Below are 220768 nucleotides of genomic sequence, written 5' to 3'. Positions count from 1 at the left end.
ATAGCTGCACTTGGAGCTTGGGAGAGGTTAATGATTGCACTGCATACAGTATTGCAGCCATTAACCCCTCCTGTCCCTTAAGTGCAGCCAATACCTCCTCCAGGCCCCCAAGTGCAGCAATTATTCACTCCCTTGTATGCAGCCCAGTATTTCCCCCCCCCCCCCCCCCTGCCCCTTTCTTATTAATTGTTGTGGCCAGGACTTTCAGACCTGTGTTTTCTTGGCATTTCCTCTCCCCAAAGTATTACTTACCACGGGGTACATTGCTGCAAATGGGAATGTCACTATTAGTACACACATAACTGTGTGCTCAGTGCTGCCCGTGACTCGTGTATAAATCGCCCTCTATACTTTTATGTAGTGAACGAGACCTAAATTTCTAGACTTATACTCGAGTATATACAGTAACTGTCCCTCAGAGGGGTTCACAATCCCTCCCACAGTCATATGTCTATGTCTGTGTCGTGTAATGCATGTATTGTAGTCTAGAGCCAATTTAGGGGGAAGCCAATTAACTTACCTGTATGTTTTTGGGATGTGGGAGGAAACTGGAGTGCCCGGAGGAAACCCATGCAGACCCGCGGACCCAGCGCTGCAAGGCAAGAGAGCTAACCACTACACCACTGTGCTGCAATTCTAACTCTAGCTAGTCCTGTGGAAAAAAGGGTTAATCCAAAAACCTAACGAGATACAGAACAGTATATTGATAAACCAGTTATGGCAATGTGGGCTTTGTTTATTGTTATCTGTTATATTGTTGGAATGCATTTAGTGCCTTATCTTAGAAGATAGTGAATGAAAAAACATCTTCTCAATCAGGAGTCATGAAAACAAAAAAATCCTGACAGTATTTATAACCTTTCATAGATCAGGCCAAAGCTAAACTTGTTTTGGAGGTTGAGTTTCACTTTAAAAGTTCACTGATGGGTGTGATGGGGAAGAGAAATCCACAGAATGAGGGAGGCTTGTGAGAAGTCCTGGATGCCGGAGGAAGAGCGTTCCAGAGAAAGCTCTAGAGAAGTCTAGATTTTGTGAGAAAGAGAATTGCGGAAAAGGAAGAGGCTCGTAAAAAGGTTATGGGCATAAGAGGAACAGGATTCCAGAGAAGAGGGGAGGGCTGTAAGAATTCACGGGTGCAAGAGGAAAAGAATTCCAGGGGAGGGGCATAAAACTTAAAGGAAACCAGAGATGAACGCTTTGGCTCAAAATAAACATATCCCAAAGCCCCCCCCGATAGATTTTACAGAATAAATACTATACTTGGTATTTTTGCCACTCTGGTGTGCCTCTTTTTGTGTTTTTTTTTTTTTACTAAAACTTCATTCGAAACACAGTTCATCAGAAAAGCATATTATTTATTTAGAGGGCTGTGTGCAAAATGAAATCATCATCATTTCTAAAAACCTCTTATGAGTAACAAATATAGATAAAAAAAAACGTTTTTCATAGCTCCTTCCTCGGCACCAGCAGCTCCTCCCATCTCATCACAGCTCTCTGTGAGGCTGCAAATATACAGAACAGGAAAACAGAGCCAGAAGGGGGCAGGCTTGGGCTTGAAAAGACATCAGAGATGACAGACTCAGCTATAACGATTCCTGAGCAAAGCCAGACAATGCTCAGTCGGGGATTTTATCAGGGCTGATAACAAGCAGGCTGAGCAGTAAAGGATTAAACAGAGAGCAGGGTAGGTGGCTCTAATGTTCCCACTGATATATATGGTGAAATACATGAGGGTGCTTAGTCTCTGGTTTACTTTAAAGCGGACCTGAACTCAGGACTTACTCTCTGCTCTAAAACATAAGCAACAGGATAATAACCTTTCAAGAAAAGCATTTCTTTGTTACAGCTGATACAAATCCTGCAATACGTATTCTGTGTGTCTACTTCCTGCTTTCATGGAAGCAGAAATAGGGTTAACATCCTGTGTTCACCAAATTAGCTGCTCTGCCTAGGCAGCCAGCTGAAACAGCTAAGAGTTACAATTACACTCAAGATTAATCACAGATGAGGGGGAATTAGACAGGCTAAACTCTCTTAGGCCTGGTTCGCACAGCAAAAGCTTTTTTAGCGCTTGTGATTTGAAAAACTCTTGCTAATGCAAAGCTTTAGGGGATTTTTATAAAATCGCATTGCTCAGGTGAGAATAGACTAAACGCTTATGTTGTAATTGTCTTCTGACAAGTACCAATTATGTGTAAAAGTTTAGCTATTTAGCAACAACGTTATATTGGGAATACTATATACAATGTTCTACTTTGTTCTTTATTTGTATTTTACACCGAATGTTTAATGTAAAGGAAATTCTACTGGTATAATATAACGCATTAGTTATAACTGTCTTCTAACAAGTACCAATAAAAAGTTACATTAAAGGGGCAGTATGGCGAAAAAATAGTAAAATTTAAAATTTGTGCAAACAGACAAATAAGCAGTACGTTTTTTCCAGAGTAAAATGAGCCATAAATTACTTCTCTCCTATGTTGCTGTCACTTACAGTAGGTAGTAGAAATCTGACAGAAGCGACAGGTTTTGGACTAGTCCATCTCCTTATAGGGGATTCTCAGGGATTTATTTCTTTTCGAAAGTACTTAGTGAATGGCAGTTGCTCAGTCCAACTGCCCAAAAACTGTGTAGCGAGCAGGGAAGCTGGCCAGCATCATTGTTTAAATCCTTTTTAGGGAATATCTTTATAAAGATAAAAAAGCCTTGCTGAGAATCTCCAGTGAAGAGATGGACTAGTCCAAAACCTGTCGCTTCTGTCAGATTTCTACCGCCTACTGTAAGTGACAGCAACATAGGAGAAAAGTAATTCATGGCTCATTTTACTCTGGAAAAAAACGTATTTCTTATTTGTCTATGTTTGCACATATTTTACATTTTACAATTATTCACCATAGTGCCCCTTTAAAGGGAAACTGAAGTAAGAGGTATACGGAGGCTGCCATATTTATTTCCTTTTAATAAATACCAGTTGCCTGGCAGCCCTGCTGGTCTATTTCTCTGCAGTAGTATCTGAATAACACCAGAAAAAGCATGCAGCTAGTCTTGTCAGATCTGACTTTAAAGTCTGAAACACCTTATCTGCTGCATGCTTGTTCAGGGGCTATGGCTAATAGTATTAGAGGCAGAGGATCAGCAGGGCTGCCAGGCAACTGATATTGCTTAATAGGAAATAAACATGACAGCCTCCATATACCTCTCTCTTCAGTTCCCCTTTAAAAAATAAATAAATAAATATGTGAAAAGGCCACAAGAGGGCAGCAGATAGCCATGTAACCATTATACCTTAGCATCCCTAAGCCTTGCACTAGATCTGTGTATGCCACATCCACATGTAGAGGTCAGGTTTGTATCCCCATTTACACCGCACAGGAGATAAACTCACGCCAGATCTAACGTCAGCTCATGAATAATGGAAACCTGCGCAGTGTTTGTGCGGATCAGTCTTGCATGTGAGAAATATGCTCATCATGTGTGGATGGGGCCTTATTTATGGTGATTATGCAGGAATCTGCACCAGTTTATTTAATAACTGATTATATACAGCTGGCAGCATCTGTCAGGAGAAGGTGGAAGAGCAAGCAAGCCCGGAAGGACCATGAAGACCACATTAAACGAAATGTTGAATTCTTTGAAAGGAGCGTTCCCAATGATATGCTTACCTGACACTTGTAGCGAAGCAGCGGGGGCAGATTTACCATAAGACACTGTAGGCACGTGCCTACAGGCGCCCAATGATGGAAGGGCGTCTCACTTCCCTCCTTCCCTATGCAGAGTTTTGATGTGGGTGTAAATGAGAGGATAATTACCCTGCTCTCGGCATTCCACTGACGAGATCTCCCTTCAGTTAGGATAGAGTGACCAGATTTTTGTGGGTCCAACCTGGGACGGGGAGGGGGGGCGTGGGGGCGGCGTGCGTAGTGCGCCGCGGCGAAAAGTGGGGAGGACTGAGGAGCGCGCATCGCCGAAGACTGGGGAGGGGGCTGCGGCGTGCGCAGCGCGCTGCGGCGGAAAATGGGCGTGGCCATGGCATTGTATGGGCGGAGCTAACGTAATGATGTAACAGCGAGGCATAAGAAAGCAGTGTTTACGCCATGATGTGGACAAACGAGACTTTGAATCATGGGTGTGCAGAAACTGTGTGATGCTAATAGTATACCGTAACCACAAAGCAGCAAACATAGCCACCTATGACCATTAAATAATAAATGCAGTAACAGTCATCCCGGACACCAGAAACTAAATGCAATGGGCAACATGTCAGCACAAAATAAATGCAATGCGGGCAACATGTCAGTACAAAATAAATGCAATGCGGGCAAACATTTCACCAGAAAATGAACGCATTGCGGGCAAACATTTAACAGAAAATTAACGCAATGCAGGCAAACATTTCACCAGAAAAGAAACGCAATGCAGGCAAACATTTCACCAGAAAAGAAACGCAATGCGGGCAAACATTTCACCAGAAAAGAAACGCAATGCAGGCAAAAATTTCACCAGAAAAGAAACGCAATGCGGGCAAACATTTCACCAGAAAAGAAACGCAATGCAGGCAAACATTTCACCAGAAAATTAACGCAATGTGGGCAAACATTTCACCAGAAAAGAAACGCAATGCGGGAAAACTTTTCACCAGACAAGAAACGCTATGCGGGCAAACATTTCACCAGAAAAGAAACGCAATGCGGGAAAACATTTCACCAGAAAAGAAACGCAATGCGGGCAAACATTTCACCAGAAAAGATACGCAATGCAGGCAAACATTTCACCAGAAAATTAACGCAATGTGGGCAAACATTTCACCAGAAAAGAAACGCAATGCGGGCAAACATTTCACCAGAAAAGAAACGCAATGCGGGCAAACATTTCACCTGGAAAAGAAACGCAATGCGGGCAAACATTTCACCTGTAAAAAGAAATGCAATGCGGGCAAACATTTCACCAGAAAAGAAACGCAATGCGGGCAAACATTTCACCAGAAAAGAAACGCAATGCGGGCAAACATTTCACCTGAAAAAGAAACGCAATGCGGGCAAACATTTCACCTGGAAAAGAAACGCAATGCGGGCAAACATTTCACCTGGAAAAGAAAGCATTTACTCACCTGGCAGAAGTCTCCGGCCTCTGGTGCGCTGCTTCTGGGACCACCTTCCTCCTATAGTCTCCCGCGCTGACAGCCTGGCAGAGCAGGGCTACGGCAAGATGGAGCCCGAAGCCCTGTACTGGAGACACAAATAGTCTCCAGTACAGGGCTCCAGCAGCCATCTTGCCGTAGCCCTGCTCGCCTGCTGGTGTCGGAACAGACACCGGAAGAGGAGGCTGGAGCGGGGCTGCGGGCAATGAACTGGCACGGCGTCTATAGACGCCGCTGACAGTTCATAAGGATAGAGTGGCCAGAGTCCCGAGGCCGGGACGTCTCGCTGCTGAAAGCGGGACGTTTCCCGGGACCTCATGCTGCCTGGGACAGCGGACCCCGAATCCGGGACGTGTCCCGGGCAATCCGGGACGTCTGGTCACTCTAGTTAGGAGCACCTGTAGCTACCTATGATGGGCAAAGGAAGTAAGGGAGAAGTGACAGCAAGGCCAGCCAGCACACTTGCGGTACAGTTTTGTGGGGTTTGTAGGTTCACGGAGAGCGGAGTCTAGGGTGCCCAGACATCTATGCCTATAGGCTCCTGTGATGTAAATCCGGGCCTGTATACATGGAGGGCGGAGTCTAGGGTGCCCGGACATCTGTGCCTATAGGCTCCTGTGATGTAAATCCGGGCCTGTATACATGGAGGGCGGAGTCTAAGGTGCCAGGACATCTGTGCCTATAGGCTCCTGTGATGTAAATCCGGGCCTGTATACATGGAGGGCGGAGTCTAGGGTGCCCGGACATCTGTGCCTATAGGCTCCTGTGATGTAAATCCGGGCCTGTATACATGGAGGGCGGAGTCTAGGGTGCCCGGACATCTGTGCCTATAGGCTCCTGTGATGTAAATCCGGGCCTGTATACATGGAGGGCGGAGTCTAGGGTGCCCGGACATCTGTGCCTATAGGCTCCTGTGATGTAAATCCGGGCCTGTATACATGGAGGGCGGAGTCTAGGGTGCCCGGACATCTGTGCCTATAGGCTCCTGTGATGTAAATCCGGGCCTGTATACATGGAGGGCGGAGTCTAAGGTGCCAGGACATCTGTGCCTATAGGCTCCTGTGATGTAAATCCGGGCCTGTATACATGGAGGGCGGAGTCTAGGGTGCCCGGACATCTGTGCCTATAGGCTCCTGTGATGTAAATCCGGGCCTGTATACATGGAGGGCGGAGTCTAGGGTGCCCGGACATCTGTGCCTATAGGCTCCTGTGATGTAAATCCGGGCCTGTATACATGGAGGGCGGAGTCTAGGGTGCCCGGACATCTGTGCCTATAGGCTCCTGTGATGTAAATCTGGGCCTGCATACATGGAGGGCGGAGTCTAGGGTGCCCGGACATCTGTGCCTATAGGCTCCTGTGATGTAAATCCGGGCCTGTATACATGGAGGGCGGAGTCTAGGGTGCCCGGACATCTGTGCCTATAGGCTCCTGTGATGTAAATCCGGGCCTGTATACATGGAGGGCGGAGTCTAGGGTGCCCGGACATCTGTGCCTATAGGCTCCTGTGATGTAAATCCGGGCCTGTATACATGGAGGGCGGAGTCTAGGGTGCCCGGACATCTGTGCCTATAGGCTCCTGTGATGTAAATCCGGGCCTGTATACATGGAGGGCGGAGTCTAGGGTGCCCGGACATCTGTGCCTATAGGCTCCTGTGATGTAAATCCGGGCCTGTATACATGGAGGGCGGAGTCTAGGGTGCCCGGACATCTGTGCCTATAGGCTCCTGTGATGTAAATCCGGCCTGCATGCATGGAGGGCGGAGTCTAGGGTGCCCGGACATCTGTGCCTATAGGCTCCTGTGATGTAAATCCGGCCTGCATGCATGGAGGGCGGAGTCTAGGGTGCCAGGACATCTGTGCCTATAGGCTCCTGTGATGTAAATGCGGGTCTGAGTGGGGGGTCTTCCTAATAAGCGTGAAATACTTTGAAGTCAGAGTTTCAGTATATTTAGAATGAATATTTGTGTACAAAAAAACCCCAAAAAGGTGGTGAAAGGCCCCAAGAAGAGGAGGAGGCCACACCCCAGCGGGGCTGAATAATGCAGAGAAGTGCTGCTGAACTAGTCAGCACTAATCTTGCCATGGGGTTTTGTTTCAGGTTTGGATGGGCTTAAAATGAAGGTATACCCCCAAAATTATATCGATCTTTGAATTTTAACTTTAAACACTGTTTTAACTTTTTTTTTTTTTTTTTTTAGAACCTTTCACACATTACTTAACCGGTTCGGGCACCAAAAAGTGAGAATTTACGCCGCACTTGCCCTTCCCGCGGTCCCGGGCTGATCGATGCTTGCTGCACGCCCAGATCTGGCTGTCATATGACTAGGGCAGTTTTTAGGTTAAATTGCCCCCAGGGCGAGGGTGTAAACATTGAGCCCCTTTCCCCCCCCTCCCTTGTGGACTTGTGAACCCTTACTCTTTAGGGACAGTCACACAGCCACAGGTCACAAGTAGATCTGCCTACTTACTAGTGACCAGCCGCTCATCCAGGAGGAAGCAGAGACCAGGAGAACACAGCGGTAAAGAGAGCTGACTCCTCCATGGGTGCCGCACACTGACAGCCTGCAGTACCGCTACAGGCCACCAGGTGTCATCACGCGGTGGTGACAGCCTGCAGTACCGCTACAGGCCACCAGGTGTCATCACGCGGTGGTGACGTGATGATGACTTGACGTCTGACGCAGGCAGCCCAGGAGGAGTCAAGGAAGGTGATCAAAATACACACACATACAATATTACAGCGCTAACAATATTTTTTTTCCTTCCAGATAGAGATGGTGCGCTCTATATATAGTTACCCAACTATCACTATTAATGTCCACACAGTATACTAGCGCTCAGTCCATATAGCTGTCCATCCTGGGCTCTCCAAGATGATATACAGCGTATGTCAACACCTCAGGAAAAGAGAAACACACGAGAAAAAACACAATAGTGCAGACTGTTATTATCTTGCAACAACACCACCTGTGTGTTTCATGCACAGGCTTCCACTAGTGCTCAGGTATGGGGGGCAGGGAACCACCACCAACTATCCACGCACTCCCCTTCGTCCCCTATACTACCCTGCTCACCATCAGGCTACGGCGTATTGGGGTACAGGAAACCTGACAATCACTGAGGTGCCTGAATCCTTAGCGTCAGCTTGCACCACTTGCTTCCCAGGCCTTTATTCCTCAAACACCGGCTATATCATTACCTCAAACAACAAGCACAATTGCCTCTTATGTGTAAAACCTTCATTTAATATTCAATAAAAGTAAGTAATGCGCGTACATTTAAAACATGATATAAAAGCATATCACAATTTATACCGATCTCCTGGTCACGGGCCACGGCATTCCTCTTCTCCCGCCTTCTCAAACTTTCAGCGTCCTCCTCGCTAGTTCCTTGGCCACGCCCTACCGGTTTCATCACTATTGTGACTCATCAGAGCCCCTGGTTCTCTTGTGTGTTTCTCTTTTCCTGAGGTGTTGACATACGCTGCATACCATCTTGGAGAGCCCAGGATGGACAGCTATATGGACTGAGCGCTACCATACTGTGTGGACATTAATAAGGAAGGTGATCAAGCTAGTATTCTTCTGTCTTCTTCCATTTGGCTGCACTGCGCATCACCAGCTCCCTAGCGGTTATGTCCTTCTGCCTGCACCTCCCTTCTTCTACTTGCCGGTCTGCGCCCAGGGCAGTCGCCCTGCCCAAGAAACGGCCCTGCATAGGACAGCCGAGCTTCTGCTTATCGGTAAGGAGACAGTTTCATCGGGCCGCTCACTGTGATCACTGAATAGCAGAGTGAAAAAAAGGCTCTGATCCTTAACTGGTCAGAGTCTTGTGGTCTGAAATAGGTTAAATGAACTCGGGACAACCGGCAAGGAGGATTTCTCAGGCCCCGCTGGGCCGATTTGCATAATTTTTTTCCCTACACGCAGCTAGCACTTTGCTAGCTGCGTGTAGTACGCGATCGCCGCCACTCGCTGCCGATTCGCCGTTACCCGCCGCGCCGAGCCGCCCCCCCCCCCCCCATCCCCGCCCCAGACCCCTGCGCAGCCTGGCCAATCAGTGCCAGGCAGCACTGAGGGGCGGATCGGGATTCCCTGTGACATCCCGACGTCCATGACGTCATCCCGCCCCGTCGCCATGGCGACAGGGGAAGCCCTGCAGGAAATCCCGTTCTCAACGGGATTTTCTGCATACCCTGATCGCCGAAGGCGATCGGAGTGGGTGGGAGATGCCGCCGCTCAGCGGCTATCATGTAGCAAGCCCTGGGCTCGCTACATGATTTTAAAAAATAAATAAATAAAAAGTGCGGCGCTGCCTCCTTGCCGGATTTTTTAGACCGGCAAGGAGGTTAAAGGACACTTGAAGTGAGAGGGATAAGGAGGCTGCTATATTCATTTTCTTTTAAACAATGCAAACTCCCTGGCTGTCCTGCTGATCTTCTTAGGTGATATTTTCACACCTTGGGCTTGATTCACTAAACCGTGATAACTCAAATATTACACCTTATCAAAGTTATCACACATTATCAAAAGTTATCACACGTTATCAAAGTTAACACTCCTTATCAGAGTAGCATAGCGAGCGCTACGAACCTGCAGGGGCTCAGGGCAGGACGAGTGCCATTGCCAACTAGCAGGCATACGTTTGTAGCGCTCGCTATGCAACTCTGATAAGGTGTGTTAACTTTGATAACTTTGATAATGTGTGATAACTTTGATAAAGGTGTGATATTAGTCTTATCACGGTTTAGTAAATCAAGCCCCTTGTTAATTAAATGCCCTTTACCAGCAAGCAAGAAAACACGGAATAATTTTGGCAGTACCTTTTTTCACAAACGTTTTGGTACTTTTCACTTGCAGAGTGCTGATAAGTCGTTTTAAAAAGGAAGTTGAAAAATTATCTCCTAAGAGAAAAAAAAAATTTAAGGGAAAAAAAGTGAATTGAATAAAAGGCTCATTGGTCTCCGTTCACTAAGTATTGCCACATTTGAACGGTAATGCTTAGAAACATCTGATATTACCAATCACCTTGCCAAATTCCAATTCCAACTATTTCGACACTGAAAAGTAAAATGACCGACTAGTGAAGTAAATACCTCAAGAAATTGCAATTCCCTAAGAATTCACAAAGCATTCGGGAGATCAAGCAAAAAAAGTGTTCAGTATTCACCTCCAGTTCTGGCCACCCGATAACTCACTCTCCATGCGCTAACACAGATGTAGCAGACAGCCAATATGGAGGCGTACGAGAGGAATCGCAGCCGGGAGGCTTGGGCACAGGATACAGCCGGTATATGGCTGATCCTGCTCCAGCACAAGTTCCCGGCCGTGCTAAATACTATTCCCCCTCCAGGCTGCCATGGATGGTGGGGAATGAAATAATTTGGCTTCCAGCAATTGCTGAATGCCGCAGTATAGTGCTTTATAAGTAACTTTAGCTCCGTCTTCTGAAGTTAGTTACTCCTAGAGTTGGGCCGAACGGTTCGCCTGCGAACGGTTCCATGCGAACTTCAGTGGTTCGCGTTCGCGTCCCGCAGGCGAACCTTTGCGGAAGTTCGGTTCGCCCCATAATGCACATGGAGGGTCAACTTTGACCCTCTACATCACAGTCAGCAGGCCCAGTGTAGCCAATTAGGCTACACTAGCCCCTGGAGCCCCACCCCCCCTTATATAAGGCAGGCAGCGGCGGCCATTACGGTCACTCGTGTGCTGCCTGCGTTAGTGAGAGTAGGGCGAGCTGCTGCAGACTGTCTCTCAGGGAAAGATTAGTTAGGCTTAACTTGTTCCTGTCTGGCTGCATACCTGTTCTGTGAACCCACCACTGCATACCTGTGCTGTGAACCCACCACTGCATACCTGTGCTGTGAACCCACCACTGCATACCTGTTCTGTGAACCCACCACTGCATACCTGTTCAGTGAACCCACCACTGCATACCTGTGCTGTGAACCCACCACTGCATACCTGTTCTGTGAACCCACCACTACATACCTGTTCAGTGAACCCGCCACTGCATACCTGTTCTGTTCAGTGGACCCGCCACTGTATACCTGTGCTGTGAACCCACCACTGCATACCTGTTCTGTTCAGTGGACCCGCCACTGCATACCTGTTCTGTGAACCCGCCACTGTATACCTGTTCATTGAACCCACCACTGCATACCTGTGCTGTGAACCCACCACTGCATACCTGTTCTGTGAACCCACCACTGCATACTTGTTCTGTTTAGTGAACCCGCCACTGCATACCTGTTCTGTTCAGTGGACCCGCCACTGTATACCTGTTCAGTGAACCCGCCACTGCATACCTGTTGTGTTCAGTGGACCCGCCACTGCATACCTGTTCTGTGAACCCGCCACTGTATACCTGTTCTGTTTAGTGAACCCGCCACTGCATACCTGTTCTGTTCAGTGGACCCGCCACTGTATACCTGTTCAGTGAACCCGCCACTGCATACCTGTTGTGTTCAGTGAACCTGCCACTGCATACCTGTTCTGTTCAGTGGACCCGCCACTGCATACCTGTTCTGTGAACCCGCCACTGTATACCTGTTCTGTTTAGTGAACCCGCCACTGCATACCTGTTCTGTTCAGTGGACCCGCCACTGAATACCTGTTCTGTGAACCCGCCACTGTATACCTGTTCTGTTTAGTGAACCCACCACTGCATACCTGTGCTGTGAACCCACCACTGCATACCTGTTCTGTTCAGTGGACCCGCCACTGTATACCTGTTCAGTGGACCCGCCACTGTATACCTGTTCAGTGAACCCGCCACTGCATACCTGTTGTGTTCAGTGGACCCGCCACTGCATACCTGTTGTGTTCAGTGAACCTGCCACTGCATACCTGTTCTGTTCAGTGGACCCGCCACTGTATACCTGTGCTGTGAACCCACCACTGTATACCTGTTCTGTTTAGTGAACCCGCCACTGCATACCTGTTCTGTTCAGTGGACCTGCCACTGCATACCTGTTCTGTGAACCCGCCACTGTATACCTGTTCTGTTTAGTGAACCCACCACTGCATACCTGTGCTGTGAACCCACCACTGCATACCTGTTCTGTTCAGTGAACCCGCCACTGCATACCTGTTGTGTTCAGTGAACCTGCCACTGCATACCTGTTCTGTTCAGTGGACCCGCCACTGTATACCTGTGCTGTGAACCCACCACTGCATACCTGTTCTGTTCAGTGGACCCGCCACTGTATACCTGTTCAGTTAACCCGCCACTGCATACCTGTTGTGTTCAGTGAACCTGCCACTGCATACCTGTTCTGTTCAGTGGACCCGCCACTGTATACCTGTGCTGTGAACCCACCACTGCATACCTGTTCTGTTAAGTGGACCCGCCACTGTATACCTGTTCATTGAACCCACCACTGCATACCTGTGCTGTGAACCCACCACAGCATACCTGTTCTGTGAACCCGCCACTGCATACCTGTTCAGTGAACCTGCCACTGTATACCTGTTCTGTTTAGTGAACCCACCACTGCATACCTGTGCTGTGAACCCACCACTGCATACCTGTTCTGTTCAGTGGACCCGCCACTGTATACCTGTTCAGTGAACCCGCCACTGCATACCTGTTGTGTTCAGTGAACCTGCCACTGCATACCTGTTCTGTTCAGTGGACCCGCCACTGTATGCCTGTGCTGTGAACCCACCACTGCATACCTGTTCTGTTCAGTGGACCCGCCACTGTATACCTGTTCATTGAACCCACCACTGCATACCTGTGCTGTGAACCCACCACAGCATACCTGTTCTGTGAACCCGCCACTGCATACCTGTTCAGTGAACCTGCCACTGCATACCTGTTCTGTTCAGTGGACCCGCCACTGCATACCTGTTCTGTGAACCCACCACTGTATACCTGTTCTGTTTAGTGAACCCGCCACTGCATACCTGTTCTGTTCAGTGGACCCGCCACTGCATACCTGTTCTGTGAACCCGCCACTGTATACCTGTTCTGTTTAGTGAACCCACCACTGCATACCTGTGCTGTGAACCCACCACTGCATACTTGTTCTGTTTAGTGAACCCGCCACTGCATACCTGTTCTGTTCAGTGGACCCGCCACTGTATACCTGTTCAGTGAACCCGCCACTGCATACCTGTTGTGTTCAGTGGACCCGCCACTGCATACCTGTTCTGTGAACCCGCCACTGTATACCTGTTCTGTTTAGTGAACCCGCCACTGCATACCTGTTCTGTTCAGTGGACCCGCCACTGTATACCTGTTCAGTGAACCCGCCACTGCATACCTGTTGTGTTCAGTGAACCTGCCACTGCATACCTGTTCTGTTCAGTGGACCCGCCACTGCATACCTGTTCTGTGAACCCGCCACTGTATACCTGTTCTGTTTAGTGAACCCGCCACTGCATACCTGTTCTGTTCAGTGGACCCGCCACTGAATACCTGTTCTGTGAACCCGCCACTGTATACCTGTTCTGTTTAGTGAACCCACCACTGTATACCTGTGCTGTGAACCCACCACTGCATACCTGTTCTGTTCAGTGGACCCGCCACTGAATACCTGTTCAGTGAACCTGCCACTGCATACCTGTTCTGTTCAGTGGACCCGCCACTGTATACCTGTGCTGTGAACCCACCACTGCATACCTGTTCTGTTCAGTGGACCCGCCACTGTATACCTGTTCAGTGAACCTGCCACTGCATACCTGTTGTGTTCAGTGAACCTGCCACTGCATACCTGTTCTGTTCAGTGGACCCGCCACTGTATACCTGTGCTGTGAACCCACCACTGTATACCTGTTCTGTTTAGTGAACCCGCCACTGCATACCTGTGCTGTGAACCCACCACTGCATACCTGTTCTGTTCAGTGAACCCACCACTGCATACCTGTTGTGTTCAGTGAACCTGCCACTGCATACCTGTTCTGTTCAGTGGACCCGCCACTGTATACCTGTGCTGTGAACCCACCACTGCATACCTGTTCTGTTCAGTGGACCCGCCACTGTATACCTGTTCAGTGAACCCGCCACTGCATACCTGTTGTGTTCAGTGAACCTGCCACTGCATACCTGTTCTGTTCAGTGGACCCGCCACTGTATACCTGTGCTGTGAACCCACCACTGCATACCTGTTCTGTTCAGTGGACCCGCCACTGTATACCTGTTCATTGAACCCACCACTGCATACCTGTGCTGTGAACCCACCACAGCATACCTGTTCTGTGAACCCGCCACTGCATACCTGTTCAGTGAACCTGCCACTGTATACCTGTTCTGTTTAGTGAACCCACCACTGCATACCTGTGCTGTGAACCCACCACTGCATACCTGTTCTGTTCAGTGGACCCGCCACTGTATACCTGTTCAGTGAACCCGCCACTGCATACCTGTTGTGTTCAGTGAACCTGCCACTGTATACCTGTGCTGTGAACCCACCACTGCATACCTGTTCTGTTCAGTGGACCCGCCACTGTATACCTGTTCAGTGAACCCGCCACTGCATACCTGTTGTGTTCAGTGAACCTGCCACTGCATACCTGTTCTGTTCAGTGGACCCGCCACTGCATACCTGTTGTGTTCAGTGAACCTGCCACTGCATACCTGTTCTGTTCAGTGGACCCGCCACTGTATACCTGTGCTGTGAACCCACCACTGTATACCTGTTCTGTTTAGTGAACCCGCCACTGCATACCTGTTCTGTTCAGTGGACCTGCCACTGCATACCTGTTCTGTGAACCCGCCACTGTATACCTGTTCTGTTTAGTGAACCCACCACTGCATACCTGTGCTGTGAACCCACCACTGCATACCTGTTCTGTTCAGTGAACCCGCCACTGCATACCTGTTGTGTTCAGTGAACCTGCCACTGCATACCTGTTCTGTTCAGTGGACCCGCCACTGTATACCTGTGCTGTGAACCCACCACTGCATACCTGTTCTGTTCAGTGGACCCGCCACTGTATACCTGTTCAGTTAACCCGCCACTGCATACCTGTTGTGTTCAGTGAACCTGCCACTGCATACCTGTTCTGTTCAGTGGACCCGCCACTGTATACCTGTGCTGTGAACCCACCACTGCATACCTGTTCTGTTAAGTGGACCCGCCACTGTATACCTGTTCATTGAACCCACCACTGCATACCTGTGCTGTGAACCCACCACAGCATACCTGTTCTGTGAACCCGCCACTGCATACCTGTTCAGTGAACCTGCCACTGTATACCTGTTCTGTTTAGTGAACCCACCACTGCATACCTGTGCTGTGAACCCACCACTGCATACCTGTTCTGTTCAGTGGACCCGCCACTGTATACCTGTTCAGTGAACCCGCCACTGCATACCTGTTGTGTTCAGTGAACCTGCCACTGCATACCTGTTCTGTTCAGTGGACCCGCCACTGTATACCTGTGCTGTGAACCCACCACTGCATACCTGTTCTGTTCAGTGGACCCGCCACTGTATACCTGTTCATTGAACCCACCACTGCATACCTGTGCTGTGAACCCACCACAGCATACCTGTTCTGTGAACCCGCCACTGCATACCTGTTCAGTGAACCTGCCACTGCATACCTGTTCTGTTCAGTGGACCCGCCACTGCATACCTGTTCTGTGAACCCACCACTGTATACCTGTTCTGTTTAGTGAACCCGCCACTGCATACCTGTTCTGTTCAGTGGACCCGCCACTGCATACCTGTTCTGTGAACCCGCCACTGTATACCTGTTCTGTTTAGTGAACCCACCACTGCATACCTGTGCTGTGAACCCACCACTGCATACTTGTTTTGTTTAGTGAACCCGCCACTGCATACCTGTTCTGTTCAGTGGACCCGCCACTGTATACCTGTTCAGTGAACCCGCCACTGCATACCTGTTGTGTTCAGTGGACCCGCCACTGCATACCTGTTCTGTGAACCCGCCACTGTATACCTGTTCTGTTTAGTGAACCCGCCACTGCATACCTGTTCTGTTCAGTGGACCCGCCACTGTATACCTGTTCAGTGAACCCGCCACTGCATACCTGTTGTGTTCAGTGAACCTGCCACTGCATACCTGTTCTGTTCAGTGGACCCGCCACTGCATACCTGTTCTGTGAACCCGCCACTGTATACCTGTTCTGTTTAGTGAACCCGCCACTGCATACCTGTTCTGTTCAGTGGACCCGCCACTGAATACCTGTTCTGTGAACCCGCCACTGTATACCTGTTCTGTTTAGTGAACCCACCACTGTATACCTGTGCTGTGAACCCACCACTGCATACCTGTTCTGTTCAGTGGACCCGCCACTGAATACCTGTTCAGTGAACCTGCCACTGCATACCTGTTCTGTTCAGTGGACCCGCCACTGTATACCTGTGCTGTGAACCCACCACTGCATACCTGTTCTGTTCAGTGGACCCGCCACTGTATACCTGTTCAGTGAACCTGCCACTGCATACCTGTTGTGTTCAGTGAACCTGCCACTGCATACCTGTTCTGTTCAGTGGACCCGCCACTGTATACCTGTGCTGTGAACCCACCACTGTATACCTGTTCTGTTTAGTGAACCCGCCACTGCATACCTGTGCTGTGAACCCACCACTGCATACCTGTTCTGTTCAGTGAACCCACCACTGCATACCTGTTGTGTTCAGTGAACCTGCCACTGCATACCTGTTCTGTTCAGTGGACCCGCCACTGTATACCTGTGCTGTGAACCCACCACTGCATACCTGTTCTGTTCAGTGGACCCGCCACTGTATACCTGTTCAGTGAACCCGCCACTGCATACCTGTTGTGTTCAGTGAACCTGCCACTGCATACCTGTTCTGTTCAGTGGACCCGCCACTGTATACCTGTGCTGTGAACCCACCACTGCATACCTGTTCTGTTCAGTGGACCCGCCACTGTATACCTGTTCATTGAACCCACCACTGCATACCTGTGCTGTGAACCCACCACAGCATACCTGTTCTGTGAACCCGCCACTGCATACCTGTTCAGTGAACCTGCCACTGTATACCTGTTCTGTTTAGTGAACCCACCACTGCATACCTGTGCTGTGAACCCACCACTGCATACCTGTTCTGTTCAGTGGACCCGCCACTGTATACCTGTTCAGTGAACCCGCCACTGCATACCTGTTGTGTTCAGTGAACCTGCCACTGCATACCTGTTCTGTTCAGTGGACCCGCCACTGTATACCTGTGCTGTGAACCCACCACTGCATACCTGTTCTGTTCAGTGGACCCGCCACTGTATACCTGTTCATTGAACCCACCACTGCATACCTGTGCTGTGAACCCACCACAGCATACCTGTTCTGTGAACCCGCCACTGCATACCTGTTCAGTGAACCTGCCACTGCATACCTGTTCTGTTCAGTGGACCCGCCACTGCATACCTGTTGTGTGAACCCGCCACTGTATACCTGTTCTGTTTAGTGAACCCGCCACTGCATACCTGTTCTGTTCAGTGGACCCGCCACTGCATACCTGTTCTGTGAACCCGCCACTGTATACCTGTTCTGTTTCGTGAACCCACCACTGCATACCTGTGCTGTGAACCCACCACTGCATACCTGTTCTGTTCAGTGGACCCGCCACTGTATACCTGTTCAGTGAACCCGCCACTGCATACCTGTTGTGTTCAGTGAACCTGCCACTGCATACCTGTTCTGTTCAGTGGACCCGCCACTGTATACCTGTGCTGTGAACCCGCCACTGTATACCTGTTCTGTTTAGTGAACCCACCACTGCATACCTGTGCTGTGAACCCACCACTGCATACCTGTTCTGTTCAGTGGACCCGCCACTGTATACCTGTTCAGTGAACCCGCCACTGCATACCTGTTGTGTTCAGTGAACCTGCCACTGCATACCTGTTCTGTTCAGTGGACCCGCCACTGTATACCTGTGCTGTGAACCCGCCACTGTATACCTGTTCTGTTTAGTGAACCCACCACTGCATACCTGTGCTGTGAACCCACCACTGCATACCTGTTCTTCACAATGAAGCAATGACCGGCGCCTAGATGAGTGTCTCGGGGGGCACACCCACGATAATAAGGTCGTTGCCTCATTGTGGTCAGACCAAATTTGATCAGCTGGACAGTTACTGTTCTGTCATTCAGCTACATCAGCCAGGCGACCATATGGGCTGTAAAGCCACCAAAACCTGCACTCTCGCCATGGTGCGCACCAGTCCAGCACGGCCGTCACTACACAAACAGCTGTTTGCGGTGCGTTACACGGTGAGTTTGGTGTGTCAGTGTGAAGCAGTACCTTAATTACACTACCTGATTGATGTATACACATGCAAGATGTTTGAAAGCACTTTAGGCCTGTCATTTAGCATTCAATGTGATTTCTGCCCTTAAAACGCTGCTTTGCGTCAAATCCAGATTTTTCCCGGGGACTTTTGCCATGTATCCCACTCCGCCATGCCCCCCTCCAGGTGTTAGACCCCTTGAAACATCTTTTCCATCACTTTCGTGGCCAGCATAATTATTTTTTTTTTTCAAAGTTCGCATCCCCATTGAAGTCTATTGCGGTTCGCGAACTTTAACGCGAACCGAACCTTCCGCGGAAGTTCGCGAACCAGGTTCGCGAACCTAAAATCGGAGGTTCGGCCCAACTCTAGTTACTCCCTGTGCGCCGCTATAGTCGTAATTCCTATTACGGCCTATGGTGGCACTGGCTGCATCCAAATCTCTTGCACTGGAATGAAAGTGTTCGAATTGGGAGAGCCAGGCAGCCAATAGGGAGAGCCAGGCAGCCAATAGTAGGGAGAGCCAGGCAGCCAATAGTAGGGAGAGCCAGGCAGCCAATAATAGGGAGAGCCAGGCAGCCAATAATAGGGAGAGCCAGGCAGCCAATAATAGGGAGAGCCAGGCAGCCAATAGGGAGAGCCAGGCAGCCAATAGGGAGAGCCAGGCATCCAATAGGGAGAGCCAGGCAGCCAATAGGGAGAGCCAGGCAGCCAATAGGGAGAGCCAGGCAGCCAATAGGGGGAGCCAGGCAGCCAATAGGGGGAGCCAGGCAGCCAATAGGGAGAGCCAGGCAGCCAATAGGGAGAGCCAGGCAGCCAATAGGGAGAGCCAGGCAGCCAATAGGGAGAGCCAGGCAGCCAATAGGGGGAGCCAGGCAGCCAATAGGGGGAGCCAGGCAGCCAATAGGGGGAGCCAGGCAGCCAATAGGGGGAGCCACACAGCCCTGCTTCTCACCAACGATGAACTCTCAATGAGTTTCATTCGGATTTCATCCAGATAATTAGAGCACCTGATGGGACGGGTGAGCGGGGGTTAAACTTACCCAGAAGCCGTCTTTTTTAATCCGTCCCACATCGCCTTTCACGCCACATTCACTTGACTACCGCGCTTCCTCCTTCCGGGTATAAGGAGGAAGCGTAGTAGTCACATGACGCGGCTTGGAGCACAGCGTTAGACGCAACGTGAGACGGATTTAAAAAAAAAAAAAAGAGGCTTCTGGGTAAATTTAACCCCCGCTCACCCGTTTCACCACTTATTATCTGGATGAAATCCGAATGAAACTCATTCAGATTTCATCCGGAGCTCATTGCTGCTTCTCACCCCATTTGGCCCGATACCCGGGAGGCCGAGACTTCAGTCCAGCAGAGCAGAAGGAGACTTTCTAAAAGGCTTTTCTGCATCCCTTTAGATGTGAATATCTGTATACCCTTATACAGAAGAGCTCCCTCTGGTGGCTGCAGTAGATCTAAAGGGATGTCGGGGAAGCATGTTCTACTGCATGGGGTTGATTTAGAAAAAAGTGAAAAATACAGAATGCGGTATTTTACCAACCTAACAGAATTCCTTAGAGAATTGAGGCCATTGTCTTCCAGGAGTCCACAGTGGTTCCCTGCTCCATTTTCTCTTATTGACTCATAAAGATAAAATATATTCCAAGACACATATAAGATAAAAAGCCTTTTATTGAAAAGGAAAAAGAAAAAAAAAAACAGTGTTTATATCATTTGTCACATACACGAGTGGCTATGGAGCTACGGTCACAATCTACAGATCTGTACACAGGAGTAGTCGGGACTGTGTGATCAGCCGGTGCTACTAAATACTAATAAATAGGAGTCCGTAGCAGAACCTGCGGCCTGTTCCGATTGGCTGGCTCCGGGCTGACATGGCTTTGCCTAAAATCACAAGACAGACTGGAGGTAGAATTCCACCTGTACAACCTACAGGCCGGAAAAACCAGCTTACACACAAAGGGGGGCGCTAGCTGAGAGTGTCCTGTCCGATGCTATGCGAGTCCATTGCGTCTCTGCACTGCGAATTCCCCAGAGACCGCCCACAATTATCTGCTTCCCAGAGACTTCAGTTCTCCTCCCCTTCAGACTCAGACTCTACAACACAAATAAACACACAGCAGAATCAGTGTACCGTTATTATAATTATTACCACCATACAAATGTATTTATACAGCACTGACATCTTCTGCAGCACTGTACAGAGTACATAGTCATGTCACTGACTGTCCTCAGAGGAGCTCACACTCTAATCCTACCATAGTCATAGTCTAATGTCCTACCATATTATTATTATGTATTTATATAGCACTGACATCTTCTGCAGCACTTTACAGAGTACATAGTTATGTCATTGACTGTCCTCAGAGGAGCTCACACTCTAATCCTACCATAGTCATAGTCTAATGTCCTACCATATTATTATTATGTATTTATATAGCACTGACATCTTCTGCAGCACTGTACAGAGTACATAGTCATGTCCCTGACTGTCCTCAGAGGAGCTCACAATCTAATCCTACCATAGTCATAGTCTAATGTCCTCCCATATTATTATTATTATTTATATAGCACTGGCATCTTCTGCAGCACATTATTATTATTATTTATTAGATTTATATAGCGCCAACATATTACGCAGCGCTGTACAATAAATAGGCTTACAGACAAGGCCGGATCTTGGAGATGTTGCGTAAGTGGAAATAGCAGGCTCTAGCTACGGTTTGGATGTGGGAGGTGAAGGAGAGGGCCGAGACATTACAGAGTACATAGTTATGTCATTGACTGTCCTCAGAGGAGCTCACAATCTAGTCCTACCATAGTCATAGTGTAATGTCCTACCATATTATTATTATGTATTTATATAGCACTGACATCTCCTGCAGCACTTTACAGAGTACATAGTCATGTCCCTGACTGTCCTCAGAGGAGCTCACACTCTAATCCTACCATAGTCATAGTCTAATGTCCTACCATATTATTATTATGTATTTATATAGCACTGGCATCTCCTGCAGCACATTACAGAGTACATAGTCATGTCACTGACTGTCCTCAGAGGAGCTCACACTCTAATCCTACCATAGCCATAGCCTAATGTCCTACCATTTTATTATTATGTATTTATATAGCATTGACATCTTCTGCAGCACATTACAGAGTACATAGTCATGTCACTGACTGTCCTCAGAGGAGCTCACAATCTAATACCTACCATAGTCATACTCTAATGTCCTACCATATTATTATTATGTATTTATATAGCACTGACATCTTCTGCAGCACATTACAGAGTACATAGTCATGTCAGTGATTGTCCTCAGAGGAGCTCACAATCTAATCCTACCATAGTCATAGTCTAATGTTCTACCATACTATTATTATTATGTATTTATATAGCACTGACATCTTCTGCAGCACATTACAGAGTACATAGTCATGTCACTGACTGTCCTCACAGGAGCTCACAATCTAATCCCTACCACAGTCATAGTCTAATGTCCTACCATATTATTATTATGTATTTATAGCACTGACATCTTCTGCAGCACATTACAGAGTACATAGTCATGTCACTGACTGTCCTCAGAGGAGCTCACACTCTAATCCTACCATAGTCATAGTCTAATGTCCTACCATATTATTATTATGTATTTATATAGCACTGACATCTTCTGCAGCACATTACAGAGTACATAGTCATGTCACTGACTGTCCTCAGAGGAGCTCACAATCTAATTCTACCATAGTCATAGTCTAATGTCCTACCATATTATTATTATGTATTTATATAGCACTGACATCTTCTGCAGCACTGTACAGAGTACATAGTCATGTCACTGACTGTCCTCAGAGAAGCTCACAATCTAATCCTACCATAGTCATAGTCTAATGTCCTACCATATTATTATTATGTATTTATATAGCACTGACATCTTCTGCAGCACATTACAGAGTACATAGTCATGTCACTGACTGTCCTCAGAGGAGCTCACAATCTAATTCTACCATAGTCATAGTCTAATGTCCTACCATATTATTATTATGTATTTATATAGCACTGACATCTTCTGCAGCACTGTACAGAGTACATAGTCATGTCACTGACTGTCCTCAGAGAAGCTCACAATCTAATCCTACCATAGTCATAGTCTAATGTCCTACCATATTATTATTATGTATTTATATAGCACTGACATCTCCTGCAGCACATTACAGAGCACATAGTCATGTCACTGACTGTCCTCAGAGGAGCTCACAATCTAATCCTACCATAGTCATAGTCTAATGTCCTACCATATTATTACTATGTATTTATATAGCACTGACATCTCCTGCAGCACATTACAGAGCACATAGTCATGTCACTGACTGTCCTCAGAGGAGCTCACAATCTAATTCTACCATAGTCATAGTCTAATGTCCTACCATATTATTATTATTATGTATTTATATAGCACTGACATCTTCTGCAGCACTGTACAGAGTACATAGTCATGTCACTGACTGTCCTCAGAGGAGCTCACACTCTAATCCTACCATAGTCATAGTGTAATGTCCTACCATATTATTATTATGTATTTATATAGCACTGACATCTCCTGCAGCACATTACAGAGCACATAGTCATGTCACTGACTGTCCTCAGAGGAGCGCACACTCTAATCCTTCCATAGTCATAGATTGGTACACAATCTAGACTGCAGCCAGTTGGGGCAGTCTAGACTTAAGGTGCCCATACACTGTAGTCAGCTTACGTCCTGGCAGATTGTGATGCATTACATCACCGAGGAGGATTCTCATTGGTCTGTTAGGAGCCAATGGGGAGCTAAGGTAAGGTGGCATTGGAAGATACTTTGCCACCAGCTGCTTGTTGCTGTATTTTAGTGTGTGGGAAGGTACACAGAGATCTTCAATCACGTCCAGAGGATATTGGAGAGGAACATTTACGAGGATATTGGCATAGGACAATTAATTGAAGGTAAGTATTTATGGTTTGTTAAAGAGGCACCATAGAATTTAGTAAATTATTCAGGATACTCACTTTTATGGTAAACACTTCCTATATCTATATATTGGTATGTAGCCCCCGCCCTCCCAGTGATGTCACAGCCTAGGCTATTTAGCAATGCAAATGCTCCTCCCAGAGCATTCTGTAATGCCAGGTATTATTTCTATTGTCATAGGCACACAGAGAAAAGAATTTTACAATGGGCAAACATTGACTTAATAATGTATGAATGTTAGTGGTATGGAGAGAGAAGGATGAGGCAGTGTGCAGGGAGTATGGAGAGAGAAGAGGGATGAGGCAGGGTGCAGGGAGTATGGAGAGAGAAGAGGGATGAGGCAGGGTGCAGGGAGTATGGAGAGAGAAGAGGGGTGAGGGAGGGTGCAGGGAGTATGGAGAGAGAAGAGGGATAAGGCGGGGTGCAGGGAGTATGGAGAGAGAAGAGGGATAAGGCGGGGTGCAGGGAGTATGGAGAGAGAACAAGGATGAGGCAGGGTGCAGGGAGTATGGAGAGAGAAGAGGGATGAGGCAGGGTGCAGGGAGTATGGAGAGAGAAGGATGAGGCAGAGTGCAGGGAGTATGGAGAGAGAAGAGGGATGAGGCAGGGTGCAGGGAGTATGGAGAGAGAAGAGGGATAAGGCGGGGTGCAGGGAGTATGGAGAGAGAAGAGGGATGAGGCAGGGTGCAGGGAGTATGGAGAGAGAAGGATGAGGCAGGGTGCAGGGAGTATGGAGAGAGAAGAGGGATAAGGCGGGGTGCAGGGAGTATGGAGAGAGAAGAGGGATAAGGCGGGGTGCAGGGAGTATGGGGAGAGAAGAGGGATGAGGCAGGGTGCAGGGAGTATAGAGAGAGAAGAGGGATGAGGCAGGGTGCAGGGAGTATGGAGAGAGAAGAGGGATGAGGCAGGGTGCAGGGAGTATGGAGAGAGAAGAGGGATGAGGCAGGGTGCAGGGAGTATGGAGAGAGAAGGATGAGGCAGGGTGCAGGGAGTATGGAGAGAGAAGAGGGATGAGGCAGGGTGCAGGGAGTATGGAGAGAGAAGAGGGGTGAGGGAGGGTGCAGGGAGTATGGAGAGAGAAGAGGGATGAGGCAGGGTGCAGGGAGTATGGAGAGAGAAGGATGAGGCAGGGTGCAGGGAGTATGGAGAGAGAAGGATGAGGCAGGGTGCAGGGAGTATGGAGAGAGAAGAGGGATAAGGCGGGGTGCAGGGAGTATGGAGAGAGAAAAGGGATAAGGCGGGGTGCAGGGAGTATGGAGAGAGAACAGGGATGAGGCAGGGTGCAGGGAGTATGGAGAGAGAAGGATGAGGCAGGGTGCAGGGAGTATGGATGGAGAAGGATGAGGCAGGGTGCAGGGAGTATGGAGAGAGAAGAGGGATGAGGCAGGGTGCAGGGAGTATGGAGAGAGAAGAGGGATGAGGCAGGGTGCAGGGAGTATGGAGAGAGAAGGATGAGGCAGGGTGCAGGGAGTATGGAGAGAGAAGGATGAGGCAGGGTGCAGGGAGTATGGAGAGAGAAAAGGGATAAGGCGGGGTGCAGGGAGTATGGAGAGAGAACAGGGATGAGGCAGGGTGCAGGGAGTATAGAGAGAGAAGAGGGATGAGGCAGGGTGCAAGGAGTATGGAGAGAGAAGAGGGATGAGGCAGGGTGCAGGGAGTATGGAGAGAGAAGAGGGATGAGGCAGGGAGTATGGAGAGAGAAGAGGGATGAGGCAGGGTGCAGGGAGTATGGAGAGAGAAGAGGGATGAGGCAGGGAGTATGGAGAGAGAAGAGGGATGAGGCAGGGTGCAGGGAGTATGGAGAGAGAAGAGGGGTAAGGGAGGGTGCAGGGAGTATGGAGAGAGAAGAGGGATGAGGCAGGGTGCAGGGAGAATGGAGAGAGAAGGATGAGGCAGGGTGCAGGGAGTATGGAGAGAGAAGGATGAGGCAGGGTGCAGGGAGTATGGATGGAGAAGGATGAGGCAGGGTGCAAGGAGTATGGAGAGAGAAGAGGCATGAGGCAGGGTGCAGGGAGTATGGAGAGAGAACAGGGATGAGGCAGGGTGCAGGGAGTATGGAGAGAGAAGGATGAGGCAGGGTGCAGGGAGTATGGATGGAGAAGGATGAGGCAGGGTGCAGGGAGTATGGAGAGGGAAGAGGGATAAGGCGGGGTGCAGGGAGTATGGAGAGAGAAGAGGGATGAGGCAGGGTGCAGGGAGTATGGAGAGAGAAGAGGGATGAGGCAGGGTGCAGGGAGTATGGAGAGAGAAGGATGAGGCAGGGTGCAGGGAGTATGGAGAGAAAAGGATGAGGCAGAGTGCATGGAGTATGGAGAGAGAAGAGGGATAAGGCAGGGTGCAGGGAGTATGGAGAGAGAAGAGGGATAAGGCGGGGTGCAGGGAGTATGGAGAGAGAACAGGGATGAGGCAGGGTGCAGGGAGTATATAGAGAGAAGAGGGATGAGGCAGGGTGCAGGGAGTATGGAGAGAGAAGAGGGATGAGGCAGGGTGCAGGGAGTATGGAAAGAGAAGAGGGATGAGGCAGGGTGCAGGGAGTATGGAGAGAGAAGAGGGATGAGGCAGGGTGCAGGGAGTATGGAGAGAGAAGAGGGGTGAGGGAGGGTGCAGGGAGTATGGAGAGAGAAGAGGGATGAGTCAGGGTGCAGGGAGTATGGAGAGAGAAGGATGAGGCAGGGTGCAGGGAGTATGGAGAGAGAAGGATGAGGCAGGGTGCAGAGAGTATGGAGAGAGAAGGATGAGGCAGGGTGCAGAGAGTATGGAGAGAGAAGGATGAGGCAGGGTGCAGGGAGTATGGATGGAGAAGGATGAGGCAGGGTGCAGGGAGTATAGAGAGAGATGAGGGATGAGGCAGGGTGCAGGAGTATAGAGAGAGAAGAGGGATGAGGCAGGGTGCAGGGAGTATGGAGAGAGAAGGATGAGGCAGGGTGCAGGGAGTATGGAGAGAGAAGAGGGATGAGGCAGGGTGCAGGGAGTATGGAGAGAGAAGAGGGATGAGGCAGGGTGCAGGGAGTATGGAGAGAGAAGAGGGATGAGGCAGGGTGCAGGGAGTATGGAGAGAGAAGAGGGGTGAAGGAGGGTGCAGGGAGTATGGAGAGAGAAGAGGGATGAGGCAGGGTGCAGGGAGTATGGAGAGAGAAGGATGAGGCAGTGTGCAGGGAGTATGGAGAGAGAAGGATGAGGCAGGGTGCAGAGAGTATGGAGAGAGAAGGATGAGGCAGGGTGCAGGGAGTATGGATGGAGAAGGATGAGGCAGGGTGCAGGGAGTATGGAGAGAGAAGGATGAGGCAGGGTGCAGGGGTATGGAGAGAGAAGGATGAGGGAGGGTGCAGGGACTACGGAGAGAGAAGAGGGATGAGGCAGGGTGCAGGGAGTATGGAGAGAGAAGAGGGATGAGGCAGGGTGCAGGGAGTATGGAGAGAGAAGAGGGATGAGGCAGGGTGCAGGGAGTATGGAGAGAGAAGAGGGGTGAGGGAGGGTGCAGGGAGTATGGAGAGAGAAGAGGGATGAGGCAGGGTGCAGGGAGTATGGAGAGAGAAGGATGAGGCAGGGTGCAGGGAGTATGGATGGAGAAGGATGAGGCAGGGTGCAGGGAGTATGGATGGAGAAGGATGAGGCAGGGTGCAGGGAGTATGGATGGAGAAGGATGAGGCAGGGTGCAGGGAGTATGGATGGAGAAGGATGAGGCAGGGTGCAGGGAGTATGGATGGAGAAGGATGAGGCAGGGTGCAGGGAGTATGGATGGAGAAGGATGAGGCAGGGTGCAGGGAGTATGGATGGAGAAGGATGAGGCAGGGTGCAGGGAGTATGGATGGAGAAGGATGAGGCAGGGGGCAGGGAGTATGGAGAGAGAAGAGGGGTGAGGGAGGGTGCAGGGAGTATGGAGAGAGAAGAGGGATGAGGCAGGGTGCAGGGAGTATGGAGAGAGAAGAGGAGTGAGGGAGGGTGCAGGGAGTATGGAGAGAGAAGAGGGATGAGGCAGGGTGCAGGGAGTATGGAGAGAGAAGGATGAGGCAGGGTGCAGGGAGTATGGATGGAGAAGGATGAGGCAGGGTGCAGGGAGTATGGATGGAGAAGGATGAGGCAGGGTGCAGGGAGTATGGATGGAGAAGGATGAGGCAGGGTGCAGGGAGTATGGATGGAGAAGGATGAGGCAGGGTGCAGGGAGTATGGATGGAGAAGGATGAGGCAGGGTACAGGGAGTATGGAGAGATAAGAGGGATAAGGCAGGGTACAGGGAGTGTGGAGAATGGAGATTACATTCAGTTTTCCTCACCTTCCTCTGCATTCTGCAACCACTCCACAAACTTCTTCATCTGGTCAAGAAAGACGCTTTTGCCCTTGGCGAGGTGCGCTTCCTTGTACCACTTCAATATGGCTTCTTCGCCCAGCACATCGGCTGCAGGAGAGAACAACAGGGAGTCTTAGCTGTAGTGCTGGCCACAAAGAGGTAAACTCTCAGTAGAGGGATATGGCAGAAGAGATACCAGGGGATATGGCATATGACTGAAGAGCAAATACCACTGTGTCCTGCAGCAATGCTCAGAAACAAATGGAACTTTGTACTGACCTCCGGAGTACAATGGGTACAAATGGAAAGTAAGAAACTTCAAAGCGAACCTGAAGTGAAAATAAACTTCTGATATAATGAATTGTATGTGCAGCACAGCTAAGAAACAGAACATTAGTAGCAAAGAAACAAAGTCTCACATTGTTTCCAGTACAGGAAGAGTTAAAAAAAAACTTGTTATCCACCCACTGTGTCCAATACAGTCCTGTTTTCTGAAACACTTAAACAGCCAAGACACAGTGAGAGGCAGCTGTAGATGAGGTTTTACTGCAGGAAAGTTCAAAGGGTCATTATTTCTGCTTAGTTTTATAGCTTAAAAGACAGAGGGCCTGATTCACAAAGCGGTGATAACTCAGTTATCACGCCTAAAAGACTTTTATTGTTAATAAAAAAAAGCTATATAAAACTGAAAATAGAAATATGAGACTCTTTTCTTTGCTACTAATGTTCTGTTCGTTATCCGTACTTCCCATATAATTCATTACATCATAAGTATTTTTAACTTCAGGTTTGCTTAAACAAAGTATACAAAAAACCCTGTCTGTAAAGTTAAAGGGAACCTAAACTGAGATGGATATGGATTTTTCCTTTTAAAATAATACCAGTTGCCTGACTCTCCTGCTGATCCCGTGTCTCTAATACTTTTAGCCACAGCCCCTGAACAAGCATGCAGATTAGGTGCTCTGACTGAAGTCAGACTGGATTAGCTGCATGCTTGTTTCAGGGTGTGATTCAGTCACTGCTGCAGCCAAAGAGATCAGCAGGACTGCCAGGCAACTGGTATGGTTTCCCGGAAACATCCATATCACTCTCAGTTAAAGCAGACCCAAACCAAACTTTTTTTTTTTAGTTCAAAATATTTAGTTGCACCACTCTGACACATACAAAGAGAAATAAACACTCCTTCATGCCTATGAGCATTTCAGTGCATGCTTTTCACCTTTCTCTTTTCATAACTAGGGTTATACTGGGGGCCGCCATTAGCAATTCCTCCATTGCCGGTCACCTGCTACTCCACCAGTTTGCCGGATTATTTGCCAGCAATATGAAAGGAAGGGAGGGGTACCTCCAATAAATGTAAAATATTTTATATTTGTCATCATGCAGCTGAAAAAAAGCTGCTATTTATTATTATAATTTAGAAAATAGATTTTATTTCTGAAATCTTGTATTTTTAATTTGGGTCCATTTTAAGGTTCCCTTTAAACTACGACTACCAAAATTGAAATTTCAGCCGCCGAGTTCTGCAGCAGGTACATTTGCCCAGAGCGTGCCCACTACACCCTGTACCCACAGGGGGTGACGGCTAGAGGTGGCCAGTAAGTATTCTGGCCTGGATGAAAATCTCATGCAAATTGTATGCAGAATTGGGACAATCAATCACCAGCAACGTATTGGCCAGATGTAGGGCTGGTGCACACAAACAGCGGTTCTGAGCGTTTTCTAAAACGCTTGGGGGTAGAAAACCGCTTGGCTAATGTATTTCAATGGCTGGTGCACACCAGAGCCGTTTGTTTTTTTCCCAACACGCAAACTCGGGGGCTGCAGCAATTTTTAGATTTTGGAGGAGTTTCTGCCTCAATGTTAAAGTATAGGAAAGTGGAAAACTGCTCTGAAAAACACTAGTTCAGAGCGGTTTTCCAGGCGTTTTTGTTACAGAAGCTGTTCAGTTACAGCTTTACTGTAACAAAATATAAAAAAGCTACACCAAAACGCTCCAAAAAATGCTAGGCATGTTTAGCAAATGGCTCTAAACAGGTCTAGAATCGCTCAGGAAAACCGCTTCAAAAACCGCTAGCATTTGCGGATTCGCTAGTGGTTTTTAGTGTGATTGGCCCGTAGACTGCTTCCAATCTCCCGCTCCTGCTGCACATGTCCGATAGTGGAAGTTTTACTGCAGAACAGAACTGCTGATGCTTAGAAAGCCTTTTAGCGAAGTCCTGAGGCTTGCCAGATTCATTGCAGATGTGGGAATAAGATTTATGTTTTCATTTCATTCAATGATAGGATTCTTTGCTTTCTCCCCCTCTTAATTAATGTATTTTTCCCCACTAAGGCCTGACTGTGAGCGCATTCTGAGCGCTTTTCTGACGATCAGCGCTTTTTGAGTGTTTTTTAAAAAGTACTCCCATTGACTTGCATGAACATCACTGCAATCGTGGCAATTTTACAGTGATTTTAATGCAAGTCAATGGGAGCGCTTTTTTTTAAGAAAACCTGTAACTAGAAAAAACCTCCCCTGGGGGGTACTCACCTCGGGTGGGGGAAGCCTCCGGATCCTATTGAGGCTTCCCCCGTCCTCCTCTGTCCCACGGGGGTCTCGCTGTGCCCCTCCGAACAGCAGGGATGTAAATAATTTACCTTCCCAGCTCCAGCGCAGGTGCAGTAACATCTCTCCGCCCGGAGATAGGCGGAAATAGCCGATGGCTGGCGTTCCGCTCTCCTGCGCAGGTGCAAGTCTCCTGCTTCTGCGTAGTAGAGCGGACCCGACAGAGATTGCCTATTTCCGCCTATCTCCGTGCTGAGAGCCGCAATAGCGCCCCCGCTGGAGCCAGGGAAGGTAAATATATCATGCCTTGTCAGGTTTATCGAGGGAGGATTCCGGGACGCTTCGGGGGAGCTATTGCGGCCTCCTGGCATAGGGGCATATAGCAGCATAGGGGGCGATATACAGGCTGGGAACGCGAACAATCACTTGCGTTCCCATGCCTGTCGGCCGGTGACGGCCAAACCGGAAGTGTTCGTCGGCGGGCCCTGGACCATCGGAGCGGAGCTGCGAGGGCACCGATTGTCTGCAGGGGGCTGAGGGAAGCCCCAGGTGAGTTCATCTCATTTTTTTGGGCAGACTTTAGGTCCACTTTAACAAGAATATAGCTGAAAAGCAGGCCCTTTAGTGGCGGGGCTGACATGCAGTGGACATGAGGTTTTTGGGAAGTTAATTTTCATGGAAAAGAAGGACTTGGAAATTCGTTTGATCCTTCATAACATTCTGGAATATGTGCAAATTGCCATCATAAAAGCGGAAGCTGCAAACTGTGGAAAACGGTATTTCTGCCGTTCTCAGAACTTTTGGCCATGACCAGTAGCATCGCTAGAGATCATAGGGCCCCATAGCAACACTTCTTAGGGCCCTTTTACACTTAATCAGTTGGTATGCGTTGGTGTGCGTTAGTATGCGTTGGTACACATTTTTTCCATAGCAGTGCATTGGGAAGAAGATTTCAGCTAAACGCGTTAAGTGTAAAAGGTGCCATTGGGAAACATGGGACTTACTTTGAAAATCAGTTTTCTTTCCGTTTTAACTGAGAGCAACTGATTAAATGTAAAAGGGCCCTTAGGCTGGATCCACACTATAAACGCTTTTGTGAGCACTTGTGTTTGATTAGCGCTTGCTGAGCGCTTGTTAAAAAAAAAAAAAAATGACTCCCATTTACTTTCATTAAAATCATGGTAAAAATCACCACGTTAACAAAAAATGTACGCTATTGCAGCGATTTTTACCGCAATTTTAATGAAAGTGAATGGGAGCGATTTTTTAACAAGCGCTCAGCAAGCGCTATTCAAACACAAGCGCTCACAAAAGCGCTTATAGTGTGGATCCGGCCTACAGCAATGCCACCTGCCCATACCCTACGTATAGGAGTTAATTGGGCAATTTACTGTCTCATGCAATCTACACTGCACATAGTCCATGGGCACGGAGACAAAGTCAGAGGGTGGAGAAACATAAGAAAGTTAACAGTGAATACATTAAAGTGGCACTATGGTGAAAAATTGTAAAATGTAAAATATGTGCAAACAGACAAATAAGAAGTACATTTCTCCCAGAGTAAAATGAGCCATAAATGACTTTTCTCCTATGTTGCTGTCACTTACAGTCGATAGTAGAAATCTGACAGAAGTGACAGGTTTTGGACTAGTTCATCTCTTCATAGGGGATTCTCAGCAAGGCTTTTATTCTTTATAAAGATATTCCCTAAAAAGGATTTAAACAATGATGCTTGCCAGCTTTCTTGCTCGCTACACAGTTTTTTGGCTGTTGGACAGAGCCACTGCCATTCACTAAGTGCTTTTGAAAATAAATAAATCTCTGAGAATCCTGTATGAAGAGGTGAACTAGTCCAAAACCTGTCGCTTCTGTCAGATTTCTACTACCTACTGTAAGTGACAGCAACATAGGAGAAAAGTAATTTATGGCTCATTTTACTCTGGGAAAAAAACGTACTTCTTATTTGTATGTTTGCACATATTTAAAATTGTACAATTTTTTGCCATAGTGCCCCTTTAAGTACCACCTGGGCCCCTATGCTCCAGTCCCCATAGCAGCTGCTATGGCTATTGCTATGCCCCTGGCCATGACTGTCCAGTATGCAGCGAGCAAAACAAGTTCAATTCCTCTCATCCCGCAACCCAGCAATCCTCAACATTATTACAGGGCGTACCCCTCCATGAGAGAGGATGTGTGCCAGGCACCCCCTGTTGTGAGCAATCATCTCAAGTACCCCTCAGCACACATACTTGTCAGCAGTGCTTAATATCTGTGTAGAAATGTTTTCAGATACGGCAAACTGCTTTTAAGGAATACTTATTCAGGGGTATTTATACACAATGTATAATTATTTAATTTCAGAACTCTCTGTAATAAACTATGAGAAGTTCAAGTCCCCCCAGAACCCAACACAAGTCTCCCCAGGGGGCACTCACCATGTTTTGATTACAGAGGCTCTGGGGAACATAGAGGGTTTTTTTTTACTGCATATTTGATATAGAGTCGAAGCAAAAAGGATATGCAGGCTGCCATATTTATTTCCTTTTAAGCAATACCAGTTGCCTGGCAGCCCTGCTGATCCTCTGCCTCTAATACTTTCAGCCGTAGCCCCTGAACAAGCATGCAGCAGATCAGGTGTTTCTGACAAAAATCTGCCAAGATTAGCTGCATGTTTGTTTATGTGTTATTCAGACACTACTGCAGCCAAATAGATCAGCAGGACAGTCAGGAAATTGGTATTGCTTAAAAGGAAATAATATGGCAGCTTCCATATCCCTTTTGCTTCAGTTGTCTTTTTAACCTCCCTGGCGTTATTTCCAGATTTAAGGTCTAAAAGCCATACCATTTTTTCACAAGCTTTTAGACCCTAAAAACGAGAAGAACAACATACTACAGAGAGGTCTGCAGCAGCTCCTGCATGAAACTCACTCGGGCACGGGATTACCACTCTGTTCTGCGGCTTTCCGTCCCGAGCCTGACTCGGGATTACCGCTAAGGAGGTTAAAGTAAAGCTGAGACAAATGGGCAGAAAGGATTTTTACTTACCTGGGGCGTCTTCTAGCGTCCTGTAATCTGTCTGCCCCCTCAATGTACTCTATTCACAATCATTTTCCGCATGCGGTAAACTACTTACGGGAAATTTGCAACCAAAATAAAGCCCTGTTGACATTCACAAAATTTTCTGCATGTTTTTTTCCGGATGCGGTAAAAGTGCACAAATGATGCGGAAAATTATAGCAAAAGTCGGTAATTTCCGCAAAAGATCTAAATTCACAATAACATAATGCGCATTATTTCTGTGTTAAGTACTGATTTTTTATCCCCTACAAGTAGCAGGTGATAGGTAGAGTCTGGAGGTGTGTTTGTTGGACTTTTCCCGCATGTTTGTCGCACGTTTAACGCTTGTTTACGTGTGTTACCGCACTTTTTTTCCCGCAAAAAACCTGCATGCGGAAAATTTTGGTGAATGTGGAAAAAATGCGGGAACTACCGCTGGCCATAATTTAGCGGTAAAAAATCCTTTACCGCACGCTTAACCCATTCGCGTTCCGTCGTTTTCACTTGAGAAATGTTCACCTCCCATTCATTAGCCTATAAGTTTATCACTACTTATCACAATGAACTGATCTATATCTTGTTTTTTCCGCCACCAATTAGGCTTTCTTTGGGGGGTACATTTTGCTAAGAGCCACTTTACTGTAAATGCATAACAGGAAGAATAAGAAAAAAACGGAAAAATTCATTATTTCTCAGTTTTCAGCCATTATAGTTTTAAAATAATACATGCCTCCATAATTAAAACTCACGTATTGTATTTGCCCATATGTCCCGGTTATTACACCGTTAAAATGATGTCCCTATCACAATGTATGGCGACAATATTTTATTTGGAAATAAAGGTGCATTTTTTCCGTTTTGCATCTATCACTATTTACAAGTTTAAAATAAAAAATATACAGAAATATTTCATCTTTACATTGATATTTAAAAAGTTTAGACCCTTAGGTAAATATTTACATGTTCTTTTTTTTTTTTTTATTGTAATGTTTTTTTTTTTTTATATTAAACATTTTATTTGGGTATTTTTGGGAGGCTGGGATGTAAAGTATAGTTTTATAATGTAATTGTGTGTGGTTTTTAGTTTTTTTTACTTGTAGTTGTAGTTTTACTTTTTGGCCACAAGATGGCGGCCATGAGTTTGTTTACATGACGTCACTCTAAGCGTAACACACGCTTAGAGTGACGCAGAGGGGAGGCAACGGCCAGAAAAAGCACAGCTTCCGAGAGAAGCTGTCGCTTTTTCAGCGGGGGAGAGGAATCAGTGATCGGGTACCATAGCCCAATACATTGATTCCGTGGCTACCGAATCCGCGGCCGGGAGTGCGCGTGCAAGCGCACGATCGGCCGCGGGAGCGCGCGGCAGCGTGCATGGTTCCTGGACGTAGTTTCTTTGTCCAGGAACCAAAATAGGTTAATTGTCAATAGAGCCCAATGTCCTTCCGGCCTGATCGGTAATGCGATGTCGGCCCTGTAAAGTCTGCGGCTTGGCTCAGTTGCAGGTTACTGTGCATGCGTGGTCTTCGGCCAATCGCACACACACCCCGATCACACTCCCACGGCTGGGAGTTCTCTGCACATGCGCAGTTCGCTGACTGTAGCCATGCTCGCCTAGTATTTAAAAAAAAACAACAAACAAAAAAAAAACAATCACCTGACAGGCTTAAATCATAGCAGTAAAATCATGAATCATTTGCAGTATTTAATATTTTTCTGATTAAAACAAACAATACAGTAAATATTGACAAAGTGTAAACAAAAACCACTGTCCGGCCCCCCGCGGATGAGAACGTTTCCTGCGGACGCGATACCCCTGGATCGTTACCTTTGTAAAAAAGGACGACGATTTTCTGGAAGGCTTTCATGAAGTGGATGTTGTCGTAGCAATACTCCTGCACCTTCTGCAGTAACACCAGCTCTGATTGTCCCTGCGTGCTGAAGACGGCCAGCAGGGGGGCGTATTGCTGCAAGACAAGCAGTATAGAGGAGCGTCTGTCACATGAGTCTACCCGATAAACAACAGCACACAGATCATTAGGCATGTTTAATGAGATGCTAATCATTCTGAGTTGATGCAATGATCCATTTTCAAGCTGCATGAGTGAAAATACATTTACCACCAACTTGTAATTATTACCATCTAACTGAACCTCCCCACGTATCATGTATCATAAAGAGGCCCTGTAGTAACAGAGTAGAAGGCAGAACATTATTCAGTATACCCACTTTTACTGTAGTTATCCTGGTCTCAGCACTGCAAACACATCCTATATCTACTGTATATTGGTATATAACCCCGCCTTCCCAGGGATGTCACAGCCTAGGCTGTTTAACTATGCCCACCCTCGAGCATTCTGGGAGGCCAGGTATAATTTCTACTGGCTTTAGAACTCTCAGTAACCAAACATTCCGCAGAGCTGCACCTGACAGGACAAAAGATGTCTCCACCTGTAATAAATGTCTGAATGTAAATCGGGGTGAGGAAAAATGTTACAAGGGGCAAACACTGACTGAATAATCTATACATGAATATTAGAAAAAAAAAGCAATTTTATTCATGAGTTTAATTAATTACAGTTCCTTTAGATTAGAGTGCTTAAAGAGAACCTGAACTGAAAATGAAAAATACACAGGTCATACTTACCTCCGGTGTAGTCTACTCATCAATCTCTTTTTCCTCTCCCGCGTCCTGTTTGTCCCCTGTGATCAATAGAATTCTCGGTCCTCCATTTTAAAAATGGCCATTACCCCATAACCGCTTTCTGGTCAGCACACAGTTAAACTGTAATATCGCCCACTTGAGCCGTAGGGAAACATGGACATTACCTTGCACATCCAGTTGTAACTGACAGCTGCTGATATATAAAACTGACAGCAACCGGTATATTTCAGTTCTGACAAAATGTTGTCAGAACCAGAAGGGATCACTGTAAGAAGAAAATGGTGAGCTTCTGAGAGGAACTGACGGTGAGGTTAGTATGGAATATTCATTTGCAGCTACGTCATGTGTTTATTTTAAATAATTTTACTCAGTTCAGGTTCCCTTTAAAGACTCGCATGCAATTTTCCTGTCAGATTGACGGATTGATTGATCATATCCGCCAGTCCGATCTGCTTCCAATCGAGAAAGGAATCCATTCTGTGCAGTATTGATCCCTTTCTTAATCAGAAGCATATCGGAAATGCTGTAAATGATTGATCGATCAATGTCTGCACAGGAGGTGGCATTTCTGAGCCGGTAGCGTGTCTGCACAGGAGGTGGTGTTTCTGAGCCGTTAGTGTGTCTGCACAGGAGGTGGTGTTTCTGAGCCGGTAGTGTGTCTGCACAGGAGGTGGTGTTTCTGAGCTGGTAGTGTGTCTGCACAGGAGGTGGTGTTTCTGAGCCGGTAGTGTGTCTGCACAGTAGGTGGTGTTTCTGAGCCGGTAGTGTGTCTGCACAGGAGGTGGCATTTCTGAGCTGGTAGCGTGTCTGCACAGGAGGTGGCGTTTCTGAGCTGGTAGTGTGTCTGCACAGGAGGTGGCGTTTCTGAGCTGGTAGCGTGTCTGTACAGGAGGTGGCATTTCTGAGCTGGTAGCGTGTCTGCACAGGAGGTGGCATTTCTGAGCTGGTGGTGTGTCTGCACAGGAGGTGGCGTTTCTCAGCCGGTAGTGTGTCTGCACAGGAGGTGGTGTTTCTGAGCCGGTAGTGTGTCTGCACAGGAGGTGGCGTTTCTGAGCTGGTAGTGTGTCTGCACAGGAGGTGGCGTTTCTGAGCTGGTAGTGTGTCTGCACAGGAGGTGGCGTTTCTGAGCTGGTAGCGTGTCTGTACAGGAGGTGGCATTTCTGAGCTGGTAGCGTGTCTGCACAGGAGGTGGCATTTCTGAGCTGGTAGTGTGTCTGCACAGGAGGTGGCGTTTCTCAGCCGGTAGTGTGTCTGCACAGGAGGTGGTGTTTCTGAGCCGGTAGTGTGTCTGCACAGGAGGTGGCGTTTCTGAGCTGGTAGTGTGTCTGCACAGGAGGTGGCGTTTCTGAGCTGGTAGTGTGTCTGCACAGGAGGTGGAGTTTCTGAGCCGGTAGTGTGTCTGCACAGGAGGTGGCGTTTCTGAGCTGGTAGTGTGTCTGCACAGGAGGTGGCATTTCTCAGCCGGTAGTGTGTCTGCACAGGAGGTGGTGTTTCTGAGCTGGTAGTGTGTCTGCACAGGAGGTGGCATTTCTGAGCTGGTAGTGTGTCTGCGCAGAAGGTGGCGTTTCTGAGCTGGTAGTGTGTCTGCGCAGGAGGTGGCGTTTCTGAGCTGGTAGTGTGTCTGCACAGGAGGTGGCGTTTCTGAGCTGGTAGTGTGTCTGCACAGGAGGTGGCATTTCTGAGCTGGTAGTGTGTCTGCACAGGAGGTGGCGTTTCTGAGCTGGTAGTGTGTCTGCACAGGAGGTGGCATTTCTGAGCTGGTAGTGTGTCTGCGCAGAAGGTGGCGTTTCTGAGCTGGTAGTGTGTCTGCGCAGGAGGTGGCGTTTCTGAGCTGGTAGTGTGTCTGCACAGGAGGTGGCGTTTCTGAGCTGGTAGTGTGTCTGCACAGGGCGTGGCGTTTCTGAGCTGGTAGTGTGTCTGCGCAGGAGGTGGAGTTTCTGAGCCGGTAGGGTGTCTGCGCAGGAGGTGGAGTTTCTGAGCCGGTAGGGTGTCTGCGCAGGAGGTGGGGTTTCTCAGCCGGTAGTATTTCTGCACAGGAGATGGCATTTCTGAGCCGGTAGAGTGTCTGCACAGGAGGTGGTGTTTCTGAGCCGGTAGCGTGTCTGCGCAGGTGGTGGTGTTTCTGAGCCGGTAGTGTGTCTGCACAGGAGGTGGTGTTTCTGAGCCGGTAGTGTGTCTGCACAGGAGGTGGTGTTTCTGAGCTGGTAGTGTGTCTGCACAGGAGGTGGTGTTTCTGAGCCGGTAGTGTGTCTGCGCAGGTGGTGGTGTTTCTGAGCCTGTAGTGTGTCTGCGCAGGTGGTGGTGTTTCTGAGCTGGTAGTGTGTCTGCGCAGGAGGTGGAGTTTCTGAGCCGGTAGTGTGTCTGCGCAGGTGGTGGTGTTTCTGAGCCTGTAGTGTGTCTGCGCAGGTGGTGGTGTTTCTGAGCCGGTAGTGTGTCTGCGCAGGAGGTGGAGTTTCTGAGCCGGTAGTGTGTCTGCGCAGGTGGTGGTGTTTCTGAGCCGGTAGTGTGTCTGCGCAGGTGGTGGTGTTTCTGAGCCTGTAGTGTGTCTGCGCAGGTGGTGGTGTTTCTGAGCTGGTAGTGTGTCTGCGCAGGAGGTGGAGTTTCTGAGCCGGTAGTGTGTCTGCGCAGGTGGTGGTGTTTCTGAGCCGGTAGTGTGTCTGAGCAGGTGGTGGTGTTCCCGCCAGAAGCAGGGCCACATGTAGCGCTATCCCTGGCCCCGCCCTAGCGCCCCGCATGGCAGCCGACCCCACCCGCACCTTCAGATGCTTTAGAGCCTGTTCTGCTACCAGTTCCTCCTTCTTGTTCCACTCCACGGCGTTCATCACGCAGGTCCACAGCAGTCCGATCACCGCGGGTTCCGCTAATTCGTTCCGTTTCATTTCTTCTTTTAAGTAGAGCACTATCTGCGAACAGCAAGACACAATTAAAAGGAATTGATAGAAAAGCCGGCAACAGAGTACATTCTGAATGTTAGAAGGGCTTGTAATTATATATTTATATAGCGCTGACATCAGGGCCTGTTTTAGACTCTCTGCTGCCTGATGCAAATTTGTGAGGAGGTGCCACCCCCTCTAACCCCGCCCTGTGCTGCCTGAGCAGTGTACCATACCTCCCAACTTTTTGAGATGAGAAAAGGGGACACTTAAGCCACGCCCCTGCCATACTCCTGATCACGCCCCCATCACTCCCCCTAGTCGCGCACACCGTAAAGATTATATAAGAAAAATATGTTGGTTTATAATTCAAACCACACTGGTCCTTTCTATCCTGGTTCATTGCTGTCACATGACTACAAACACTTCTTCCTTCTGGGGTTGAAGGAGGAAGTGTTTGTAGTCACATGACGCGGCTTGGAACGCAGCAGAAACGCCGGGTTAAACAAGACGGTAAGTTTAACCAATCACCCCCCGGGCTCAGGTGCGATAATTAGAAGGATTAAATCCGAACGCAACTCATTCGGATTTCATCCGGTGCTCATCCCTGTAAGCCTGCAGATCAGATGCTCTGACAGAAGTGTGGCTAGATTAACCACATGCTTATTTCCCGTGTGTGATTCAGACACTACTGCAGCCAAAGAGATCAGCAGGATGGCCAGGAAACTGGTATTGTTTAAAAGGAAGTAAATATGGCAGCCTCCATAGCCCTCTCACTTTAGTGACTCTTTAAAGGACAACTGTAACAAGAGGGCTATGGAGGCTGCCATATTTATTACCTTTTAAGCAATACCAGTTGCCTGGCTGCCCTGCTGATCCTCTGTCTTTAATACTCTTAGCCATAGCCCCTGAACAAGCATGCAGACCGGATGTTTCTGACTGAATTTTGACTGGATTAGCTGCATGCTTGTTTCAGGTGTGATTCAGACACTACTGATGCATGGAAGTTTACCATGGCCGCCAGGCAACTAATATTGTTTAAAAGGAAATTATTGTGGCAGCCTCCATATCCCTCTCCCTTCAGATGGGCTTTAATGCATTTTACTAGAACAGACCTTCAGTGTTTATAGGCTATTGTGGAGGTTTACGTTGATATTGGTGTTTGGGGTGCCTTTGCGTGCATTGCATTATTTTCACTGTATTTCTTTGGGGAGCTGACTCATTTCTACACCTGTGATTTCTAGTCATGTTAGGCTATATTTTGTGACAGGTTCACTTGAACTGTTGGCTGTGTGGAGCGGAGGTGCAGCCATCTTTGTTGCTCACTGCGGATAGCACAGCCTGCCGCACGGGGTGGGGGGATATCGGAGGACCAGCTTGTTCCATGACGGCAGATGCGGATTGTACAGTCCATTTCTCTGCAGCTGAGTGTTTCCATCATTAATTCTCTCCCTGATGAAGTCAGAAGCGTTCGCCTCTCCTAATCTCCCCCCGCCGCTGTATCTCCACTTGATTGCATTACAGTGATTACTATGACAACGGTTTTGTGTTATTACACCCCCCCACACACACACACACACACACACACACACACTGTACACACACTGTACACACACATACTGTACACACACACACACACACACACACACACACACACACACTGTACACACACACACACACTGTACACACACACACACACACACACACACACACACACTGTACACACACACACTGTACACACACACACACACTGTACACACACACACACACTGTACACACACACACACACACACACACACACACACACACACACACACACACACATACTGTACACACACACATACTGTACACACACACACACTGTACACACACACACTGTACACACACACACACTGTACACACACACACACTGTACACACACTGTACACACACACACACACACAGTACACACACACACTGTACACACACATACTGTACACACACACACACACACACACACACACACACACACACACACTGTACACACACACACACACTGTACACACACACACACACACACACACACTGTACACACACACACACACTGTACACACACACACACACACACACACACACACACACACACACACACACACACATACTGTACACACACACACACTGTACACACACACACTGTACACACACACACACTGTACACACACACACACTGTACACACACTGTACACACACACACACACACACACAGTACACACACACACTGTACACACACACACTGTACACACACACACTGTACACACACACACTGTACACACACACACTGCACACACACACACTGTACACACACACACTGCACACACACACACTGTACACACACACACTGCACACACACACACACACACACACACACACACACACACACACACTGAAGATTATTCTTCCCAGACTGATCAAAACAGACAGTAAATGTGTGAATTTATTCAGTTATTTATTCACAACTAACTGAACATAGGAATAATGTGAGAATACAGGAGGATGTTGGAGACCCTCAGGTATTCTGTGGCTGCACAGGAGCAGGATCATCCACCAGGCAACAAAGGTAGGTGCTTGGGGCCTAGTGAGTGTCAAGGGGCCCACCTGCATACCTCCCAACTTTTTAGAGATCAGAAAGAGGCACACTTAACCCACACCCCTGCCACACCTCTGACACACCCCTAAGTCACACATACTATAAAGATTTCATAAGAAAAAGATGCTGTTTTATCATTCAAACCACACTGGTCATTTCTATCCTGGCTCATTTTCCTTCATATTAACACTGGATATTAATAGAAATAAACTAAAAAGGATGAGACTAAAGTTTAGAGTCAATTAAACACATTTTTCGGTAGAACAATAGATATATTTGCATAGATCTGTACATCAGTCCTGAAAGAGGGACAAATGAGGGAGAAAGAGGGACAAGAGAGACAGGGCTCCCAAAGAGGGACTGCACCTGCCAACTTATTTGACATCTCTCTACTTTAGATTACAAAAAAGGTCCACAAGGGGACCCCTTATCTAATATCTTGCCCAGGGACGCATTACATCTTAAAGCGGATCCAAGATGAAAAACTAACTAGAACAAGTAACTTGTCTATATATCTTATCTAAAGTTTAGATAGTTTACACAGCAAATCTAGCTGCAAACAGCTTAAATAGAATATGATTATTTCTTTCTGTGATACAATGACAGCAGCCATGTTGTTTGTAAACATTACACACAGGCAGGCTTATCTGCATCTTGAGCAAAAAAACCTAATCCCCCTCCTCCTCCCTCCTCCCCTCTGCCTCTGAAATCTCTGGCTAGTAATACCTCCCCCTCCTCCTACCCAGACTGAGCTCCCATGAGCCCTTGCTACTGTCTGAAAGTACAGCCAGCGGTATGCCCGACACGGTGTCGTACCGCTAAGGAGGTTAAAGAGACACTGAAGCAAATGGTGATATAATGATTTGTATGTGTAGCACAGCTAAGAAATAAAACATTGGCAGCAGTTATACAGGTCTAATATTGTTTCCAGCACAGGAAGAGTTAAGAAACTCCAGTTATCTATGCAAAAAACCATTGAGCTCCACTACTTTCAAAGTCGCAGGGAGCTCTGTCTTCTGAAGCTTATTATCTCAACTGTCAATCACTGTATTGTTTTTTTTTCTTCCCCAGAGGACAGTTCAAAAGTTCACTAACCTGCTCTGTAAAATAATTTAGAATGCTGATTAGTGTGTAAACTGCAAATATTAGAGAATGATGCAATGTTATAAAAAAAAAACAAAAAAAAACTATATAACTGAAAATAAAAATATGAGAATATTTTCTTTGCTTCTAATGCTCCAGTAACTATCCGTACTACACAACCAATTCATTATATCATCATTTTTTTTTCGCTTCCGTGTCTCTTTAAAGGTCAACTGTAGTGAGAGGTATATTGAGTCTGACATATTTATTACCTTTTAAAGGAATCATCAGCCAAGTTTAGCTAAAATCTGATTACCTGGAGCTTTCTCCAGTCCCTCGAAGCTGTCTGTCCCGCGGTGAGCGCTCTGTATGCAGCTGCCGGTCCGGGGGCCCCGCACGGTGCAGAGGCTGACCTCGAGGTCGTACTTACTGCGCCTGCGCAGTACGCCGCAGACAACGTGGGATTGACTGACAGAGGCGTTTCACACAGGCACAGTAAGGACGACCTCGAGGTCAGCCTCTGCGCCGTGCGGGGCCCCCGGACCGGCAGCTGCATACAGAGCGCTCACCGCGGGACAGACAGCTGCGAGGGGCTGGAGAAAGCCCCAGGTAATCAGATTTTAGCTAAACTTGACTTGGAGAAAGCGTAACCAAAAATAGAACTTCATCCTAATCAGTAGCGGATACCCTCCTTTTTACATGAGAAATCTATTCCTTTTCACAAACAGACCATCAGGGGGCGCTGTATGGCTGATATTGTGGTGAAACCCCTCCCATAGTGTGAGGTCAGCGCCTCACAGCTCTGAGGTACTGACATCACACTGTAAGAGCCTTGTTGCATTGTGGGAAATAACAGCTGTTTCCAACTGCCAAAAAATAGCAAGCAGCATCTCCTTCCACTGACACCACCTGCCAGCAGTAAAAGTATCACCATGTGATAAATGTCAGAATGTAAATCAGGGAGAGGAAAGATTTTATAATTAGCAAACACCAACTAAATCATTATTACATAATTATTGTAAAAATTAAGCACTTCTTTTATTTCATTATTTTCAATGGAGTTCCTCTTTAAGCAATACCAGTAAACGGAACAGCGCTTCCAATTGTTTTTTTCCTGCGTAAATAGTTATACTTACCGGGAGTCCCGAATGTCCGGCTTCTGCCCACAGTGCCCGGCCGAGGCAGAGGCGATAAAGGCCCCAGCCTCAGGGCGCAGTGTAGGAGGGGCGCACAACTCACTTAGCTATTATTCACCTATTGTGTTTGAAGCAGAAAGAAATAGGAAAAGGGGATACATGGCAGTGACTGCAAGCCAGATAACTAGAGATTAAGGTGTTGGGGAGGTTGTGGGCCCTGGGGCGCCTCTTAGTCTAATAGCAATCAGTGTGTGATGGCCGGGGTGGGAGGGATGGAGGGAGGGGCCACTTTGGTGTCTCAGCCTTGGGTGCTGGAGGAACTTGTCCCGGCTCTGTCTGCCCATAGCCCCGCCCACTAGCAGAAGAGGTCATAGGTGCTTCTATAGCTCCAATCAGAGTAGCACCTGTGACTTCTTGTGCTAGGGGCCGGGGCGGGCCAGCTATGTAACGACGGAAGCCGGACATCGGAAAGTATATTAAATTTTATTTAAAGCGGATCCGAGATGAAAAACTAACTATAACAAGTAACTTGTCTATATATCTTATCTAAAGTTTAGATAGTTTACACAGCAAATCTAGCTGCAAACAGCTTTAATAGAAAATGATTATTTCTTCCTGTGATACAATGACAGCAGCCATGTTGTTTGTAAACATCACACACAGGCAGGCTTATCTGTATCTTGAGCACTCAGCCTGTGAAAAAAACCTAATCCCCCCCTCCTCCTCCCCTCTGCCTCTGAAATCAATGGCTAACACCTCCTCCTCCTCCTCCTGCCCAGACTGAGCTCCCATGAGCCCTTGCTACTGCCAAGGCTCTCTGAAAACCTGTGGGTGTGGCTTCTTTAGTTTATAGGGAATTAGAGTATTAAAACAAAAACAAAAAAAGTATTTGGCTCGGGGAATGCCCTATAAACAATAGGAAAGGAACACAAATATGCAATGAGTAAAAGTTCACCTCGTATCCACTTTAAAAAACAAAAACAATCCACCCCTAAATTGCAGCAAAATCGCATTGTAAAAAGTGATTCAAAAGGGATTTTGCAGGAATTGTATTTTTGTATTGGAGCGCAAACGCTCCCAAATGCTGCATGACCTGCAACTTGGGTTAGGCCCGGTTCACATTAGCGGTCGCCGTCCGGAATCGCCGTGCCGGAGCCGGACCGCATGCAGAACGGACGGAACGGACGCACGGCATAGCAATGAAAGCCTATGCGTCCGTTCACATGCGTCCGTTTCGTCCGGACCGGATCCAGACTCCGGCATAAGACCCAACATGCGCTATTTTTTGGTCCGGCTCCTCCGGCAGCCGTATCCGGAGCGGAGCCGGACTGCACCATCCGGCCAATACAAACCAATGAGAACCGGAGAGCGCACAACACACTGGCTATAAAATCCGGATGTTCTACCCCACTTCCTATGCGTATTGTAGCGGCGATTTTGGATGGGGACACATGGGCAAGCATTTTGGAGTGGAGCAGTAGTGACTTTAAACGTGCTGGAGATGTTGGCAGTATGTCGGAGGTGGAGGTGAGTGCTAAACAGCGGAGGGCCTGATTCCACAGGTCCACCTTCTGCTGACCTCCCAGACCCCAACATTTTTATTCCTTTTCTACTATCTTTTGCCAAACGGATCCGGATCGCATCCTGATGAACACCTGATTCAAACTGACCGGATCCGGATCGGATCCGGATCAGAACCGTACGGTTCCGATCCGGTCCGGATCCGGTCAGGTCATCCGGTCCGTTTGGCAGAGAACCGCAAGTGTGAACGGGGCCTTAGCCCTAACTGCATTACTCTATTGGTTTCACCACCATTGACTGTCATTGGCAAAGTGTTTTTTGGAATCCTTGTTACATGGTTAGTTTGGTTGAAAAAAAGACATTGTTTCATCTAATGTCAGACTGGAAGAGTCACAGCTGTTGTCAGTCAGTAAATTAGTGCAGGTGTGGTAAATCAGTAACGTTTGTTCCTGCTCTGTGCAGGTGGGTGGAGTTGCGCCGTACAGACAGGTAACACTCACCTCTTTGATTGGACATTCTTGAGAGAGTCGCTCTTGCAGTTCTTTCTGCAGCTCTTTGCGAGTTCCGAGGGACTGCTGCACCCTGAGAAAGTCAGAGAGCTCCCTGAGGCCGGCGTCCGTAAAATATTTGGCAAAATGTTCTACAGTCTGCCGATTGGCTGGGAACAGCTCCTGTCAACACAAAGAACATCGTCAGAGCAGGATCATTGTTTTTTATCCGGAATTATGTTCATAAGATTCCATTACATTAAATGAAACCATGGCTTATTAGACACGGGACTCATAATATTTCTGCACCATTTAAAGGAAAACTGAAGCGAGAGTTATATGGAGGCTGCCATATTTATTTCCGTTTAAGCAATACCAGTTGCCTGCCTGTCCTGCTGATCCTCCGCCTCTAATGCTTTTAGCCAAAGCCCCTGAACATGCATGCAGCAGATCAGGGGTTTCTGACATTGTCAGATCTGGCTTGATTAGCTGCACACTTATTTTTGGTGTGATTCAGACACTTCTGCAGCCAAATAGATCAGCAGGGGTTGCCAGGCAACTGGTATTGTTTAAAAGGAAATGAATATGGCAGCCTTCATATTCTTCTCACTTCAATTGTCCTTAAAGCATTTATTAGAAATACAAGTGACACAATACCGATGTGCAGTTTTCCTACAGTTAAAACAAACACTGGGGTTGATTCACTATACTCATGTCATGAATTATTTCCCCTTTTAAGGAGGCCATCCACTGATTGAACTGTGTCCAATCAATATTCTGATCAATTTATCTTTTTACGACCAGACAATTATTTGTCAATTTTTTTGTTAAGAGAAGAAAACCTAGGGAAACCGCGGGCCCAATCTAGTGTAGTATATGGGTAGGTAGTGTAAGTGTCAGTAAGCAATGAATGAATTCTCACATTTCTTGGTTGCAGTACAGGTCAAACTCAAAATATTAGAATATCATGCAAAACTTAAAAACCACTTGACCACCAGAGCAATTTCCACAGTTCAGCGCTCCTTCCATTCATTCGTCTATAACTTTATCACTACTTATCACAATTAACTGATCTATATCTTGTTTTTTCCGCCACCAATTAGGCTTTCTTTGGGTGGTACATTTTGCTAAGAACTACTTTACTATAAATGCATTTTAACAGGAAGAATAAGAAAAAAAAAACGGAAAAAATTCATTATTTCTTAGTTTTCGGCCATTATAGTTTTAAAATAATACATGCCTCCATAATTAAAACCCATGTATTGTATTTGCCCATTTGTCCCGGTTATTTCACCGTTTAAATTATGTCCCCATCACAATGTTTGGCGCCAATATTTTATTTGGAAATAAAGGTGCATTTTTTTGCAGTTTTGCGTCCATCTCTAATTACAAGCTCATAGTTTATAAAGTAACAGTGTTATACCCTCTTGACATAAATATTTAAAGAGTTCAGTGCCTAAGGTAACTATTTATGTATTTTTTTATTGTAATTTTTTTTTCTTTTTATTACAAAAAAAATAAAAAAATTGGGGTGTGTGGGAGGTAATGAGTTAATTTATAATGTAAAACTAGGTATTTATTTATGAAAATTGTTTTTGGATGTAGTTTTACTATTTGGCCACAAGATGGCCACAGTAATTTTTTGTTCATGCGATCTGTAAGCGTCAGGAAGTACGCTTACAGGAAGCACAATGAGGCTGGGAAAATCACAATGATCGCGTTGCTTCTCATAGAAGCAGCCAATCATTGCTGGGGGGCTGAGATCAACGAACGTGAATGTTTTTTCCCGTTCATAGATCTCCGGGCGAGCGGGCGGCAGCGTGCACAAGCGGGACAGCGGCGGTACCACCAGGGGCGTTACGGGTTTCTACGCCCCTGGTGGTAAAGCGGTTAATTTATTTTAGTGACTCAATTTAAAAGCGAGAGATTTCAAGGGAGCCTAAACTGAGAGTGATATGGAGGTTTCATTTTAAAAGGAAACATCCATATCCTTCTCAGTTTAGGTTCCCTTTCAAGCCTTTATTTCTTATAATTTTAATGATTATGGCTTACAGCTTATGAGAACCCCAAAATCCTGCTCCAAAAAAGAAATTATTTAATCTTAAAAGGGACCCTGAGCAGTACTTTAAATCTAAAAAACTTTCACTTACCTGGGGCTTCCTCCAGCCCACCGTAGGCCGCAAGGTCCCCCGGCGTCCTGCTGGCTCCTCTGCGGGTTCTTCCTGGATTTGAATGCTTGGCGGCCGCCCCGCGTCATCACACCGCCCGCTCCACGTCATCAAGGCGCCTGGTGTGAAAGTACTGCGCATGGGGCAGCACGGTGGCGTAGTGGTTAGCTCTCTTGCCTTGCAGCGCTGGGTCCCTGGTTCAAATCGCAGCGAGGGCACTATCTGCAAAGAGTTTGTATGTTCTCTCAGTGTTTGCGTGGGTTTCCTCCGGGCACTCCGGTTTCCTCCCACATTCCAAAAACATACAGATAAGTTAATTGGTTCCCCCTAAAAATTGGCCCTAGACTACAGTACTTACACTACATAATATAGACATATGGCAATGGTAGGGATTAGATTGTGAGCTCCTTTGAGGGACAGTTAGTGACAAGACAATATATATATATATATATATATATATATATATATATATATATATATATATATATATATATATATATATATATATATATATATATATATATATATATATATATATATATATAGTACAGTATAGTACAGCGCTGCGTAATATGTCAGCGCTATATATATCCTAAATAATAATAATAATAATAATGTGCGGTTCAGAGTTAGAAAACCGCACATGTGCAGTAATGTCACGCCGGCCGCCGTGATGACGCAGAGCGGCCACCAAGCATTCAAATCCAGGAAGTGTCGGCCTGACCCGGGTGTCGCCGGTATCGGAGCCGCCAGTGGGACCAGCAGAAGAGTAAAGCTGGCCACTAATGGTCGTATTTCTAGCGAAAAAACGTTTGAGCGATCAGAAATTTTGATCGGATTGGTTGTAAATAATCGCAGTTGATGGGCACAATCGATAATGAACGATTATAAAAACAATCGTCCGATTGAATTTTCGTCGAACCAAAATTTGGATTTTCTTGTTGGTCGTGATAGATAGGAAGCAATGATTGGTTAGTTGATGGTGTAGTGAACGATTTTTCGTCCGATCAGAATTTCTGATCGCTCGAACGATTTTTCGCTAGAAATTGGACCGTTAGTGGCCACCTTCAGGAGGATGCCAGGGGACCTCGCGGCCTACGATGGGCTGGAGGAAGCAGTGGTGCTCAGCAGAGCTCGAATATTCGAGTAGCTCGAATATTCGAGCTCTTTCTCAGCTATTCGAGCTCGGTATTCGAGCTCCGAATAGCTAGAGCTATTCGAATGAGGTATTCGAGTACACTCGAATAGCCCATTCACTATTCGAGCTATTCGAGCAAAACGGCGCTATTCGAGCTCGGTACCAAGCTCGAATAGCGTCATAGCCCAGATTGATGTCCTTAGAGCCAATCAGAGGGCTCCCAGGCCCTCTGACGGCAGCCAATCACAGAGGGGGACCCTGGCCAGCCCCTACCCTATAAATAGCGGCCGCCATGTTAGGTTTCTCCGTGCTTGCCTGAGACTTGTACAGAGAGAGAGTTGCTCCTTTGTGCTTTGGCTTAGCAAGAGCTCTATTGTGGTCATTTACCTAGCGTTTTTGCTCACATACACCTCCTATATACACCTATATTGTTGTTAGTTAGATAGACATTGTATTTTAGTTAGTAGCTTTTGTGTTACATAGACAGAGACACAGCTGCTGCAGGCTTACACAGCTTTAGGCCTCAGGGCCTGCCTGTGTGGGCAGCTGTTCTCTCCTGTCCTCTGTTAGTATATTTCTCTCATCTATACCAGTATTTCTGCTGCTGTCCTTTACTACTGATTGATTCTGTATTTAGTATTGTAGTTAGGCTAGGACACTCACTGTCACTGTTCATAGGCTAAGGCTAAGGCTACTAGCTCCTGCGTGTGTGCACTCACAGTCTTGTACACACACACTCTATTTCCTTCTGATTAGTGATTGATTATTGTAATTAGTTAGTTACTTACTGTTACTACTTGTTACTCTTACTGTACTAGGAGTCTAGGACACTCAGTCACTGTTCATCGGCTACTAGCTCCTGCGTGTGTGCACTCACTGTCTGAGTACACACTACACACACTCTATTTCCTTCTGATTACTGATTGATTATTATAATTAGTTACTTACTGTTACTACTTGTTACTCTTACTGTACTAGGAGTCTAGGACACTCAGTCACTGTTCATCGGCTACTAGCTCCTGCGTGTGTGCACTCACTGTCTGTGTACACACTACACACACTCTATTTCCTTCTGATTACTGATTGATTATTGTAATTAGTTAGTTACTTACTGTTACTACTTGTTACTCTTACTGTACTAGGAGTCTAGGACACTCAGTCACTGTTCATCGGCTACTAGCTCCTGCGTGTGTGCACTCACTGTCTGAGTACACACTACACACACTATTTCCTTCTGATTACTGATTGATTATTGTAATTAGTTAGTTACTTACTGTTACTACTTGTTACTCTTACTGTACTAGGAGTCTAGGACACTCAGTCACTGTTCATCGGCTACTAGCTCCTGCGTGTGTGCACTCACTGTCTGAGTACACACTACACACACTCTATTTCCTTCTGATTACTAATTGATTATTGTAATTAGTTAGTTACTTACTGTTACTACTTGTTACTCTTACTGTACTAGGAGTCTAGGACACTCAGTCACTGTTCATAGGCTACTAGCTCCTGCGTGTGTGCACTCACTGTCTGTGTACACACACTACACACACTCTATTTCCTTCTGATAACTGATTGCTTATTGTAATTAGTTAGTTGTACTTCCTGACTGTTACTACTTACTTACTGTACTAGGGACACTCACTCAGTCACCTCACCCACCAACCCACTCCATTAAAGTACCCCACTTTTCACCCGCCCTTTTAAAAAACTTTTGTCTATACGCCCAAAACATCAAAGATGTCTGGAAGTGGCAGCCAGCGCGGTTTGGGCAAGGGGAAGGGCAGCAAGGGAATCAGGAGGAGAGGGAGCAGCATTGTGGCAGGCCGCGGCCGCGCCACCATGCACAGTTCCGCAGCAGCAGCAGCAGCGTCAGTGGCTAACATTCCTCCCATAGCCACTGGCCGTGGACGCCTTGGGTGCCGCCCAGCAGGAGCATCTGCAACTCACGCTGCAGAGACACAGCAGCAGCAGCGTGTAGCACCTGCTCCGATTTTCCTCCAGCCGGGTCGGAAACGTCCCATTGAGGAAAAGCATGCAGACACTGTGGTGCAACTCATGACGGAGGATGAGCAGCCCGCCATCAGCTCTGCATCCGAGGCCTCCACCCTCACCACCACCACCACCACCCCTGTTCGCAGCAGCCGCCCAGCAGGGTCTGGGGAGGAGGCCAGTTCACCGTCACTCGCCGACCTGTCATTCAGCAGTCTTTTGACCCCAGGCATCATGAGTAAATTGTCTGCTGTTGTTGGCGATCTTGAGGAGGAGATGCTGATGGGCACTTTGGGGGATGAGGGATTGGACAGCAAGACTGTGGCGACAGTCAAGCAGCCCATCCATGCATCAGGAGAGGAGTTTGGGGGGTCATCATCCCAGCAGGACATGTTTCAGGAGGGGGAGGATGATGATGACCCGGTGACAGACAGAGACTGGGTGCCACCACCTCCAGGGGATGTCGTCCTCAGCAGCTCTGAGGAGGAGGAGGAGGATGATGCGCTTGTGGGCCTTGCAAGGAGGCGCATCATTGCAAGCATTGGCAGCAGTAGGCAGGTCCCACAGCCAGCTGGTGTCTCAGGCTCAGCAGCAGCAGCAGCAGCATCTGCCAGTACCACCACCAGCCGCACCCAAGCCCCCCCCCCAACCACCACAGGGAGACAGGCAGCAGCGCTTCCATGCCGTAGGGGGATGTTTCTGTCACCAATCTGGCGATATTTCACCATGCCCACTGTGTACAGCAAGTACGCCACTTGCAACCACTGTCAGCGGAAGTTGAGCAGAGGTGCAGACCCCTTAAAGTTCAGCACCAGCTCGCTCATCAACCACCTTGCTGCGAAACATTTCCACCAGCATGAGGAGTTCCAGAGGCTGAAGGCATCTGGTGCTGGCAGTGGCACCACACCCATCACTGCACAGCCTTCAGCAGCAGCAGCAGCAGCAGCAGCAGCAACAGCAGCCACCCGCCCTCCTGCTCCTCCAGCAGCACCAGCAGGAGTGCGGAAACGCACTGCTCCTCCCCCCTCTGCCACTCCTGCCGCCGACACTGAGGCCTGTTCTGGCAGCCAGTCCTCAGTGGCCTCCTCCGCTGTGTCTGCTGATTCCCGTGCCAGCAAAAGGCCACGCCAGAGCCTTTTGAGCGAGTCCTTCCAGGGGGTGGTTAGGGCCAGGGCCGAGCCTGGGCGGGTGCTGCGGGTGCAAGGCACCCAGGCGCCTGCCTCTGAGAGGCGCCGCCCGGCCCCGCTCTCCCCCTGTGGCCGCCGCCGCCGCTTCAAGCTCCCTCCCTCTAGCCGCCGCGTCAGACCTCGATCAGGCGGGCGGGCGCTAGGACCTAGCACGCCGCACTGATATGCGGAAGTGACATCACTTCCGCATATAGAGCGGGTGCGTCCGGCGCCCTTTTCCTGGTCGGGTCGCCCGCTGATTGAGGTCTGACTAAGGACTGCTGAAAGGTGAGGGGGGAGCGGAGGAGGGAGCGGCGGCGGCGGCGGGGCGCGCTCCTGTCACTCACTACCTATCCTGGGCACACATACCCCCTGGCTACCTATCCTGGGCACAGATACCACCTGGCTACCTATCCTGGGCACAAATACCACCTGGCTACCTATCCTGGGCACAGATACCACCTGGCTACCTATCCTGGGCACAGATACCACCTGGCTACCTATCCTGGGCGCACATACCCCCTGGCTACCTATCCTGGGCACAGATACCACCTGGCTACCTATCCTGGGCACAGATACCACCTGGCTACCTATCCTGGGCGCACATACCCCCTGGCTACCTATCCTGGGCACAGATACCACCTGGCTACCTATCCTGGGCACAGATACCACCTGGCTACCTATCCTTGGCGCACATACCCCCAGGCTACCTATCCTGGGCACAGATACCACCTGGCTACCTATCCTGGGCACAGATACCACCTGGCTACCTATCCTGGGCGCACATACCCCCAGGCTACCTATCCTGGGCACAGATACCACCTGGCTACCTATCCTGGGCACAGATACCACCTGGCTACCTATCCTGGGTGCACATACCCCCTGGCTACCTATCCTGGGCGCACATACCACCTGGCTACCTATCCTGGGCGCACATACCACCTGGCTACCTATCCTGGGCGCACATACCACCTGGCTACCGATCCTGGGCGCACATACCCCCAGGCTACCTATCCTGGGCACAGATACCACCTGGCTACCTATCTTGGGCACAGATACCCCCTGGCTACCTATCCTGGGCGCACATACCCCCTGGCTACCTATCCTGGGCGCACATACCCCCTGGCTACCTATCCTGGGCGCACATACCCCCAGGCTACCTATCCTGGGCACAGATACCCCCAGGCTACCTATCCTGGGCACAGATACCACCTGGCTACCTATCCTGGGCGCACATACCCCCTGGCTACCTATCCTGGGCACAGATACCACCTGGCTACCTATCCTGGGCACAGATACCCCCTGGCTACCTATCCTGGGCGCACATACCCCCTGGCTACCTATCCTGGGCACAGATACCACCTGGCTACCTATCCTGGGCACAGATACCCCCTGGCTACCTATCCTGGGCTCACATACCCCCTGGCTACCTATCCTGGGCGCACATACCCCCTGGCTACCTATCCTGGGCGCACATACCCCCAGGCTACCTATCCTGGGCACAGATACCACCTGGCTACCTATCCTGGGCGCACATACTCCCTGGCTACCTATCCTGGGCGCACATACCCCCTGGCTACCTATCCTGGGCGCACATACCCCCTGGCTACCTATCCTGGGCGCACATACCCCCTGGCTACCTATCCTGGGCGCACATACCCCCTGGCTACCTATCCTGGGCGCACATACCCCCTGGCTACCTATCCTGGGCGCACATACCCCCAGGCTACCTATCCTGGGCACAGATACCACCTGGCTACCTATCCTGGGCGCACATACCCCCTGGCTACCTATCCTGGGCGCATATACCCCCTGGCTACCTATCCTGGGGACATATATCCCTGGCTATATATTCTGGGGACACTGTCTGTTTGTCATTATGTGCATTTACTGGTGAAAATCTCTCTTATGTGCATTTGCTGGTGAAAAGCTGTCTTCTTATGTGCATTTGCTGGTGAAAAGCTGTCTTCTTATGTGCATTTGCTGGTGAAAAGCTGTCTTATTATGTGCATTTGCTGGTGAAAAGCGGTCTCTTGTTATGTGCATTTGCTGGTGAAAAGCGGTCTCTTGTTATGTGCATTTGCTGGTGAAAAGCGGTCTCTTGTTATGTGCATTTGCTGGTGAAAAGCGGTCTCTTGTTATGTACATTTGCTGGTGAAAAGCGGTCTCTTGTTATGTGCATTTGCTGGTGAAAAGCGGTCTCTTGTTATGTGCATTTGCTGGTGAAAAGCGGTCTCTTGTTATGTGCATTTGCTGGTGAAAAGCGGTCTCTTATGTGCATTTACATGGGGAAAAGCTGTCTCTTATGTGCATTTAGTGGGGAAATTTTGTCAGTAAAAATAATCTTTTGTCAGTAAATTTTTAGGTATTTGTCAGTAAAAAAATAACGTGAAAGGTTGGCAACACTGGCAGGCTGCGCGGCGCAACGGGAAAGATACAGGCAGCCCACCTCACGCTTGGGCTTGGCGGGGGGAGGAGCCTACGACAGTGAGAGTAGGGTGGCCGCAGGCAGCCATAAATACGCAGTGTGTGACTGCGTCGCATTCGCAGAGCCTCTCAGCCTGAGTCAGTCCAGAGACTAGCAGGCTCGCAGGAAGCCAAAGCCAGCCAGGAGCAAGCCCATGGAAGAGGGGTAGGAATGGGGTATCACATGCATGCGGAAAGAGGTGGAAGGTGTGGGTGTGATTAGGCAGGACACTGGTGTGGTTATGTGGTTGGGCGCGGTAAATTTAACCACTCCCATAGGCGCCAGAGAAAATCTTGCACCCAGGTGCCAGGCACCCCAGGCTCGCCCCTGGTTAGGGCTCTGCCTCCCAGCAGCCGTCGCGTGCGGCAGCTGAACGGCTTGCTGGCACGGGCCATGTGCTCCCAACTCCTGCCGTACACGCTCGTGCAGGAGGGGAGCGACATTCGTGCGCTGCTTGCTTGCGCAGCCCCAGACTGGCAGCTCCCCAGCAGACACTTTTTCTCCCGCAAGGCCATTCCTGCACTGCACCGCTTTGTGATGGCCAATGTGGAGAGAGGGCTGGAGCACGCGGTTGGTGAAAGGGTCCACGTCACCATGGACTCCTGGAGCAGCCGCTTCGGGACAGGCCGCTACCTGTCCTTCACTGTCCACTGGGTCAGCTTGGTGGAAGGGGGTGAGGATGGGAGAGCAGCAGCGGGCACAGCAGCAACACAGTGGGTGGTGCCACCCCGCAGGGTCAGGGGAACTGCAGCAGGTTCCTCCGATCCTCTGCCATCCTCCGGCACACCTGGCCAAACCCCCCGCCTCAGCAGCAGCGTGAAGGCCCGCCACTGCCAAGCGCTGCTGCACTTGGTCAGCCTTGGGAAGACCAAGCTGACGGCAACCCATGTGTTGGCCAAACTCCAGGAGCAGGAGAGGATTTGGCTGACCCCCAGAGGCCTCAGAGTCGGAAAGGTGGTGGCCGACAATGGGGCCAATTTGGTTGCCGCAATAGACAGGGGAAACCTGACCCACATCCCCTGTCTTGCCCACGTGCTGAACCTGGTGGTGCAAAAGTTCTTGCGCACCTACCAGGGGATGGGCGAACTGCTGGAAACGGCAAGGAACGTTGTGCGTCACTTCCGGCGCTCGGCTGCAGCCTGTGCGAGCCTGGAAGACGTGCAAAAGGAGCTGGATCTGCCACGCCATCGGCTGATCCTTGACGTTCCGACTCGCTGGAACTCCACCCTGGCGATGTTGGAGCGTCTGGTTGAACAGAAGCACGCTGTCAACCAGTACCTTGCCCTGGCCACTGTTTCCGCCGCTCAGAGAAGGGACAAGACCAGCAACATCCCGTCCATCGTCCCCGATGATGACTGGAGGCACATGCAGCAGGTGTGCTTAGTGCTGGCTCCCTTTCTGCAGGCCACTAACATGGTGAGCAGGGACCATGCTATGGTCTGCGAGTGGGTGCCCCTGGTTTGTCTGCTGAACAGGGCCCTCGATGCTTTGCTGGAACAGGGAGCGGCAGCCTTGGACCAGCAGGAGCGGCAAGCAGCTGCACAGTCCACCTCTGAGGGGGAGGAGGAGGAGGACTTGGTGGAGGTCCCTGACCTTGCTGCTGATGAGGGGGAGCAGCACAGTGCAGCTGAGTTGGTGCGGGGGTGGAGAGAGGATGAGGCTGACGAGGCAGAGGAGGAGGATGAGGACAGCAGCACTGCCGTCGATGTGCCAGCAGACGTGGCCCGCCTCTTCCCAATGGCAGCGCACATGCTGACGTGCCTGCGCAAGGACCCCAGGGTGATCCAGATGAAGCAGAGGGAGGACATCTGGATCAGCATGATGTTGGACCCACGCCTCAAGGGGAAGTTGAGCCAGTTCCTGCCGCCTGCAGGAGGAGACCCAGCGCAACAAATAAGGAGCTTGCAGCAGGCCCTTGTTGAGCGCTTGGAGGAAGCCTTCCCCCAGCCTTCCACCCCCACTGTCCAGCAGCCAGCACAGAGGCAGCAGCAGGTGCCTGCATCCAGCAGCAGCAAGCGCCCCACAGACCTGCTGTCTCTCAGCCACGAGCTCTACAGGACTGTAGAGGCTCCGGCAGCAGTGACTAGAGAGGAGGTGCATGCAGCAGCATCCTCCTCCGGTCACAGCCAGCGCCTGACCCGCATGGTGGCTGACTACATGGGGTCCTACAGCGGGCTTGACAGCGATGCCCCTGTTGATCCCATGGAGTATTGGGTCAAGCGCCTGGAGATCTGGAGCGAGCTGGCGCAGTACGCCCTGGAAGTGCTGTCCTGCCCCCCTTCCAGCGTGCTGTCCGAGCGCTGCTTCAGTGCAGCTGGTGGCGTGGTCACCGAGAAACGCTCACGTCTGTCTCACAAGTCTGTGGACAGACTGACGTTTCTCAAGATGAACCAGGCGTGGGTGGAAGGCGAGTTCCTGGCCCCTGTTGTCGGCGAGAGGGGGACATGAACTGGCTAAGAACCATCGTTAATGTGCCTTACCACCCTTTACCACCTCCTGGCTCCTGCTCACTAAGCCAGCCTGGTTCACTTTGACTATTACGTCGCCTGCAGCCACACATTTTACACCTACAGTGGGCTGCTGTGTGCTGCTGCTGCTGTCTGTCTGTGTTTCCCACCGCCAGGGTACACAGATTTACCTTCTGCTGCCACTCTGCCACCAGCTATTACGTCAAAAAATAGCTATAGATCTGTGTAATTGGTTGTAAAACCAAAACTACAAAACCACTACAAAAAAAGGTTTAATTTTTCTGAGGTGCCCGGGTTGAAAACTGTGTTGTCCCAGTTGTGTATTGGACACAATGTGGGCTGCACGACCGCTGTCTGGGACCTCCTGTTGTGTTTATTTACGGCCTGGTATCACCGCTAGGTACCAGGGCTATTATGTCACGCTGCCTACCTGCTGCCACACTCACACTACTCCTCCATTACTCCTGCTGCTGCTGTCTGTCTGTGTTTCCCACTGCCAGGGTACACAGAATTACCTTCTGCTGCCACACTGCCACCAGCTATTACGTCAAACAATAGCTGCTCACGTATTTACTCCTCCATTCCTCCTCCTGCTGCTGCTGCTGTCGGTCTGTGTTTCCCACCGCCAGGGTACACAGATTTACCTTCTGCTGCCACTCTGCCACCAGCTATTACGTCAAACAATAGCTATATATCTGTGTAATTTCTTTTACAAACAAAACCAAAAAACCATTAAAAAAAAAAAGGTTTAATTTTTCTGAGGTGCCCGGGTTGAAAACTGTGTTGTCCCAGTTGTGTATTGGACACAATGTGGGCTGCACGACCGCTGTCTGGGACCTCCTGTTGTGTTTATTTACGGCCTGGTATCACCGCTAGGTACCAGGGCTATTATGTCACGCTGTCTACCTGCTGCCACACTCACACTACTCCTCCATTACTCCTGCTGCTGCTGTCTGTCTGTGTTTCCCACCGCCAGGGTACACAGATTTACCTTCTGCTGCCACTCTGCCACCAGCTATTACGTCAAAAAATAGCTATATATCTGTGTAATTGGTTGTAAAACCAAAACTACAAAACCATTACAAAAAAAGGTTTAATTTTTCTGAGGTGCCCGGGTTGAAAACTGTGTTGTCCCAGTTGTGTATTGGACACAATGTGGGCTGCACGACCGCTGTCTGGGACCTCCTGTTGTGTTTATTTACAGCCCTGGTATCACCGCTAGGTACCAGGGCTATTATGTCACGCTGCCTGCCTCATTGACTGCATGCTGCCACACACTCATCCTCCTCCTCCTGCTGCTGAATTTACCTCCTGCTGTCTGTGTGTTTCCACTACCAGGGAGCACATACAATGCGCTTCCAACATGCGTGCGCCACCAGCTATTTGTTGTTACGCTCAAAAATAGCTGCATTTCTTTAAAAAAAAAAATGAAAAGAGAAATAAGTGAAGAAGAAGAAGACGATATAGGAGAAGAAGAAGAAGAAGAAGAAGACGATATAGGAGAAGAAGAAGAAGAAGAAGAAGACGATATAGGAGAAGAAGAAGAAGAAGAAGAAGACGATATAGGAGAAGAAGATGAAGATGAAGAAGATGATGAAGATGAAGATGAAGATGAAGATGAAGATGAAGATGAAGATGAAGATGAAGATGAAGATGAAGATGAAGATGAAGAAGAAGAAGAAGAAGAAGAAGAAGAAGAAGACAATATAGAAGAAGAAGAAGAAGATATAGAAGAAGAAGAAGAAGAAGAAGAAGATATAGAAGATAAAGAAGAAGAAGAAGAAGTATATACAGTACTGAACAAAATTCTGGACACAACTTCTCTTTTCACTTTTTTTTTTTTTAAAGGAACATCCCCACATAATCACTTGCTGTTGTTACTTGGAAAAAAATATGTTTCTTGCATCATTCACCCTCAAAACAAGTGTTGGGAAGTTATTTAAGGCCAATTCGAATAGTCAGCTCGAATAATGAGCTCGAATACCGACTCGAATAGTGAGCTCGAAGTCCGAGGTCGAATCGAATAGTAAAATTTATTCGACTCGAATATTCGACTGACCTCGAATAATTTACTATTCGAATTCGACCAAACTCGAATTTTAAAAAGGGGTATTTGAGCACCACTGGGAGGAAGCCCCAGGTAAGTGAAAGTTTTGATTTAAAGTACTGCTCAGGTCCCTTTAAAACAGTAAAATATACAATTTCACAAGCGACAAGTACCTGCAAGCACCTATAAATGTACCCATCTTCACCTATCTTCTTTTGTAGGCTTTTTTAACCACATGAGTACCACAGGTTTACACCCCCCTAGTGACCAGGCTATTTTATTCTATTTAGTGCCCTGCAGCTTTAATAGCTCGCAGCAGCAACTGAGCACACAAATGAATCCCCCCCCCCCCCGTTTCTGCCCACCAACAGAGCTTTCTGTTGGTGGGCTCTGATCGCTGCTGAACTGTTTATTTATTTTATTTGTCTATATTTTTTTAAATAAATTTGTCTTTTTTTTTTTTTTTTTTTTTTACACAATTCCCCTCCCTCCCCCACCAGCCAATCAGGGCGATCCTCTCTCAAAGGCATCAGCCTATGAGAAGAGATCATGCATTTGGAGCCTCTCTAGGGATCAGCCACGTGACACGGCTGTCCCCAGTACAGCGCTGCCGTAGATCGCAGCACTGTACAATGTAAACAGACGGCCATCTAACAGTCTAATAGCTGCGAGCTGCAAAACTCCGCCCCAGGACTTGACGCCTTTCAGCGTTATGCGGTCCTGGGGCTGCCAGCTTCCAGATGCCTATCAGCGTTAGGTGGTCGGAAAGCAGTTCATTATTTTATACTTTATGGGCGCCTCCAGAGACTTGTCACTTTTCAATGCTAGGCTCCTTACACTGCAATGGGTATCAGCATGGCATGATTTCAGGCAAGGCCACAGAGGCCATGGCCAAGGGCACCAGGAAAGCAAGGGGAGGGCTGTGGGCACTGCAGCATGGTGCCAGTAGCAATTACCCTGCTGAACATTATTGTCCTACTACACAGAGTTTGCACATAGCGGTGGGCGGCTACCAACAGCCGTATCTGGCACTCAGGGGCAGTGAACGGGGCCTACAGTGATCTCTGCCTGTCACTCACCAAATGTGCCACTCGCTAAGGAGCTTACAATCTAATACCTGTCATCATGTCACTAACTGTCCTCAGAGGATCTTACAATCTAATCCCTGTCATCATGTCATTAACTGTCCTCAGAGGAGTTTATAATATAATCCCTGCCATCACGTCACTAACTGTCCTCAGAGGAGTTTATAATATAATCCCTGCCATCACGTCACTAACTGTCCTCAGAGGAGCTTATAATGTAATCCCTGCCATCATGTCACTAACTGTCCTCAGAGGAGCTTATAATGTAATCCCTGGCCTGCTGTCATGTCACTAACTGTCCTCAGAGGGGTTTATAATGTAATCCCTGCCATCATGTCACTAACTGTCCTCGTAGAATCTTACAATCTAATCCCTGCCATCATGTCCCTAACTGTCCTCAGAGGAGTTTATAATGTAATCCCTGCCGTCATGTCACTAACTGTCCTCAGAGGAGTTTATAATATAATCCCTGCCATCACGTCACTAACTGTCCTCAGAGGAGCTTATAATGTAATCCCTGCCATCATGTCACTAACTGTCCTCAGAGGAGCTTATAATGTAATCCCTGGCCTGCTGTCATGTCACTAACTGTCCTCAGAGGGGTTTATAATGTAATCCCTGCCATCATGTCACTAACTGTCCTCGTAGAATCTTACAATCTAATCCCTGCCATCATGTCCCTAACTGTCCTCAGAGGAGTTTATAATGTAATCCCTGCCGTCATGTCACTAACTGTCCTCAGAGGAGTTTATAATCTAATCCCTGCATTGTTGGAGGGGGGTTGAGTTAGGATGCGGTTGGTCTGGGGGCAGCTGGTGATAGTGGGCGTTGGGCGGTAAAAAGTACAAGCCAGCCCTGGATATGAGATAGACTTTCATAGATTGGTGCTGGCAATCAAACTGTTCAGGAAATGAGTGACAAAATCAATCCCGTTATCGATCAGAAGCTGATCGGCATGTCGGAAGTTATCGATTCAACCCTTCGATCTGATGGGAAATAGCATGGTGTGTACCAGGCCTTATATATACAAAGCTTTCTTTACAAAAAAAAAAAAAAAAAAAAAAAAACTTGAATTTTATGGTCTCCAGCAAATACCTAATTTTACCAGCAGAGGGAGCACATTGACCTTTCTGTATTGGAGATGGATTAATAATGTAGAGGCCCTTCCTGAAGCTAAATACATGGATTGTATTCTCTACTGACCAGTAACCGCTTGTCCAGATTGGCTTTCCGTAATGATGATGTCACAGAGTTGGCGTCTTTCTCCGACATCCATGCTTTGAAGAGCTTTACGGCAAAGGAGGCGGAGATACCTGTAAGGGATGGACAAGAGATCACCATTACATTACGCTCCAAAAAACGCTAGGCATGTTTAGAAAATCTCTTTAAGGGCCCTTTTCCACTAGCAATCGCTAGTGTTCGCGCTAAACGCTAGCGATTGCGATTCAGCAAAGTCCAACATTTCCCAGCGATTTCCCGACGTTTGCGATCGCGATTTTGCTATGCTATGCACTGCATAGCAAAATCGCAGCAAAAATCGCTCTGCGGCGCGATTTAGTAAAAAACGAATCGCGATGGTGGAAATTACCTACCTCGATTCCTATGCTATTTAGCAAAGTATCGATTTTAAAATCTCTAGCGATTTGCGATTCAGCAATCGCAAACACTCTAGTGGAAAAGGGCCCTAAACATGCCTAGAATCGCTCTGAAAATCTGCTTCATAAACCTCTAGAGTTTCGCGGATCTGTCCACTCCTTGCCTTTCTTTTTGTGATGTTATGGTCAGTTTACACTAGATTATTTAGTGCTTGACACAGTATATATAATTATACTAAGAAAACCAAACACAGTCCCATTAAAGATAAAGGTTAGTTGATAACCAGGCCTCTGGTACCTTCTTTGACAATATTCTCGGTGAAGAGACTGGTGAGAATGGTGGACGGCAGGGTCCCCCCGGCCAGTAATATGCCAGTCAGCACGGCAAGTTTTGTTTGTTCTGCTTCAGAGAACGCCTTGAGGAAGAGGAGGAGCTAGAGACAGGAAACAGTACAAGAAAGAAATAAAATGGTAATTTAAAACAATATTGTGATTAAATGTAAAATGCTTATGTAACATAACCTAGAAATATAACAGTAGAAAACCGCCCGGGGATTATGGTAGGGGCGTTACAATGAACGCCGCGCTGAAAGACGAGCGTGAACGGTTCTGCTCTGTCTGCCTTACAATTCCACCCACCATGCCTCCCCTTCTTACATCTCGGATCTCGTCCAGAGATATCCCCCAACCTGCTGTATCTGCTCCTTTAGAGCTCTACGGAGGTCTGCCTCTTGCATCACTTGAGAGGCTCGAGGACTTCTCCAGAGCAGCCCCTACTTTATGGAACTCCCCCCCCCCCCCCCTCATGCTCACCCCTACGTTCAACTCATTCAAGAAAACATCTCGGATCTCGTCCAGAGATACTCCCCAACCCGCGCTCTCCCCTCCTCCTACACTCTACGGATGTCCTCCCCTCGCATCACCTGCTCACTCGCCAGGCTCCAGGACTTCTCCAGAGCATCCCTTACTCTATGGAACTCCCTCCACCCATCAGGCTCACCCCACCTTTAACTCATTCAAACAGGCATGGCTTAGCTGCCATCTATAAAACTCCAAACCCCGTGCTTGGACATACATCCTCACCCCCCCCTTTATGTTACCCTCGACAAAACCCTTTAGAGTGTTGGCCTATGTGGCAGAACCCTCTTCCCCTTGTGCTCTTCTCCACCCCCATATGGACTCAGTGACTCATCTGCTTTTTTTATCCCTGCATTGCAATCTGCGCACCATTTCTTACAGTTCCATCTATCATACATGTGTCATTTTGTAATGAATCCCAGTATTACGTCCTATGTTAGTGCTTAGACCGCGGGACGCATTTCCTTGCCGTTATCGAACTCTGAGGGGTTTTTGTACCTTTTTGATTTCGTCTTCGAAGGCTTTCTCCAGGTATTTGTATCTCCTGATCAGTTTGCTGAAGACCTGGAAAAAAACGGCAGGAAGAAAATCAAACAGTGAGTTGACTCGTCTTATGAATATGTATAATAAGGATTAAAACAATTCATTTTATGAGGATAGGAAGGACTTTGCAGCTGCACATTATACTTCCCACCACTACACCTTCCTCTTAGCACTACACCTTCCTCTTAGTCCTGTCCAGTAATGACATCTCTAAGGGCTCTTTTCCATGAGTTTTTGACAATTGGTGAATTCACTGCCTGTCAAGCAAGGACACACGTGGTGTTGCAAACGTTGCCTTTGGGCTGCATTATAATTGCGCAGTCGTGTCGTGGGCAGCAGATGAGGCGCTGAACTTCTTGGCAGAGGCAAAGTTGACAAAGTTCAGCCATCCATGGAAAAGAGCCCTTAAAGAGAACCCCAGGTGGGTTTGATAAATCATATTAGGACACAGAGGCCCATTCTGTATACAATGACTAGCCTCCATGTCCTTCCAGCATTCATCCAGACCCCCCACCCCTCTCCCACCCCACAGCTCTGTTCCCCATTTAAAAAAGCACCAGCTAGCAACAGATTGTCGCTAGCCTGTTATTTACCTCTGCCTGTTATCCACCCACCGCTCCCCCGCCTCCTGTATAGCGCAGCTCCCTGCCTGTGTCTCCAGCTGGGGCTGGAGGAACGCTGGAAGGACACAGAGGCAGGTCATTGTATACGGAGTGTGCCTCTGTGTCCTAATAGTATTTATCAAACCCAAAAGGTGGCCACGACAGTGGTCCTTTAAAGGGAACCTTAACTGCGAGGGATATGGATTTTTCCTGTTAAACAATACCAGTTGCCGGGCTTTCCTGCTGATCTCTTTGGCTGCAGTAGTGTCTGAATCACACATCTAAAACAAGCATGCAGCTAATCCAGTCTGACTTCAGTCAGAGCACCTGATCTGCATGCTTGTTCAGGGGCTGTGGCTAAAAGTATTAGAGACACAGGATCAGCAGGAGAGTCAGGCAACTGGTATTATTTTAAAAGGAAAAATCCATATCCTTCTCAGTTTAAGTTCCCTTTAAATCGTATTATTTCCCACCAGACCAGATCGCTGTTATCAGAATCTGAAAAGCGCCGTATGTAGCATTTTTGGAGAGATTGCAATTTTGTAGCAAGTATAGAAAGTGCAAAAGCACTGTGAAAATTGTAAAAAAAATAATAATAAAAGCTTGAGAAAAATCGCTAATGGCCATCCTGAGGATGGAGCTATTTGCGGAGTGGAGACACACCTGGAACCGGGGTCGGTATTACAGATGTTCCGCGCACACAGCTGCCAGATGATTGCGCACTGCATGTAGGTTTACCACTGCCAGCTCCAATAACTTGTGGTACAGTAATAGTGACAGCAGGTGAGTTATCGGACCTGAAAGTGAACCCGGGGTGAAAATAAACTGATGAGATAAACAATTATATTTATCCTCCTACTCCTAAAAATGACTTTTTAAGACATCCCAGGATTTTATTTTAAATTTAAACATTTAGAAAGTAGATTGAATGCTTTGTTGTCTCTGCTCAGTTGCAGTCTATGAAGTGTCCCTAAATGAAAATACATGAACTATATTGACCCTTCTGCTCTCAGAAATATGTAAAAAATGTATTCTGCCAGGAAAAAACGTTTATGGCTGTAATTTGCTTATCAGTGATGGTTACTATATTCCTGACAAGCTCCTAACAAGACAGAAGCTGTCATTTCCAGCCTTAAAAATTAACTATTTCAGGCAGCAAAATAAAACAAGTAAAACTCCCTGGTTATTAATATGTTTAGTACTGTACATACACATGTTTATCTCATCATGTCACATGTCACCTCGGGTACACTTGAACTTCATTATGTAAATAAAGCTCAGACTCGCGTGCTGCCGGCTGCATATTCATCCGTTTACCGCCGACGCTTTGCGTACAGACAGGAGGGAAATTCATAGCACATAACAATGAGCTGGGGAGGATACAGACAGACGCTCACTGACGCTCTCAGGCAGATACCGTTATTTGCATTTCACTGACTCATTAGCCCCGGCCTGGTAAATGGCGTACAGAGGGAAACGTTCTGACTCTGCAGATGTGGTTGGATCTGCGCATTTTTCAGCTTGGTTATTCCCCATGTGGCAAAATGAAAAGTAATAGAACAGTCGTCTTGGCTCAGGGATGCCTCCAGCCATAGAACACCGGACACATCGGCCTAAGAGGTTTTATTATCATCTAGGAATTGCGGACCTCCAATTGCTCTATGAGTGCTATACGATGTATCTGCCTTCCAGAGCAAGTGAATGGAGCAAATCAGAGGAACACTCCTTTGAATCCAACTCTGAAGATGCCCATTAAGCCATTAGCAGCTTCAATAGTATTATCCCGTTTAAGATAAGGGCACGGCTTTTGACCTGACTCGGCAGAACTCGTGCTGTAAATTCTTGTAATGCATCAATCTCTCTCTCCACTAGCAGGAAATACAGAAACTAAAAGTAGAGGTCCTCTGTTATCTCACACTGCCCCCTAGTGATAAGTGGCCATAAATACACATTATACCAGTACTAATTAGAAGCAAGGAAATGTAACAAATAAGAACTAAAAAAAAAAGTGCTAAAAATAAATTGGCCGGGAGTGCTTTCAAGCCTCTAAATAAATTGACTGCTAACCGGTTAACAATTCAATTTCCTGAACAATCGACCATCTGATCCGATCTTTCTGATCAATTGTAAATAAACATTCAAGCCCACCAATGGAGAGGAAAATGCTAAGTAATCCGATCAGGCTAAAGGTTCGTATACACGTCCGATAAAGATCGTTCGTTACGAACGATTTGTGACGTTTACACGATATTCAAATTAGACCGAAAAGATCGTTCGTAATGAACGATTGTGTACACGCGTGAACGATATAAGTATAAAGTACTGCACGACGAACGATAAAAAAATGCGTGCGCAAACGGAAGTGACGTTATGACAGGCAATAAGAACATGCGTACTACTCTACAGATAATCATTATCGGACGATCTTTGTACACAATGCAACGATTGAACGATTATCTTTCGAAAAAATCCGCCGGGTTGGATCAGTCGGATTGAACGATAACGGTTGTTATCGTCCAAAAAAAACGATCGTTGGAAAATTTGGAACGCACGATTATCGGTCCAATTGTCGTTATCGATCGTTTTTGAACGATCGTTATCGTACGTGTGTACTCAGCTTAAAAGAATGACAAAGAAATTCAGATTAGAAAAACGATTGATAGAACAATTGTTCATTGTCGATTAGCACAATTAATTATACCAGTACCTATCAATCATATGGTCGGATGTACTGTTAATGTGCACCTTAAAGTGAACCCAAGGTGAGAGCGAAATAGAGGCAACCATATTTATTTCCTTTTAAACAATACCAGCTGCCTGGCTATCCCGCTGATCCTCTTCCTCTGATATCTTTTTTACCCATAGCCCCTGAACAAGCATGCAGTAGATCAGGTGTTTCTGACATTATTGTCAGATCTGAAAAGATTAGCTGAATGCTTGTTTCTGGAGTTATTCAGACACTATAAATATGGCAGCCTCCTATCACTCTCACCTCGGGTTCTCTTTAAGAAGTTTAACGACTGGGGGAGCAGAACTTGCCTATTCCCCTAACACTTCCCACCCCCCCATTCAAAGACCTGTCTGAGCGCAGTTGGAGCAATGGCGCATACTCTGTCCTCTCTGTGCGCTCGGTCGATCGCGCTCCCGAAGCAGCCGCGGTTGGTAACCTCACGAGCCCACAATGCTTCCAGCCTGGGCTCCTGCACATCGCCGGGGGGGGGGGGGGGGGGGGGCGCACATGTATTTTGTTATTTAATTTTATTAAAAATGTTCTTTTCATTTCAGCTTGCAGCCAACTGTGAATGTCTAAAACGTCCCCCAAATGGCAGCTCCTCCCTCCAGCATGAAAGGAGTACTTTTCAGAGTACAGTGTGGAGATGATAGTAATCTGCTAATTACAATTATGCAAAATTTCAAGTCAATTTTCGCAATTACAGCCATGCGTAATTACCATTTGGACATTCAACTGATTAAGTGTAATCCATTCGTAATTTCATATCATTTTTGCGTAATTTTTTGCTGATTTTAGCGCTTAAAGGAGTCATCAGGCTGGATAGTGTAATGGTTGAGGGCTCCGCCTCTGACGTAGGAGACCTGGGTTCGAATCTCAGCTCTGCCTGTTCAGTAAGCCAGCACCTATTCAGTAAGGAGTTCTTTGGGCAAGACTCCCTAACACTGCTACTGCCTACTGAGTGCGCTCTAGTGGCTGCCTCGCAAAGCGCTTTGAGTCCGACAGGAAAAAAGCGCTATACAAAAAAAGGAATTATTATTATTATTATTATTAAATAAACACTTTCTTCCTCTACTTACCCGGGGCTTCCTCCAGCAGCTGAGATATCCCTCACAGCAGCTCCCCTCTCAGCTGACCTCAGCCGCCTGCACAGTACAGTCCGGACAACGTGGACTTGATATTAAAAAGTGAATCTCCGGACTAAAAATCTACTCAGCAGAACTGGAAAGGCTTGGTGTTTCTTTAACAGTTTCAAAGCATCAAAACTTTGTTTTTCTTACCAAAGCATAATTTTTAGCTGCGTTTTTAACTAAGCTCCACCCATCAAAGAACAAAAGCTCGGGCTTTTTTTCCCTGATGCTGTGCAGAGCATGATGGGATTTCCTATGTTGTTATTAATGTTGCCTAGCAACTAGGAGAGGTGCTCAGGACACAGGACAGTTGGAACTGTGTCTCATGCTCCCGGTCACCTCCTTTCAACCAAAAAGATGGCTGCCCTCATGAAATCAAACATTTGCCTGTTCTTTTAAAACAGTGTGGGTAAGAGATTAGATTACCTATCTATTTTAATCAACATGACTAATGTCACTTAATGACAGTTTGTTTGTTTAGGCTGTAGTAAAAATGTTTCTGTACCGTGTTAGCCAGTATGTTTGTTTAGGCTGGAGTTCCTCTTTAAGCGCTAAAGTCGGCACAAAATGACATGAAATTGCCAAGTTACAGTTCCTGAGTATGTTAACATACAAAATTAATAACGACTAGCCAACCCGCGTCGTAGCATACGCCGCATCTATCTAATAGAGTACGTGCCTCAACCTTGAAGCAAGAAGAAGTAGGCTTTCCATGAGAAAAGGTATGCGTGCTCAAACACCAAGTTTAACCCTAGCAAGTCTGGCTTTGCAAATACGGCCTAATTGGCTATTCATGAGGCAATGCTCATGCAAATATGCATTTGCTTTCGCATGCCAAACTATGCAGGGTCCAAAAACCAATACCGCAAAGCGATCGCCCTGCGGGAATTAGTTCATGCTACATTAGCACTATCCAGGAGCGCAACGGGGAGGCTTCCCAATGCCCCCATACAACCGGGGGGACCGCGGGGTCCCAGGCTCTCGCTGCCTGGGAACCACAGCGGCACCCCGGAGGGGGAGAGTGCGCAGCCGACCCATTCCCCCCCAGTGTGGTCAGCGCCGGGGAGAGCCGTCCGCACCCACCTCCCAATATTAAAAACAGGCACTTACCTTAACGTCCATTGCGTTCTGCTACATGCACATTAACTTGGGGGCACCACATTAGAAAGGAGTGAAGCATGGGTCACCCCAAACTTTAGAGCTCAGGGCTGGCTCACATACATACAACACTCCAGAGCAGGGGGGGGGGGGGGGGGGGGGGAGGACAGGCGCAGACAACTCACTCCAGGGCTCACACCACCAGAGCAAGCCACCCACCACCATCCTCCAAAGGATACAACTGCAAAAAATGCTTTCCATGACAAAAATTATGCGTGCTCAAACACCAAGTTTAACCCTAGCAAGTCTGGCTTTCCAAATCTGGCCTAATTGGCTTTTCATGAGGCAATGCTCATGCAAATATGCATTTGTTTTCGCATGCCAAACTATGCAGGGTCAAAAAACCAATACCGCAAAGCGATCGCCCTGCGGGAATTAGTTCATGCTACATTAGCACTATCCAAGAGCGCCACGGGGAGGATTCCCAATGCCCCTTTTTATACAACCGAGGGGACCGCGGGGTCCCAGGCTCTCTCACTGCCTGGGAACCACAGCGGCACCCCGGAGGGGGAGGCTGGGTGGCGCAGCCGACCCCCCTTCCCAAACGTGGCCAGCGTCGGGGAGAGCCGACCGCACCCACCTCCTAATATTAAAAACAGGCACGTACCTTAACGTCCATTGCGTTCTGCTACATGCGCATTCATTTTCACATGGAAAGCATTTTGTGCAGTTTGTATCCTTTTTAGGCAGGTGGTGGATGGCTTGCTCCGGTGGTGTGAACCCTGGAGTGAGTTGTCTGCGCCTGTCCCAGTGGTGCTCAGCAGAGCTCGAATATTCGAGTAGCTCGAATATTCGAGCTCTTTTTCAGCTATTCGAGCTCGGTATTCGAGCTCCGAATAGCTGGAGCTATTCGAATGGGCTATCCGAGTACACTCGAATAGCCCATTCACTATTCGAGCTATTCGAGCAACTCGGCGCTATTCGAGCTCGGTACCGAGCTCGAATAGCGTCATAGCCCAGATTGATGTCCTTAGAGCCAATCAGAGGGCTCCCAGGCCCTCTGACGGCAGCCAATCACAGAGGGGGACCCTGGCCAGCCCCTACCCTATAAATAGCGGCCGCCATGTTCCGTTTCTCCATGCTTGCCTGAGACTTGTACAGAGAGAGAGTTGCTCCTTTGTGCTTTGGCTTAGCAAGTGCTCTATTGTGATCATTTACCTAGCGTTTTTGCTCACCTACACCTGCCATATACACCTATATTGTTGTTAGTTAGATAGACATTGTATTTTAGTTAGTAGCTTGTGTGTTACATTAGAGACAGGCAGCTGCTGCAAGCTTACAGGTTTAGGCCTCACAGGGGCCTTGCCTCTGTGGGCAGCTGTCCTCTGTTTATTTCTCTCATCTATACCAGTATTTCTGCTGTCCTTTACTAATAGTATTGTAGTTATACTGTACTAGGAGTAGGACACTCACTGACTGTCACTGTTTATAGGCTACTAGCTAGCTCCTGCGTGTGTGCACTCACTCACTGTCTGTGTGTACACACACTCTATTTCCTTCTGATTACTGATAGATTATTGTTAGTTAGTTGTACTTACTTACTACTTACTCTTACTGTACCCGTAGGGACACTCACTGTCACTGTTCATATAGGCTACTAGCTCCTGCGTGTGCGCACTGCACTCACTGTCTGAGTGTACACACACAACACACACTCTATTTCCTTCTGATCGCTGATTGATTATCGTAATTAGTTAGTTCTACTTACTGTTACTACTTACTCTTACTGTACTAGGAGTCTAGGACACTCAGTCACTGTCCATAGGCTACTAGCTCCTGCGTGCGTGCACTCACTGTCTGAGTGTACACACACCCACACTCCATTTCCTTCTGATCGCTGATTGATTATCGTAATTAGTTAGTTCTACTTACTGTTACTACTTACTCTTACTGTACTAGGAGTCTAGGACACTCAGTCACTGTGTTCATAGGCTACTAGCTCCTGCGTGCGTGCACTCACTGTCTGAGTGTACACACACCCACACTCCATTTCCTTCTGATCGCTGATTGATTATTGTAATTAGTTAGTTCTACTTACTGTTACTACTTACTCTTACTGTACTAGGAGTCTAGGACACTCAGTCACTGTCCATAGGCTACTAGCTCCTGCGTGCGTGCACTCACTGTCTGAGTGTACACACACCCACACTCCATTTCCTTCTGATCGCTGATTGATTATCGTAATTAGTTAGTTCTACTTACTGTTACTACTTACTCTTACTGTACTAGGAGTCTAGGACACTCAGTCACTGTGTTCATAGGCTACTAGCTCCTGCGTGCGTGCACTCACTGTCTGAGTGTACACACACCCACACTCCATTTCCTTCTGATCGCTGATTGATTATTGTAATTAGTTAGTTCTACTTACTGTTACTACTTACTCTTACTGTACTAGGAGTCTAGGACACTCAGTCACTGTGTTCATAGGCTACTAGCTCCTGCGTGCGTGCACTCACTGTCTGAGTGTACACACACCCACACTCCATTTCCTTCTGATCGCTGATTGATTATCGTAATTAGTTAGTTCTACTTACTGTTACTACTTACTCTTACTGTACTAGGAGTCTAGGACACTCAGTCACTGTGTTCATAGGCTACTAGCTCCTGCGTGCGTGCACTCACTGTCTGAGTGTACACACACCCACACTCCATTTCCTTCTGATCGCTGATTGATTATTGTAATTAGTTAGTTCTACTTACTGTTACTACTTACTCTTACTGTACTAGGAGTCTAGGACACTCAGTCACTGTGTTCATAGGCTACTAGCTCCTGCGTGCGTGCACTCACTGTCTGAGTGTACACACACTAAATTTACTTGTGATTACTACTGATTATTGTAACTGCTAGTTGTACTTCCTGACTGTTACTACTTACTTACTGTACTAGGGGACACTCACTCAGTCACCTCACCAACCAACCCACTCCATTAAAGTACCCCACTTTTCACCCGCCCTTTTACAAAACTTTTGTCTATACGCCCAAAACATTTAAGATGTCTGGAAGTGGCAGCCAGCGCGGTTTGGGCAAGGGGAAGGGCAGCAAGGGAATCAGGAGGAGAGGGAGCAGCATTGTGGCAAGCCGCGGCCGCGGGCGCGCCACCATGCACAGTTCCGCAGCAGCAGCAGCAGCGTCAGTGGCTAACATTCCTCCCATAGCCACTGGCCGTGGACGCCTTGGGCGCCGCCCAGCAGGAGCATCTGCAACTCACGCTGCAGAGACACAGCAGCAGCAGCGTGTAGCACCTGCTCCCATTTTCCTCCAGCCGGGTCGGAAACGTCCCATTGAGGAAAAGGATGCAGACACTGTGGTGCAACTCATGACGGAGGATGAGCAGCCCGCCATCAGCTCTGCATCCGAGGCCTCCACCCTCACCACCACCACCACCCCTGTTCGCAGCAGCCGCCCAGCAGGGTCTGGGGAGGAGGCCAGTTCACCGTCACTCGCCGACCTGTCATTCAGCAGTCTTTTGACCCCAGGCATCATGAGTAAATTGTCTGCTGTTGTTGGCGATCTTGAGGAGGAGATGCTGATGGGCACTTTGGGGGATGAGGGATTGGACAGCAAGACTGTGGCGACAGTCAAGCAGCCCATCCATGCATCAGGAGAGGAGTTTGGGGGGTCCTCATCCCAGCAGGACATGTTTCAGGAGGGGGAGGATGATGATGACCCGGTGACAGACAGAGACTGGGTGCCACCACCTCCAGGGGATGTCGTCCTCAGCAGCTCTGAGGAGGAGGAGGAGGATGCGCTTGTGGGCCTTGCAAGGAGGCGCATCATTGCAAGCATTGGCAGCGTCCCACAGCCTGCTGGTGTCTCAGGCTCAGCAGCAGCAGCAGCAGCATCAGCCAGTACCACCCCCAGCCGCACCCAAGCCCCCCCCCCCAACCACCACAGGGAGACAGGCAGCAGCGCTTCCATGCCGTAGGGGGAAGTTTCTGTCACCAATCTGGCGGTTTTTCACCATGCCCACTGTGTACAGCAAGTACGCCACTTGCAACCACTGTCAGCGGAAGTTGAGCAGAGGTGCAGACCCCTTAAAGTTCAGCACCAGCTCGCTCATCAACCACCTTGCGGCTAAACATTTCCACCAGCATGAGGAGTTCCAGAGGCTGAAGGCATCTGCTGCTGGCAGTGGCACCACACCCATCACTGCACAGCCTTCAGCAGCAGCAGCAGCAACAGCAGCCACCCGCCCTCCTGCTCCTCCAGCAGCACCAGCAGGAGTGCGGAAACGCACTGCTCCTCCCCCCTCTGCAACTCCTGCCGCCGACACTGAGGCCTGTTCTGGCAGCCAGTCCTCAGTGGCCTCCTCTGCTGTGTCTGCTGATTCCCGTGTCAGCAAAAGGCCACGCCAGAGCCTTTTGAGCGAGTCCTTCCAGGGGGTGGTTAGGGCTCTGCCTCCCAGCAGCCGTCGCGTGCGGCAGCTGAACGGCTTGCTGGCACGGGCCATGTGCTCCCAACTCCTGCCGTACACGCTCGTGCAGGAGGGGAGCGACATTCGTGCGCTGCTTGCTTGCGCAGCCCCAGACTGGCAGCTCCCCAGCAGACACTTCTTTGCCCGCAAGGCCATTCCTGCACTGCACCGCTTTGTGATGGCCAATGTGGAGCGAGGGCTGGAGCACGCGGTTGGTGAAAGGGTCCACGTCACCATGGACTCCTGGAGCAGCCGCTTCGGGACAGGCCGCTACCTGTCCTTCACTGTCCACTGGGTCAGCTTGGTGGAAGGGGGTGAGGATGGGAGAGCAGCAGCGGGCACAGCAGCAGCAGCAACACAGTGGGTGGTGCCACCCCGCAGGCTCAGGGGAACTGCAGCAGGTTCCTCCGATCCTCTGCCATCCTCCGGCACACCTGGCCAAACCCCCCGCCTCAGCAGCAGCGTGAAGGCCCGCCACTGCCAAGCGCTGCTGCACTTGGTCAGCCTTGGGAAGACCAAGCTGACGGCAACCCATGTGTTGGCCAAACTCCAGGAGCAGGAGAGGATTTGGCTGACCCCCAGAGGCCTCAGAGTCGGAGAGGTGGTGGCCGACAATGGGGCCAATCTGGTTGCCGCAATAGACAGGGGAAACCTGACCCACATCCCCTGTCTTGCCCACGTGCTGAACCTGGTGGTGCAGAAGTTCCTGCGCACCTACCAGGGGATGGGCGAACTGCTGGAAACGGCAAGGAATGTTGTGCGTCACTTCCGGCGCTCGGCTGCAGCCTGTGCGAGCCTGGAAGACGTGCAAAAGGAGCTGGATCTGCCACGCCATCGGCTGATCCTTGACGTTCCGACTCGCTGGAACTCCACCCTGGCGATGTTGGAGCGTCTGGTTGAACAGAGGCGCGCTGTCAAACAGTACCTTGCCCTGGCCACTGTTTCCGCAGCTCAGAGAAGGGACAAGACCAGCAACTTCCCGTCCATCGTCCCCGATGATGACTGGAGGCACATGCAGCAGGTGTGCTTAGTGCTGGCTCCCTTCCTGCAGGCCACAAACATGGTGAGCAGGGACCATGCTATGGTCTGCGAGTGGGTGCCCCTGGTTTCTCTGCTGAACAGGGCCCTCGATGCTTTGCTGGAACAGGGAGCGGCAGCCTTGGACCAGCAGGAGCGGCAACCAGCTGCGCAGTCCACCTCTGAGGGGGAGGAGGAGGAGGACTTGGTGGAGGTCCCTGACCTGGCTGCTGATGAGGGGGATCAGCACAGCGCAGCTGAGTTGGTGCGGGGGTGGAGAGAGGATGAGGCGGCAGAGGAGGAGGATGAGGACAGCACTGACGTCGATGTGCCAGCAGACGTGGCCCGCCTCTTCCCAATGGCAGCGCACATGCTGACGTGCCTGCGCAGGGACCCCAGGGTGATCCAGATGAAGCAGAGGGAGGACATCTGGATCAGCATGATGTTGGACCCACGCCTCAAGGGGAAGTTGAGCCAGTTCCTGCCGCCTGCAGGAGGAGACCCAGCGCAACAAATAAGGAGCTTGCAGCAGGCCCTTGTTGAGCGCTTGGAGGAAGCCTTCCCCCAGCCTTCCACCCCCACTGTCCAGCAGCCAGCACAGAGGCAGCAGCAGGTGCCTGCATCCAGCAGCAGCAAGCGCCCCACAGACCTGCTGTCTCTCAGCCACGAGCTCTACAGGACTGTAGAGGCTCCGGCAGCAGTGACTAGAGAGGAGATGCATGCAGCAGCATCCTCCTCCGGTCACAGCCAGCGCCTGACCCGCATGGTGGCTGACTACATGGGGTCGTACAGCGGGCTTAACAGGGATGCCCCTGTTGATCCCATGGAGTATTGGGTCAAGCGCATGGAGATCTGGAGCGAGCTGGCGCAGTACGCCCTGGAAGTGCTGTCCTGCCCCCCTTCCAGCGTGCTGTCCGAGCGCTGCTTCAGTGCAGCTGGTGGCGTGGTCACCGAGAAACGCTCACGTCTGTCTCACAAGTCTGTGGACAGACTGACGTTTCTCAAGATGAACCAGGCGTGGGTGGAAGGCGAGTTCCTGGCCCCTGTTGTCGGCGAGAGGGGGACATGAACTGGCTGCCGGAACCATCGTTAATGTGCCTTACCACCCTTTACCACCTCCTGGCTCCTGCTCACTAAGCCAGCCTGGTTCACTTTGACTATTACGTCGCCTGCAGCCACACATTTTACACCTACAGTGGGCTGCTGTGTACAGCCCTTCTGCTGTCTGTCTGTGTTTCCCACTGCCAGGGTACACAGAATTACCTTCTTCTGCTGCCACTCTGCCACCAGCTATTACGTCAAACAATAGCTATATTGGTTGCAAAACTAAAAACCAAAAAACCATAAAAAAAAAAAAAAGGTTTAATTTTTCTGAGGTGCCCGGGTTGAAAACTGTGTTGTCCCAGTTGTGTATTGGACACAATGTGGGCTGCACGACCGCTGTCTGGGACCTCCTGTTGTGTTTATTTACAGCCCTGGTATCACCGCTAGGTACCAGGGCTATTATGTCACGCTGCCTACCTGCTGCCACACTCACACTGCTCCTCCATACCTCCTCCTGCTGCTGCTGCTGCTGCTGTCTGTCTGTCTGTGTTTCCCACTGCCAGGGTACACAGATGATTTACCTTCTGCTGCCACTCTGCCACCAGCTATTACGTCAAACAATAGCTGCTCGCCTACTCCTCCATTCCTCCTCCTGCTGCTGCGGTCTGTCTGTGTTTCCCACTGCCAGGGTACACAGATGATTTACCTTCTGCTGCCACTCTGCCACCAGCTATTACGTCAAACAATAGCTGCTCGCCTACTCCTCCATTCCTCCTCCTGCTGCTGCTGTCTGTCTGTGTTTCCCACTGCCAGGGTACACAGAATTACCTTCTGCTGCCACTCTGCCACCAGCTATTACGTCAAACAATAGCTATATTGGTTGCAAAACCAAAACCAAACAAACCATTAAAAAAAAAAAAAAGGTTTAATTTTTCTGAGGTGCCCGGGTTGAAAACTGTGTTGTCCCAGTTGTGTATTGGACACAATGTGGGCTGCACGACCGCTGTCTGGGACCTCCTGTTGTGTTTATTTACAGCCCTGGTATCACCGCTAGGTACCAGGGCTATTATGTCACGGCGAGCTGCCTGCCTCATTGACTGCCTGCTGCCACACACTCATCCTCCTCCTCCTGCTGCTGAATTTACCTCCTGCTGTCTTTGTGTTTCCACTGCCAGGGAGCACATACAATGGCGCTTCCAACATGCGTGCGCCCACCAGCTATTTGTTACGCTCAAAAATAGCTGCATTTCTTAAAAAAAAAAATTGAAAAGAGAAATACGTGAAGAAGAAGAAGACGATATTGAAAAGGAAGATGAAGAAGATGAAGATGAAGATGAAGATGAAGATGAAGATGAAGAAGATGATGAAGAAGATGAAGAAGATGAAGAAGATGAAGATGAAGATGAAGAAGATGAAGATGAAGATGATGAAGATGAAGAAGATGAAGATGAAGATGAAGATGAAGATGAAGATGAAGAAGATGAAGATGAAGATGAAGAAGATGAAGATGAAGAAGATGAAGATGAAGAAGATGAAGATGAAGATGAAGATGAAGATGAAGAAGATGAAGATGAAGATGAAGATGAAGATGAAGAAGATGAAGATGAAGATGAAGAAGATGAAGATGAAGATGAAGATGAAGATGATGAAGATGAAGATGAAGATGAAGAAGATGAAGATGAAGATGAAGATGATGAAGATGAAGAAGATGAAGATGAAGATGAAGATGAAGAAGATGAAGATGAAGATGATGAAGATGAAGAAGATGAAGATGAAGATGAAGAAGATGAAGATGAAGATGAAGATGAAGAAGATGAAGATGAAGAAGATGAAGATGAAGATGAAGATGAAGAAGATCAAGATGAAGAAGATCAAGATGAAGAAGATGAAGATGAAGATGAAGATGAAGAAGATGAAGATGAAGATGAAGAAGATGAAGATGAAGATGAAGATGAAGATGAAGAAGATGAAGATGAAGAAGATGAAGATGAAGATGAAGATGAAGAAGATCAAGATGAAGAAGATCAAGATGAAGAAGATGAAGATGAAGATGAAGATGAAGAAGATGAAGATGAAGATGAAGATGAAGATGAAGATGATGAAGAAGATGAAGATGAAGATGAAGATGAAGAAGAAGAAGATGAAGATGAAGATGAAGATGAAGATGAAGATGAAGATGAAGATGAAGAAGAAGAAGAAGAAGAAGAAGAAGAAGAAGAAGATATAGAAGAAGAAGATATAGAAGAAGAAGATATAGAAGAAGAAGATCAAGAAGAAGAAGAAAGATAAAGAAGAAGAAGAACAAGTATATACAGTAACACTACTGAACAAAATTAAGGACACAACTTCTCTTTCCACATTTTTTTTTAAAGGAACATCCCCACATAATCACTTGCTGTTGTTACTTGGAAAAAAAGAGGTTTCTTGCATCATTCACCCTCAAAACAAGTGTTGGAAGCTATTTAAGGCCAATTCGAATAGTCAGCTCGAATAGTTAGCTCGAATACCGACTCGAATAGTGAGCTCGAAGTCCGAGGTCGAATCGAATAGTAAAAATTATTCGACTCGAATATTCGACTGACCTCGAATAATTTACTATTCGAATTCGACCAAACTCGAATTTTAAAAAGGGGTATTTGAGCATCACTAGCCTGTCCTCCCCCCCCCCCCCCCCCCTCTCTGGAGTGCTGTATGTGAGCCAGCCCTGAGCTTTAAAGCTCGGGGTGACCCATGCTTCTCTCCTTTCTCATGTGGTGCCCCAAAGTTAATGCTCATGTAGCAGAACGCTATGGATGTTAAGGTAAGTGCCTGTTTTTAATATTGGGAGGTGGGTGCGGACGGCTCTCCCCGGCGCTGGCCACACTTGGGGGGGGGGGGGTCGTCTGCGCCACCCAGTCTCCCCCTCCGGGGTGCTGCTGTGGTTCCCAGGCAGTGAGAGAGCCTGGGACCCTGCGGTCCCCCCGGTTGTATAAAAAGGGGGCATTGGGAATCCTCCCTGTGGTGCTCCTGGATAGTGCTAATGTAGCATGTAGCAGGGTGACCACTTTGCGGTATTGGTTTGTGCATGCATTTGCATGAGCATACCTCCCAACATTTTAAAGCTAGGAATCGGGACACTTAGGCCACACCCCTAACTCCCCCCCCCCCCCCCCCTCACACCTACCATAAAAAAATTGAATTTTTTTTTCAATTAATAACATCCCCTAATATTTTTTAATACATATCTCCCCCATATATGATGATGAGGAGGAGGAGGAGGAGGAGGAGGAGGAGGAGGAGGAGGAGGAGGAGGAGGAGGAGGAGGAGGGTGTCCGTGGGTGGGTGGGTGGGTGGGTGGGTGAGGAGGAGGGTGCCAATGCAAGAAAAAAATGATCGAGGCGCCAGCCGCGGGTAATTGGGATGCGGGTAGTGTGCATCCCATTACTACCTCCCTCCCTCCCTTGGAATCTGCCCCCCCCCTGTGTCTGCCCCCTGTTTGCAGAGTGCGCAGCTAAGCGGAGCGGGCTGTCAGCTTACCGGTATCCATGGACACGTACCAGCATCTGGCTTCCTGCTTCCTATGACGTCACAGGAAGCAGATTGAAGCCAGACATCGGTACGCGTCCATGGATACCGGTAAGCTGACAGCCCACTCCGCTTAGCTGCGCACTCTGCAAACAGGGGGGAGACACAGGGGAGGCCGATTCCAAGGGAGGGAGGTAGTAATGGGATGCACGCGTCCCGCATCCCAATTACCCGCGGCTGGCGCCTCGATCATTTTTTTTCCATCCTCACTGCCCACTGCTGCCCGGGATTTGGGGGGCTCATACCGTGATAGCGGGAGAGCCCCCCAAAATCGTGACAGTAAACGGGACGGTTGGGCCCTATGCATGAGCATTGCCTCATGAATAGCCAATTAGGCCAGATTTGCAAAGCCAGACTTGCTAGGGTAAGACCTCTTTTCCATGGACTGTTGATAGGCAGTGAAATGCCTCTCAAACTCTCACAACTGCTCACTTCTGCCTGGTAACTGCTTGTTGCTGCCTAGTAACTGCTCACTTCTGCCTGGTAACTGCTCGTTGCTGCCTAGTAACTGCTTGTTGCTGCCTAGTAACTGCTTGTTGCTGCCTAGTAACTGCTTGTTGCTGCCTAGTAACTGCTTGTTGCTGCCTAGTAACTGCTTGTTGCTGCCTAGTAACTGCTTGTTGCTGCCTAGTAACTGCTTGTTGCTGCCTAGTAACTGCTTGTTGCTGCCTAGTAACTGCTTGTTGCTGCCTGGTATCCGCTCACTGCTGCCTGGTATCTGCTTGTTATCTGCTCACTGCTGCCTGGTAACTGCTTGTTATCTGCTCACTGCTGCCTGGTGCTGCCTGGTAACTGCTTGTTGCTGCCTGGTAACTGCTTGTTGCTGCCTGGTAACTGCTCACTGCTGCCTGGTAACTGCTCACTGCTTGCTGCTGCCTGGTAACTGCTTGCTGCTGCCTGGTAACTGCTTGCTGCTGCCTGGTAACTGCTTGCTGCTGCCTGGTAACTGCTTGCTGCTGCCTGGTAACTGCTTGCTGCTGCCTGGTAACTGCTTGCTGCTGCCTGGTAACTGCTTGCTGCTGCCTGGTAACTGCTTGCTGCTGCCTGGTAACTGCTTGCTGCTGCCTGGTAACTGCTTGCTGCTGCCTGGTAACTGCTTGCTGCTGCCTGGTAACTGCTTGCTGCTGCCTGGTAACTGCTCGCTGCTGCCTGGTAACTGCTTGTTATCTGCTCACTGCTGCCTGGTGCTGCCTGGTAACTGCTTGTTGCTGCCTGGTAACTGCTTGTTGCTGCCTGGTAACTGTTTGTTGCTGCCTGGTAACTGCTTGTTGCTGCCTGGTAACTGCTTGTTGCTGCCTGGTAACTGCTTGTTGCTGCCTGGTAACTGCTTGTTGCTGCCTGGTAACTGCTTGTTGCTGCCTGGTAACTGCTTGTTGCTGCCTGGTAACTGCTTGTTGCTGCCTGGTAACTGCTCGTTGCTGCCTGGTAACTGTTCGCTGCTGCCTGGTAACTGTTCGCTGCTGCCTGGTATCTGCTCGCTGCTGCCTGGTATCTGCTCGCTGCTGCCTGGTATCTGCTCACTGCTGCCTGGTAACTGCTTGTTATCTGCTCACTGCTGCCTGGTGCTGCCTGGTAACTGCTTGTTGCTGCCTGGTATCTGCTCACTGCTGCCTGGTAACTGCTTGCTGAGCACACAGCTCAACAGTCCGTGGAAAAGAGGCCTTAAACTTGGTGTTTGATCACGCATAAATTTTCTTATGCAAAGTACTTCTTCTTCTTGCTTGAAGGTTGAGGCACTTACTCTATTATATATGTAGATATTACGCAACATTTCACATTGCAATTTTGTATCGTAGTTGCAAATTACAATGCAAAATTACAATTGTGAGAAATTTGCACTGTACAGTAGTCTGGGAAAAATATCCCAATAAAGGTGCCCATTAACAGTAAAAAATTTTCACCAAATGTGATTTTTACGATAGAACTCTATAGAAAATTTGCAGTTTCTGAATGCAATCTATAGTGAACGATTCTTTGGTCGACTGCTTTATAGGATAAAATCGATCCGAAAGTTGGAAATTATGATCGCATTTGAAGAAAGAATCGTTCAGTAAATGTGAACATTCGATAATTGCCTTCAGATTACTTACGATCATTCAAATCGCATCGAAAGATCACATTTAGTGAAAACTAGTACAGTTAATGGACCCCTTAAAGGGACTCCGAGCTCAAAATTAAAACAAAATCGGTACTCACCTGGGGCTTTCTGCAGCCCAGTGTAGGTCGGGAGGTCCCACGGCGTCCTCCTGGCTCCTCTCCCTGGGCCTGGCCAGAAATGGCTCCCGGCGACACTGGGCCTGAGTGTCGGGCTCCTTCTTCCTGAAACGTCACGTCTGTCGTCACCACGCTGGCTGCCTCGCGTCATCACGGCGGCCAGCGTGACAGTACGGCACATGCGCGGTTTAATCGTGCATGCGCCGTACTGTCACGCCGGCCGCCGTGATGACGCGAGGTGGCCGGCGTGGTGACGACAGACGTGACGTTTCAGGAAGAAGGAGCCCGACACTCAGGCCCAGTGTCGCTGGGAGCCATTTCTGGCCAGGCCCAGGGAGAGGAGCCAGGAGGACGCCGTGGGACCTCCCGACCTACCCTGGGCTGCAGAAAGCCCCAGGTGAGTACCGATTTTGTTTTAATTTTGAGCTCGGAGTCCCTTTAATGCTAGGTACACAGTATGAGATTTTCTGGCAGATTTACTGGCAGATCGATTATTTCCAACATATCTGATCTGATTTCCAATCGATTTCCTATTGAAGTGAACGGAAAACGGAAATCGATCGGAAAATGATCAGAAATCGATTGGAAATCAAATCGGATATGTTGGAAATAATCGATCTGACAGTAAATCTGCCAGAAAATCTCAGTGTGTAGCTAGCATCCCCAGTAACTTCCACAATGGTGCTTGAGTAGTTAGCGGCACAGAGAGCAGGGAGTGCTGCCAGCAGAAGTGGAACATCCCATAGAAGTGGGAGGAGATTACTCTCTGATATTTGCTGCACAAGTTTTTATGTCTCTTCTTCAAAGTTTGGCTCTTCTTTGTGCCGTATACCTGAGCGTAATTCCGCATAGTCTCATAGTCCTCGTTAGCTCCGAAGACGCAGTTATTGGTCACTTTGCTTTTGTCTCCGTCATCGATGCGAGTTCCTCCGGGAGCTGAAGAGGGGAGAAATAAACAGAAGAAATATAGACTGAAAAGGCAGGTATTATTTATGGTTCTTCTTTGACATTAGTCTCAAATGTGCTGCATTAGATATGTATTGTAATGTCCACGTTTTGATTTACAACAGAAAATTTACTGAAATCAAAAGAAAACATTTTCAGGTATTTTCCATCTTTACTGCCTCCCTTACTCTCCACCCCCACCCACCCACCATCATGTGGGCTGATATAGTTCAGCCTGTGGAGTCCCATGCTGTCCAGGCTCTGAACTCTGACATACCAGCCTACATGGGGGACAAGGGGTTAAAGAGACATTTTATTCAGACAGTAAATATCATGCATATTTGCCCTGTATTGTATTATTGTGATGAAAGAGGAACTGTAGTGAAAATAGCAATGAATAAAATGGCTTATATTTTACAATATTTATTTATAGATTATTTAGTCAGTGTTTGCCCATTGTAAAATCTTTCCTCAGATTTACATTCTGAGATTTATCACTGGTGGTGACATATTTAGTTCTGCCAGGAGATCTGTATGGAATGTTCGTTACTGAGAGTTCTATGCACAGAGGAACATACTGCTTGCTAGGCAGTTGGAAAAAGCCATTTTTCCCCACAAAGCAACAAGGCTCACAGACAGGAAACTGTCAGGACCATGGTCATGACATCACACTGTGGGAAGGGCTTCATCACAATATTAGTCACACAGACCCCCCCCCCCCCCCCCCAGATGATTTATTTGAGAATATGTAAAGATTTCTCCTGGGAAAGGAGGTATCAGCTACTGATTGGGATACAGTTTAATCCTGGGTTGATGTTCCTCTTGAACAGCTATTCCCAGCAAAAGCATTGAAATGTACCCCAGAGTTCCCTCTGTTTTATTGCCACAGTCAGTACTGGCCAGTGGCCAACAGAAAACCCCGCTGGCAAATTCACTACTTTTCCTGGGGCTAGATGTACAGCTCCAATACTAATATATTTTTTGTCATTTTACCTCCATCTGATTTCAAGTTTCTGAAACTTACTCGCTAAAATTTTGCAGACTGGTTGGAAGTTGTTGCGGCCTGACAGCGATGATTTAGCTCATCCTGCCACTCGCCTCGTTCACATCCTAACCCTCGTAACTAGCAACTGACACTAACCCAGAGCTGGATCATTCTCAAGGCAATTCTCGGCAGTTGCCTAGGGTCTAGAGAGAGGCTAGGGGCCCGGTGGATGCCAGCCCCCCCCCCCCCCCCCAAATCTTACTAAAAAAAGCCAGGTGACCATCAGTGGAGGGCAAAAACTGCTATCCTGCCTGGTGCTCCATCTTAATCCACTTCTGCCCTAACCTTCCAATACCACTCTCCAGTCTCCCTGCAGTGTGTACTGCAATGGAGACTGGACATAGACAATACAATACAAAGCAAGTTAAGCAGCCCATACACTCAGCCGATTTTCTGGCCGATTTCGATCGATTTCGATGGATTTCCATCGAACTGGCAGGGTGTAAAATCTAGGTTCGATCTGATGAGATTGCTTATCAGTTTGCATTGGCCTTAATGGAAATCTGATGGCAAAAAAATGCCATCAGATAGAATTCCAATAGATTTCAAACTGAAATCTATTGGAATTCTACCCTGGTAAAAATGTTCTAAAAACACATCAGATAGATCATCAGATGCATTTCTTATCTATCTGCTGCCAATCTGACGAGTGTATGGGCACCTTTATTAGAATGATGGGATCAATTACAACGCAGTACTGTGAACAGGCCCATAGAATTGTATGGGCAGTGAGCTGGCATGCAGATTCTACAACGCAACAGAGCACTGTGAGCTAGTCCTCAGTGTACCTCACCTGTATGAGAAATACACATTTCTGTTTTCTATTCACTAAACCTCTAAACTAAACAAAAAAACTTAAAGAGTAACTGCAGTGAAAATGACGTAATGAATAAATATTGCTTATTTTATTTACAATATTACTTTATAAATATTAAGTCAGTGTTTGCTTATTGTAAAATCTTCCCTCTCCCTGATTTACATTCTGACATTTACCACTGGAGGTGACATCTTTAGCTCTGCCAGGTGATCTGAACAGAATGTTCGTTACTGAGAGTTCTATGCACAGGGGGGGCGGGGAAGGGGGGGGATAATGGTTGCTCTATTTCAGAAAAGGAATAGACTTCTCGTGGGAAAGGGGGTATCAACTGATTGGGATGAAGTTCAATCCTTGGTTACGGTTCTTAAAGAAGAACACCTGAAGTGATAGGAGTATGGAGGCTGCCATATTTTTTTTTCCCTATAAAGCAATACCATGTTTCCCGACGGCCCTGCTGATCCTCTGCCTCAAATACTTTTAGCCATAGCCCCTGAACAAGCATGCAGCAGGTCAGATGTTTCTGACTTTATTGTCAGATCTAACAAGATTAGCTGCATGCTGGTTTCTGGTGTGATTCAGACACTACTGAAGCCAAATAGACCAGCAGGGCTGCCAGGCAACTGGTATTGCTTAAAAGGAAATAAATATGGCAGCCTCCATATACTTCTCACTTCATGTTTCCTTTAATCTGAAGCCTCCATTAACAATGATGATCCTCTCTAAAAGTGCCCGGCTTACCCCAATGGTAGAACTGTCCCTCTGTCCCTGGGTCAGTGTAGATTGCCAGAATATTTATATTTTGCTTGTCACTATAGTCTCTAAATTGGAATCACTCTAACTTAAATAAAAAATATTTTCTATTCTACATAAAAAAAAAAAAAATTAAAAAAAAAAGCAAACCACAATCCATTCTTTTCACCGGCAGGCGAGCACTTTCTGCGGTCGGAGCGCGACTTATAATTAACCTGAGAGGAGAGGAAGTGGCTTGGCGTTAGAAGTCACGCTGGGTTTTCTCGCCTCTGGCGTTCAGCACATTTTCCTTCCTCGTAATGGATTGATAGCTCGCACCCGAGTGGTCGATGACTTTACACAAGTCTGCGAAGCAGTGAAAGGCCTCCCGCCAGTGGCAGGCGCGACATCGACACGAGGAGCACGCCGCTGTATTACTGCCCTGTGGGGGGCATCTGCCCCTTCCCAGGAGACCCTCTATATCCGCCTGCCTCGCTTTATTACTGCCCTGCGGAGGGAGTCTGCCCCTTCCCAGGAGACCCTCTATATCCTCCTGCCTCGCTGTATTACTGCCCAGCGGGGGGGGGGGGGGCGTCTGCCCCTTCCCGGGAGACCCTCTATATCCTCCTGCCTCGTTGTATTACTGCCCTGCGGGGGGCGTCTGCACCTTCCCGGGAGACCCTCTATATTCTCCTGCCTCGCTGTAGTACTGCCCTGCGGGGGGCGACTGCCCCTTCCCAGGAGACCCTCTATATCCTCCTGCCTCGCTGTAGTACTGCCCTGCGGGGGGCGTCTGCTCCTTCCCAGGAGACCCTCTATATCCTCCAGCCTCGCTCGGGAAAGGGCGTCTGCCCCTTCCCGGGAGACCCTCTATATCCTCCTGCCTCGCTGTATTACTGCCCTGCGGGGGGCGCCTGCCCCTTCCCAGGAGACCCTCTATATCCTCCTGCCTCGCTGTAGTACTGCCCTGCGGGGGGCGTCTGCACCTTCCCAGGAGACCCTCTCCTCCTGCCTCGCTGTATTACTGCCCTGCAGGGGGGGGGGGGGGGCGTCCGCCCCTTCCCAGGAGACCCTCTATATCCTCCTGCCTCGCTGTATTACTGCCCTACGGGGGGGCGCCTGCCCCTTCCCGGGAGACCCTCTATATCCTCCTGCCTCGCTGTATTACTGCCCTGCGGGGGGGGCGTCTGCCACTTCCCGGGAGACCCTCTATATCCTCCTGCCTCGCTGTATTACTGCCCTACGGGGGGGGGGGCGCCTGCCCCTTCCCGGGAGACCCTCTATATCCTCCTGCCTCGCTGTATTACTGCCCTGCGGGGGGACGTCTGCCCCTTCCCAGGAGACCCTCTGAAAAAAAACTTTCCTCACCCCGATTTGCAATTTGAAATGTACAAGTGGAAACATCTTTAGTGCCGGCAGGTGCAGCTCTGCTGAATGATTGTTTCTGAGAATTCCGAAGCCAGTACAAAATATACCAGCTCTCCCAGAATGCTCTGGGTGGGGAATCTATATCTTATCAACCTAGGCTGTGACATCAGTGGGACGACGGGGCTACATACCAATACACAGTAATATACTGTAGATATAGGAAGTATTTCTGATGCTGAAACCAGGAAAATTACTGTTAAAGTGGGTATCCTGAATAATTTACTGCATTCTGCTATATGTCACTACAGGGCCTCTTTACTGCATTCTGCTATATGTCACTACAGGGCCTCTTTACTGCATTCTACTATATGTCACTACAGGGCCTCTTTACTGCATTCTGCTATATGTCACTACAGGGCCTCTTTACTGCATTCTGCTATATGTCACTACAGGACCTCTGTACTGGAGGGCTGGATGGTGTAATGGTTAAGGGCTCTGCCTCTCTGACGCAGGAGACCAGGGTTCGAACCCTGGCTCTGCCTGTTCAGTAAGCCAGCACCTATTCAGTAGGAGACCTTTGGCAAGTCTCTCTAACACTGCTACTGCCTATAGAGCGCGCCCTAGTGGCTGCTGCTCTGGCGCTTTGAGTCCGCCAGGAGAAAAGCGCGATATAAATGTTATTTGTCTTGTCTTGTCTTGTCTTTACTGCATTCTGCTATATGTCACTACAGGGCCTCTTTACTGCATTCTGCTATATGTCACTACAGGGCCTCTTTACTGCATTCTACTATATGTCACTACAGGGCCTCATTACTGCATTCTGCTATATGTCACTACAGGGCCTCTTTACTGCATTCTACTATATGTCACTACAGGGCCTCTTTACTACATTCTGCTATATGTCACTACAGGGCCTCTTTACTGCATTCTACTATATGTCACTACAGGACCTCTTTACTGCATTCTGCTATATGTCACTACAGGGCCTCATTACTGCATTCTGCTATATGTCACTACAGGGCCTCTTTACTGCATTCTACTATATGTCACTACAGGGCCTCTTTACTACATTCTGCTATATGTCACTACAGGGCCTCTTTAAGCCTGGCTACATATGTTACATTGGCATCGTAGTTGTCCTGCATTTTTTCATTTTTATTGCTGTTTTTTTTTATTTTTTCTGCATTGTGACAATGGCACTGCAGGTCTTTTTTTTTCATGTGCGTCTTGCATTTAATTCAAGTCAATGGATACGCAGGAAAAAAGCATTTTTTGCAAAAATACAAAACTTGATTAGATACAATTCCATGTAAAATGAACTTAATTGGCATGCAAAGAAAGATTGCAATCCAAAAATTTGCATACAAACATAATCAAAAACCACAAAAGCGCAGGAGGGAAAAAAAACTAAGGAACATACCTTACAAAAAATTGTGCATGTACAGTGGGATGCAAAAGTTTGGGCAACTTTTGTTAATTGTCATGATTTTCCTGTATAAATCGTTGGTTGTTACAATAAAAAATGTCAGTTAAATATATCATATAGGAGACACACACAGTGATATTTGAGAAGTGAAATGAAGTTTATTGGATTTACAGAAAGTGCGCAATAATTGTTTAAACAAAATTAGGCAGGTGCATAAATTTGGGCACCAAAAAAAAGGAAATCAAATCAATAATTAGTAGATCCTTCTTTTGCAGAAATTACAGCCTCTAAACACTTCCTGTGGGTTCCAATGAGAGTCTGGATTCTGGCTGAAGGTATTTTGGACCATTTCTCTTTACAAAACATCTCTAGTTCATTCAGATGTGATGGCTTCTGAGCATGGACAGCTCTCTTTAACTGCTTGCCAACCGCATCACGCGATGGGCATGGCCACGGCAACAGCCCCAGGTTTTGGAATCAATAAAATCACAGTGCCCAAATTTATGCACCTGCCTAGTTTTATTTAAACTATTATTGCACACTTTCTGTAAATCCAATAAACTTCATTTCACTTCTCAAATATCACTGTGTGTGTCTCCTATATGATATTTAACTGACATTTTTCACTGCAACAACAAACGATTTATACAGGAAAATCATGCCGATTAACAAGGTTGCCCAAACTTTCGCATCCCACTGTATAAAAAGGCAGTAAAACCGCATGAATCACACAGATATGTGAACACCTCAGACACACTATATCGGATTTGCAAACGTTTTCCTGCATCTGCAAATTGGCGTGCACTGCCGCACTGGCTATTGATTTGAATGGCCTGCTCAGAAATCGCAAGGTGTTCGCGTTCATTGGTCGTGGTTTTTTTCTGCATTTCACATGCGATGAACGCAGATTAAAGGGGAACTGAAGTAAGAGGTATACGGAGGCTGCCATATTTATTTCCTTTTAATCAATACCAGTTGCCTGGCTGTCCTGCTGATCCTCTGCCTCTAATACTATTAGCCATAGCCCCTGAACAAGCATGCAGCAGATCAGGTGTTTCAGACTTTAAAGTCAGATCTGACAAGACTAGCTGCATGCTTGTTTCTGGTGTTATTCAGATACTACTGCAGAGAAATAGACCAGCAGGGCTGCAGTGTTCTCCCCAGAATTTTTTTCCAGCCGGGTGGCATGAAATAATAGCCGGGTGGCATGAAAAAGTAGCAGGGTGGGGCGTGATGAGAGAATGCAGGGCCGGCGCGTCTCTGCACAACTCTGCTTACATCATAGGAGGAGGTGAACCGATGACAGCCGGGTTCTCACCAAAACTAGCTGGGTGGAGCACCCGGCTAAAAGAGCCTGGGGAGAACACTGGGCTGCCAGGCAACTAGTATTGATTAAAAGGAAATAAATATGGCAGCCTCCGTATACCTCTTACTTCAGTTCCCCTTTAAAATGCAACCATGGAGTGATCGCAGAGCGCCACTAACCCCGAGAACGCTTGTATAACCGCGACGGGATGTGTGCTCCTTGCATAAGACTTTTATAAAGCCTCTCTTGTCTGATTTCTGGCTGTCACCACCAGTAAACACAAGAGTGTATTATTGATACAGAGATTAGCGGCCGAATCATCTGCAAGGTGGCGATTTCTCTGAGATGACATAAACCAATTAACACGCTGCTAAGAGGTATGATAAAGTGTTATCATGTGGCGTCGATCGTTCGCAGCTTGTCGTCTTCATGACACGTGGATGACCCCAGCGGGGAATAACTTCAGAAAAGTCTCCAAGACTCCCGACTGTCATCTCCAGCTCACAAACATATTTCAAATCCAACCTTTTCTCAACACAATTAAAAAGTATATACATGCTCTTATAATATCTCATGTGGACTATTGTAATGTACTTGTAACGATTGGTGTCAGCAGCACACAGAGAGAATCTGATTATTGATGATCTGCAGAATCATCAACAATACAGATGTACACCTGATTATGGATGATCTGCAGAATCACCAGTAATACAAGTATGACTAACCTCTGGACCCCTATAGAAGTGTAAGTGTTTGGTGCAACTGAAGGCTATCTCCCGCAAGGCGGGAGACACAGATAACTTCGGCCAAAGACCACCTGAGGAGCAGGTGGCCCTCGGCTGTGCAGGGACTAACTCCTTTAAGAGAGGAGATAGAGATAATCTGGCAGCCAGTGATTCCCTGGTAAACTGGTAATCAGACAGTACTGCAGCCAGGGGACTCCTATGGGATAGAGACCACTGGCTGCACTGCAGAAAGGACTCTCTGAGGAGCAAGAGGTCCTTGCAGCTAACTGACACTTGGTGGAATAGTGTCACGGATAGTACAGACAGACTGAACACTCAAGGGATGAGTGTCAGCCAGAAGGGTCGGGCAGGCCAGGTCGGCAACACACGAGCAGATAAGGTACAAAGACAGAAGGCTGATTCGGTAACCGGGTACAGGCAGGGTTGGCAACTGGTAGGCAGATAGGCAGAGGTACCGAATCAGAAAGCAAGAGAGAGGTCGACAGAGCAATTGGTCATAACAGATATAAAGCACAATCCTAGTCTGGGGTGTGAGGTCCTTGGTCTCGACACCCAGGAACTAGTCTAAAGAATAACACAGTGTCCTAAGCTTGGGTGTGAGGTCCTTGGTCTCAACACCCTGGAACTGGTCTAGAGTATAATACAGTAATAACAAGAGCGTAATCTGGCTAAGTGTGAATTCCCAGGTCCACCTGGTTCTAACACACTGTAGGATCTGACTGAGGTCTGAGTGCTCACACATAAGTATTCGCAACGGCAGACAACCAGCAACTGACAAGCACGATCTATATATACTCCAGCGCTCCTCAGCGCCGCCCCCAGCCACTCAGCCAATCAGGAGTTCCGCCGGAATCAGGTGATCGACCTGATCAGCTGATACCTCTCCTGCTGGCATAAAGGTCCTGCCTTCTAGCGCGCGCAGCTCTCCATCTGTGTGCACTAGAAGGCCCAGGCAAACCAGACGCATGCCGCTGTACGGAAACCGCCAGTCTGAATGCGGAGACAGCAGCCACGCCGCCAGACCGCGCGGCGGCATCTCCGCTATTCATTACAGTACTGCTTTGTGGACAACCAACTAACAGACTGGCACCGATCCAATCTGTACTGAACTCGGCTGCTCGTCTCATTCATCTCTCTTCTCGCTCTTCCTCTGCTGCTCCTCTCTGTCAAAATCTTCATTGGTTGCCAATTAACCAGAGGATCCAGTTGTAACCTACAAAGCTCTCCACAATCTCTCTCCCCTGTACATCTCCTCACTAGTTTCCAGATACCAACCCAACCGCAATCTCAGATCTGCAAATGAGCTTCTACTATCCTCCTCTAGAATTACCTCCTCGAATTTACCTATATAAGATTTCTTACGCACTTCACCCCTCCTCTGGAATCCTCTCCCACAACACATCCGTCACTCCCCAACCTTTCATATCTTTAAACACTCCCTCAAAACTCACTTTTTCCACCAAGCATCACTCTACCTTGCGCCAGTTCACCTTTTGACCTCTGGCCAAGTTGTACTTCTACTAAATAACCTACAGCACACTGTCTCTAGGTATGAATATTGTATACTACTCCAACTCTTATTTCCCACATTCCTGTAGACTGTAAGCACCCAAGGGCAGGGCTCTCACTCTTGTGTCTTGGAATTCGTTACACATTTATTCACATTAATTTTGTCACTGTAATTATCAGTTCTGTATTTTGTACCAACTCTGCATTTCATATTTTGGGGTTTACCATTGTCTGTATTATTTTGTACGCCATGTTTGTTTCTTATTTTGTACAGCGCCACAGAATATGTTGGTGCTTTATAAGTCAATAATAGTTTGGCGAAACTCGCCCCTTACCTAGCATGCTCCCCGCTATGAGGATGTCAAACAGCGTGTCCGCATAGCGGCGGTAGTCCAGGCGGGAGCCGGTGGTGTCCAGGAATTTCGCTAATGCCTCCAAGTCCCTTCCAGCCTCATTGAGTCCCTGGATGATGGTATCCCGAAACACTGTAGGTTCAAATTTCTCTTTTTCATCTGCAGAATTTCAGAAAAAGGAGAAAATTCTGAAATATTTCAGCCAAACTGCACCCAAAACTAAGCGAACAGGAGGATCAAGAACAATTTGGGTAATAAAAATTCAGGATGCAGTAAAAGCTGACCGAACTGACAGGTTTTTGGATTAGTCCATCACCTCATGGGGGATTCTCAGGGTTTTCAAAAGCATTTCCTGAATAGCAGTTGCTAAAGGTGGCCACACACCATACACTTTTTTAAATATCTGTTCAATTCAAAAGATACAATCAGTAAGAAAAATTGATTGCAATATTTCAAAAATCTGACCAATGTTCCACACACGCATATGTTTAGTTTCCCCCCATTCACAGTGGCACGTTATGGTCACACGTTATAAAGTCTTATAACGCAGCTTACCGCACTGCAATGCTAATCCTATGGGCCGTTCACAGTGCAACGTTAAAGTCGCATTGAAAATGTTGCGTTGTTGTAACTCGCTGCTTGCAGTGCGTTACCTCTATACGCAGACACGTTGCTTTTAAGAGAGACACTGTAACATCAAAAAGTTCCCCTGGGGGGTACTCGCCTCGGGAGGAGGAAGCCTCAGGGTCCCAATGAGGCTTCCCACGCCGTCCTCTGTCTCTCGGGGGTATCCCTGCAGCCCTCCGAACAGCGGCCCGACAAATCCGTCAGTTTGTTCAATATTTACCTTCCCGGCTCCAGCGGGGGCGCTGTTTCGGCTTTCGGCTCCAAAGTAGACGGAAATACCTGATCTCAGTCGGGTCCGCTCTTCTGCGCAGGTGCCGGAGACTTGCGCATGCACAGTACAGCAGACCCGATGGCAATCGGGTATTTCCGCATACTTCGGAGCCGAGAGCCGCCACAGCGCCTGCGCAGGAGCCGGGAAGGTAAATATTTACATCACCGCTGTTCGGAGGGTTGCAGCGAGACCCCCGAGGGACGGAGGACAGCGTGGGAAGCCTCATTGGGACCCTGAGGCTTCCCCCTCCCGAGGTGAGTACCCCCCAGGGGAACTTTTTGATGTTACAGGTTTTCTTTAACGTCGCATTAAACCGCTGCTGCTGTAAAAAAGTCTTTAACCACCTTACCCCCCGCGGTACGGATTTCTCCGTCCCTTTTTTCCCCCATAAAAAACCAAGGGACGGAGAAATCCGTACCTTCCGCGCTACCGCCGCTGTCCGCGCTCCCGCCGCTCGTGCACGCCGCCGCACGCTCGCCTGGAGATCAATGAACGGGAAAATCCATTCCCGTTCGTTGATCTAAGCCCCCGCAATGATCTGCTGCTTCTTTGAGAAATCATTGGGATTTGCCCAGCCTCATAGTGCTTCCTGTAAGCGTCCTTCTGGACGCTTACAGGTCGCATGTAAACAAACTCACCGTGGGCATCTTGTGGCCAAATAGTAAAACTACACCCTAAAGCATTTTACATATACAAATACATTAGCTTTACACAATAAATTAACTCATTACCTCCCACACTCCCCAATTTTTTTTTTTTTTGTAATTAAAAAAAAAATACAATAAAAAAAAACAAAAAACATAAATAGTTACCTTAGGGATTGAACTTTTTAAATATTTATTTTAAGAGGGTATAACACTGTTACTTTATAAACTACGGGCTTGTAATTAGGGATGGATGGAAAACTGAAAAAAATGCACCTTTATTTCCAAATAAAATATTGGCGCCAAACATTGTGATAGGGACATAATGTAAACGGTTTTATAACCGGGACAAATGGGCAAATTTCATGGGTTTTAATTACAGTAGCATGCATTATTTAAAAACTATAATGGCCGAAAACTGAAAAATAATTTTTTCCCCCTTATTTTTTCCTATTTTCCCATTAAAACACATTTAGAATAAAATAATTCTTGGCATAATGTCCCACCTAAAGAAAGCCTAATTGGTGGCGAAAAAAACAAGATATAGTTAATTTCATTGTGATAAGTAATAATAAAGTTATAGACGAATGAATGGAAGGAGCGCTGAAAGGTGAAAATTGCTCTGGTGTTTAAGGGGTAAAACCCCTCAGTGGTGAAGTGGTTAATATTGAAGGAGCAAAGTCCCCAGACTTGTTGACTGATAACCCTTCTGTTCTCTTGTGAGCCATCCCATCTTTACTGCACTGCAGCAAAATGAGGCCTTTTCCTGCACTGAACCAATTTCAGTCAAGCCAGTAGGGGGAGCTCTGAACAAACAGCACTCTTTCATTGGTGACATTTAATATTTTGCTGATGAAAAAAAAAATATATATATATATATTTTTAGTGCTACCCCTAATAATAAGTAAACCAAAAAAATAAAAGATACCCATAAAACTCAAACAGACCCCATTCCCATGTTCAAAAGGCTGTACACTTACCCCTCTTTCTGGTTTTAAACCTTTGGCCCGTTAGCACTGGCTTCTGATGCTTATTCATAAAATTTCTGCAAAATAATGATAAGAAGAAAAATTTCTCAATGGTCAAGTTCTCTTCATTATAAAAATCAGCAAAACAATCAGGTTTGGTGAATATGGTACTACCAAAACCAAGCGTTCTGAAACCAGCACATTGAATTAATTATCCTATACAGTATACAGTCAACAAGATGCTAATCATTTTAGCTTGCATGAAAATGTAATGCAAATTGTATGCAGTTTGGAACAGTTACCATGTTTGCAGCTGTTGGATATAATAAGCTCATAATTTTCCTTCCAAGACCGGTGTGATAAACTAAAAAAGAAACTATTGTGTCCCTTCACACTGAGACGCAAACGTAACGGATGCAGAAACCGCAGGGGTGCAGCTAGGCCCAGGCTAACCAGGCGGCTGCCTGGGGCCTCACCCACAGGAGGGGCCTCCCAAGTTACCGGGCCCCCTGACTGTAATTTGTATGACTGCCGCAGACACCTTTGGCTACCTATACCTGGGGCTTTGACTACCTATACTGGAGGTGGCTACCTATACTGAGGGGGTGCTCCTTGGGCTACCTACCTACACTGAAGAACCACCTACTTGGGAGGACGGGGCCTTTGGCTACCTCTGACAGGGAGGGGGGGGGGAGCACAAGTGATGAGAAGGGGCCTCTGACAAGGGGGGGGGGGGGCGGGGGCACAAGTGATGAATGATTCACCATGAACCAATGAGAATTTTCCTGTTGCAGCAGCATTACCATTTTTTTTGTCTTTGCAAACCAATGGAACCCCCCATCAGGGCCGGATTTAAGCCAAGGCCCCTAGGCAATGGCCTAGGCTAGGGCACCAGGAGGAAGGGCACCAAAGCAGCAGGCCAAACTTATGCAGCATTTGCAATCTTGCAAATGCTGCAATGCAGGGAGATCAGGCAAGCACCTGACTGCGGTACTCTGCTGCCAGCCACCTGTGCAGCAGCCACCTGGCTCTCTGTTCATGTTTGCATTGTGGCCGGCAGCTATGGACTTGGGCAGCATTGGAAACAGTGGGGAAGAGGAAGCTTCTGCACTGGAGAAGAGCGGAGAATTGAGTGACACTGATGGCTGCTGCGGTGTGAAGTGAAAGGGGGCGAAGGAGGGATTAAGGGAGTCGTCTGGCTACTGATACTAGAGGGAAAGGGGGAGGGGTCATCTGGCTAGCTATACTAGAGGGAAAGGGGGAGGGGTCATCTGGCTAGCTATACTAGAGGGAAAGGGGGAGGGGTCATCTGGCTACCTATACTAGAGGGAAAGGGGGAGGGATCATCTGGCTACCTATACTGGAGGGGGGGGGGGCGGTATTGGGATTGAGGGAGTCTTCTGGCTACCGATACTAGAGGGAAAGGGGGAGGGGTCATCTGGCTACCTATACTGGAGTGGGGCGGCTGGTGACAGCAGCCTTGGGCGGTAAAGAGTAGAAATCCAGCCCTGCCCCCCATGCCTCTTCTGGTCACCGATGCCCTGCAGTGGACTAAACGTTATCGGTGGAGTCAAAAAGCTACGAGACAATTAAGCATCCGTTCCAATAGGCTTACACCGTCCATTCCCATAGGCTTACATTGCGTCCGATTTGCGGCGGGATCATGTAACGTTTACGGAAAAATTCCGCAGGTCAGGACTTTGCAGTGCAGTCCTTGCGCGCTGCTTTTGTGTTCCCGAAGTGGCGAGGAGGATCTTGGCTGCTGCAACTGACATAGTAGTGTCACATGACCACCTCTGGCTGAGGTCTCTGTAGGTGAGTATGAAAGGGGGGGGGATTACTTTGTATATCTGTTGTAAAAGGGGGGGAATTAAGCAGGAAAAAAATTGTGTTCATCTGGTTTTAGAGAGACATGAATAATTAAAATGAAAAGATCCAGCTCACCGCTCATCCCCTATAAGTGATCTGATAATCTATGGCCAGCGGTGTATAATCTCCGTCCATCTCACTGATGAGCAGCGATCACACGCGGCTGCCAATCAGTCCCCTCGCCATCCCACAAGGACAGGCACATGCTAAGCAGAGCGGTATGTGGATTAATGATCGTTTGTGGGAAACGTTTCTCAGTACGTGACGGGCATGCAGATGACCCCACCACTGATCTTCGCTTTGTTTTTAGCACAAATTAATGATCAAGCTCAGTCATTTCACACAGGCCGCGTTCTATCCCAAAGACAAGACTACAAGAGCGTTATTAAAGACCAAACAGAGAGTTCGTCTCACGACTCGATTCCGTGAGATTAGCAGGGAGAGCGGTAACGAGACGGGCGACCCGTTAACCTTGTGTGCTGCTACTTGTCCGTCGTGTACAATGATGCTAAATAGATGAACAAAGGAAGAATAAGACACATTAAATGTTGTCTCATGCTAAAAATCGCCATCGTAATTATTCAACGCTTTGCTGCAATTTTACGTGATCACCTGCATGCAACGCTTTTTCAATTGCAAAAGCTGCAGTGCGAATTCTCCCAAAAAGTCACTGCACTGGCGATTTGCCGATCAACGGCGACCGGCAATAGCAATGCAAACGCTGCAGAATCACCCACGGTATGAAACAGCAGTAAATGCTTCATGCAGAGAAAGATTAGGATGAAATGGGGCCCCAAATAATATAGCGTTTTTTGCCCACCGCAGATGGTCACCTGGCTTTCTTTTTTAATAAGATTTGGTGGGGGAAATCATCTACCAGGCCCCTAGACTCTGTCCAGGCCCTAGGCAGGGGCGTAGTTATAGGGGTTGCAGAGGTTGCAACTGCATCAGGGCCCAGATGGGCCAGAGGGGTCCCGATGGGCCCTCCCTCAACTGCAGTATTAGCTCTCTATTGGTCCTGTGCTTATAATAATAGTGTTTATCATTAACAGACTGTTCCCCATCTGTTATGATCGCTTCTGCAGCGTTTTCTGCTGACTGCAGTGGTATTGCAAACCAAGCAGTTCTAATGTCATTACATGCATTTGCTTGCATAGTTTGGTTTGCACTTAAACTAGTTGCTGATTCCATCTGCAGTCGCTCTGAAGTTAATGACAGTTTAATATGCTTTTGTGTAAACAAACATTGTCTGCTGCAGTGGAGGGGCGGTCCCTTTCCTGCAGGCTGCATATCATTGTCTGCCTTTTCCTGCTATCAGCCTGTGATTAATTACCATTCACTTGTGTGGGAATCTGCAGGTCTGCTCCCATTGGATGACCTCAGTATAAAGAACTGCTTCCTGCAATGCCTCATGGGCTATCATAGTTTCAGACTCTATCTGTTACTCTGCTCGTGCCCCACCTCGTTCCTGGTCCGTGTGGACTGCGCTGACTCCTGCGAAGGGGTCAGCGAGTCCTCCTAGTTCTGCTCTTGTTCTAGAAGTTGCTACTTGCTTGTCTTGTGTCATATATTGGTTCATCGCCAATATATACGCATACTTGCGCATTTTGTTATTTTCCTTGTATTCGTGTTACGTTAATATATCAGTGTCGCTGATATATACGTACACGAACTGTTTATTTCCTGTGTTCAGTTAGTCAGTTTTCCAGCACGTTTTGGTAGTTTGCGCGTATCGTGAACACCCGTGCTGAGCTAGTTATCCTGTTCCTGGTCCTGTTTGTGGATTGCGTTCATCTCTGCGAAGAGATAACGAATCCTGTTCCTGGTCCTGTTTGTGGATTGCGTTCATCTCTGCGAAGAGATAGCGAATCCTTCTGAGTCCTGTTCCCTGTATTACTTCAGTCTTAGTCAGAGTTCCTGCTTATGTCATATATCGGTTCATTGCCGATATATACATATGTTAGTCAGAAGTTACAAATAGTTTCATTGATAGCTGTAATTGTAATACGCTAGGAAAACATACTTATTGTATATTTATCTGTGTTACGTTCATCTATCTCGATCCTGCTATTTCCTGTCTCTCCTGTCCTGTCTTTGTGAGGCACGCCATCGCCGCAACGCATTGGCTGCCTCATTCCAGTCTGTCTGGTTTTGGACGCTTGCTGTCGCTAAGTAGCCGCTAGCTAGCAAGCGTTCATTCTGTCTACCTGTCCTGATCTCCTCAGTTCTGGTTTATGCGCTCAGCGCTACTTTGCGCTGAGACGTTATTACGAAAGTGTTTGTGGCTGTTCAGATCTGCACCGGCTCTGTGCACCACAATCTCCTATTGGAGTCAGTCCTCTCCTCCACTAAACTGGGGATATCCTGATCCCTTGTGCTGGTGTGTGTACCTCCTTCACGTCAGCTTATGTGTTGTATGCTGACTGTGGAGATTACACCCCCAAGCTTAACATTATGATAGCCCCATTACCAATCCCCATTGTGGGGGGGGTTCCCAGCAAAAATGACACTGTTTGTTATGGTTCCTGTACCTTTAAGAAATTTGAGAAGCTCAATTCTGAAACAGAAAATGATTTTTTTTCTGAATGTGCCAGGTTCCTGGCCAATCCTGAGCTCCAGGCTACTCCTGTTTCAACGTGGGCCCCCCAGCTAGTTTATGTTTTATTTAAGGGAAGATTGTTTCAGTGGGCCTACGATGTCTTGGATCATACCAATTTAAAAGAAAGACCACTGGAATTTCTAGCGTTTGTGATCCATAACTGGCTGCGCAAAACCGATTTGCCTAGCCCTTTTGATAAGCTCCTGGCAGCTTGTCAATCAGCTGCTCCTTCTACTGCCTACAAAAATAATCAGCAAGCAGATAATTGTTCTGATAACTTTTCTTCTGCTAAGGCAGCAGGGTCTAAAGCCAAACGTAAACGCTCCAAAAGAAAAGCGTTACAATCAGCGGAGTCGTTGCCCTTGGCGACTGCGCATCAGATCTGTAATGAGACTCCGCCAGTAGTAGATAATGAAATTCAGTCACCATTCAGGGGAGTCAAATGGACCTATGAAACTACTAATGAACTTTCATTGCTAGCCAGGGAAAATAAAAGTTCTTGTTTAAATGAATTATCTGAATATGATTATGAAGATATATTACAGAGTATTGAACAGATCAATTTATTCGTGCAGCAAGGGAAATTTGCATACACTACAGTTCAATACTTGCTACAGGTATTGGAGATCCTTAGGAATAAAAAATCGGCCAATCACCTGCTAAATAACCCAATGTATGTTTCTGCCACTAACACATTTGCAAACTATGATCAGCCGGAATGCTCAGCTGTTAAATATGCATGGGATCCTCCATTTGAGAAAGGAGAGATGGAAGCTCTGGTCTATGAATGGAAGAAAGATGCAAGTTCATTTTGTCAGTTTTACAGTGCAAAAAGTGAATTAGTATTGAATGCATGCATTAAGTCTGCTTATAACCTAATAAAAACTGGTGTGTGTGGGTATGACTTTGTGGCTCCATTGATCGATGTGTGGAGAATGATTCTGGACGATTTTTATGCAATTCAATCAGTTGATACCAGGGAAGACACACTGTCAAGTGGAGATTGTTCCACTTCCTCAGTTCCTGAGGACTCGCCTGCTTCAGCACCTTTGGCTGATTCAGCGAGTGATTCTGAGCTCCTTTTGTGTGAAATTGAAGTTCCTGTAATTCCACCCTGTACCATGGATAACTCAGTGTTACTTCCCAGTAAGACAGAAATTACTAATACTTCCTTAATCTTGCCCTGCACAAATTTCTCAGCAGAGGACCCAGAAGTCCTGCTGACTTTCGAGTCCAGCCTAGCCAGTACTCATGACTCTTTGTTTAGTGAAACAGACACCAGAAAAATCTTGCCTGTCTCTGCAAACACTTCTGCAGAAATTACCTGTGTTAATAAAGTTCAACTCCTGTCTGATCCAGCAGATGCCAATAGATGCACTATATCAGTTTCCGAGTCCCAGCAATCCTGTCTAGTAAACTCAGAACCCCAGCATCTGAATTTTCCAATTTTACAAATGAATGGTGATTCAGATGCGCAAACATTGTGTCTTGATCTTCCTGTTTCTACACCTCGCTCTAGTTTCGTGAATAGCTCAGAGCATCTGCTATGTGAACCTGAAATCGCAGAATTATTACCTTGTTCAGAAAATTTTCCAATAAATTTGCCCTGTACCATGAATTGTGCAGTAGATCTCTCCAATGAAACTCAGGTCACAGAATCATTATGCTGTCCAGCAGGTGCTTCCATGGTTTTGCCCTGCAATATGGACTGTTCAGTGATCCTGTCCAGTGAAGCTGTGGTCGCAGAGTCTTATGCTTCACCCAGTACTTTGGATACTTTAAACCCTTTAGCAGAGGAGGCTGAAGCACTGCTTACCTCAGTTGGTGTTGCAGTAATATTCACTTGTCTAGCAGCTGTTTTGGAATTACAGTCTGCTCTAATAAAACTTGATGAATTTCTGCCCAGCGAAGCAGAAGCCATTGAAATATTGTCCTCGTCAGCAAGTGTGTTAGATACCTTGCCCTGTACACAGTCTGATTTAACCAATGTTGTTGAGTCCCTCTCCAGTGTTGTAACAGCCGAGGAACTCCAGCCCTGTCCTCTGAATGTTTCAAAAGTCTTGCCCTGTAACATGGATAATTCTGACTCGCTGGAAAAAATAATAGAAATCTCAGAATTTCAGTCCGGGTTAATGAGTGTTTCTGAAACCCAGCCCTGTATCCTGGAAAATTCTGGTTCTCTGGCCGGTGTGGCAGAAGTTCCTGAGTCCCCTTCCTGTCCAGTGAGTTACTCAGTTTTGCCTAGTTCAGTGGGGATTGCTGCACTACTGACTTGTTTTGCAGCCCTTCATGAGCTCCAATCCAGTGTATTTGATGAGTCTCTGTCTAGTCCAGAAGAAGCTATGGGAACCCTGTCTAGTTCAGTGCATACATCAGAAGATTTGTCCTGTCTTGTAAATGCCCCTGAACATGATTTGTTAATAACTTTGCTGGAATCAGAGACATCTAAGTCTAATCCTGCATTTTTTAGTGACAATCCAGTAACTGTGAAGTCTAGTCATGATGATTTTTTTTTGCCCAGTCCTGGTTTCGGTCCTACCTTGACTGACTTTGAGGTTTGCAGTTCCTTGACATGCCCAGAAGTCTCTCTTGTGCCAGTGTGCCCAGATGTGCTTCGTATGCCAGAGTGCCCAAGTGTGTCTGTGTTGGCGTGCTCACACGCTTCCCTAGTGGAGACATGTTCTGATGTTGCCGGTTGGCCTGCATGCCCGGAGATGGTTCTGGTCCCTAAAAACCCTGATCTTGATGTTTGTCCTTGTGACCCTGACTCTAGAGTTGCCCTGGGTTCCATAGGGGTTCTTGATGGTTCTCCATGTGAACCTAAGGGGCGTTCTGACCTGTGGGGATCTCTTTGGAGCTTCCAAGTGTTCTGGGAGATCTCTGAGGAAACTTGTCCTGGTACCTTGGACTGGTTCAACGGTGGGTTTTGTGTTGGTGGGGACAGTTCCGGTGGGCATTGTAAAGGCTTTGGCGTTTTTGGACAGTCCCGAGAAGGCGGTGGGTATCGCTCAGAGAGTTTCTGGGGGCTTTTCTCTGGAAGTCGTGGTTCTGATGGGTATCACACTGAGGCTTGTAGTACTGACGGGCATGGTTCGGTAGGTTCTGGTTCCAATTGGTCTAGTTTTGGTGAGACTGATTCGGGAATTTGGTTTTGTCGGACGGATCCGACCTTCATGAATTTTCAGTCAGATCAGTTTGCTGGATTTCCCACTTCTGATTTTTTGGTTTGGGTGGTTCAGGAGAAATATGTCAGTTTTCATAGGCGTCCAGAGGCCGCGTTTAAGGGAGGGGGTACTGTTATGATCGCTTCTGCAGCGTTTTCTGCTGACTGCAGTGGTATTGCAAACCAAGCAGTTCTAATGTCATTACATGCATTTGCTTGCATAGTTTGGTTTGCACTTAAACTAGTTGCTGATTCCATCTGCAGTCGCTCTGAAGTTAATGACAGTTTAATATGCTTTTGTGTAAACAAACATTGTCTGCTGCAGTGGAGGGGCGGTCCCTTTCCTGCAGGCTGCATATCAATGGGCTCTATTCTCAAAGAGCCAAAAGTACCGCAAAATTTTACCGGTAAATTCCCGCCAGCGGTAAACTCCGCATTTTTTTAGCATTCACTAACATTTTCCGCATGTTTGCCGCATGCGGGAAAAAAGATGCGGAAACAGGCATTATTCATGCGGGAATCATGCGGTAAAAAGGTCGCATGAAAAAGTGTTTAAAAAAAAAAAGTTAAAGTCCACCAAGCACAGCCCTTAAGCCTCCACACTTCATTAAAGTCAATGGGATGCGGAATATATCACCTACTTCTTGTAGGTGATAAAAATTCGGTAATTAACGAAGAAAAGATGCGCCTGAACATCTTTGAGAATTGATCTTTTATTGCGGAAAATACCGACTTTTGCGGAAATTTTACCGCATGAATCCCGCACTTTTATCACACTTTTTCCGCATGCGGAAAAAACATGCGGAACATTTTGAGAATCCCAACTTGCCGGTATTTTGGGTGCAAACTTCCCGCATGTACTTTACCGCATGCGGAAACTCATTGAGAATAGAGCCCATTGTCTGCCTTTTCCTGCTATCAGCCTGTGATTAATTACCATTCACTTGTGTGGGAATCTGCAGGTCTGCTCCCATTGGATGACCTCAGTATAAAGAACTGCTTCCTGCAATGCCTCATGGGCTATCATAGTTTCAGACTCTATCTGTTACTCTGCTCGTGCCCCACCTCGTTCCTGGTCCGTGTGGACTGCGCTGACTCCTGCGAAGGGGTCAGCGAGTCCTCCTAGTTCTGCTCTTGTTCTAGAAGTTGCTACTTGCTTGTCTTGTGTCATATATTGGTTCATCGCCAATATATACGCATACTTGCGCATTTTGTTATTTTCCTTGTATTCGTGTTACGTTAATATATCAGTGTCGCTGATATATACGTACACGAACTGTTTATTTCCTGTGTTCAGTTAGTCAGTTTTCCAGCACGTTTTGGTAGTTTGCGCGTATCGTGAACACCCGTGCTGAGCTAGTTATCCTGTTCCTGGTCCTGTTTGTGGATTGCGTTCATCTCTGCGAAGAGATAACGAATCCTTCTGAATCCTGTTCCTGGTCCTGTTTGTGGATTGCGTTCATCTCTGCGAAGAGATAGCGAATCCTTCTGAGTCCTGTTCCCTGTATTACTTCAGTCTTAGTCAGAGTTCCTGCTTATGTCATATATCGGTTCATTGCCAATATATACATATGTTAGTCAGACGTTACGAATAGTTTCATTGATAGCTGTAATTGTAATACGCTAGGAAAACATACTTATTGTATATTTATCTGTGTTACGTTCATCTATCTCGATCCTGCTATTTCCTGTCTCTCCTGTCCTGTCTTTGTGAGGCACGCCATCGCCGCAACGCATTGGCTGCCTCATTCCAGTCTGTCTGGTTTTGGACGCTTGCTGTCGCTAAGTAATCGCTAGCTGGCAAGCGTTCATTCTGTCTACCTGTCCTGATCTCCTCAGTCCTGGTTTATGCGCTCAGCGCTACTTTGCGCTGAGACGTTATTACGAAAGTGTTTGTGGCTGTTCAGATCTGCACCGGCTCTGTGCACCACAATCTCCTATTGGAGTCAGTCCTCTCCTCCACTAAACTGGGGATATCCTGATCCCTTGTGCTGGTGTGTGTACCTCCTTCACGTCAGCTTATGTGTTGTATGCTGACTGTGGAGATTACACCCCCAAGCTTAACACCATCCCCTTCTTGTACCTCTGACACTGTAGATGCCATTGGCAGGTTTTGGTACATCATTTCAATTGTTATGTACATAGTGCATTGGGGGGCCCAATGTAAAACTTGCATCAGGGCCCACAGCTCCTTAGCTACGCCACTGACCCTAGGCAACTGCCTAGGTTTCTACATATCCATATAGATAAAAAGTCATGCATATTCCACTTCTCAAAGCTTCTTTTCTCTTGTTAACAATACATATATGATGATCTATCCTCCACCAAAAGCCCCCTTCTGTGAATAGTCTCACCAGATATCTCTGACCACTGCTAGACTGGTCATATATATGCACAATATCCAGGGAGCCTCAGGTTCCTGGTGCCTCTATTGCTGTAGATATCGCATAACATGCACAGTATTCAGCATTCCATATCCTGCTCTGCAGTTACCCAAAGAAACCCATTTAACTAGGAAGCAATGGTCAGCATGGCCCTATGCATGGGATATCTACCGTCCTGGTGACGTCGGTGGAGCGCAGAAGAAGCCGACCCGGAACCCGACCTGGCGAGGTCAGCTGCACCAGCGGAGAGTACCGGGAGCCACCGGAGCTGCGGCGAGGGCACAGGACGGCTGCCACGGGCTGGAGGAAGCCCCAGGTAAGTGGATCTTTTTTTTTTTTTTAAATCAGCTTGGACCGTGATATAGAGACTTGTGATGAGGCCTGCCAGGCCTGGATGTAGCGCACTGGTGGCTTTTTATAAGTATAGTTTATCAGCTATAGCTCTTTGATATATGTATGAAATTAAAAAACTGCCTAGGTTTGCCTGGGGGATGATTCGGCTCTGACCTGATGCACTATGCAACCGTTGCCATGCAACCTTATCATTGTATAGTGCATCCAGCTCTAAATCCGTTGCGTTGTGTCACAGCAGACAATATTATCAGTGCGATCCAATGATATTCCTATGGGGCTTTCACATTTAGTGCGGTGTGATGCAGAGGGGTTCCGACGCGGTAACGCACAACATTCTGTGCGATAACAGGGCAGTGTGTGCGTTCACAGTGGGAACGAGGCAGACGTTCATTGTACTGCGTGCTACACTGTATAGTGCTTCCTAGCACTGCGACTTTTCAGCTATGATCACAACTAAACTGATTGTGATCTCCTCTGAGGACAATCAGTCATCATATGATAGAACATTATACTAGGATTAGATTATGAGCTCCTCTGAGGACAGTCAGTGACATGACTATGTACTCGGTAATGTGCTTCAGAAAATGTCAGTGCTATATAAATACATAATAATAAGGTATGGTATTATTCTAGGACTATGGCAGGATTAGATTGTTAGCTCCTCTGAGGACAGTCAGTGACATGACTATGTACTCTGTAATGTGCTGCAGAAGATGTCAGTGCTATATAAATACATAATAATATGGTATGGCATTATTCTAGGACTATGGTAGGATTAGATTGTGAGCTCCTCTGAGGACAGTCAGTGACATGACTATGTACTCACTGCACTGGCTACCAGTAGAATGGAGAATACTCTTCAAGATTGGACGGCTGACATTCAAATCCCTGCACAATCTGGGCCCTGGATACATGAAGGACTTGCTGAAGCTGCACCACACCTCTCACAACCTCAGATCAGAAAGTTCTATAAACTTGGTCACTCCCAGAGTGCACCTCAAAAAATCTGGAGATAGAGCCTTCTGTCATGCTGCCCCTACTCTTTGGAACTCCCTGCCACACCCAGTAAAGACAGCACCATCCCTGGAGCTATTCAAATCCAGACTGAAAAGCCACCTGTTTAGCCTGGCATTTCCAGACTTATAAAATTCTTCCCCTGTACCACGATGGTCGGAGCCATGCTTATGCGCTTTGAGTCCCACGGGAGAAAAGCGCTTTACAAATGTTATTTGTTGTTGTTGTACTCTGTAATGTGCTGCAGAAGGTGTCAGTGCTATATAAATACATAATATTATGGTATGGCATTATTCTAGGACTATGGCAGGAGTAGAGATTGTGAGCTCCTCTGAGGACAGTCAGTGACATGACTATGTACTCTGTAAAGTGCTGAAGAAGATGTCAGTGCTATATAAATACATAATAATATGGTAGGACATTAGACTATGACTATGGTAGGATTAGATTGTGAGCTCCTCTGAGGACAGTCAGTGACATGACTATGTACTCTGTAATGTGCTGCAGAAGGTGTCAGTGCTATATAAATACATAATATTATGGTATGGCATTATTCTAGGACTATGGCAGGAGAAGAGATTGTGAGCTCCTCTGAGGACAGTCAGTGACATGACTATGTACTCTGTAAAGTGCTGCAGGAGATGTCAGTGCTATATAAATACATAATAATAATATGGTAGGACATTAGACTATGACTATGGTAGGATTAGATTGTGAGCTTCTCTGAGGACAGTCAGTGACATGACTATGTACTCTGTAATGTGCTGCAGAAGATATCAGTGCTATATAAATACATAATAATATAGTAGGACATTAGACTATGACTGTGGTAGGATTAGAGTGTGAGCTCCTCTGAGGACAGTCAGTGACATGACTATGTACTGCAGAGATCTCAGCACTGTATAAATATGCAGCATATATTAATAAGTAGTAGTAGTATTATTAGTATTATCATCTGTATATGGCAGTTGTAGCTTAGTGCCCGCAGCACACTGGCAGCTGTACACACTACACAAGTGACCAGGGCGGCCAGTATAAGGCATGACAGGAATGCGATGTGTGACATGTTTATTTTCCCCTCTGCGATATGACAAGTGTCGGGTTGGCAGGATATTATTTTGAGCGGCGCAGCATCTGTAGTGCAGCTATATTTAGCTCTACATTCCGGTAATCTGCTCTGCAGTATCAGGGTCAGCGGCACAAGGTGCTCGCCCCAGCTGGCTGCGATAGCAGGGACGGATCTAGGGGGGGGGCAAGCGGGTCTCTTGCCCCAGGCGCAGTTTGTTAAATTCTTAAAAAGGCGGCAAAATGTGGATGGGGAATGGCAGTTTAGGCGCCAAAACCTGACGTTGCCCCAGGCGCAACTTGGGGCAACTTGGTCTAGATCCGTCCCTGTGCGATAGAACGCGAATCATGCGACGATCGAGACAACTTCCTGCTCACAGGGATCTTATGGAAACTTGTCCCCAAACAGCACTTCAATAACTGCTATTCACTCTCCTCAGGGCTAGGGATGTGTCTGTACTGCATCATTCTGCAAATTGTTGCCCAAGGGACCGGGTCAAGTCTCGCATGTGTTCTCTTCGCTTTAGCCTGGTACACACATCCAATTTTGATTTGGCCAAATTTGCCTCATAGGGCACTATCTGCATGGAGTTTGTATAGTATGCTCGTGTCTGTATGGGTTTCCTCTGGGCACTCTGGTTTCCTCCCACATCCCAAACAATTCACATAAGTTAATTGGCTTTCCTCTAAATTTGGCCCTAGACCAGGCATGGGCAAACTTGGCCCTCCAGCTAAGGAACTACAAGTCCCACAATTCATTGCAGGAGTCTGACAGCCACAGTCATGACTCAAAGGCAAATGCATTGTGGGACTTGTAGTTCCGTAACAGCTGGAGGGCCGAGTTTGCCCATGCCTGCCCTAGACTATGATACATACACTACGCCATACATACATAGACATATGACTATGGTTGGGATTAGATTGTGAGCTTCTCTGATGACAGTCAATGACATGACTATGTACTCTGTAAAGTGCTGCAGAAGATGCCAGTGCTATATAAATACATAATAATAATAGTATGGTAGGACATTAGACTATGACTATGGTAGAATTAGATTGTGAGCTCCTCTGAGGACAGTCAGTGACATTACTCTGTAATGTGCTGCAGGAGATGTCCGTGCTATATAAATATTAATGAGAATAATAATAATAATAATAATAATAATAATAATAGTGTTCAAAATATGTTGGCCCTCGTACTACTTGGAGGTGGTAAAATAGGGCAGCGATTGGGCAATCAAAATTGGATGTGTATATGCGCCCATACTAACTTACAGCTCAGACCTTTCTAGAACTGCAGGATGTCATTGTTCCCAGAACAGCCTGGAGATATAAGGGATAAAGCCCCATTCACAGTGCCTGTTCTTAACTCTTTCTGCAAGGCTGCTTCAGATCTTGTAACCTCGTCTTTAAAAGCAGATTTCTAGGGGCAGAAGCATCACGAGACGTGAGAAGGGCTGCGTCTGATCGCTCCACTTAGTAAGCCATTAGATAGTATATTTAGACCCAGGGCTTAGTACACAAGTGACGCAAAGCGTGGTTTGATTTATCGGCTGCGAGTTTGCCAGCGAGCACAAGCGCTGCCACAGCTGTACGCCCACATGCAGCGCCTGCCAATCAGGTCCAGACCCCCAGCACCGACACTGCCCGCCCACACCACCACCGCTGACACTGTCACCCGTCCCAGCCTGATGTGTATATTTCAGGAACAATTTCCAGGAAAAACATTCCTGACAGACCTTCATATATAGACTATGGTCACCTCCGCTCTGTCCTGTCACCCAGCAAGCATCGCACAAGCAGCCCAAAAAGTAATAAAAAATTATAAACTCCTCCAAAATAGTCTACTTACAAACAGGTTCTGTTCCTCGAGATTGTTTGTAAGCTGAATTTGTGTGCAAGTTGATATCTGTATTAAAGCGGACCTGAACGCTTGCACAGGACAGAAGGAAAACAGAGAAATGCACCATGTATGTATTTAGAGAGTTTAGCCTGTCTAATTCCCCCTCATCTGTGTCTTAATCAAAACTGTAATTTGACCTTTCGGATGTGTCAGCTGGCTGCCTCGGCAGAGCAGCTAATTTGTAAACACAGGATGTTAACAATATGTCTGCTTCCATGAAAGAAGGATGTAGACACACTGCAGATTTATTGCAAGATTTGTATGAGCTGTAAAAAAAGAAATGTTTTTCTTTAAGGTTGGGTGCACACGTAGCAGAAACGCTAGCATTGCGTTGCCGCTAATGGAAGTCTATGGGCCGCAGGAAAAACCGCATATTATGCAGGAAAGCTGCCAAAGCACACATAATGAAAGTCAATGGGAACGCAATGGTATGCATTTTTCATGCGTTTTTACCCCCAAATAATTTTGCTGTATTTTTAATTTACTGTGGTCTTCCAAGTGATTTGCATAAATGTAAACATAAAAACGCATACAAAAGCCTCAAGATAATTATGCTGCGGCTTAAAGAGACTCTGAAGCGAGAATAAATCTCGCTTTAGAGCTCATAGTTAGCAGGGGCACGTGTGCCCCTGCTAAACCGCCGCTATAGCGCCGCTAAACGGGGGTCCCTTCACTCCCAACCCCCCCCCCCCCCCCGCAAGACTTGGTCGCAGACTTGGTCGCTCCTGGAGGCAGGGCTAACAGCTGCAGCCCTGCCTCCAGTCGCGTCTATCAGAGGGGCGGGGGAGAGGCGGAGATACGCGCTGACAGACGCGCGTGGGGCAGGGCTGCGGCGGTTAGCCCTGCCCCAACCAGGAAGCGCTCCCCCGCTGCACCGAGGGGATTTGGAGGTGAAGGGACCCCCGTTTAGCGGCGCTATAGCGGCGGTTTAGCAGGGGCACATATGCCCCTGCTATCTATGAGGTCTGAAGCGAGATTTATTCTTGCTTCAGACCCTCTTTAAATTGCGATTCCAATGTTGTGCGATTTTTTTTTTTTCCCCATGATTCGGTGATGCAAAACTTTTCCCGTAACAAATCGTGGCGCAATCGCTGAAGTGGAAAATGGGTGAAATGTGATGGAAACCAGGGCTGTGGAGTCGGTCCAAAAATCCACCGACTCCGACTCCTCAGTTTAGGATTCCACCGACTCCGACTCCTCGACTCCGACTCCTCTAATTTGCATATTACAATTTTGTTGATTAAAAGTATGTAACATGAAATTCGTCTCTTAACTGCCAACGCTTAGGAATTTTACAAGACAACTGAAGTGAGAAGGATATGTAGACTACTATATTTATTCCCTTTAGACTAAAACTAGTCCTTGTTAAGAGTACTTGTAAAAGGTACAAACCGGAACAAAGAACATCTATCAGGCCCTAGGCAATGTAAGTGTGGGTGCATGTAAGAATGATGTGCAGGTACTCTGCAGGGGAATGAGGAGATTGTAAACAGACAACACCTCTGTGTTCAATGTGCACAGCATTCTCAGTGGATTCCCTGCAGCTCTGTGGGGAGTGCATATGTAGAGTATAGTACTACTGTGTAACAAAGTAAACCTGAGACAGATGAAATTAAAGTTTTATACATACCTGGGGCTTCCTCCAGCCGCCTTCAGGATAATTAGTGCCTCTTTGTCCTCCTCCACCACCTGGATCTTCTGCTATGAGTCCAGGTACTTGAGTCAGTCGGGCGTAGTGCGCATGCACACACTCCGTCGCCAGGAGCATACTACACCTGTGCAGCACTATTGCGCAGGTGCAGAATGTTCCTGGCTGTGGGAGCGGCATGCGGCCGGACAGCGCTGACTGGCTGAATTACCAGGACTCAAAGCAGAAGATCCGGGTGGTGGAGGACAGCAAGGGACTGATTAGCGTGAAGGGGGCTGGAGGAAGCCCCAGGTACGTATAAAACTTTACTTTTCATCCGTCTCAGGTACCCTTTAATTTGTAGTCACCAAACAAAATTTTAACAACATATCAAATTATTTGATTTCATCAGCAAAGGGAGTGCATACATTTGCATAAATCAGCATCAGTACAGAATTATTTCCATCTCATTGACCATCTCTATTAGTGACACAGCTACACATCAGGCTTTATTGTTACAGCATAGATGTTATTTAGTATATATAAGAGATTCCTGTGTACACATCATATATACAGTCACAATCAGATATGTATATCTGACCTTAAAAATACAAGGACTGCTTTATTGAAGCAGCACAAGTAAATCATTTTGATTGGTTTATTTCATTTTTGTGGACTAAGCACAGCTATTACTGTATATATACTGTATATATACATTATTTTTAATGACTATTATCTGAGAAATAGAACATTTTATCATATTTTCTATTTTAATTACAGTTACAAATTCATTAGGAGTCGGAGCATTTTTTCCCGACTCCGACTCCAGGCACCCAAAATTGCCCGACTCCACGACTCCGACTTCACAGCCCTGATGGAAACACAGCTCATTTCTCCGTGGACAACAGCCCTTATGGTGGTCAGAGGAACACCGCTGACTAGCCCTGTAAATCCTCTGACACTCTCCAGGCCGGGGGGAACGCACGGTTGTGCCTGTTGCCAGAATCCGGCGGAGGTCTCACTTTCGGAGGTGCCAGAGCAGGGTGGGAACCGGCTGTCACATTCTGCCATGACAATGTTTGTCGCAGGAACTAACACAAACGGCGTCCTTACAACCAACACATTCCGAAACTGTCCAAATATTATGGCGGCGCCGCGTGATGGGAGACGCAACCGCCGAGAGGTAAACTTCTCCGCGACAAACAAACGAATAACAGAGACAATATTTGCAAACTGTAAATATTCCTTCCACGAGGGCTTCTGTCTCTGCAACAACAACATCAGGCGCACGGCAGAACGCAGCCGCCACGCAGGGCGGAGGATCACGCAAACAGCCAGTCACTGCAAGAGGCCAGCGCAATATGCTGGTGTTAGGTCAATGGCTTCAATCCACTAAAACAATGAAAGTGGAACTCTTGCACAGGACAGAAGGAAAACAGAGATAAATGTACCCTGTATGTATTTAGAGAGTTTAGTCTGTGTAATTCCCCTTCATCTGTGACTTATCACTAGTTGTAATTTGATCCCTCAGCTGTGTCAGCTGCCTTCCTTGGCAGAGCAGCTAATTTGCAAACACAGAATGTTAACCCTCTGTCTGCTTCCATGAAAGCAGGAAGTAGACATACTGCAGATATATATCAGCTGTAACAAATAAATGTTTTTTCTTCAAGGGTTATTATGCTGTTGCTTATCTTTTAGGGCAGAATGGAATTTCTTCAGGTCCACTTTGAGGGCCCATTCACACTAAAAGCGCTTTTGAGCGTTTTGCGATTGATTAGCGTTTTTTAAAATCACTCCCATTCACTTTCATTATAAATCGCGGGTAAAAATCGCGGAAGAATCATATGCGAAAATGGCAGTGATTTTTCCACGATTTTTATGAAAAAGAATTGGAGCGATTTTAAAAAACGATCATCGCAAAACGCTCAGAAAATTGCTTCTAATGTGAATGGGCCCTTTTTCCACTAGCAATTACTAGCATTTGCGTTAAATAGCGATTGCGATTGAGCAAGTTGCTAATTTTTTTCGTTGACTGCGATTTTGCTACGCAATGCACTGCATAGCGAAATCGCTCCGAGTCGCTTTAGTAAAAAATCTAATTGTGGTAGTGGAAATTACTTAGAGAGATTCCTGTTATTTAGCAAACCCTAGCGATTCGATTTTGCAATTCAGCATCGCAATCGCCGCAAGTAGAAAAGGGCCCTAAAGGTGGTAAAATATTGCATTTGGTGTTTTAGATTTTTTTTTTCTGAATTCACTCAGCTTTCCACACATGCAGTGATAGTTCGGTAATATACAGAAAAGCTGCAAGATGTTTACTTCTTTCAGTAATGTAAGGAATCATGCTGTATTTCATGCAATATCTGATGGATTAATGCAGTGCAGGGAAAATGCATGAAAGGTGATACAGGCAGCATTTTTTAAAGTAAAGAGCAAGTCCACGCTGCATAAAATGAACATAAAATTTGTATCCGCTCAAAACCATTAGTATCTTATTACCTAGTACTGGTTACTACTACATGATATTCTGAAATGAGGGAAATATGTTTTTATTATTAACTTTCTTATTTTACTGAATAATTAATTTTCCCCTTTTCTCTGCTCTATTTCCTCCCTTCTATCACCTTACCGAATGGCAAGGGCCATTTTTAGGCATAGGCAAACAAGGTAGATGCCTGGAGTGTTGAACTGTTGAAAGGGGCACCACAGAGATAGTCATAGCACGCTGTACTTTATGGAATTCTCATAGCCAACTGCTAGTTCTATTAAGAAAGAGAAGAATGGTAATTTTTTACACCTACATATAAAAATGTATTTTGGCCATACACCTTCAAGGGGAACTGAAGAGAGAGGTATATGAAGGCTGCCATGTTTATTTCCTTTTAAGCAATACCAGTTGCCTGGCAGCCCTGCTGATCCTCTGCCTCTGATACTATTAGCCATAGCCCCTGAAAAAGCATGCAGCAGATCAGGTGTTTCAGACTTTAAAGTCAGATCTGACAAGACTAGCTGCATGCTTGTTTCTGGTGTTATTCAGATACTACTGCAGAGAAATAGACCAGTAGGGCTGCCAGGCAACTGGTATTGATTAAAAGGAAATAAATATGGCAGCCTCCGAATACCTCTTAATTCAGTTCCCCTTTAACCCACCCTTACCCTCCCCTCCCCCTATCTGTTACCATTACTCCTGGTGTTCCAGAGATTTCCTTGATCGTCACGCCCCCTTTTGCTGCCGCCCAGGACCGCCTCCTTCCTCGTGGCTGCACTCCCTATCATGTATGAGCACTGCTGCTTTGCGCAGGTGCCAGCATGTACTTTGCGCCTGAGCAGGGTGGCCCCGCCCATACGTGGAGGGGAACGCAGCCGCAAGTACCATAATCAACATTATTGTTTAATATTTTCAAAAGGTTACCAGCGCAGAAACAGAGGGGCGTGAGAAGAGAAGGAAGTCTCTGGATCATCCGGAATTCTCTCTCTGCTGAGGCAGTGTGACTTGCCTTCTCAAAGGACCACTATCGCGCAAAAAAGTAGGCAGTTAAAATCTGACAGAACCGACAGAGCTGGGGCCAGTCCATCTCCTCATGGGGGATTCTCAGGGATTTCCAACAGCATTTCCTGAACAGCCGTTGCAAAGTCTAACTGACAAAATAGTGTGCAGGTGAGTAGGGAGGCTGGCTGCTATCTTACTATTTTGGCAGTTGTGCTGTGCAGGAAATGCTGTTGAAAACCCTGAGAAACCCCCGTGAGGAGATGGATTAGCCTAAAACCTGTCGGTTGCTGCCTACTTTTTTTGCAATAGTGGTCCTTTAAGATCCCATTTACACTTTATCGGTTGCTGTCAGTTATAACTGATAGGACAACTGATTTTCGAAGTAACACTCAGTTCACATTATACACATTTTAACTGAAAGATTTTTCATAATGCACTGCTATGGAGAAGAAGAAAAATGCATATCAACTGATTAAAGGACAACTGAAGGGAGGAGAATGTGGAGGCTGCCATATGTATTTTTATTTTAAACAATACCTGTTGCCTGCCAGCCCTGCTGATCTATTTGGCTGCAGTAGTGTCTGAATCACCCCAGAAACAGGCATGCAGCTAATCCTATCAGATCTGATAATAGTGTCAGAAACATCTGATCTGCTGCATGCTTGTTCAGGGTCAATATAAAAGTATGGGCTGGTGCACACCAGAGCGGTTCTGAAGCGTTGTTTAAAACGCTTGCAGGGGGAAAACCGCTTGGCTAATGCAAGTGAATGGGGTTGTGCACACCACAGCGGCTCGATTTTTCCACAAACGCAAACTCGGGGGCTGCAGCATTTTTTTTTTAGATTTTTGAGGCGTTTCTGCCTTAATGCTAAAGTATAGGAAAGTGGAAAGCCGCTCTGAAAAACGCCAGATCAGAGAGCTGTTTTCCAGGCGGTTTTGTTACAGTAGCTGTTCAGTAACAGATTTTACTGTAACAATATTTGTAATCTGCTACAGAAAAACGCTCCAGAAAACGCTAGGCACTAGAAAACCTCTAAACATGTCTAGAATGGCTCTGAAATCTGCTTCAAAAACCTCTAGCATTGTGCAGATCTGCTAGAGGTTTTGGGTGAGCACTGGGCCTCGAGCTGCTTGGTTACTCTGTTCTACTGAGGTAAGTATCTAGTTTTATTTAGGTGTGAAAGATGTAATCCTATCTACAAGTGAAGCCAGGTTTCCCTATCATTACATACAGAGGAGGATAACACGATATCTCTGCGTTACGCGCGGCAAGGAGCGAGGCAGGTGGAAGCGTTTCCTCAGCGAAGGGAGTTCGTTCTTTTCTAAGGTCACTCCGGAATAAACAAGCCTGAGGCTGGATGAAGCAATCCTCAGCACAAGCAATAAACAGCGCGGTGTCTCGGGGCTCTGTCAGGTGACAGGGATCTCTGCGCCCAAACAGAGGACACGCAAGCCAAGCAAAGACAACACTATGAGATACTCTCCATTCCTCTCATGACAGTCTGCAATGACAGGTCCTCCTGGACCACCCAGCCTGCTCTGACAGGTCCCCCCACCCACCAAACCACCCAGCCTGCTCTGACAGGTCCCCCCACCCACCAAACCACCCAGCCTGCTAGCTGGGATATGAACCAGGGACACAGCGCTGCAAGGTGAAAGAGCAAACCACTACACCACCGTGCTGCCCATAGATACATGAGACGTTCAAAACTCCTCCATACATTGTTGATGGGTGCTTTGGTACATGTTCATATGATACATTACAGGAGAACAAGAAACACCAGGAGGAGGTCCCTGCCATTGCTGGCTTATAATCTACAGGGTAGTGGGGTGGAGACATTAGGGGAAGGAGACACAGGTTAGCGGATGAGGCAGCAGTGAGCCTCCAATGCCACCTTTAGGAAATTATAGGCTGGTCTGAACAGGTGTGTTTTGAGATTTAAAAGGTTTCCAGGCTTGCAGCATGACGGACAGACTGAGGGAGAGAGTTCCAAAGGAGAGGTGACATTTGTGAGAAGTCCTGGATGCACAAAGTTGTATACTGTTAATGTAAAGGTGCTTACGCACGTCGCACTGTGATTTTACTGGTAAATTAGGTACACATTCAACATCTTCCATGACAGAATACACTATATTGCCAAAACTTTTGGGACACCTGATTTTACACACGGCGTCCCATTCCAAATCCATAGGCTTCAGTGTTATATTCCACTAGCACCAATAGCATTCAGCACAGAGAGAACCTGCAAATCATGGTGCTCATTTTCCACATCGCCAGCCTGCACGATGCTCGCCAACGCAGCGCGATTCCAGCTGCGAATCCCAGTCAAAAAGGACCCTTAAAAGGACAGAATTGACATGTTTTGGACTAGTCTATCTCCTCATGGGGGATTCTCAGGGTTGTCTTGGTTTTCAGCACCATTTCCTGAACGGCAGTTTAACTGCCAAAATAGTAAGATACCAGCCAACCTCCCTACTCCTTGCACACTATTTTGTCAGTTAGATTTAGCAACTGCCGTTCAAGAAATGCTTTTGAAATCTTAGAAAAACCCGAGAATCCCCCATGAGGAGGTGGACTAGTCCAAAACCTGTCGGTTCTGTCAGATTATTTTAACTGCTTGCTTTTGTCGCTGCAGTGGTCCTTAACCACTTGAGGACCGCGGTGTTAAACCCCCCTAAAGACCAGGCCATTTTTCTTTAATTGGGCCACTGCAGCTTTAAGGGCTAGCTGCAGGACCGCACAACTCAGCACACAAGTGATTCCCCTCCCCTTCCCCCACCCCCCCCTTTTCTCCCTACCAACAGAGCGCTTTGTTGGTGGGGTCTGATCGCTCCCCAGTTGTTTGGGGGGGGGGTTTGTAATTTTTTTATTTTACTATTAAATGTCACTATTTTTTTATGTTCCCCCCTCCCTCCCCCCACCAGCCAATCAGCGTGATCGACTGTCATGGGCTTCAGTCTATGACAGCCGATCACTTCCCTGCCTCTGGAGGGGATCACACGGCTGTCCCCAGTACAGTGCTGCCTTAGATCGCAGAGCTGTATGGGGTAATTAGATGGCGGTTTCGGTGTCTAAGTCTCCTAGCGGCGATCGGAGATGCCGCATCAGCGCGCGCAATCTTCTGCAGCTAGCCCCAATGAAAGCCGTTCACGCCAATCGGCAGAATAGAACGACACAGAAGCTGGTCACTGCACACAAAACAGTCCTAATATGATTTGACAAACACGCCTCGGGTTCTCTTTCAAAGCAACACTCAGGAACTCGAAGCCTTAGATACTCAAATAAGAAGACGGAAGGCTCTGGCCCCCATAGACCCGCCCCCTCGTTCCAGTGCGGTCCCCACGGTGAAATTACTTGACCTGCAGGTTGAGTACAAACCGATAAAATACCAATTTTTCTTTTGGGATATAGGGTTTAGCTTGTTAAAGTTTGGATAAAAGAATGTAAAGGAGTTTGTGAGGCTGCAGGGCCCCAACTAGCGATGAGCTCGGGGTGTGCTTGGGATCTCCTGACCCTTTAAGGAACAGTAACCTAACTGGCGCTCCTCTCAGCAGCCGCTTCCTAACGATCGCAGATGTCGCAGGATTTCTCAGCGATCGTGCTGAACGCATCTCTTATTTCTGGGAATCACGGATAGAATTCCTGGCAGAGAGGCTGAGTCACCCGGCCAATATAACCGCTGAACGAGATCTGTCCAGAACACTGCACCGCAGAAGCCATTGGAATATGTTCAGGCTTAAAGGACAGCTATGACATAAAAAAAATATGAATATTTCCAAATGATATGTAAATCTAGCATACCTTACATCCCCTCCCTCATCCCAAAACAAAACATGTTATTTGGTTAACTGGCTTCCCAAAAAATTGACTCCAGAGGGCCCAGACTGTGATAGAGACATTAAGGATCCTCACCAGTTCATGGCATGGATTAATGCAGCTCTATGGGGCAGGACTTGAAGCACCCAGAGTTACAGATTACCCAGCAAGCTCCTGGTGAACCAGAATGCCTAGGACTCCTGTTTTAAAGGATACCACAACTGAAATGTGACATAATGAGATAGACATGTGTATGTACAGTGCCTAGCACACAAATAACTATGCTGTGTTCCTTTTTTTTCTTTCTCTCTCTGAAAGAGTTAAATATCAGGTATGTAAGTGGCTGACTCAGTCCTGACTCAGACAGGAAGTGACTACAGTGTGACCCTCACTGATAAGATATTCCTCTTTTTATCTCTTTCTTGTTCTCAGAAGCCATTTTCTGCTAGGAAAGTATTTTATAGTTGGAATTTCTTATCAGTGAGGGTCACACTGCAGTCACTTCCTGTCTGAGTCAGGACTGAGTCAGCTACTTACATACCTGATATTTAACTCTTTCAGGCACAGAAAGAAAAAAAGGAACACAGCATAGTTAGTTGTGTGCTAGGCACTATACATACACATGTCTATCTCAACATGTCACATGTCAGTTGTGGTATCCTTTAAGTAGGCTAACTTCTGTTTTGCATAACATTTTAGTAAGAGGGCTTTTTGGTCCTTTGTAGCCCCTTACACAGTCCTCCTGGGAGTTCTAGTTCACCAGGAGCTTGCTGAGCAATCTGTAACTCTGGGTGATAGAAGACACAGGAGAAGCAAGCCAGCGGATAGGCGAGTGTAAGCTCAGGTGTAACACTCTCCTCCGCATAGCCAGGCAAATGCCCCTCCACAGATTTCCAATAGATCTCATGCTGAAATCTATGGAACATCTATGTATCAATAAATCTAACTGGTGGTCGAATCTGCTGACCAGTGTATGGCAGACTTTCACCTTGCATTTATTTGGCAAATTACTACTATACATACTACGTTTCAGGGCCGTCCATCCCCTTTATCAGAGATACTCTCAGTCAGTGTTAGATTATTATTCCTTGTTGTGGAACTGGCCAATCAAATTCAACAGGAAGTTCATTTGATTGGCCCAATTACAAGCTCCATACAACTAGCATTAAATACCCGACGACTACTTTATTTCCAATCAATATTGGATACTTCATCGATTGCAGGGGTGACTGGGTGGGGCTATAAACTTTGCACGGTCGGTATTGAGGGTATAAAGTTAGATGGACGATCAATTTTATGCTGAAAGCAAATCAAGACTGAACAGGAAAGGGAGGTGCGTTGATTATGACCGCCTGATTAATTCCTGATTGGACAGCGATCAATCGCTCTCTGGATCTGGCCGTTATTGTCCTGTGTATGGATTGTTTTATAGGCCGTCTCTGCCTGCAGAAACATTTGCTGCGCCATGAAACAACAGCCGGCACGGCACATAAACCTGCCATTACCAGGCGAGCGCGCAGACGCCGGAGGGCCCAGGGAAACGGTTTGTAAAAATGAAAAGTTAAGCGATGGGTTTTACGGCAGATCATAAACCACGTCAACGTTTTACAGCCGGCTTTCCTCTGCAAGCCAGCCGCTCGTTTTCCTAATGTAACCTCAGGATGAGATACAGAGCGCCGCGCATCACGTTACACTGCGGGCAGGGGCGTAACAATAGACTCTGCAAGGGATGCAGCCACAGGGGGCCCGTGGGGGGAGAAGTTTAGTTTCCCTGACCTGAGAGACTGACAACTAAGGGCACAGAGAAGGGAGAAAAAAAAACAAAAACGTTCTGCTCTCTGCACAGTAATGTCTGCATCTGCTCAGCCACTGATAAGGAATCATACAAGTTCTGCAGACAAAGATTTGTAGACAGTCCCTATTCAGTGTGCAGCAAGGTCTTGTGTACAACACACAACCCCCAGCCTATCTACCCCTCCCCAAGTGCTGTGTACTGTAGTGATGCTGGAGGAGTCTGCAGAGCTCCGCCCCCTACCTCTCTACCCTTCCCCAAGTGCTGTGTACTGTAGTGATGCTGGAGGAGTCTGCAGAGCCCCGCCCCCAGCCTCTCCACCCCTCCCCAAGTGCTGTGTCCTGTAGTGATGCTGGAGGAGTTTGCAGAGCCCCGCCCCCAGCCTCTCTACCCCTCCCCAAGTGCTGTGTACTGTAGTGATGCTGGTGGAGTCTGCAGAGCCCCGCCCCCAGCCTCTCTACCCCTCTCCAAGTTCTGTGTACTGTAGTGATGCTGGAGGAGTCTGCAGAGCCCCGCCCCCAGCCTCTCCACCCCTCCCCAAGTGCTGTGTACTGTAGTGATGCTGGAGGAGTCTGCAGAGCTCCGCCCCCAGCCTCTCCACCCCTCCCCAAGTGCTGTGTACTGTAGTGATGCTGGAGGAGTCTGCAGAGCTCCGCCCCCAGCCTCTCCACCCCTCCCCAAGTTCTGTGTACTGTAGTGATGCTGGAGGAGTCTGCAGAGCCCCGCCCCCAGCCTCTCTACCCCTCCCCAAGTTCTGTGTACTGTAGTGATGCTGGAAGAGTCTGCAGAGCCACTCCGAGGTGGACAGAGTGAGTGTAATAAGCTGAGGCTGGGAGCACACTCGTCTGTCGGTTTTCTGTATGCGTTTTCTGCACACCATGTGTGCACATTTATCACAGAAGCTAATGTAATTGATGGATAAAATGCCTGCAGTGCTTCACTGCTGTCTGCTTTTATCTGCATGGGGAAGCACATTGAAGTGTGCACTAGCCAATCGAATAACATTGGTTCTCAGTTTACCTGTGCAGAAAGCGAGGGGGGGGGGGGGGTTGAAGGGACCCCATCAAAAGTTTTAAAGGGGGGCCCAGTGATTTCTAGTTACGCCCCTGACTACGGGCGTCTAGGCCTCCGTGCTGTACAGGTGCCCATTAACTATACAATCTTCTGGACAATCAACCGCACAATCGATCAGATTGGGTGCTGTTAATTGTGCCAATGGAAGACAAACGATTATTCTATCAATCGTTCCATCAATCCGAATATCTGATTTAGTATGATCAGATTGTATATCATGTTCCCCTTCATTGGTGAGAACACATGATAATTTCCGATCAATCGCAATAATCGGGTAGGACAGTCAATCGGAAATTGGATGGCTAAAGGGCACCTATAGAGATATGGCCCATGACATGCTAGTCCTTCCACACGGCAGGCACATATAATACACATTGGATGCAACTTGGAATTGGGCCAATCTGATGCAATTCCTAAACGGATTTTAATTGGTTCCATTTCGAGACGTAGTGGTTAGCACTCTCGCCTTGCAGCGCTGGGTCCCCGGTTCCAGTCCCAGTCAGGTAAACATCTGCAAGGAGTTTGTATGTTCTCCCCGTGTCTGTGTGGGTTTCCTCTGGGCACTCCGGTTTCCTCCCACATCCCAAAAACATACAGATACGTTAATTGGCTTTCCTCTAAATTGGCCCTAGACTACGATACATGCACTACACGATACATATATAGACATATGACTATGGTAGGAATTCGATTGTGAGCTCCTCTGAGGGACAGTTAGGGCTTGTTTCCACTGTTGCGACGCGATTTCGCCGGCATTCCGACGCTTGTAAAAACGCATGCGGATGCGTTTCCGCATGCGTTTTTACCCGCGATTTCGCGTGCGATTTCGCATGGCAGGGTGCCATGCGAAATTAACCATGACACTGCCAGGGCAAAATAAAATTGAAAAAGGTGCGAAATCGCACGCGAAATCGCGGGTAAAACGCATGTAAAAAACGCATGCGTTTTTACTATTAAATACATTAGCGGCGATTCGCATGCATTCCACTCGCAGGCGAATTCGTTGGCTCTTTTGTGCGTTTTTTTACCGCTGAAAAAAACGCACCTCAACAACGCTACAGTGGAAACAGGCCCATCCACTTGCATTACATGTGCGAATCTGCATGCGTTGGACGCATGCAGATTCGCGATAGTGGAAACGAGCCCTTAGTAACAAGACAATATACCCTGTACTGCGCTGTGGAAGATGTCGGCGCTATATAAATACTAAATAATAATAAATAATATTAATGTGGACCTGAACTCTTGCACAGGACATCTGTGACTAATGACAACTTTAATTTAATCTCTCAGCTGTGTCAGGTGGTTGCCACACCAGAGCAGCTAATTAGTAAATACAGGATGTTAACCCTATGTCTGTTTCCATGAAAGCAGGAAGTAGACACTGCGGATTTATTGCAGGATTTGTATCAGCTGTAGCAAAGAAATGTTTTTCTTTAAAGGTTATTATACTGTTGCTTATCTTCTAGAGCAGAGAGGAAGTTCAGGTCCACTTTAAATTGCGCAGTGCAGTATGTCCGGTCCTGAGTCGCCTGGGTCGGCGAGTTAATCAGGGATTCATGCAGGAAAAGAAAGGAAGGTGCAGTAAGTAACTAACTCCTTATACCTCCTTGCCCATAGCAAATGCTGGATTAACTGGAGTCCTTTGGCTTTTTTTTATCCTTTAAAATCTAAGCAAAAATAAAAAAAATCAGTTTAACTTACCTGGTGCTTCTACCAGCCCTCTGCAGCCTCTCTGTGCCGCCGCCATCACTAAGTCATCCTCCAGTCCCTCTGCAGCCTCTCTGTGCCGCCGCCATCACTAAGTCATCCTCCAGCCCTCTGCAGCCTCTCTGTGCCGCCGCCATCACTAAGTCATCCTCCAGTCCCTCTGCAGCCTCTCTGTGCCGCCGCCATCACTAAGTCATCCTCCAGTCCCATGCAGCCTCTCTGTGCCGCCGCCATCACTAAGTCATCCTCCAGCCCTCTGCAGCCTCTCTGTGCCGCCGCCATCACTAAGTCATCCTCCAGCCCTCTGCAGCCTCTGTGCCGCCGCCATCACTAAGTCATCCTCCAGTCCCTCTGCAGCCTCTCTGTGCCGCCGCCATCACTAAGTCATCCTCCAGTCCCCTGCAGCCTCTCTGTGCCGCCGCCATCACTAAGTCATCCTCCAGCCCTCTGCAGCCTCTCTGTGCCGCCGCCATCACTAAGTCATCCTCCAGTCCCTCTGCAGCCTCTCTGTGCCGCCGCCATCACTAAGTCATCCTCCAGCCCTCTGCAGCCTCTCTGTGCCGCCGCCATCACTAAGTCATCCTCCAGTCCCTCTGCAGCCTCTCTGTGCCGCTGCCATCACTAAGTCATCCTCCAGTCCCCTGCAGCCTCTCTGTGCCGCCGCCATCACTAAGTCATCCTCCAGCCCTCTGCAGCCTCTCTGTGCCGCCGCCATCACTAAGTCATCCTCCAGTCCCCTGCAGCGACCCTCTTCCGGACGGAAGACTGAGCAAGGTGATGGCCACTGCGCAGCCACAAGAGGCCTCAGTCATGCTCCCACCGCTGGGAGCGTTCTGTGCATGCACAGTAGAGGTTTTTGAGTACTGCGCATGCGCACAGCACTCCCGTACACGGGAGCGTGATCAGACGGCCACGCACCAAAACGAAAGTAGGGCGCTGTGGGGAAACTGGAGGATCGCTTTGTGACGGCGCAGGCACAGGGCGGCTGCAGGGGGCCAGTAGAAGCCCCAGGTAAGAAACTTTTTTTCCCCCTTCCATTTAGGTTCCTTTAGCAGCGGAGGTACGCTTTAAGATGAACCTCCGGACTAAAAATCTACTCGGCAACACTGAAAAGGCTTGGTGTTTCTCTAACAGTTTCACAGCATCAGAACTTTGTTTTTCTTACCCAAGCCTCATTTTTAGCTGCACAGAAGAAAACTGCCCGGGCATTTTTCCCTGATGCTGTGCAAAGCATGATGGGATATCTGATGTTGTTCTGCTGTTTTGGAGCAACATTTTTTTTTTGTTTTTTGTTTTTATTTGAAATTTGAAGCCCAGCGTGTGCAGCTGGGAGGGGTGATCAGGACACAGGATAGTTGGAACTGTGTTCATGATCCCTATCACCTCCTTTCAACCAAAAAGATGGCTCCCCTCATGAAAAAGATGGTTGCCCCCATGAAAAAGATGGCTACCCTCATGAAATCACAAACATTTGCCTGTTCTTTTAAAACAAGGTGGGTAAGAGATTATATCACCTATTTTAATGAACATAACTAATGTAACTTAATGACAGTAGGTTTGTTTAGGCTGAAGTTCCCCTTTAATTTAATCTCAATAACTCTGGAATTTAGCCGTAAAAAGCATTCTATAGGATTTTGAAGCAATACGACAAACTGTCTGGAAATCATAATGTTCCTTTTCATATCTGTTGATAAACCTGTTGCCCCCCCCCCCCCCCCGCCACGTAATTCCTCGTTACTATAAAAAGATTCTCAATCGACAACACAAAAATGTCTCGCTGGAGGCGGCGGCCTCTTTGTGTAACGCGCTTTTCTGCTTTCTTCCTCCTGATAGATTCTGCTCAGCCGCGCTGCAATTAAATTTGGAATCAGGAGGTTGCGGCAATTGTGGCGGCATTATGCATGGAGGGCCACACGCCGCGACGCCGGGGTCAGGAGCCGCAAACACAAAAGGCGTTCCGTGCTGAGAAAAACGGAACAATTTCTGCCTCCTCGTATGTATTTTAAGAAGCCGGCGTGGAGAAAAAATAAAATTATGCAGAATTAGATATGAAAAGACAACACTGAAGCCTAAATGGAAAGGAACATGCTCGAAAAAAAACGGCGAAAAGATCTGCGCTACGCATTGGCGACTGGGGGCCACTGTGCGTCCATGCAAAATTTAAAAAAAAATGGGCGCAAAATAGCTGCGCTCACAATGAATGTTGCCTAACAATCGCATTGCAACGCGGCTTTCCACACTGCAATGTACCATCCATACGACATTCACCGTGCGGCTGTGTTGTAGTATTATTGCGTGCAGTGCGCTACTGCAAAGTACGTGCATTGATTGCTACAGTGAACTTTTCATCGACTGTATGCTTCACTGTACGATATCTCTACACCCACGTGTGACATCTTTACTAACATGGATGTTGTAGCCCATCCGCCTCAAGGTTGTGCATGTTCACAAATCCTTTGCTGCACACCTTGGTTGTAACGAGTGGTTATTTCAGTCAACGTTACTCTTCTATCAGCTTGAATCAGTTGGCCCATTCGCCTCTGACCTCTAGCATCAACCAGGCATTTTCGCCCACAGGACTGCCGCATACTGGATGTTTTTTCCTTTTCACACCATTCTTTGTAAACCCTAGAAATGGTTGTGCATGAAAATCCCAGTAACTGAGCAGATTGTGAAATACTCGGACCGGCCCATCTGGCACCAACAACCATGCCACGCTCAAAATTGCTTAAAGGAGAACTGTAGTGAGAAGTATATGAGGCTGCCATATTGATTTCCTTTTAAGCAATACTAGTTGCCTGGCAGCCCTGTTAAGCTATCTGCCTGCAGTAGAATTAATCACACCGGAAACAAGCATGCAGCTAATTTTGTCAGATCTGACAAAAATACCAGATCTGCTGCATGCTTGTTCAGGGTCTAGGGCTAAAAGTATTAGAGGCAGAGGATCAGCAGGATTACCAGGCAACTGGTATTGCTTAAAAGGAAAGCAATATGGCAGCCTCCATATACCTCTCACTACAGTTCTCCTTTAAAGTGGATCCTAAATGAAAAACAAACCATAACAAGTAAATTGTCTATATATGTGATCTAAAGTTTAGGTAGTTTACACAGCAAATCTAGCTGTAAACAGCTTCAAAGGTTTATGATTATTTATTGCTGTGATACAATGACAGCAGCCATGTTCTGTTTTTCACACTACACTGAGGCAAGCTGATAGCATCTCCAGCTCTCAGCCTGTGGAAAATTCCCCCCTCCCCCTACTCCCTCCCCTCCCACTCCCCTCTGCCTCTGAAATCTCTGGCTAGTAACCTCCTCCTCCTCCTGCCCAGACTAAGCTCCCATACGCCCTTGCTACCTGGGACTGAGTGACAAGGCTCTCTGAAAAGCTGTGGGTGAATAGGGAATTAGAGTATTAAAACAAAACAAAAAAAGTATTTGGCTTGAGGAATGCCCTATAAACTATATGAAAGGAACACAATTATGCAATGAGTAAAATTTTATCTCAGATCCACTTTAAAATTACCTTTCTTTCCCATTCTGACATTCAGTTTGGAGTTCAGGAGATTGTCTTGACCAGGACCACACCGCTAAATGCATTGAACCAACTGCCATGTGATTGGTTGATTAGATAATTGCATTAATGAGAAATTGAACAGGTGTTCCTAAGAATTCTTTAGGCGAGTGTAGATTCTGATAATTTCTCTGGACTCTGCTTCCTATTCCTGAGACTGCTGCTTCTCCTGCTTCCGGAACAGGAAGTGATTTGCAGAGAGCGATGATCAGACCCGACTACAGATCACCGATGTACAATCACAGGGTTTGCAGGGAGCGGCATGGGGGATCTGGCAGAGGTGTTGGTGTAAAGTGGGTTCACCATAAAGGTTGCTGCGGATTGCTTTGAAAAAAAGCAACCAGGGAACTCTAGTCTCCTCGGGGTGCAAAAATCAGAAACACTTTTTTGTGCATTATTGATTAGGAAGGAATATTGGGCCGATTTACATGAGATCTTTAGATCAGGTGATCCTAGAGCTGACACAAGGGCTATCATTCATGAACAGGCTGTCGGTAAACAGAATCAGTGCGGGAAAACACCGCTGGCGGATTTTTAGACTTCTGGGTGGGCATTCATGAAGATGTATCCATGTGCGGAAGCAGTGCGGAGATTCCCCGAACTAAGCTGGCGGTAGGCAGGCGGTAGGCTTGCGGAGACACGGAAGCTTGCCGAGTTGATACATTTCTCCGTGTTCCGCTCTGCTGCAGCTGCCTGGGAGGTCTGTGTGTCTCCATTCACTTTACATTAGTATCGCCACATCAGGGGGAGCGGTACTTCCCGACCTCACACCGCTTGCGGTGATCTTCATGATTGAACATTTTGCTACATTTGTACCAATAATCACCGCACAAGGCGGTGATTTATCACTCTGCTCGGTAGTGTCATTTTTCCATGCGGAAAGAGGCTTTATGAATGCTGACTTTGCCGAGTGGTCGGTAAGGTCAGCTGTTTTAAGCATTTCCGCATGCGGAAATGCTTTATGAATGATAGCCAATCTCTCTATGGCACCAGAGCAGCAGCATCCACCAGGCAATCTAGGCAGGTGCTTGGGGCCCTAGTGGGTGTCACCGGTCACACCTGCTACCTTCTTTCACCTCTTTTTGCTTCAACTTACCAAAAAGGGCCACAAGGGGAGGCCCAAATCTACTACCTGGCCTAGGCCCCCATTACATCTTAAAGGGAACCTAAACTGAGAGGGATATGGATGTTTCCTGTTGGGACAATACCAGGTGCCTGGCTGTCCTGTTGATCTCTTTGGCTGCAGTCAGTAGTAGCTGAATCACACACCTGAAACAAGCATGCAGCTAATCCAGTCTGGCTTCAGCCAGAGCGCCTGATCTGCATGCTTGTTGAGGGGCTGTGGCTAAAAGTATTAGAGACACAGGACCAGCAGGAGAGTCAGGCAACTGGTATTATTTCAAAGGATACCCAAAGTGACACGATGAGATAGACATGTTTATGTACAGTGCCTAGCACACAAATAACTATGCGGTGATCCTTTTTTTCTTTCTCTGCCTGAAAGTGTTAAATACCAGGTATGTAAGTGGCTGCCTCAGTCCTGACTCAGACAGGAAGTGACTACAGTGTGACCCTCACTGATAAGAAATCCCCCTTATCTCTTTCTTGTTCTCAGAAGCCATTTTCTGCTAGGAAAGTGTTTTATAGTTGAAATTTCTTATTAGTGAGGGTCACACTGTAGTCACTTCCTGTCTGAGTCAGGACTGAGTCAGCCACTTACATACCTAAAAAAAAAAGGACACTTGTATTTTTACACTCAGCCTGATAGAGGGAACACCACCCCCACTTTTACCCATACTGCAGCATGTTTCCTAAGTGAACCAAAACATGCATTCCTTGTTAAGGCTGCATTTCCACTTGTGCGGTGCGAATCGCCGCGGTAAAAATTTGCATGCAAAATTCTCATGCAGGTCCATGCGAATTTTCATGCGAATTCGCATGGATGACGATGTATGCGTATTTAACCATGGCAGTGCGGGTGTGCTTTTCTATTGTTTCTATGCTAATTCGCATGAAAATTCGCATGTTCAAACCTCATGCGAATTTCCTATTAAATACATTGTATGCGATTCGCATAGCGGTATGCGGTATACGAATTCTGATGGCTCTGCCATGCAAATTTTTTCTGCACAGAAAAACGCAAAGGAATCCTGACAAGTGGAAACAGTCCCATTCACTTGTATTGCTATGCGAATTTGCATGCGAAAAACGCATGCGAATTCGCGATAGTGGAAATGAGCCCTCAAGGGGAACTGAAGAGAGAGGTATATGGAGGCTGCCATGTTTATTTCCTTTTAAGCAATACCAGTTGCCTGGCAGCCCTGCTGATCCTCTGCCTCTAATACTATTAGCCATAGCCCCTGAACAAGCATGCAGCAGATCAGGTGTTCCTGACATTAAAGTCAGATCTGACAAGACTAGCTGCATGCTTGTTTCTGGTGTTATTCAGATACTGCTGCAGCCAAATACACCAGCAGGGCTGCCAGGCAACTGGTATTGATTAAAAGGAAATAAATATGGCAGCTTCCACATACCTCTCACCTTGAGTTCCCTTTAAGCTCCTGCCAATGCAATGCTATGGGGAATTGTTACAAACTCACATCGCTCCAGTGTGAACACTCACATAGGATAACATTAGAAGAGCTCTCGTAGTGAACCCCAAAATCACGGGCAGCACGGCGGCGTAGCGGTCAGCTGGTTTCCCAGCCAGGTCAACATCTGCATGCAGTTTATATATTCTCCCCGTATCAGTGTAGGTTTCCTCCGGGCACTCCTGTTTCCTCCCACATCCCAAAAACATACACGCACTTTATGATTTATACATAGACATATGCCTATAGCAGGGATTAGATTGGGAGCCACTCTGAGGGTCAGTTATGTGACATGACAATGTACTCTGAGTCTGTACAGCGCTGCGTAATATGTCAGCGCTAAATAAATACTTAAATAAATGCATAAATAATAGTGTGAATTAGTCCTAACTGGACACACAGACATGTCCAGTGTTATTGCGACAGGTGCGCACCTGGATATGTTTACCTTCCCATCCTTGTATACAGAGATCCAATGTATAAAGATATCCAATCAGACCTTTGATTGATAAACATATAGCAGCCATAGCTCTCCAGACACACGTCCTGGCTGCTCACGCTTCCTGCTATTATCTGACATTGTGAAGAGCCTCCGGTCATTAGACAGGCTCAATACATCAAATGTATCTGTGTCAGCAGCATTGTATAGAAGTGCTCTGTGTTTATGGAGAATCTTCTCCTCACGGTTATCGACCTACACGCTGCTTTACCTTCCTATGTACATTAACCGCCACATTTTGACTGATGTCTGGGCCTATGTGGAGGCTGCCATAGGGACTTTAAGGCTTTGCTCACATTATAGGCGTGTTTGTAAAATTTTAAGCGCGGGCGATATTCAAAATCGCCCTGAAAGGGCTTGTGCAATGATTCTCTATGAGAGAGTTCATATCAGAGCGGTTCGTTTGCGATCCGCTTTGAAAAACGGTGCTTGGGCCATTTTTGAGGCGATTTGCCTCAATGGAAGGTATAGGAAAAAAACGCAAAACGCTCACAAAATCGCTTTGGCAAGCGATTGCGTGAGTTTTTTTTTTGTTTTTGTTTTTTAAATACAATGGGCTCGATTCACAAAGCGGTGATAACCCAGTTAAAGACTTTAGGTGTGATAACCATTTTTATCATGCCTAGACTCAGTTTAGGCGTGATAAGTTTAGGCGTGATAAGTTTAGGTGTGATAAGTTTAGGCGTGATAAGTTTAGGTGTGATAAGTTTAGGCATGCTAAGTTTAGATAAGTGTAGATACCGTCTTTCCCCTAAAGTAAGACCTACCCCGAAAGTAAGGCCTCCCTTATATTTCAAGCATGCTTGAAATATAAGGCCTACCCCGAAAATAAGGCCTAGCTGGGGGCGGGGCGCTGTGTGTATGGGGAGGTGCGTGGTCTCTTACCGCACCTCCCTTGTGGCTGCGTCCCCCTCCGTTCCTGGTAATTCCTCCGGTGGCGGCGGCATAGTAATCCATCTGTGAGGGCGCCCTGTGACCCTCACGCAGTACGCTAGGCCGGCTCTGCACTGGCGCCCTCTTCCTGTCATCATGTGCGCCCGGCAGATGCGTCCCAGGCGCACATTGATTAATCAGTGTGCGCCTGGGACGCATCTGCCGGGCGCACATGATGACAGGAAGAGAGCGCCAGCGCAGAGCCGGCCTAGCGTACTGCGTGAGGGTCACAGGGTGCCCTCACAGATGGATTACTATGCCGCCGCCACCGGAGGAATTACCAGGAACGGAGGGGGACGCAGCCACAAGGGAGGTGCGGTAAGAGACCACGCACCTGCCCATACACACAGCGTCTAGCCCCTCCCACCCCCGAAAATAAGCCCTAGCAGACATTTCCTCCCCAAAAAGAATATAAGACAGTGTCTTATATTCGGGGAAAGACGGTAGCGTGCAAAGTCCCGCACGCAAAGCAGCGCCATTAAACTCTATGCGAAGTGCACCAGACTTTGCTAGCGCAAAACTTTTGATCAGCTGTGCACTGCGGTGCTAGCCCAGTTGGTGCTTAAACTTATCAAGCCTAAACTTATCACACCTAAACTTATCATGCCTAAACTTATCACACCTAAACTTATCACGCCTAAACGTATCATGCCTAAACGTATCATGCCTAAACTTATCACGCCTAAACGTATCATGCCTAAACGTATCACGCCTAAACTTATCACGCCTAAACTTATCATGCCTAAACTTATCACGCCTAAACTTATCACGCCTAAACTTATCACGCCTAAACTTATCACGCCTAAACTTATCACGCCTAAACTTATCACGCCTAAACTTATCACACCTAAACTTATCACACCTAAACAGAGTTTAGGCGTGATAAAGGGCTTTTCACCATGGTGCTAACTGTTAGCACCGCTTTGTGAATCAGGCCCATTGTATTTTTTCCGGATCAAAAGACGGAAGCCCTCTGCAAAAGCGCTTCTAAAAATGAGCAAACGTGCAGAAAATCGCCAAGAGGCGCTTCAAAAAAACGCGGGAAAAAAAAGCCCACAACAGATGGACACGGGAGCCGAACGCAATGTGAACAAGGCCTTAAGGGAACCTTAACTGAGAGGGATATGGATGTTTCCTTTTAAACAACACCAGTTGCCTTTGTATCAGCTGTAACAAATACATTTTTTTCTTAAAAAGGTTATTATGCCGTTGCTTATCTTTTAGAGCAGCGAGGAAGTTCTGAGTTCAGGTCCGCTTTAATCCTTGAAATATTTAGAGCCGCGGGAGAGCACTGAGTGGGACTGATTTTACTGAGAAGACTTGGAGCTTTACTCTGGTGACAGGGCCCCTTTAAGAAAAAAAATGGTGGTATTTCCTCTGATCGATGGTTTAATTCTGGAGCACTAAATCTTCCCCTTGTGATCAATACGCCTTGAAGCAAACACATTCCCTGGATCGATTCTGGGAGAGGGGGGGATGGTGGAACGCTGCAATGCACGACTGACGCAGAGCGGCCGCGGTCCGAGCACTGCCGTCACGGTGACTAACAGCTTATACGCCCAGCTAGTTATTACCAGCCCCCTGGGGGCATTTATCAATATCCGAGTGAGCAGTTTGACTCGCATTACCCATAATTCCTCCACCCGTTCCCTTTTCTCCCACATTAGTTTAATACAAACTGGACCTAAAACTAAAGCATTTAAAGAGGCCCTGTAGTGACATACAGTAGAACGCAGTATATTATTCAGGATACCCACATCTATGGTAATTTTCCTGGTTTCAGCATTAGTAACACTTTCTATACCTATATATTGCTGTGTATTGGTATATAACCCCGCCCTCCCGCTAGCCTAGGCTGATTAGTACATTTTGTACTGGCTTTGGAATTCCCATGAAACATTCCGCAGAGATCACCTGCTAGGACTTACACACCCCCCCCCCCCCCTTTCTCACTTCTCATCCTTGTACCACAGAAAGATGTTAGGTACTTATCCGTTAGCCGGGCGCATCCGGCAGGTGGCGACAAAACTATACCAGAGTTACATCTTTCCCTACTATCCATGTCGCCTGAAGGGGGAATAGTAATTAGCGCCACCTGCCGGATGCGCCCGGCTAACGGATACGTACCAAATGTTATTCTACTAGTTTCTCTTTGAAAATTTTCTCAAAAACTGCAAAGTCTTTTTTAAAAAATGTTTTTTGTTTTTTTTAAACTCGTTCCTAAAGAACTAAATGTCATGCATTCTCGCTACCCAGACGTGCACTGCTCTTAAAGCGGACCCAAACCAAACTTTTTTAATTAAAAATATTTAGTTGCACCACTCTGACACATACAAAGATAAACACTCCTTCAAGCCTATGAGCATTTCAGTGCATGCTTTTCACCCTTCTCTTTTCATAACTAGGGTTATACTGGGGGCAGCCATTAGCAATTCCTCCATTGCCGGACACCATCTACTCCACCAGTTTGCCAGATTTTGTCCCGGCAATTTGAAAGGAAGGGAGGGGTTCCTCCAATAAATGAAAAATATTTCATATTTGTCATCATGCAGCTGAAAAAAGCCTGCTATTTATTATTATTATAATTTCGAAAATAGCTTTTATTTCTGAAATCTTGTATTTTTAATTTGGGTCCAAAGGTAGTGAAAGGTATATAGAGGCTGACATATTTATTTCCTTTTAAGCAATACCAGTTGCCTGGCTATCCTGATGATCATCTGCCTCTAATACTTTTTGCCCTAGACCCTGAACAAGCATGCAGCAGATCAGGTGTTTCTGACATTTTCGTCAGATCTGACAAGATTAGCTGCATGCTTGTTTCTGGTGTGATTCTGCAGGCAGATAGCTCAGCAGGGCTGCCAGGTAATCGGTATTGCTTAAAAGGAAATAAATATGGCAGCCTCTATATACCTCTCACTACAGTTCTCCTTTAACCTTAGCCGGCAGAAGTCATTGTGCTGTAAATTCTGGGAATGCTTTAATCTCTTTCAACTAGCAGAAAATATAGAAACAGAAAGCAGAAGTCCTCTGTTATTGTCTCACACTGCCCTCTAGTGCCCTCTAGTGATGGGTGGCCATAAATATACATTACAGCATTACTAATTAGAAGCTAGAAAATGTAACATAAGAAATTCACAAATCTTGAATTGTTGGTGCCAGCTGATTGTTCAGCTGCCCAGAATCACAGCAGCATTTGCTAAAAATACACAGTGCCAGGCGGTCAGGGCCCAAATAGCTGCGTATGTGGATGCCACTGGTAGACGACTATCGTCATGTAGAGAGGGTTTTTCTTTTCTTTATTTTTTAAATTAATCAATTTCTAATCAAATAAGGCGGCAGGATGATTGGCATGAGTTTGGCCTGGCGGAGCTCTGGGAAGACGATCCCTGCTGTTCCCATAAAGCCATTTAGAATCGGAGCGTCGCACACTTTCGCTAAAAATATCTTCTAAAAAGAGAAAGAGGAAATTATCCTCAGTCTTGGCGTAAAAACAATGGAACCCCCGGCTGGCCGGGCGATGACGGCTCCCAGCAGAGCGAAGGCAATTTATCTGAAAGCTCAGCAAAGTGCACGGCGGTCGGAATACAAAGCAGGCGCTGAGCATGTGGAACCAGCGCTACAAACAGTTAAAGGGAACCCGCTCCCGATAGTCAGCAATTACTTATGTCACAGTCTCAGCGTAAGCTCTCTCTTCCACGAGCAGCTGAAGGCGGTGAGTTCCGTGTATGTCAGCTGTTCCCTGCACCAACCGGGTGCTTGCTCTAGCTTTCGGCACAGGGCAGTGTACAGGCAGGTTCCCCCCCCCCCCCCCCCCCCAAGTCCCATCTGAGCATGACGGCATAGCCGGCCTTTGACCTGAGCAACCAGAGCGGTCGCACAGGGCGCCAGCTTCCAAGGGGGCGCCTAATAGCTGGTTATCTATACTGAGGGCACCTACACCTGATTTCCTATACTGGGGGATCCTATAGCTGGCTACCTTTACCGAGGGCACCAACATATGGCTACCTATACTGGAGGCACCTACGCCTGGCTACCTATGGGGGTGATGGAGACCTTCAACTGACTATACTGGGGGCACCTATGCTTGGCTACCTATATTGAGGGCACCTACACATGAGATCGGTGGGCTTTTTTTTTGGGGGGGGGGGGGAGGCGCACTGTGGCTATAACGTGTGGTGCAAATTGTTGGTGCTGTGCTATCATTGTAAATGACGGCGGGGCTAACTGTCCCACTGATTGTTTTTATTAATATTCCTGAAAGGTTCTAGCCTTCATTGCTCAGTATATTCAGGATAATTCACACTTTCCATCCATTCATGGTTAATAGTATTTTTCCTATTATACATACGTGACGTGTCAGAGATCTGAGCATTTGGCGTGATGTGTCACAACGTCAAAAAGGTTGCTAACCACTGTCCTAGGAGATATCTCAGGAGAAAAGGTGAATTGCATATGGGCCTGTGTGCGAGTGCGTGTGTGTGCATGCGTGAAGGGGTGGGGGGGGGGGCACAAAAATCAGGTTTCGCTCAGGGCGCTGTAAAACCTAAGGCCGGCCCTGCATGACGGTTGCCATCCGCAGACGTGACATGAGATGGCTGTTGGTCACTGGATAAAACCACCATTTGGCTGCATGCAAATGCCAACCGAATGGCACTAGTGGCTAGCAAGCGGTTTAGCCGCCAATGGAAAAGAGGCCTTAAAGAGAACCTGAACTGAAAATAAAAAGTCAAAATAACCATACCCAGGTCATACTTACCTCCTGTGTAGTCTACTACTCAAACTCTTTCTCCTCTCCTGCGTCTCGTTTGTCCACTGTGATCAATGGATTTCTCCATCCTCCATTTTGAAAATGGCCACTACCCCATAACTGCTTCCTGGTCAGCACACTGTTAAACTGTAATATCACCCACTTGAACCATAGGGAAACATGGACATTACCTTGCACATTCAGTTGTAACTGACAGCTGCTTGTATATAACCGACAGCAACTGGTATATTTCAGTTCTGAAAAAATATTGTCAGAACTGGAAGGGATCACTGTAAGAAGAAAATGGTGAGCTACTGAGAGGAACTGATGGGGAGGTAAATATGTAATATTAATTTGCAGCTACGCCACATGTTCATTTTAAATAATTTCCCTTTAAATACGGTGACCATACGTCCCGCTTTACCCGGGACGCGTCCCGCCTTCGGGGGGCGCTGTCCCAGGCTGCATGAGGTCCCGGGAAACGTCCCGCTTTTAGCAGCGGGACGTCCCGGCCTCGGGACTCTGGCCACCGTACAATGAACTAGCCGCAGCGTCTACTAGACGCTGCGCTAGTTCATTCCCCGCAGCCCCGCTCCAGCCTGCAATGTTCTCCGGCAGGCACAGGCAGAGCAGGGCTACGGGAAGATGGCGTCCGGAGGCGGAGCCCTGTATTGGAGACTATTTGTCTCCAGTACAGGGCTCCGCCTCCGGACGCCATCTTGCCGTAGCCCTGCTCTGCCTGTGAGAGGCTGAGCGGGAGATTGAAGATCGTCCAGGCCAGGGGGAGCTGCACCTGAGGCACCAGAGGCCGGCTGCGTGAGGGGACGTCTTCTGCCAGGTGAGTAAATGCCTTTTCTTGCAGGTGAAGTGTTTGGCCGCATTGCGTGTATTTTGTACTGACATGTTTGCCCGCAGTGCGTTCTTGTACTGACATGTTTGGCCGCATTGCGTGTATTTTGTACTGACATGTTTGCCCGCAGTGCGTTTATCTTGTACTGACATGTTTGCCCGCAGTGCGTTTATCTTGTACTGACATGTTTGCCCGCAGTGCGTTTATCTTGTACTGACATGTTTGCCCGCAGTGCGTTTATCTTGTACTGACATGTTTGGCCGCATTGCGTGTATTTTGTACTGACATGTTTGCCCGCAGTGCGTTTATCTTGTACTGACATGTTTGCCCGCAGTGCGTTTATCTTGTACTGACATGTTTGCCCGCAGTGCGTTTATCTTGTACTGACATGTTTGCCCGCAGTGCGTTTATCTTGTACTGACATGTTTGCCCGCAGTGCGTTTATCTTGTACTGACATGTTTGCCCGCAGTGCGTTTATTTTGTACTGACATGTTTGCCCGCAGTGCATTTATTTTGTACTGACATGTTTGCCCGCAGTGCGTTTATTTTGTACTGACATGTTTGCCCGCAGTGCGTTTATTTTGTACTGACATATTTGCCCGCAGTGCATTTATTTTGTACTGACATGTTTGCCCGCAGTGCGTTTATTTTGTACTGACATATTTGCCCGCAGTGCATTTATTTTGTACTGACATGTTTGCCCGCAGTGCGTTTATTTTGTACTGACATATTTGCCCGCAGTGCATTTTGTACTGACATGTTTGCCCCCATTGCGTTTATTTTATGCTGACATGTTTGCCCGCAATGCGATTATTTTGTGCTGAAATGTTGCCCATTGCGTTTATTATTTAATGGTCATAGTTGGCTGTGTTTCCTGCTTTGCGGTTATGGCATACTATTAAATAGCATCACACAGTTTCTGCACACCTATGATGTGAATCCACGTTTGACCACATCACGGCGTAAACACTGCTTTCTTATGCCTCGCTGTTGCATCATTCTGTTAGCTCCGCCGATAGAATGTCATGACCACGCCCATTTTTCGTGCGCACTGCAGACACCAAATTTTTCGGCGCGGCGCGCTACGCACCCCCTATTTTGCGGCGCGGCGCGCAGCCCCCCCAATTCACCCCGTCCCAGGTTGAGCCTACAAAAATCTGGTCACTCTACTTTAAAGCAAACCCGAACTGGAAATTAAAAAGCAAAATAAACATACACACGTCATACTTACCTTCCGTGTTGTCTACTCATCAATCTCTCTCTCTCTCTCTCTCCTCTCCTGCGTCCTGTTTGTCCACTCTGATCAATGGAATCCTCCATTGACCATCTACGACTGATCAAAAATTGATCGATCTGACATTTTAAGGAATTGATTCCCAGCAGATGAATTGAATCTGCAGGGAATTGAATGGGAAAAAAAAAAAAAAAATCAATGAGTGTATATGCACCTGCGAGAAATGCACAATACACATATAAATATGAATTTTGGTCCTTGGATTTAGTGTAGATTTTTGGTCCCTGTGAGCCCCCTTATAACACCCTAGTGGCTCTGGTCTCCATGATCTATCTGGGAACTCTATTATATAACAGATTTATAGACATCAGGTCTAAGTGATTCTTCAGAATACATTTTCAATAGAGAGCTTTCTGTCAGTAGGTGCTGCCTGTCAGTCTGCAAGATCTACATGCATCTCATACATTATAAATAAGTCTCTTGTCATTTCTGTTTCTGCAATCGTCTGTCAGCATCCGAATAAAAGGGCCCTTAATGAGGCTGTCTAGTTCAGTGCCTTGTTTCTCAGCAGGACTGTACTGCGTACCTCTTTATAAGAGACCATGTTAGCTGTCTCCTACTTAGATAATGGCATCTCAATTAACCCTCGAGACATATACACAGGGCTGGAGCTACCATAGGGAAAAAAAATGGGCAATTGCCCCAGGGCCTGTAGGGGCCCCCAACTTGTCCCTCTTCCATCTTAGCTGTTTCTCCCCAGGGACTCTGCAGTGTCTGTTAAGTTGGGAGGTGATTGGGGGAGGGTCAGTAGCCAGCTCAGGGGCCCAGGAGGGAAGTTTGGCTTCAACATGGGGCCTCTTATGATGGTTTTTGGTTGGGGTGGTGTCTGTTGGGGGGCCCCCAGGCTAATCTTGCCCTAGTGTCCAATTGTTACTTGAACCAGCCCTGCATATACATTTGTTAGGGGTACTTAGTATAGGCAGCCCCCTACTGACAATCAGGCTCAGTTTCGGGAGACAGTTTGTAAGTTGAGTTTGTTTGTAAGTTGAGTCCTTTGTTATACATGGTGAAACGTGGACAAAGCTGCTCAGCATATTACTTCTAAACCTTTACTGGGAGACCATCAGGGGGCTCAGGGATTTATTATTGGCTAGAGACATGGCCGCCATCTCAATCTCATCTAGAAAGATGTCGGTATCCAGCGGTTTCCGTCGGCCGCCAGATAATTGGGAGAATTGCAAATGTTCTAAAAAAAAAAGTTATATCTCAGAGAATGTGTTGTTAAAGTGACCTGAACTCTTGCACAGGACAGAAGGAAAGCATAGAGAAATGCACCCTGTATGTATTTAGAGAGTTTAGCCTGTCTAATTACCCCTCACCTGTGACATCACAAGTGTAATTTGATCTGTCAGCTGGCTGCCTCAGCAGAGCAGCTAATTTGTTAACACAGGATGTTAATTCTATGTCTGCTTCCATAAAAAAGCAGGAAGTAGACACAGGAAGTAGGATTTATATCAGCTGTAACAAATAATTTTCTTTCTTTAAGGGTTATTATGCTGTTGCTTATCTTTTAGAGCAGAGAGGAAGTTCTGAGTTTAGGTCCGCTTTAAAGGGAACCTAAACTGAGAAGGATATGGATTTTTCCTTTTAAAATAATACCAGTTGCCTGACTCTCCTGCTGATCCTGTGTCTCTAATACTTTTAGCCACAGCCCCTGAACAAGCATGCAGATCAGGTGCTCTGACTGAAGCCAGACTGGATTAGCTGCATGCTTGTTTCAGGTGTGTGATTCAGCCACAACTGCAGCCAAAGAGCCCAGCAGGACTGCCAGGGAACTGGTATTTTTTAAAAGAAAACATCCATATCACTCTCAGTTAAGGTTCCCTTTAACTGCACATTTATACAACTCAGTATAAGAAGTGTGAAAACAGTCAACAAGAAGGTATGTAACACACAGTGGAGTAGCTAAGGAGCTGTGGGCCCCGATGCAAGTTTTACAATGGGGCCCCCCAAGCACTCTATACATAAACGATACGGCGCACCAAAACCTGCCAATGGCAACTACAGTGTCAGAGGTGCAAGAAGGGGATGGGGAGCAGCTTGTTACTGATTACCCCCAAGCACTCTATACATAGCAATCCCTGCCAATGGCAACTACAGCGTCAGAGGTACAAGAAGGGGATGGGGAGCAGCTTGTTACTGATTACCCCCAAGCACTCTATACATAGCAATCCCTGCCAATGACAACTACAGTGTCAGAGGTGCAAGAAGGGGATGGGGAGCAGCTTGTTACTGATTACCCCCAAGCACTCTATACATAGCAATCCCTGCCAATGGCAACTACAGTGTCAGAGGAGCAAGAAGGGGATGGGGAACAGCTTGTTACTGATTACCCCCAAGCACTCTATACATAGCAATCCCTGCCAATGGCAACTACAGTGTCAGAGGTACAAGAAGGGGGTGGGGAGCAGCTTGTTACTGATTACCCCCAAGCACTCTATACATAGCAATCCCTGCCAATGGCAACTACAGTGTCAGAGGAGCAAGAAGGCGATGGGGAGCAGCTTGTTACTGATTACCCCCAAGCACTCTATACATAGCAATCCCTGCCAATGGCAACTACAGTGTCAGAGGTGCAAGAAGGGGATGGGGAACAGCTTGTTACTGATTACCCCCAAGCACTCTATACATAGCAATCCCTGCCAATGGCAACTACAGTGTCAGAGGTACAAGAAGGGGATGGGGAACAGCTTGTTACTGATTACCCCCCAGCACTCTATACATAGCAATTCCTGCCAATGGCAACTACAGTGTCAGAGGTACAAGAAGGGGATGGGGAACAGCTTGTTACTGATTACCACTATTCAAAGTATCTATAGAAGTGATTATTATAAGTACAGGACCAATAGAGAGCTAATACTGTAGTTGAGGGAGGGCCCTTCAGGACCCCTCTGGCTCAAGGGCCCCAATGCAGTCACAACCTCTGCAACCCCTATTGCTCTGCCCCTGGTAACACAGTCCCATCAGCTCCTTGTATAGAAAGAATAGTTTGCGCACCACGGGAACCACTGGCCAGACCTGTTAGCAGCTTAGCAGACTTATTGCCCAGCTCAAAGTTCTTCTGCCTGTAAAAGAAACGTTTCCTCTCAACCTGATCCTTCAGTAAGCAACTGTATTCCTTTTGAGGTCTCAACCACAACAGTTTGTTCACCTCAGTTGGTGACTGGACATAAGATTGCTCCGATTGCTGCATATTTCAGCCACATATTGAGCTGCACCAGTAGCCCGATTCAAATCTCTAATAACAGTGCTAAATGAGCCTCTCAAATAGGCCTTAACCCTTTAGCAGCCAATTTATTTAGAGGCTTGCAAGTGACAATTTATTTTAGCACCTTTTTAATTTTTTATTTCTTCGTTGTGACATTTCCCTGCTTCTAATGAGTAGTGCTGTAATGTGTATTTAGGGCCGCTGGTCACTAGGGGGCAGTGTGAGACAATAACAGAGGACTTTTTTCAGTTTCTAGGTTTTCTGCTAGTAGAGAGACATCAAAGCATTACAAGTTCTGCCAGCTGAGGTCAAAGGCAGTGACCTTTCCTCAAACAAGATAACTCTATTGAAGCTGCTAATGAATTAAACGTATCCCATTTAAGAGAGAGATTATACTCCCCATAAGGTGCATTAACTATTTAAGCATTTTGGACGTAGCTGCTACGTTTAACGAAGTTAAACTAAACTACGTTTAGTTAACTTGTAAAAACAAAACAGAGGACACCAAGAGCCCAATAGTGCAATATTGTCTGGTAAGCTCAATATATACAGGGAGTGCAGAATTATTAGGCAAGTTGTATTTTTGAGGAATAATTTTATTATTGAACAACAACCATGTTCTCAATGAACCCAAAAAAAATCATTAATATCAAAGCTGAATATTTTTGAAAGTAGTTTTTAGTTTGTTTTTAGTTTTAGCTATTTTAGGAGGATATCTGTGTGTGCAGGTGACTATTGCTGTGCATAATTATTAGGCAACTTAACAAAAAACAAATATATACCCATTTCAATTATTTATTTTTACCAGTGAAACCAATATAACATCTCAACATTCACAAATATACATTTCTGACATTCAAAAACAAAACAAAACCAGTGACCAATATAGCCACCTTTCTTTACAAGGACACTCAAAAGCCTGCCATCCATGGATTCTGTCAGTGTTTTGATCTGTTCACTATCAACATTGCATGCAGCAGCAACCACAGCCTCCCAGACACTGTTCAGAGAGGTGTACTGTTTTCCCTCCTTGTAAATCTCACATTTTATGATGGACCACAGGTTCTCAATGGGGTTCAGATCAGGTGAACAAGGAGGCCATGTCATTAGTTTTTCTTCTTTTATATCCTTTCTTGCCAGCCACGCTGTGGAGTACTTGGACGCGTGTGATGGAGCATTGTCCTGCATGAAAATCATGTTTTTCTTGAAGGATGCAGGCTTCTTCCTGTACCACTGCTTGAAGAAGGTGTCTTCCAGAAACTGGCAGTAGGACAGGGAGTTGAGCTTGACTCCATCCTCAACCCGAAAAGGCCCCACAAGCTCATCTTTGATGATACCAGCCCAAACCAGTACTCCACCTCCACCTTGCTGGCGTCTGTGTCGGACTGGAGCTCTCTGCCCTTTACCAATCCAGCCACGGGCCCATCCATCTGGCCCATCAAGACTCACTCTTATTTCATCAGTCCATAAAACCTTAGAAAAATCAGTCTTGAGATATTTCTTGGCCCAGTCTTGACGTTTCAGCTTGTGTGTCTTGTTCAGTGGTCAGAATCAGAATCAGATCTTTATTTCGCCAAGTGCAGCAGTTGCCACACTCGGAATTGTTTGTGGTACACATCAGCATAGAGCATAGTACATCAAAGCATGCAATGACGAGCAGACAAAGACATTAAACGAGATAGTGCAAAAAAAAAAACATGTGCAGTACAGAAGAATTAAGGTATGTTAGAGCAAAAAACTACCTGCGGTAATCCACAGGATAAGTACATTTTATTTAGGCCTGGGTCACAGATGTGCTATTTGGTTATACTGTGTGGGAGATTTGAGTTCAGAAGGCGCACTGCTTGGGGGAAAAAGGAGTTCCTGTGCCTGGAGGTTTTGGTGGAAATAGCCCTGTAACGGTATTCTGAGCGCATGCGGTTGAAGAAGCGGCTGCCGGGATGGAGCCGGTCATTCGTGATCCTGACTGCCCTTGTTCTCAGTCTGGATGCGTGGAGGAGGTCCAGAGGTGGCAGGGAGGAACCAATGATTTTTTCCGCTGTATTTATTACTCTTTGCAGTCTGTACCGGTCGCTAGACGTGGCTCCACCATACCACACGATGATAGAGGAGCACAGGATTGACTCTATGGTGGCAGTGTAGAAGCTAGACAGCAGCTCCTGCGGCATACCAAACTTCCTGAGTTGTCTTAGGAAGAACAGCCGTTGCTGCGCCTTCTTTTGGCATTTAGTGGTGTTTACACTCCATCTCAAGTCGTTGGTGATAGTAGTGCCCAGAAACCGAACGCTAGATACTCTGGTGACTTCCGTGCCTTCAATGAGTACCGGGCTGAGTGGGGGGGGGGCATTTCCTGAAGTCGATAACTAACTCGACCGTCTTAGCAGCGTTTAGGACAAGCATGTTTTCCTTACACCAGTTGCAGATCCGCTCGATCTCGCTGCGGTAGGTGCGTTCGTCCTCCTCACTGATGAGACCAAGGATGGTGGTGTCGTCCGCAAATTTAATTACCTTAACGCAGTCGGCAATGGAGGTGCATCTGTTTGTATACAGGGAAAACAGGATCGGAGACAGTACACAGCCTTGGGGGGCGCCAGTATTTGTGGTCCTCAATTGGGAGAGGCAGCTGCCAAGTTTAACCTGTTGTGTCCTGTTTGTGAGGAAGTCCTTGATCCAGGTGCAGAGATTTCCGTCAAGCCCAAGTTGCGCTAAGTTGTTGTACAGGATTTTCGGGCAGATCGTATTGAAAGCAGAGCTAAAATCCAGGAAAAGGATCCTGGCGTAGGTGTTGGGTCTGTCCAGATGTTCCATAGTGTATGCCAGACTGATGTTGATGGCATCCTCTATGGACCGGTTTGCCCTGTATGCAAACTGAAGTGGATCTAGGAGAGCGTTGGTGGAGTTTTTCAGATGGGTAAGGACTAGTTTTTCAAAGATCTTCATGACAGTTGAGGTAAGGGCCACGGGTCTGTAGTTGTTGAGATCCGTAGCACCTGGTTTTTTAGGTACCGGTATGATAGTGGACCTTTTAAAGCAGGAGGGTACTTTGCCAGCCGACAGGGAGTTCTGAAAGATAGAGGTCAGAACTGGGGCTAGCTGGCTAGCGCAGGATCTCAGGCACATGGATGACACGCCGTCCGGGCCAGAGGCTTTCCTAGGATTTAGTCTCTGGAGGTGCCTGAGTATGTCTGTCCCCTGGACTACTACTGGTTCTGGGAGGGCACTGCCAGTACTAGGAGAGGTGGATATGGGGGGTGCCCAGTGGGTGGCCTTCGGGTCACCTACATGGGTAGGTTGATGTTCAAACCTGCCATAGAATTCGTTGAGTTTTTCTGCTAGTTCGAGACTCGGGGGTGCTTGTTGAGGAGAGGGTTTGAAATTTGTGGCTGCCCTAAGCCCTTGCCAGACCTCCCATGTGTTGTTTGAGCGTAGGCGGAGCCCCAGCTTGTTGGAGTAGGCCCTTTTTGCGACGCTAAGTTCGCGCTTGAGGGAGTATCTGGCTGCCTTGAACTCCTCTGGTGTTCCAGACTTGTGCGCTTCTTCCTTGATTTTCCGGAGCCGGTGTAACTTGCCGTTAAACCAGGGCTTGTTGTTAGGGTAGACCCTGAAAGTTTTTGTGGGGATGCACAGCTCCTCGCAGAAGCTGATGTAGGAGGTGACGTTCTCTGACCATTCCTCCAGGCAGGCTGACTCGAGGGTTGCCCAGTCGGTGCAGTCAAAGCAGGCCTGTAGTTGTAGCTTAGCCTCTTCTGTCCACTTTCTCACAGTCCTGAGGACTGGCTTGGATGATTCAAGGTGCCTTCTGTAGGTGGGAATTAGATGGATTAGGCAGTGGTCTGAGTTTCCTAGGGGAGCCTGTCGAATAGGTTTGTACGCATCCTTGAGGACCGTGTAACAATGGTCCAGGGTGTTCTGATTCCTGGTGGGGCAAGTAATGTGCTGTTTGTAGCGGGGCATCTCTATGCGGAGGTTAGCGCTGTTGAAGTCCCCGCAGACGATGAAGAGGGAGTCTGGGAGGGATGTCTCCCACCGTGAGATGGCGTCGCTGAGTGTGCGCTGAGCGACCTTGGTGTTGGCACTGGGGGGGATATATACTCCTACAAGAACGTAGGAGGAGAATTCTCTTGGTGAGTATTGAGGTTTGCAATTTATGAGTAGGAGCTCAATATCAGGGGAGCAGCGTCTGTCCATGATGGATGTGTTTGTGCACCAGGTGGCCTTGATATAGAAGCAGATGCCACCCCCCCTCTGTTTCCCGGAGAGTGTGCTATCACGGTCCGCACGGAAGAGGTTGAAGCCAGGTAGTTGGAGGGAGTTGTCCGGGATGGTGTCGTTCAGCCACGTTTCAGTGAAGCAGAGGACTGGGGTATTCGCGCCCATTGAACGATTGCGTCCTAGTACTATGAGCAGTTCATCAAGCTTATTTGGGAGGGAGCAGACGTTGGCCAGGAGGATGGCTGGGATGGGTGACCGCAGGCCCTTTCCTTTAAGCTTCACTTGTGCTCCTGCTCTCTTTCCTCTGGGGCGGTATATCCTGCTGGCCCTCCTGGTAAGTAGCCCGATGTGTGCCCATACTGTGTCCCACAGAGATGCATAGGATGCTGCACTGCAGGCCTCCCATAGCAGGAGTTCCTCTCTGGTGTGTGTGATGATGCGCGTCGTGCTAGGGGAGTGCGGCAGCTTCAGAGTCATGGAGCCGCTGTGGTATATGGAGCAATAGATGGCACGTGCAGGTAACAGGCAAACAGACAGGTAGCAGGCAAAAACAGACTAAGCGGTCGCTGTGGCAGGCAGGCGGCTGGTGGCAAGCGGCTGGCGAAGCAGGACCAGCAGGGTGCAGCCATAACAGTCAAGCGGTGTGGCAGGCAGCTTGTAAAGCAGGACCAGCAAGGAATGCAGACAGCAAGGTGTGCAGAGCAGATGGGGCAAAGGGGCACAAGTACAGTTAAAGTCACAGCAATTCCGAGATGTAGCAAGACAGCAAGATATATGTTAATTGTCAGTAGCCAGTTCCACTTGTATAAGCCACCTCAAGATGGCTAGTTGGCCCAGCTTCAGCAGAATGTCCCAGTGCGGCTCAGTATTTGCTATAAGTGTCCCTCACAGGGCACGGGCTCTACACATAGTGCTGAAGTTGTGCAGCAAGCGGTACATGCTTAGCGTACAGATTATACAGTGTACACACCAAGGGCGTAGGGCCCGTGGTCGCAGCGGTCGCCTTGGCGACCGGGCCCGGCTCCTGAGGAGGCGGGGGAGGGGCCCGGGGGGCCCCATCTCTGTTTGGAGGGCCATGCGCCCGTTCGCGCTGGTAGGAGGGAGCCGCAGCCGCGGGGAGGGCAGCCCGACCTCTTCCTCCCTTCCTCTCCCCGGGGCCCCCCCTCAGATGCAGAGTAAGCGGCTAACGGAAGCGCTATAGGCAGAACTCACCTCCTTGCGTTCCACTCGCCGCTGATCTCCTCTCTGGCTGGCTCTGCATAGATGTTGTTACACACGCAGCTTCCGGCTAAACAGGAAGCTGCGTGTGTAAGCATCTATGCAGAGCCAGCCAGAGAGGAGATCAGCGGCGATTGGAACCAGGGAAGGAGGTGAGTTCTGCCTATAGCGCTTCCGTTAGCCGCTTACTCTGCATCTGAGGGGGGGCCCCGGGGAGAGGAAGGGAGGGAGAGGTCGGGCTGCCCTCCCCGCGGCTGCGGCCCCCCCCTCCATTATGGGGACGGGCAGCTACCTAATCTATCCTGGGGGGCAGCTACCTAATCTATCCTGGGGGGCACCTACCTAATCTAACCTATACTGGGGGGCAGCTACCTAATCTATCCTGGGGGCAGCTACCTAATCTATCCTGGGGGCAGCTACCTAATCTATCCTAATCCTGGGGGCAGCTACCTAATCTATCCTATACTGGGGGGCACCTACCTAATCTATCCTGGGGGCAGCTACCTAATCTATCCTGGGGGGCACCTACCTAATCTAACCTAATCCTGGGGGGCAGCTACCTAATCTAACCTATACTGGGGGGCACCTACCTAATCTATCCTGGGGGGCAGCTACCTAATCTATTCTGGGGGGCAGCTACCTAATCTAACCTATACTGGGAGGCACCTACCTAATCTATCCTGGGGGCAGCTACCTAATATATCCTGGGGGGCAGCTACCTAATCTAACCTATACTGGGGGGCAGCTACCTAATCTAACCTATACTGGGAGGCACCTACCTAATCTATCCTGGGGGCACCTACCTAATCTAACCTAATCCTGGGGGGCAGCTACCTAATCTAACCTATACTGGGAGGCACCTACCTAATCTATCCTGGGGGGCAGCTACCTAATCTATCCTGGGGGGCACCTACCTAATCTAACCTATACTGGGGGGCAGCTACCTAATATATCCTGGGGGGCAGCTACCTAATCTATTCTGGGGGGCAGCTACCTAATCTATTCTGGGGGGCAGCTACCTAATCTAACCTATACTGGGGGGCACCTACCTAATCTATCCTGGGGGGCAGCTACCTAATCTATCCTGGGGGGCACCTACCTAATCTAACCTAATCCTGGGGGGCAGCTACCTAATCTAACCTATACTGGGAGGCACCTACCTAATCTATCCTGGGGGCAGCTACCTAATCTATCCTGGGGGGCAGCTACCTAATCTAACCTAATCCTGGGAGGCAGCTACCTAATCTAACCTATACTGGGGGGCACCTACCTAATCTATCCTGGGGGCAGCTACCTAATCTATCCTGGGGGGCACCTACCTAATCTAACCAAATCCTGGGGGGCAGCTACCTAATCTAACCTATACTGGGGGGCACCTACCTAATCTATCCTGGGGGGCAGCTACCTAATCTATTCTGGGGGGCAGCTACCTAATCTATTCTGGGGGGCAGCTACCTAATCTATCCTGGGGGGCAGCTACCTAATCTATTCTGGGAGGCACCTACCTAATCTATCCTGGGGGCAGCTACCTAATCTATCCTGGGGGGCACCTACCTAATCTAACCTAATCCTGGGGGGCAGCTACCTAATCTATCCTGGGGGGCAGCTACCTAATCTAACCTAATCCTGGGGGGCAGCTACCTAATCTATCCTGGGGGGCACCTACCTATTCTAACCTAATCCTGGGGGGCAGCTATCTAATCTATCCTGGGGGGCAGCTACCTATTCTAACCTAATCCTGGGGGGCAGCTACCTAATCTATCCTGGGGGGCAGCTACCTAATCTAACCTAATCCTGGGGGCAGCTACCTAATCTATCCTGGGGGGCAGCTACCTAATCTAACCTAATCCTGGGGGGCAGCTACCTAATCTATCCTGGGGGGCAGCTACCTAATCTATCCTGGGGGGAAGCTACCTAATCTATCCTGGGGGGAAGCTACCTAATCTATCCTGGGGGGCAGCTACCTCATCTAACCTATACTGGGGGGCACCTACCTAATCTATCCTGGGGGCAGCTACCTAATCTATCCTGGGGGGCAGCTACCTAATCTAACCTATACTGGGGGGCAGCTACCTAATCTAACCTATACTAGGGGGCACCGACCTAATCTAATTTATACTGGGGGCACCTACCTATCTAACCTATACTGGGGGCACTTACTTATCTAACCTGTATTGGGGGCACCTAGCTAGCCTATACAGGTGGCAACTAAACTGGCTACCTATATTGGAGGCACCTACCTAACTAACCTATACTGGGGGCACCTACCTATCTAACCTACGCTGGGGGCAACTATTCTGGCTACCTATATTAGAGGCACCCACCTAGCTAACCTGTACTGGGGGCACCTATCTAACTTATACCGGCGGCGCCTGCCTATCTCACCTATACCGGGGGCAACTATACTGGCTTACCTATGCCTGACTACCTATACTGGGGGTACCTATAGCTGGCTATAGGGATTTTGATATGTGTGTGCATCCGTCGGGTGTTGTCGGGGGAGGGGGGGCTGTTGTTGCCGGGGGGGGGCCCACATCCAGATTCCGCATCGGGGCCCAGAGGTTTGTAGCTACGCCACTGGTACACACCTTGTGACAGTTCTGCAGAGACTGGCAGAGACGCTGATCCTCCCACGGGGACCGGCCTAGCAGCAGGACCTCCGGGGCTGCGGTGTTCCTCCACCTCTGTTTGAGCTATTTCAGAGGCCCCTCCGATGGTGCTGGAGGGCCTGAAGAAGGAGCAGGGTGGAAGAGCAGGTCTGCGGGGGCAGCGGTGTTCCACCTCCAGCTGCGGGGATGTTGCGGCGCTGATCCTCCGTCGCCACGTGGGTGGCCTAGCAGCAGGACCTTTCGGGGCTGCAGGGGCAGCGGTGAAACCTCCACCAGCTGCGGGGATGTGGCGGCGCTGGTCCTCCGACGCCACGTGGGTGGCCTAGCAGCAAGACCTCCGGGGCTGCGGGGGCAGCGGTGATCCACCACCAGCTGCGGGGATGTGGCGGCGCTGGTCCTCCGACGCCACGTGGGTGGCCTAGCAGCAGGACCTCCGGGGCTGCGGGGGCAGCGGTGATCCACCTCCAGCTGCGAGATGAGGCGGCGCTGGTCCTCCGACGGGGACCGGGATGGATGCCACGTAGGTGGCTTAGCCGCAGGACCTCCGGGGCAGCGTGTTCCTCCCCTCTGTTTGGCTGTTGCGGAGGCTCCTCCGAGTGCCGGAGGGCCTGAAGCAGGGCAAGAGCGGGTCCTCGGCAGAACGAGGGTGCTTCAGCACGTAGGTAGCCAGGCAGCCCCTACGCTAAGCTACACACCAAAGTAAGGTTAGATTACACTACACTAACAATAGCACTAAAAAGAAACAAAAAGAAAAAGACGCTAACACTATTTACACTAAACTAAGCTGGGAGCCGATGCTGGGAGCCGAAGCGACCGAGGCTGCACACGTGGGCGCCATCTTGATTGTGGTGGTCGTCTTTCAGCCTTTCTTACCTTGGCCATGTCTCTGAGTATTGCACACCTTGTGCTTTTGGGCACTCCAGTGATGTTGCAGCTCTGAAATATGGCCAAACTGGTGGCAAGTGGCATCTTGGCAGCTGCACGCTTGACTTTTCTCAGTTCATGGGCAGTTATTTTGCGCCTTGGTTTTTCCACACGCTTCTTGTGACCCTGTTGACTATTTTGATTGAAACGCTTGATTGTTTGATGATCACGCTTCAGAAGCTTTGCAATTTTAAGAGTGCTGCATCCCTCTGCAAGATATCTCACCATTTTTGACTTTTCTGAGCCTGTCCTTCTTTTGACCCCTGTCCTTCTTTTGACCCATTTTGCCAAAGGAAAGGAAGTTGCCTAATAATTATGCACACCTGATATAGGGTGTTGATGTCATTAGACCACACCCCTTCTCATTACAGAGATGCATATCACCTAATATGCTTAATTGGTAAAAGGCTTTCGAGCCTATACAGCTTGGAGTAAGATAACATGCATAAAGAGGATGATGTGGTCAAAATACTCATTTGCCTAATAATTCTGCACTCCCTGTAATGTAATGTCAAAGGTTTTTATACTCACAAAGGTGGGCTACCATCAGGCAACCACTTGACAGGCAGGTGGGGAATATTAGTACCTGACCCCACTCAGGTATAAAAGTCGCTCTCTGTAGATAGGAAAATGGGGAAAGAACGCCTCCACCAGGGGTGGACGTAATCGTGCTGTAATATGTACGAACAGAGGCGCCAAGCGGAGTAAAACAATGTTCTAAAAATGATAAAAAGAGGGAAGTCGAGGTGGACTTACCTCCCTCTGGTAGTGGACATATACTCAAATGCAGAGTAAAAAATATACAATTTATTCACAGCTCCATAAAATCGCAACGCGTTTCGCGGTCAACAGTCCCGCTTCATCAGGCAGTACAGGAGCATATAAAACTGGTTCAGGTCCATAAAGCGTGAGCGCCTCTGTTAGGCAGAGGCGCTCACATGCTTTATGGACCTGAACCAGCAGTCCCGCAAGGAGAGGGAGGGCGAGAAGGGGAACACTTAGGGCAGCCAGTGAGCCGCCCTCCTCTCACCCCAGTAGCCACACCGTACCTTGCCTGGGGCCCTTAGACTGCAGCCCCAAACAAGTGCTTTAGTTGCCTGGTCAAGGATCCGGCCCTGGGTAAGACATCAGTCTCAGCTTGTTTGCGAGGTCTCCTTGTGCTCATCTGGGTTTCCCCCTCTCCCCGGGATAAAACCCCTTGTTTATGGTATGAATGAAATTACATTGTGAGCCCCACTAAGTGACTTTGAGCAATAATAGGATTTTTTTGATGTGCTTTATAAAGATCCAAAGAACAGAGGAACAAGGATGAAAGAAGACCAAAGATGAAGAAACTGGCAGAAGAGAGACGCACAAGAAGAAACCAGGATAATGAAAGAAAAACAGTACAGAGATGGGAAAAAAGAGAACGGTTTTATTATTTTGTAATGAATTATTTATTACAGTCTTTATTACTAATAAAGTTTTTACTGTTAACGCTTTGTTATTTACAGGTATGCAGTGGGTTATTATTATTTATATAGCACCAACATCTTCCGCAGCGCTGTACAGAGTATATTGTCTTGTCACTTAAAGTGGATCCGAGGTGAACTTTCACTCATTGCATAATTGTGTTCCTTTCCTATTGTTTATAGGGCATTCCTCAAGCCAAATACTTGTTTGTTTTTGTTTTAATGCTCTAATTCCCTATAAACTAAATAAACCACAGCCACAGCTTTTCAGAGAGCCTTGGCAGTAGCAAGGGCTCATGGGAGCTCAGTCTGGGCAGGAGGAGGAGGAGGAGGTGTTAGCCATTGATTTCAGAGGCAGAGGGGAGGAGGAGGGGGGGAATTAGGTTTTTTTTTACAGGCTGAGTGCTCAAGATGCAGATAAGCCTGCCTCTGTGTAATGTTTACAAACAACATGGCTGCTGTCATGGTATTACAGGAAGAAATAATCATTTTCTATTAAAGCTGTTTGCAGCTAGATTTGCTGTGTAAACTATCTAAACTTTAGATAAGATATATAGACAAGTTACTTGTTATAGTTAGTTTTTCATCTCGGATCCGCTTTAACTGTCCCTCAGTGGAGCTCACAATCTAATCCCTGCCATAGACATATGTCTATGTATGTATTGTGTCGTGTATTTATCATAGTCTAGGGTTAATTTAGGGGGAAGCCAATTAAACTTCTCTGTACGTTTTTGGGATATGGGAGGAAACTGTGGTACCCGGGGGAAATCCACACCGGCACGGGGAGAATATACAAACTCCATGCTGATGGTGCCCAGGCTGGGATTTAAACCGAGGACCCAGCGCTGCAATGTGAGAGTGCTATCCATTACGCCACTGTGCTGCTGTGTATATCTGGGGGTAACTTTATGTATTAAGAATGGGCTCTGAGGGCTCAGACACACTATAAGTGCTTTTCTGAGCATTTTCAGGTCATCAGTGCTTTCTGAGCGCTAAAAAAAAATAATAAAAAAAATAAAAATCGCTCCCATTCACTTGAAATAAAAATTGCTGTGATCGCGTATGTTTTTTCGCATTTGCAATTTTATGTGATCGCGGCTATTTTTAAGCCATTTTACCGCTATTTCAGTGCAAGTGAATGGGAGCGATTTTTTTTTAAACGCACTCAGAAAGCACTGATCACCTGAAAACGCTCAGAAAATCGCTTATATACTGTGTCTGTGCCGGTAGGTGTTAATGATAAGGGCCCACTAACGGGTGGAAAACTGCTAACTGCCCAGCTACCGAAAATTAACACAGGCATCTATTGGATGCCTGCCAATTGTGGCGTCCAATCAACCTAGTCTGCTGCCAATCGTACGCGTGCATGGCCATTTTCTGGGGCATTCTCATCATAAAGTACGTCGTAGTAAATTGGCGTCAGAGTCTCTTGTCATTGGCTGCAGCGTTCTCCCAGCAAGTGATTGGATGACGATCATTTCTCTTTCTATAGGGGAATGACCCCTCCCCCCCATCCCTCCCTGGCTGCAGCTCTCCGCGGTGATGATTGAGGAGTGACGCCGGCGGGATAATTCACCACCCATCGTTCCCAGCGAGGGCCTCCGCCATCTATGCGATGTTCAGCGCGCACGGTATAATCATTATTCAATTCACCTGTAATTTGCAGTTACAGGGCAGAGATTCCGGCTCACGCTTTCGCTCTCTGGTTGTGATGTGTCTGTTTTTCCAGAAAAGGAAAATTCATGTCTCCACGCCGTCGAATGGAAAACACAATGGCACAGAACGCTTCCGCTGAATTTCATAATAATTAAAAAAAAAAAAAAAAAAATGAAATTTTCCACCGTATCAGATTAATGTTACTTTCTACGTGAACAGAATTCACAATGGCTGCCTTCAAGGAACCACAGTTACAATTGTCTTTAAGGGCTGGAACCCACAAGAGCGGTTTTGTGAGCATTTCTGGAGCGGTTTAAAACACAAGCGTTTTGCCAAAACGCTCAGCTAATGTTAATGGATGGGGCAACTTCCACTGGAGCGATTGCGCTTCCTGAAATTGCAAGCGCAGGACATGCAGCATTTTGGGAGCGTTAGTGCTTCAATGTTAAGTATATCATCGCTGGCATAATCGCTCATCAAAACCTTCACGGAGCGATTTTGCTAGCGTTTTAAAGTTAATATACACTGTAACAAAATTAAAATTCATTGAACGGACCAATCAGATTTTAAAACGCTAATCACTAATCGCTACACAACCGCTGGCAAATTGAAACACTTTTTAAAAACAGTCCTTAAAATGTTCATGAAATCACTTACAAACTGCTCATACAAAGCGATTGCGATTGCGATTAGCGATTGCATTTTGCAGTGGGTTCCAGGCCTTAATATATAAAAAAAATGAAAGCCCGCTTCTCGAATCTGTTAACATTTGTTCAACCTCCCCTTTAACCCATTATCAGCTTCAATAGCATTATCTGGTTTGAGATAAGTGCTTTTGACCTCGGCCAGTAGAACTTGTGCTGTAAATTCTTGGAATGTTTTGATCTCTCTCTGCTTGTACAAAATATAGAAACTGAAAGCATAAGTTCTCTGTTATTGTCTCACACTGCCCCCTAGTGACAAATGCCTATAAATACACATTACAGCAGTACTAATAAAAATGTAACAAATAAGAAATAGAAAAAAAATGTGTTAAAATAAATTGGACTGGACCATTTGCAAGCCTATAAATAAATTGGCTGCTAGGTTCTAATGACAACCTTGAGATGGAATTGGCTGAAAGAATAAAAGATATATATATATATATATATATATATATATATATATATATATATATATATATATATATATATATCTTTTGGCTGCAGGTTGCGGTGGTCCTATGACGGCCAGAAACTGGACCACCGGGCAAGGCCTGTGAACAGCAGTTTTCAGATCTTGCCACAGATTCTCGATTGGATTTAGATCTGGACTTTGACTGGGCCATTCTAACACATGGATATGTTTTGTTTTAAACCATTCCATTGTAGCCCTGGCTTTATGTTTAGGGTCATTGTCCTGCTGGAAGGTGAACCTCTGCCCCAGTCTCAAGTCTTTTGCAGTCTCCAAGAGGTTTTCTTCAAAGATTGCCCTGTATTTGGCTCCATCCATCTTCCCATCAACTCTGACCAGCTTCCCTGTCCCTGCTGAAGAGAAGCACACCCCGAGCATGATGCTGCCACCACCATATTTAACAGTAGGGATTGTGTGTTCAGAGTGATGTGCGGTGTTAGTTTTCCGCCATACATAGCATTTTGCATTTTGGCCAAAAAGTTCCATTTTGGTCTCATCTGACCAGAGCACCTTCTTCCACATGGTTGCTGTGTCCCCCACATGGCTTGTGGCAAACTGCAAACGGGACTTCTTATGCTTTCTGTTAACAATTGCTTTCTTCTTGCCACTCTTCCATGAGAGCCAACTTTGTACAGTGCATGACTAATAGTTGTCCTATGGACAGAGTCTCCCATCTGAGCTGTAGATCTCTGCAGCTCATCCAGAGTCACACCATGGGCCTCTTGACTGCATTTCTGAGCAGCGCTCTCCTTGTTCGGCCTGTGAGTTTAGGTGGACGGCCTTGTCTCGGTAGGTTTACAGTTGTGCCATACTCCTTCCATTTCTGAATGATCGCTTGAACAGTGCTCCGTGGGATGTTCAAGGATTTGGAAATCTTTTTGTAGCCTAAGCCTGCTTTAAATTTCTCAATAACTTGATCCCTGACCCAGTGGCGTAGCTTAGGAGCTTTGGGCCCCGATGCAAGTTTTACATGGGGCCCCCCAAGCACTCTATACATAACAATTGATACAGCACACCAAAACTTGCCAATGGCAACTACAGTGTCAGAGGTGCAAGAAGGGGATGGGGAACAGTTTGTTAATAGACAAGACAAGACAAATAACATTTATATTGCGCTTTTCTCCTTGCGGACTCAAAGCGCCAGAGCAGAGCTGCAGCCACTAGGACGCGCTCTATAGGCAGTAGCAGTGTTAGGGAGACTTGCCCAAGATCTCCTACTGAATAGGTGCTGGCTTACTGAACAGGCAGAGCCGAGTTTCGAACCCTGGTCTCCTGTGTCAGAGGCAGAGCCCTTAACCATTACACCATCAGCCAACTGCTGATTATCACTATTCAAAGTATCTATAAAAGTAATTATTATGAGCACAGGACCAATAGAGAGCTAATACTGCAGTTCAGGGAGGGCCCTATGGGGCCCCTCTGGCCCAAGGGCCCCGATGCGGTCGCAACCTCTGCACCCCCTATTGCTACGCCCCTGCCCTGACCTGTCTTGGACCTGTCTTGTGTGTTCTTTGGACTTGATGGTGTTGTTACTCCCAATATTCTCTTAGACAACCTCTGAGGCCGTCACAGAGCAGCTGTATTTGTCCTGACATTAGATTACACACAGGTGCACTCTATTTAGTCATTACCACTCATCAGGCAATGTCTATGGGCAACTGACTGCACTCAGACCAAAGGGGGCCGAATAATTACACACACCCCACTTTGCAGTTATTGATTTGGAAAAAATGTCTGGAATCATGTATGATTATCGTTCCACTTCTCACGTGTACACCACTTTGTATTGGTCTTTCATGTGGAATTCCAATAAAATTGATTCATGTTTGTGGCAGTAATATGACAAAATGTGGAAAACTTCAAGGGGGCCGAATACCTTTGCAAACCACTGTACATGCATTACACAATACATACATAGACATATGACTATGGGTAGGGACTAGATTGTGAGCTTCTTTGAGGGACAGTTAATGACAAGACTATAAATATAATATATATATATATATATATATATATATATATATATACACATATACACACACACATACACACACACACTCTGTACAGCGCTGCGGAAGAGGTCGGCGCTCTATAAATACGAAATAATAATAATAATAATATGTTAGCGTTCTCACATGAGCTTTCTATTAAATCGCAAACGCGGGTCCTGCACCATTTCCTGAGCGTTTGCGATTCAATAGAAAGGATAGGGAAAGCGCTTGAAAAAGCGATTTCCTGAGGGCTTTGAATGAATAAATACATTATATTAATCTCCGAGGCAGAGGTCACTTCCTGACTGACATCAGAAAGTGAAAAGAAAATACGGTAAACAAAAGCTCTTAGAAAAACGCTTTTTATAAGCGCAAATCGCTCTGAAAGCACCTAGAAAGTGCTTTCAAAATCGATCCTTAAGTCGCTCAGCGCTTGCAATAGTGCTGCCGATTTATAATGTGATCAAGGCCTTATTGAATATTGTAAAAAAAAAAAAAAAAAAAAAAATAAAAAAAAATTAAAAATGAAATTTTACAGGGCTGTGGAGTTGGAGTTAGAGTCGAGGAGTCTGAGTCGTGGTTTCGTAAACTGAGGAGTCGGGAGTCAGATGATTTTTGTACAAAATTCACAGCCCTGTTAAGTATTAGACTAAGGGGTCGGAGCCATTTTCGGAGTCGTGATGTCGGAGTCGGAGTCGGAAGATTTTTGTGCCGACTCCACAGCCCTGCAATTGCTATAAATTCTTGGAGCTGTAGCATTTTATTGGTCTATTTCTAAGCAGAATAAAATGTGCATAAAATTAGCATCAACTCGGCATCATTATCATCTCATTTACCATGTAATATGTGCAGACATAGCAATAGCTAGTTCCATACTTATGCTACGTACACACATGCGACAACGATCGTTCGTTAAGAACGACGAACAAACTTTTAATTGATGAAAGAACGACCTAAGTAAAGTTAGTTTTAAAAGGTGTGTAACGATCTGATCGTTAGAACGAACGTTACATCACAAAAAGCAACTATTGCGCCTGCGCATAAAAAAGAGAAGTTTCACGAAGAAATAGTGAAATGCGCATGTCAAGCCTAGTACGAACGATCGTTTCCAACGATGTACCACTTTTGCAAACGATCGTCGTTGGTTAAAATCCGCCGAGACAGAACTTTCTTTTGTAGCGATTTGGCTCGTTCGTCGTTTGCCTTATTAGTCGGTGGTTCGTTTTTTGTAACGATCGTCGTTGGTAAAGATCGGGGAACGATCATTACAAACGACTATAGTCGCATGTGTGTACGCACCTTTACGCTATAGTCTCCGCCCATGATGGGCACCCAGATCCCCAACCCCCCTCCCCTCAGTTCTCAAAGCAGCGTTGTGGTCAGGTTATCCTATATTGGGCTGCTGTCGTGTGTATAAGGCCTGGAACCCACAAACGCAACTGCTAGCGTTTTGTCTGAGCGGTTTGCAAGCGGATTCATTCGCGTTTTGCAACAGTGTATTTTTTTGCTCAGCGGTTGTGCAGCGTTTTGCGTTTCACGTTTTTATCCTGATTGGTCCTGTGAATTATTTTTAGTTTTGTTACAGTGTGCTGAACCGCAAAACGCTAGCAAAACCGCTCAGTTTAGGTTTTGCTGAGCGTTTCTGCTAGCGTTTCAATACTTTACATTAAAGCGCTAACGCTCCCAAAATGCTGCAGGTCCTGCGTTTGCGTTTCTGGGAAACACAAACGCTCCTGTGGAAGTTGCCCCATCCATTAACATCAGCTGAGCGTTTTGGCAAACTGCTAGCGTATCACAGCGCTGCCAAAATGCTCAAAAAAACGCTCTTGTGGGTTCCAGCCCTGAGGGAAAGTAACCTTTGCCTACTTATGCTGTTTGGGGGGACCTGCAGCCTAAAAGATATTTAGGGCCCATTCACACTTGCTGTTAGCAAAACGCTAGCACTTTTGCTAGCGTTTTGCTCTGGCGATTTTTGGTGGTTAACGCAAAAAAAAAAAAAAAAAAAACGCCGTTCACACTTGGTGATTTTTTGGCGATCGCATTTAGCGCTTCTATAGCACTGAAATGCGATCGCCGGGAAATCGCCTGAAAATGGCGCAGGCGCCGCGGCGTTTTTGGCCGATTTGCGGCGCTTAGCGCAAATCGCCCAAGTAAGAACGGGCCCAGAGACTTTAATTACACTAGCGCTTTGAAAAGTGCTAGCGTTTGAGCGTTTTGAAGAAATCGCCGGCAAAACGCTCAAGTGTGAATGGGCCCTTATGGATGTATGGGACCTGCCTGCTTCATTATGATCTAAGGATCTAGAAGTAGTTGTCATGGAATAAAGTAAACTATTTTACTACAATAGTTAAAGAGACTCTGTAACAAAATTTTGAGCCTTATTTCTTCTATCCTATAACTTCCTATACCTGTTCTAATGTGCTCTGTCTAACTGCAGCCTTTCCTAGTTGCACAGTGGCTGTATTATCTCTGTTATGAGAGCTAATCTTCTCTCCTCTGTCGGGTCTGTCAGGCTCAGGCAGTCAGGCTGGAATGTGCTGTGCTACTTGTGATAGGATAGAAGCTATACACACCTTCTCCACGACCCCTGCAGGCTCTGTATGAGTCACAGACTGAGCTCCTCTCAGCCTATCACAAGCTTTTAGCAGAAATGTCTTTTGTTTGTAAACACTGCCTAAAACTGGCAATTACAAGCCAGGATCACAGCAGGGAGTGGCAGAAACAGCACAGAGGGGCCCAGGAGAACATCATGAATAGAATGGTATGCTTTTTATTGTAAGAATTTTACAGTACAGATTCTCTTTAAGCCATTATGTGCTGTATATCTGACAATCTGACCGCAGCTACTTTTTTGCACATCTAATAATCGCTCCCCACTTGTTCCTGTGAGTGGCAAGTCCCGCCTCCTTAAAGTAGACACTTGGTTCTTACAGTACTGCAGGACCGCTGGGAAATGTAATGTGAAATGTATTATTATTCCTTAATTTAAAAAAAAATAAAATATTGCGTTTGTTTCAGAACCTGTAAGGTTTCCCCGCTGGAGAAATTTGACTGTGTTCCTGTCACACTCACAGGTGTCACAAACATAGGAAAGTGACAACGATAAAACTGATATTTTCCCATTCTATCCGGGGCTGAAAAAAAAAAATTCTTTACTATCTATATACTTTTACTATCACAAAACAAATAGTTTTCATAAGAAGAAATATGGCTTTCACTAATCTATTTAAAAGCATAATATAACCCCAAGGAAACTACCAGTAGTAGTCAGAGATTAGGAGCAATCAGGACGCAAAACAAAAACAAAACAACAAGCAAAACAAACAGGACACAAACTCTTATCTCAATCATATTAGAACTCGCCTTCAAAAGGTCTTAAAATGTGGCCTTGCTGAATAATGCAAAATACCAGCATTATTGATTGTACTCCCTTAGTAAGATACTCATATGACACTGTATGGAATGCTGGGAATACACGCTTCATTTCTGCCGCTCAATTCTCCTCTCGATCGTTTTTGACGCTTGATTCTGCAGTCGTTTCTTTTATCTTCCGCTCGTTTTTCTTATCTTTTTCCATTCACTTCTATCAGAAATCGACCGGCGAAAGGATCGAAAAGGGAGATCGGACAGGTCGGAAATTATCTATCGAACCATCTAATCACCTAAAAAACGAACTGTGTATTCCCAGCATTACAGGATAAGCTGTTTACTTTATGACTGTACTGATCGTAAACTAGCTGCAGCGTGTGCTGATCTCTGCTGCTTCCAGTATGTACAGTATAAGCTGTTACTGTGTGCCTGTACTGATAGTAAACTAGCTGCTGATCTCTGCTGCCTCCAGTATACGCTGTTACTCTGTGCTATACTGATAGTACACTAGCTGCAGTGTGTGCTGATCTCTGCTGCCTCCAGTATGTACAGTATAAGCTGTTACTCTGTGCCTGTACTAATAGTAAACTAGCTGCAGTTTGTGCTGATCTCTGCTACCTCTGTTATAATGGCCTCAGTTATTTGGACTGAGTTGAGGTAAAAGGCTTGTTCGCAGAATATACCTTTAAAATAGAGTTTCTTGTGATGCAGGCAGAAGCATCTCAGTGTCTGCTTGAAGCAGATACTGAGAACATGTTCCTGAAGGAAGGCCACAGGCCTACACTGCCGCAGACATATGGACTACGAGAACAATCAACATAGGCCATATTTACAAACAGAGAACATTCCTGTAAGTAAGGGAAAGGCATCACTAAATATTAATCGAGTAGGTGTGTATTAGGACACCACGAGGGGTCGAAGCCAATAGCCGGATCTGGGGGATGGCTAAGATGAGGTCACATTTAACTCCTACCTAATCAGTATTAAAGGGCCGGATGGGCTGACGGAGCTTACTCTGATTCCTACTTTCATGCAGGGCTGTGGAGTCGGTCCAAAAATCCACCGACTCCGACTCCTCAGTTTAGGATTCCACCGACTCCGACTCCTCGACTCCGACTCCTCTAATTTGCATATTACAATTTTGTTGATTAAAAGTATGTAACATGAAATTCGTCTCTTAACTGCCAACGCTTAGGAATTTTACAAGACAACTGAAGTGAGAAGGATATGTAGACTACTATATTTATTCCCTTTAGATTAAAACTAGTCCTTGGTAAGAGTACTTGTAAAAGGTACAAACCGGAACAAACAACATCTATCAGGCCCTAGGCAATGTAAGTGTGGGTACATGTAAGAATGATGTGCAGGTACTCTGCAGGGGAATGAGGAGATTCTTCCTCTATTACACATTCTTCATGCACAATCTGAACAAGGTTTATGGGTGACAGACAACACCTCTGTGTTCAATGTGCACAGCATTCTCAGTGGATTCCCTGAAGCTCTGTGGGGAGTGCATATGTAGAGTATAGTACTACTGTGTAACAAAGGAAACCTGAGACAGATGAAATTAAAGTTTTATACATACCTGGGGCTTCCTCCAGCCGCCTTCAGGATAATCAGTCCCTCGTTGTCCTCCTCCACCACCTGGATCTTCTGCTATGAGTCAAGGTACTTGAGCCAGTCGGGCGTAGTGCGCATGCACACACTCCGCTGCCGGGAGCGTACTACACCTGCGCAGCACTATTGCAGGTGCAGAATGTTCCTGGCTGTGGGAGCGGCATGCGGCCGGACAGCGCTGACTGGCTGAATTAGCAGGACTCATATGAGAAGATCTGGGTGGTGGAGGACAGCGAGGGACTGATTAGCCTGAAGGGGGCTGGAGGAAGCCCCAGGTATGTATAAAAAAACTTTACTTTTCATCCGTCTCAGGTACCCTTTAATTTGTAGTCACCAAACCAAATTTTAACAACATATCAAATTATTTTATTTCATCAGCAAAGGGAGGGCATACATTTGCATAAATCAGCATCAATGCAGAATTATTTCCATCTCTATTAGTGACACAGCTACACATCAGGCTTTATTCTTACAGCATAGATGTTATTTAGTATATATAAGAGATTCCTGTGTACACATCATATATACAGTCACAATTGAGATATGTATATCTGACCTTAAAAATACGGGGACTGCTTTATTGAAGCAGCACAAGTAACTAATTTTGATTGGTTTATTTCATTTTTGTGGACTAAGCACAGCTATTACTGTGTATATACATTATTTTTAATGACTATTATCTGAGAAATAGAACATTTTATCATATTTTCTATTTTAATTACAGTTACAAATTCATTAGGAGTCGGAGTCAGAGTCGGTGCATTTTTTCCCGACTCCGACTCCAGGCACCCAAAATTGCCCGACTCCACGACTCCGACTCCACAGCCCTGCTTTCATGCTCTCTATCTGCTGACTAGAACACCGAATAATTTCCTTTCTGTATGTAATCTGATATAATGTATGCTGTACATAGTTAGTCTAGATGTAACGTAGTATCTAAATAAGGAGGACCTGATTACCGTCAGCAGTGAGGTAATCACGCAGCTGTAACGCAACATGAGGATTTGCTTGGCTAGGATATGATGAACTGTATCGGTATATCTGTGTACTTAATAAACTCCATCAAACTTTGAAGACGACTGAGAAAGTCTATCTCCTGCTTGCTGTGATGAGTCATGTGTGCAACTCTCGCTGATGAGTTTACTGGTGCCGGAGGAAAAGGTGATTTATAACAACCTCCAGTATGTACAGTATAAGCTGTTAGGCTAGAAACCCACTAGGAGAGCTTTTCTGAGCGCTTTGTGATTTGAAAAGCTCTAGCTAATGTAATGCTATGGGTGTGATCCCACTTGAGTGATGTGATTTTATAAAAATCCCCCATAGCATTGCATTACCAAGAGCTTTTTCAAATCACTCACGCTTACAAAGCGCTCCCAGTGGGTTTCTGGCCTTACTGTGTGCCTGTACTGATAGTAAACCGGCTGCAGTATGTGCAGGTCTCTGCTGCCTCCAGTATAAGCTGTTACTGTGGGCCTGTACTGATAGTAAACTAGAGCGTGTGCTGATCTCTGATTAACTTTACGTCTAAAGTGTTCTAACTGCTTTGTACACACTCCCTCTTCCAACTCTAGGCATAAACTGCCATTCTACTTTTGCTTTTCTTTCCCTTTGTAGATACTATCAGCGGTTTAGCAGGCCATGAATACTGTGGCCCATAGGCTAGGGACTAATCATTAAACAATAGGCATGACAGGCATGTATTTATGAATTTAAAAACAGAGCTCAGCTGAACTCAGTAACAATAGTTCACCTGGGCCTAAAGAGAAAAATATAAAACGTATGTCCAGGACCTCCCGCCACCCAACTAACCTTTATGCAACCCCCCTCAATTCTCACCTCTGAGGGTTTGGATGGTTCAGAATCACTGTACCCCACCATTCGATCGATTATAACCTCTGATAATCACCGTCCTGACTCCTTGTCTCTCCCCCCCCCCCCCCCCCCCCTGGACTTTCTGTACTGTAAGCCCACAAATGCATCACTACCCGAAACCAAGGAGGCTGCCATATTTATTTCCTTTTAAAGGGAACCCAAGGTGAGAGGGATATGGAGGCTGCCATATTTATTTCATGTAATGCCAGTTGCCTGGCAGCCCTATTGATCTTCTGGCATACATAGGTGTCTAAGTCAAAACCCTGGAACAAGCATATGGCTAATCCAGCGAAACAGAGTAGCTGATCTGCTGCATGCCTGTTCAGGGTGGATGGCTAAAAGTATTAGACACACAAGATCAGGAGGGCTGCCAGGCAACTGGTATTGCTTAGGGCCCATTTCCATTACTGTGGAAACCGGGCCGAATTTGGAGATTTTCCCCGCAGGCGAACCGCACGGGGAAACTCTGCCATAGGGAGTAATGGAGCCGCCGGCCGAATCGCTTACCTTAGCAATTCGGCCAACATTGCTTTTAGTTTCCGTGCAGGAGGCTGAGAATCCCATAGCCGTGCAGGGCACTGCGTCTGGGTTTAGTCAGCGTTCCCGCAGACCAGGAAGTGCCATCGCTCGCCTCGCAGCCGCACGCAGTGGCCAGTGGAAACGAACCCTTAAAGAGACTCTGAAGCGAGAATAAATCTCGCTTCAGAGCTCATAGTTAGCAGGGGCATGTGTCCCCCTGCTAAACCGCCGCTATCCCGCGGCTAAACGGGGGCCCCTTCACCCCCAAACCCACCCCCGCAAACCTTGGCCGTACATCTTCTTTTCCTGGAGGCAGGGCTAACCGCCGCAGCCCTGCCCCACGCACGTCTATCAGACGCGCATCGCAGCCTCTCCCCCGCCCCTCTCAGTGAAGAAAGACTGAGAGGGGCGGGGGAGAGGCGGAGATACGCGTCCGACAGACGTGCGTGGGGCAGGGCTGAGGCGGTTAGCCCTGCCCCAATGCGGAAGCGCTCCCCCGCTGCACCGAGGGGATTTGGGGGATCAGGGACCCCCTTTAAGCCGCGGGATAGCGGCGGTTTAGCAGGGGAACACATGCCCCTGCTATCTATGAGGTCTGAAGCAAGATTTATTCTCGCTTCAGACTCCCTTTAAAAGGAAATAAACATGGCAGCCTCCATATCCCTCTGACTTCAGTTGTGTCCATTGACTAGCAATCCAACTAAAATGAAGTTTTTTGGTTTTTTTGATTGTTTGCTTTTTAAATCATTGATTTAAAGTGCATATATACAGTGTATACCTTTAAACCTTGAGTATCAAAATAATAATAATAATAATAATATCTTTGTAACAACGCAAAGTACCACATGAAATATTATGCTATTAATTTGATAAAAAACAACAGCAACTGAATAAACAGGCTATTATATGTACAGATCCTTAGCAGTAATAGTAATAATAATAATAATAATAATAATATTTAAACCTGACAACCAAGGTTATTAAGAAAAAATAGTAATAGTGATTATTTTACGTTTTTGTTTTAAACCAATAGTGCATGTCATCCATTGTAGTAACTAAAGTAGTTATAATAAATGCATAAATAATTAGCACTGTTACCCAACACACTGTGATTGAAAACACAAAATATAAAAAAAAAAATACAAACCTTATAAAAACCAACCTTTATTATAAGTACTACTACTAATAATACTACAATTAAAAATAAGTATAACTTGCCAAATACAATGTCAGCAAAAATATAGACATAAAGATCATAAATGACAGTAAGACCCTCAGTTAGAATAGTACTGCAAATAATACTAAAATAACACTCCCGACAGAAGGTGCTGACATCCCAAGAGAATGGAAATCCTAATGATAATACTACTACTAATAATAATGCTATTAGCAGTCACACCCTCATGAAGCTCAGATGTGCTGTTCTTACCATCAGCAGTAGACAGGAGCATGCAGAGTAATGACAATGGGCACAGGGGCATGGCAGCACAGGGGCATGGCAGTAGTGTGGGCAGCACAGGGGCATGGCAGCACAGGGGCATGGCAGCAGTGTGGGCAGCACAGGGGCATGGCAGCAGTGTGGGTAGCACAGGGGCATGGCAGCAGTGTGGGCAGCACAGGGGCATGGCAGCAGTGTGGGCAGCACAGGGGCATGGCAGCAGTGTGGGCAGCACAGGGGCATGGCAGCAGTGTGGGCAGCACAGGGGCATGGCAGCAGTGTGGGCAGCACAGGGGCATGGCAGCACAGGGGCATGGCAGCAGTGTGGGCAGCACAGGGGCATGGCAGCAGTGTGGGCAGCACAGGGGCATGGCAGCACAGGGGCATGGCAGCAGTGTGGGCAGCACAGTATCATGGCAGCAGTGTGGGCAGCACAGGGGCATGGCAGCAGTGTGGGCAGCACAGGGGCATGGCAGCAGTGTGGGCAGCACAGGGACATGGCAGCAGTGTGGGCAGCACAGGGGCATGGCAGCAGTGTGGGCAGCACAGGGGCATGGCAGCAGTGTGGGCAGCACAGGGGCATGGCAGCAGTGTGAGCAGCACAGGGGCATGGCAGCAGTGTGGGCAGCACAGGGGCATGGCAGCAGTGTGGGCAGCACAGGGGCATGGCAGCAGTGTGGGCAGCACAGGGGCATGGCAGCACAGGGGCATGGCAGCACAGGGGCATGGCAGCACAGGGGCATGGCAGCAGTGTGGGCACCACAGGGGCATGGCAGCAGTGTGGGCAGCACAGGGGCATGGCAGCAGTGTGGGCAGCACAGGGGCATGGCAGCAGTGTGGGCAGCACAGGGGCATGGCAGCAGTGTGGGCAGCACAGGGGCATGGCAGCAGTGTGGGCAGCACAGGGGCATGGCAGCAGTGTGGGCAGCACAGTGGCATGGCAGCAGTGTGGGCAGCACAGTAGCATGGCAGCAGTGTGGGCAGCACAGGGGCATGGCAGCAGTGTGGGCAGCACAGTAGCATGGCAGCAGTGTGGGCAGCACAGTGGCATGGCAGCAGTGTGGGCAGCACAGTGGCATGGCAGCAGTGTGGGCAGCACAGGGGCATGGCAGCAGTGTGGGCAGCACAGGGGCATGGCAGCAGTGTGGGCAGCACAGGGGCATGGCAGCAGTGTGGGCAGCACAGGGGCATGGCAGCAGTGTGGGCAGCACAGGGGCATGGCAGCAGTGTGGGCAGCACAGGGACATGGCAGCAGTGTGGGCAGCACAGGGGCATGGCAGCAGTGTGGGCAGCACAGGGGCATGGCAGCACAGGGGCATGGCAGCAGTGTGGGCAGCACAGGGGCATGGCAGCAGTTTAGGCAGCACAGGGGCATGGCAGCAGTTTGGGCAGCACAGGGGCATGGCAGCAGTGTAGGCAGCACAGGGGCATGGCAGCAGTGTGGGCAGCACAGGGGCATGGCAGCAGTGTGGGCAGCACAGGAGCATGGCAGCAGTGTGGGCAGCACAGGGGGCTCCAATGCCATGCAGTGCCCTGGCAGAGCTGGTGGGGCCCCTCATGCAGGCAGGGTAGCTCCTCTTACCTGTGGCTGGCTGGCTGCTGGCACACACTGCAGACGAAGACGATAGGGCAGGACACAGATTGAAGGGCAGCAGCTGCTGGACTGACACAGTCACAGGCAGCAGCCAGCAGTGCGCACAGCCCGGCGGGCGGAACCATCTGCGCCTCGCCATAGGGGGGGAACACTTTCCAGTCTCTCGTTATTTCCCATATCTCACCGTCTCTGGATCTCCGTGTATTATCCGTCCTTGTAATACCGTCTCCGCTGGGAATTATCCCCCCCGGGAGTGCTATCCAGTGTAATATCCCAGCGGGCTCCCCCGGCTCAGTGGTAGGTGCGGGCATCAGTCTGCCGCTGCCAGCAGTAAAGATGGCGGAGTCAGGCTGACATGGTGTCAGTGTGAGTTACATTGTATCTCCGCAGCACTGGATACATCGTAGTGCTGTCAGTGTCAGAGGTCCCAGCATGGCGCCCAGGAAAGGGGAGATCAGCCCGGAGGAGAAGGAGCTGGTGCAGGTCATCTCTAAAGGTGGGTGTGCCGAGATAGGGGCTCAGACCAGGGGGATGCCCAGATCCCAGGAGGTGGGCTCAGACCAGGGGGATGCCCAGATCCCAGGAGGTGGGCTCAGACCAGGGGGATGCCCAGATCCCAGGAGTGGAGCTCAGTGCCAGGGGGAAGCCCAGATCCCAGCATGATCAGATCCTATCATGAGATGTGCCAGGTGGGGGCTCAGCGCCAGGGGGAAGCCCAGATCCCAGGTGGGGGCTCAGCGCCAGGGGTGGAGCCCAGATCCCAGGAAAGGGGCCAGACCAGGCAGACCAGATCCCAGGAGAGGGCTCAGTGCCCTATATTTGACATCTTTAAACCCCCTTTCCTCAGATTTATTATAATATGTATGTTTCTGTACCCTGTCCATTCCCCCTCCCCCATAACCTATGTTCAACTTCAGGGCCACCGTCCAGTTGAACAGGCATGGAGCCAACCATTGGCCACTAAAAATTGGATGTGTGTATGCACCTTTTACCTGCATTCCTTTCCCTCCCCATATCAATGTATCAGGAGAATCTTATGATTATCACTTGTCTCCTATGACAGTCTTCGTTTAGATGATGGAATTATTGCATCACAAAGTGGCCATACACAGATCAGTATCTACAGCAGATCTGTCGGTGGGCTGTTTGCTTTAGGGTAATCTATCTGATGGAGTGTGGGGTAAACGTTTCTTGGGAGGGGAATTGATATCTGCGTGGCATTCTACTGCGCCGTTTGTTATCACACAAGCGGGGATATATGTTAGGTCAACTGCTCTGCTAAAATCTGATTGAGTGTAGGGTTGTAAAACCTCACCACATAGGGCGGCGGAACGCCGAAACCCACGCTGAGGTGCTAGCCTCTGGGTCTCGGCGAAGCTCTGATGTCAGCGGAGAGCATGGCGCTCCTTCCCTATTGGCCAAGCGGTGGACGCGTTCTCAGTACGCGCTCCGCCGCTGCAAACAGTAGCAGCATGCGTACCGGCATGTCAGCTGACTTGCTGACGCCGCAGTCTGATTGGTTGTTTTAAGAGAAAAGTGAGCGCCCTCAGCCTTCGCCCGTGATAGCCTACGCTGGGCTTGTAGCTGAGATTGCACTCACACCAAGTGCCTTGTCTTGCTGCAGATCTCTGTCTGTCTCTTGACCAAGCTTCTTGCAGATTCGATTACCCGTTGCCGACCTGGATTGTACCTGACTACGTTTCTTCTGATCACCTGTTATCGACCCGGCTTGTCCCTGACCTCGCATCTTACTGGACTTCCTGTTGTCAACCTCAGATTGTTTAAAGAGACTCCGTAACAAAAATTGCATCCTGTTTTTTATCATCCTACAAGTTCCAAAAGCTATTCTGTGTTCTGGCTTACTGCAGCACTTTCTACTATCACAGTCTCTGTAATAAATCAATGTATCTTTCCCCTGTCAGACTTGTCGGCCTGTGTCTGGAAGGCTACCAAGTTCTTCAGTGTTGTGATTCTGCTATGAACTCCCCATTCCAGGCCTCTCTATGCACACTGCCTGTGTATTATTTAGATTAGAGCAGCTTCTCTCTTCTCTCTTATCTTTTACAAGCTGGATAAATCGTCCTCTGAGATGGCTGGGCTTTCACATACTGAGGAATTACAGACAAGGGCAAAGCTGTTTGCAGGAAGAAAAGAGCAGCCTGAAACTTCAGTGCATGAGAACTGCAGGGGAAAAGAAACACACAAATGATCTCTTGAGATACAAAAGGAAGGGTGTATACAGCCTGCTTGTGTATGGATGTATTTTCTATGTGTGGACATACTGTACATCAACCTACTTCCTGTTTTGGTGGCCATTTTGTTTGTTTATAAACAAACTTTTAAAAACAGTTTTTAACCACTTTTAATGCGGCGAGGAGCGGCGAAATTGTGTCAGAGGGTAATAGGAGATGTCCCCTAACGCACTGGTATGTTTTACTTTTGTGCGATTTTAACAATACAAATTCTCTTTAAGGACTTTGCATGAACGCTGCCTGCCCTGATAATGTCCGGTTTTGACTACACATCTGTATTGTGATTACTATTTCATCTTGATTTCCTCAGCCCATAGGCCTCGGGTGACTATTCAAGTATACTGTGTATGCTATACCTTGCTGTGTTTGGTGAATGCTACTGCCAGGTTGTATGCTACATCTACCTGCAGGGTATTGTAGTTTATCTGGCAGGAGTTTACGCAGGTGTTAGGGCTGGGTTATAGGTCAGTCATATGAGCATACAGTCTGACCTACAGTAGCCAGACAAGCCTGAAAAGGGTAAGGTGGAGCATTGATGACTACTACCCAATCAATAACTAAGGACTGGTTCAAACCGGCGCTAAACGATGGTCTTGGCGCTCAAGCGCTGTCCATTCAAATGTCGGTACTGTAGTTTCCTGTCATTTGTGCAAACACCACACTCAATCTCGCAGTCTCGTTTTGTCCTTGAAGCTACACGTCCAGCATCAGTTACATTCGGCGCTCCCATGTTCCACAGCGGGGTTCAAAACACGAACATGAAGCTTTGGGGCGAGGAGGTATCTGGAGATAAGTCAACTCCATATATTTCCTTATTTATGTAGAGCTTTGTATGATAGGTTGAGGAGTTTAAAGTGGGATAAAACTCTGACATAACATTCATTAAAAATGTGGTATCCTACTTTTTATTACCCATACAGTTATCATATTTTGTGCACAAGTAATATTGTCTGTGTACAAAATTACAAGGTCCCAAAGTACAGTTTATCTGCTCTGAAAGCTGTCCTTACATTTTATTGCATAGCTGCTGAATTTGTATATTAAAATCTATAGTGATCACTCACACATTCTAGGAGAGAGAGGGGTCAGTTTCAGCACTTTGCTAATGTTTACATTCCTTTGCCAGATACATTTAGTAAATGGCTGTGCCCAGAAGCTTTCTGCTGCAGAACAAAGCGCTGTGTTCTTTAACTGTTTGAATGCTGTTCTGCTACAATTTTTTTTTTTTTATTGTGGTAGTAGGTATAAGGCTGTAAATAATCTTTTATAGTAAAAAATAAATGCTGAGTTTGGATTCTTTGAGCTAATGGCAGTTAATGGAAAAATTGGCAGAGAGGGGCTTGATCGCAGGAGAGGTGGATGAGGTGGTCAGCAGAGTTCAGTAGGGACTGGAGAGGTGCCAGTCAGGTTTTTGGTAGACCGCAGAATATGGTGTTACAGTCGTCAAGACTGGACACGATTAGAGCCTATACAAGCATTTTAGCAGCCGCCATTGAAAGGCAAGGATGAATTCTGGAAATGTTTTCGATATGGAAGGAACAGGAAGTAGTTAAAGCAGACCTGACCTCAGAACTTCCTCTCTGCGCTAAAGGATAAGCAGTAGCATAATAACCTTTAAAGAAAAAACATCTTTGTTACAGCTGATATAAATCTGCAGTGTCTACTTCCTGCTTTCATGTACACAGACATAGGTTAACATCCTGTGTTTTACTAATTAGCTGCGCTGCCGAGGCAACCAGCTGAGAGATCAAATTACAGTTGTGATAGTCACAGAGGATGAGGAATTGGGCAGGCTAAACTCTCTAAATACATACAGAGTGCATTTCTGTTTTCCTTCTGTCTTGTGCAAGTTCAGGTCCACTTTAATATGTGGTCTTGATGAGCGTGCAGAGTGTGTATGTGTCCAGTGGCCGGGCTGCAGAATGTGCTCTTACTTCCTGTACAGAGCTGGCGGTGGAGGACGCGGGGTCAGGCGCTGGGCAGCGGCTGTGAACTGAGTGCAGCACACTAAGCCGCACTGCCCGTTATTACATCATTAATCTCCAGCGATTAGAGCAGATGCCAGCAATAGCCAGATAGCTCCCCTGCTGCTGTCATTAATCTCCAGTTAATGCATGTAAATCAGGGTATATGATCTGTCTGTAGGTTGCCACGTTAGAACAAGTAGACTATAGATTTGGTTGGCCACCAGCTTGTAGATGTACAGTACAGCCGAAATGCCCCTCATATCAGCCTGTTCCACCAGTTTTCATCATTAGATGTAAGAAAGTTGTCAGCAGAAATATTTTGTAACATCAGTCTTTCCCACCACTGCTAACTTTGTACTATTCCAATGCAGTACAAAGATATCCACCATTTTATATGGTCCACAAACAGCTCGTCAGCCAGTCAAGTGTAAAGGTGGCCATACACTGGCCCGATTCGCCGCCGTTTCGACAGCAGATTCGATCACTGGGATTGAATCTGCTGCCAATCGTTCGCGCTACACGACGAATTTTGATCCTTTTCGTCCGATCCCGTCGATCGCTCCGTGCGGAAAATTAGCGTCGATCGGCCGCGGGTAGGGAGCGCGTCGCTAGCGGCGTTCGAGTACCCGACGACCGACGCAATAGAGCCGCATACATTACCTGCTCCGCCGGCACGACTACCCCCGGTCACCGCTGCTCCGTGTCTGCGCTGGTCTCCGGCATGCTTCAGTTCCTCCGGCCCGGCAGGAAGTTTAAACAGTAGAGGGCGCTCTACTGTTTAAACTTCCTGCCGGGCAGGAAGAAGTAAAGCATGCCGGAGACCAGAGCGGAGACGGAGCAGCGGTGACCTGGGGACTGGAGTTGCGCCGGCGGAGCAGGTAATGCGGGCGGGGGGAGCGGCGGCAGCACCACCACCACCACAACAGATTGTGAACGGTTTCAGGCTGAAATCGGTTCACAATCTGTTTGCAGTAAAGGCAGCCATACGATCCCTCTCTGATCAGATTCGATTAGAGAGGGATCTATCTGATGGTTGAATCTAATGGCAAATCGACCAGTGTATGGCTACCTTAAGGTTATACACCCGTGGCTGCAGTACCAAATCTAGCAGGAATTGCATAAATTCAGCAACATGCAGGTGAGAGGGTACGTTTGGACATAATCGTAGACTAATCACCAGCAGGGGGCACCATGTGCAGGTATACCCTCTTAACCTCCTTGGCGGTAATTCCGAGCTAGGGTCAGGGCGGCAAACTGCAGCTAAGAGCGGTAATCCCGAGTAGCCGCCGGGAGTTCTGTGCAGAGTATAGCGCGCAGCGGGCGTTTCTACACACCATCCGGGGGATCCCAACGTCTGCTGGCATTCTTCTTCCACTCCTCCAAGGCTCTGCTTCCTCCTGATGAGATCGCCGTCTGTCGTCATGATGACAGCCGGCAATCTCACTTTAGAGTTGTAGCACCACCTGGAGGATGGAGGCATAACTGCAGCGTTGGAGCTAGTGAGGTGAGAGATTGCTGGAACTGCTGCAGATCTCCCCAGGTTTTAGGATCTGAAGGGGTGCAAAAAAAAAATTGCACCGCTGTTGGACCCTAAAATCCGGAATCATAAGGCCAAGGGAGTTAATTCCCCCCTAAAGCAGTACAAAGCTGTAGAGTTAGTCAGAGGTTTCATAAACTGAGGAGTCGAAGTTGGATGTTTTTTTGTACCGTATCCACAGCCCTGATCGTCATCACATACTTCTCCTGTCTGTGCTCCCAGTTCTCCAGTGCTGCACACTATTTGCTGTGTCTTGTTATTTGTTTCCGCAAAACACAAGCCAGTCCTTTAAAATAGTGAAAATTGCACTAACCCTTTTAATATTACAGTATAATCTCATTATAGTAAACATCCGAGTATAGTAGGTCCTGGCCAAGCCCCATTATAAGTGTATGGTAGTAACGCCTGGTATAGTAAACCCAGATATAATAGAACTTCTGTTATAGTAAACCTGTTTTGTGACCCCTGCGGTATTCGGCTGTAGTGGAAAGTGGGCGGGAACATGAATCATATGTGAGTCGGAGACCCATGGCTGGTGGGTGTGGTCAGGACCAGGGCTGTGGAGTTGGAGCAATTTTTGCATACCTGGAGTCCTGGAGTTGTATTTGGTCGCTACATAAACTGAGAAGTCAGATGATTTTTGTGCCCACTCCATAACCCTGCAAGAGATGTGGAGTCGGAGCCATTTTGGGAACCTGGAGTCGGTGGTTTCATAAACCGAGGAATTGGAGTCAGATGACTTTTGTACCTACGCCACCGCTGCGGACGGGACTTTGCGCTCCGTCACTGCAACGGACTCTGGACAAAACCAACCTCTTTTTGGTATGATTTGGATCCTATGTTTTTATATAGGATGCTTCAACAGGTCGGCTCATCCATTGCGGTCCGTCCCGTGAATCAGAACATCGTTACTTTTGGTGTGAAGCAGCCTTGGTCCTGGTCTTCTAGGCGTGTTCTGAAATGGGAAGTACGTTACGCTGGGATTGTGGACTTTCCACGGATTGACATGATGTTCCTCTTGGGATAAGTTATGGTCATGTTGCCAGAAAAATTGCAGTTCCTCTTTTTTGGGGGGACTGCCAGTGCCCTTTCGGAGCTTTTTAATTCTTTCCTGCATCGTAGCATTCAAAATGGTTCTAATTCTGCCACTTTTTGCTCTGCAGAAGAGGTCGAGACGCCATGGCAACCACAATGACTTGTTTCACCTCTTCTGAAAAATCACTTAAAACATTGTGTCATCATTTGCTGCACTAAATCCTGATGGACAAAAAAAGGCATAAAATCTGTGGATGTCCATGTTTAAAGGACAGGTGTGAGCAGGAGGGAAAAAAAAAATAAGATCGATTTACCTGGGGCTTCCTCCAGCCTCTGGCAGCCATCCTGTGCCCTCGCCGCAGCTCCGGTTCCTGGGATCCCCTCTGTTTTAGAAGCTGACCTCGCCAGGTCGGCATCTTCTGCGCCTGCGTGGTTGTGCTTCTCATGATTGCGCTCATGTGGGCTGGAGTGTTCTGTGCAGGCGCAGTACTTCTGCATCTTCGCAGAACGCTACAAGACACATTAGCGCAATCACACGTGGCTGCAACCTCGCGCAGGCACAAAAGATGCCCCAGGTAAGTACATCTTAGTTTTTTGGTGTTTTTTTTTCCTGCTCGTACCTGTCCTTTTTAACCGCTTGAGGACCGCAGTGTTAAAACCCCCTTAAAGACCAGGCCTTTTTTCTCTAAATGGGCCGCTGCAGGGCTGCACAACTCAGCACACAAGTGATTTCTTCCACCCCCTTTTCTTCCCACCAACAGAGCTTCCTATGTAAATGTTCAGCACACACAGAGTAACATCCTTGTAACTTAAAGCAAGGCAGAAATGAATAATGTGAGCCTCTTGCATTATCAGTCGCAGCCCATTTTCACATTTATTAAGCGCAGTGACGTTCTGATTGTTTTATTTCCTCCTCGCTGGTTCCCCACACCTTGGATCAGATAATTATTGTTTATTTTTCCATCTGCAGCCTCTGAGGAGCTTGTTCTGTAGAGATGCCGGTGCGGCTCTGTCTGGGGACTTATTAGCGACGTTTCTCTCTTTGGCCTTTTTAGGCAAAATATTTCTGTAAAACTTCATTGCGGATTACAGCCCCACCGCCGGCGCCCCCCAAGCTGCCCGGGAGGAACTTCAATAAGTTTATTTCTGGCTGGCCTAGAAAACTCTGCACAAGTTTTACAGCTTTGTAGAAACTTCATACAACGTTTACAAAGTAGGCCGTGCTGAAAGGACAACTCGAGAAAGACTTGATTTAGTTTTGTATTATATTAAAAAAAATGAGAATGAGGTTCCAGCCTCCCTTTATCTGCTTCCAACTGGGAAATTGCCCTTTTATCAGGTCAGCTGGATTTTTTTTTTTTTTTTTTTTTTTTTTTTTTTTTTTAATAAATTTAACATTATTATCTTAACCCCTCAGTGTTGTTTCATCTTATGCATCCAAGCAACTTTCACATACCATTCATTCGCCAATAACGTTATCACTGCTTATCACAACAAAATGATCTATATCTTGTTTTTTCTGCCACCATTTAGGCTTTCTTTGGGTGGTACATTTAGCTAAGAATTATCCATTTTAAAAGGAAGATTAAAGTGAACAAGAGATGTAGCACTTTCATGTATTTTACCATATATATCAGTGGGAACGTTAGAGAAAACACCTACCCTGCTCTGTTTCATCCTTTACTGCTCAGTCTGCTTGTTATCAGCCCTAATAAAATCCCCGACTGAGCATTCAGTCTGACTTTGCTCAGGAATCATTATAGCTGAGTTATTATAGCAGAGCCAGAAGGGGGCAGGCTTGGGCTTGAAAAGACATCAGAGAACACAGACTCAGCTATAATGATTCCTGTGCAAAGCCACTGGAGCTGATGCAGGGGGCTGGAGGAATCTTCCACATACATTATCCTGTCCTCCAGGTGCAGCTGGTTGGTCAGGTCTGGTACTGGCACTGACATACCAGTGTGATTCTGCCTGGGAGGCTACCTACGTTCTCCTGTCCTCCAGACGCAGCGGGCCGATCAGATTTGGCTCTGACATACCAGTGTGTTTTTGGCTTGTAGGAACATATTAAAGTACTTTGAAAACCTGGAGAGAATTCTCAACTACCTCACACCTGGTCCCCAGAGATTAGCAGAGATTGTTTTATACCGCTTTATCCAAGAGATAAATACGTGGGTAGAAAAAACAATTGCACAAACTGTACCGTTTAACGGCTGTTAGTTAAAAAGTGATTTTTTTTTTTTTTTTTTTTTTTTTTTTTTTTAGTAAGGCCAGCCAGCTTTGACCAAATGCACAAAACTGCTACATGTGGCGTGTTAAGGGAGTAAATATCTTTTATACGAGGGTCTGTGAAAATGAGTGGATGGGATTATATGCGAGCAGCGATGTTGGCAAGTCAGGTCCTCCGTGTCGGATGATGGTTCATGTTTCCGTGTTTTGTCCCCGCAGGTAATGTTCAGGATGCCGCGCAGCTATTGGGCAGTAAGGAAGTTCGGGTGAACTGCTTGGATGAGGTAAGGACAGTGTGTGTGTGTGTGTGTGTGTGTGTGTGTGTGTGTGTGTGTGTGTGTGTGTGTGTGTGTGTGTGTGTGTGTGTGTGTGTGTGTGTACAGTGTGTGTACAGTGTGTGTGTGTACAGTGTGTGTACAGTGTGTGTGTGTGTGTGTACAGTGTGTGTGTGTGTTCATGTGACCTCCCTCCCTGCCTTCTGTCTGTAGATCAGGGGTCCCCAAACGTTTTGGGTTGAGGGCCGGGTCAACATACTTAAGCCTGCTGGGGGGGGGGGGGGGGGGGGGGATGCGGAGTATACATAAAATAATGTAGAAGTCTTTGCGGGCCAGACAGTGAAGCATACCCAGGTGACAACCTGCAGTGGACAGCAGTGTCACCTGATGTGGAATTTGATTGGAAACCAGCGAATGACTGCTTTCTGCCTTCCATGTGGATGGGTGGTGCCAGCACTGCTATTCTATGTGCGGACCACCAATATTTAAAGATGTAGCTGACCGCATCTATAAGTAAAACAATTTGTGTGTGGGGGGCCGGTAAAAAAAGCCTCAGGGGGCCACATTCGGCCCGTGGGCCTTAGTTTGAGGACCACTGCTCTAGACTGTATGTGAAACATGAGTGCCAGGTTGAGCCAAGCATTTATGTTTATGCCTGTGGAGTAGCAGTGATCTGGAACTGCCACGGATCTCCGGGGGTAACCGCAGCGATTAAGACTGGTTGTTAAGACAGTTTTCCATGGTTGACTGCTGCAGGAGTAGCTAGGAGTAGGAGTGATCATAGAGATGCTGATGATTTTTTGAGTTGCATTTGATAGATCCATTTTTTTTTTTTAAAGGGGAACTTCGGCCTAAACAAACATACTGTCATCAAGTTACATTAGTTATGTTAATTAGAATAGATAGGCAATATAATCTCATACCCACCCTGTTTTAAAAGAACAGGCAAATGTTTGTGATTCATGGGGGCTGCCATCTTTTTGGTTGAAAGGAGGTGACAAGGAGCAGGAGACACAGTTCCAACTATCCTGTGTCCTGATTACCCCTCCCAGCTGCACATGCTAGGCTTCAAATGTCAAATTTAAAGTGTAAAAAAAAAAAAAAAAATTGCCCAATAACAGCAGAAAGAGAACAACAAAATCAGAAATCCCATCATGCTTTGCACAGCATCAGGGGAAAAAAGCCCGGGCAGTTTTCTTCTGTGCAGCTAAAAATGAAGCTTGTATAAGAGAAACAAAGTTCTGATGCTGTGAAACTGTTAAAGAAACACCAAGCCTTTTCAGTGCTGCTGAGTTAATTTTTAGTCTGGATGTTCACTTTAAGAAGCTGCATAAAGTTGTCATCAGCTCGGAGTGATTGGCATCTCATTACCATCCCAAGCTATGAGGTGATTGGCCACAGCACTTTATAGAGTACATAATCCTGTCACTGAGGCCTCTTTTCCACGGGCAGTTGATAAGCAGTGAAATGCCTCTCAAACTCTCACAACTGCTCTCTGCTGCCTGGTAACTGCTGCCTGGTAACTGCTCGTTGCTGCCTGGTAACGGCTTGCTGAGCACACAGTTCAACTGTTTGTGGAAAAGAGACCGGACTGTCCTCAGTGGAGCTCACAACAATCTAATCCTACCATAGTCATAGTCTAATGGGCAGCACGGTGGCGTAGTGGTTAGCTCTCTCGCCTTGCAGCACTGGGTCCCCGGTTTGAATCCCAGCCAGGGCACTATGTGCAAAGAGTTTGTATGTTCTCTCCGTGTCTGCGTGGGTTTCCTCTGGGCACTCCGGTTTCCTCCCACATTCCAAAAACATACGGATAAGTTAATTGACTCCCCCTAAAATTGGCCCTAGACCACAGTACTTACACTACAAAATATAGACATATGGCAATGGTAGGGATTAGATTGTGAGCTCCTTTGAGGGACAGTTAGTGACAAGATATATATATATACACTGTACAGCGCTGCGTAATATGTCGGCGCTATATAAATACGAAATAATAATAATAATAATAATAATAATGTCCTACCATATTATTATTATGTATTTATATAGCACTGACACCTTCTGCAGCACATTACAGAGTACATAGTCATGTCACTGACTGTCCTCAGAGGAGCTCACAGTCTAATCCTACCATAGTCATAGCCTAATGTCCTACCATATTATTATTATGTATTTATATAGCACTGACACCTGCAGCACATTACAGAGTACATAGTCATGTCACTGACTGTCCCAGAGGAACTCACAATCTAATCCTATTATAGTCATATGTCCATCATAGCCTAGGGTAAATTTTTAGGGGCAAACCAAGTAACTTATCGGCATTTGTTGGGGATGTGGGAGGAAACCGGAGTACCTGGAGGTAACCCATGCAGACACGGGGAGAACATACAAACTCCATGCAGATATTGCCCTGGCTGGGATTCGAACCGGGGACCCAGCGCTGCAAGGCATATACACACAGGGCCGGGTATACCATAAGGCATTGCAGGCACGTGCCTACAGGCGCCAGATGATGGAAAGGGGCTCACTCCCCTCCCCAAGTGCCTCCTTCCCTCCCTCCCTATGCAGAGTACTGATGAGAGTGTAAATGAAAGGTTACTCACCCAGCTCTCAGCATTCCACTGAGCACCTCAGTAGCAGTCAGGGGCACCTCTAGATACTGAATACTGAGGTTCCTCTAGCTACCTAATACTTGGGGCACATCTAGCTACTTAATATTGAGGGCACTTCTGGCTACCTAATTCTAAGGGACGCCTGTAGCTGCCTATGACAGGCAAGGGAAGTAAGGGAGAAGTGACAGCTAGGACAGTCAGCACACTTGTGGTGCAGTTCAGTGGGGGTTTGTGGGCTCATGGAGGGCGGAGTCTAGGGTGCCAGTACATCTGTGCCTATAGGCTCCTGTGATGTAAATCCGAGCCTGTATACACACACTTTCATAATCCCATTGTTTTTGTTATTTATTCAAATAATAAATTAAAAAAAACCAGAGCTAACCTAAAGAAAAGATTCTATACATACCTGGGGCTTCCTCCAGCCCCATACGCACGGATCGCTCCCACGCCGCCGTCCACCGCTGCCCGCAGCTAGGAGAACCGGGACCCCGCTCTGCCGCCAGTCGGAGCCAGTCTAGCGTAGCAGAGGTGCGCTCTTTGCGTATCTCTGCAGCAGTGTATAGAGAGATACGTAGAGGGCGCACTTCTCCTGCGTAGCGTGGCTCCGATGACGTCACTGACGGGAGCCGGTTCTCGTAGCTGCGGGCAGCGGTGGACGGCGGCGTGGGATCGATCAGCGCGTATGGGGCTGGAGGAAGCCCCAGGTATGTATAGAATATTTTCTTTAGGTTAGCTCTGGTTCCCTTTAAGATTGGTATGTTGTAAGCAGTTACGTACAATTTATTTAGGTTGGATACAATCTGACAATCCATCACACACCATACAATTCTTGGTAAAGATGGACTAAAATTTTCCAACACGTTCAATCTCAAAAAAATTCGAGGAAAATGGCGAAATTCGATCAGATTTCTCAGTTGAATAAAATACATGTTTCTGTACAACCAATAATTTTCATCAAATTGCAGTATGGTGGCATAGCGGGCAGCGCTCTCGCCTTGCAGCGCTGGGTCCTTGGTCCCAGCCAGGTCACTATCTGCACGGAGTTTGTATGTTCTCCCCGTGTCTCTGTGGGTTTCCTCTGTGCACCCCGGTTTCCTGCCACATCTCAAAAATAAACAGATAAGTGAAATGGCTTCCTCCTAAATTGACCCTAGACTATGATTTATATAAATGACATGATACATCCATAGACATATGGCTATGGCAGGGACTAGATTGTGAGCCCCTCTGAGGGACAGTTAGTGACAAGACATTATACTCTGTACAGCGCTGCGGAAATGTCCGTACTATATAAATACTAAATAACAATAATAAAATGTAAGGTGTGTGTGGCCACCTAAAGACAATAATTAATTAAAAACAACTTTTTTTATGTGTGTAGGGTTCTAGTTTTTATTGCTGTCTGTGCCCCCATTGCAGACACGCCTCCCCAGTTCCAATCCCTGCCATCTTTTGCTTGCCACCTTTTCAGGGGTTATTTAGTTTCTGTAGAAATCCGCAAACTTCCTGGACACACAACCTTTAATTCAAAGCCGTAAAAATTATTCGGTACACAATACACTTGCATCCCGAGATTCTTGTTCCCATGGCAACCTCGAGACTAAGTAACGAGGCGTTTTAGCGGCTGCCCCGGCAATTTTGTGAACAATGGGTCCTTCCATTTACTTGGCTTATACCAGCATGCCTCGTGCGTTAGAGCGCTGAGCGGGGAGCGCACGCTGTTTTGGCGGGCAAAGTTTCCTGCCTCCTCTCCGGTGTACAGCGCAACAAGCCGGCTGTAATGAGACGAGACGAGACGCAGTCACGGGGGAGAGATCAATGCTTATTGTCTAGTTTACAGAGGAGCCCAACAATGCAGGCGAGGAAAAGAGGCGGGTCTCTTGTGTCAGGACGTAGCGGCCTCGCTGAACTTAAAGGATACCCGAACTGACGTGACATAATGAGATAGACATGTGTATGTACAGGGCCTAGCACACAAATAACTAGGCTGTGTTCCTTTTTTTCTTTCTCTGCCTGAAAGAGTTAAATATCAGGAATGTAAGTGGCTGACTCAGTCCTGACTCAGACAGGAAGTGACTACAGTGTGACCCTCACTGATAAGAAATTCCCCCTTTTTACCTCTTTCTTGCTCTCAGAAGCCATTTTCTGCTAGGAAAGCGTTTTATAGTTGGAATTTCTTATCAGTGGGGGTCACACTGTGGTCACTTCCTGTCTGAGTCAGGACTGAGTCAGCCACTTACATACCTGATATTTAACTCTTTCAGGCAGAGAAAGAAAAAAAGGAACACAGCCTAGTTATTTGTGTGCTAGGCACTGTACATACACATGTCTATCTCATTATGTCACATGTCAGTTCGGGTATCCTTTAAAGGTCAACTCCGCTTAGGGCCTGGAACCCACTACAGTGCTTTTTATTGGAGTGTTTAGGGAGCATTTTAAATCGCTAGCGATTTCCCTGAACGCTCTGCCAATGTAAATAAATGTAACAAATTCCACAGTAGCGATTGCGATTAGCAAAATCGCCATCGCAGAACATTCATAATCTTGGGAGCGTTTGCGCTTCAATGTAAAGTATTGAAGCGCTGGCAAATCGCTCATGAATCGCTACACTTAGAGATGTGTGTGATTTTAAATTACTGCACACTGTGAAAAAATTTTTAAAATAAATTGAAAGGACCAATCAGAATTAAAAACGCAAATCGCTATCTCAATCACTGGCAAAAATCTTACACTTTTTAAAAACGTTACCAAAATTGACGGAAAATGTTCTTGAAATCGCTTACATAACGCTAATTAAAAACACTAGCGTTAGCGCTTTGCGATTTGTAGTGGGTTCCAGGACTAAAGCCGGTGTTTGTCTAGAGTGGCTGTGGCAGGCGGAATCCCACACGGTATAAATTTGTCTTTGAGGTATGACAGTCGGGAGAGACTTAGTGTTTCCCTTTAAAGAAAACCTGAAGCGAAAATAAACGTATGCGATAATGAATTGTGTGTGCAGCTCAGAAATAGGACATTAGTAGCAAAGAAAAGTATCCTATTGTTTTTCAGTACAGGAAGAGTTAAAATAAAAATGGTTATCTATGCAAAAAAGCCTCTCTGAGCTCTTCCACCCAACTTGGTCCAATACAGTCCTGTTTTCTGAAGGTCAACCAAGAAACTGTGAGAGAGACAGCTTGAGATAAAGTTTAACTGCAGGAAAGTTCAATATTTCTGCATTGTTTTATAGCTTAAAGAGAACCCGAGGTGGGTTTGAAGAATGTTATCTGCATACAGAGGCTGGATCTGCCTATACAGCCCAGCCTCTGTTGCTATCCCAAACCCCCCTAAGGTCCCCCTGCACTCTGCAATCCCTCATAAATCACAGCCATGCTGTGCGGCTGTGTTTACATCTGTAGTGTCAGTCTCAGCTGCTCCCCCACCTCCTGCATAGCTCCGGTCCTTGCCCACGTGCCTTCCCTCCAATCAGCAGGGAGGGAAGGGATGTAGGCGGGGACTGGAGTTCTGCAGGAGGCGGGGAGAGCAGCAGACTGACACTATAGAGATAAACACAGCCAGCTCTGACAAGCTGTTTGTCAGCAGCGTGGCTGTGATTTATAAGGGATTGCAGAGTGCAGGGGGACCTTAGGGGGGTTTGGGATATTAACAGAGGCTGGGCTGTATAGGCAGATCCAGCCTCTGTATGCAGATAATATTCTTCAAACCCACCTCGGGTTCTCTTTAAGCTATAAAACAATGCAGAAATATTGAACTTTCCTGCAGTTAAACTTTATCTCAAGCTGTCTCTCTCTCACTGTTTCTTGGTTGTCCTTCAGAAAACAGGACTGTATTGGACCAAGTTGGGTGGAAGAGCTCAGAGAGGCTTTTTTGCATAGATAACTTTATTTTTATTTTAACTCTTCCTGTACTGAAAAACAATAGGATACTTTTCTTTGCTACTAATGTCCTATTTCTGAGCTGCACACACAATTCATTATCGCATACGTTTATTTTCGCTTCAGGTTTTCTTTAAAGGGAAACATTTTGTTTCTGATTTCACCTGGCTGTCAGATAAAATCACTGGATCAACTTTTCTTATTAACTAGTAATTCTAGCCATGCGTGGATGTCCTGCAATGCAAGGAAAGCATCCACACCTCCTGAATCCAGATACAGAGTTTGCTACATCTACTTCCTGAAGTAATATATTCCACAATTTAACAACTCTTACTGTAAAGAACCCTTTCCTAAATAGATGGCAAAACCTTTCCTCCATACGCAGGTCATGCCTAGGGCTGTGATGGCTATCCTTGGCACTCCAGCTGACGTGGAACTACAAGTCCCATGAGGCATTGCAATACTCTGAAAGCTCTAAGCATAACTTGGGGAGGCAGAGGCATGATGGGATTTGTAGTTTTGTCACAGCTGGAATGCCAAGGCTAGCCATCACTGTCCTAGGGACAAAAAAAAAACTCAGCTGCCAAGCTTTTGTATTGCCCTCTGATGTATTTATACATGTTAATCATGTATTTATTCCAAGCTAAATAAACCCAGTATGTCCAGCCTTTCTCGTTAAGTTAGCTCTTCCATCCCTCTAATTAATTTAGTTGCCAATCTTTGCACCTGTACTAGTATGTTAATGTCTTTCCTATAATGTGGCAGCCAAAATTGTATCCCATACTCCAGATGTGGCCTCACCAGTGATTTATACAGGGGGAGTAGTGTGTGCCCCTCCCCCTGCATCATGCTCCTCCCCCCGCATTATCCCATACTCCAGATGTGACCTCACAAGTGATTTATACAGAGGGAGTAGTGTGTGCCCCTCCCCCTGCATCATGCTCCTCCCCCCCGCATTATCCCATACTCCAGATGTGGCCTCACAAGTGATTTATACAGAGGGAGTAGTGTGTGCCCCTCCCCCTGTATCTTGCTCCTCCCCCCCCCCCCCCCACATTATCCCATACTCCAGATGTGGCCTCACCAGTGATTTATACAGGGGGAGAAGTGTGTGCCCCTCCCCCTGCATCATGCTCCTCCCCCCGCATTATCCCATACTCCAGATGTGGCCTCACCAGTGATTTATACAGGGGGAGAAGTGTGTGCCCCTCCCCCTGCATCATGCTCCTCCCCCCGCATTATCCCATACTCCAGATGTGGCCTCACCAGTGATTTATACAGGAGTAGTGTGTGCCCCTCCCCCTGCATCATGCTCCTCCCCCCGCATTATCCCATACTCCAGATGTGACCTCACCAGTGATTTATACAGGGGGAGTAGTGTGTGCCCCTCCCCCTGCATCATGCTCCTCCCCCCGCATTATCCCATACTCCAGATGTGGCCTCACCAGTGATTTATACAGAGGGAGTAGTGTGTGCCCCTCCCCCTGCATCATGCTCCTCCCCCGCATTATCCCATACTCCAGATGTGGCCTCACCAGTGATTTATACAGGGGGAGTAGTGTGCCCCTCCCCCTGCATCATGCTCCTCCCCCGCATTATCCCATACTCCAGATGTGGCCTCACCAGTGATTTATACAGGGGGAGTAGTGTGTGCCCCTCCCCCTGCATCATGCTCCTCCCCCCCGCATTATCCCATACTCCAGATGTGGCCTCACCAGTGATTTATACAGAGGTAGTGTGTGCCCCTCCCCCTGTATCATGCTCCTCCCCCCGCATTATCCCATACTTCAGATGTGGCCTCACTAGTGATTTATACAGAGGGAGTAGTGTGTGCCCCTCCCCCTGCATCATGCTCCTCCCCCCCGCATTATCCCATACTCCAGATGTGGCCTCACTAGTGATTTATACAGAGGGAGTAGTGTGTGCCCCTCCCCCTGCATCATGCTCCTCCCCCCGCATTATCCCATACTCCAGATGTGGCCTCACTAGTGATTTATACAGAGGGAGTAGTGTGTGCCCCTCCCCCTGCATCATGCTCCTCCTCCCGCATTATCCCATACGCCAGATGTGGCCTCACCAGTGATTTATACAGGGGGAGTAGTGTGTGCCCCTCCCCCTGCATCATGCTCCTCCTCCCGCATTATCCCATACGCCAGATGTGGCCTCACCAGTGATTTATACAGAGGGAATAGTGTGTGCCCCTCCCCCTGCATCATGCTCCTCCTCCCGCATTATCCCATACACCAGATGTGGCCTCACCAGTGATTTATACAGGGGTAGTAGTAAACTGGCACCTCAAGATTTTATTTCCTTTTTTCTTTTGCCACCCAGAATTTTATTTGCTTTAGCTGCTGCTGCTTGGAATTGAATATGGTTACTTAACTCGTTCTCAACCAGCATTTCCAAGTCCTTCTCCAAGCCTGATGTTCCCAGCTGTATGCCATTTATCTTACATGTTGCTCTACCATTGGCACGTCCGAGGTGCATGATCTTACATTTATTGACATTAAATTTCATTTGTCTGCCCATATAGCCAGATGGTTGATAATTGGCAGGTTCAGGGCGGGACTAATCCCATAAGCCAGGAAGCCACGTATCTCTAGCCGGCAAGTTAATATCCTGCAGCCTTCCTGTAAAAGACAATTATATAGTTACCTGCGCTGCCTTGTCCCTCGAAGACCCCGCATCGCTCGACTTCCTGTGCATGGCTCCGCCTACCCTCCCCTATCGGGAGAAAAACGCTGCGCCATTGTCTGCAGTATACTCCAGTTGGGTTATTTGGGGTCTCCGGGACGGCCCTAGGAACGGTGAAACGCTTGACTCTTTGACATATGGAATGCACATGGGGAGAGAGGTGTGCATCTAAGGCGGGAAGCATGTGACTGTGGAAAGGCGTGTCCTCCCTGCCTCAGTGCAGACGAAGGCTGACTGCTGTGCTCGGTGTTTTTCAGCATGGAATGACCCCGCTGATGCATGCCGCGTATAAAGGGAAGGAGGACATGTGTAAACTACTCCTGCAGCATGGAGCCGATGTCAACTGTAACGAGCATGAGCATGGCTACACCGCCCTGATGTTTGCCTGCCTGTCAGGTAACCTGATAAGTGTGTTACATGCCCTTTATATAATGCAAATATCAATGTGCGTTTTAATGTACTGCAACTATTATTATTATTATTATTTTTTTTTTTTTACAATAGTTTATAGATTTAGTTAGTGTTTGCCCATTGTAAAATCCTTTCCTCTCCCTGATTTACATTCTGAAATTGATCACAGGTGGCGACATCTTTAGTCCTGTCAGGTGCAGCTCTGCGGAATGTTTGTTTACTGAGAGTTCCGAAGACAGTACAAAATATACCTGATCTCCCAGAGTTCTCTGGGAGGTAGGGCTGCATTCTATATACAGCCATATATAGATTTAGGAAGTGTTTCTGATGCTGAAACCAGGAAGATTACCACAAAAGTGGCTATCTTGAATAATGTTCTGCATTCTACTGTATGTCACACCAGTTTCAGAGAATGTTGTTCAGCCATTTTGTTTCCGTTACATAAAACACTAACATACAAAGCATCACAATGCACAAGGTGTGGAGCACTTGCAGTGGTTCCCTGTGATTTAGTGCATTGGTCCTAATTTCTCAGCAAGTAGTGTATTCGGAGCCCCCCTTTATCTAGTGAGCAGACCTCCCCTGCTGTAGCTCTGTCTTCTGAATGTCTCAGCTGCAGTTTTGCGCTCTTCAGAAGGTGTTGTGCTGTAATGGGTACAGATGGAGGCAATTTAATCTAAGTGATCCATCTTGACAACAAATGACAGCATTGTTTCCTCTCGGCACAACACCGGGTCATCCTCACCTCAGAGCGATGTTCTCACCGCTCCGCCGACGCACAACACAGTGAGAAGATGGAGCAGTTGGTGGTGGAAGTTCTCACCCTGCCCCCTCGCCAACTTCAGCGCCCCGCACCAAACACCCCTCCCCTTCCCTGTTCCCAAACTTCAGCGCCCCCCAGACACCCCTCCCCTTCCCTGTTCCCCCCCAGGAACGTCTAGTGTCACCTCTTCCAGAGAACTCACAGGTTTGTGTTCCAGGGAAGAAGGACATTGTGTGGATGATGCTGGAGGCGGGAGCGGACACCGACGCCGTCAACTCTGTGGGAAGGACAGCAGCACAAATGGCAGCTTTTGTAGGTAAAATATATAAATCCTATTGTTCTGTAAAAATAAAAATGTTTTATCAGGAAGAACTGAGTAGGCTCTATGCAGTATTAGTATAGAATTCCCAATAAAGGGAGGCCCTACCCAGTATTGGTATAGAATTCCCAATAAAGGGGGGTCCTACCCAGTATTAGTATAGTGTTCCTAATAAAGGGAGGCCCCACCCAGTATTAGTATAGTGTTCCTAATAAAGGGAGGCCCTACCCAGTATTAGTATAGTGTTCCTAATAAAGGGAGGCCCTACCCAGTATTAGTATAGTGTTCCTAATAAAGGGAGACCCTACCCAGTATTAGTATAGTGTTCCTAATACAGGGAGACCCTACCCAGTATTAGTATAGTGTTCCTAATAAAGGGAGGCCCTACCCAGTATTAGTATAGTGTTCCTAATAAAGGGAGGCCCTACCCAGTATTAGTATAGTGTTCCTAATAAAGGGAGGCCCTACCCAGTATTAGTATAGTGTTCCTAATAAAGGGAGGCCCTGCCCAGTATTAGTATAGTGTTTGTTCCTAATAAAGGGAAGCCCTGCGCAGTATTAGTATAACGTTCCTAATAAAGGGAGGCCCTACCCAGTATTAGTATAGTGTTCCTAATAAAGGGAGACCCTGCCCAGTATTAGTATAGTGTTCCTAATAAAGGGAGGCACTACACAGTATTAGTATAGTGTTCCTAATAAAGGGAGACCCTACCCAGTATTAGTATAGTGTTCCTAATAAAGGGAGGCCCTACCCAGTATTAGTATAGTGTTCCTAATAAAGGGAGACCCTACCCAGTATTAGTATAGTGTTCCTAATAAAGGGAGACCCTACCCAGTATTAGTATAGTGTTCCTAATAAAGGGAGGCCCTACCCAGTATTAGTATAGTGTTCCTAATAAAGGGAGACCCTACCCAGTATTAGTATAGTGTTCCTAATAAAGGGAGACCCTGCCCAGTATTAGTATAGTGTTCCTAATAAAGGGAGGCCCTACCCAGTATTAGTATAGTGTTCCTAATAAAGGGAGGCCCTACCCAGTATTAGTATAGTGTTCCTAATAAAGGGAGGCCCTACCCAGTATTAGTATAGTGTTCCTAATAAAGGGAGGCCCTGCCCAGTATTAGTATAGTGTTTGTTCCTAATAAAGGGAAGCCCTGCGCAGTATTAGTATAATGTTCCTAATAAAGGGAGGCCCTACCCAGTATTAGTATAGTGTTCCTAATAAAGGGAGACCCTGCCCAGTATTAGTATAGTGTTCCTAATAAAGGGAGGCACTACACAGTATTAGTATAGTGTTCCTAATAAAGGGAGACCCTACCCAGTATTAGTATAGTGTTCCTAATAAAGGGAGGCCCTACCCAGTATTAGTATAGTGTTCCTAATAAAGGGAGACCCTACCCAGTATTAGTATAGTGTTCCTAATAAAGGGAGACCCTACCCAGTATTAGTATAGTGTTCCTAATAAAGGGAGACCCTACCCAGTATTTGTATAGTGTTCCTAATAAAGGGAGGCCCTACCCAGTATTAGTATAGTGTTCCTAATAAAGGGAGGCCCTACCCAGTATTAGTATAGTGTTCCTAATAAAGGGAAGCCCTACCCAGTATTAGTATAGTGTTCCTAATAAAGGGAGGCCCTACCCAGTATTAGTATAGTGTTCCTAATAAAGGGAGGCCCTGCCCAGTATTAGTATAGTGTTTGTTCCTAATAAAGGGAAGCCCTGCGCAGTATTAGTATAATGTTCCTAATAAAGGGAGGCCCTACCCAGTATTAGTATAGTGTTCCTAATAAAGGGAGGCCCTAACCAGTATTAGTATAGTGTTCCTAATAAAGGGAGGCCCTACCCAGTATTAGTATAGTGTTCCTAATAAAGGGAGACCCTACCCAGTATTAGTATAGTGTTCCTAATAAAGGGATGCCCTGCCCAGTATTAGTATAGTGTTCCTAATAAAGGGAGGCCCTACCCAGTATTAGTATAGTGTTCCTAATAAAGGGAGGCTCTGCCCAGTATAGTGTTCCTAATAAAGGGAGGCCCTACCCAGTATTAGTATAGTGTTCCTAATAAAGGCAGGCCCCGCCCAGTATTAGTATAGTGTTCCTAATAAAGGGAGACCCTACCCAGTATAGTGTTCCTAATAAAGGGAGACCCTGCCCAGTATTAGTATAGTGTTCCTAATAAAGGGAGACCCTGCCCAGTATTAGTATAGTGTTCCTAATAAAGGTAGACCCTGCCCAGCATTAGTATAGTGTTCCTAATAAAGGGAGACCCTACCCAGTATTAGTATAGTGTTTGTTCCTAATAAAGGGAAGCCCTGCCCAGTATTAGTATAGTGTTCCTAATAAAGGGATGCCCTGCCCAGTATTAGTATAGTGTTCCTAATAAAGGGAGACTCTACCCAGTATTAGTATAGTGTTCCTAATAAAGGGAGACCCTACCCAGTATTAGTATAGTGTCCCTAATAAAGGGAGGCCCTACCCAGTATCAGTATAGTGTTCCTAATAAAGGGAGGCTCTACCCAGTATTAGTATAGTGTTCCTAATAAAGGGAAGCCCTGCCCAGTATTAGTATAGTGTTCCTAATAAAGGGAGACCCTACCCAGTATTAGTATAGTGTCCCTAATAAAGGGAGGCCCTACCCAGTATCAGTATAGTGTTCCTAATAAAGGGAGACTCTACCCAGTATTAGTATAGTGTTCCTAATAAAGGGAGACCCTGCCCAGTATTAGTATAGTGCTCCTAATAAAGGGAGACCCTACCCAGTATTAGTATAGTGTTTGTTCCTAATAAAGGGAGGCTCTACCCAGTATTAGTATAGTGTTTGTTCCTAATAAAGGGAGGCTCTACCCAGTATTAGTATAGTGTTTGTTCCTAATAAAGGGAGGCTCTACCCAGTATTAGTATAGTGTTCCTAATAAAGGGATGCCCTGCCCAGTATTAGTATAGTGCTCCTAATAAAGGGAGACCCTGCCCAGTATTAGTATAGTGTTCCTAATAAAGGGGGGCCCTACCCAGTATAGTGTTCCTAATAAAGGGGGCCCTACCCAGTATTAGTATAGTGTTTGTTCCTAATAAAGGGAGGCCCTGCCCAGTATTAGTATAGTGTTCCTAATAAAGGGATGCCCTGCCCAGTATTAGTATAGTGCTCCTAATAAAGGGAGACCCTGCCCAGTATTAGTATAGTGTTCCTAATAAAGGGGGGCCCTACCCAGTATAGTGTTCCTAATAAAGGGAGACCCTACCCAGTATAGTGTTCCTAATAAAGGGAGACCCTGCCCAGTATTAATATAGTGTTCCTAATAAAGGGGGGCCCTACCCAGTATAGTGTTCAGAACAGGGAGAAAGGCCATGAAATCATATCCAACATCCTCTTCATGGGGGACCGGAGGACACGGGAAGCCTCTTCTAAGGTGAATATCTTTTTTTTTTTTTTTTTTTTTTTTTTTTTTTTTTTTTTTTTTCAGGCCTCAGGCACACTTTAATAGAACGGATGACTTTTTCAGGCCTCTTTGTGTCGCTGATTATTTGGTCTGAGGTTTATCTTTCTGTTTTTTACCTTTGCAGGTCAGCACGATTGTGTCACCGTCATCAACCACTTCTTCCCGCGTGAAAAGCTGGACTATTACACCAAACCGCAGGGGCTCAACCAGGAGCCAAAGCTGCCGATGAAACTCGCCGGGCCGCTTCATAAAGTGATCACAACCACCAACCTCCATCCTGTAAAGGTAACGGATTTGGGTGACAGTAGGTTGGTTAAACATCCCCCATCCTTTGCAGCTGTGACCCGGCTCAGGCGAGCAGTGATTGGCTGCCCGTTGTGCTCTTGCTGTTGTGTGACCCGGCCCAGGGGAGCAGTGATTGGCTGCCTGTTGTACTTTTGCTGTTGTGTGACTCGGCACAGGGGAGCAGTGATTGGTTGCCTGTTGTACTCTTGCTGTTGTGTGACTCGGCCCAGGGGAGCAGTGATTGGCTGCCTGTTGTACTCTTGCTGTTGTGTGACCCGGCCCAGGGGAGCAGTGATTGGCTGCCTGTTGTATTCTTGCTGTTGTGTGACCCGGCTCGGGGGAGCAGTGATTGGCTGCCTGTTGTACTCTTGCTGTTGTGTGACCCGGCTCAGGGGAGCAGTGATTGGCTGCCTGTTGTACTCTTGCTGTTGTGTGACCCGGCTCAGGAGAGCAGTAATTGGCTGCCTGTTGTACTCTTGCTCTTGTGTGACCCGGCTCAGAGGAGCAGTGATTGGCTGCCTGTTGTACTCTCGCTGTTTGACTCGGCCCAGGGGAGCAGTGATTGGCTGCCTGTTGTACTCTTGCTGTTGTGTGACCCGGCTCAGGCGAGCAGTGATTGGCTGCCTGTTGTACTCTTGCTGTTGTGTGACCCGGCTCAGGTGAGCAGTGATTGGCTGCCTGTTGTGCTCTTGCTGTTGTGTGGCCCGGCTCAGGGGAGCAGTGATTGGCTGCCTGTTGTACTCTTGCTGTTGTGTGACCCGGCTCAGGGGAGCAGTGATTGGCTGCCCGTTGTGCTCTTGCTGTTGTGTGACCCGGCTCAGGCGAGCAGTGATTGGCTGCCTGTTGTACTCTTGCTGTTGTGTGACTCGGCTCAGGTGAGCAGTGATTGGCTGCCCGTTGTGCTCTTGCTGTTGTGTGACCTGGCTCAGGCGAGCAGTGATTGGCTGCCTGTTGTACTCTTGCTGTTGTGTGACCCGGCTCAGGCGAGCAGTGATTGGCTGCCCGTTGTGCTCTTGCTGTTGTGTGACCCGGCTCAGGCGAGCAGTGATTGGCTGCTTGTTGTACTCTTGCTGTTGTGTGACCCGGCTCAGGGGAGCAGTGATTGGCTGCCTGTTGTATTCTTGCTGTTGTGTGACCCGGCTCAGGAGAGCAGTGATTGGCTGCCTGTTGTATTCTTGCTGTTGTGTGACCCGGCTCAGGAGAGCAGTGATTGGCTGCCGGTTGTACTCTTGCTGTTGTGTGACCCGGCTCAGGCGAGCAGTAATTGGCTGCCGGTTGTACTCTTGCCTTTGTGTGACCCGGCTCAGGGGAGCAGTGATTGGCTGCTTGTTGTACTCTTGCTGTTGTGTGACCCGGCTCAGGGGAGCAGTGATTGGCTGCCCGTTGTGCTCTTGCTGTTGTGTGACCCGGCTCAGGCGAGCAGTGATTGGCTGCCTGTTGTACTCTTGCTGTTGTGTGACCCGGCTCAGGCGAGCAGTGATTGGCTGCCCGTTGTGCTCTTGCTGTTGTGTGACCCGGCTCAGGTGAGCAGTGATTGGCTGCCTGTTGTGCTCTTGCTGTTGTGTGACCCGGCTCAGGCGAGCAGTGATTGGCTGCCTGTTGTACTCTTGCTGTTGTGTGACCCGGCTCAGGCGAGCAGTGATTGGCTGCCTGTTGTACTCTTGCTGTTGTGTGACCCGGCTCAGGGGAGCAGTGATTGGCTGCCTGTTGTACTCTTGCTGTTGTGTGACCCGGCTCAGGGGAGCAGTGATTGGCTGCCTGTTGTATTCTTGCTGTTGTGTGACCCGGCTCAGGCGAGCAGTGATTGGCTGCTTGTTGTACTCTTGCTGTTGTGTGACCCGGCTCAGGGGAGCAGTGATTGGCTGCCTGTTGTACTCTTGCTGTTGTGTGACCCAGCTCTGGGGAGCAGTGATTGGCTGCCTGTTGTATTCTTGCTGTTGTGTGACCCGGCTCAGGAGAGCAGTAATTGGCAGCCGGTTGTACTCTTGCTGTTGTGTGACCTGGCTCAGGCGAGCAGTGATTGGCTGCCCGTTGTGCTCTTGCTGTTGTGTGACCCGGCTCAGGCGAGCAGTGATTGGCTGCTTGTTGTACTCTTGCTGTTGTGTGACCCGGCTCAGGGGAGCAGTGATTGGCTGCCTGTTGTATTCTTGCTGTTGTGTGGCCCGGCTCAGGAGAGCAGTGATTGGCTGCCTGTTGTATTCTTGCTGTTGTGTGACCCGGCTCAGGAGAGCTGTGATTGGCTGCCGGTTGTACTCTTGCTGTTGTGTGACCCGGCTCAGGCGAGCAGTAATTGGCTGCCGGTTGTACTCTTGCCTTTGTGTGACCCGGCTCAGGGGAGCAGTGATTGGCTGCTTGTTGTACTCTTGCTGTTGTGTGACCCGGCTCAGGGGAGCAGTGATTGGCTGCCCGTTGTGCTCTTGCTGTTGTGTGACCCGGCTCAGGCGAGCAGTGATTGGCTGCCCATTGTGCTCTTGCTGTTGTGTGACCCGGCTCAGGTGAGCAGTGATTGGCTGCCTGTTGTGCTCTTGCTGTTGTGTGACCCGGCTCAGGCGAGCAGTGATTGGCTGCCTGTTGTACTCTTGCTGTTGTGTGACCCGGCTCAGGCGAGCAGTGATTGGCTGCCTGTTGTACTCTTGCTGTTGTGTGACCCGGCTCAGGGGAGCAGTGATTGGCTGCCTGTTGTACTCTTGCTGTTGTGTGACCCGGCTCAGGGGAGCAGTGATTGGCTGCCTGTTGTATTCTTGCTGTTGTGTGACCCGGCTCAGGCGAGCAGTGATTGGCTGCTTGTTGTACTCTTGCTGTTGTGTGACCCGGCTCAGGGGAGCAGTGATTGGCTGCCTGTTGTACTCTTGCTGTTGTGTGACCCAGCTCTGGTGAGCAGTGATTGGCTGCCTGTTGTATTCTTGCTGTTGTGTGACCCGGCTCAGGAGAGCAGTAATTGGCAGCCGGTTGTACTCTTGCTGTTGTGTGACCTGGCTCAGGGGAGCAGTGATTGGCTGCCGGTTGTACTCTTGCTGTTGTGTGACCCGGCTCTGCCCTTACAGAAAAAAATATCCCCTTCAGAACTTTCCCAGATACTTGCAGAATGTTTCCAGCTCAGAACATAACGTCGTCTTCCTTTCTGGATCAGCTTTTATGTTTCTGCCCCTGCAGATCCTCTTCCTGGTAAAGGAGAGCCGCCTGCTGATGGACCCGGAGGCCCTGAAGAAGTGCGGCGCGGTGCTGGAGCTGATCTGCGAGCGTTGCATGAAGCAGAAGGACATGAACGAGGTTCTGGCCATGAAGATGCATTACGTCAGCTGCATAATGCAGAGGTGTGCGACGCTGCTGCAGGAGGGCGAGGACAAGCTGGACGCCTTCATCAAAACGTAGGAGTCTGATTGGGCAATGTTAGTGTAAAATCATATACTTGCCTAAGGAGAGGGAAATCACTGGATTCTATAGAACAGTAATCTGCAAACTTGGCCCTCCAGCTGCTACGGAACTACAAGTCCCACAATGCATTGCAGGAGTCTTACAGCCACAGTCATGATTCATAAAGACAAATGCATTGTGGGACTTGTAGTTCCTTAGCAGTTGGTGAGCCAAGTTTGCAGATCACTGCTGTAGAGCAAGGATTTTTAAACTGGGTGCCCCAGCACCCAGGTGCGCCTCGAGCACCAGCCAGGGGTGCCTCAGCATGCATCCCCATCCTTTGTGCATTGCCATCAGTAAGGCAACACCACATTGATATACAATGTGGCTGCATTACCCACCAGTTAACTTTTAGTCTGGAAGCCATGGTTGAAGTTGGATGTCAAAGGAATGGGGGTGGAGCAACGAATCAGTGCGGCTTGGCCTGGATAGGTGAGGAAATGTTTGTCCAACTAATAGGGGGCCACTTACAATCTGGAGGCGGAGCTGAAGTGATGCTGCATAATTAAAGAGATTCTGTAACGAAAAAAGTTCCCCTGGGGGGTAGTTACCTCAGTAGGGGGAAGCCTCTGGACCCTATCGAGGCTTCCCCGGTCCTCCTGTGTCCCACGGCGGTCTCGCTGCAGCCCCCGGAACGCTCAGGCGACAATTTGTCAGGCTGTGCAATATTTACCTTCCCTGGCTCCAGCGGGGGCGCTGTTGCGGCTCTCCGCACGGAGATAGATGAAAATAGACGATCTCTGTCGGGTCCGCTTTACTACGCAGGCACAGGAGACTTGCACCTGTGCAGTAGAGCATCCCGACAGCGATCGGCTATTTCCGCCTAGTTGCGAGCGGAGAGCCAATACTGCGCCTGCGCTGGAACCGGGAAGGTAAATATTTACATCCCCGCTGTTCGGAGGGGCACAGCGAGACCGCTGCGGGACACATGAGGACGGGGGAAGCCTCAATAGGATCCGGAGGCTTCCGCCACCCGAGGTGAGTACCCTGGGGAAGTTTTTTTTGTTACAGATTTTCTATTAAAGGGGGTGTTGCAGCCCCCTATTTGTGGCAAGTGTGTACATGCTCTACAAGAATGACTCCTTATCCTTGTCATGTTTATTCATGGGGGATGCTGCATATTGGGGGTCACTGACTTTTTATTGGGGGGGGGTTGCCAGTCATTGACTACGTGGAGGGGGGATGCTGCCTAAAAATCATCACTATCTACTTGGAGGGGGGGGGGGGGGAGGGATAGCTGCCTAACACGGGTTATAACAGCATTTCGGTAGTTGTTTTTGCCGAGGGGTACCTTGAAAAAAATATAAAGGCCATCAAAGGCATCTTCACTCAAATCTTGAGAAGCACTGCTATAGAGACTCCCATCGCTGTCCTCCGGTGCCCTGTTAGCACCCTGAAAAGGTTACCGACAAGGGCTTGTTGGTAATGTGATTGGGGCGGGGCCTCTTCAAACACGTGAGCAGCCGTACAGCGCCTGTGCGAGTGCAGCCGTGCCTGCGCAGTACACCAGAGCCACTCATGCCAGGAGAGGAACGCGGATCAGCTGGAGAGTCCCGGGCAGAGGACCAGAAGACGCAGTGGGAACTTCCTGGACGATCCAGAGGCCTTGGATAAGAAGTATGTGTTTCTGAAACATGGGTTCTCTTTAAAGAGAACCTGCAACAAAAAAGTTCCCCTGGGGGGTACTCACCTCAGGAGGATGAAGCCTCAGGATCCCAACGAGGCTTCCCCCATCCCTGTAGCTGCAGGCAGTCCAGCACTGGCTCCCCCGAAGTGTACCGCAATGCTCCCTCGACAAGCCTGATAAGCGCTGATATATTTACCTTCCCTGGCTCCAGCGGGGGGCGCTGTTGCGGCTCTCAGCACAGAGATAGGCGGAAATAGCCGATAGCTGTCGGGTCCACTCTACCATGCAGGTATGGGAGACTTCCGTCTGCTCAGTAGAGCGGACCGACAGCGATCAGCTATTTCCGCCTATCTCTGAGCGGAGAACCGATACTGCGCCTGTGCTGGAGCTGGGAAGGTAAATATTTACATCCCCGCTGTTCCAGGAGCTTTATTGCCGCCGCCGTGGGACCGAGGAGGACGGGGGAAGCCTCAATAGGATCCGGAGGCTTCCCCCATACCCCACCCGAGGTGAGTACCCCCCAGGGGAGGTTTTTTTTCGTTACAGGTTTTCTTTAAAGGACATTCGAGGTGAAAATTAACTGAGAGAAACAATTTTATCTATCCTCCTTCTAAAAATGACTTTTTAAGGTATTTCACAACTGTATTTTTTTTTTAAATCTACTTTTTTAAGTTGTTGCTGTTTCATGGCCTCTTTTCAGTGACACCTTCATCGAAGTATGCCAGAGCTAAAATCTGTGAACTGTTATCCCTTTTTATCTCTTTTTTTCTACACTCAGAAGCCATTTACTGCCAGGAAAGTGTTATGTGCCTGCAATTCCTTATCAATGAGGGTTACGTAATAGTCTGACCCGGTCCCAACCTGGACAGAAATTGTCACCTGCATACCTGATGTTTAATGCTGGATCCACACGGTGCGTTCGCACTCGATTTCCCGCTCAATTCCCGTCGATTCGTTTATTTCCAACATGTCCGATTTGGATTTCGATGGATCGTTAGGTCGATTTGCATGCAAAGTATGCCAAATCAACCTAACGATCCATCTAAATTCAAATCGGACATGTTGGAAACAAATCGAGCGGGAAATCGAGTGCGCGAACGCACCGTGTGGATCCAGCATTACTCTTTCAACCTGAGAAAGAAAAAAAAAAAAGAACACGGCCTAGTTAATTGTGTGCTAGGCACTACACATGTCTATCTCATCATGTCACATGTCACCTCGGTTGTCCTTTAAGGTGGCCATACACACATAAATAGCCACCCAATGTCCCACTCTGATCTGATTCTGGTCAGAGAGGAGTCTATATCTACCACACAGAGCAGATCGATTTTTCCAATAGATTTCAGCAGGACATGGATTGAAAATCGTTTGAAGCGCAGCAGTGCACTGCTTAAAGAGAATCTGTATTGTTAAAATCGCACAAAAGTAAACATACCAGTGCGTTAGGGGACATCTCCTATTACCCTCTGTCACAATTTCGCCGCTCCTCGCCGCATTAAAAGTGGTTTAAAACAGTTTTAAAAAGTTTGTTTATAAACAAACAAAATGGCCACCAAAACAGGAAGTAGGTTGATGTACAGTATGTCCACACATAGAAAATACATTCATACACAAGCAGGCTGTATACACCCTTCCTTTTGAATCTCAAGAGATCATTTGTGTGTTTCTTTCCCCCTTCAGCTCTCATGCACTGAAGTTTCAGGCTGCTCCTTTCTTCCTGCAGAGTGCAGACAGCTGTGCCTGTATGTAATTCCTCAGTATGTGAAAGCCCAGCCAACTCAGAGAACGATTTATCCAGCTTGTAAAAGATAAGAGCGAAGAGAGAAGCTGCCCTAATCCTAAATAACACACAGGCAGTGTGCAGAGAGGGGCCTGGAAGGGGGAGTTCATAGCAGAACCACAACACTGAAGAACTTGGCAGCCTTCCAGACACAGGCTGACAAGTCTGACGAGAGAGATAAGTTGATTTATTACAGAGATGGTGATAGTAGAACGTGCTGCAGTAAGCCAGCACACATTAGAATAGCTTTTTGAACTTGTAGGATGATAAAAAAACAGAATGCAATTTTTGTTACGGAGTCTCTTTAATGTAGTGATCAAATCAATCAATCAATCAATCAGGAATCAAATGGAAAAAAATCTATCTGTGTGTATTGTCTGCCTTACTCCATATGTGTAGCTAAACCTTGTATTCTAGTGTATTTTTAATATGCTGGCTTTCAATTTTTTTTATATGCATTGTTCTAAATTATTGTTGCGTTGAGAAATTCTGGTTAAAAAAAAACAAAAAAAACCATAATACTCCTGGACCTTCAGTGACTCACACAGTGCCGTTCACAATCAGTAAGTCTCAACCACTCCCCTTGTCAGCCACACCCCCTGCTGACAGCCTATCATTGCCATCAAACTCTGGTAGAGAGCTGCCTGTAAGGAGGTGTGAGCAGGCAGCCAGAGAGTCGCCGACGAGAGGAGTTGTGTGAAGTTTGGTAAACAGAAAAGTTTTGCAGACACTACTGTAGCCAAAGATATCAGCAGGGCTGCCAGGCAACTGGTATTGTTTAAAAGAAAATAAATATGGCAGTCTCCATATAACTCTTTCTTTAGGGTACCTTTTAAGTACAGCTTTGGCTGCTGCATTCGATTTGTCCATTTCCCATTTAGATACATTTTGTATCAGTTAGAATTTACTGTATATGCGTTTTATTGACCATCCCCAGTTTGTAGCAGGGCAGTGGTCCGGAGAGGACAAGTGTTAGGCAGGTTATCTTTTAAGGAGGAGTTTTCAGACGGGCAACAAGCAATTGTTTTTGTTATAGCAAACCTGAAGTGAAAATAAACTTGTGATCTAATGAAATGTATTTGTGGTACACCTAAGAAATAGAATATTAGTGGAAAAGTAAAGTCTTGTGTTTTCCAGTACAAGAAGAGTTAAAAAAAAACAAAAAAAAAACCTTCAGTAGTTATCTATGCAAAAGAGCCTCTCTGAGTTCTCCGACCCAACTTGAGTCAGACAGTCCTGTTTTCTGAAGCACTTAAAGGAGAACTGTAGTGAGAGGGATATGGAGGGTGCCATATTGATTTCCTTTTAAGCAATACCAGTTGCCTGGCAGCCCTGCTGATCCTCTGCCTCTAATACTTTTTGCCCTAGACCCTGAACAAGCATGTAGCAGATCAGGTGTTTGACATTTTTGTCAGATCTGACAAGATTAGCTGCATGCTTGTTTCTGGTGTGATTCTGCCGGCAGATACCTCAGCAGGGCTGCCAGGTAACTGGTATTGCTTAAAAGGAAATCAATATGGCAGCCTCCATATACCTCTCACTACAGTTCTCCTTTAAACAGCTGAGAAACAGTGAGAGACAGCTTGAGATAAGGTTTTACTGCAGGAAAGTTAAAAGGGTCATTTCTGCTTTGTTTTATAGCTTTATAGAGAGACTGAAGCGAGTGAGATAGGATTTGATTATTGTAATCATAATGCACCTTACATAGTGCTAAACCGCTGCTATTCCCGCGGCAAAATGAGGGATTTTTACCCCCTCTAATCTTCCCTGCAAAAACCATTACTTTCTTGGTCGTGTATTTTGCTGCCAGGGGATGCAGAGCTTTGAGCTGTAGCTCTGCCTCTACTGACGTCAATCGCCGTGCAAATCTCCGCCTCTCCCCGCCCCTCTCAGTGAAGGAAGATTGAGAGGGGCGGGGAGAGGCGGCGATCAGCGGGGATTGACACGCTGAGAGGCAGAGCTACAGCCATTAGCTCTGCCTCAAGCAGGAAGCGCTCCCCGGACCTAGAAGAGGGGATTTGGGGGTAAAGACCCCTCGCTTTGCTGCGGGATAGCGGTGTTTTAGCACTATGTAAGGTGCTTTACACTAATCAAATGCTATCTAACTCGCTTCAGAGTCTCTTTAAGGCAGAACTGTAGATACTTTTTCAACAGTGTTTCACTTACCTGGGGCTTCTGCAAGCCCCCAGCAGCCGTCCTGTCCCGTGCTGGTCCTCCACAAGCCTCCTCTCTCCTGCTGCCAGCTACTTTCGGTTTCGCCACTGTGCCTGCGCGGCTCTGGCCATGCGTATCCTTTCTTCACGTTCCCCGCTATTACAGAGGGGAATAGTCGAGTAACTGGGTGGCGGCGGGAGAACGGAGACTCGAGCAGGACCGGCATGGGACAGGACGGCTGCTGGGGGCTTGCAGAAGCCCCGGGTAAGTGAAACCGTGTGTTGAAAAAGTATCTACAGTTCTGCTTTAAATTACACAGTGTCATTTTAAAACTGCAACTGTGGCAGTATGATGCAATGTTATAAAAAATAAAGCTATATAACTGAAAATAAAAATGAGGTACTAATGTTCTATTCCTTATCCGTACTACACATACAATTCATTATATCATAAGTGTTTTGTTTTTTTCACTTCAGCTTTGATGTAACTGAGATGGGTGGCAGGCAGATTTGGTTGGTTAGCAGCCATAGGTTGGGACTGGTGCCATTGTACATGTGCAGACCCCTTCGGCGTGGCTGTATGACAGCAGTGAGGGCATCACCACCCACACACAGCCAGGATGCCCGCATATAACATGACATCAGTACATCCCGCTGGTATCTGCTGCACGGCCTGAATTTTCTGACTTGTATCGTTTTTGTTTTCAGTTTATTGAAAGGAAGAGACGGCGACTGTTTTCCTGTAGCCCAGGAGAAGTTTATCCGGGAGAGTATCCGGAAGTTTCCGTACTGCGAGGCCACCCTCCTGCAGCAGCTGGTGCGCAGCATCGCCCCGGTGGAAATCGTAAGTCGTTCCTCTTATCACGGGCGGTCAGCACACACGTGTGATTTATAGTATTACAGAGTCATAGAACTCCATCCTCCATGGCACTGCCTCACATAAATACATTCAGTTCACCTGCACACACAAGCAACTGTAGGGAAAATACCATAAGGAATCATTTTATTTTTGTATTTTTTGCAATATTTATAGATTTAGTCAGTGTTTGGCCATTGTAAAACCCTGATTTACACTCTGAAGTTTATCACTGGAGGAGACCTCTTTAGTCCTGTCAGGTGCAGCTGTGTGTAATATTAGTTTACTGATATTCTGAAGCCAATACAGTTTATACCTGTTCTCCCAGAATGCTCTGGGAGGAGTTTTCTGCATAGCTGAACAGCCTAGGCTAAGCCTTAGTGGAAGGGCGGCGCTACATACCAATCAATATTCAGCAATCTATAGATATAGGAAGTGCGTCTGCTGAAACCAGGATAATTACAATAATCGTGGATATCCTGAATAATTGAATGCATTCTGTTATGTCACTACAGTATTTCTTTATACCAGGGCTGTGGAGTCGTGGAGTCGGAGTCGGGCAATTTTGGGTGCCTGGAGTCGGGAAAAAATGCACCGACTCATAATGAATTTGTAACTGTAATTAAAATAGAAAATATGATAAAATGTTCTATTTCTCAGATAATAGTCATTAAAAATAATGTATATATACAGTAATAGCTGTGCTTAGTCCACAAAAATGAAATAAACCAATCAAAATTAGTTACTTGTGCTGCTTCAATAAAGCAGTCCCCGTATTTTTAAGGTCAGATATACAGATCTGATTGTGACTGTATATATGATGTGTACACAGGAATCTCTTATATATACTAAATAACATCTATGCTGTAAGAATAAAGCCTGATGTGTAGCTGTGTCACTAATAGAGATGGTCAACGAGATGGAAATAATTCTGCATTGATGCAGATTTATGCAAATGTATGCACTCCCTTTGCTGATGAAATCAAATAATTTGATATGTTATTAAAATTTGGTTTGGTGACTACAAATTAAAGGGTAACTGAGACGGATGAAAAGTAAAGTTTTTTTTTTTTTTTTTTTTTTTTTTTTTTTTTTTTTTTATACATACCTGGGGCTTCCTCCAGCCCCCTTCAGGCTAATCAGTCCCTCACTGTCCTCCACCACCCGGATCTTCTGCTATGAGTCCTGGTAATTCAGCCAGTCAGCGCTGTCCGGCCGCATGCCGCTCCCACAGCCAGGAACATTCTGCACCTGCGCAATAGTGCTGCACAGGTGTCGTATGCTCCTGGCGGCGGAGTGTGTGCATGCGCACTACGCCCGACTGGCTCAAGTACCTGGACTCATAGCAGAAGATCGAGGTGGTGGAGGAGGACAACGAGGGACTGATTATCCTGAAGGTGGCTGGAGGAAGCCCCAGGTATGTATAAAACTTTAATTTCATCTGTCTCAGGTTTACTTTGTTACACAGTAGTACTATACTCTACATATGCACTCTCCACAGAGCTGCAGGGAATCCACTGAGAATGCTGTGCACATTGAACACAGAGGTGTTGTCTGTTTACAATCTCCTCATTCCCCTGCAGAGTACCTGCACATCATTCTTACATGTACCCACACTTACATTGCCTAGGTCCTGATAGATGTTCTTTGTTCCGGTTTGTACCTTTTACAAGTACTCTTACCAAGGACTAGTTTTAGTCTAAAGGGAATAAATATAGTAGTCTACATATCCTTCTCACTTCAGTTGTCTTGTAAAATTCCTAAGCGTTGGCAGTTAAGAGACGAATTTCATGTTACATACTTTTAATCAACAAAATTGTAATATGCAAATTAGAGGAGTCGGAGTCGGTGGAATCCTAAACTGAGGAGTCGGAGTCGGTGGATTTTTGGACCGACTCCACAGCTCTGGTTTATACTAAGGAATGTACTTTCAAAACACATGCAGATTGTTACTGTCTTCCAATTGGGGTAAAATAGGTAGAAACAACACTGGTAATCACTTGACTGATAAATCTCCCCTTTATGCTGGGAATACACAATGCAACTTCTCGTCCGATTGATGGGAATCGGGCGAATTATTTCCAACATGTCCGATCTGGATTCCGATTGAGAAAGGGATCGATTTTGCAAAGTTATCATTGGAAAATCGAACCCTTTTATCAATCGGGAGCAGAGTTTGGACATGTACACACGGTACAACTTCCTGTCCGATCGCCCGTTGATTTTTTTTTTTTTTTTTTTAATAGATTCCCTGCTGGAATCTATAGGAAAATTGATGTGCAATGTATGGTAGGAATGGATTCCTTGTGAATTGATTCTTTTGAGAAAGGAATCAATCGCTTTGGAACATTGGCTGGAAATCTATAAGTGTATGGCCAGCTTTAGACAGCCACGATGCATACTTTTATCATACATGTATAAATGTGTAACGTAGTGTCATTGTGTGGTTCTGTTTCAGGGTTCTGACCCGACAGCGTTCTCTGTCCTCACACAAGCTATTACCGGCCAGGTGGGCTTTGTGGATGCCGAGTTCTGTACGACATGCGGGGAGAAGGGGGCCGACAAGAGGTGCTCCGTGTGCAAGCTGGTGAGTGTCCATTATTGCCCCCCAGGCTTATGGAGTACTGTAACCAAATTGCTATAAATGGTGGGCGTGGTATAGGAAGGTGCAGGGGGCGGGGTCAGCTTGTAGCACAAAACTTTCAGCAAAACTTTACAAGAATCTCTGATAACTCGTACTACAGAATGCCCAGATAGCCCATGGTGACTCAAAACCACTAGGAAAGTATAAAGGGGCTAAAAGAGACATAGCTATTTGGGTTGAATAAAGACATATGTCCATTGAGTTCAACTAGAAAATAAAGGTCCAATTAGCTTCAAAAGGAAAATATTCCTTCCCGACTCCAGATGGCAATCAGATAAAATCCCTGGATCAACATCATTAGGCATAACCTAGTAATTGTAGCCATGGATGTCTTTCAACGCAAGGAAAGCATCTAAGCCCCCTTTAAATGCAGGTATAGAGTTTGCCATAACGACTTCCTGTGGCAATGCATTCCACATCTTAATCACTCTTACTGTAAAGAACCCTTTCCTAAATAAATGGCTAAAAAATGTTTTTCCTCCATGCGCATCTCATGTCCTCTAGTCCTTTGAGAAGGCCTAGGGACAAAAAGCTCATCCGCCAAGCTATTATATTGCCCTCTGATGTATTTATACATGTTAATTAGATCCCCTCTAAGGCGTCTTTTTTTTTTTTTTTTTCTCTAGACTAAATAAACCCAGTTTATCTAACCTTTCTTGGTAAGCGAGACCTTCCATCCTTCGTATGAATTTTGTTACTGGTTTCTGCACCTGCTCTAAGGGCTGGTTCAGACGGACGTTTGGAGGCATCGCGTTCGTTGGCGTCGCGGCAGCAATGCGTTCGGGCTTTCAGCAGCGTTCGTGTTGCGTTTGGATGCGGTCACATTTTTTCTTCCTCTAGGGGGACATTAGCCGTCGCGGTTCACCGCCCCTGGAAGCTACATGTAGCTTCCAGGGGCTCCTTGAACGCCAGGGAAAATCGGGTCACAAACGCCGCGTTCATGCAAATGCGCATGAAAGCTTGGTGCAAACGCTCCCATTCACTTAAGTGGGAGCGTTTAACGCCAAGCCCCGAACGCTGGCGGTAAATGCTCCGCAAGCGTCCGTCTGAACCAGCCCTAAGACCTGCAGTATCATTCTTATAATGTGGTGCCAAAAAGCCCTTTTAAGCAACGCTGAGTATAAATAATGACTGAGAAAAAAAGGACAGCCCCTCTTTGTCCCTCCGAAAAAGGGACATTTGGGAGCTATGCCATAGCTGAAGCTGGCACACAAAGTATTTTGGCCATGGGGGCGGGGCCGGATTTGAAAATTATGCCTCCCAGGCTGAAGACCATAACATTTGAAACCCATACAAATAAGAAGCACATTTCTTCCAGAGTAAAATGAGCCATACATTGTTTTTCTCCTATGTTGCTGCCGCTTACAGTAGGTAGTAGAAATCTGACATTAATGACAGGTTTTGGGTTAGTCCATCTCTTCATGGGGGATTCTGAGAAAGGCTTTTATTCTTTACTAGTGACCTTAGCCCATTTAAATCGGGCTTGGTCTGTAATCGCCGACACATGCAGAAGTTTGCGCGGTAGCGCAAACGCACGGACACAGGGACATGGGACGCAGAGACACGGGGATTATTATATAGGATAAAGACATTCCCTGAAAATGATTTGTACAAAGATGCTGGCCAGCCTCCCTGATCGCTGCACACTTTGACAGTTGGACGGAGCAACTGCCATTCACTGAGTGCTTTTAAAAATAAAGAAAACTAAGAACCCCCCATGGGAAGATGGGCTAGCCCAAAATCTGTCGGTAATGTCAGATTTCTCCTTCTTACTGTGACAGCAACACAGGAGAAAAGTAATTTATGGCTTATCTAACTCCAGAAGAAAATTACTTCTTATTTTGTATATGTTAACATGTATTTTAACTTTTAAAGGGGCGCTACAGCGAAAAACTGTAAAATTTAAAATATGTGCAAGCATATACAAATAAGTACATTTTTTTTTCCCAGAGTAAAATGAGCCATAAATTACTTTTCTCCTGTGTTGCTGTCACTTACAGTAGGCAGTAGAAATCTGACAGAGGTAACAGGTTTTGGACTAGTCCATCTCTTCATAGGGGATTCTCGGCAAGGCTTTTATTTTTTATAAAGATATTCCCTAAAAAGGATTTAAACAATGATGCTGGCCAGCTTCCCTGCTCGCTACACAGTTTTTTGGCAGTTGGACGGAGCAACTGCCATTCACTAAGTGCTTTTGAAAATAAATATATCTCTGAGAATCCCCTATAAGGAGATGGACTAGTCCAAAACCTGTCACTTCTGTCAGATTTCTACTGCCTACTGTAAGTGACAGCAACATAGGAAAAACGTAATTTATGGCTCATTTTACTCTGGAAAAAAATGTACTTATTTGTATGTGTTTGCACATATTTTACATTTTACAGTTTTTCGCTGTAGTGCCCCTTTAAGATTTTCGCGACAGAGGTCCTTTAAGGAACAGTTCATTTTGACTATTTTGGTTAGGAGGCTCGCATTAGGTGTCAGGAAACGGGTTGGGCATAAAAGAAAGGGTGATAACCAGCGATATATCTAGTGGCACACATTCAGAAAGGGTGCTGCTGTCATCTGGGTGCCATAGGAAGCCACTAGTGGAATATCGCCAGGTCGGGGGTGTTCTGAGACGTCTCTGTGTTACAGGTGATCTACTGCGATCAGAACTGCCAGAAGCTGCATTGGTTCACCCACAAGAAAGTCTGCAAGACGCTGAAGGAGAAGCGGGAGAGGCAGGAGGCCGAGGTTGCCAAAGAGAAGAGGAGGCAGGAGAAGCAGGCCGAGAAAGGTGGGCGTTTCTCATAATCCCCAGCATAACTCTATACTGCTTCCTGATTGGCCACAAGTTCTGATCAGCAGCCATTGGCTAGAGGTACTTTCCAATTGGGAGACATGAGGAGAGTGTTAGTTGGGGGCTGACCATTACAAGGATAGGGGTGGGCTTTTCTGTGGCTCCTCCTACACTGTTCCAGCTACCTTACGGGTATATCTCTGGGGCCAGGAAGGCCCCACTAGTTGCTCAGTAGTGGTAACCTGTATTGGCCAATGGAAAAAAGTTAGATGCTTATGTAGGTAGAGGGAGCCCTCTGGATAGTTTTAAGGCTTCCTGTGTCCTTCTCCACACAGTCGCTGCTAGCCGGGACTCTCTGACAGCTTGCTGCTGCGTTCTCCTTTGGGCATGCCTGGCTATGCTTGTGCTGGCTCAGTATAGCTGTGCTGATTCACAAAGGGCTCGCAACGACAAGTCCAACACGCTGATGTCTGATATGTTCAGAGGGTCCAAGTGCGGCAACATCGAGGTCCGCTGGTCTAATGGGACAGGCCCACTTCCCCTCCTACTGTATCCTGTGTTCCCCCACCTCTTAGATTGTAAGCTTGATGGGACAGGTCCTCTTCCCTCCTACTGTATCCCGTGCTCACTTTCCTCTTAGATTGTAAGCCTGATGGGACAGGTCCTCTTCCCTCCTACTGTATCCTGTGTTCCCTCACCTCTTAGATTGTAAGCCTGATGGGACAGGTCCTCTTCCCTCCTACTGTATTCCGTGCTCACTTTCCTCTTAGATTGTAAGCCTGATGGGACAGGTCCTCTTCCCTCCTACTGTATCCTGTGTTCCCTATCCTCTTAGATTGTAAGCTTGATGGGACAGGTCCTCTTCCCTCCTACTGTATCCTGTGTTCCCTCACCTCTTAGATTGTAAGCTTGATGGAACAGGTCCTCTTCCCTCCTACTGTATCCTGTGTTCCCTCACCTCTTAGATTGTAAGCTTGATGGGACAGGTCCTCTTCCCCCTACTGTATCCTGTGTCACCCCTTGAAGTGTACCCAAACCGAAACTCCTATACAAAATCAGATTCTTACCTGTAGAGAGGGAAGCCTCAGGATCCTATTGAGGCTTTCCTCGGTGGTCTGCTGTCCACGTCGCTGAGCGTGAAGACCCCGAAGATTAGTGAAAAGGCATTTTAGCTAATCCCATCAGGGCTGCGCGGGTCCTCTTCCGGATTCATGGCCGCGCAGTAGACGCTGGAGTCCGCATGCGCAGTAGCATGCATGGGTGGGCCTGAGCTTCTGCGCGGCTATGAATGCGTAAGACAAACCGCATGACCACGATGCGGGGGGGGGGGGGGGGGGAGGGGGGCTCGGCAACAGGAGGCTACCAACAGCCAAGGGAAGCTTCAATAGGTTCCTGAGGCTACCCTCTCTTCATGGTAACTAACTCATTTTAAACTCGAGCTTCGGTTTTGGCTCTCTTTAAACTATGTACACACAATGGATTAAACTCTGCTGGGCATCTAGTGTGTGTACAGCAGCCCCCTGGCCTTGCCCAATGGCTGCCCGGCCCCAAGTGCATTGTTTTCCTGCTCTTCACCACTGTGAGCCACAATTCATCCCATTACCCTCCCCATAGCCTGGTTACCCTCCCCCTTTCCAGTCTCCACCCCTTACTAATTTATCGTACAACTCTGCAGAATGTGTTGTGGCTTTATAAATAAAGGATAATATTCTTATTGCGACTGTCCCTTTAAAGGGAACCTGAAACGACTAAAATTATTTAAAATAAAATAAACACATGATGTACCTGCAAATGAATATTACATACTAACCTCACCGTCAGTCCCTCTCAGAAGCTCACCATTTTCTTCTTCCAATGATCCCTTCCAGTTCTGACTAGATTTTGTCAGAACTGAAATATATCAGTTGCTGTCAGTTATAACTGAAAGGACAACTGATGTGCTATGTAATGTCCATATTGCCCTATGGCTCAATTGGGTCATATTACAGTTTAACAGTGTGCTGACCAGGAAACTGTTATGGGGGTAACGGTCATTTTCAGAATGGAGGACGGAGAATTTAATTGATCACAGTGGACAAACAGGATGCAAATAAGAATAAAGAGATTGATGAGTAGACTACACGGGAGGTAAGTATGACCTGTGTATGTTTATTTTGACTTTCAATTTTCAGTTCTGGTTTGCTTTAAGTTTTGCTGTCTGCCATCAGTGACACTCCATCCCCCTCTCGCTATCGGCAGAGAGAGGCAACAGACAGAACGCCAATTTAATGTCTGTATGGAATATGCTTTTGTGCTTGGATGATACACATCGCTGTATTGCGGGAGGCAGAGAACAACTGTCTGATAAGCGTGGAGCAGGCGATGTATTCCGGGAGGCGGAGAGCGATTGTCTGATAAGCGTGGAGCAGGCGATGTATTCCAGGCGGCGGGAGGCGGAGAGCGATTGTCTGATAAGCGTGGAGCAGGCGATGTATTCCAGGCGGCGGGAGGCGGAGAGCGATTGTCTGATAAGCGTGGAGCAGGCGATGTATTCCAGGCGGCGGGAGGCGGAGAGCGATTGTCTGATAAGCGTGGAGCAGGCGATGTATTCCAGGCGGCGGGAGGCGGAGAGCGATTGTCTGATAAGCGTGGAGCAGGCGATGTATTCCAGGCGGCGGGAGGCGGAGAGCGATTGTCTGATAAGCGTGGAGCAGGCGATGTATTCCAGGCGGCGGGAGGCGGAGAGCGATTGTCTGATAAGCGTGGAGCAGGCGATGTATTCCAGGCGGCGGGAGGCGGAGAGCGATTGTCTGATAAGCGTGGAGCAGGCGATGTATTCCAGGCGGCGGGAGGCGGAGAGCGATTGTCTGATAAGCGTGGAGCAGGCGATGTATTCCAGGCGGCGGGAGGCGGAGAGCGATTGTCTGATAAGCGTGGAGCAGGCGATGTATTCCAGGCGGCGGGAGGCGGAGAGCGATTGTCTGATAAGCGTGGAGCAGGCGATGTATTCCAGGCGGCGGGAGGCGGAGAGCGATTGTCTGATAAGCGTGGAGCAGGCGATGTATTCCAGGCGGCGGGAGGCGGAGAGCGATTGTCTGATAAGCGTGGAGCAGGCGATGTATTCCAGGCGGCGGGAGGCGGAGAGCGATTGTCTGATAAGCGTGGAGCAGGCGATGTATTCCAGACGGCGGGAGGCGGAGAGCGATTGTCTGATAAGCGTGGAGCAGGCGATGTATTCCAGGCGGCGGGAGGCGGAGAGCGATTGTCTGATAAGCGTGGAGCAGGCGATGTATTCCAGGCGGCGGGAGGCGGAGAGCGATTGTCTGATAAGCGTGGAGCAGGCGATGTATTCCAGGCGGCGGGAGGCGGAGAGCGATTGTCTGATAAGCGTGGATCAGGCGATGTATTCCAGGCGGCGGGAGGCGGAGAGCGATTGTCTGATAAGCGTGGAGCAGGCGATGTATTCCAGGCGGCGGGAGGCGGAGAGCGATTGTCTGATAAGCGTGGAGCAGGCGATGTATTCCAGGCGGCGGGAGGCGGAGAGCGATTGTCTGATAAGCGTGGAGCAGGCGATGTATTCCAGGCGGCGGGAGGCGGAGAGCGATTGTCTGATAAGCGTGGAGCAGGCGATGTATTCCAGACGGCGGGAGGCGGAGAGCGATTGTCTGATAAGCGTGGAGCAGGCGATGTATTCCAGGCGGCGGGAGGCGGAGAACAACTGTCTGATAAGCGTGGAGCAGGCGATGTATTCCAGGCGGCGGGAGACGGAGAGCGATTGTCTGATAAGCGTGGAGCAGGCGATGTATTCCAGGCGGCGGGAGGCGGAGAACAACTGTCTGATAAGCGTGGAGCAGGCGATGTATTCCAGGCGGCGGGAGACGGAGAGCGATTGTCTGATAAGCGTGGAGCAGGCGATGTATTCCAGGCGGCGGGAGGCGGAGAACAACTGTCTGATAAGCGTGGAGCAGGCGATGTATTCCAGGCGGCGGGAGACGGAGAGCGATTGTCTGATAAGCGTGGAGGGGGAAGAGGCTTTGTACTGTTTCTTGTCAGCCTTTGTGTAGCTGGGAATAGAGACTAGCGCTCTGCGCACGTTATTATATTCTGCATTCGCCGGCAGAGTGTGCGCGATAATTGTGTTACCTGCAGTGTTGTCATCCTCGGGGAATCCTGCAGAAGGATTGCTCTGTTCTGTCGGAAGTCTCTCTCTTTGCCGTGTTTTTTTGTCTGGTCTGTTCTCATACCCGGCGCACGTACAGAATACCATTACAGCCGCAACTCTGCACAGCGCTATTTTATCTAAAATATGATTTTATTTTTTTTCCTGAAAAGGAACCTATATTAACCACTTCGCATCCACACCTTGTTTCCCACTTATGGACCAGAGCGGTTTTGACAGTTTAGCTATGTCCTTATTTAATTATAAATAACTTTATGACACAGAAATTAAATATATAGTGGTTTTTTTTTTTCCAAGACAAACTAGGCTTTCATTGTATGGCATTTTTTTCCCTCGAACAATTTTGTTTTCTATGAATTTTAATGGTAAAACAAGGGAAAAAAATAGAAAAAATACATTTCTCAGTTTTACCAATTCCAGTTTAAAAATTAAAAAGTGCTACTGTAGATAAACACACATTTTGTTTGGCTATTCTTATCCTATCACAATTTATGGTGAAGATATATGATTCTGAAATAATGCTACAGTGTGTATTTATTTTTCACTATGAACTGAGAAAATAAAGTATTTTAAATGGTAAAAATCAATCTCATTAGCTCAGGAAACATATATTCCCGTTCACCAATTGGTGCTGCATCAGATAGTGCCAGAAATGTGCACAGGAGCAATGCCCAATCCTGCACAGCACTGCTTCTGCTACAAGACGTATATCTACTGACTCGTGGATTAGATGAAGTCACAGGGGACGTAGATATACGGTAGTGGTGGATAATGAGGTTCCAGGGCTGCCAATAGTCATGTTCATATATAATAGAGTCCAAAAGACCTGTATTGATAATTGAAGGTGGTTGAAACCTCCAAAAATAGTGCCCCAAAAATATATGTAAACCCCCAATCCCCCCCCCCCCCCCCCCCCCCAATATTTTTTTTTTTTTTTTTTTTTTTTAACCTGGTCTGGTACAGGAACTGTGCAGGGCCAGTGGCATTGTGAGAAGTTTTTTATTTTTTTTTAATCTACATTAATAAGCTTATCGTAGCATGCAAATAACAGAAAGCTTCCTATTTCAGATAAAATAAGTAAGGCCTGAAACACACCAGAGGAGTTTTTCTGAGCGTTTTGAGTTTTTAAATCTGCTGCTAATGTTATCCTATGTGTCTGTGCACACTGGAGCAATGAGGTTTTGTAAAAAAAACCATAGCATTACATTGGGAAGAGCTTTTAGAGGTTTCAAAACCTCTTCCCAATGTAATGCTATGGGTTTTTTTTTACAAAACCTCATTGCTCCAGTGTGCACAGACACATAGGATAACATTAGCAGCAGATTTAAAAACTCAAAACGCTCAGAAAAACTCCTCTGGTGTGTTTCAGGCCTTACTCTTCGTAGAGCTTACACAGTGATGTAAGCCTGTTGTCTAGGTGACATTTGTTGTGGGAGGGGCAGTACGCTGTAGCTGAAGCAAGGGAAAATTAACACTAAGCTGGGTTTAAAAAAAAAAGAAAAAAAAATTAAAAAAAAAAGATGAAAAGTGACGTCACTTTTGGCATCACAGAGAACCAGTAAAGATTTAACCACTTCGCCATATCTGGACGCATATATCCGTCCAGATAGGCAGTGGTGCTGCAGCCGTGTGCGCGCTCCCGCTGCCCCCCCGATCAGTGAATGGGCATATAATTCCCATTCACCGATCTAAGTCCTCGGCAGAAATACCGACGCTTTCTCATCAGAGAGCGTGGTATTTCTGCCCCCAGGAAACTTCTTCTCTTCATTTTAGTTCCTAGATGCGACATCGTTCGCATCTAGGAATTTTTTGAATGTGGCCATCTTGTGGCCAAATAGTAAACTGCACCCACATACCTGTATTGAATAAAAAAATACATTATATTACATCTAAAACTGGCTATTTACCTCCCAAACTAAAATTACCCAAATACATTTTTGTATTAAAAAAAAAAATTAAATGACAATAAAAAAAAAAAAACGACATAAATAGTTACCTAAGGGTCTGAACTTTTTAAATATACATGTCAAGAGTGTATCTTATTAAATTTTTTTTAAATTATAAGCTTGTAAATAGTGATGGACGCAAATTGAAAAAATGCACCTTTATTTCTAAATAAAATATCGGCGCCATAAATTGTGATAGGGACGTAATTTAAATGGTGTAATAAGCGGGACAAATGGGCACATAAAATGCATGGGTTTTAATTACTGTGGCATGTATTAATTTTAAACTATAATGGCCAAAAACTGAGAAATAATAATTTTTTTCCATTTCTATCTTAATCTTCCTGTTAAAATGTATTTACAGTAAAGTGGCTCTTAGCAAAATGTACTACCTAAAGAAAGCCTAATTAGTGGCGGAAAAAACGAGATATAGATCAATTAATTTTGATAAGTAGCGATAAAGTTATTAGCGAATGAATGGGAGGTGAACATTGCTCGGATGCATAAGATTTTCGAAGCTGTAGGCTGAAGTGGTTAAAGAGACACTGAAGCGAAAAAAAACTATGATATTATGATTTATATGTGTAGTACAGCTAAGAAATAAAACATTAAGATCAGATACATCAGTCTAATTGTTTCCAGTACAGGAAGAGTTAAGAAACTCCAGTTGTTATCTCTATACAAAAAAGCCATTATCTCTACGACTTTCAAAAGTCGTGGAGAGGGCTGTTATCTGACTTTTATTATCTCAAGTGTTATTGAGCTATTTACTTTTTCTCTGCTAGAGGAGAGGTCATTAGTTCACAGACTGCTCTGAAAGAATCATTTTGAATGCTGAGTGTTGTGTAATCTGCACATATTATAGAATAATGCAATGTTAGAAAACACTATATACCTGAAAATAAAAATGAGAATATTTTCTTTGCTGCTAATCTTCTAGTAATTATTCATAGTACACAACCAATTCACTATATCATATTTTTTTTTTCGCTTCAGTGTCTCTTTAAGCCAGCAGAAATATTTTCTTTTTTACATATCACATTTCTTCAAAATTTTTCTTCGAATTTTTTCTAAATTTGTCAGTGATCACAAAAAACAGGATAGGCAAGCTAAATGGGTATCTGTTTTTTTTTTATTTTTTTTGTTTGTTTTTTTCAGTTAATATGGAGCTTCATTGCACTTTAAAGGGATGCTTAAAGAGACTCTGTAGCGAACAAAAATTGTTATTTTTACATGCTAGTTCGCTTCAGAAGTCTCATTAGATGTACACCGCCGCAAAACGAGCAGTTTAGACCACACACCCCCCAAATCCCGGGGCAGACATCCACGACCACCTTGGTTGTGGATTGTGCTGCCAGGGGAGGCAGAGCTTTCAGCTGCAGCTCTGCCTCTCCTGACGTCAATTGCCGTGCGGATCTCCGCCTCTCCCTGCCCCTCTCTGTGAAGGAACAGTGAGAGGGGCGGGGAGAGGTGGAGATCCGCGGCGATTAACATCAGTAGAGGCAGAGCTGCAGCAGAGAGCTCTGCCTCTTTAAGGAAGCGCCGGACGGATTGCCCCCCGGGGATTTGAGGGGTCTAAAGCGCTCGTTTTGCGGTGGGGATGCGGTGGTTTACATCTGAGTACTGAAGCGAACTAGGAGGTAAAAAATAGCAATTTTTGTTCGCTTCAGTCTATCTTTAAGCCATCTGTTAAAAAAAAAAAAAGAGCTTCTACCAGTGCGCCTGTGCAGCCCTGGCCACGCATATCGTTGCTTGTGTTGCCGTCCGCAATTGCATTCTGCGATTGCGCAGATCAGGGCTGCACTCCTCCTCTGTTATGAGAGGAGCCGCGCTGTATCGGAGCTGCTCGTACATGAGCGGCTCTAGCTTACTACGCGGGCGAGGCTTGCGCGGCTTCTGTGTGGTCATGATATAGGAAGAGGAGCTGCGTGGTCCCGATATGATTAGCAACAATGCCTAGTCATTAATTTCCTGGAGTTGCGCTCAGTAACTGGGGACATCAGAGCATCGAGGGAAGCCTCAATAGGATCCTGAGGGCTTTTTTACGTCCTCTTTAGGTAAGTACCCGAGCTTCGGCTGGGGTACACTTTTTATTTTTTTTTATTTATTTATTTATTTTAAATCCAAAAGATCATGAGCTCAAAGAACACAGGAAACAAAATGAACCTAAGCTCCTCATAGCACTATTAATCTGGCATAATCCATCATATTCTGTATCAGGAATCCATGTTCATTCAAGGAGTTATGTTACCTACTTTCCTATTTTCTTGCATCATTAGTTTTTCTTTAATTTTCAACAGCTGAACGAGAAAAAAAAAGCATTTCGATAACTATACATTTGTATTCCAGAATCTAAAATGACTGAATTGACAGCAGCAAAAGAAGAAGAACCGCAGGAAGCTGAAGGCGGAGAGTCCAAAGAACAGGAAGACCAAGGACCTTCAGATGGTTCAAAAGAAATAGCAGAAGTCTCTTCACCGACAGAAGATCCTTCAACTACGCCAACAGAAGAGCCCTCAGATGATGCTAGCACTTCACAAACCTCTGAGAAGTAATGAGGTGTAGAAGACCTCTTACAACAAATCGAATACTGTGAGGCGCACATTGTCCACCTGTCCTGAGCCTTCACCAATGGAGTCGGTATTGTGGATCTTCTCATAAGCGCACAGGGAGAATCCTAGCTGGTCTCCTAAGTCCTTCATTGGTCTACCTGTGTTTCCGAGGTGGAATCCATGAAACCTCTCCATTCGTGAAGCCTCAGGCTGGTTGGGTTTGTACGGCTCAAAGCTGAAGCTCTTCATCTGTTGGGTAACTCGAAATTCCATCTGTTCATCCTCCAGATTCCTCTGGTTGTGAGGAAAAGCTGAGACTTGGGGTTTAGCAGCAGCTAGAATCCCGGAAATAGGGAATGTCTATATTAAGGCTAAATGTAATAAATGAAAGGGAACCTGAAGTGAGAAGGATACGGAGGCTGACATTTATTTTAAACAATACAAATTGCCTGGCAGCCCTGCTGATCCTTTGCCTCCTAATACTTTTAGCCACATACCATGAACAAGCATGCAGATCAGGTGTTTCTGACTGAAGTCTGACAAGATTAGCCGCATGCTTGTTTCAGATATGCGATTCAGACACTACTGATGCATGAAAGGGCAGCCAGGCAACTGGTATTGTTTAAAAGGAAATGAATATGGCAACCTCCATATACCTCTCACTTCAGTTCCCCTATAAAGTATAGTTGTACAGAGGGATATGTACAAAGGCTATCCTGCTGAGCCTCTGTTTCTAATAGTCTTAGCCATAGATCCTGAACAAGCATGTAGATCAGATGTTTCTGACTAAAGTCTGACTGAATGTGTCACATGTTTGTTTCAGGTGTGTGATTCAGACATTGCTGCAGCCAGAGAGATCAGTAGGATAGCCAGGCGTCGGGCATTGTTTAAAAGTTAAAAAAAAAATGGCAGCCTCTATATACCTTTTGATTCAAGTTTCCTTTAAGAGTAAATGTATTAGGGTGGGTACACACGTCAGATAAAAGTCTTTGGAAAAGGCAAGATCACAGACCAATTTTACCCCCTTCCATGTAGTATGAGAGCCATACTCTACACAGACTATTCTATGGAGCTGAGCTCCCCATCAGAAAATCTTTGCAAGATGCTGCACACACAGATGCTGTACACATGCAACAGATCAGTATCTGCAAAAGATCCGTTCCTGCAAATTGCATTCATAGTCTATGATATCTGCAGATCTCATACACACCTTGTTTCACGGACAATTATCTGTGGATCAGATCCACCAGGATGGATCTTCAGATCTGCAGATGATTGTCTGATCTGCAGATGAATGTCTGTTAAACAAGGTGTGTATGAGATCTGCAGATATAGACTATGAATGCATTTTGCAGGAACGGATCTTTTGCAGGAACGGATCTTTTGCAGGAACAGATCTTTTGCAGATACTGATCTGTTGAATGTGTACAGCATCTTTGTGTGCAGCATCTTGCAAAGATTTCTGTCTGATGGGGAGTTCAGCTCCATAGAATTGACTGTGTAGGTATGGCTCTCATACTACATGGAAGAGGGTAAAATTGGTCTGTGATCTTTCATTTTCCAAAGACTTTTATCTGACGTGTGTACCCACCCTTAGCTTGCAGGAGCCTCAGACCTCCTCCCGACAGACAGGTGGGGGATGACTTGACTTAAAAATATATTTAGTTATGGTCAAGGAGATACAAATAATTTCGAGCTGATGCAAATGTATGCACATTTTTATGCAAAAGTATGCAATTTGGAAATGAAGAAATCAAATTTTACCTCAGCAGGATTTGATTGGTTCTTTTTCAAGCTGTATACATTCGCATAAAAATGTGCATACATTTGCATCAGCTCTAAATTATTTGCATCTCCTTTATTCCTACATTTGATGGTACACTCTTTTTCCAAATCCAAATGCTGGTGCACACCAAAGGCTCGTACACACGTCGGATTTTCGCAAACGACCCGTCGTTTGGACGTCAAATCAGGCGTGTGTACAGTCTGTCGTTCAGCTGATAAGACTGGATTTCAATGATCTGCCGGATCGTTTAAATCCACTCTTATCAGCTGAACGACAGACTGTACACACGCCCGATTTGACGTTCAAACGACGGGTCATTTGCGAAAATCCGACGTGTGTATGTACCTCGAGTGGTTCGGAGCGTTTTTGAAAACACTTGCGCTTTGAAAAGCGCTTGGCTAATGTCTTTCAACGGGATGGAGAACACCAGAGCGATTTGTTTTTTCCCCCAAACGTAAACTCGAATCCTGCAGCATTTTTTTGCTGATTTCTGAGGCGATTCAGCCTCAATGTATAGGAAAGTGGAAAATCGCTCTGAAAAGCGCTAGATCAGAGCTATTTTCCAAGCGTTTTTTTGTTACAGAAGCTGATCAGTTACAGCTCTATTGTAATAAATTCTAAAAAACGCTACACCAAAACACTCCAGAAATCACTAGGCATGCGTAGAAAATCGCTCTGCACATGTCTGGAATCGCTCTGAGAAAATCACCCAAAAAAGTGCTGAGCATTTGCAATTACATTAGCGCTTTTTGGTGTGCACTGGGCCTGACATGGATGTTTCCATAATGTGGGTTAATTATACTTCCTATCTCTATTTATAATGGACGTAGAATATATATTTAAAAAAATGTTTGAGAAGTTGCTTTTTTGTTTTGTTGATAAGACAGGTTGATTTAAATGAAGAAAAAAAAAATATGAAGCCTCTTTTCTACAGCTTTACGTTTTTTATTAGTGTATCCTGAAGTTCAGTTTTCAGCCATTACTTTTTTTCTTTTTTCCACAAAAATATTATTATTTTTTTAATTATTTCTTTGCACCAAAAGAAAGCCCCCTCTGCCCTGAATAAAAATACTTAACTTATTTTTCTATGCTTAAGTTAGGCCTCTTTTCCACGAACTGTTGAGCTGTGTGCTCAGGAAGCAGTTGCCAGGCAGCAGTGAGCAGTTACCAGGCAGTGACAAGCAGTTACCAGGCAGCAGTAAGCAGTTGTGAGAGTTTGAGAGGCATTTCACTGCCTGTAAACAGTTTGTGGAAAAGAGGCCTTCTAGTGAGGATACCGCCTTACTATAACTTAACGTGTCGGTACAAAAATAGATAAAGCATTGAGTGTCATTATAATAAAAATGCTTTAAATATGCACTTAAAGTGGACCTGAACTCTTGCCTAGGACAGAAGGAAAACGTAGAGAAAGGCACCCTGTGTGTATTTAGAGAGTTTAGCCGGTCTAATTCCCCTTCATCTGTGACTAATCACAACTGTAATTTGATCTCAGCTGTGTCAGCTGGCTGCCTTGGCAGAGCAGCTAATTTGTAAACACAGGATGTTAACCCTATGTCTGCTTCCATGAAAGCAGGAAGTAGACACACTGCAGATATATTTTAGGATTTGTATCAGCTGGAACAAAGAAATGTTTTTCTGTAAAGGTTAGTATGTTTCGTATCTTTTAGAGCAGAGAGGAAGTTCTGAGTTCAGGTCCGTTTAAATGACTCCCTGATCAGAAAATGCGGTATAGAAGGGGAGGAGCAAGATATTGTATGTGTGCAAACGGTCGTTCCAGCCCCCAAAATTAGAATCGGGAAATTCTAGTCCATTCATCTGCAAAAGAGAAGCACAGGAAATGGCGTTCAAGTTTTCAGACTGCAATCGATCGAAAATCGATCAGGCAGCCATTTTCCACCGATCTGATAAAATCATCAAATTGAAGGGTCGATCAGCCCACAAAATCGAGTGGTGTATGGTCACCTCTGTAGACTGCCACTCGATATGACAAAACTATCGATTTCTCTCGGAAAGCAATCGATTCCTACAACACAATGCACATCAATTTTCAATAGATTACAGCAAGGAATCTATTGAGAAATCAATTGAACTGCAGCATTGCACCGTTCAATGCAACGCTATGGGCTGTCACTGCCCTCCCCCCACCCTTATCGACCTAGATCTTCCACCCTGTCCGTTCGATACTTTCAATCGATTTTTATTTCAAATGTAATTAATAGAATGTAGATCGTTACATAGCTGACTTTGTATCTGTAAGGCTTGTTCCCTCTTAAAATGGCAGCTAGTGATATAAACTGTGGGCCTTCATATTCAATTCAATTAATAAATAATTTGCTTTACATATTTGGTGTGTGGCTGGCTAGAACTTTGTACCCATTAGGTGTCGGAAGGCTGTTTTCCTATTCTGGTTTACTCAACTGCAATAAGAGCTGGTTTAGTAGGCTCCTACCTGCTTCTATTGTGTGGTATAATTCCTTCCCCCAGCTTCAGTGTTGCTCCCCCTTTGTGGGTGTGGCTGGGTGGATCAGCAGAGGAGGTACTGGCTCCACTCTGCTCACAAAAAGCATATGTACAGCATCGCACACAACCAGACGAGACTGTAGCCTATTGCACAATAGGCTAGTCCATTTTAGCCAGAGAACAGATAGCTGTATGGACTCATTTTTATGATTACATATGATTAATTAAAAAATTCATTTAAAAAAAATGGTGTACTTTGTAGGTTTTGGAACTCTGAGGGTTCATTGGACCATTAAACAAAATCCTGCCAGTTCTTCGCGACTAAGGCTACATACACACTTCAGATAAAAGTCTTTGGAAAATGAAAGATCACAGACCAATTTTACCCCCTTCCATGTAGTATGGGAGCCATACCTACACAGTCTATTCTATGGAGCTGAACTCCCCATCAGATAGAAATCTTTGCAAGATGCTGCACACACAAAGATGCTGTACACACGCAACAGATCAGTTCCTGCAAAATGCATTCATAATCTATGATATCTGCAGATCATCATACACACCTTGTTTAACAGACATTCATCTGCAGATCAGATCCACCAGGATGGATCTGCAGATGATTGTCTGATCTGCAGATGAATGTCAGTTAAACAAGGTGTGTATGATGATCTGCAGATCTCATAGACTATGAATGCAATTTGCAGGAACGGATCTTTGGCAGGAACAGATCTTTTGCAGATACTGATCTGTTGTGTCTGTACAGCATCTTTGTGTGCAGCATCTTGCAAAGATTTCTGTCTGATGGGGAGCTCAGCTCCATAGAATAGACTGTGTAGGTGTGGCTCTCATACTACATGGAAGGGGGTAAGATTTCTGTCTGATGGGGAGTGCAGCTCCATAGAATAGACTGTGTAGGTGTGGCTCTCATACTACATGGAAGGGGGTAAGATTTCTATCTGATGGGGAGTTCAGCTCCATAGAATAGACTGTGTAGGTATGGCTCTCATACTACATGGAGGGTGGTAAGATTTCTGTCTGATGGAGAGTGCAGCTCCATAGAATAGACTGTGTAGGTGTGGCTCTCATACTACATGGAAGGGGGTAAGATTTCTGTCTGATGGGGGAGTGCAGCTCCATAGAATAGACTGTGTAGGTGTGGCTCTCATACTACATGGAAGGGGGTAAGATTTCTGTCTGATGGGGAGTGATCAGCTCCATAGAATAGACTGTGTAGGTGTGGCTCTCATACTACATGGAAGGGGGTAAGATTTCTGTCTGATGGGGAGTGATCAGCTCCATAGAATAGACTGTGTAGAGTATGGCTCTCATACTACATGGAAGGGGGTAACATTGGTCTGTGATCTTTCATTTTCCAAAGACACTTTTATCTCAAGTGTGTATGTAGCCTTAGGAAGTCAGATGGGAAACGTTCATGCACTTTAAAGAGCAACTTTTCAGTGAAAAGGGGAAACCATAAATCAATATACAGTATTGCAAAGTGAGAAGTTAAAAGAAGAGTTCAAAAAATGATTGATATTCGCCGTGTAATTTGTTCATATTGATTGATCCCCAATCAGCCTGCATGTGATCATCTTTACTGCTGGCAGACATGAAATAAACAGACATCACCAACTGCCATTCTCTATAACTACTCCCCCTAACATTGCAATAGGGTAAAAGTTGTTTTATTATTTATTTTATAGATCTAAATATGCACAGAGGGAGATACCGGTTTCTTAGCAGTTGGAAACACCTGCTATTTACCACAATGCAACACTATTCACAGACAGGAAACTGTCAGGACCATGGTCATGAAATTACACTGTGGGAGGGGTTTCATCCCAATATCAGCCAATTAGAGAAAAGAAAAAGATTTCTCGTGGGAAAGGGGGTATCGGCTACGGATTGGGATGAAGTTCAGTCCTGGGTTACAGTTCCTCTTTAACCACTTAACGACAAGCAGACTTATAAAAACGTCCTGCTAGAGCCTCTTAACGTCTCCAGGACGTTTTTATAAGTCAAACACTGCAGTGCTGCTGTGCGCGTGCTCCTGTGCGTTCCCGCGCACGTGCGATTAGTGAAAAAATACACCTTTATTTCCAAATAATATATTGTCACCATACTTTGTACTAGGGACATCATTAAAATCTTGTGATAACCAGGACAAATAGGCAGATACAATGTGTGGGTTTTATGCACAGTATCAGTGTTTATATTAAAACTATAGGGGATGAAAATGGAGAAATAGTGTATTTTTTTCCTTGTTTTACCCTTTAAAATGCCTAGAAAATAAAGCAATTACTGAAAACAAATATCAACCCCAAAAAGCCTAATTGGTGGTTGAAAAAAACAAGATATGGATCATTTCATTGGGATTAGTAGTGATTAAGCTATTGGCAAATGAAAGGGATGAGCACTGAAAGGTGAAAATCGCTCTTGTCCGTAATGCTGAGCATACACGGTGAGTTTCTTCTTATCAATCGAGCTGCTGATGGCTCAATTAATAATTTCCGACGTGTCAGATCACCGTGCCGAATCGATTCCACGCTTGATCCCCGCGGCGGACAATGGAAGAAAACGAGCAGCAGATAAGCGCCCACGGGGACGAGAGAGAATCGATGCGGGGACACACCGGAATCTATCGAGCGTCTCGATTCCGGCGCATAATCTATCCGTGTATGCCCAGCATTAGGGTTAAAACCACTTTGGGAGTGAAGTGACTAAGGTTAGCTTGCATCTTAAAATATGAATAGAATCAAGAATGCCAATCTGCTACAAGTATCTTTCCAATCCTGCAGGTCTTGTGGGGTGTTCCTGGTGTGTGTACTGCCAACCTAATATGGTCCAAGAGAACAGGTGGACTAGTAATGGGGGGGGTCATGGGTACCTGGAGGCGTACAAGAGAAATCGCCTCCGGGAGACTTGGGCGCAGGATACAGCCTGTACGGCTTATTTTGCTTCTGCACAAGTTCCCGGCGACGTTAAAGAGACACTGAAGCGGAAAAAAAATGATGATATTATGATTTGTATGTGTAGCACAGCTAAGAAATAAAACATTAAGATCAGGGACATAAGTCTAATTGTTTCCAGTACAGGAAGAGTTGAGAAACTCCAGTTGTTATCTCTATGCAAACAAGCCATTAAGCTCTCCGACTAATAAGTCTAAAGGCCCATACACACGTCGGATTTTAGCGAACGACCCGTCGTTTGAACGTTTCGTCGTTTGGACGTTTTTGCGTCAAATCCGACGTGTGTACAGACTATCGTTCGGGTGATAAGACTGGTTACCAACGATCCGCCAGGCGGATCGCTGGTAACCAGTCTTATCACCCGAACGATAGTCTGTACACACGTCGGATTTGACGCAAAAACGTCCAAACGACGAAACGTTCAAACGGCGGGTCGTTCGCTAAAATCCGACGTGTGTATGGGCCTTTAGTCGTGGAGAGGGCTGTTATCTGACTTTAATTATCTCAACTGTAATTGAACTGTTTACTTTTCCTCTGCTAGAGAAGAGTTCATTAGTTCACAGACTGCTCTGAAAGAATCATTTTGAATGCTGAGTGTTGTGTAATCTGCACATATTATAGAATGATGCAATGTTAGAAAAAGCACTATATACCTGAAAATAAAAATATGATAATATTTTCTTTGCTGCTAATTTTCTAGTAATTCTTCATAGTACACAACCTATTCATTATATCATATATATTTTTTCGCTTCAGTGTCTCTTTAAATACTATTCCCCCTCCAGGCTGCCATGGATGATGGGGAATGAAATAATTCAACTTCCAGAGATTGCTGGAGGCTGAATTACAATGTTTAAAGTAAGTTCAGCTCCATCTTCTGACGGCGTAGAAGTTACTATTACAGCCTATGGTGGCGCCGGCTGCGCCCAA

General features: G+C 47.0%; 2 protein-coding genes across 4 annotated transcripts; one reads left to right on the top strand and one right to left on the bottom strand.

Annotated features, from left to right (window-relative positions):
• Window positions 1-20034: 20034 nt before the first annotated feature.
• Window positions 20035-165177, bottom strand: BZW2 (basic leucine zipper and W2 domains 2). 2 transcript variants are annotated; one of them, XM_068235110.1, is made up of 12 exons: window positions 165012-165177; window positions 93838-93902; window positions 91298-91474; window positions 81904-82007; window positions 63152-63217; window positions 62094-62229; window positions 61404-61513; window positions 45682-45852; window positions 38699-38845; window positions 35106-35244; window positions 27661-27783; window positions 20035-20478 (listed from the first exon to the last, which is right to left on the bottom strand). In XM_068235110.1, exons 1-12 carry the CDS (start codon window positions 165146-165148, stop codon window positions 20450-20452), a joined length of 1404 nt encoding a protein of 467 aa, XP_068091211.1. In that variant the 5' UTR covers window positions 165149-165177; the 3' UTR covers window positions 20035-20449. The 2 variants fall into 2 exon arrangements, with proteins under 2 accessions (XP_068091211.1, XP_068091212.1); XM_068235111.1 differs by lacking the exons at window positions 81904-82007; window positions 91298-91474; window positions 93838-93902; window positions 165012-165177 and adding an exon at window positions 76439-76522.
• A 151-nt stretch (window positions 165178-165328) lies between these two features.
• ANKMY2 (ankyrin repeat and MYND domain containing 2) lies at window positions 165329-213629 on the top strand. 2 transcript variants are annotated; one of them, XM_068235112.1, is made up of 10 exons: window positions 165329-165519; window positions 174263-174327; window positions 183757-183895; window positions 184891-184989; window positions 188550-188710; window positions 191864-192078; window positions 198393-198528; window positions 200999-201127; window positions 203822-203963; window positions 212421-213629. In XM_068235112.1, the coding sequence occupies exons 1-10, from the start codon at window positions 165456-165458 to the stop codon at window positions 212624-212626; spliced, it is 1356 nt and encodes a 451-aa protein (XP_068091213.1). In that variant the 5' UTR covers window positions 165329-165455; the 3' UTR covers window positions 212627-213629. The 2 variants fall into 2 exon arrangements, with proteins under 2 accessions (XP_068091213.1, XP_068091214.1); XM_068235113.1 differs by lacking the exon at window positions 184891-184989.
• The last annotated feature ends 7139 nt before the right edge of the window (window positions 213630-220768 follow it).

This window comes from Hyperolius riggenbachi, chromosome 5 (genome assembly GCF_040937935.1).
Source record: "Hyperolius riggenbachi isolate aHypRig1 chromosome 5, aHypRig1.pri, whole genome shotgun sequence".
Lineage (NCBI taxonomy): Eukaryota > Metazoa > Chordata > Amphibia > Anura > Hyperoliidae > Hyperolius > Hyperolius riggenbachi.
The sequence above is the reverse complement of the archived record's forward strand: the minus strand, read 5'-3'. Positions and strand labels throughout refer to the sequence as shown.

Coding starts and splice junctions, on each gene's coding strand:
- BZW2 (XM_068235110.1), bottom strand. CDS start 165,148: ATGGTTCCGCCCGCCGGGCTGTGCGCACTGCTGGCTGCTGCCTGTGAC. Junction 93,903..165,011: donor CAGCAGCCAGCCAGCCACAG/GTAAGAGGAGCT, acceptor ATTATTTTGCAG/AAATTTTATGAATAAGCATC. Junction 20,479..27,660: donor GTTGCAGAATGCAGAGGAAG/GTGAGGAAAACT, acceptor TTTGTGTTGTAG/AGTCTGAGTCTGAAGGGGAG.
- ANKMY2 (XM_068235112.1), top strand. CDS start 165,456: ATGGCGCCCAGGAAAGGGGAGATCAGCCCGGAGGAGAAGGAGCTGGTG. Junction 183,896..184,890: donor GATGTTTGCCTGCCTGTCAG/GTAACCTGATAA, acceptor TTTGTGTTCCAG/GGAAGAAGGACATTGTGTGG. Junction 198,529..200,998: donor GCATCGCCCCGGTGGAAATC/GTAAGTCGTTCC, acceptor GTTCTGTTTCAG/GGTTCTGACCCGACAGCGTT.